The 288,358-nt window shown below is 37.1% G+C and overlaps 1 protein-coding gene and 1 non-coding gene across 3 annotated transcripts; both read left to right on the top strand.

Moving 5' to 3' along the window:
* The first annotated feature begins 105,740 nt into the window (after nt 1-105,740).
* On the top strand, nt 105,741-262,420 carry LRCH2 (leucine rich repeats and calponin homology domain containing 2). 2 transcript variants are annotated; one of them, XM_036271295.1, is made up of 21 exons: nt 105,741-106,083; nt 150,193-150,337; nt 154,478-154,604; nt 168,233-168,338; nt 168,423-168,559; nt 181,630-181,763; nt 192,828-192,915; nt 193,222-193,333; nt 193,529-193,626; nt 193,723-193,781; nt 195,805-195,912; nt 222,150-222,209; nt 230,030-230,078; nt 230,156-230,272; nt 241,656-241,700; nt 243,981-244,031; nt 246,540-246,597; nt 247,354-247,466; nt 247,647-247,784; nt 247,914-247,991; nt 262,301-262,420. In XM_036271295.1, the coding sequence occupies exons 1-21, from the start codon at nt 105,741-105,743 to the stop codon at nt 262,418-262,420; spliced, it is 2,286 nt and encodes a 761-aa protein (XP_036127188.1). The 2 variants fall into 2 exon arrangements, with proteins under 2 accessions (XP_036127188.1, XP_036127189.1); XM_036271296.1 differs by lacking the exon at nt 243,981-244,031.
* LOC118636851 lies at nt 244,348-244,476 on the top strand. The gene has a single exon (XR_004960816.1). It is a non-coding gene; the product is annotated as a small nucleolar RNA SNORA35 (small nucleolar RNA).
* Nucleotides 262,421-288,358: the final 25,938 nt, after the last annotated feature.

Below are 288,358 nucleotides of genomic sequence, written 5' to 3'. Positions count from 1 at the left end.
ACTTCATATTTGGTGGCACTCAGAATAGCCAGAGCTATGAAACCTCACACCATTGTTGAGAATTTACTGTTGTCAGCGGCCAAAGACATTTTTTGAGTTATGATTGGAGACAAATTTGTTACAATATTGAGTGCAATTTTCTTATCTAATGACACTGTTCACAGTAGAATAGATGACATGTCTGCTGATATTCTTGATCAGGTAACCCAGGAAATTAAATCTGCTCCACTTCCAATATTTAGCATCCAGCTTGATGAATCTACAGATATTGCATACTGTTCACAGTTACTGGTTTACGTGAGGTATATTAATGATGGCAACTTTAAAGATAAGTTTCTTTTTTGCAAACCTCTTGAAATGACAACTACTACACGTGATGTATTTGACACAGTTGGTTCATTTCTAGAGCATAAGATCTCTTTAAAAAAGGTTTGTGGTGTTTTCACAGATAGTGCTTCAACTATGCTAGAATGTTGATCTGGATTTCAATGTTTGGTACTAAATGAGTCACCAAAACTCATCAAAACTCACTGTTTGATTCATTGACAAATATTAGCAACAAAGATGCTGCCACAAGAGTTACAAGAAGTAATGAAAAGTGTCATAACTTCTGTCAATTTTGTAAAGGTGAGCACTTTAAACAGTTTACTGTTTCCTCAACTGTGCAACAATTTGGATGCACCAAACAATGCTCTGCTATTTCACACTGAAGTTAGATAGTTGTTGATAAAAAAAGTTTTAAAGCATGTTTTTGAGCTTCATGATAAACTCAAAACATTTTTTAATAAAAAAGCAAGACCGCAGTTTGAAGCACTTTTAGCAATAAAAGTGAACTGCAGAAAATAGCTTACTTGGTTGACATCTTAGTCATCTTGAATGAGTTAAATTTATCACTGCAAGGACCAAATGCAACATTACTCGATTTGTCTGAAAAGACCCAATCATTCCAAATAAAATTTCAGCTTTGGCAAAAAAATTGGATGAAACTAAAATTTATATGTTACCTACCTTATATGCTTTCTTTGAAAAACATGTCATTGAACCAGAATAAAGGATTACGATAATAATTTCTATGAAACAACACTTGCACATGCTTGCAGACAAAATTTCATCATACTTTCCAAATCTACCTGACATTGCATTTGCACTGAGATTACTTCTTTCTCACCAGATCGGAAGAAGCCCATTCACAGTCAAAGTTGAAGATGTTCCTGAGACAACACAAGAAGAGTTCATTGAACTTATTAATAGTGATGCCAGAGGAACTGATTTTTTTACAATGCCTGTTACAAAATTCTGGACCAAGTGTTTGCAGTCATATCCTGTTCTGTCTGAGACTGTGTTGCGCCTTCTTCTTCCATTTTCAACAACACATCTTTGTGAAACAGGGTTTTCCAGCTTGTTGGTTATCAAATCTAAATACAGAATAAGACTTGTTGTGGAAGATGATCTTCATTGTGTTCTTTCAAAGACTGCCTGGAGAATTTCTGATCTGGTGAGAAAGAAGTAATCTCAACCTTTGCACTGACGTTGGTTTTTTATGCATACTGTCACAAAATGTAGCAATGTAGTTTACTATTGTTATATTAAGACCATTACCCATGCTACACCATGTTTCAAGACAAAGTTTCATTCATTTGTAATTAGAAATAAATATTTCACAATATATAATTACATATTGTTTTTGTGATTAATCACTATGCTTTAATTCTGTTCAATTTGTAATAATGAAAATACATCCTGAATATCAGATATTTACATTATAATTTATAACAGTAGCAAAATTACAGTTACAAAGTAGCAACAAAAATAATTTTATGGTTGGACTTCCAGTCAAAATAACAGCATAGGTAAATGCAGTCTTGGCTCCTCCCACAACCACATCAATGTTATAACCAAATTACAGAACAACCATTATTGAGAACCACCTGAAATTAAGCTGAATGGAAGTCCTGCTCAGAGTTTCAGTGCCAGAAAGAGAAGTCCCTATAACTTCTGGGTGAAAAAACCAGCAGGAACTGAGGCTGAGGGAGGCTGAGGTGGCTGGAGCCTCAGGCAGCTCCTGTTAAAGGACCTGTGCACGGATTTACTCAGACTTGCTTCCTCTAAGTTCAGAGGGCAAACAGCCTGAGGGGCGCCTGAGACATACAGGGAAGAACTGAGCTGTTTGTCATTGGAGCAAGGACTGGAGTGGCGGCTTTCTCCTGGACAAATGTGCTGTCAGAGGCCTTTGATCCTTTGGTGAGCCCTTCCCTGGAATGGCAGACAGCTGCCATATCTGGGACTCCAGCAACATGGCTCACACTGTTTGCCCCACCCGGTGATTCTCTGAGGCATTGCCCCATCCAAATTTCAGTCCCACCCAAGCTGTTGCCACTTGCTTAACCATAGGATTGGCCTGTCTTGGATCTTGCTTCAGGTTTTCCTAAATTCTTTCAAACAAGCAGCATCCGGTCTCAGCTAGCCCCATACCTCTCATTAAGTAATACATAGAAACAAACACAGGGAGGCAGCCAAAATAAGGAGACAAAGAAACAGGTCCCAAATGAAAGAACAGAACAAAACCCCAGAAAAAGAACTAAGTGAAATGGAGATAAGCCACCTAACAGATGCTGAATTCAAAACACTGCTTATAAGGATGCTCAATAAACTTAGTGAGAACCTCAGTGAACTTAGTGAGGGCCTCAAGAGCATAAAAAATACCAGTAAGAAATGAATGATGTACAGTCAGAAATGAAGGAGGCACTAATTGAAATAAAGAATAATTTACACAGACTCAATAGTAGGGTAGGTAAATTCAAGAAGCAAACCATCGATTTGGAATATAAGGAAGCACAAACCACCCAATCAGAACAGCAAATTGAATCCAAAAAAAAATTAGGATAGTGTAAGGAGCCTCTGGGACAACTTCAAGTATGCCAACATTTGCACCTTGGGAGGTGCCAGAAGGAGAAGAGAGAAAACAAGAAATCAAAACCTATTTGAAACAATAATGACAGAAAAATTCCCTAACTTGGTAAAGAAAAAATACATACAAGTCCAGGAAGCACAGAGAATCCCAAACTAGATGAACCCCAAGAGGCCCACACCAAGACACATCATCATCAAAATGCACAAGGCTCAAGACAAAGAGAGAATCTTAAAAGCAGCAAGAGAAAAGCAATTAGTTACCTATAAGGGACCCCTGATAAGACTGTCAGCTGATTTCTTTAAAAAAATTTTGCAGGCCAGGAAGGAATGACAAGAAATATTCAGAGTGATAAAAAGCAAGAACCTAAAAACAAGATTACTCTATCCTGCAAAGCTGTCATTTAGACTCGATGGCCATATAAAGAGTTTCCCAGGCAAGAAAAAGCTAAAGGAGTTTTCACCACCAAACTATTATTATATGAAATGTTGAAGAGTCTTCTTGATGAAAAAGATAAAACATATGAACAATCAAAATGTCAATGAATAAATATCTATCGATAATTGAATCTACAAACAAAATGAACAAGCAGAAAAAAAAACATTCCCATAGATACAGAGAACATTTTGTTAGTTGCCAAATGGGAGGGGCATTGGGAGAATGGGTGAAAAAGTTGAAGGGATTAAGAAGTACAAATTGGTTGCTAGACTGTGAAACCTCAAAGGGAAGGTGGGTTGGGGGTGGGAAGAAATAAACCAAAGAACTTATATTCATATATGGATAACCAATGGATACAGACAACAGTGTGGGGAAAGACAGGAGGGGGCAGGAGTGGGGAGGAGGGAGTCAATGGGGGAAAAATGAGGAACATCTGTAATACATTCAACAATAAAGATAAGTTAAAAAGGAAAATTTTATGGTTGGGGGTCACCACAACATGAAGAACTGTATTACAGGGTTGCAGCATTAGGAAGGTTGAGAACCACTGACCTACAGCATTTATAGGTCAATTAACTCCTGAAGTAAAATATCTTGAATAGATCTTTCTCCCAACTACCCTGTTTAAAACAATAACTTCTTTTATCAAACAATTAGCAAATTTAATAGCCAAATGTAAAAAAAAAAAAAAAAAAAGAACTAACATAACAGTGTATGACCCTCAGATTCTACATTTGCCTCTTACTCAGGAACAATTTACCATTTTGATTTCCCAGGAAATGGACTTTCAAGTATCTCTAGCATATTTCTTTGGGGAAGCTAATTATTCTTTTTCAGGAAATAAATTCTTACAAAATATTTCTCAATTACATCTTAACATGGTGCAAAACCTCAGTAATACCCCATTACCTGGGGCTAGAACTGTATTTATTGATGGTTCACGTAAGTCTCACAGAGCAGGTGTAGCCCAGAAAGAAAAGGAGGAATGGAGAAATATTAGCAGCCTTGAGACTGGGTCAATTCAGCATGCTAAATTGCAGGCTGTAATATTAGATCTTCAGCAATTTACAGAGAGCTCTTAAATATAGTTAGTGATTCACAATATGTAGTTAAAGTGTTACAAAGAATAGAGCAAGTCTTTATTAAACCTTTAGCTGATCAGCATTTATTAACCTTATTCTTATCTCTCCAAACTTTGACAGATCAACAAAATCATTCTATTTTTATAATTCATATTTGATCTCACTCCATTCTCCCCAGACCATTAACACAAGAAAATCAGCAGGAGGATGCCATCATAGCAACAACCCTTGCATTTCAGCAAGCACAAAGTTCACATGCCTTTTTTCACCAAAGTGCTCGAGCACTCATGAAAACCTTTCATTTGACCCTTTCACGAGCTCAAGTTATTATTAAGGCTTGCCTAGACTGCCAACTTTCAGGACAGACTCCAACATCAGCAGGAGTCAATCCTCAGGGTTTAACCCCTAATAGGAAACAGATGTCACACATATTTCATTATTTCATTGATTTCAGTGGGTACATGTACTGTTGATACCAATTCCAGTTTTCTGCATGCGACCACTGCTACCGGGGTAAAAAGCCAAAGATGTTAAGTGTCACTGGCTGTCCTGTTTTGCACATATTGGTGTGCCACTAGAAATTAAAACAGATAATGGGCCAGCCTATACATCTCAAAGCATTAAATTATTTCCCCAACAATAAAGCATTGGGCATAAAACTGGCATCCCCTATAACCCTACAGGGCAAGCTATTGTTGAACGTTCTCATGCTTCTTTAAAATTATTAATTACAAAGAAGAAAAAGTGGAATAAAGGTATCCCCTTTGAATCAACTTTCTCTGGCAATATATACACTTAATTTTTTAAATTGAGATTACTTTGGCACTATGGCTTTGAAGCAACATTTTCAACAAAAACCTTCTACCACAGGGCCCAAGCCTTTGGTTCGGTTCAGAGATCCACAGCAGTGGCCTGCATGGCAAGGTCCTGCAGAGTTATTGGTGTGGGGGCACGGGTATGCTTGTGTTTTGTCTCCTACAGGTCCCAAGTTGTTGGCATCTTGGTGAATAAGATCTTACCATGAGTAGGAAGTACCTGCCCTTCAACCCAGTTCCTCAGATGATGCACTGGCCTTGGACACTAATTGTAACACCCAATTATTAGCTAAAGCATTTGGACACTCTTGTAAAAGAAGTTTCATTAAGTGGCTTATAACATTTATAATTTCAGCCATAGTCATTGCTGCCACTGCAGATATTTTAGTCATGACCTTGACAGAATCAATCCAAACTGCACATACAGTGACTGAAGTAATGACCAATGCTACTAAAGATATAGTTTCACAGAGATAAATTAATCAAGGGATTCTAGCTTGATTAGATGCATTAGAAGCAGTTGTATTATGGCTGGGAGAGCATGAAGAGGCCTTAGCCACTTGTACATTATACTGTGATTGGGATTTAGTCAGTATGTGTGTATTTGCATTACCTTGGAATACCACCTCCCACAACTGGATAGTAGTCAAGCAAAACTTACAAAGAAAATTTTTTTACAACCTTGGAGGGCAAGTAGCTAATCTAAAAAGGGCTCTTGAAACACAGTTAGCAGATATATAACAGCTTGCTCAACAGAATATTTTGAAGGCAATCTCAGATAATGTCCAATGGCTCAATCTAAAGCATTGGTTTTAGGGTTTCAATCTTAGAATATGAACTTTTACTGCTGTTGCTTGGTTTCTTGTTTGCGTTGGCCTCATAGTACTCTGAGGGATCTGGCGAATGGTTTCCTCTATACAGAAAACTGAGAAGCGAGTGATGACGCTACTGACCACGGCAACCATGGTGATTCCTCAATTACAAGAAAACAAAGTAGGGGGAAAATGTAGGGTTGGGGGTTTGGTAGATGAAGAAAATGTAACCTTGAGGTATGCATTCTCACGGCCTGGCCAGCCAAGGACCAAAGTATACATGAGAATAGATAAGGTATGCATGATATATTGGAACGCCACCCTGAAAGTGTCAGAGTATGCATGATGGATTGGAACACGCGAGAGAGTGTCAATCAAAGTATGGATGAGAATGAATAAGGTATGCATATTGGGTTGGACCACCACCCTGAAACTTCCAGTGGGTTTATGGCCCAAGTGTGAATGTTTGTTATGTATCTCCACTGAAAACAATGAGGGGCAACTGGAACATGTAGAATGCTGAGCTTGGCTGAAAGGTCAGCAAAAGTGCAATCTCAAGGTCTTAATTATCTAAAACACTGTGCATCCTTGGGAACCACTTTGCAAATAAATTGGGCTGCATCCAGAGATCAGAAGCGTTTACTCCCTTGAGATGTTCTCACTCACTCCAAAATTGTCTGCTTATAGTTCATTAAATTGTGACAACCCCCTGCAGGCCAAGAGTCAACAGACATGAAAGACAATGGTAAATAAAAACAGTGACTATTTCTTGGAGGAAAAGGACCAATAGGAAACAAGAGTACTCATGTCCAGCCAGTGTGGCTCAGTGGTTAAGCATCGACCCATCCACTAAAAGGTCACCAGTTTGATTCCCAGTCAGGACACATGCCTAGTTTTTGGACCTGATCCCCAGTGCAGGGCATGCAAAAGGCAGTCAGTCAATGTTCTCTCTCATCAATGTTTCTCTCTCTCTCTCTCTCAAATTAATAAAGAAAAAATAACTTTTTTAAGAGTACTCATAACAAATCTTTACCAGAGTCTCTATACACAAAGAACTAGTTCACACAAATATTATCTCTTACTAATCTAAATTAAAAAAAAAAAAAGCCTCTCGAGAGGAAAAAATGGCGGCGGAGTGAACGGAGCTACACAGACCGTCTCCCAGAACCAAACTGGAATTACAACTATAACACAGACAAATCGACGGGAAAAACCAACAGAAAAGCAGCTTGCGAGGACCATACAACGAGGGACAATGACTCCATCCCGGTAGGCTTGCGAAGGCGCGAGACGGGGCTGGGAGCCCACGGTCCGCAGCTCGGCAGGGGCCTTAGCTGTGAGCAGGGCCCTCGGGTCACACTCCCAGGTGGCCACACAGCGCAGAGCCGGGACAGAGGCTGAAACAGCCACAGCCACTCACCTTGGGCTCCGGCAGAGGGACGGCAGACTGGACTGGAGCTGTGTCGGGACACTCGGGGTTTGGAGGGCGCTCAGACCTTTGGCTGAGTGCAGCCACGCAGGACGGTGGCCACATTGTTCCTTCCCAGGGCTCTGAGGAGAGGCAGCAGCCCCTCCCTCGGAGATCCAACCCCACCATGTGGGCCATTGAAGTGTTAATTGAGGCTCACTAACAACCAGCACCTGCCCCACCCTCGTGAAAGCCCCTTGGCTGAGCACCAGAGGGAGTTTTTCAATCAACTGACAACCCAAAACTGATCAATTAACCTAGACTGCTAGCCTCCAGGCAAAAAGCTAGAGGATAACAGTACATTTCCTGGGCTGGCAACTTTAACCAGGAAAGTAAGACTTGACAGTGGTGTTCAACGTGGGTCCTCCCTCGCTCATCTAAACACAGGAGAGGGAGCCACAAACAGCAGAACACCAACACCCACAGGGAGAACTTGACAGGTTCCAAAGCCCACAGTGATAGCCAAAATGGTGAAACACAGAAACAGAAGCCAAATGAAAGAGCAAGACACTTCCACCGAAGATGAGATCAATGTGGAGAAATTAGGGATGTTAACAGAGCTAGAATCCAGAGCCATGATCTTGAGGAAGCTGAACAACATGAGTAAGGACATAGAGACACTGAAAATAAGCCAACTGGAAATTAAAAACCAACAAGAAGAGATAAAAAATGACATATCAGAAATGAAAAACACATTGGAAGGTTTGAAAAGCAGAGTAGGGGAAGCTGAGGAACGGATCAGTGAATTAGAAGACAGGGTAGAAAAAATCAACCAATCAGAAAAACAAAAGGAAAAAACTATTAAAAAACAGGAAGACAGCTTAAGAGAACTATGGGACAACTGGAAACGTAATAATATTCGCATCATAGGAGTCCCCGAAGAAGAAGAAAATGAGCAAGGGATAGAGAATATATTCAAAAAAATAGTGAGAGAAAACTTCCCTAATTTGGTGAAGGAAGAAGGCATTCAAGTTCAAGAAGCACAGAGAGTCCCAAGTAAGAAGAACCCAAACAGGCCCACACCAAGACACATAGTAATTAAAATGCCACAAATTAAAGACAAAGAGAGAATCCTAAAAGCAGCAAGAGATAAGCAACAGGTTACCTACAAAGGGAACCCCATAAGGCTCTCAGCTGACTTCTCAGAAGAAACACTACAGGCCAGAAGAGAATGGCATGAAGTAATCAAAGTCATGAAAAACAAGAATCTGAATCCAAGACTACTCTACCCAGCAAGGCTATCATTCAAAATAGAAGATCAAATAAAGAGCTTCCCAGACAAAAAAGGCTAAGGGAATACATTAGCACCAAACCGGCACTGCAAGAAATGTTAAAAGGACTGCTGTAATTAGCAGTAGAAATGGGAAGAAAAATAGAACTACACTAAACAAAAATGGCAATAAATAAATACATATCAATAATCACCTTAAACGTAAATGGATTGAATGCTCCCATAAAGAGACACAGAGTAGCTGATTGGATAAGAAAGCATGACTCATCTATATGTTGTTTACAAGAGACCCACCTCTCATCAAAAGACTCACACAGGTTGAAAGTGAAGGGATGGAAAAAAAATTTTCCAAGCAAATGGAAAGCAAAAAAAGCTGGGGTAGCAATACTCATATCTGATACAATAGATTTCAAAATGAAGAGCATAACTAGAGACAAAGACGGCCACTACATAATATTGAAAGGATCTATCCAACAGGAAGATATAACCTTGATAAACATATATGCACCCAATATAGGAGCACCAAAATATATTAAAAATCTTCTGGAGGACTTCAAAGGAGAAATCGACAACAATACAATCATAGCAGGGGACTTCAACACCCCGTTGACAGCACTGGATAGATCCTCTAGGCAAAAAATTAGCAAGGAAACAGAGACTCTAAATGAAGCACTAGACCAAATGGATTTAATAGATATCTACAGAGAAGTACACCCCAAAACTACAGAATACACATTCTTCTCAAGTGCACATGGGACATTCTCAAAGATAGACCACATGATAGGACACAAACTAAATCTCTACAAGTTCAAGAAGATTGAAATCATATCAAGCATCTTCTCAGATCACAATGGCATGAAACTAGAAATCAATTGCAACAAGAACATGCAAAGACATTTCAACACATGGATGCTAAATAGCATGTTATTAAACAATGAATGGGTCACCGAGGAGATCAAGGAAGAAATTAAAAACTTCCTGGAAACCAATGAAAATGAACACACAACAACACAAAATCTATGGGATGCAGCGAAAGCAGTTCTGAGAGGGAAGTTCATAGCACTACAGGCCTTCCTCAAAAAACAAGAAAAATTTCTAATTGACTGTCTAACCTCACAACTTCAAGAATTAGAAAGCAAACAAAAAGAAAACCCCAGAGCAAGTAGAAGGAAGGAAATAGTAAAGATCAGAGCAGAAATAAATGACATAGAGACCAAAAAAACAATTCAAAGGATCAATGAAACAAAGAGCTGGTTTTTCGAAAAGATAAACAAGATTGATGGACCCTTAGCTAGACTCACCAAGAAACAAATAGAGAGAACCCAAATACACAAAATCAGAAATGAAAGAGGAGAAGTAACCACTGACACCACAGAAATACAAAAGATTGTTAACAACCACTATGAACAATTATATGGCAACAAATTTGACAATCTTAGCGAAATGTACAAATCTTTAGAAACACATAGTCTCCCAAAACTGGACCAGGAAGAGATAGAAACTTGAACAGACCAATAACAACAGAGGAAATTGAAGATGTAATCAAGACTCTCCCAGCAAACAAAAGCCCAGGCTCAGATGGCTTCATGGGGGAGTTTTACTAAGCATTTAAAGAATAACTAATGCCCATTCTCTTCAAACTATTTCAAAAAATTCAAGAAGAAGGAAGACTTCCAAACTTGTTTAATAAAGCCAGCATAATTCTAATTCCAAAACCAGAAAAAGACACTACAAAGAAAGAAAACTACAGGCCAATATCCCTGATGAACATAGATGCCAAAATCCTGAACAAAATACTAGCAAATTGGCTCCTGCAATACACCAAAAAAATTTTTCACCATGACCAAGTGGGATTCATCCCAGGGATGCAAGGCTGGTACAATATTCTCAAATCAATAAACATGATTCACCACATAAATAAAATAAAGAATAAAAACTACATGATCATATCAATAGAGGCCAAAATGGCCTTCGACAAAATCCATCATCCATTTCTGATAAAAACACTCCACAATGTGGGAATAGAGGGATCATATCTTGATATAATAAAGGCCACATATGAAAGTCCTATATACAACATCATACTCAATGGGCAAAAACTAAAAGCATTTCCCTTAAGAACAGGAACAAGGCAAGGATGCCCACTTTCGCCACTATTATTTAACATAGTACTGGAAGTCTTAGCCACAGTAATCAGACAGGAAGAAAAAATGAAAGTGATCCAAATTGGAATGGTGGGAGTGAAACTGTCATTATTTGCAGATGACAAGATACTATACATAGAAAACCCAAAAGATTCCATCAAAAATTTACTAGACTTAATAAATGAATTTGGCAAAGTAGCAGAATATAAAATTAATATCAAGAAATCAATGGCATTCTTATACACCAATGATGAACTCACAGAAACCAAGAAAACAATCCCATTTACCACTGCGGCCAAAAAATTAAGATACCTAGGAATAAACTTAACCAAAGAAATAAAGGGCCTATTTGCAGAAAACTACAGGTCATTGAAAAAAGAAATAGAGGAAGATATTAAAAAGTGAAAGCACATACCCTGTTCATGGATTGGAAGAATGAACATCATTAAAATGTCCATACTACCCAAACCAATCTATAGATTCAATGCAATCCCCATCAAAATACTAACGACATACTTCACAGAACTACAACAAATACTTCAAAAGTTCATATGGAACCAAAAACACCTCGAATATCCACAGAAATCTTGAAAAAGAAGAACAAAGTTGGAGGGATCACATTACAAGATTCCAGGTTATACTACAAAGGCACTGTAATCAAAACAGCCTGGTACTGGCACAAGAACAGGCATATAGACCAGTGGAACAGAACAGAGAACCCAGAAATGGACCCAAGGCAATATGCTCAATTAATATTTGACAAAGGTGGCAAGAACATGCAGTGGAGTAAAGCCAGCCTCTTTAATAAATCGTGTTGGGAAAATTGGACAACTACATGCAAAAAAATGAAACTAGACCATCAACTTACACCCTACATGAGAATAAATTCAAAATGGATAAAACGACTTAAATGTGACTCATCAATCCATAAAAATCCTAGAAGAAACAGTAGGCAACAAAATTTCAGACCGTACGCAGCAAAATTTTTACTGACACATCACCTAAGGCAATAGAAACAAAGGAGAAAATAAACACATGGGACTATATCAAACCCAAAAGTTTCTGCACAGTGAAAGATACAATCATCCAAATGGAAAGGCTACCCACTGTAAGGGAGAGCATAATTGTCAATGATATATCAGATAAGGGGTTAATTTCCAATACTTATAGAGTGCTCATACAACTCCACAAAAGGAAGACAAAGAATGTAATTAAAAAATGGGCAGAGGAACTAAATAGACACCTCTCCAAACAGGACTTACAAATGGCTAAGAAACATATGAAGAAATGCTCATCATCACTAATCATCAGAGAGATGCAAATTAAAACAACAATGAGGTATCACCTCACACCTGTCAGAATGGCCGCCATCAACAAATCATCAAAGAGCAAGTGTTGGTGAGAGTGTGGATAAAAGGGGACTTTAGTACACTGCTGGTGGGAATGCAGACTGGTTCAGCCACTATGGAAAACAATAGGGTGTTACCTCAAAAAATTAAAAATTGAACTCCCATCTGACCCAGTGGTCCCACTTATAGGCATATACCGTAAATATCCTGAAACATCAATCAGAAAGAATATATGTATCCCCATGTTTTTAGCAGCACTATTCACAATACCTTAAATCTGTAAACAGCCCAGGTGTCCATTAATAGATAAATGGATAAAAAAAAGCTGTGTAATATATACACAATGGAGTACTATGCAGCTGTGAGAAAGAAAGATCTCTTATAATTTGATATGACATGGAGGGCCCTGGAAACTATTATCCTAAGTGAAACAAGCCAAGCAGAAAAAGACAAATACCACATGATCTCACTTATTTGTGGACTATTATGAACACAACAGTGTAAAGAATTGTGTAGACCCGGTGACGTGGAAGTAGTGTGAAGACTGACAACCTTTAGAAGAGGGGGTGTTGGGGGGAGGGAAGAGATAAACCACCGAACTCATATGCATGTATGCATAACCAATTGACATGGACAACAAAGCCGGGGATGGGGTGTGGGAATGGGGGGAGGGTGTCAATGGGATAAAAAAGGAGCAACATCTGTAACAAAAATAAAATAAAATAAAAATAATAATGTGGCTTACTTACAGGAAAAAGAGTGGCAAAAGTGGGCATCCTTGTCTTTTTCCTGTTCTTAAAAGAAATGCTTTTAGTTTTTGCCCATTGAGTATGATGTTAACTATAGGCCCCAGCACCCTGCATTTCCACAGGCGGATAGCTGGATCACACCAGTCTCTCGAGTTCTGGCTTTCCACTATTCTTGTGGGCTCCTGGATAACCCAGGCCTCTGTGGATCCCCAGGTTCTGCTTCTGGCGATTGGAGATTGCTGTTGCTCATTGGGGCTCAACTCCTGCTCAGCTTTTGCTGTAGTTTTTGGAGATGGGTCTCAGCTACTGGTCTGTGCTTCTGTTGCCTGGGGATAGATGTTTTCTCCCCAGCATCTGTTGCTGGGGATATATCTGGACTCCTATGGAGCTGCTATTATGGGGGATGGTGCTGGGCACAAGGCTGTTCGTGGCTTCCATGACCAGCACCTTGGTAGCTCCACTACTGTGCACTGGTCTGTGTTGACACAGTGTGTCCACTGCTTCGATGGTGCCAGGTGTGCTGGTGGGCTCAGGTTACTGGGCCCTAAACGCTCCCGCTGCCTCCTTCCAAGGAAGACCCAACATCTTCCAAAATTCTGGGACCTCCCTGCGGTGCAAGGAGAAGTGCTCTGAAGGGCTATTTATCATGGTAGCAGGCTGCTCCCCTCCACAGCACAGGAACTTTCTGCTCAGCAGCTGTACACTGCTCGGGTTTGGTCGTCTACCTTCAAGTCCACTTAAACTCCCTCACACACTCGCTCATTCCCTCACACACTCGCTCATTCTCTCACACACTTACCCTCCCTCATGTTCTTCCCACCATCATCTTTTTTTCCATTATTTGCTATTTAAATTGTTGATTTTTTTAATTTAATTTTCTTCCAGATTTTTGCTCTATACCAAGTAGGTCTAGCTTAAAAACAGAAATAATAATTCTAAAAATATGCAGAATTTTATAATGGTAAAAGAGCCTTGAGGATGGTCTGCTTCTACCCTGTCATTTGAGGGAGAAAAAACTTAGCTCTAGAAAGGTCAGCTATTTATCCCAGAATACACAGTAAGAAATTAGCAGAGCAGGACTAGAGAACTAATTTTTCTGAGTAACATTATATTGACTGTCAAGATTACTGTGGGAAAGAAGGTAGTAGGTTATTTTATTTTTATTTTCTAATTGTCAAAACTTACATAGAACATCTTAAAATTTAGAAACTTAACTAAGAATTTTAATTTTGGGATGATAATTTTGCTACCACTTGAAAAACTTAGCCTCAAATAAATAGGAGGTGAAAATAAATGCATACAAACAATAAAATTGGGCAAACAACCCATTAAGTTTTTTTCTTTTCTTATATTTTGTGTTTTATTATGTGACATTAAAATACACATTTTATAATTATATTCACTTTATCAGTTCACAAATGTTCACAAAGACATGAAATGGTTTTTCATGAGCAATATGCTTTACATGTTTTCATTTGTTTAAAGCTATTGTCTTTGCTTCTTCTCTCTTTCCACTATGTTGGATGTAGTATCTCTTCTCCCTTTCCCCAGGACTTTTTTGTCTCATTTAGGATTGCAGGTTCATAAGTTCCATTATTAAAGCTCAGACCTAGACAAGAGATGTAATTGTAATCCTTCCTATAGTAGAGCCCAGAAAACGTCATTTTCTTTCTCTTCCTTATTTTTTCTCTCTCTTCCTTACTTTTCTTCTTCATCTCTCCCATGGAATAAATAGGAATAGTTTGTGGTTGATCCCCCTGTGCTCAGACACACTAATACACAGCTGGTAAATTGTTTATCACTCACCATGAAGCCTGATCTATACCAACACCAGAACTGGGGCCAGGACACATATCTTCTGTCACGTCACAGCTGCATGCAGAAAATACACAAAGTTGAATTTGGAAAGTGAGAAAAGGGATAACAATGTCTAACTATCAACTATTCAAATTTATTTCCTGTCAATTCACTTTCATTATATATGGAAAATCTTACATTTTCATTATCCACTTAACTATAACTTCTAATTCATTACTCGGGATATTTTGCTGTATTCCACTTGGAATAAAAAATAAAACATCACAACAAACCTGTTGTCAGAGTTTGTTTTATTATTATTATTCATTGACAACACTGTGGTTAAAAAGGGGCCACATGCTAACCTGACAAGTTCAGGGAAGGCCTGCATGGTGCCCTTACAAACTCAAAGACCTAAAGTAACCAAAAAGGATGGCCTGAAATGAAACTTTTTAACTAAAATAATTTATGGCAGGTAGTCTTGTCCTAGTCCAGAATCTTCCCTGACAAATGTCAATCTTTACCTTCACTGAGCCTATTGTCTATTTTGCATCTATAATAACATATCTTTGGAATATCTGAAAGGGTTAGTAATGTTTTAAAGAGTAAAAGTAAAGGTTTTCAAAAGGGGGAAACTGTGGAAATTTGTTGTTTGCATGACCTTTACTTGGCTTTCTGTTGAGTATGCATAAGGATTATCTGGATTATCCTCAAGGCAAAGGATAACCCAGCGGATGCCAGATGAGATACCAGACCAGTCCTACTGCAAGTGGACAATGGACCAGACAAAATACATCAGCAGGAACTGCTGGAAGCAAAAAGTAGAGTATATAACTGACACCCCAACTCTGATTCGAGGCTGACCCCTTTTTGGCTCAGCCCGCCTGCACCCAGGTGCATACAATAAAGCTATTTTGCTGTACATTGCCCTTGTTCTGTGAATGTGATCTCCTGCCAGCTCAGGCCTTTTAAGATCAAAGTAATTTTCTTTTTCCAGATCCTTCTAAGCACAGGCACCACTCTGTGGAGACCACAGATTCCCTCATTGTTATTGAGTTAATTGTTGACTGTTAATTATACTGTACCCACCTTTGTAAAAGATGTATGTGTTTATCACTTAACTTTTTATCCAATCCCAGAGTTCTCCCCACTTTGCTTTTTCCCACCTCTTAATCTATCACCAATGGATTTCATGTAACCCGATTATGTCTTTTTTTTTTTTTTTTTCCTCACCCGAGGACATTTTTCCATTTTTTGTTCAGGTGGAGTGGGAGGGAGAGAGAGGAACAGAGAGAGAGAGAGAAACATCGATGTGAAAGGGACACATCGAGTGGCTGCCACCCGCACAATCAACCAGGGCCGGGGACAAACTGCAACCGAGGTACATGCCCTTAACGGGAACCAAACCTGGGTCTCTCAGGACCACAGGCCGATGCTCTAACCGCTGAGCCAAACCGGCCAGGGCTATGTCTTCTTTTTTATTGTAATGTATAAAATAAGGTGCAAAACTATCATTATTTCAATTCCTTGAGGTTTTGCTTCCCCGTAATTGTTGACAGTTTTGGATCAAATAAACTCACAAAAATTCTTCACAGGTTTAAATGTTTCTTGCATTGACAACACAATTAAACAAACATACAAATTCACATTTTTTATCTAGACTATTAGAAAGTGATTATTGTTCAAATGGTAATCCCAAAATGTACTACATATTCAAGCATATAAAAGCTTAAGTTTTTCTATTTATTAGTCCAGTTCAATTGAAATTGGTTTTATTAATTCAACAGAGAAAAACAGTACCCTTTAGAATATTTTTATTGATAAAAAATGTGAACAAAAACGAATTTAGTTACATTTCATCAGAAAGTCAATTTTGTGCTCAACATCACTAATTATCAGAGAGATGCAAATTAAAACAACAATGAGGTATCACCTCACACCTGTCAGAATGGCCGCCATCAACAAATCATCAAACAAGTGTTGGCGAGAGTTTGGTGAAGAAAGGACTTGGTGAGAATGCAGACTGGTACAGTCACAATGGAAAACAATATGGTGTTACCTAAAAAATTAAAAATTGAACTGCCTTTTGACCCAGTGATCCCACTTCTAGGAATATACCCTAAGAAGCCTGAAACACGAATCAGAAGGAATATATGTACCCCCATGTTCATAGCAGCACTATTTATAATAGCTAAGATCTGGAAACAGCCCAAGTGTCCATCAGTAGAAAAATGGATCAAAAAGGTGTGGTATATATACACAATGGAGTACTATGCAGCTATAAGAAACCAAGATTTCTTATCATTTGAGACAACATGGAAAGCCCTGGAAAGTATTATCCTAAGTGAAACAAGCCAAGCAGAAAAAGACAAATACCACATGATCTCACTTAATTGTAAAATATAATGAACATAACAGTTTGAGGAATAGGGTAGACCTAGAGACGGGGAAGTAGGGTACAGACTAACAACCCTCAGAAGAGGGGATGGTGGGGGAGAGAAGAGGTAAACCACAGAACTTATACACAAGTATGCATAACCAATGGACATGTACAACAAGACCAGGGTCGGGGTGGGGGGGATGGGGAGGAGGGTGTCAATGGGGTAAAAAAGGAGAAACATCTGTAACAAAAATAAAATTTAAAAAAAAATGAAAGTCAATTTTGTCAAGACATCCTATTTCCTGAATATTTTGGATCAGGTTTCATAATTTTGTATCTATTTCTGAAGCCAACTTTTAGACATGGTATTTAAAAAACTTCATTCCTATAGAATTTTAAGAAACATATATTTTTTAAATAGGAAAAATATTTTTTAGTTCTGCCATATTTTTTAACTATAATATCAAATATCTTATATTTTCTTGGTAAAAGAATGCATTCAGTAAGGGAGCTCTATCCCTCATTAATGTGACTGTTCCATTTCTGAGTTGAATTCTATCTGTTGTCTCCTGTATATTCAGATAAATCTGTGAAATATTGTCAATAGAAAAAACATTCAATCCTGTTGATAACTTTTTTTGAGTTTATTTTGAAAGAGTTAGTAATGTTTTAAAGGGTAAAGGTAAAAGCTGGCAAACAGTAGAAACTATAAAAAATGTGTTGCTTGCATGACCTTTGCTCAGCCTTCTGTTGAGTTACAGATTATCAAATTATCTGCAAGACAATGAATCACCCAGCAGATGCAGGATACCAGACCAGTCCAACTGCAAAATGGACAATGGGCCAGGCAGAGGACATCAGCAGGAACTGCTGGAAGATAGAAGTAGAGTATATAACCTACACCCCAATGGTTGAGGCTGAACCCTTTTTGGGCTCAGCCTGCCTGTACCCAGGTGCATATAATAAAATTGTTTTGCCCTACATTGGCCTTGCATTGTGGATGTGCTTTTCCATGAGCTCAGACATTTTATATTTGAGCCAAACTTATGACAATTGCTGGAAAGCAAAATCTCAATGGATTGAGAAAGTGCTCTGTAAAATGGCAGTTCTGAACCCTTCTTTATACATTGGTGACAGATTAGGGAGGCAGGAGAAAGCAACAAAGGGAAACCTCTGGGATTGGATAAAAAGTAAAATGATAAACACATACTTCTTTTACATTGGTGGGTACAGGATAGTTAACAGTCAACAATTGATTCAATAACAATGAGGGGATTTGTGGTCTCTGCTCTGGTGTGATACCTGTGATTTGAGGGGTCTGGTAAAAGGAAATTACTTTAAATCCCAAAGGTACGTTTTTGTAAAGGCAAAAAGACAATAAACAGGCTCAGTTAAGGTAAAGATTGACTTTTGTCAGGGAATATTTTAGCCTAGGACATGACTACCCATCATAAACAGCTCTTAGTTAATGTTTTAATATCAGACCATCCTTTGTGGTTACTTTAGCTCTCAGAATTTGTCGGGCCCCTTTTCATTAACGGTGTTACTAGTTGTATCTTTAGACATTTCAAAAACTCTAATATTATCTTAAGAATACATGAGCTCTTTGATTATTTAGAACCTTCTGTAAATGAATAGGAGGGAACATTTTGTAGTTTTTCTTCTATTATATAAAATACTACATAATAATCACAATTGTCTTCTTTTTTTCATTAAACATTTCACTAAAAATCCATTTATGCTAAGTACTTTTTTTTTTTTGTTATTTTTAATACAAAAGTGTTTGCCATATTTGCAGCTTTAGTCAGCTAACTGGTGTTTTAAAATAAATGCAGCATCCTCTGGTTTTTATATTTCACAACACAAAACCAGGTACAAACCAAAAAAACTGCAACAACTTTAAAATATATCTAATCATTACTTTAACCTTTAGTTTATTATTTTGTTTTGATAAGAGCCAATGTTTGCTTTTCAGATGTTGCTATTTGTGACTCATAATTTTGCAGTAGCATATGTGTAATGCTACTTGTGTGCATACTTTGGTAAAAGTACTACTTAACTAGTAAATGAGGATACTATCACTATGACATAGCAAAATATTACCAACTCTCTCATCTGCAAAAGCTTCTTACCAGGCTTACCCTTTCCCTTAACAACTTGTAAATTGTTTACACCCATTGTAGGGGAGATTTTTTTCCCTCTACTCTTCTGACTTCTTATCTGAGACCCCTTGTAATAAAAGACAGATAAACATGAGCAAAACACAGAACTTTATTAACATGGTTTACTATACAGATTTAAGTTATTGCCTTCTCCACTAATAAGACTGTCTCATGATTTAAGGTCACTATCCTATTCCTAGTACAGAGTGAGACACCCTTAGAAATAGACGCTTCCTTTAAGAATGTAAATGTCCGTTACAAAAAGGTAACTGAAAAAGTTAGTAACCTTTTTTTAAATTAATTATTTATTTTTGTTACAGATGTTTCTCCTTTTTCCACCACTGATTCCCCCCTCTCCTTCCCTCCCTGCCCTGTCCCCAGCTTTGTTGTCCATGTCCATTGTTCATGCACACATGCATATCAGTTCTGTGTTTTATCTCTCCCCCACCGCCCCCTCTTCTGGGGATTGTCAGTCTGTACCCTACTTCCACATCTCTGGGACTACCCCATTCTTCACACTGTTATGTTCATTATGTTCCACAAATAAGTGAGATCATATGATACTTGTCTTTCTCTGTTTGGCTTGTTTCATTTAGGATAATACTTTCCATGTCCTTCCATGTCATCTCAAAGGATAAGAGATCTTTCTTACAGCTGCATAGTACTCCACTGTGTATATGTACCACAGCTTTTTTATCCATTTGTCTACTGGTGGACATTTGGGCTGTTTCCAGATCTTAGCTATTGTAAATAGTGCTGCTATGAACATGGGGGTACATATATTCTTTCTGATTGGTGTTTCAGGCTTCTTAGGGTATATTCCTAGAAGTGGGATCACTGGGTCAAAAGGCAGTTCAATTTTTAATTTTTTGAGGTAACACCATAGTGTTTTCCATAGTGGCTGCACCAGTCTGAATTCCCACCAGCAGTGTACTAGAGTCCCCTTTTCTCCACACCCTCGCCAACACTTGTTGTTTGAAAAGTTAGTAACTTTTAAAGGGTAAAGGTAAAAGCCTGCAAAAAGCAAAAACTGTGAAAAATGTGTTGCTTGCATGACTTTTGCTCAGACTTCTGTTGAGTGTAGATTATTGGATTATCCACAAAATAATGAATCACCCAGCAGATGCAGGATGAGATACCAGACCAATCCAAATGCAAAGTGGACAAAGGGCTAAGCAGAGTACATCAACAAAAAATGCTGAAAGCTATAAGTAGGGTATATAACCTACACCCCAATTGTTATTCGAGGCTGACCCCTTCTTGGCTCAGCCCAACTGCACCCAGACACATGCAGTAAAATCGTTTTGCTCTACATTGGCCTTGCATTGTGGATGTGATCTCCTGCTAGCTTAGAACTTTTAGTAACTTTATACTGTTTTTATAGCTTCACCTGTATCTGCTGTTTCTCAAAATAATTCTTTACCAAATAGAAATATTTTGGGGTGGCAAAGTCTGCTACTCTTAACTACCTTAGTTCAGTTTGTGTGATAGAATGTGGACTACATTTAACTCCACATAAGTTTCACTACTTGATGGAACTGTATTTTTAAATTTAAATATGTAACTGTAAGTATTCATTTGAACATTTTGATTTTCAAATGAAAAGCCTGTAGACACATATGCAATCACTATATGTATATCAGGACTTTAAGCAAAAAAAAAATGTATATACTTATATAGATATAGATATAGATATAGATATAGATATAGATATAGATATAGATATAAATAGATAGATGATAGATAGATAGATAGATGATGATGATGATGATAGATAGATAGATAGCTAGATAGCTAGATAGATAGATAGATGATAGAGAGAGAAAACTGTACCCCATGAAAAGAAATTTACCTCTCAGAAATCTCTATTGCTCTGCACCCAGAGATAATAGACAGCAGGTAATCTCAGTGTGTCACTTCAGAATGAGAGGGAATCACTGGCACAGATTCCTTTGAAGATGGCACAGTTGTAAATCTACAATTGCATATTTTATTTAATTTGTTATTATTGATATATGAAGGTAAAATACAGGACCACTTAGTACTATAGTGAAACTGAGGGTCTTGATTTGATGTATGATTTTGATTTAATATGTGGTCCCAGCACTCAATTTTGTTTCTTCACAGCATGTCCTATGTCCCTTACCCTTATTTTTATTAACTCGTAGAGGCATCAAGAAACAATGGCCAGGCCCTCAATAATGGTCACAAAGAATGAGTTTTGTTAAGCTGAAGATAATGCAATGCCTTAAATTGTGTTTCAGCTTCTAAACCCTAAAGTGAAACAACCCCAGGCCATGAAACCAGATTGAGGGACACCAAAGCTGACCTCAAGACCTGAAATAATAATTATTGCCCTTACCTTACTCTTCACCAATCAGTTTTACCTATCACCCCAAAATCTTTAATTCATGATGCTAAAAATGTTTGCTCTATAAAGCCTCTTGTCTCTAAACCATCAGATAGTTTAGGTTTTTTCAGCAGAAGTTGACTGTTCTCTATTGTGTAGCACTCACTATCCAATAAACATTACTTTATTTCACTGTACCCCTCAATGTCAGCGTAATTGGTTATCTGCAGTGGCAGGTAGATGAACTCTGCTCAGTTACAATAGAGACAGAAGTTAACACCTTGGCCTGCCATCAAAAGTTGTTGTGGCAGATATTCAGTCAGCAAAAAGAGACAGATTGCACACACTCAAAGGATTAGAAAATAATTGTTTAATGCACACTGGTACAGGCCCAGCAAAGTCACCTACAAAGGCTGAGCCCCGAGTCTGGGTTCCAGCTGCCTTTTATACATGATAAGCTTTCAGGTATTTGGAGCTTTCTAGTTCCACTCTAGTTTAGGCAGTTGGTGGATGTAAGGAGATTATAAAAGCCAGAGGTAGGGTCTCTGCACTGCTTAAGGGGGTTGTCTATAGAAGGCCTGGCTTCTCATTTACTCTCTTGATTTTCAAGCTGTTCCTAGCAGACTTAAAGAACATCTTGGACAGCGAGTTCCCTTAGTGCCACGTGAAGAAGAGGGACGATGATCACTCTGATTGCTTCCTGCTGAATAGGGACATTAAAAAGAGGGATACAGCAACTAAAGTTTTTCACCATCCAGAGGAGAGTAGTTGGGGGTTCTTATTTGAAGCATCATTTGGAGCCTTGTTGTTTCTAAGCAAGAGGAAATGAAATGGTTAGCATGTTGAGAATACAAGGTCCAAACAGGAGCACTAGGAAAAGCATTAAGAGAGTACCAGCTAATGGAAGTACCCAAGATGCCCAGTTCCATATGTTACTCCAGGAACTCCAAGATGCTGATAATTCATGTCTTTTGTAATTTGTTCCTTTAACTGCTGGGCCATGTCTCTAACTATTCCTGACTTATTAACATAAAAGCAACGTTTCTCATTTAAGAAGAGGCATATTTCTCCCCTTTCAATAATCAGTAGGTCTAACCCCCTTCTATTTTGTAATACTATTGCTGCTAAAGAGTCTAATTGATCCTGTAAGGCTACTAAGGATACAGTGTCCAATCCTGGGATTAGTCCAGCAAGTGATTACCATTGATTCTACTGGCAGAGTCCTCAAGTGCTTCCCATAGACCGATCAGCAGGTTGCACTGTCCTCCTAAGGGTGACCTGCAGAGGACTGTTCTGGCTGATGGTCACTCTCCAAGCAGATTGGTTGTCATGTGGCAAGTGAGCTGCCTTCACCCATGAGTGGTGGATCCAGGTATTTAGACCTGCAACCTTGAGAGCTGTGGAAGTGGTTAGTATAACTAAATAGGGCCTTTTCCATGGTGGTTTGAGGAATTCCCTTTTTCAGTCTTTTATATCCCCTTTGAATTTGATCAGTGGGGGAGGTCTCCTGTATAAGATTTCAAAAAGGGAGAACCCTATCTTTGCCCAAGGGATACAATGTACTCACAGGAAACCTAGGGGCAGTATATCAGTCCAGGGAAGGTTGGTTTCTTGACATAGTTTTGCCATGGTCTGCTTAAGGGTCTGATTTATACATTCTACTTTCCCTAAGCTCTGGGGTTGGTAGGCCATGTGCAAATTCCATTGGATGCCTGGAGTTTTAGCTACCTGCTGTAGTATTTCTGCTACGAAGGTTGGGCCATTGTCTGATCCTATAGTCTATGAATTCCATATCTCGGGATGATGTCTTTTATTAGAGCTTTGGTTACTTCTCTTGACTTTTCTGTACATGTGGGATAAGCTTCAACCCAGCCTGAGAAAGTAAAGATGAAAACCAGGAGATATTTATTTTCTCTACTGGGACCTATTTCTGAGAAGTCTATCTCTAGATCTTTCAAGGGTGATTGGCCGCATTGCTGGATCCTGGCAGGCCTGGCAGAGCCTTGTCTGGTGTTGTTTTGAGCACAGAGGAGAGAGCATTGGGATACTAAGGCACATAGGGATGGAAGTTGAGCAGTCAGATAGTACCAGCTTAATAAGGCTTCTAGGGTAGTTTTTCCCAGATGAGTGAATTCATGTTGTTGGAGGACTAACTGATAGGCTAATTGTTCTAGCACATAGATTTTGTGGTCTGTGGGTATCCACCATCCTTCCTTCATTATATTTCTTCTCTCCTGTTGTGCCCATTTTTCTTCCTGGGCCATGTATTTTGGGGTTGCAGGTAGTTCTGGAGACAGCATGATTTTTGATGGGGCTGTCTATTCTCTTGTAGCTTGTTTAGCTGCAGTGTTTGCCCAATGGTTTTCTCTGACACTGAGTCTCTTCCTTTTTGGTGTCTCTTGCAGTGGATGATTGCTACCTCTCTTGGTTCCCAGACCACCTTCAACAATTATAGGATTTAACCTTGGTTTTACTTATGCCTTTCGCCCCCTACATTAAGGATCCCTCTTTCCTTGTATATAACCCCATGTATATGTAGGATGGCAAAGGCATAGTGAAAGTCAGTATATATGTTTGCCTGCTAATACTTGCTAAGCTCTAATGCCTTCACCAGGGCCCATAATTTTGCTCCTTGAGCAGACCATACCTCAGAGATGGCTCTTGCTTCCAGTCTCAAAATTTGAAACTATTGTATACCCAGCATATTTTTTGTCCACACTCATGTAACTGCTACCATCTGTGCATGACAGCCTCCTTGATTAGCAGTGTGGTTGCCACTAATGCCCTCAGACAGGGTGGCCATCATGCCAAACCAGGTCAATTGGCTTTGAAAGATAAGCGACTGGTCTCTGCCAAGGCCCAAATTTCTGGGTTAGGACTCCAGTCTTAAGATTGGTGCCTCCATGAGCTTGGTCTTTATAGTTGTAAATGCTTTCTCTTGATCAGGGCCTCAGAAAGGGTGCCTTTTCTTTTCTTTTGAGGTCCTCATATAAGGATTTTGTCAGTTCTGAGAATCCAGGTATCCATATTCAACAGAACCCTGCTGTTCCCAGGAATTCTTAAGTCTGTCGACGGAAAGTGGGAACTGGAATACCACAGACTGCCTGTTTCCTTTTGACCCCTAGCACTTGTTTTCCTTGGGTGATCTTGAAATCTAAGTCTGGCTGGTAGCAGCTGGGTGGAGCAGAAGTTCCTGGTTTTCCTTACAGGCAGCTTAAGCACTCATTAGTCCACCTTCTGCATGCTTCCCACTGGAGATCGGTCTCACAATCTGGGCATGTGCCCTGACTGGGAATCTAACTGACAACTTATTGGTGCATGGGTCAATGCTCTACCACTGAGCCACACCGGTCAGGCTGTACCCTGTGTCTTGAATAATGGCAGCCACACTAGTTGCTTTTAAGTGGTAGACAAGGTCTCTCTGTTTTGTTTTTCCTGTCAATACAGAGCAAAAGGAGCAAAAGCAATAAAGTCCACTTTACTTACAGTTCTATAGGTCCTGGGTGAACCCCTAAAGATGAAAACAGGTGACAGTGTTTGAAACTGGGTTGGTTGTCTTGCACAATCAAAGAATGAGTGTATGAACAAAGTGCAAGTGAAAGAAAAGTTTATTTGAAAGACAAACTCCTCACAGTGGACAGGGAACCCAAGTGGGGTTTTGTTGTCTAAGGGTATATACGCCTTGCTAGCCTCTGATTGGTTCTTTCAAAGACTTCTGCCTCAGAAATATCTATACATTTTAAGGTTTGTGTTTCCCACTAAACTGGGTTCAGCTCTTAATAATTTTGTTTTTCTCAGGGTAATCTTCACAGGCAAGCTGCATCCTGTCAGTGTTTACAAGGTGCTCTAGTTTATTTCCCTTCCCATGGACTCATCCCTAACTGCTTAGCTTGCCCCTATCTCCTCAAGAACACGGACCATAAATACATTCAGTAAAGTATCAAGATTAAGTGATATTTATTCCTGGGATGCAAGGTTGGTACAATATCTACTAATCAATTAATGTGATTCACCACATTAAAAAAATAAAAATAAAAATTATGTGATTATATCAATAGAGCCAGCATCCATTTATGATAAAACTCTCAGCAAAGTCGGAATAGAGTGAACATATTTCAATATAGTAAAGGTATATATGAGAGCCCAAGAGATTAAAAATGGTGGTGGAGTGAATGGAAGCTATACAGAAGGTCTCCCAGGACCAAACTTGAATTATAACTAAAATAAAGACAAGTCATTGGGAAAAACCAACTGAAGAGCAGCTGGAGAGAACCATCATAACCAGGGATATAACGGAAACTCCAATTGAGACTGGTAGGAACTGCAGAGGCAGGAGAAGGTTGACAGGGTGCCCACGGGCAGCAGCTGAGGATTGTCTTAGATGCAAGAAGTTCTCCCTGAGAAGTCGGGAAATAAAAAAAAAACAAGTTGTTTCCCCAGCACAGAGTGACAGAACAGGGAAAGGTGACCACATATCACCTGGCTGAGAAAAACAGCAGAGCAGAGGTTTTTTTCTGGCAGAGAGAGGCACAGGAAACACCAGCAATTCCTCAAAGGGCCAGTGCACTAAATCACAGCTACAGCCACTTACCTTGGGCTCCAGCAGAAGGAGGGTGGACTAGACTGGAACTGTGTGAAGAGAGTTGGGGGTTCATGGCACAGGGGAGAGAGCTGGGAAAGGGATAATCAGGAGTGCTATGTTGAATCACTAACTCATAGGACAGTAGCCATCTTACTCAAAGAGTCTCTTCCTAGAGCCCTTGGGAGAAGCCAGTGCCCCTCCCTCAGGAACTGGAAACCACCCTGGGTGAAGAAATACAACCGAAGGCTTATTAACAGTTAGAGATTACCATCCAGCAAAGAACCAGACAAAAACCTTTGAAAGATTTGAGATTTGGCTCTGGCTCTCAGTGTTGAGGGTCATGGATCTGAGGACTGAGTTGTGAAGGCTGAGGTTTGATTTCTATGCTGAACTTCTCCCCAATTGCTCCAGTAGCCATCTCTGTCAAGTAGCCCCATCAGAGGGGTTTTAGATTGGGCAAGAAGAACCTTCCCCTCCCTTGGGAATTGAACAACACCCTGTAGCTCTGGGGACTAAGCTATGAAGACAGAGTCCTGGATCCCTAGGCTGAACCAATAAGCTACACTTCAGAAACCACTTTCTTATCAAAGTAACTTTAACCCAGGGAAAAGCAATTACCTTACCTGCTCAAAATTCTCTTACAATGTCCACCTGAGGGCTGCATTCTGAGGCTCATTAAGTAACTGAGACTAATAGCTTGCAGGCAAAATCTGAATGATAATTAAATCATTGCTTGGTTTGTGAAGCTGACCAGGAAAGTAAAACTTGACATTGAAGTTTAACGTGGGATCTTCCACACTCATCCAAACACCATAAAGCTGTGGTTCTCAACCTTCCTAACGCTGTGACCCTTTAATACATTTCCTCATGTTGTGGTGACCCCCAACCATAAAATTATTTTTGTTGCTACTTCATAACTGTAATTTTGCAACTGTTATGTCTTAGGTGACCCCTGTGAAAGGGTTGTTTGACCCCCAAAGAGGTCACAACCCACAGGTTGAGAACTGCTGCCATAAAGGGAGCCACAATCAGCAGAACACTGACACCCACAGAAAAAAATTGGCAGACCTCAAAACCCACCAAGACAGCCAAAATGGTGAACAAAGAAACACAATTCAAATGAAAGAACAAAATAACTCTATAGAAAAAGGGATAAATACAATAGAATTAAGCAAATTATCAGAGGTAGAGTTCAGAAGTAATGATTATAAGAAAGCTTAACAGCAAGAGTAAATAGTTCAACAGCATAAGTATAGATAGAAAAAAATAAAAATAACCAGTTGGAAATGGAAAACCATCAGGTAACAATAAAGAATTATAGACAAGAAATAAAGAACACAATGGAAGGAATAACAAGCAGATTAGAGAAAGCCAAGAATAAAATTAGTGAATCAGTAGACTGGGTAGAAAAAAATCACCTAATCAGAAAACAAACAAACAAAAAAAACTAAAAAAAATTGGAGGACAGTTTAGAAGAACAGTGGGACAATATAAAACATAACAACATCTGCATCATAGGAGTTCCAGAAGAAGAAGAAAATGAGCAAGAATTGGAGAATATATTTGAAGAAATAGTGACAGAAAACTTCCATAACTTGGTGAAAAAAAATGGCATATAACTTCAGAAAGCACAGAGAACCACAAATAAGAAAAACTCAAAGAGGCCCACACCAAGACATGTCATAATGAAAATGCCCAAAATTAAAGGCAAAGAGAAAATCTTAAAGTCAGCAAGAGAAAAGCAACAGGTTACTTTCAAAGAAAACTTTATATGGTTACCAGATGATTTGTCAACAGAAACAAAACAAGCCATAAGGGAATAATATTAAGTATTCAAGGTAATGAAAGACAAGGACCTGAATCTAAGATTTTTCTATCCAGCAATATTATCATTCAAAATAGGTGAAATAAAAAGCTTCAAAGAAAAAAAAAAAAAGGCTAAGGGAAAATATTACCACAACACCAGCATTGAAAGAGATATAAAAGGACTATTGTAATAACCAGAAGAAATAGGGAGAGAAATATAACCATAGTAAATAAAAATGGCAATAAATAATTATATACCAAGAATAATATTAAATGTACATGAATTAAATTCTCCAACCAAGACACAGAATAGCTGAATGAATAAGAAAGCATGACTCACATATATTTCATTTACAAGAGACCCACCTCACAACAAAAGACTCACATAGGTTTAAAGAGAAGAATGGAAGTTTTCCATGCAAATAGAAAGGAGAAAAAAGCTGGCATAGCAATACTCATATCCAATAAAACAGACTGAAAAGTAAAGGCTGTAACTAGAGACAAAAAAGGTCACAACATAATATTAACAGAATATATCCAAGAGGAGGATATAAATATATATGCATCCAATATAGAACCACAAAAATACATTTAAAAACTTCTGGAGGCCTTCAAAAGAGTAATAAGAGTAATCAACTGCAATACAATCATGGCAGGGGTCTTCAACATCCTGCTGACATCACTGGATAGATCCTCTAGACAAAAAATTAATATGGAAATGAAAACTCTAAATGATGCACCACATCAAATGAATTTAATAGATATTTTCAGAGAATTACACCCCAAAACTTCACAATTCACATTTTTATCAAGTACACAGGAGACATTTTCAAGGATAGACCACATGTTATGACACAAAGTAAGTCTCTACAAGTTCAAGAAGATTGAAATCATATCAAGCATCTTTTCAGATCACAATGGCATTAGACTAGAAATCAATTTCAATAAAAACACCCCAAAACATTGAAACGCATGGAGGCTAAATAACATATTATTAAACAATGAATGGGTTACCAAGGAGATCAATGAAGAACTAAAACAATTCATGAAATCAATGAAAACAAACACACAACAACACAAAATCTACTTGAAAGAAATCCTGAGAAGGAAGTTCATAGAACTAATGGCCTACCTCAAAAAACAAATAAAAATTCTAATTGACTATATAACCTTACAACTAAAGAACTAGAAAGTAAACAAAAATAAAAGCACAGAGCAGGTACAAGGAAAGAAATGGTAAAGGTCAGACTGGAAATAAATGACATAGAGACTTAAAAAAAAATTCCAAAGTTCCATGAAACAAAGTGCTGCTTCTCAGAAGAGATAAACAAAATTGAAGAATCCTTAGACTTACCAAGTAAGAAAGGAATAGGACCCAAATAAATGAAATCAAAAATGAAAAAGAAGAAATAACAACTAATACCACAGAAATAAAAAAAGATTGTTAAAAAATGCTATGAACTATTATATAACAAATTGCACAATCTAGATGAAATAGACAAATTTCTAAAATTACACAGTCTGGATTCCAAAATGGCAGCGAAGTAAATGGAAACCACAGACCATCTCCCAAAACCAAATTGAATTACAACAAAAATAAAAAGAAGTCATCAGGAAAAAGCAACAGAAAAGCAGATTGGAGGACCACATAATGGATTCAATCCAGGTAGACTTTCGGAGACACAAAAGGGAGGCTGGAAGGCCACAGTTGGTAGCAGCCTTAGCTGTGAGCAGTGGCCTTAGCTGTGAGCAGCTGCCTTAGCTGTGAGCAACATCCTCAGGTAAAACTCCCAAGCAGCTTCACAGCACAGAGCCAATACAGAGGCTAAAATAGCCACAGCCACTTACCTTGGGCTTTGGCAGAGGGAGGGCAGACTGGACTGGAACTGTGTGTAAACACTCGAGATTTGGAGGGTGCTCAGAACTTTTGCTGAGTTGTGGCTACAAATCACAGTGGTCATCTTATTCTTTCCCAGGGCTCTGGGGAGAGACAGTGGCCCCTCCCTCAGAAATTCAACCCCACCCAGTGGCCATTGAAATGCAAATTGAGGACATTTAACAACCACCATCTGCTCCACCCTCAGGAAATTCTCATAAGCTGAGCACCTGACAGAGTTTTTTATTTAACTGAGAAGCCAAGACTCTTCAAGGAACCACTACTGATAGCCTCCAGAACAAGCTAGAGAATAACTGAACTATGCCTGGGCTAGCAACTCTACCCAGGAAAGTAACACTTGACAGTGGCTTTTAATGAGGGTCCTCTCTGGCTCTTCCAAACCCAGTAGAGGGAGCCACAAATAGCAGAACACCAACACCCACAGAAAAATTTGGCAGGCTCCAAAGCACACTGTGATAGCCAAAATGGTGAAACACAGAAACAAAAGCCAAATGAAAGAACAAGAGACCTCTACCAAAGATGAGATAAATGAGGTGCAATTAAGGAAGTTAACAGAACTAGAATTCAGAGCCATGATCTTGAGGAAGCTCTACAACATGTGTAAGGACATGAGCACCATGAGTAAAGACATAGAAATGTTGAAAATCAACCAGTTGGAAATTAAAAACCACCAAGAAGAAATGAAGAATGACATATCAGAAGTAAAAAACACACACACACACACACACACATTGGAAGGTCTGAATAGCAGAGTAGAGGAAGCTGAGAACCAGAACAGTGAATTAGAAGACAGGGTAGAAAAAATGAACCAATCAGAAAACTAAAAAAAAAAAAAAAGTAGGAAGAAGGCGTAAGAGAACTGTGGGACAACTGGAAACGTAATAATATTCTCATCATAAGAGTCCCCAAAGAAAAAGAAAATAAGAAAGAATTAGAGAAAATATTTGAAGAAATAGTGACAGAAAACTTCCCGAATTTAGTGAAGGAAGAAAGCATCCAAGTTCAAGAAGCACACAGAGACTAAAGTATAAGGAACCCAAACAGGCCCACACCAAGACACATAGTAATCAAAATGCCCAAAATTAAAGACAAAGAGAGAATCCTAAAAGAAGGAAGAGATAAGAAACAAGTTACCTACAAAGGAAACCCAATAAGGCTCTCAACTGATTTCTCAACAGAAACACTACAGGCACGAAGGGAATGGCATGAGGTAATCAAGGTCATGAAAGCCAAGGATCTGAATCCAAGACTATTCTACCCAGCAAGACTATCACTCAAAATAAAAGGTCAACAAAGAGCTTCCTAGACAAAAAAAGACTAAGGATATATATTAGGATCAAATCAGCACTGCAAAAAAATGTTAAAAGGACTGCTGTAATTAGCAGGAGAAATAAGAGAAAAAAATATAACCACACTAAACAAAAATGGCAATAAATAAATACATATCAAATCACATCAAATGTCAACGGATTGAATGCTATGATAAAAAGGCATAGAGTAGATGATTGCATAAGAAAGCATGACTGATCTATATGTTGTTTACAAGAGACCCACCTCACAACAAAAGACTCATATAGGTTGAAACTGAAGGGATGGAAAAAAATCTTCAAAGCAAACAGAAAGGAAGAAATACACTGAGGTAGCAACACTCATATCTGATAAAATAGATTTCAAAATGAAGGCCATAACTAGAGACAAAAAAAGGCCACTACATAATATTGAGACAATTTATCCAGCAGGAAGATATAACCTTGATAAACATATGTGCACCCAATATAGGAGCACCAAAATATATTAAAAATCTTCTGGAAGACTTCAAAGAAGAAATCGTTAGCAATACAATCATAGCAGGGGACTTCAACACCCAGATGACATCACTGGATAGATCCTCTAGGCAAAAAAATTGGCAAGGAGACAGAGACTCTAAATGAAGCACTAGATCAAATGGATTTAATAGATATCTACAGAGAATTACACCTCAAAACTACAGAATTCATATTCTTCTCAAGTGCACATGGGACATTTTCAAAGATAGACCACATGTTAGGACACAAACTAAGTCTCTACAAGTTCAAGAAGATTGAAATCATATCAAGCATCTTCTCAGATCACAATGGCATAAAACTAGAAATCAATTGCAACAAGAACATGCAAAGACATTTGAACTCATAGAAGATAAATAGCATTTTATTAAACAATATATGGGTTACCAAGGAGATCAAGGAGGAAATTAAAAACTTCTTGAAAACCTATGAAAATAAACGCACAACAACACAAAATTTATGGGATGCAGTGAAAGCAGTTCTGAGAGAGAATTTAATAGCACTACAGACCTACCTGAAGAAACATAAAAACTCTCTAATAAACTATCTATCCTCACAACTTAAAAAACTAGAGAGCAAACAAAAAGAAAACCCAGAGCAAGTAGAAGGAAGGTAATAGTAAAGATCAGAGCAGAAATAAATGACACAGTGTCCAAAAAAAACAATTCAAAGGATCAATGAAACAAAGAGCTGTTTTTTCAAAAAGATAAACAAGATTGATGGATCCTTAGCTAGACTCACCAAGAAAAAAAGAGAGAGAACCCAAATACACAAAATCAGAAATGAAAGAAAAGTAACAACTGACACCACAGAAATACAAAGGATTGTTAACACATAATATGAACAATTATATGGCAACAAATTCGACAATCTAAGCATAATGGACAAATTTCTTGAAACACATAGTCTCCCATAACTGGACCGGGAAGAGTTAGAAAACTTGAACCAACCAATAACAACAACAACAACAAAAATTAAAGATGTAATCAAGACTCTCCCCGCAAACAAAAGCCCAGGCCCGGATGGCTTCATGGTGGAATTTTACCGAACATTCAATAAAGAACTAACACCAGTTCTCCACAAACTATTTCAAAAAATTCAAGAAGAAGGAAGACTTCCAAACTCATTTTATGAAGCCAGCATAGTTATAATTCCAAAACCAAAACTAGAAAATACAAAGAAAGAAAACTACTGGCCAATATCCTTGAAGAATATAGACGTCAAAACCTTGAACAAAATACTAGCAAATCAAATCCAGCAATACACCAAAAAAATTATTCACTATGACCAAGTGAGATTCATCCCAGGGATGCAAGGCTGGTACAATATTTGCAAATCAATAAATGTGATACACCACATAAATAAAATGAAGAATAAAAACCCCATGATCATATAAATAGATGCTGAAAAAAGCCTTCAAAAAAATCCAGCATCCATTTCTGATAAAAAACGCTCAGCAATGTGGAAATAGAGGGATCATATCTCAACATAATAAAGGCCATATATGAGAGACCTACAGCCAACATCATACTCAATGGGAAAAAACTAAAAGAATTTCTCTTAACAACAGGAACAAGACAAGGATGCCCACTTTTGCCACTCTTATTTAACATAGTACTGGAAGTTTTTGCCACAGCAATAAGACAGCAAGAAAAAATAAAGGGACACAAATGGGAACGGAGAAAGTGAAACTGTCATTTGCAGATGACATGATACTATATGTAGAAAACCTCAAAGACTCCATCAAAATTTAACTAGTCTTAATGAATGAATTTGGCAAAGTTGCAGGATATAAAATTAACGTCAGGAAATCGATGGTATCCTTATACACCAATGATGAACTCACAGAAGAGAAACTAAGAAAACAGTCCCATTTACCATTGTGGCAAGAAAAATAAGATACCTAGGAATAAACTTAACCAAAGAAATAAAGGGCCTATTTGCAAAAAACTACAGGTCATTGAATAAATAAATAGAGGAAGATATAAAAAAGTGGAAGCACATACCATGTTCATGGATTGGAAGAATTAACATCATTGAAATGTCCATACTACCCAAAGCAAACTATAGATTCAATGGAATCCCCACCAAAATACCAATGACATACTTCACAGAACTAGAACAAATACTTCAAAAGTTCATATGAAACCAAAAAGACCTCAAATAGCCACAGCAATCTTGAAAATGAAGAACTAAGTAGGAGGGATTACATTACCAGATTTCAGGTTATACTACAAAGCCACAGTAATCAAAACAGCCTGGTACCAGCACAAGAACAAGCATATAGACCAGTGGAACAGAACAGAGAAACCAGAAATGGACCCAAGGCAATATGCTCAATTAATATTTGACAAAGTTGGCAAGAGTATACAGTGGAGTAAAGCCAGACTCTTTAATAAATGGTGTTGGGGAAATTGGACAGCTACATACAAAAAAATGAAACTAGACCATCAACTTACACCCTACACAAGAATAAACTCAAAATGGATAAAGACTTAAATATGACTCATGAATCTATAAAAATTCCAGAAGAGCTCTCGAGATCCGGGTCAAGATGGCGACGTAGGTAAACGCAATATCGCGTCCTCCCACAACCACATCAAAGTTACAACTAAACTACAGAACAACCATCATTCAAAACCGCCTGAAATCAAGCTGAATGGAAGTCCTACAACTACGAGATTAAAGCAGCAGCCATATCCAGACTGGTAGAAGGGGCGGAGGTGCGAGGGGCAGTGGCGGAGGCTGTGGTAGCGCGAAGTACTGGCCCCACACCCAAGTGTGGCAGATAAAAATCAGGAGGATACCTCAGTTGGGAAGGTCCTTCCTGAGGACTGAGGGGTCCCTGTCCCACACCAGGTGCCCCGCTCAGGGTTCCAGTGCCAGGAAGAGAAGTCCCCATAACTTCTGGCTGGAAAAACCAGTGGGAACTGAGGCTCAGGGAAGCTGAAGCAGCTGGAGCCCCAGGCAGCTCTCTAAAGGGCCCACACACGTACTTATCGGACTCTCTCCCTCTAAGCTTGGAGGGGTGGCAGCTCAAGAAGCACCAGAGTCATACAGGGAATAACTGAGCTGTTTGGCACTGGAGTGAGGGCTGGAAAGGGGGCTTTCTCTGGGACAAACGTGCTGTCAGAGGCCTTTGTTCCTTTGATGAGCCCTTCCCGGGGGCGGCAGACAGTCGCCATACCTGGGACTCCAGCAACCTGGCTCACACTGGTAGCCCCGTCCTGGTGACTCCCTGAGGCCCTGCCCCGCTCCACCCAACTTTGAAGCCCACCCAAGCTGTTGCCACTTGCTTAACCATAGGATTGGCCTGTCTTGGATCCTGCTTCAGGTTTTTCCTAAATTCTTTCAAATGAGCAGCATCTGGTCTCAGCAAGCCCCATACCTCTCAATAATTAATACACTGAAAAAAACACAGGGAAGCAACCAAAAGGAGGAGACAAAAAAACAGATTCCAAATGAAAGAACAGAACAAAACCCCAAGAAAAGGACTAAGCAAAATGGAGATAAGCAACCTAACAGATACTGAGTTCAAAATACTGCTTATAAGGATGCTCAATGAACTTAGTGAGAACCTCAGTGAACTTAGTGAGGGCCTCAAGAGCATAAGAAAGGACCAGTCAGAAATCATGGATACACAGTTAGAATTGAAGGAGGCATTAACTGAAATAAAGAATAATTTACACAGCTTCAATTATAGAGCACGTAAATCCAAGGAGCAAACCATCGATTTGGAATATAAGGAAACAAAAAATGCCCAATCAGAACAGCAAAAAAAAAAAAAAAAAAAGAATCCAAAAAAATGAGAAAAGTGTAAGGAGCCTCTGGGACAACTTCAAGCATGCCAACATTCGTATCTTGGGGGTGCCAGAAGGAGAAGAGCGAGAACAAGAAATCAAAAACCTGTTTGAAACAATAATGGCAGAAAATTTTCCTAACTTGGTGAAGGAAACAGACATACAAGTCCAGGAAGCACAGAGAGTCCTAAACAAGACGAACCCCAAGAGGCCCACACCAAGACACATCATTATCAAAATGCAAAAGGTTCAAGACAAAGAGAGAATCTTAAAAGCAGCAAGAGAAAGGCAGCTAGTTACCTACAAGGGAGTTCCCATTGGGCTGTCAGCTGATTTCTCAAAAGAAACTTTGCAGGCCAGAAGGGAGTGGCAAGAAATATTCAGAGTGATGAAAAGCAAGAACCTATAACCCAGATTACTCTATCCTGCAAAGCTGTCATTTAGAATCGATGGACATATAAAAACTTTCCCAGAGAAGAAAAAGTTAAAGGACTTCATCACCACCAAACCATTATTATATGAAATGATGAAGGGTCTTTTTGAAGAAAAAGATAAAATATATGAACAAACAAAATGGCAATGAATACATATCTATCAACAATGGAATCTACAAACAAAATGAACAGGTAGAACAGAACCATTCTCATAGATACAGAAAACATTTTGTTGGTTGCCAGTTGGGAGTGGGGTTGGGGGAATGGGTGAAAAAGGTGAAGGGATTAAGAAGTACAAATTCATTGCTAGACTGACAAATCTCAAAGGGAAAGGGGTTGGGGGGGTGGGAAGAAAGAAACGAAAGAACTTATATGTATAACCAATGGACACAGACAATAGTGTGGGAAAAGGTGGGAGGGGGGCGGCAGTGGGGAGGAGGGAGTCAATGGTGGAAAAATGTGGAACATCTGTAATACATTTTACATCCAACAATAGAGATTAAAAAAAAAATCCCAGAAGAAACCGTAGGCAACAAAATTTCAGACATCATACGCAGCAGAATTTTCACTGATACATCACCTAAGGCAACGGAAAGAAAGGAGAAAATGAACACATGGGATTACATCATACTCAAAAGCTTCTTAACAGCAAAAGAGACAATCATCAAAATGGAAAGGTACCCACTGTATGGGAGAGCATAATTGTAAATGATATCTCACAAAAGGGGTAATTTCCAATATATAGAGAATGCTCATACAACTCAACAAAACGAAGATGAAGAACCCAATTAAAAAATGGGCAGAGAAACTAAATAGACACCTCTCCAAACAGGACATACAAATGACTAAGAGACTTACGATGAAATGCTCAACATCACTAATCATCAGAGAGATGCCAATTAAAACAACAATGAGGTATCACCTCACACCTGTCAGAATGGCCACTATCAACAAATCTTCAAACTACAAGTATTGGCGAGGGTGGGGAGAAAAGGGGACTCTAGTACACTGCTGGTGGGAATACAGACTGGTGCAGCCACTATGGAAAACAATATGCTGTTACCTCAAATAATTAAAAATTGACCCAGTGATCCCACTCCTATGAATATACCCTAAGAAGCCTGAAACTTCAATCAGAAGGAATATATGTATCCCCATGTTCATAGCAGCACTATTTACAATAGCTAAGATCTGGAAACAGTCCAAATGTCCATCACTAGACAAATGGATAAAAAAAAAGCCTTGGTACATATACACAACAGAGTACTATGCTGCTGTAAGAAAGAAAGATCTCTTATCCTTTGAAACGATATAGAGGGACCTGGAAAGTGTCATCCTAAGCAAAACAACCAAACAGAAAAAGACAAGTATCATATGATCTCGCTTATTTGTGGAATATAATTAACATAACAGTCTAAGGAATGGGGTAGTCCCAGAGATGTGGAAGTAGTGTACAGACTGAGAATCCCCAGAAGAGGAGGTTTTGGGGGGGAGATGAACCACAGAACTTATATGCATGTGTGCATGAACAATGGATATGGACCACAAAGCTGGGGACACAGCGGGGAGGGAAGGGGAGGGGGATCAGTGAGGGAAAGGGAGAAATATCTGTAACAAAAATAAATAAATTATTTAAATAAATAAATAAAAATAAAATAATATTACACAGTCTGCCCTGGCCAGTTTGGCTCAGCGGTTGGAGCGTCAGCCTGTGGTCCAATGCAACCCGGCTTTGGTTCCTGCTAAGGGTTCATACCTTGGTTGCAGTTTGTCTTCGGCCCTGGTTGGGTTGTGCGGTTGGCAGCCCCTCAATGTGTCATTTTCACATCAATGTTTCTCTCTCTTTCTCTCTCCTTCCCACTCTATCTGAACAAAAAATGGGAAAATGTCCTTGAGTGAGAATAAAAATAAATAAATAAGTAAAAAATAAAATAAAGTCACACAGTCTCCCAAAACTAAATTGGGAAGAGACAGAAAACTTGATCAGACCAATAACAACTTAAGAAATTTATGTAATCAAGAAACTCTTAGCAAACAAAGCCTGGTACCAGATGTCTTCATAGGGGAGTTTTACCAAACAGTTGAAGAACAACTAACATCCATTTTCTTCAACTTGTTTCAAAAGTTCAAGTGTAAGAAAGACTTCTAAACTCATTTTATGAGGCCAGCATAATCCTAATTCCAAAACCAGATAGACACTACAAAAAAACAAAAAAAAACAACAACAAAACTACAGGCCAATATCCCTGATGAACAAAAATGTCAAAATCCTTAACAAAATGTTAACAAATTGGATCCAGCAATACCTTAAAAAGTTATTCACCATAATCAAGTGGGATTCATCTCAGGGATGCAAGCTGGCACAATATTCACAAATCAATAAATGTGACACACCACATAAACAAAATGAAAGATAAAAACCATATGATCACATCTATACATGGTGAAAAAGCATTTGACAAAATCCAGCACTCATTTCTGATACAAATACTCAACAATGTGAAAATAGAGGGATCATACCTCAACACAATAAAGACCACATATAAAAAACCTACAGTCAACATCATACTCAATGGGCAAAAACTGAAAGCATTTCCTGTAAGATCAGGAAAAAGACAGGTATGTTCACTCTTACCATTCTTATTTAATATAGTACTGGAAGTCTTAGCCACAGCAATTAGAAAAGACTGAAAAATAAAGAGATCCAAATCGGAAAGCAGGAATTAATACTGTCATTATTTGCCAATGACATAATATTGTACATAGAAAACCATAAAGACTCCATCACAAATCTACTAGATTTAATAAATTGGCAAAGTAGCAGAAAACAAAATTAACATCCAGAAATTAATGGCATTCTTTTTAAAATTATTGTTCAATATTATTTTGTATTAGATTCAGGTGAACAGAATAGTGGTTAGACAGTCATATACTTTACAGTGTTCCTCCGATATTTCCAATACCCAACAGTCATCATACATAGCTATTACAGTATTATTGACTATATTTCCTATGCTGTACTTTACATCCCATGGCTGTTTTGTAACTACCAATGTATTCTTCTCAATCTCTTCACCTCTTTCATCCAGTCCCCCAACCCCCCTCCCCTCTGACAACATTCAGTCTAATCTTTGTATCTATGAATCTGTTTTGTTTATTCATTTATCTTGTTTTTTAGATTCCACATATAAGTGAAATCTTCTGCTACTTGTCTTTCTGCTATTGAATTATTTCATTTAGCATAATTCCCCTTTCATTTATCCATGCTATCACAAAGGGTGAGATTTTATTTTTTTATAGCCGAGTAACACTCTATTGTATACATGTACCACCGCTTGTGTTCCTTATATATTTTTTATTTTCTTTTGGCTTTTTATTGTATGTTTTATTTTATTTATTTTTTTGGCAATTTTTATTAATTTATTTTTTTACAGATGTTTCTCCTTTTTCCACCATTGACACCCTTCTCCCAATCCTACCCCATCTCTGCATTGTTGTCAATGTCCATTGGTTATGCATACATGCATATAAGTTCTGCTGTTTATTCCTTCCCTCTCACTAGTCCCCCTCCTCTGATGTTTGTCAGTCTGTACTTTGCTACCATATTTTTGGGTCCATTTTGTTCATCAGCTTGTTTTCTTCATTATATTTCACAAATAAGTGAGATCGTGTGATATTTGTCTTTCTCTGTTTGGAATATTTCACTTAGGATAATACTTTCCAGGTCCCTCCATGTCGTCTCAAAGGATAAGAGATCTTTCTTTCCTACAGCTGCATAGTATTCCATTGTGTACATGTACCACAACTTTTTTATCCACTCATCTACTGATGAATACTTGGGTTGTTTCCAGATCTTACTGACTGTAAGTCATGCTGCTATAAACATAGGGGTACATATACTCTTTCTGATTGGTGTTTCAGGCTTCTTAACGTATATTCCTAGAAGTCGGATCACTGAGTCAAATGGAAGTTCAATTTTTAATTTTTTGAGGTAACACCGCATTGTTTTCCATAGTGGCTACACCAGTCGGAATTCCCACCAGCAGTGTACTAGAGTCCCCTTTTCTCCATACCCTCACCAGCGGTTGTTTGATGATTTGTTGATGGTGGCCATTCTGGCAGGTGTGAGGTGATACCTCATAATCATTATAATTTTCATCTCTCTGATGATAAGTAATGTTGAACATTTTTTCATATGTCTCTTGGTCATTTGTATGTCCTGCTTGGAGAGGTGTCTATTTAGGTGTACTGCCCAATTTTAATTAATTTTTTTTGTCTTCCTTTTGCTGAGTTGTATCAGTACTCTATATATTTTGAAAATTAACCTTTATGTGATGTGTCATTGGCAATTATATCCTCCCATATAGTGAGTTCCCTTTCTATTTTGATGCTTGTTTCTTTTGCTGTACAGAAGCTTTTTAGTTTGATGTAGTTTCATTTACTCATATTTTTTTTTGTTTGTTTGTTTCTTTTTCCTTAGGTCATTGCATCAGTGGAAGTTCTGCTGTGTGTGGTGTCTGAAATTTTTTGCCTACATTTTATTCTAGGATTTTTATGGATTCACAACTCACATTTAAGTCTTTTATCCATTTTGAATTTATTCTTGTGTATGGTGTAAATTGGTGGTCTAGCTTCATTTTTTTGCATGGAGCTGTAATATTTTCCTAACATCATTTATTAAAGAGACTGTTTACACCATTGTATGCTCTTGCCACCTTTGTCAAATATTAATTGAGCATAATGGCTTAGGTCCATTTCTGGGTTCTCTGATCTATTCCATTGATCTATGTGCCTGTTCTTGTGCCAGTACCGGGCTGTTTTGATTATAGTAGCTTTGTAGTATAACCTGAAATCTGGTATTGTGACCCCTCCTACCTTGTTCGTCTTATTCAAGGTTGCTGTGGTTATTTGTGTGTGTGTGTGTGTGTGTGTGTGTGTGTGTGTTTGGTATTTGGTTCAATATAAACTTTTGGAGTATTTGGAATAATTTCATGAAATATGTCATTGGTATTTTAATGGGGATTGCATTAAATCTATAGATTCCATTGGATAATTTGGACATTTTAATGATTTAATTCTTCCAATCTATGAACAATGTATATGCTTCCATTTTTTTATATCTTTATTTATTTTTTTCAATGTCCTGTAGTTTTCTGAAAACAGGTCCTTTACTTCTTTGGTTAAGTTTATTCCTATGTATCTTAGTTATTTTGCTACAATGGTGAACGGGATTGTTTTTTTTTTTAGTTTCTGTTTCAGTGAGCTCATTATTGGTTTATAAGAATGACATTGATTTATGTTAATTTTCTATTCTGCTACTTTTCCAAATTCATTTATTAGCTATAGTAGATTTTTGATGGAGTCTTTAGAGTTTTCTATGTACAATATCATGTCATCTGCAAATACAGTTTCACTTTCCCCTTTCTATTTGGGTCCCTTTTATTTTTTGTTCTCGCATAATGGCTGTGGCTGAGTCTGCCAGTATAATGTTCAATAAGGGTGGTGAAAGTGGACATCTCTCTCTTGTTTCTATTCTTAAGAAAAATGTTTTAAGTTGTTGCACATTCAGTATGATGTTGGCTTTAGGTTTTACATATATGGCCTTTATTATGTTGAGATATGATCCCTCTATTCCCACATTGCTGAGCATTTTTATTAGAAATAGGTGCTGATTTTTGTCCAGTGCTTTTTCAGCATCTATTAATATGATCATATGGTTTTATCTTTTATTTTGTTTATATTCTGTGTTACATTTATTGATTTGCAAATATTGTACCAGCCTTGCATCCCTGGGATAAATCCCACTTGGTCATTATGAATATTTTTTTTTTTGATGTATTGCTACATCAAATTTGCTAATATTTTGTTAAGGATTTTGACATCTATGCTCACCAGAAATATTGGCCTGTTGTTTTCTTTCTTCGTAGTGTCTTTATCTGGTTTTGGAATTAGAATTATGCTAGTCTCATAAAATGAGTTTGGAAGTGTTCAGTCCTCTTGGATATTTTGAAATAGTTTGAGGAGAATGTGTGTTAGTTCTTTTTTGAATGTTCAGTAAAACTCCCCCGTGAAGCCATCTTGGCATGGGCTTTTGTTTGCTGGGAGTTTCTTAAATACATCTTCAATTTTCTTCATTGTTATTGGTCTGTTCAAGTTTTCTATCTTTTCCTGGTTCAGTTTTAGTAGACTGTGTGTTTCTAGAAACTTTTGCATTTTGCCTACATTGTCCAATTTGTTGATTGTTCATAGTATTTTTTAATGATCCTTTGTATTTTTGCAGTGTCAGCTCTTTCTTTCCCTCTTTTGTTTATTTGGGTCCTCTCTTTTTTATTTTGGTGAGTCTAGCTAAGAGTCAGTCAGTCTTTTTTTATCTTTTCAAAGTACAAGCTCTTAGTTTCATGGATCTTTTGAATTTTTTTTTTTTTTTTTACTTTCTGTGTTATTTATTTCTGCTCTACCTTTACTATTTCTTTCCTTCTACTTGCTCTGGGTTTTGTTGTTGTTGTTGTTTTGTTTACATTTTATTTTTTCAAGTTGTAGGATTAGAGATTTGCAGTCACCTTCTATAATTGTATTGCTGTTGATTTCTCCTTTGAAGTCCTCCAAAAGTATTTTAATGTATTTTGGTGCTCCTATGTTAGGTGTGTATTTGATTACAAAGGTTATATTCGCCTGTTCAATAGTTCCTTTGAATATTATTTAGTGGCCTTGTTTTTCTTTAGTTAAGTCCCTCATTTTGAAGTTTCTTTTATTGGATATAAATATTTCTACCCCAGCTTTTTTTTCTTCTTCCTGTTTGCTTGGAAAATTTTTTCAATCCCTTTACTTTCAACCTATTTGAGTCTTTTGTTTTGAGGTGGGTCTCTTAAAAACAACATATATATGAGTCATGTTTTCTTATCCATTCACTTACTTGGGGTCTTTCTATCTGAGCATTTAACCTATATACCTTAAAGTTATTGTTGATATGCAATTATTTATTGCAATTTTTATTTTTATTGTTATGTTTCTCATCCTATTTTTTCTGCTTATTAAAGCAGTTCTTTTAACATTTCTTGAAGTGTTAGTTTGGTACTGCTTATTAAAGCAGTTCTTTTAACATTTCTTGAAGTGTTAGATTGGTACTAACATATTTCCATAGCCTTTATTTTTGTCTGGGAAGCTCTTTATTTCACCTTCTATTTTGAATGATAGCCTTGATGGATAGGGTAGTCTTGGATCCAGATCCTTGTTTTTCATGACCTTGATTACTTCATGCCATTGCTTTCTGGCCTGTAGTAGTGTTTCTATTTAGAAGTCTGCTTATAGTCTAATGGGCGTTCCTTTGTAGGTAACCTGTTGCTTATCTCTTGCTTCCTTTAGGATTCTCTCTTTGTCTTTAATTATTGGCATTTTAATTATCATGTGTCATGGTGTAAGCCTCTTTGAGTTCTTCTTACTTAGGGTCTTTCTGATTCTTGAACTTGTATGCCTTTTTACTTTACCATGTTACAGCAGTTTTATGTCACTATTTCATCAAATATATTCTCTAACTTTTGCTTATTTTTTTATTATTATGGCATACCTGTGATGCAAATGTTGTTACATTTCAGGTTGCTCCATACTTCTCTTAGGCTGTCTCCTTGTTTTTTCTTTTTGGTTTTCTGTTTGGGTGATTTTTTCTACAGTTTTCTAATTACTGATATGGTCCTTGGCTTCCTCTACTCTGCTGGGTATTTCTTCCAGTGTGTTTTTTATTTCTGCTATGTCATTCTTAATTCCCAATTGTTTGCTTTTCAATGCTTTTGTATCTTTACTCATGCTGTTGTGCTTCCTCATGATTGTTACTCTGAACTCTCCCTCTGATATCTTGCTAAATTTCATTTCATTCATTCATTCATTTCTTTTTCTGTCAAATTTTCCTGTTCTTTCATTTGAGCTGTCTTCCTTCCTTCCTTCCTTCCTTCCTTCCTTCCTTCCTTCCTTCCTTCCTTCCTTCCTCTCTCTCTCTCTCTCTCTCTCTCTCTCTCTCTCTCTCTCTTTCTTTCTTTCTTACCATTTTGTCTGTCTTAGTGCGTTTTGGAGCCTGTGAAATTTTCCTTGTGGGTGTTGGTGTTTGGCTAATTGTGGCTCCCTCTACTGGGTTAGGTTGACTCTGGGAGGAACCACATTAAACACCACTGTCAAATCCTACTTACATGGGTAGATTTTCAAGGGAAGGAAAGGTTCAGTTTCCCTGTAGCTTTTTCTATGGAGGCTATTAGTCTCAGTTACTTGATGAACCTCGATTTGTAGGCCTCAGGTCAATGAAAAATCCCTCAGCTATAACAGGATTTCCAGTAGATGGGACACTTATTTGCTCTCAGACTTTAGTTGTTAATAAGCCTCAATTTGTATTTTATTGGCCTGGCGTGGTATTGTTGAATTTTCATGGGAGGGGCATGTTTCACCCCGGGGCTCTGGGAAGGGACTCTTTGAGTAAGATGGCTACTGTCCTGCAAGAGAATAATTCAGTAAAAGACTTTTAATGCCCTCTTGTCCAGCTCTCAGCTCTCTGCTGAATCAGGAGATCCAGATTCTCCACGCAGTTCCAGTCCAGTCTGCCTTACCTCTGCTGAAGCCAAACATGAGTGAATGTAGCTGATTTAGTGCTTCTGAAAACCTCTGCTTTCTTAGTGGGAAGCACAGACCAGTAATAAGCCCTCTCTGATGTTTATGGCCCCCATCCTGTCCCCACGTGCCTCCGCAGTTCCTGCAAGGCTTGACTTGGCATCCTATTTCTATCCCTGGTTGTACTGGCTCTCTTCCAGTTGCCCTTCAGTTGTTTTTTCCCTGATGATTTGTCTCTATTTTAGTTATAATTTCATTTTGGTCCTGGAAGATGATCTATATAGTTTCCATTCCCTCTATCGCCTTTTCCATTCTATCCCAATGGGATTCTTTTTTTTTTTTTTTTTTTTTTTTTTTTTTATGAATTTTTATTTATTTTTTTGTTACAGATATTTTACCTTTTTACCCCATTGGCACCCCCCACCCCACCCCCTCCACCCTGTCCCCGGCTTAGTTGTCCATGTCCATTGGTCATGCATACATGCATATAAGTTCTGTGGTTTATCTCTTCCCACCCCCCACCCCCCATCCCCTCTTCTGAGGGATGTCAGTCTGTGCCCTACTTCCATGTGTCTGGGTCTACTGTATTCCTCAGACTGTTATGTTCATTATATTCCGTATATAAGTGAGATCATGTGGTATTTGTCTTTTTCTGCTTGGCTTCTTTCACTTAGGATAATACTTTCCAGGTCCCTCCATGTCGTCTCAAAGGATAAGAGATCTTTCTTTCTTACCGCTGCATAGTACTCCATTGTGTATATGTACCACAGCTTTTTGATCCATTCGTCTACTGGTGGACACTTGGGCTGTTTCCAGATCTTAGCTATTGTAAATAGTGCTGCTATGAACATGGGGGTACATATATTCTTCCTGATTGGTGTTTCAGGCTTCTTAGGGTATATTCCCAGCAGTGGGATCACTGGGTCAAATGGAAGTTCAATTTTTAATTTTTTGAGGTAGCACCATATTGTTTTCCATAGCGGCTGCACCAGTCTGCATTCCCACCAGCAGTGTATTAGAGTTCCCTTTTCTCCACACCCTCGCCAACACTTGTTGTTTGATGATTTGTTGATGGCGGCCATTCTGACAGGTGTGAGGTGATACCTCATTGTTGTTTTAATTTGCATCTCTCGGATGATTAGTGATGTTGAGCATTTCTTCATATGTCTCTTGGCCATTTGTATGTCCTGTTTGGAGAGGTGTCTATTCAGCTCCTCTGCCCATTTTTTAATTGGGTTCTTTGTCTTCCTTTTGTGGAGTTGTGTGAGCTCTCTGTATATATTGGAAATTAACCCCTTATCTGATACATCATTGGCAATGATGTTCTCCCATACAGTGGGTTGCCTTTCCATTTTGATGATCGTTTCTTTTGCTGTGCAGAAGCTTTTTAGTTTGATGTAGTCCCATGTGTTCATTTTCTCCTTTATTTCTGTTGCCTTAGGTGATGTATCAGTGAAAATTCTGCTCCGTATGATGTCCGAAATTTTGTTGCCTACATTTTCTTCTAGAATTTTTATGGATTCACGGGTCACATTTAAGTCTTTTATCCATTTTGAGTTTATTTTTGTGTATGGTGTAAGTTGATGGTCGAGTTTCATTTTTTTGCATGTAGCTGTCCAATTTTCCCAACACCATTTATTAAAGAGGCTGTCTTTACTCCACTGTATGCTCTTGCCACCTTTGTCAAATATTAATTGAGCGTATTGCCTTGGGTCCATTTCTGGGTTTTCAGTTCTGTTCCACTGGTCTATATGCCTGTTCTTGTGCCAGTACCAGGCTGTTTTGGTTACAGTCGCTTTGTAGTATAACCTGATATCTGGTAATGTGATCCCTCCAACTTTGTTCTTCTTTTTCAAGATTGCTGTGGCTATTCGGGGTCTTTTTTGGTTCCATATGAACTTTTGAAGTATTTGTTCTAGTTCTATGAAATATGTCGTTGGTATTTTGATGGGGATTGCATTGAATCTATAGATTGCTTTGGGTAGTATGGACATTTTAATTATGTTAATTCTTCCAATCCATGAACAGGGTATGTTCTTCCACTTTTTTATATCTTCCTCTATTTCTTTTTTCAATGACCTGTAGTTTTCTGCAAATAGGTCCTTTACTTCTTTGGTTAAGTTTATTCCTAGGTATCGTAATTTTTTTGGAGCGATGGTAAATGGGATTGTTTTTTCAGTTTCTCTTTCTGTGAGTTCATCATTGATGTACAAGAATGCCGTCGATTTCTTGACGTTAATTTTGTATCCTGCTACTTTGCCAAATTCATTTATTAAGTCTAATAGATTTTTGATGGAGTCTTTAGGGTTTTCTATGTACAATATCATGTCATCTGCAAATAATGACAGTTTCACTTCCTCCTTTCCAATTTGGATCCCTTTTATTTTTTCTTCATGTCTGATTGCTGTGGCTAAGACTTCCAGTACAATGTTAAACAAGAGTGGCGAAAGTGGACATCCCTGTCTTGTTCCTGTTCTTAATGGAAATGTTTTTAGTTTCTGTCCATTGAGTATGATGTTGGCTATAGGTCTTTCATATATGGCCTTTATTATGTCGAGATATGATCCCTCTATTCCTACATTGCTGAGCGTTTTTATCAGAAATGGATGCTGGATTTTGTCGAATGCTTTTTCAGCATCTATTGATATGATCATGTGGTTTTTATTCTTCATTTTGTTTATGTGGTGTATCACGTTTATTGATTTGCGAATATTGTACCAGCCTTGCATCCCTGGAATGAATCCAACTTGGTCATGGTGAATAATTTTTTTGATGTATTTCTGGATCCGATTTGCTAGTATTTTGTTCAGGATTTTGGCATCTATGTTCATCAGGGATATTGGCCTGTAGTTTTCTTTCTTCGTAGTGTCTTTTTCTGGTTTTGGAATTAGAATTATGCTGGCCTCATAGAACGTGTTTGGAAGTCTTCCTTCTTCTTGAATTTTTTGAAATAGTTTGAGGAGAATGGGTGTTAGTTCTTTTTTGAATGTTCGGTAAAACTCCCCCGTGAAACCATCTGGGCCTGGGCTTTTGTTTGCTGGGAGAGTCTTGATTACCTCTTCAATTTCCTTAGTTGTTATTGGTCTGTTCAAGTTTTCTATCTCTTCCGGGAATAGTTTTGGGAGACTGTGTGTTTCTAGAAATTTGTCCATTTCGCTGAGATTGTCGAATTTGTTGCCATATAGTTGTTCATAGTAGTTGTTAACGATCTTTTGTATTTCCGTGGTGTTGGTTGTTACTTCTCCTCTTTCATTTCTGATTTTGTGTATTTGGGTTCTCTCTCTTTGTTTCTTGGTGAGTCTAGCTAAGGGTCCATCAATCTTGTTTATCTTTTCGAAAAACCAGCTCTTTGTTTCATTGATCCTTTGAATTGTTTTTTTGGTCTCTATGTCATTTATTTCTGCTCTGATCTTTACTATTTCCTTCCTTCTACTTGCTCTGGGGTTTTCTTTTTGTTTGCTTTCTAATTCTTTAAGTTGTGAGGTTAGACAGTCAATTAGAAATTTTTCTTGTTTTTTGAGGTAGGCCTGTAGTGCTATGAACTTCCCTCTCAGAACTGCTTTCGCTGCATCCCATAGATTTTGTGTTGTTGTGTGTTCATTTTCATTGGTTTCCAGGAAGTTTTTGATTTCTTCCTTGATCTCCTCGGTGACCCATTCATTGTTTAATAACATGCTATTTAGCCTCCATGTGTTGAAATGTCTTTGCATGTTCTTGTTGCAGTTGATTTCTAGTTTCATGCCATTGTGATCTGAGAAGATGCTTGATATGATTTCAATCTTCTTGAACTTGTAGAGATTTAGTTTGTGTCCTATCATGTGGTCTATCTTTGAGAATGTCCCATGTGCACTTGAGAAGAATGTGTATTCTGTAGTTTTGGGGTGTAATTCTCTGTAGATATCTATTAAATCCATTTGGTCTAGTGCTTCATTTAGAGTCTCTGTTTCCTTGCTAATTTTTTGCCTAGAGGATCTATCCAGTGCTGTCAACGGGGTGTTGAAGTCCCCAGCTATGATTGTATTGTTGTCGATTTCTCCTTGGAAGTCCTCCAGAAGATTTTTAATATATTTTGGTGCTCCTATATTGGGTGCATATATGTTTATCAAGGTTATATCTTCCTGTTGGATAGATCCTTTCAATATTATGTAGTGGCCGTCTTTGTCTCTAGTTATGGTCTTCATTTTGAAATCTATTTTATCAGATATGAGAATTGCTACCCCAGCTTTTTTTTGTTTTCCATTTGCTTGGAAAATTTTTTTCCATCCCTTCACTTTCAACCTATGTGAGTCTTTTGTTGAGAGATGGGTCTCTTGTAAACAACATATAGATGAGTCATGCTTTCTTATCCAATCAGCTACTCTGTGTCTCTTTATGGGAGCATTCAGTCCATTTACGTTTAAGGTGATTATTGATATGTACTTATTTATTGCCATTTTTGTTTAGTGTGGTTCTATTTTTGTTCCCATTTCTACTGCTAATTACAGCAGTCCTTTTAACATTTCTTGCAGTGCTGGTTTGGTGCTAATGTATTCCCTTAGCTTTTTTTTGTCTGGGAAGCTCTTTATTTGATCTTCTATTTTGAATGATAGCCTTGCTGGGTAGAGTAGTCTTGGATTCAGATTCTTGTTTTTCATGACTTTGATTACTTCATGCCATTCCCTTCTGGCCTGTAGTGTTTCTTGTGAGAAGTCAGCTGAGAGCCTTATGGGGTTCCCTTTGTAGGTAACCTGTTGCTTATCTCTTGCTGCTTTTAGGATTCTCTCTTTGTCTTTAATTTGTGGCATTTTAATTACTATGTGTCTTGGTGTGGGCCTGTTTGGGTTCTTCTTACTTGGGACTCTCTGTGCTTCTTGAACTTGAATGCCTTCTTCCTTCACCAAATTAGGGAAGTTTTCTCTCACTATTTTTTTGAATATATTCTCTATCCCTTGCTCCTTTTCTTCTTCTTCGGGGACTCCTATGATGCGAATATTATTACGTTTCCAGTTGTCCCATAGTTCTCTTAAGCTGTCTTCCTGTTTTTTAATAGTTTTTTCCTTTTGTTTTTCTGATTGGTTGATTTTTTCTACCCTGTCTTCTAATTCGCTGATCCGGTCCTCAGCTTCCCCTACTCTGCTTTTTAAACCTTCCAATGTGTTTTTCATTTCGGATATGTCATTTTTTATCTCTTCTTGTTGGTTTTTAATTTCCATTTGGCTTATTTTCAGTGTCTCTATGTCCTTACTCATGCTGTTCAGCTTCCTCAAGATCATGGCTCTGAATTCTAGCTCTGTTAACATGCCTAATTGCTCCACATTGATCTCATCTTCGGTGGAAGTGGTTTGCTCTTTCATTTGGCTTCTGTTTATGTGTTTCACCATTTTAGCTATCACTCTGGGCTTTGGAGCCTGTCAAGTTCTCCCTGTGGGTTTTGGTGTTCTGCTGTTTGTGGCTCCCTCTCCTGTGTTTAGATGAGCGAGGGAGGACCCGCGTTGAACACCACTGTCAAGTCTTACTTTCCTGGTTAAAGCTGCCAGCCCAGGAAACGTACTGTTATCCTCTAGCTTTTTGCCTGGAAGCTAGCAGTCTAGGTTAATTGATGAGTTTTGGGTTGTCAGTTGATTGAAAAACTCCCTCTGGTGCTCAGCCAAGGGGCTTTCAGGAGGGTGGGGCAGATGCTGGTTGTTAGTGAGCCTCAATTAACACTTCAATGGCCCACAGGGTGGGGTTGGATCTCCGAGGGAGGGGCTGCTGCCTCTCTCAGAGCCCTGGGAAGAAGCAATGTGGCCACCGTCCTGAGTGGCTGCACTCAGCCAAAGCTCCGAGAGCCCTCCAAACCCCGAGTGTCCCGACACAGTTCCAGTCCAGTCTGCCCTCCCTCTGCCGGAGCCCAAGGTGAGTGGCTGTGGCTGTTTTAGCCTCAGTCCCGGCTGCGCTGTGGGGCCGCCTGGGAGTGTAACCCGCGGGCGCCGCTTACAGCTAAGGCCGCTGCCGAGCTGCCGACCTTGGGCTCCCAGCCCCGTCTCGCGCCTTCGCAAGCCTACCGGGATGGAGTCAGTGTCCCTCGTTGTATGGTCCTCGCAAGCTGCTTTTCTGTTGGTTTTTCCCGTCGATTTGTCTGTGTTATAGTTGTAATTCCAGTTTGGTTCTGGGAGACGGTCTGTGTAGCTCCGTTCACTCCGCCGCCATTTTTCGGTCCCCCCAATGGGATTCTTATACACTAATAATGAACACTCAGAAAGAAAAACAGAGAAATTCCAAAGTGGATACCTAGGAATAAACTTAACCAAAAAAATAAAGGACCTATTCACAGAAAACTACAGGTGATTGAAAAAAGAAATAGAGGAAGATATAAAAAAGTGGAAGCACATACCCTGTTCATGGATTGGAAGAATTAACATCATTAAAATGTCAATACTATCCAAAGCAATGTATAGATTCAATGCAATCCCCATTAAATATCAACAACATACTTCACAGAAGTAGAACAAATACTTCAAAAGTTTAATGGAACCAAAAAAGACTCCAAATAGCTGCAGCAGTCTTGAAAAAGAAGGACAAAGTAGGTGGGATCACATTATCAGATTTCAGGTTATAGTACAAAGCTACTGTATCAAAACAGCCTGGTATTTGCACAAGAACAGGCATATAGACCAGTGGAACAGAACAGAGAACCCAGAAATAAACCCAAGACAATATGCTCAATTAATATTTGACAAAGAAGGCAAGAACATACAATAGAGTAAAGACAGCTTTTTAAATAAATGGTGTTGAGAAAATTGAACACCTACATGCAAAAAAATGAAATTAGACCATCAATTTATACCATACACAAAAATAAACTCAAAATGGATAACAGACTTAAATGTGCCTCACGAATCCATAAAAATTCTAAAAGAAACTGTAGGCAACAAAATTTCGGACATCATACGGAGCAGAATTTTCACTGATACATCACCTGAGGCAACAGAAACAAAGGAGAAAATGAACACATGGGACTACATCAAACTCAAAAGCTTCTGCACAGCAAAAAATACGATCCTCAAAATGGAAAGGCAACGGGCTGTATGGGAGAGCATAATTGCCAATGACACATCAGATAAGGGGTTAATTTTCAAAATATATAGAGTACTCCTACAACTCAACAAAAGGAACATGAAAAACCCAATTAAAAATGGGCAGAGGAGCTAAATAGACACCTTTCCAAACAGGACATACAAATGGCTAAGAGACATATGAAGAAATGCTCAATATCACTAATCATTCGAGAGGTGCACATTAAAACAACAATGAGGTATCACGTCACACCTGTCAGAATGGCCGCAATCAACAAATCATCAAACAACACGTGTTGGTGAGGGTGTGGAGAAAAGGGGACTCTAGTACACTGCTGGTGGGAATGCAGACTGGTGCAGCCACTATGGAAAACAATATGGTGTTACCTCAAATAGTAAAAAATTGAACTTCCATTTGACGCAGTGATCCCACTTCTAGGAATATACCCTAAGAAGCCTGAAACACCAATCAGAAAGAATATATGTACCCCCATGTTTGTAGCAGCACTATTTACAATAGCTAAGATCTGAAAACAGCCCAAATGTCCATCAGTAGACAAATGGATAAAAAGTTGTGGTACATATACACAATAGAGTACTGTGCAGCTCTAAGAAAGAAAGATCTCTTATCCTTTGAGATGATATGGAGGGACCTCTAAAGTATTATCCTAAGTGAAACAAGCCAAACAGAGAAAGACAAGTACCATATGATCTCACTTATTTGTGGAATATAATGAACATAACAATCTGAGGAATGGGGTAGTCCCAGAGATGTGGAAGTGGGGTACAGACTGACAATCCCCAGAAGAGGGGGTGGGCAGGGAGAGATAAACCACAGAACTTATATGCATGTATGCACAAACAATGGACATGGACACCAAACTGGGAGTATTATGCTGAGTGAGTTAAGCCAATCAGAGAAAGACAAGTACCACATAAACTTATTTATCTGAGGAGCATGATAAACAAAATGAGCTGTTGACTAAAAGAGATCCAGCATCTTGAAAGGAGGAAACAGACTGACAAACTTCAGAGGAATGGGTGGTGGGAGGGGAGGGAAGAGATAAACCAGAAAACTTATATGCATATATGCACATCCCATCAACATGGACGTTAGGCTGGGAAAGACAAGAGGAGTGTGAGAGTGGGAATAAGTAAGTCAATGGGGAAAAAGGGGATACATCTGCAATATTTTAACAATAAAATAAATAATAAATAAAAGTTATATAAAAACCGGCCAGGGGCTGGAGCTCCACCCCCAACAGCAGCAGTGGCTCTGTTGCAGGGCATGGCCCGCCCAGGCTCCAGGCCCGCCCAGGCTCACAGCCCATGGTACTGGGGCAGCCCGCCCAGGCTTTCAGGGACACTAGTACCTGCCTGGGAGCCCAGCACTTTCTGCCACAGCAACAGTGATTTGGGGGAAGTAGAGCCCCTCCCTCAATAGGCATTAACATCTCAGATTGGCAGCTAAAACAATATCTGCAAAGGCTGATCAGGAGCAGTGCCCCATCCCAAGATCCATGGAAATGAAACTTGAGACCTGCCCTTGACAATTACAACAACAGAGTTGAAGTGGAGCCCCTCCCCCCAGCAGCAGCAAAGTCCCAGTTGCTGAGCATCCTCAACCCCCAACAGTAGTAAAGGATTGGGACCTGAGAACACCCCCTGTCAGAAGCAGCAGTAGCAGCACAAACTGAGAGCTGACACTCGCTCCTAGCAGCAAGTGATCAGGAGTTGAGCCCCACCAGGGAGCAGGGTTTCCCAACAGCACACCAGAGGGACCCATGCACCCCAGAAGTATACCAAAGGGACCCACAAACTCCAGAAGTTCACCAGAGAGACCCACAAACCCCAGCAGAGTGACAGTGGAACCCATGCACCCCAAAAGTGTACTAGCAGAACCCCACACATGCAGCAACAAACCAGTGGGACCCACGCACCCCAGCAGGGCATCAGACAAACCTGCACACTCCACACGGCAGCAGCACATATTGGCAACTAAAACCCATCCCCAGCAGCATCAGCAGAAGCTAATCAAGACCAGTGCCTCAGCCCAAAAGCAGCAAGTCTTAAGGAGCTGTGACCTATATGACAGACCAATTCCAGCTGCCAGGTGTCAACCCTCCAGGACCCAAATCAGGCAAGAAAATTAATACACCAAAACAGACCAGCAGGCACAGCAGCCTTAGATGATACACACTGACCTGCCTACTACACATTCCAACAACCCTCACCAGGCTTAGAACTACAGGATTGCTAAAATGGGGAGACAGAGAAACAACACACACACACACACACACACACACACACACACACACACACAAAGAGGAATCACCAGAAACTGAATTACAGGAACTAGAAGAAAGTAACTTGTCAGATAAAGAATTCAAAGCAATGATTATAAGGGTGCTCAAACAATTTGGTGAGAACTACAAGTAACATAATAAGAATTATGAAGAGCTCAGTGGGAACTACTTCAGCTTAAAAGACTAGGTGGAAGCTATGCATAAAAATAAAGAGAAAATAAAGAATGACATAGCTGTTATGAAACATAACTTAGAAGGGTTAAATAGTAGATTAGAAGAAGCTCAAGACTGAATCAGCAACTGAGAAGACAAGGTAGAAAAAAACACCTAAAGAGAGCAACAAATGGGTCAAAAATTAAAAAGCAGAAGGAGAATTTAAGGGAGCTGTGAGATTATATAAAACATAATAACATTCACATTATAGGTGTACCAGAGGGAAAAGAATCACAGAAAGAAATAGAGAACCTGTTTGAAAAAATAATGACAGAAAACTTCCTTAAACTGTTGAAGAAAAAGTCACACAGGTCCAGGAAACACAGAGAGCTTCAAGCAAGATGAACCCCAAAAGACACACAGCGAGATGCATCATAATAAAAATGGCAAACAGTAAATACAAAGGAAGCATGAGAGATACAAAAAAAAAAATACCTACAAGGGAGCTCCCATTAGACTGTCATCTGATTTCACAATAGAAACACTGCAGGTCAGAAGGGAGTGGCATTGAGTGTACAAAGTAATGCAAGGCAAGGGTATGAATCTAAGACTACTCTATCCAGCAAGGCTATCATTCAAAATTGAAGGAGAAATAAAGAACTTCACAGATTTTTTAAAAAGCTAAAGGAATTTACCACCACCAAACCAGCACTGCAAGAAATGCTGAAGAGACTGTTGTAAGAAAAAGAAGAAACAGAGATAGAGAAAGAGGAAACAGGCATTAAATAAAAATGGCAACTAATAAATATCTATTAATAATAATCTTAAGTGTAAATAACTTGAATTCTCCAATCAAAAGACATATGGTAGCTGATTGGGTAAGAAAACATGACCCAAATAAATGCTGTCTACAAGCAACCCACCACACAACAAAAGACTCACACATGATAGTGAAAGAATAAAAAAAAGTTTCCAAGCAAACGGAAATTTTTAAAAAGCTGGTGCAGCAATACTCATATTGAACAAAATACAGTTCAAAACGAGAGCCATAACAAGAGACAAAGAAGGTCACTACATAATACTAAAAGGATCAATTCAACAAGAGGATACAACCGTGGTAAACATATACATACCAAATATGGAAGCACCAAAGTATATTTAGAAACTTCTGGATGACTTCAAGGGAGAGATCCATAGCACTACAATCATAATGGGTGACTTTAACACCCCACTGACACTACTGTATAGATCTTCCAGACAAAAACTTAACAAGGAAACAAGTCTTAAATGATGACCTAGATTAGTTGGACTTAATTAATATTTACAGAGCATTTCACCCCAAAGCTGCAGGATATACATTCTTCTCAAGTGCACAAGAAACATTCTCAAAGATAGACCTCATGTTAGGACACAAAGTAAGTCTCTACAAATTCAAAAAGATCAAAATCATATCAAGCATCTTCTTGGATCACAATACCATGAAACTAGAACTCAGTTACACCAAAAATACAAAAAAAAACATTTAAACACTTGGAGGCTAAATAGCATGTTATTAAAAAATAAATGGGTTACCAATGAGATCAACAAAATAATTTAAAACTTCCTGAAAACTAATGAAAACAAACACACAACAACACAAAATCTATGGGATGCAGCAAAAGTCATCCTGATATGGAAGTTGATAACACTACAGACCTACCTCAAGAAACAAGAAAAATCCCTGATTGACTCTCTAACCCTACAACTTAAAGAACTAGAAACAAACAAAAACAAAACAAAACAAAAACAGAGGCAGTAGAAGGAAAGAAATAGTAAAGGTCAGAGGAAAAATACAATGACATAGAGACTAAAAAACAATTCAAAAGATCAATAAAACAAAAAGCTGGTTCTTTGAAAAAATAAACAAGATTAATGGACCTTTAGCCAGACTGACTAAGAAACAAAATAGAGAACCCAAATAAACACAATTAGAAATGAAAGAGAAGTAACAACTGACACCAATAACATACAAAAGATCATCAAAACATATTATGCCAACAAATTGGACAATCTAGGAGAAATGGACAAATTTCTAGAAACACACAGCCTCTCAAAACTGAATCAGGAAGAGATAGAAAACTTGAACAGACTAATAACAACAAAGGAAATTGAAGATGTAATCAAGAAACTCCCAGCAAACAAAAGCCCAGGCCTGGATAGCTTCACGGGGGAGTTTTACCGAATATTCAAAGAAGATCTAATACCTATTCTTCTCAAACTATTGCAGAATATACAAGACGGGAGACTTCTAACCTTTTTTATGAGACCAGCACAATCCTAATTCCAAAACTAGATGAAGACACTACAAACAAAGAAAACTACAGGCCAATATTCCTGATAAACACAGATGTCAAAATCCTTAACAGAATATGAGCAAATTTGATCCAGCAATACATCAAAAAAATTATTCACCATGACCAAGTGGAATTTATCCAAGGGATTCAAGTCTGGTACAACATTTACAAATCAATAAATGTGATACACTGCATAAACAAACTGAAAGATAAAAAACATATGATTATATCAATAGATGCTGAAAAAACATTCGACAAAATCGAGAACCCATTTCTGATAAAAAAGTTCAGCAATGTGGGAATAGAGGAATCATATCTCAACATAATAAAGGCCATTTATGCAAAACCTACAGCCAACATCATACTCAATGGGCAAAAACTAAAACATTTCCCTTAAGAATGGAAACAAGACAGGGATGTCCACTTTTGCCACTCTTATTTAACATAGCACTGGAACTCTTAGCCACAGCAATTAGACATGAAGAAAAAATGAAAGGGATCCAAATTGGAAAAAAATAAATGAAACTGTCATTATTTGCAGATGACATAATATTGTACATAGAAAACCCTAAAGACTCCATCAAAACACTACTAGACTTCATAAATAAATTTGGCAAAGTAGCAGTAATACAAAATTAACATCAAGAAATCAACGGCATTCTATACACCAACAATGAAATCACAGAAAGAGAAACTAAAACAAAAAATCCCATTTACCGTCGTGGAATAAAACTTAAGATACCTAGGAATAAACTTAACTAAAGAAGTAAAGGATCTCTTCACAGAAAACTATAGGTCATTGAAAAAAGAAATAGAGGAAGATATAAAAAAGTAAAAGCATATATCTTGTTCACGGATTGGAAGAATTAACATCATTAATGTCCATAGTACCCAAAACTATCTATAGATTCAATGCAATTTTCATCAAAATACCAATAATATACTTCACAAAACTATAACAAATACTCTAAAAGTTTACATGGAACCAAAAAGACCCCAAATAGCCACAGGAATCTTGAAAAAAAAGGGCTATATAGGAGGGATCACAATACTAGATATCAGGTTATACTACAAAGCCACTGTAATCAAAACAGCCTGGTACTGGCACAAGAATAGGCATATAGACCAATGGAATAGCACACAGAACCCAGAAATTGACCCTAGACAATATGCTCAATTAATATTTGACGACATGTCAAGAGCATACAATGGAGAAAAGACAACCTCTTTAATAAATGGTGCTGGGAAAATTGTACAGCTGCGTGGATAAAAATAAAGTTAGACCACCAACTTACACCATGCCTAAGAATAAACTCATAATGGATAAAAGACTTAAATGTGATTTGTGATTCTATAAAAATCTAATTAAAAAATCCAGGCAACAAAATTTCAGACATCATACACAACAGAATTTTCACTCATACAACACCTAAGGCAAGAAGAACAAAGGATAAAATGAACACATGGGACTACATCAAACTAAAAAGCTTCTGCACAGCAAAAGAAACAACCATAAAAATGAAAAGGGAACCCACTATATGGGAGAGCATAATTACCAATGATACATCAGATAAGGGGTTAATTTGCAAAATGTATAGAGTACTCACACAACTCAACAAAAGGAAGACAAAAAAAAAAAAATCAATTAAACAATGGGCAGAGGCCCTGGCTGGTTTGGCTCATCAGTTAGAGCATTGGCCTGCGGACCAGAGAGTCCTGGGTTTGGTTCCTGCTCAGGCAGTGGTTCTCAATCTTCATAATGCCGCGACCCTTTAATACAGTTCTTCATGTTGTGACCCCCAACCATGAAATTATTTTTGTTGCTACTTCATAACTGTAATTTTGCTAATGTAAATATCTGATATGCAGGATGTATTTTCATTGTTACAAATTGAACAGAATTAAAGCATAGTGATTAATTACAAAAACAATATGTAATTATATATCATAAAATATTTGTTTCTAATTACAAATAAATAAAATTTTGTCTTGAAGCATGGTGTAACCTGGGTAACAGTCTTAATATAACAACAGTAAACTACATTGCTACACTTTAAGACAGTATGCATAAAAAGCCAATGCCAGTATAAAGGTTGAGATTGCTTCTTTCACACCATATCAGAAATTCTCGAGGTAGTCTTTGCAAAAGCACATTGAAGATCATCTTTCACGATAAGTCTACTTCTGTATTTAGACTTGATAACCAACAAGCTGGAAAACCCTGTTTCGCAAAGACATGTTGTTGGAATTGGAAGAAGAAGGCACAACACAGTCTCAGACAGAACAGGATATGACTGTAAACACTTGATCCAGAATTTTGTAACTGGCATTGTAGAGAAAACAACTCTCGCTTCATTGTAGTTAATAAGTTCAATGAATTCCTCTTGTGCTCTCTCAGAAACATCTTCAACATTGTGAATGGGCCTCTGCCAAGTACAAATGCAATGTCAGGTAGATTTGGAAAGTAGGATTAAATTTTGTCTGCAAGTAGGTGAAAGTGTTGTTTCACAGAAATTATTATCTTAATCCTTTAGTCTGGTTCAATGTCATGTTTCTCAAAGATAGCAGATAACGTTGGCAACATGTAAATCTTATTTTCATCCAATTTTTTTGGGTCAAAGCTGAAGTTTTATTTGGAATGATCGGGTCTTTTCAGACAAATCGAGGCATGTTGCATTTGGTCCTTGCAGTGATAAATTTAACTCATTCAAGATGGCAAAGATGTCAACCAAGTAAGCTATTATCTGAAGTTCAGTTTTATCACTGAAAAGTGCTTTGAACTGCAGTCTTGCTTTTTGATTAAAAAAAGTTTTGAGTTCACCATGAAGCTCAAAAACATGTTTTAAAACTTTTCCTGTGAACAACCATCTCACTTCAGTGTGAAATAGAAGAGCATTGTTCAGCACATCCAACTCGTTGCACACTTGCAAAAACACTTGACTATTTAAAGTGTTTGCCTTTACAAAATTAACAGAACTTAAGATGCTTTTCATTACTTCTTGTAACTCTTGTGGCAGCATATTCATTGCTAATATTTGCCAATGAATCAAACAGTGAGTTCTGATGACTTTTGGTGACTCATTCAGAACTAAATATTGAAATCCAAATTGACATCCTAGCATAGCTGAAGCACCATCTGTGAAAACACCACAAACCTTTTCCCAGGAGATCTTATGCTCTTTCAGAAATAAACCAACTGTGTCAAATACATCACGTGTACTAGTTGTCATTTCAAGAGGTTTGCAAAAAAGAAACTTATCTTTAAAATCACCATCATTAATATACCTCACGTAAACCACTAACTGTAAACAGTTTGCAATGTCTGTAGATTCATCAAGCTGGATGTTAAATATTGGAAGTGGAGCATATTTAATTTTCTGGATTACCTGATCAAGAATATCAGAACACATGTCATCTATTCTTCTGCAGACAGTGTCATTAGATAAGAAAATTGCACTAAATTTTGTAACAAATTTGTCTCTGATCATAACTCGAACAATGTCTTTGGCCAATGGCAACAGTAAATCCTCAGCAATGATGTGAGGTTTCATAGCTCTAGAGATTCTGAATGCCACCAAATATGAAGCTTCAACAGCTGCTACATTTTGTTTGTGGTACTTGCCACCAGTGTCAAGTCTGGCTTTCTCAAGTCCATCAGCTTTGCTTTTAAAATAGTTGGTATCGGGAAGAAAAAATGGCGGCGGAGTAAACGGAAGCTACACAGACCCTCTCCCAGAACCAAACTGGAATTACAACTATAAAACAGACAAATCGATGGGAACAAGCAACAGAAAAGCAGCTTGGAGGACCATATAACGAGGGACACTGACTCCATCCCGGTAGGCTTGCGAAGGCGCGAGACGGGGCTGGGAGCCTAAGGTTGGCAGCTCTGCAGGGGTCTTAGCTGTGAGCAGGGCCCTCGGGTCACACTCCCAGGCGGCCACACAGCGCAGAGCCGGGACAGAGGCTGAAACAGCCACAGCCAATCACCTTGGGCTCCGGCAGAGGGAGGGCGGAATGGACTGGACCTGTGTCAGGACACTTGGGATCTGGAGGGAACTCAGAGCTTTGGCTGAGTGCAGCCACTCAGGACGGTGGCCACATTGCTCCTTCCCAGGGCTCTGAGAGAGGCAGCAGCCCCTCCCTCGGAGATCCAACCCCACCCTGTGGGCCATTGAAGTGCTAATTGAGGCTCACTAATGACCAGCATCTGCCCCACCCTCGGGAAATCCCCTTGTACTAAGCACCTGAGGGAACTTTTCAATCAACAGACAACCCAAAACTCATCAAGTAACCAAGACTGCTAGCCTCCAGGCAAAAAGCTAGAGGATAACAGTATCTTTCCTGGGCTGGCAACTTTAACCAAGAAAGTAAGACTTGACAGTGGTGTTCAACGTGCATCTTCCCTCGCTCATCTAAACACAGGAGAGGGAGCCACAAACAGCAGAACACCAACACCCACAGGGAAAACTTGACAGGCTCCAAAGCCCACAGTGATAGCCAAAATGGTGAAACACAGAAACAGAAGCCAAATGAAAGAGCAAGAGATCTCCACCGAAGATGAGATCAATGTGGAGAAATTAGGCATGTTAACAGAGCTAGAATTCAGAGCCATGAACTTGAGGAAGCTGAACAGCATGAGTAAGGACATAGAGACACTGAAAATAAGCCAATTGGAAATTAAAAACCAACAAGAAGAGATAAAAAATGACATATCAGAAATGAAAAACACATTGGAAGGTTTAAAAAGCAGAGTAGAGGAAGCTGAGGACCGGATCAGTGAATTAGAAGACAGGGTAGAAAAAATCAACCAATCAGAAAAACAAAAGGAAAAAACTATTAAAAAACAGGAAGACAGCTTAAGAGAACTATGGGACAACTGGAAACGTAATAATATTCGCATCATAGGAGTCCCCGAAGAAGAAGAAAATGAGCAAGGGATAGAGAATATATTCAAAAAAATAGTGAGAGAAAACTTCCCTAATTTGGTGAAGGAAGAAGGCATTCAAGTTCAAGAAGCACAGAGAGCCCCAAGTCAGAAGAACCCAAACAGGCCCACACCAAGACACATAGTAATTAAAATGCCAAAGACATTTTAATTAAAGACAAAGAGAGAATCCTAAAAGCAACAAGAGATAAGCAACAGGTTACCTACAAAGGGAACCCCATAAGGCTCTCAGCTGACTTCTCACAAGAAACACTACAGGCCAGAAGAGAATGGCATAAAGTAAGCAAAGTCATGAAAAACAAGGATCTGAATCCAAGACTACTCTACCCAGCAAGGCTATCATTCAAAATAGAAGATCAAATAAAGAGCTTCCCAGACAAAAAAAAAAGGCTAAGGGAATACATTAGCACCAAACCAGCACTGCAAGAAATGTTAAAAGGACTGCTGTAATTAGCAGTAGAAATGGGAAGAAAAATAGAACCACACTAAAGAAAAATGGCAATAAATAAGTACATATCAATAATCACCTTAAACGTAAATAGATTGAATGCTCCCATAAAAAGACACAGAATAGCTGATTGGATAAGAAAGCATGACTCATCTATATGTTGTTTACAAGAGACCCACCTCTCAACAAAAGACTCACATAGGTTGAAAGTGAAGGGATGGAAAAAAATTTTCCAAGCAAATGGAAAGCAAAAAAAAAAAGCTGGGGTAGCAATTCTCATATCTGATAAAATAGATTTCAAAATGAAGACCATAACTATAGACAAAGAAGGCCACTACATAATATTGAAAAGATCTATCCAACAGGAAGATATAATCTTGATAAACATATATGCACCCAATATAGGAGCACCAAAATATATTAAAAATCTTCTGGAGGTCTTCAAAGGAGAAATCGACAACAATACAATCATAGCAGGGGACTTCAACACTCCATTGACAGCTCTGGATAGATCCTCTAAGCAAAAAATTAGCAAGGAAACAGAGACTCTAAATGAAGCACTAGACCAAATGGATTTAATAGATATCTACAGAGAACTACACCCCAAAACTACAGAATACACATTGTTCTCAAGTGCACATGGGACATTCTCAATGATAGACCACATGATAGGACACAAACTAAATCTCTACAAGTTCAAGAAGATTGAAATCATATCAAGCATCTTCTCAGATCACAATGGCATGAAACTAGAAATCAATTGCAACAAGAACATGCAAAGACATTTCAACACATGGAGGCTAAATAGCATGTTATTAAACAATGAATGGGTCACCGAGGAGATCAAGGAAGAAATTAAAAACTTCCTGGAAACCAATGAAAATGAACACACAACAACACAAAATCTATGGGATGCAGCGAAAGCAGTTCTGAGAGAGAAGTTCATAGCACTACAGGCCTACCTCAAAAAACAAGAAAAATTTCTAATTGACTGTCTAACCTCACAACTTCAAGAATTAGAAAGCAAACAAAAAGAAAACCCCAGAGCAAGTAGAAGGAAGGAAATAGTAAAGATCAGAGCAGAAATAAATGACATAGAGACCAAAAAAACAATTCAAAGGATCAATGAAACAAAGAGCTGGTTTTTCGAAAAGATAAACAAGATTGATGGACCCTTAGCTAGACTCACCAAGAAACAAATAGCGAGAACCCAAATACACAAAATCAGAAACGAAAGAGGAAAAGTAACAACCAACATCACGGAAATACAAAAGATCGTCAACAACTACTATGAACAACTATATGGCAACAAATTCGACAATCTAAGCGAAATGGACAAATTTCTAGAAACACACAGTTTCCCAAAACTATTCCCGGAAGAGATAGAAAACTTGAACAGACCAATAACAACTAAGGAAATTGAAGAGGTAATCAAGACTCTCCCAGCAAACAAAAGCCCAGGCCCAGATGGCTTCACGGGGGAGTTTTACCAAACATTCAAAAAAGAACTAACACCCATTCTCCTCAAACTATTTCAAAAAATTCAGTAAGAAGGAAGACTTCCAAACCCGTTCTATGAGGCAAGCATAATTCTAATTCCAAAACCAGAAAAAGACACTACGAAGAAAGAAAACTACAGGCCAATATCCCTGATGAACATAAACACCAAAATCCTGAACAAAATATTAGCAAATCGGATCCAGAAATACATCAAAAAAATTATTCACCATGACCAAGTGGGATTCATTCCAGGGATGCAAGGCTGGTACAATATTCGCAAATCTATAAACGCGATACACCACATAAATAAAATGAAGAATAAAAACCACATGATCATATCAACAGATGCTGAAAAAGCCTTCGACATAATCTAGCATCCATTTCTGATAAAAACGCTCAGCAATGTAGGAATAGAAGGATCATATCTCGACATAATAAAGGCCATATATGAAAGACCTACAGCCAACATCATACTCAATGGACAGAAACTAAAAACATTTCCATTAAGAACAGGAACAAGACAGGGATGTCCACTTTTGCCACTCTTATTTAACATTGTACTGGAAGTCTTAGCCACAGCAATCAGACAGGAAGAAAAAATACATGGGATCCAAATTGGAAAGGAGGAAGTGAAACTGTCATTATTTGCAGATGACATGATATTATACATAGAAAACCCTAAAGACTCCATCAAAAATCTACTAGACTTAATAAATGAATTTGGCAAAGTAGCAGGATACAAAATTAACGTCAAGAAATCAACGGCATTCTTGTACACCAATGATGAAGTCACAGAAAGAGAAACTGAAAAAACAATCCCATTTACCATCGCGCCAAAAAAATTATGATACCTAGGAATAAACTTAACCAAAGAAGTATAGGACCTATTTGCAGAAAACTACAGGTCATTTAAAAAAGAAATAGAAGAAGATATAAAAAAGTGGAAGCACATACCCTGTTCATGGATTGGAAGAATGAACATAATTAAAATGTCCATAGTACCCAAAGCAATCTATAGATTCAATGCAATCCCCATCAAAATACCAACGACGTATTTCATAGAACTAGAACAAATACTTCAAAAGTACATATGGAACCAAAAAAGACCCCGAATAGCCACAGCAATCTTGAAAAAAAGAACAAAGTAAGTGGGATCACAATACCAGATATCAGGTTATACTACAAAGCGACTGTAACCAAAACAGCCTGGTACTGGCACAAGAACAGGCATATAGACCAGTGGAACAGAACTGAAAACTCAGAAATGGACCCAAGGCAATATGCTCAATTAATATTTGACAAAGGTGGCAAGAGCGTACAGTGGAGTAAAGACAGCCTCTTTAATAAATGGTGTTGGGAAAATTGGACAGCTACATGCAAAAAAATGAAACTAGACCATCAACTTACACCATACACAAAAAGAAACTCAAAATGGATAAAAGACTTAAATGTGACCCGTGAATCCATAAAAATTCTAGAAGAAACAGTAGGCAACAAAATTTTGGACATCATACGGAGCAGAATTTTCACTGATACATCACCTAAGGCAACAGAAATAAAGGAGAAAATGAACACATGGGACTACATCAAACTAAAAAGCTTCTGCACAGCAAAAGAAACAATCATCAAAATGGAAAGGCAACCCACTGTATGGGAGAACATCATTGCCAATGATGTATCAGATAAGGGGTTAATTTCCAATATATATAGAGTGCTCCTACAACTCAACAAAAGGAAGACAAAGAACCCAATTAAAAAATGGGCAGAGGAGCTGAATAGACACCTCTCCAAACAGGACATACAAATGGCCAAAGGCATATGAGGAAATGCTCATCATCACTAATCATCAGAGAGATGCAAATTAAAACAACAATGAGGTATCACCTCACACCTGTCAGAATGGCCGCCATCAACAAATCATCAAACATCAAGTGTTGGCAAGGGTGTGGAGAAAAGGGGACTCTAATACACTGCTGGTGGGAATGCAGACTGGTGCAGCTGCTATGGAAAATATACCCTAAGAAGCCTGAAACACCAATCAGGAAGAATATATGTACCCCCATGTTCATAGCAGCACTATTTACAATAGCTAAGATCTGGAAACAGCCCAAGTGTCCACCAGTAGACGAATGGATCAAAAAGCTGTGGCACATATACACAATGGAGTACTATGCAGCGGTAAGAAAGAAAGATCTCTTATCCTTTGAGACGACATGGAGGGACCTGGAAAGTATTATCATAAGTGAAAGAAGCCAAGCAGAAAAAGACAAATACCACATGATCTCACTTATATACGGAATATAATGAACATAACAGTCTGAGGAATACAGTAGACCCAGAAACATGGAAGTAGGGCACAGACTGACATCCCTCACAAAAGCGGGTGGGGGGGTGGGGGGGTTGGGAAGAGATACACCACGGAACTTATATGCATGTATGCATGACCAATGGACATGGACAACTAAGCTGGGGACGGGGTGGAGGTGGGGTGGGGTGGGGGGTGCCAATGGGGTAAAAAGGTAAAATATCTGTAACAAAAAAATAAATAAAAAATTCATTAAAAAAAAGTATATGATTGTCTAACCACTATGCTATACACCTGAAACTAAAACAAAATAACATGGAATGTAAACTGTAATTGAAAAATAAAATAAAATGTAAAAAACTAACATTAAAGAAAAAAGAATAATTCCTAGTGGTAAAGGCAAAGAAGAATACAGGGAATGTTATTTTCGTATTAACATACTGTAAATAGAAATAAATGCTCTTAGCCAGAAGCATAATTTCATGTGTTTAATTAATTATTTAATTCATTTAACAAATACATATTGAGTCCAATACTGTTCTAGTTTATGCTGATACAGCGAAGAATAAAGAACGTAAAAATTCCTGCCCTCATGGAACTTACATTCCAGTGAGGGCAGACGTACCAAAAGCAATACAAGTAAGTAAAATAAATACTGTAAGTGATGAGTGCTGTAGAGACCAAATATATAAGTAGGGAGGATAGAAAGTTGTGTGGGGTGAGAGATTATAGTATTAAATAGGATAGTTAGAAGACACCATGAGAAGTGACATTTGAACAAAGGCCTGATGGAGAAGAAGGCATCAGCTACAGAGAAATTTTGTGGAAGAATGTTACAGGGAGAGGAAATAACCAAAGGCAAAGTCCCTGAGGTTAAGGGAGTAGCTGGTGCATTAGAGGAACAGGTTACAGTAGACATAGTGTAGATAGAGAAGTAGAGGTACATGAGGTCAGAGTAGAAGATGGAAAAAGGGAAAATTTTGTGTGGGTATGAAGGAGCCATCCTAAAATTTTTGTCTTATTTATTTTTTTTTTTAGAGAGGGAGGAAGGGAGAAGGAGAGAAGAGAGAGAAACATCAATGTGACTTGGTTATGCACCCTGACTGGGAATTGAACCAGCAACCTTTCAGTGCATGGGAGTATGCCAAACCAATTGAGCCACACATGGGCCAGGGCAAACCTTTAGCTTTTTATGTGACTAAGATGGGAAACTATTTGTAGGATTTTTGAATAGAGGAGTGAAGTAGTGATTTTACTTAGGTTTTTGGTTTATTTTAGTTTAGTTTAGAGAAAAGAAGGGAGAGGGTGGGGAGAAACGAGAGAGAGAGAGAGAGAGAGAGAGAGAGAGAGAGAGAGAGAGAATCTGATGCACGTATGATGTTCCAACCAACTGAGCCACACTTGCCAGGGTCTGACTCCTTTAAAACATGAATCACTCTGGTTACTGGCTACTGTGTTGAGAAAGGACTGCATGTAGAAAAACTAGAAGCAAGAAATAATGATAACAAGTATGTGCTATTGCAATAATCTAGGTGACAAATGATGTTGGTTTGGAACAGGATAGTGAAAAGTTGTTGAATTTGGAGTATGTTTTGAAATATAATTGGATGTAGAGTGAAAGAAATGGAGATATCAACATTTTCAAATATTGTACCTATTTTAAGTTATTCCTCACTTTAAATATTAGAAACATTTCTAAAAAGTTGTGTATATAACTGATTCACATTTGAAATCTATCAAAGTAATTTATTATTTTGAAGATATACAATAAATCTATAAGATGTAGACTTTTAAAATAATTTATTTATTACTCCCTAATTTCAGTTTTTGGTGTCATTGTTTATATATGTTAGAGTTTTCTAAAGCAAGATATACCACATATGATCTCACTTATTTGTGGAATATAATGAACATAACAGTCTGAGGAATGGGGTATTCCCAGAGACGTGGAAGTGGGGTACAGACTGACAATCCCTAGAACAGGGGGTGGGGGGAGAGATAAACTACAGAACTTATATGCATGTATGCATGAACAATGGACATGGACAACAAACTGGGGACAGGGCGGGGAGGGAGGGGGAAGGTGGAAGCAGTGGAGGAAAAGGAGAAACATCTGTAACAAAAATAAATTAATTAATTAATTAATAAATAAATAAAATAAAATGAACTACAAAAAATAATAAAACATAAAAATAAAAGCAAGATATACCAGATTTTACATAAAATGTAAAATTAATTTCTTTATTTTATTTTTCTAGCTTTATTGAGGTATGATTGAAAAATAAAAATTTTATATAGTTTGTACAATATGATTTTATATATCTTTAGTGCATATGTATACATTGTGAAATGATTATCATAATAAAGTAAATTAACCCATTCATTACCTCAGATAGTTCCCTGGGTTTTTTGTTTGGTTGGTTTTTGTAGGTTGTTTCGTTTTGTGTTGAGAACACTTAAGATTTAATTTCTCAGCAAGTTTCTGGTATACAATATAGTATGGGTAACTATTGTCAACATATTGTATATTAAATCTCCAGAAGTTACTCATCTTAACTAGACATTTGTACTCTTCCCCAACATCTCCTCATCTCCTGCAGCCCCCAATCCCCAGCTCCTGGCAAACAGTATTCTACTCTCTGATTCTATCAGTTCAACTTCTTAAAATTCTACATATAATTAAGATCATAAAGTATGTTTTTCTTTGTCTGGCTTATTTCACTTAGTGATACTTTCAAGGTTCATTCATGTTTCCACAAATGACAGTATCTTCTTCTTTTTGAGGCTGAATAATATCCCATTGTATATATACCACATTTTCTTTATTCATTCATCCATTGACAGACATTTGGGTTATTTGAATATCTTGGCTATTGTGAATAATGCCTCAGTAAACATAGGAGTGCAGATATCTCTTTGAGCTAGTGATTTTATTTCCTTTGAATATATGCCCAGAAGGGAGATTGCTGGATCATATGGTAGTTCCGTTTTTAATTTTTTGAGGACCTTCCTTGTTGTTTTCATACTGGTTGTACCAATGTAATATACTTTTAATTTTGTCAATACCTTTTAAAGATAAGGGATATTTTTCTTGAATAAAATTAAAGAAGTTTTTTCTCAATGGCACAGTATCAATTTAAGTATATTCATGGGGTTTTTTTTGTTGTTTTTTTTATCCTCATCCGAGGACATTTTTCCATTTTTTGTACAGACAGAGTGGGAGGAAGAGAGAGGAAGAGAGAGAGAGAGAGGGAAACATCGACGTGAAAGGGACACATCTAGTGGCTGCCACCCGCACGACCAACCAGGGCCGGGGACAAACTGCAACCGAGGTACGTGCCCTTAGCGGGAACCGAACCCGGGTCTCTCCGGACCGCAGGCCGACGCTCTAACCGCTGAGCCAAACCGGCCAGGGCAGTATATTCATGTTTTACATCAGATGGCACAGAGAGAGTCTAGCTGGCTACCTGGGCTATCCCTTACAAGATATCTTTATATGTTTTCCCCACTATCTGAAAGTAGAACATTCCTATGAGACCTTTATAAGCCAAAGTGACACAAAGTGAAGAAGCAATTACCATTAATTAATTAATTTGTGAGCACAGATACTCACAGACACAATTGAAAGCTATGGAAGCTGACTGTAGTTCCCAAGGAAGGAGCTTGGCCGTGCCACACTAGCTGCTCAGGGTGTGCGCTGCCTCTGTAAAAGTTTGCTGGAAAACCAACATTGAAAGCTATTTTTGTTTTTTCATAAGCAAAAATCCTCTTTGGATTTCTTTAGGGTAGCAAAATCCAGGTATTAATAAAAGCTGAAGTGGTGTAAGGCAATTTTTAGAAAACCAGGGGTAACCCATACATGGGGTGGGAGTGGGGGGATTATATCACAATGATACAAGTCTACTTATCAGGAATTTGATAGGCAATGTTCACAATAAAAATTTTGCTAGATAAAATTCTCCTTTGGTAAGAAGAAAGCATGAAAAACTGAATTATCGTAATGGGCTAGTCTAATCTGACTATAATAATCAGATGCATCTATTGCTTCTATACAGGTGGAACTGTCAAGAAGAATGGAATCCTCCAATGCTCTCAATTGCATGGCACTGGAGAAATGGACAAATTGCTATACTCTGAGTTCCTTAAACTTTTTAATTGTTTTTTTGTTGTTAATCCTCACCCAAGAATATTTTTCCATCGATTTTTAAATAGAGTGGAAGGGAAGAAGAGAGAGAGGGAAACATAGATGTGAGAGAGACACATCGATTGGTTGCTTCCCATACGACCCCAACTGGGACTGGGGATTGAACCTGCAACCCAAGCACATGCCCTTGGCTGGATATCAAACCAGAGACCCTTCAGTACTTGGGCCGATGCTCTAACTGGCCAGGGCTAAGTCCCTTACTCTTTATAAGGTATCAAAACTTTTCCCATTTCAATGCTTTCTTATGAAAGATGTTTATTTACTTATTTTTAATTATTATTATTTTTTTTAGAGAGAGGAAGGGAGACAGATAAAAACAATGTCAGAGTAAAACATCTATCAGCTGCCTCCTGCACGGCCCCCAGTAGGGATTGAGTCTACAATCCAGGCATGTGCCCTAACCAGGAATTGAACTAAAACCTCTTAGTCCATGGGAAGATGCTCAATCCACTGAGCCACACTGGGCAGGCATGAAAGACATGTTGAAATGTCCTTGATTAAAGTACATTGTTAAATTTAAAATTGACACCTTCTTTTAAAGGAGTTGCTTCTGACTTAAGATGTCCCTAGTCCAATTGTCAACATGCTCAGAATTCATCTTTTACATGGGCTATTTTCCTGAGAATATTTTCCCAGGTGATTAATTTTATTCATTTGGTTTTCTTTTAATTTTCCCATTTAGACAGTAATATTTCTGACCTCACCTAAAAATTTGGGTGAAGAGTGTACTGTATTTGAAGCTTATAGTTCTATTTATGGAGCACAATTCACATAGAGATATATATTTTTTAAAATTTATGTAATGCATTTCAAACCACTAAAGGATTAAGACTTTCATATTCTTAATTTTAGCTAAGTACATCCTGAGTTTCTGCCAGGTCCTACCCACATTAAGGTATATTAAATAAACCTATTTCTCTGGGTTTAGTCATGTCTCACTGACTTGACTCACTGATTAACAGGGCCTTGTAGAGGTCAGTTGCATTCAAGCAGGCCAATTTAGTATTTTCATGCATTTAACCAGTTTCTCAAATTGTAATATGAAACCCGGCAAGAGAGAATTATATGTGAGAACCAAGACAGACTTCTTTACTTTTAACCCACTACATTAAATATTGTCTTACTTCAATTCAGTTAGCTTCTTAATACTGAAAGGAAACAAAAAAATATTAGAAGTTTTAAAGTAAAAAAATACAACTACTTTATATTCCTCTGGAATAAAGAACACAGAACAAAATGGCCCTTTGGGAACACCAATAGAAGTTCTTTCCCATATTCCTTTATTGATATTTCTATTATTACAACTTATACAAACTACTTATATTTAGTGAGGCAATTTTAGATTTCCAAGTGTTCTAATTTTTACCTTTTCTGCACTATAATTACTAGTTATATTTTCTAATGTTTGAAAAATTATTTTGCTGCAGATTTTAAAAATTAGTTAGTTTTTTAATATAGATTCCTCCAATAATATATTTCTAAAGGTGTACAATGGTTTAAACTTGTTTTGAAGTTCAGAAACTGAACATTGCTTAAGTACTGTGGCTGTCCCACTATATTTTAATGTGCAAGTCTTTTAATGATGATTTTCTGAACAACTCTGTGGAAGTTACCATGGACACTAAGAGGCATTCCACTGCCAAATCAGATGGATAGAAAAATTGTTGTTTTATTTTTGTTTTTTTTTAATATATATATTTCAGATATCTGCAGACTTCTGGAACTGGCTATATCACAAATAAATTTGTCTGAGCCTTAATTTAACAGAGATTTTCTGACAACATTTCAGCTACACATTTTTGTTTCATTCTCTTCTGCCCTTTGCCTCAGTCCATATTTTATCTTCATAAAAATCCTTACAATGAGGACACCTGACAATTTCCTAAATGTTAGTTAACCCTGACAATAAGGCCTATATTCAGGATTGGACTGGGAGACAAGGAGAGATTTGCTTAGTATGTCTCCTCCACAGGGAGCTCTGTTAAATCTTGGGGAGAAAGACTTATTTATGTCTACATCTTTCATTTAGTAAGTGTAACCCTGCATGCATTTTTGTTGTTGTGTTTTTGTGGTTGTTGCTATACATACTCTAAAATAATGAATATAACCCTGGCCGGTTTGGCTCAGCAGATAGAGCGTCGGCCCGCAGACCAGAGAGACCCACGTTTGGTTCTTACTAAGGGCACGTACCCCAGTTGCAGTTTGTCCCTGGCCCCAGTTGGGGTCATGTGGGTGGCGACTACTCGATGTGTCTCTCTCACATCCATGTTTCTCTCTCTCTCTTCCTTCCTCCCGCTCTATCTGAAGATAAATGCAAAAAGGTCCTCCAGTGAGGATAAAAAAATAAAAATAAATAAAATAATGAATATAAAAATCTATTGATGTTCTTGGGAGGATTTTCTCTGATAGAGATTCATCATGTCATCCAATTGTTAGACTTATCAAGCCTATTCATTTATAAAGATGTTTGATATATTGAGGGAATATCATTATGCTATTATTGCTATAACATGTATTTTACTTTCTCAAATCTCTTTTAATGAAACATTATGGAATGAGTTGGGGGAAACTAGAGTTGGCTCTCTATTTATTACACAATAATTACTCATTTTCATTTTTATCAAATATTTAAGTAAATTTATAATCTTATATTACAATTTTGCTTCTGTAATAGTGTTCTAAAGCTGGTTTATGATGTTGAACTAATCAAGGTCTTGTCAAAAATGTATGACTTTTCCTCATTCTAGTCATTTAATTATTTTTACCTCGGGACAAGCTAAAAATGTATTAGGCCTACACAATTTAAATTCCATTTCTATGAACTGCTCTATGTCTCTTTGTAGAGAGTAAGCCATTAAATATACATAATTCAGCAGTGTTTCTGTTTGTTTGTTTTGTTTTTTAATTTTTTTTCTTTATCAATTTTAGAGAGAGAGGAAGGGAGAAGGAGAGAGAGATGCAAACATTGATGAGAGAGAACATCAATTGGTCACCTTTTGCATGCCCCCCACTGGGGATTTGGCCCACAACCTGGGCATGTGCCCTGATTGGAATCGAACAAGTGACCTCTTGGTACATGAGTTGAAACTCAACCACTGAGCCACACCGGCAGGGCAGCACTGTTCTATAACACTATTCTTTGTCTTACCATATCAATTGCCTTTATTTAGGCTACTTGTTTAGAATTTCACCTCTGTTGGCAAGACTATTGTTTGTTTTCATCTCTATAACAAATGCCCAACAGATACATTAGGAAATTAGGCAGACAGCTGGTGAACAGACTCATTCCTTACCTTGGGGCTGAAAAAGCAATTCACCAATTCCATCTTTCCCTAGATCTTTTCACATCACCACTATTTCAGATCTTCTGCTTTTGACATCTAAGGATTTGATCACATCTAATACATAAAATAAATTGAAACCAAATTTGTACTTTATCAGTTTTTATATTAATTGGTTCAGTTGTTTTTTTTTTTTTACTAAATTCTTTAGCATGTTTCTTTGTTTTTGATTGGTTCATCTTCCTTTTATTTTTAATTATAACATACAATTCTACTTTCAAAGACTATTTTTATGAAGGTTGTAAATAATATATATATATATATTTAATTTTTTAAAATACTCACATGAGGACATGCTAGAGAGAGACATCGATGTGAGAAACATTGATCAGTCGCCTTCCATATGTGCCCTGAGTGGGGATCAAAACCACAACCCAAGTATATGCCCTGACCGGGAATTGAACCAGCAACCTTTCAGTGCACAGGATGACACTCAATCAGCTAAAGCGCTTGGGCCAGGCTGTAAACAATATATTTCTTAAATATAGATATATTTTTAGCATTAATTTCAATACAATATTAGATTTTTTAATGTAACATTTTTATTAATCTTTTTGATTTGGATGAAATCAGAATCACATTTACAGAAATACAAAGAATGTTGAAATCATTACCATGTGTTGAGGAAACTGGCCATCTCATGGAAAGGAGAAAAGCCAGGGTCAGCAGTGTCCAGCTACAACTGGAAATTAGATTAGAGTAGGAAGATAAAGTGATGCTCCAGAGCCAAGACTAACAAGGCATCATGATAATAATGACAGATACTATTTGTGGACACTCACTATGTTCCAGGCATTATACTTATTATATATTTATGCATTTTAGTACTAACAACAGTGGGGTAGATATATATCAGAGTCTCTATTTTATGGATTCAGTATTCAATCAATACATATTAACTGGGTAATAATGATGTGCCAGGCCCAGGGATATCATAGTGAACAGGATTCTTGTCCTCGTGAAGGTTCTGATCTAGTAGTGATGAGCCACTCACTAAGTCTTAGAAAGGTTGTACAGGTAACTCAAGACCAGCCTATGTGGCTCCATACCCACATATTTACCTTCTACTTTAAGTTAAAGATGACTGTGAGGTATTAATCAGAAAGTAGGTGGTTGTCATAGGAAACTTTGCGCCAGAGGTCAAAGCCAGTTGGACACTAGATAAGCAGGTAGGGTTCCAGAACATTGTTGCTGAAAGTCAGAGCAAGAGACTGTTCTGTTTACTAAGGAAATTATTAGACAATCAAGTAATCAAATGGAGTGAGTACATTTTAATATATGCTATATCATTATTAGAGAACAGTCGTTCACAAAAAGACATATAGCCAGGCTGATGTGGCTCTGTTGGTTGAGTGTTGTCTCATGCACCAGGTCACTTGGTTCTATTCTCGGCCAGGGCACACGCCTGGGGTTGTGGACTTGATTCCAAGTAGGGGCATACAGGAAGTAGCTGATCAATGTTTCTATCTCTCTCTCCCTCTTTCATCCTCTCTCTGAAATCAATAAACCCACATTTAAAAAATAAAAATAAAAAATATATAAAACAATACAAACAAATGAATAAAAAAATCTGGGCATTCTCAGTGTTCTTCGAGGCCCTTCTTTCTCCTCTGGTAGTTTAATTGTTAGTTTTCACAGGTATTTGTCCTAGATTTTCTTCTCACTTAATATGTAGCTCCCCCTCTGTATTCGTGGGATTCATATCCATGTATTCAACCAACGGTGGATCAAAAATGTATAGGAAAGAATATCCAAAAAAAATTCCAAAAAGCAAAACTTGAATTTGCCACCTGCCAACCATTAGGCTGAATCCAAGTGAATGAAGTGATGTATAGACATACGTTGCTGTAGTTTACATATAAATACAAGTTATATGCAAATATTATGCCATTTTATATAAGGAACTTGAACATTCAATCTCCACAGATACCAAAGGATGACAGTACTCTCCTTGGGTGATTTTATCAACTCATGTAATTTCAAAAGATGATGACTCTCAAATCTATTTCTCTGGCTCAGATCCTTCTCCTGCTTCACACACCCAGGTGACTATTTCCTATCTCCATCTGGATAACTTACAAGCTTCTCAAATTCTCCATGTTCAAAATCAAACTCATTATGTCCTTCTCTGCATAAAGACTACTGCTCCTGTTTGCCTCTCTCACTGAATGGTGCTACTATCCATGCAGCTGCTCAATCCATACAAGTGAGAGTCATCCTTGACTCCTACCTTTCCTTAACCTTTACACCCAATCTCTTACCAAGTCGTATTGATGCTATCTTGTAATTATTTCTCAAATCTCTTCATCTTCAATATCCTCTCACTAGTCTAAGCAACATTGTCTTTCTTCTGGACTACTGAAAAAAGCCTTTTGTAACTGATTCCTGGGCCTCTAGTCTCGCCTCCTTTTCATTACTTTCTCTGTACTGAAGAATGTTTTTTTGTATTCTGAAATTTTGATCATATTAATTTAAAAAAAATTTTTTTGGATAAAAGCCAAACTCATTGTTATAATTTACATGGCCAAAGGAGATTTGAACCTTTTTGTGTCTCCTGGCATTTCTGCTCAGGCCATTCTGAACTACCTTCATTTCCTTCAATGAGAATGCTATCTCTTGCATCCTGCCCTTTGCACCTCTCCAAACAGGACATGTAAATGGCTAAGAGACATATGAAGAAATGCTCAATATCACTAATCATCAGAGAGATGCAAATTAAAACAACAATGAGGTATCACCTCACACCTGTCAGAATGGCCGCCATCAACAAATCATCAAACAACAAGTGTTGGCGAGGGTGTGGAGAAAAGAGGACTCTAGTACCCTGCTGGTGGGAATGCAGACTGGTGCAGCCGCTATGGAAAACAATATGGTGTTACCTCAAAAATTTTAAAATGAACTTTCATTTGACCCAGTGATCCCACTTCTAGGAATATACCCTCAGAAGCCTGAAACACCAATCAGAAAGAATATATGTACCCCCATGTTTGTAGCAGCACTATTTACAATAGCTAAGATCTGGAAACAGCCCAAGTGTCCATCAGTAGACAAATGGGTAAAAAAGCTGTGGTACATATACACTGTGGAGTACTACACAGCTGTAAGAAAGAAAAATTTCTTACCTTTGAGATTACATGGAGGGACCTGGAAAGTATTATCCTAAGCGAAACAAGCCAAACAGAGAAAGACAAGTATCATATGATCGCACTTATTTGTGGAATATAATGAACATAACAGTCTGAGGAATGGGGTAGTCCCAGAGATGTGGAAGTGGGGTACAGACTGACAATCCCCAGAAGAGGAGGTATTGGGGAGAGATATACCACAGAACTTATATGCATGTATGCATGAACAATGGACAACAAAGCTAGGGACAGGGCGGGGAGGAACGGGGAGGGGGAAATCAGTGGGGGGGGGAACATCTGTATCAAAAATAAATTAATTAATAAAAAAAGAGAAAAGAAGATTAGGATTATCAACTTTGGAGGACTTGGCATCATCTTAATGGTTTCAAGCTGATTGTATAAGTTCATTAAATGTACTAGTTAGAAGGGACTCAGGAAATCACTGTTCAGTCTCCCACTCAATGTAAGAATCCCTACTGCATTATTCTTTAAGAGAGCCCTCTATCCTCTCTAGGGGTGGAGAATCCACTATTGTGCAAGACAGCCAGTCCTACTGATGGCTTTGTCTTATTGTTTTTAAAAAAATCTCCCTCATATTTGAACATTTTCCTACTATAGCTTTCATTCATGGTTTAAGTTCTGCCTTCTGGACCAACACAAAATTAATCTTTTCCTTTTTTTCATTTAACAACCCTTTTAAATAGTTTTCCATCATTATTTACTTTCTAGATCATCAGCTCTCAAGCTTTAATATGCAACAGAATTGCCTAGGGAGCATGTTAAAAATGTAGATCTCCTGGTCCCATAACCAAAGAGTCTGATTCATTAGATCAGAAATTGAACTCAGGAACCTGTAATCTTAACAAACAACCCAGATAATTATGATGCAGATAGCCTATGGATTACAAATCAAGAAATAATGCCCAGGAAGAAAAATGTAATTTTATCAATAAATGGTGTTCAAAAAACTTGCTCTACAATGTCACTGGATATTTGTGTTTATTCTCTTCAAGTATAGCCCCTGTGCTGGATCTAAATATTCGTGTGTATTTGGACTAATAAAATGTAGAGTGAAGATATTGTCTTCTATAACATGATTTATGTACTTCTATTGAAATTGTATGTAGTTGTGACACCAAATTTTAGTAGATGTGTCACATTATTGAGTGTGATTTTGTTGTTAACTAAAACCTGTTAGAGCAGGAATAAATTACAGGGAATGGATAAGCCAAAGGTCACAAATGAAAGAGAGAGAGAGAGAGAGAGAGAGAGAGAGAGAAAGGAAGGAAGGAAGGAGGAAGGAAGGAAGGAAGGAAGGAAGGAAGGAAGGAAGGAAGGAAGGAAGGAAGGAAGGAAGAAAGGAAGGAAGGAAGAAAGAAAGAAAAGGATGAGATGACAGTAGATGGTGGCATATCCTGAAATTGGGTAGCAGTATATAGTATTCCCACCAAAGGTAGCACACAGACTTCTTAATAATTCCATTTTCCCTCTTCTACCGTCGATTGAGATTTCCCCCTGACAGCTATTTGCAAGAGCAGTTGCTCACTGTGACTTCTCTGAAGTCTGCAGATCAACAATCTGTTTTCCTCCTTATTAGAAAGCCGGTAGATCTGCTATCTTCTTTCTTATTTATTTTTAATCCTCACCCGAGGATATTTTTGTTTGTTTGTTTATCTTCAGATAGAGTGGGAGGGAAAGAGGTAGGGAGAGGGGGAGAGAGAGAGAGAGAGAGAGAGAGAGAGAGAGAGAGAGAGAGAGAGAGAAACATCAATGTGAGAGAGACACATCGATTGCTTGCCTCCCACACAACCCCAACCGGGGCTGGGGACAAACTGCAACCAAGGTACGTGCCCTTGGCCAGAATCAAACCCGGGACTCTTTGGTCTGTGGGCCAAAGCTCTGCTGAGCCAAAGTGGCCAGGGATGCTGTCTATCTTCTTAATCCACAATAAGAATGAGCATTCTGACCCCCAGCTTGCATAGCCCAGTGGATTGAGTGTTGCCCCATGGACTGAGAGGTCCCAGTTTGATTCCCGGTCAGGGCACATGCCTGGGTTGTGGGCTTGATCAATGTTTCTCTCCCACATCAGTGTTTCTCTTTCTCTCTCTCTAAAAAAAATCAATTAAAATTTTTTGTAAAAAAGGAAGAATTAGCATTCTGTAATAGCCCTACCACATCAGAAGTTGGAGCTTTGGCCCACTTCTTTGGAAACATTTTTGATGTCTAACAGACTACTTAGGGTACCTTGGCATGTTTGTGGAAGATGATCTAAAACTCTAAAAATAGCTATGAGCACAATTCTCCCACATGTATACAATTTGAATAGGTTTGGCAAGATGCTTTTAAGCTATAAAACTGTCATAGAATGTTATGAATTGGCTTTACATGCTTCAATATACCCGGTGCATTGATTAGCACTTTCTGTTATGACACCCAGACTCTGTGCTCTCTACTCTAAACAGCAGGGAAATTTTATGAGCCAGAAAACCTTTCTTGGACTTGGCTTTAGGGCAGTAAGCAGTGAAAGTTACTTGCTCACAAGGCTGGAGTCTGTGGCTCCAAGAAATCAGGGGAGTCAGGGGCAGTCACATTGAATGAAATTAGTTGTTAGTGTCTTCAGATGGAACTGTAAGTCTGAGAAGGAATCCAAGGTTGCAAATAATGAGTTTGTTACATGGCAGCTTTTTTGCTGAATGCAAGAATGGAAAGACAACTCCAACTATGATGTGGAAAGAATTGAGTTTAGAATGTGATTCTGAGCAAAAATGATCTTTATTTTGCAAATGTTAGGATTAAATTATTTCAATTCTCACACACATATATGTGTGCCTCAAAGAGATTGGGACCAGACTCCATTAAGTGGTACTCAGGAGGCAAATATAAGGTGGTAATCTTGAGACTTGTATGGTGTTCACCTTTGCATTCCTCTATTCATGGAACAAACTATTTTTTTTTCAAGGAATTACACATCTACTTTTAATACTTTGGGGTGAGTCACACAGGAAGAAAAAAAAAAAAAAACACTGAGAAAGGTAACATCCTCACCACAAAAAGTGCTCAACAGGGGAGAGTGGCTCCTTGAGGGGAAAGAAGCACAAAAGGAACCAGCTGCAGTCTCAAGACAAAGATAATACTCTCAGTGCTGGGACCTTTGAATGCTAAAGGACAAAACATGGGTATGGTGAGCCTGGCTCCAGGCACACAGGTGAAGTGCAATAGGGTTGGATACAAAGCCACAAAGCTGCTTGGGTTTTTCCTTCTTGTTTGCCTTTTTCTGCTTCTGTTTGCAGGTAGCAGCAGAAAGCCTGCCACCTCAGAAATTTCCTTAATCGAGTTGCTCTGCTTTTTCATATTCTTCTAGTGGGTGACATTGTGCTGATTATCATGGGTAATGGCCACGACAATGGCTCGGAAACAAAATATTTTTTATTATCTACTGTGTACCAGAACACTGATATAAATTTGACACAGTCCCTGCCTTTCAGATGTTCACATCTTGGTGAGAGGAAACAAGACAAAAAGGTGATAATATACTGTAACAGCTAATATGATAGTGATGAGCACAGAGGGTTTTGAGAACATAGTGAACTGGAGGGAAGCCAGCTGAAGATAAGTTAAAGGAAGGTTTTTAGAAAAATGATGCCTAAACGGAATCCTGGAGGATGAGTAGGAGTTACCCAGAAGAATCTGTTTGAGGAAGTCAATTCTGTCAAGAGGAACAGCATGGTATGTGGCAGGAAATGTAAATAATTCAATATAGCTAGACTAGAGCATGAAGTACAGAGCAAGTGAGTGGTGAGAGATGAGACTGGAGAAATAGGCAGGAGCCAAATCATGAAAGGCCCTGTATGCCATACTAAGGCAGTGAACTTTCTTCTGTAGGCAATAGGGAAGTTGGTAAGTGACTATTTACTTATTTAAATTTTTTTAAGTATTTTTTTTATCCTCACCCGTGGACATTTTTCCAATTTTTGTTCAGACAGAGTGGGAGGGAGAGAGAGGAAGAGAGAGAGAAACATCGACATGAGAGGGACACATCTAGTGGAGGACATTTTTCCAATTTTTGTTCAGACAGAGTGGGAGGGAGAGAGAGGAAGAGAGAAAGAAACATCGACGTGAAAGGGACACATCTAGTGGCTGCCACCCGCACGACCAACCAGGGCCGGGGACAAACTGCAACCGAGGTACGTGCCCTTAGCGGGAACTGAACCCAGGTCTCTCTGGACCACAGGCCAATGCTCTAACCGCTGAGCCAAACCGGCCAGCACTTATTTAAATTTTTTATTAATTTATTTTTGTTACAGATATTTCTCCTTTTTCCCCCATTGACACCCTCTCCCCTTTTCCTCCCACCCCATCCCCAGCTTTGTTGTTTATGCCCCTTGGTTATGCTTATATGCATAATTCTTTGGTTTATCTCTTTCCCCCTAACCCTCCCGTCTCTGAAGTTTGTCAGTCTGAATCCTACTTCTATGTCTCTGGGTTAATTTTGTTCATCAGTTTGTTTAGTTCATTATATTCCACAAATAAGTGAGATCATATGATACTTGTCTTTCTCTGACTGGCTTATTTCATTTAGCATAATACTCTCCAGGTCTCTCCACATCATCTCTAAGGATACGAGATCTTTCTTTTTTACAGCTGCATAGTATTGCATTGTGTGTATGTACCACAACATTTTTATCCAGTAAGTGACCATTTTTTATGTCACTCTGGCAGGAACATGGAGAGAAGAAAGAATCAGATGCAAGATCAGAAACAGAAAGACTAGTCAAGGGGCTGTTATAGTCCAAGAGAGAGATTACTAGGGTCTGAACAAATGGGATGCATTAAAAATGTCAGGAAGGGGATGAGTTTGAATTTGTGACAGTTTAAGAAGAGTTTTGTTGTTGTTGTTTTGTTTTGATCCAAGACTTTGACCTTGGTTGGCAACAGAAAGGAAGTAATGGGATGATGTGATGAAACATTATGAAGCTTATTTCAGATAAGACATTTGTTGCAAACAATCTTTTCAAAAAATACTCTTTTCTTCTGAGCTTGCAGGAGTAACCATTTCCTGGAGATTGTTGCTTAACTTGTTGAGAGTTAACAATTCATGTGGCTTAGCCTGCTCTAGGCAATTGTTTAGTGGGAATAAAGCAAGTTAGGGTCAGAGTGAGCGATAAAGGCTCTGCCAGCTGTATCCTTTTCTTCTTTCCAAAAACACAAATACCCTCTAAGCAATCCCACCAAAAAAGAAACTTTCTGTGCCAGAAGTCTGTTTATTTTGCAAAGGAAGAGTCCAGAAGAAAATGTGGATATAATTAATAATAATATTGTGTTCAGTATGTACAAGAACAGTAAAAAGAAATAACTAGAGCCCTGGACAGTTTGGCTCAGCAGTTAGAGCATCTGCCTGTGGTCCAGAGAGACCCGGGTTCAGTTTCCGTTAGGGGCATGTACCTCGGTTGCAGTTTGTCCTCGGCCCTGGTTGGGTCGTGCGGGTGGCAACTACTACATGTGTCCCTTTTATGTCGATGTTTCTCTCTCTCTCTCTCTCCCTCCTACTCTATCTGAACCAAAAATGGAAAAAATATCCTCGGGTGAGGATATAAAAAAAAGAAATAACTAGAATAAATGTTAAAGTATTAGTGCATAATACAGAGAATTAAGAATGCTTTTAAAATTACAGATTGATATATCCATTTAAAAATGAATCTTGTGTTGCCCTGGCCTGTTTGGCCCAGTGGCTGGAGTGTCGACCTGTGGACCAGAGAGTCCCGGGTTCGGTTCCCGCTAAGGGCATGTACCAGAAAAAATAAAATAAAAATGAATCTTGTGTAAAAAGAAAATCATAATAAATGGTATATCAGATTATGAAATAAGGTTATGATAGAACACAATTTTATAAAGCACATTAATGAAACTTATCTTGGAATTATTAATACTGAATGAATTAATTAGGAAGAATTAGATGGTATATTATACTTGAGTTAGAATAGAGAAGATCTCATGCTTAGATTACATAAATGTGACTATATAATTATTCTTAAATATGGATGTGAAAGGAGACTTAAGTGTTAAATTAGCACTAGATATCAATCAAATGTTAAGGAAAAAAAGAACAGAACAAGCAATATGAGAGAAATAAATGTCTAATTTGTCTCTAAGTCCTATTGAGTCCTCCTATAAAATCTTTCTTTTCTGTTTTTGTTTAAATATATTTTTTATTGATGCTTTTTAGAGAGAGCAAGGGAGAGAGAGATAGAAACAATGTGAGAGAGATACATTGATTCACTGCCTCTTGCACGCCCCATACTGGGGATTCAGCCCACAACTGCGGCATGTTCCCTGACTGGAAATTAAACTGGGACCTCTCAGTCAACTGAACCACACTGGCTGTGCTATAAAATCTTTCTCTTTTTTTTTCTTTATTGATTTTAAAGAAAGAGGAAGTGAAAGGGAGAGAGAAATGGAAACAATGATGAGAGAGAACATCGAATGGCCACTTCCCACATGCCCCCTTCTGGGGACCAGGCCCACAACCTGGGCATGTGTCCTGGCCCAGAATCAAACCGGCGACCTCTTGGTGCATGGGTTGATGCTCAACCACTGAGCCACAGCGGATGGACTGTAAAATCTTTCTTAAACTTGACTCCTAAACATTATTTATTTATTTTTATTTTGGTACGTGCCCCTAGCGGAAACCAAACCCGGGACTCTCTGGTTCACAGGCCAATGTTCCAACCGCTGAGCCAAACTAGCCAGAGCTCCTAAACATTTCTAATACTACAGTCTTAGTCTGCTATAACAGTTTATCTCCCTCACTAAAAATTCCCTCAGCTTAAACTCAAAGAGCATAATGATGCCATATCCTTTTTGAGAAATTTGTCTAATGAATCCAATTTAATAACCTCTTTCTGACTTCAAGACCATCCATAACCCAGTTCCATCCTACCTATACAAGCTTATTTTTCATTCCCCTCAACATGCCCCATTTGCTCAATCCATGCAGAATACTGTCTCAAAAACACGACATACTTATTTCTATCTTTGTCCCTTCTTAAGGTGTTATATCCTTTCTGCTTTGTCTGTCATCATCCTCTAGGCTCAAATTGAGTTCCAACTTCTCCATAAAGAATTTCTTTAACTCTCTTACTTCTCTAATTTCCCAATACAATTGTAAATGGAATAACATACTCTACAGATAAGTTAATTATTATGTAGTTGCCTATTAAATGCAAGTCTTGTTTTCTTCAACTATGTTGTAAATTCATCAAGGGGATATAATTCAATATTACCTCAATTATCTCAACTGGGTCTAGGCCATTTTTATTCTAACATTTTTTTCCCTTACCCAAAAATATTTTTCCATTGATTTTTAGATAGAGTGAAAAGGAGAGAGAGAGAGAGAAACATCAATGTGAGAGAGACATATCAGTTGGTTGCCTCCCGCACAACCCCAACTGGGCAGGGATCGAACCTGCAATCCAGGTACATGCCCTTGACTGGAATCAAACTCTCGACCCTTTGGTCCATGGGCTGCCACTCTAACCACTGAGCTAAACTGGCCAGGGCTATTCTAACATTTTAACCTATTTTGATAGAGTAGATATTTGGATCCTAAGAACATTTATTGCTTGTACACACAAACATTTGATTCAGAATTATATTTCACTGACTATTTTGGTTGAGAAAGCATATTAATAGTAAATTCAACTCACCCAATTTAATCTTTAAAGCAATTTTCTATTAAGTGATATTAAAACATTTAAATGTTTTCTGTATTAATTTTTATTTCACTAAAATATTAATCTTAAAACAACAGGGTAGACCCAGAGACATGGAAGTAGGGTACAGACTGACAACCCTCAGAAGAGGGAGTAGGAGGGAGGGAAGAGATAAACCACCAAACTCATATGCATGTACGCATAACCAATGGACATGGACAACAAAGCTGGGGACAGGGTGGGGGGTTGGGGAGGAGGGTGTCAATGGGAGAAAAAGGAGAAACATCTGTAACAAAAATTAAAAAGAATAAAAAATAAAAAGTGTACAATTGGATAAATTTTGGCATATATATACTCTCATGTAACGATCACTGAAGAGATAGAGGCAGATTAGGCAGTGAGAGACAGGACAATGGGAAGGAAGGGAAGGCTGAGATACGCAAGAAATTTGAGATGACTTAGAGCTCAGCACACAAGCAGAACCTAGTAAACAGTATATCTGGAGGTTTATTCAGACTCTACATCTCAAAATAAAACTAAAATCAACATGGGCATTGTGTGAGGAAGGCTAGAAACTCCCAATCCCCATTTATAGAAATGCAAATTAGAAGCTCCTGGAAGAAGCATAGGTCAATTACATACAAAAAAAACAGAAAGGCTGGTTTCAGGCTAGAGGGGAACAGCAGTTGTATCCATTCCTTTCTCTGGGACCCTGATAGGTTTGCAAAGAAATTTTATTTACTGTTAAAGAGTATAGTATTGGCGATTCTGACCCATTCTAATTAATATACCTACTGGTTTCAAGCAAGGCAACAGGATTGCTGAGTTAATTCTGTGAAACTATAGAGTGTGTTCCTACTACAGAAAGCCAGGTCACCTTAAAAGGATTTATAGAAAACCAAAATTGGACTTAGAAAAGAAATCAAAAGCAAGCATAGGGTTGCTCCAAGGGTGTTTCCCTTCCTCTTCACTAATAGTCTGGGAGAAGTTGAAATTATAAAAACAAAAAAGGAAGCCTCTAAGCACACCCCCACCCCCATCATAGATGACCTAAGGCTGAACCCAGTCAGGCAGGAAACAAGCTTTACAATGTATGGATGTTGCTAAGGCAGAATTCCTTGAAAGGACCAATGGGAGGCTAGCAAGACATATATCTAGCCCTAGACAACAGAGCCCCACTGGCAACCCACTTGGATCTCCTCCCCACTGTGGGGTGTCTATCTTTCAAATAAACTTTCTTTCACTTACCTTTGGTCTGTGAACTCATTCTTCGATCACCACTGCTTGGTTTCACTACCACAATTAAGATAGTGAATATACCCTTCAGTCCCAAAAGTTTTCTTGTGCTTCTTTGTAATTTATCTTCCAAAGCTCTCACCACTACATGCCTCCCAGAAAACCACTAGTCTGCTTTCTGTGTGTATAGATTAGTTTGCATTTTTTTGGTTTTATATAAATGAAATCATATGCTATGTACTCCCTTTTCCTGGCTTTTTTTCACTCAATGTATTTATTTTGAAATTTATTCACATTATTACATTATATCAGTGGAAATCCAATCCTTTTATTACTTTTTTTTAATCCTCACCCGAGGACATTTTTCCATATTTTTGTTCAGATAGAGTGGGAAAGAGAGAGAGAGAGAAACATCAATGTGAAAGGGACACATGGAGTGGTTGCCACCTGCACGACCCAACCAGGGCTGGGGACAAATTGCAACTGAGGTACTTGCCCTTAGTGGGAACTGAACCCCGGGTCTCTCTGGACCGCAGGCCGATGCTCTTACTGCTGAGCCAAACCAGCCAGGGCTAATCCTTTTATTACTTAAAGGCATTCCATTGTACCGACATAATTCAATTTTTCCATTCTCCTATTGATGGACACTTAAGTTGTTTTCAGTTTTTAAATATTCATAGTTAAGTCTTTGTATGTATATGAGCTGTCATTTCTCTTGAGTAAATACAGATTCCTCACTTAACATAGTCAATAGGTTCTTGGAAATTGCCACTTAAAGTAAAATTAAGTATAAAGAAACCAGTTTTGCCCAGCTGTTGTGGATCATTGGTTGAGTATTGACCCATGTACCAAGAGGTTGCTGGTTCCATTCCCAGTTAGGGCACATGCCCAGGATGTGGGTCCAATCCCCAGTGGGGAGCATGCAAGAGGAGGCCAATTGGTCTTCTCTCATCATTGACATTTCTCTCTCCCTTTCCCTTCCTCTCTCTCTAAAATAAATAAATAAACAAATATTATTTTAGAAAAAGTGCTCAGACTCTGGAGCCATGTTTTTCAGATGAAAATGCTCCTTTCCCCATTTACCAGCTAAGGGAACTTGTATGAGTTACTTAAAAAAAAAAATAAAAGAAACCAATTTTATCATATGGTAATTGATATAAAGAGTGTGGTTCCTATAGCATATTTCTGGTCACAGAATTTCTTTATTTAGAATTCACCAAATTTCTAAATAAAGACTTAAAACACTTCTAATATTAAATATTGAAGTAAATGTGAGCTATACATACATTTAAGAAAAACAAATAAAAACAGTTAAGATAATTGTTTAGATAATTGTTAAGATAATTACTTTCCAACCTGCTGATTTCAGTTTAGAGTGGTGGGTGGCTAGAGCCTCTCCCAGCACCTCAAGGTACAAGGCAGGACCCAAGTTGGGCAGGATGCCTTTCCATCACAGAGCACATCACACACACACACACACACACACACACACACACACACAGACACACACCTCAGACTGGGACAATTTAGATTCACCAATTTATCTAACATACCCATCTATGGGATATTGGAGGAAACCAGAGTACGTGGAGAAAGCCCATGCAGACAGGGAGAAATATGCAAACTCAATGCACAGCGGCCCTGGCAGGGAATCAATATATATATTTTTCTCATCAACAAAACCATGTTGAATGAAACGTTATTCAAGAACCTGTACCTGGGAGTGAAATAGCTGGATCGTATGTGGGTGCATGTTGAATGGTTTAAGAAATTGACATACAACCCTGACCAGTTTGGCTTAGCGGTTAAAGTGTCAGCTCCCAGACCAGAGAAATTGACATACTGTCTCCAAAGTGGTTTTACTATTTAACATTTTCAACAGCAGTGTCTGAAAGTTCCAGTTTCTCCATATCCTTGTCAACACTTGGTATGGTTAATATTTTTTATTATTTTTTTTCTTCATTGATTTTAGAGAGGAAGGGAGAAGGAGAGAGAGATAGAAACATGAATGGATGAGAGGGAACATCAATTGGCTGCCTCCCGCATGCCCCCCACCTGGTTTTGTGCCCACAACCTGGGCATGTGCCCTGAGCAGGAATCAAACTGGTGACCTCTTAGTGCATGGGTTGATACTCAACAACTGAGCCATACTGGCCAGGTGGTATGGTTAATATTTTTAATATTAGCCATTCTAATAGTTGTGCATTTGTATCTTATTATAGTTTTATTTTTTATTCCTTAATGACTAATGACATTGAGTTTCTTTTCATGTGCTTGTCTGCCATGCATATATTTTCTTTGGTGAAGTGTTCAAATTTTTTATCATTTTTTATTGGGTTGTTTATTTTCTTATTATTACTTGTGACTCATAACTCTAGAAAGCTATATACACAGTGTAGGTACAAGTCTTTGTCATATATATGATTTGCAAATATATTCTCTCATTTTGTGGTTTGTCTTTTCATTCCCTTAACAGTGTCTTTCAAGGCAAAAGAGGTTTATAATTTTGATGAAGTCCAGTTTATTAGTTTTTCTTTTATGGATTATGCTATTGGTATCATATTTAAGAAATATTTGCTTAAATCAAGACCACAAATACTTCCTCCTATGTTTTATTTTAAGTTTTAGGTTTGCATTTAAGTCTATGATGCATTATTGCTTAATTTTTATGTAATGTAAGTATGAATCTAAGTTTGTCTTTTTTGCTTATAGATAGATATTCAATCATGTTAGCAGTATAGCTTTCTCACTGACTTGTCTTTACACCTTTGTTAAAAGCCATTTGTCCATGTATATAGGTTTATTTCTGGACTTTCTCTTCTGTGCTGTTAATCTATTTATCTTTACAATAGTACCACACTGTCTCAATTAGTGTAACTTTGTAATAAGTCGTGAATTTTTGTAGTCTTAATTTTCTAATATTGTTTTCTTTTTCCAATATTTTTTTTACTAATTGTAGATCCTTTGGATTTTTAAAATAAATTTGAAAATGTGCTTGTTAGTTTGTAGAAAAATGCCTGTTGTGACTTTGGGGAGAATTGACATCATTATCATATTGCCTTCTAACCCATTAAGATGATATATCTCTCCATTTATTTATGTCTTGATTACACTTAGCAATGATTTGTAGTTTTCAGTGTACAGTTCTTTCACATCTTTGTCAGATTTTCTATCGGGCAACTTTGTCAAACTCATTTGCTCTTGCAGCTTTTTTTGTTCTATTTTATTTTCTGTGTAAATGATCATAGGTGAGACGTTGGACAAGTTACTTAATTTCTCTGAACCATGGTTTCTTCAGTTATAAAATAGGGATAATAATAATGCCTCCTTCAAAACATTCTTGTGCAATTAAGAGATACGTGCTAGAGACTACTAGCAAGCAGATTATGTTAATGATAACTATAATGATAATGATACTACCTAATATTTTTTGAGTACTTACCATGTGCTGTATGTACTCTTCTAGCTACTCTCTCTATATTATGTAATTCTAGCCCTCACAATATCCCTATAAGGTAGGCCACATTATTATCCCTATTTTTCAGATGAGAAAACGGAGGCACAAAGAAGCTAAGGTACTTGCCCAAGGCGACATAATTATTAAGTGGAAGAAGAGTAGAAGCAGAAAGGTCAGTTAGAAGACTACTGTAGTAGTTCAGAGAAAATAGTGACTTGATTTAAGGTTATAACAGAGGGAATGATGCTAGTAGTGAAAGAGTGTAGTGCGTTTATATCTTTTGTTTTGCCAACCTATTAAAAGGCTATTGCTTATGAACATTTGGAGAAGCCATCACCAGCTAAAACAATTTTGAAGTCCTCTGGAACTATATATATGTGTACTAAAAAAAGTTTTTATCTAAGTAGAGGTTTTAAAATGAAGATTTTACTAAAGTTCTCATCTAATTTATCAAATGTTAGAGCAAATTAGTTGGAACGGTTTATAGAAAGCTCTGGACTCTCTACTAATAGAATTATCTCTTTTTACTCTATACTGTATATTCCTGCAAGATAAATCTTCCTAAAGTATTTCAGTCATGTCATTTCCCTACTCAAAAACCTCTAGAGGTCCAACATTGTTTATTAAATTAAATTCAAACCTGATTTTTTATATTCATGGCCCTCCAAACCCAAATGAGATCCAGTGTCTACTCTGTACTATAACTATTCCTCTATTCACACTGTGTACAACAATAAAACAGAATTATTTGGCCTGAAAAATAAAATAAAATAAATTAAAATGAAGATTTTGTTAAGGAATGTGTAAGATATACAACATGGAAATGATGAAGTCATCAAGGATAACCAGGTTTTTTAGTACCTTTAAATTATCTACTCCATTATTTAATGATTATGGTTAGCTGTTTTAATAAAGAGATTTTAAAACTACAAGAGAGTGGGAAAGTATGTCAATTTCTTACATTAACTACACCTGTTAGAGTCCGGAAGTGTGAAACATGAGGACATCACAACCACGTATTTTTCCTGCTTTGAGGAATCATACCCAAATTGTAGACAAATATGTAAGCAAAAATAAATATCTTCTTTTATTTTTTAAAGTCTTTACTGGGGAGATGGTAGTGGGCAGGACCAGAGGGAGAGTGAGTGTGTGAGAGAGTGAGCTAGTGAGAGAGTGTGAGTGGACATGAAGGTGGACGAAGAAACCCGAGCAGTGCTGAGAGGCAGAGCAGACAGTTCCGGTGCTGTGGACAGGAGCAGCTGGCTACCACAGTAAGTGTCACTTCAGGGCACTTCTCCCTGCGCCGCAGGGAGGTCCCACCATTTTGTTAAATCCCTGGTCTTACCTGGGAGGAGGCAGTGGGAGCAGCTAGGGCCCAGCAACCTGAACCCAACAGAGCACCTGGCACCATCGGACAGACCAGTGCACAGTAGTGGAGCTCCCAAGGTGCCAGTCACAGAAGCCACAGACAGCCCAGAGCCCAGCACCATCCCCCACAGTAGCAGCCAGATCAGAGTCCAGATATACCCCCAGCAACAGAGGCTGGGGATCAGACATCCATCCCCAGGGAAGAGAAATGCAGATCAACAGCTGAGACCCATCCCCAAAAACTACAGCAAAAGCTGAGCAAGAGTTGAGCCCCACAGGGCAGCAGCTCTCCCTAGCTGCCAGTGGTGGGACCTGGGGCTCCACAGAGGCCTGTGCAGTCCAGCAGTTCATGAGAGCTGTGGGAAGCCAGAGCCCAAGAGGGACTGGTGCGATCCAGCTGCCCGCCCCTGGGACCTATGGGGTGCTGGGGCACCACAGAGGCCTGTGCAACCCAGCAGTGACTGTGAAAACCAGTTACGCATGAGACCTGCAGGGAGCTGAAGCATCAGAGAGGCCTGCGTGACCCAGCAGGGACTGTGCCATCCAGTTACCTGCGGGACTTGTGGGACGCTGAAGCAACAGAGAGGCCTGTGTGACCCAGCAGCCCATAACATAGGCATAGAGCCTGGTCCCCAAAGGGGCTGTGTGATAGAGTTACCCATGGGATCTTCAGGGTACAGGGGTAACAGAGAGGGCTGTGCAACCCAGCTGTGCACAAGAAAGGCATAGAGGATATGAAAATGGCTGCTGAGTGAATGGAAGCTATGCAGAGGATCTCCCAGGACCAAACAGGAATTACAACTAAAATAAAGACAAATCCTCAGGAAAAGACAACCGGAAAGCAGCAGGACAGGACCATATCACCAGGGACACTGGTAGGATCTGCCGAGGTGCAAGAGGGTGGCAGGCTGGAAGCCCACAGACAGCAGTAGTCTTAGCTATGATTAACGCCCTTGGGGAATAGAGACCAAGCCTGCTCCACAGCCTAGAGAGCCAAACAGAGCACTAAATTATCCACAGCCACTCACCTGGGGTTTACGGCAGAGGGAGGGCAGACTGGGCTGGAACTCTGTGGGGACATCCAGGATTTGGAGGGCACTCAGAGTTTTTGCTGAGTTGCAGCCACAAAGGAAAGTGGCCAGTGTGCTCCTTCCCAGAGCTGTCGGGAAAAGCAGCAGCCCACACTCGGAGATTCAGCCTTTTTCAGGTGAGGCAAAGAAATGCAAACTGAGGCTCATTAACAACCAGGATTTATCTCACCCTCTGAAAATCCTCTTATGCAGAACACCAGGGCTACGTTCCAAGGTACTGAGTAACTGAGACTACTAGCCACCAGGAAAATGCTAGAAGATAACTGAACCTTTACTGGGCTTGCAAATCTAACCAGAAGAGTAAGACTTGACAGTGGTGTTTAATGTGGGTTCTCCCTTGCTCATCCAAAGCCAGTAGAGGGAGCCACAAACAGCAGAACACCAACACCCACAAGGAAAATTTGGCAGGCTCCAAAACCCACAGAGATATCCAAAATGGTGAAACAAAAAAACAAACCACAAATGAAAGAACAAGAGAATTCTATCAAAGATGAGATCAATGAAATGCAGTTAAGCACATTATCAGAGGTACAGTTCAGAGCCATGATCGTGAGGAAACTCGGCAGCATGAGTAAGGACATCAGCACCATAAGTTAAGATATAGAAAAGTTGAAAACCAACCAAGTGGAAATAAAGAATGACATAGCAGAAATTAAAAACACATTGGAAGGAGTAACCAGCAGAGTATAGGAAGCTGAGGACTGGATCAGTGAATTATTAGACAAGGTAGAACAAATTAACCAATCAGAAAACAAAAAGGAAAAAACAATTAAAAAAACAGGAAGATAGCTTAAGAGAACGGTGGAACAACTGGAAACGTAAAAACATTCACATCATAGGAGTTCCCGAAGAGGAAGAAAATGGGCAAGGATTAGAGAATATATTTGAAGAAATCGTGAGGGAAAACGTTCCTAACTTTGTGAAGGAAGATGGCATTCAAGTTTAAGAAGCACAGAGAACCCTTAGTAAGGAGAACCCAAACAGGCCCACCAAGACACATAGTAATTAAAATGCCAAAAATTAAAGACAAAGAGTGAATCCTAAAGGCAGCAAGAAATAAGCAACAGATTACCTGCAAAGGAAACCCGATAAGGCTCTCAGCTGACTTTGCAACAGAAACATTACGGGCCAGAAGGGAATGGCAGGAAGTAATCAAGGTCATGAAAAACAAATATCTGAATCCAAGACTACTCTATCCAGCTATCATTCCAAATAGAAGGTCAAGTAAAGAGCTTCCCAGACAAAAAAACAAACAAACAAAAAAAAACAAAAAAAGGCTAAGGGCATATATTAACACCAAACCAGCACTGCAAGATATGCTAAAGGGACTGCTGTAATTAGTAGAAGAAATAGGAAGAAAAATAGAACCACGCTAAACAAAAATGGCAATAAATAAGTACAGATCAATTATCACCTTAAATATGAATGGTTTGAATGCTCCAATGAAAAGACAAAGAGTAGCTGACTAGATAAGAAAGCATGACTCATATGTTGTTTACAAGAGACGCATCTCACAACAAAAGACTCACAGAGGTTGAAAGTGAAGGGATGGAAAAAAATCTTTCAAGCAAACGGAAAGGAAAAAAGCAGGGGTAGCAATACTCATATCTAATAAAGTAGATTTCAAAACGAAGGCCATAACTAGAGATAAAGAAGGCCACTACATAATATTGAAAGGATCTATCCAACAGGAAGATATAACCTTGGTAAACATATACGCACCCAACATAGGAGCACCGAAATATATTAAAAATCTTCTGGAGGACTTCAAAGGAGAAATCAACAGCAATACTATTATAGCAGGGGACTTCAGCACCCATATGACATCACTGGATACATCCTCTAGACAAAAAAATTAACAGTGAAACACAAACTCTAAATAAAGCACTAGATCAAATGGATTTCATATATATCTACAGAGAATTACACCCTAAAACTGCAGAATTCACATTTTTCTCAAGTGCACAAGGGACATTCTCAAAGACACACCACATGTTAGGGCACAAACTAAGTCTCTACAAGTTCAAGAAGATTGAAATCATATCAAACATCTTCTCAGATCACAATGGCATGAAACTAGAAATCAATTGCAACAAGAACATGCAAAGACATTTGAAAAGATGGAGACTAAATAGCAAGTTATTGAATAATGAATGGGTTTCCATGGAGATCAAGAAAGAAATTAAAAACTTCCTGGAAACCAATGAAAATAAACACACAACAACACAAAATTTATAGGATGCAGCGAAAGCAGTTCTGAGAGGGAAGTTCGTAGCATTACAGGCCTACCTCACAATGCAAGAAATGGTACATATACACAATGGAGTACTACGCAGCTGTAAGAAAGACCTCTTATCCTTTGAGACTACATGGAGGGTCCTGGAAAGTATCATCCTAAGTGAAACAAGCCAAACAGAGATAGACAAGTATCATATGATCTCACTTATTTGTGGAATATAATGAACATAGCAGTCTGAGGAAGGGGGTAGTCCCAGAGACGCGGAAATCGGATACAGACTGACAATCCCCTAAATAGGGGGGTGGTGGGGAAGAGATAAACCACAGAACTTATATGCATGTATGCATGAACAGTGGACATGGACAACAAACTGGGGAAAGGGCAGGGAGGGAGGGGGAGGGGGAATCAGTGGGGAAAAAGGAGAAACATCTGTAACAAAAATTAATTAATAAAAAATAAAATAAAAGAAAAAAGAAAAAGAAAAATTTCTAATAGACTATCTAACCTCACAATTTAAAGAACTAGAAAGCAAACAAAAAGAAAACCCCAGACAAGTCGACGGAAGAAAATAATAAAGATCAGAGCAAAAATAAATGACATGGAGACCAAAATAACAATTAAAAGGATCAATGAAACAAAGAGCTGGTTCTTTGAAAAGATTAACAAGATTGATGGACACTTAGCTAGACTCACCAAGAAACAAAGAGAGAGAAACCAAATACACAAAATCAGAAATGAAAGAGGAGAAGTAACAACTGACACCACAGAAATACAAAGGTTTGTGAAAAAACATTATGAACCATTATACGGCAAGAAATTCGACAATCTCAGGGAAATGGACAACTTTCTAGAAACACTTAGTGTCCCAAAACTGAACCAGGAAGAGATAGAAAACTTGAACAGACCAATAACAACTAAGCAAATTGAAGATGTAATCAAGACTCTCCCAGCAAACAAAAGCCCAGGCCTGGATGGCTTCATGGGTGAATTTTACAGAACATTCAAGGAAAAACTAACACCCATTCTCCTCAAACTATTTCAAAAAATTTAAGAAGAAGGAAGACTTCCAAACTAGTTTTATGAGGCCAGCATAATTCTAATTCCAAAACCAGATAAAGACACCACAAAGAAAGAAATGTATAGGCCAATATCCCTGATAAAAATAGATGCCAAAATCCTGAATAAAATACCAGCAAATCAAATCCAGCAATACATCAAAAAATTATTGAGCCCTGGCTGGTTTGCCTCAGTAATTCAATCATCAGCCTGTGGTCCAGAGAGACCCGGGTTAGGTTCCTGTTAAAGGCACGTACCTGGGTTGCAGTTTGTCCCCGGCCCTGGTTGGTTGTGCGGGTGGCAGCCATTTGATGTGTCCCTTTCACCTTTATGTTTCTTTCTCTCTCTTTGTTCATCTCTCTCCCTCACATTCTATCTGAACAAAAAATGGAAAAATGTCCTCGGGTGAGGTTAAAAAAAAAAAAAAAAATTCACCATGACCAAGTGTGATTCATCCCAGGGATGGAAGGCTGGTACAATATTCAGAAATCAATAAATGTGATACACCACATAAACAAAGTGAAAAATAAAAATCATATGATCATATCAATAGATGCTGAAAAAGCATTCAACAAAATCCAGCATCCATTTCTGATAAAAACCCTCAGCAATCTGGGAATAGAGAGATCATATCTTGACAAAATAAATGTCATATATAAAAGACCTACAGCCAACTTCATACTCAATGGGCAAAAACCAAAAAAAATTCTCTTAAGAACAGGAACAAGACAAAGATGCCCACTTTTGCCCCTCTTATTTCACATAGTACTGGAAGTCTTAGCCACAACAATCAGACATGAAGAAAAAATGAAATGAAAGGGACCCAAATTGATAAGAAGGATGTGAAAATATCATTATTCCCATATGACATGATACTATACATTGTAAACCCCAAAGATTCCATCAAAAATTTACTAACCTTAATAAATGAATTTGTCAAAGTAGCAGGATACAAAATTAACGTCAAGAAATCAATGGCATTCTTATACACCAATGATGAACTCACAGAAAGAGAAACTAAAAAAACAATCCCATTTATCATTGCAGCAGAAAAATTAAGATATCTAGGAATAAACTTAACCAATAAAATGAAGGACCTATTCACAGAAAACTACAGGTCATTGAAAAAAGAAATAGAGGAAGATATAAAAAAGTGGAAGCACATACCTTGTTCATGGATTGAAAAAATTAACATCATTAAAATGTCCATACTACCCAAAGCAAACTATAGATTCAATGCAGTCCCCATCAAAATACCAACGACATACTGCACAGAACTACAACAAATACTTCAAAAGTTCATATGGAATCCAAAAAGACCTCGAATAGCCACAGCAATGTTGAAAAAGAAGAACAAAGTAGGAGGGATTACATTACCAGATTTCAGGTGATACTACAAAGCTACTGTAATCAAAACAGCCTGGCACTGGCACAAGAACAGGCACATAGATCAATGGAACAGAATAGAGAACCCAGAAATGGACGCAAGACAATATGCTCAATTAATATTTCACAAAGTTGGCAAGAGCATGCAGTGGAGTAAAGACAGCCTCTTTAATAAATGGTGGTGGGAAAATTGGACAGCTACATGCAAAAAAATGAAACTAGACCATCAACTTGCATCATACACAGGAATAAACTTAAAATGGGTAAAAGATTTAAATGTGACTCATGAATCCATAAAAATTCTGGAAGAAAATGTAGTCAACAAAATTTCAGATATCATACACAGCAGAATTTTCACTGATACAACACCTAATGCAACAGAAACAAAGAAGAAAATGAACACATGGGACTACATTAAACTAAAAAGCTTCTGCACAGCAAAAGAAACAATCATCAAAATGGAAGGGCAACCCACTGTATGGGAGAACATCATTGCCAATGAAATATCAGATATGGGTTAATTTCCAAAATATAGAGAGTGCTCATACAACTCAAGAAAAGGAAGACAAAGAACCCAATTAAAAATGGGCAGAGGATCTAAATAGACACCTGTCCAAACAGGAAATACAAATGGCTAAGAGACATATGAAGAAATGCTCAACATCACTAATCATCAGAGAGATGCCAATTAAAACAACAATGAGGTATCACCTCACACCTGTCAGAATGGCCGCCATCAACAAATCATCAAACAACAAATGTTGGCAAGGGTGTGGAGAAAAGGGGACTCTAGTGCACTGCTGGTGGGAATGCAGACTGTTGCAGCCACTATGGAAAACAACATGGTGTTACCTCAAAAATTAAAAATTAATCTTCCATTTCACCCAGTGATCCCACTTCTAAGAATATCCCCTATGAAGCCTGAAACACCAATCAGAAAGAATATATGTACCCCATGTTCATAGCAGCACTATTTACAATAATTCCAATGTCCATCAATAGACGAATGAATAACAAAGCTGTGGTACATATACACAATGGAGTACAATGCAGCTGTAAGAAAGAAAGATATCTTATTCTTTGAGATGACATGGTGGGACGTGGGAAGTATTTTCTTTAACGAAACAAGCCAAACAGAGAAAGCAAATATATGATTTAACTTATTTGTGGAATATAATGAACATAACAGTATGAGTAGTGGGGTAGTCCAGAGACATGGACGTGGGGTACAGACTGCCAATCTCTAGAAGTGGGGGTGGTGGGGGAGACGGTAACCACAGAAGTTATATGCATGTATGCGTTAACAATGGACATGGACAACAAAACTGAGGACAGGGCAGGGAGGGATGGGGAGGGGAGAATCAGTGGGGAAAAAAGGGGAAACATCGGTAACAAAAATAAATTAATTAATTTTAAAAAGTCTTTCTTGCCCTGGCAAGTTAGCTTAGTGGTTAGAGCATCAGCCTGTGAACCAAAGTATCTCAATTTCAATTCTGGTCAAGGGCACACACCTGGGTTGCAGTTTCAATCCTGGGGTCCCAGTCATTGTTGTGCAGGAGGCAACCAATCTTTGTATCTTATGTATCTTTCTCACACCGATGTTTCTCTTTCTCTCTCTCCCTCCTTACCCCCCATTTTATTCTATGTAAAGATCGATGAAAAATATCCTGGAGTGAGGATTAACAGGAAAAATGTTGTTGCTGATGCTAGAGAAAGAGGAAAGAAGAGGGAGAACGGGAGGGAGGGTGAGAGGGAAACATCGATGAGAGAGAAACTTTCATTGGCTGCCACCTGCACACCCTTCCCTTGGGATTGAGCCCACATCCTAGGCATGTGCCCTGACTGGGAATCATAGTGGTGATCTCTTGGTGCATGGGATGATGCTCAACCAAGCCACATCAACAAGGGCAGTAAATATCTTCTTGATGGTTAGCATGGCCAACCTAAGTTTATAATATAAGTGAAACTTGAAATTTCTTACTCTCACCAAAACAAAACACATCTAAAGTATCCTGCAATATTTGATCACACTCTCCCTTGTTTAGGGAATAGAGCTTTGACCCTTCCTTCTGATAGCCTACACATAGGTTCACTGGGGGCATGATCATGACCATGGTCAAGAAGAAATAGTGTTGTTGTCACACAGAGAGAAAAAATAGATTTGAGGATCATGTGTGACCCAGTTACCACCTTAGAGTGTTAGGTTTAAAGAGTCATGTTTTAAAAGAAATTTCATCATTAGTCAGTCAACTCTTCCCAACCCTCTAATTTGGGTCCACTGCCACCAGACCCGCAGAGTTACTTTAGTCACCATCCCATAGAGATTTATATATTAGTACATTTATTTGATTGAGAGAGAGAAACTAAAAAACATAAATCTGTAAATCAGCCACAACTTTACATGAAATAAATGATATATAATGATGAAGATGTGACGCAATTTTTAAAAATTTTTTTTGGTACGTGCCCCTAGCGGGATCCGAACCCAGGACTCTGTGGTCCACAGGCTGATGCTCCAACCGCTGAGCTAAACTGGCCAGGGCTGAGGCAAATTTTTTTAAAGTATATTTTTATTGTTTTTAGAAGGAGAGGAAGGGAAAAGACAGAGAGAGGGAGAGAGAGAGAAACAAAACAAAGTGAGCGAGAAACATGGACCAACTGTTTCCTGCACACCCTCTACTGGGCACTGAGCTTGCAACCCTGGCATGTGCCCTGACGGGGAATCAAAACGGTAACCTTTTGGTGCATAGGATGACGCTCAACCCACTGAGTCACACTGGTCAGGACCAGAGGCAAAATTTAAGGTAAACAAATATAATTAGACTTTGGTAGCTGTCCAACTTTATTCTTCATCATTTCAGTCCAACCTTCATTTCATATACAGATTTTAGTCCAAATGTTTTTTGTCTTGTTATGTTTAAGGAAATACAGAATCTGAACCCTTCTTGGACTTCAGTTTTTTTCTGGAGTTTTAATTTACCTTAAGTATCATAATTCCTTTAATATGCTTTACTGAAATACCATTAAAATCTGTTTCTCTCTCACACAGGTATAGACTATTTGAGGTAGCATGATAGTGGCCTAGGTTTTCCTTCTAGGAATTTGGGTTTTGCTTGAAAAGGCCCTATTTCATTATTCTCTCTCACATCCTGTAAAAAGAGGAAGATAAATATAATTATACAAGACAATCTTGCCCAAAAGGCGTATGGCATGTTTCCATGTTTATATATAAAGATGAGACTTTCCAATGTAATACTAAAGAAGACTAAAAACTATTCTTCAATTTTATGTTTTCTACTTGGACATAACAAATTTAATAATTTTATGTAATGTTTTATTTACTTATTTTTTGGCCAACCTAAACTAGCAAAGTTCAGCAAACTGTGCCTTATACATACTATGTACTCTAATAAGTAAGCTCTTCAGGATTTTTAACAGACCTGTGTCACTTACACAAAGCAAAACATTTAAGATAAAGGAGGATTTGGAACAGATATTTAAACGTTTTCATGATATCAGGAAAACATACTAGAAACACAAAATCTGGAATGGCATTAGAGATGGTAAACAGGAGTTGAAATCAGATTACTGGATCACAGTGGAAACGCAAAAGTTAGGAGAGGCAGAAACTTGGGGTGAGTTAATAAGGATGTAACTTCAACAGCAACACAGAGGAAAATGTCTGTTAGCACCGGTAGCACAATAGTGCAGAAGAATTTCAGAATCACCAGGCTGATAATTCATGGTTCACTCAGCTATGTGTTCTATTGGCAAAGTGAACCTAGAAAAAAGATAATAACCATTATAATATGCTAGGCGTTCTACATAATTATCTCATGTAATTTTCACTACAATCCTATAATATGGCTAGTAATGTTATGATCTCAGGTTTATAGATGAGAAACCTGAGACTTTTAGAAGTTTAATGACTTGTCCATCTCACATATTGTAAGTGTCACAGCAGGGACTGTAAGCAAGATAGAACTTAATAGTGCATGTTGACATCAACATTGAAGATTAGGTATGTAACAGCTTCTTTTAGGTAATAGTGATCATTTATACATTTGTCCAAATGCCTTTTGCGTTAATAAATATTAACTTTTGGATTAAAGAATTTGTTAGTATTAGTCAAAGCAGAACAAAGAGTTATCTGCAAGGATAGAAACAGGACAGAAAAAGGAAGGAGGATCAGAGATTTCGTATACAGTGTTGAATAAATTATGTAAAAATGACTTAATGTGTAGTCCTCTGAAGGTCTCATGCCAGAACAGGGCTTTTGGAAGGGACTGAAGATCAAGTTACTAGAGAGATGACAAAATCAGTTTCCCCTTTCCACATTTCTCTTATCATTTTAGTTGAACTTCTCAGGGCTTTGTCTAATTAAAGACTTGTGCTGAGATTACAGTGAATAGAACTGTACATTTCATTCCAGTGGCAGCTATGAAATAATTCAGTATGGTGTAAACTAATATTTTTTAGGGTTTCTGATATATGTGTTGAGGATACCCAACACTTAACCTCCACCCACACACACACCCATACACCCCTGCATTTGACATTTAATTGATCTGATGCTTCAAGGGAAAAAAAACTGCAGAGATTCTCATGGTTCTTTATTGAAAATGATCAGGATTTCAAAAAATCATTATTATAGTTTCATCTATTTAACCCTCAAAGTCATCACTTTGTTCTAGATCTTGAGATATTTTATATCTCACTTTTAATTTCTTTACCGACTGGTAAAATCATCCAGTAGTTTGTCCCAATAATCTTGATCTCTAATAGAAGAATATGGAGCTTTGAACTGTGCCCTTCCTCCTCTATATCATTTATGAATATTGGGTAACTACCAAATTAATTGGAATCATAGTGACTATAAGCTGGCCAGGAATTTTAGAAGTCCCTTCTAGAGTTCTTTTCATTACAAATCACATTTGTAGCCTGCCAGTGCTTTATTTAATAGAGGCTGCATGTTTTGTTTAAAAACCTCTTATTTTCCTTCTATAATCTTTTGTATATGTCATCTAGTCCTGGTGATTTATCAACATTCATTTTGTTAGTTTGGGTTGTAATTCTGAGTATTGACTGTAATTTAACCAACGACCAATGTGCCCATATCAGAAAAACATGGCAGTGGTAATCATTGTAAAATATTCTCTAGTATAGACAGAAACAAAATTTCAGGTAATATGTGAGCTATCTCTTTGGATACAATTATCAAGGAATTAATTGGTTTCTCCCTTGGCTTCCTCCATTTGGTATATTCTTTATTATTTTATTTTTTTTCTTGAGTCAGATAAGGATGCACTAAACAGAGTACTATTACTTGCTTAGAGAATAGTTCCTGGCAGAGTAATCACTCAATAAATATTTATTAAATGAATGAATGAATACCAGGTATTATAGTATCTCTTTACATTTGTGAACTTATTTAGTCTTACAAAAATCCTATGTGAGGTATATACTACTTTTCCTCATCCATGAAATGAAAGAATAGTAATACTTATTTTACAGGATTTTTATAAGGATTAAATGACTATGTATATAGGAATAGGCAAAAGTATGTAAGAACTCTGTACCAAATTGTGCTTGATTATAGCAACTAGATGACAAAAATGTGTAAATAATGAAGGCTGGCAATTTCAGCACTAACAAGATTGATCTAAGTGCACTATGCAGTTGTGACATTCATTTTTTAAAAAGATGAACCATCACTCATTGCTTTGAGGTGGTTTCTTATTTATGCTTTAAAAAATATATTTTAGAGAGGGAGACAGATATATATATAGAGAGAGAGATGGAGAGATATACAAAAACATCAATTTATTGTCCCACTCATTTATTCATTCATTTGTTGATTCTTTTTTAAAATATGTTTGTATTGATTTACAGAGAGAGAGGAAGGAAGAGAGAGAGATAGAAACATTGATGTGGGAGAGAAACATGGATCAGCTGCCTCCTCCACGCCCCTTACTGGGGATCCAGCCCGCAACCCAGGCATGTGCCCTGACTAGGAACCGAACTGGGACCTCAGTCCATGGGACATCCCTCAATCCACTGAGCCTCACTGGCCGGGCTATTTGTTGATCCTTGTTGTGCCCTGATTAGGGATCAAATTCACAATCTTGGCATATCAGGATGACATTGTTACCAGCTGCGCTACTCAGCCAGGACTACTGTGATATTCTTTTGAGTTAAAACTTGTAATAATCATAACCTGTGCCTGGCCGGTGTGCCTCAGTGGACTGAGCATCGTCCTATGGACTGAGAGGTCCTGGTTTGATTTCCGGTCAGGGCACATGCCCGGGTTGTGAGTGCGGTCCCCAGTGGGAGGCGTGCAGGAGGCAGCCAATCCATGTTTCTCTCTCACATCAATGTTTCTATCTCTCTCTAAAAAACATCGAAAAAAAAAAGATATTTAAAAAATAAAATAAAAGCAAAATAATTTTTTAAAAGAAATCATAACCTGCATATCTTCTTCCACATGAACAACTATAAACCTACTTTTCCTGCCTTGTATGTAAAGCAATTAGAGCAGTTTTGGTAAGTAGTGAGCACTATTTACATACTATTATTATTAAGTATTATTGTTATTTTCCAGTGTTACCTATGAAGAAACTGAGAACTAAAGTAACTTTTCCAAGTATTACAAAGGCAATTAAGGGGTTGGAACAAATTTCTAAATTTCATGCTCCTTCTTCTAAACCTTTTGCCTCCTGTTAAATTGATTACACGAGATCATTAGACTGAGCTGGTTCTAATGCTGTAGTGGCCTGCATAAGCAAACCAAAATCCAGGTCCATAGTAAATGCCTCAAGGCTATGAAATCAAAATGCTAAGGTAAACCAATTATAAACAGCCAAACAGGCTTTAAGCTATATCCAATAAAATAATTTCCTTTCTTTGCTTCCTTACTTTGTCTACATGTCTTTCACCTTCTTCCTGTCTACAGAGCACTCATAATCACCTCTGATTTAGCATTGCCCAATTCCAATAGATAAATGCTCAAACTCTATAAAAAATTTTTCACTATGCCTCAGTTTATCTTGTAACACTCCTTATGGCCTTGGTGTTCTTGTCAAATGTGTTATTTTACCTGATTTTTATATATACCTAGTTTATTTTGTAGATTCCTTGTTTTTCTTACTTAAATTATCGTGTGTTTTTTTAAGAACATTTTTTTTTATCCTCATCCGAGGACATTTTTTTTCCCATTTTTTGTTCAGATAGAGTGGGAGGGAGAGAGGACGAGAGAGAGAGAGAGAGAGAGAGAGAGAGAGAGAGAGAGAGAGAGAGAGAGACATTGATGTGAAAGGGACACATCGAGTGGCTGCCACTCACATGACCAACCAGGGCTGGGGACAAACTGCAACCGAGGTATGCGCCTTTAGTGGGAACTGAACACAGGTCTCTCTGGACCACAGGCTGACGCTCTAACCACTGAGCCAAACCAGCCAGGGCACATTCTTTTTTTTTATCCTCACCCGAGGACATTTTTCCATTTTTTGTTCAGATAGAGTGGGAGGGAGAGAGAGGAAGAGAGAGAGAGAAACATTGACGTGAAAAGTGCACATGAAGTGGCTGCCATCCACACAATCCAACCAGGGCTGGAGACAAACTGCAACTGAGATACGTGCCCTTAATGGGAACCGAAACATGGTCTCTCTGGACCGCAGGCTGATACTCTAACCACTGAACCAAACCAGCCATGGCAAATTATTGGGTTTTTTTGAAGTTCTTTTTTTATACATTTATTTTTAATAATTTATTTTTGTTACAGATGTTTCTCCTTTCCCCCCCATTGACAGCCTCCTTCTGTTCCTACCTCCCCCCCAGCATTGTTGTCTTTGTCCATTGGATATGCTTATATGCATAACTTCTTTGGTTTATCTCTTCCCTCCCCCCTGCCCTCCTCCTCTGAGGTTTGTCAGTCTGAACCCTACTTGTATGTCTCTAGTTCTATTTTGTTCATCACCTTATTAAATTATCTTATAATTCTTTTAAAGTTACTTCCCTTCTTAGATTTGGTTGTACATGACCTTTTTCACTTGACAAGCATCCTGATTTTTGAGGGCATATTTTCTGTGGAGTCTAATACACTTTTTAAAATAATCACAAAAATTATTATAGGCTAATTATTAAAATAGTTCCATTCCTAATATTTTTTCCAATGATTTTCGTTTCTCCTTTCATCCCTCTTAATTCAGAAAGTTCTCAATTAATACCTAATTTGATTTTGAAAAATTGTTTTTCTTTATTAATTTTTTAGAGAGAGAGAAGGGAGTGGGAGAGAAAGATAGAAACATCAATGAGAAAGAACATTGATTGGCTACCTCCTGCATGCCCCCCACTGTGGACCAGGCCCACAACCCAGGCATGTGCCCCAACTGGGAACCAGTAACTTTTTGGTGCATGGGTCGCTTCTCAACCACTGACCCACACTGGATGGGCTATTGTGATTTTTGATATAAGAAAGATGAGGTATAAGGTAAAACATTACTTTCTGATACCTGTGGGTTTAAATAATTTGATTTTACTTGCTAATTCATTGAAGAGTCTGATTTTCAGTTTTGTTCCTTCTATGGGTTATGCTTATAGCTAATGTAATTTCTTGCAACATAATCATTTTAATTAACTTGTATAGCCATGAAGCAATTTAGACAAGTTGTAATTTTCCTTGTAATTTTTTTTCAGAAGTAGAGTCTAGGGCAGATCAACTTCTGTGGAGATTTAACTAAGAAAATTAGATTGTTTGATAGATTGTTGAAATTAAAATGAATGTAAAACAGACTCATATAATAATCAAATGAGTAATAACTGAATATGTCCAAGCATTGTAGTAGTTTTATTGGGTAATTTTACTGGCTATTAGTGAAAAGACTTCAATAACTCTGATCAGGGGTGGTGGGATGGCAGTGGTTTTAATAGTTGGACTCAGATTCTGAGAATGAACTCCTAAACTCCAAGATTGATTAGCTTCATATGCCCAGTGTTAAACTTTCAGAATTCCACCTGAAACCAAAAATCTGTATTTTAAAAATAAAGTTTGAGATTGTTTCATGATCAAAGAGTTCTCCATCAGCTGTACTGATACAATGAGAAGAAACTCAAGATATTTTGGTGATCTTGGCAAAACTTTAAAGAATGATAGAACAGAATGCAGAGAACTTTTCCAAGTTTTTGAAGGCAGCAGTTCAGCTAACACTCTCTCTCTCTCTCTCTCTCTCTCTCTCTCTCTCTCACACACACACACACACACAACTAAAATGAGAGGTTTCCTTGAAAACATTTGAAAAACCTGTTCTTATTTTGAAATTCTAAATTATGGCAAATTCATATGTGTTTAAAACTCAATGCATTTCTTCTGCACCAATATTCATCCTCAAATGATCCCCAATGTTTCTCTCGGTATTAACACTGGTAAACGATTCCTGAAGCATTTGCGGTAAACGTTTCAATAAGGTGACAGTCCTAAATGCTGTTTCAATATATTCTGAAACAGATCCCTTTCATCCCATCTAATATATTTGCCTTTGTTTCGCAGAACGAAAAAGGTGAAGCAAATTAGAAATTTGGGAACATATAGACAAATGACTTATAGTTAAGCTGGTGTCACTTCGCAAGATTTTGGTACCCAAAGCAACGGAACCAGGATTTAGCATCCTTCCTCTGATCACACATTTCTTAAAGCAAGCGTTCTTTCTGCGCGTTTCAACATCGTCAGTTCTCTACCCAACACCTCCTCCAAGCCCGCCCCCGGGTTCCTTCCCACTCTACCTCGCCACCCCCCACCCCGCCCCCAACACGCGCATGCGTTCTAAGAACCCCCTACACTCAAAGCAGAAGCTGAGAGTATTGTCGGGGGCTATTCTCTCTCCCAGGAACATGGCGGCAAGTCAGGGAGGTGGTGGTAACAGTGGGGGCGGCGGTTATGGTGGAGGTGGAAGTGGCGGTGGCGGTGGCGTGGCCGGAGGAGGTGGTGGAGCTGGAGCGGGAAGCGGCGGTGGCGGGACCCTGGTGCTGCCCATCCCGGTACCGATTCTTTTCGGTCAGCCTTTCCCCAACGGGCCGCAGTGGAACCCGGGGAGCTTGCAGCCTCAACACACCGCGAGGAGCCTGGACCGGGCCCTGGAAGAGGCGGGCAACTCCGGCATCCTGAGCCTCAGTGGTAGGAAACTCCGAGACTTCCCGGGCAATGGCTACGACCTGACGGACACTACCCAAGCAGGTGACAGGAAGGGGCTATGGGGTGTCGCGGGAAAGGTGGGCTAAGAACTAGGAGGTGGGGAGAGTGGGTGGCTGCGTTGTTGGACTCTGCTGGTGTGGGCGGGTGCACCGGGGCGGCAATACTGACAAAGTCGGAGCAGCTTGTGAATGTGGAGGGCAGAGAAGGGAATAGGGGCGGGGGGCGGGGGCGGGGGCGGGAAAGGAATGCTGATTGAAGGATGTATGGAAACCGTGTGGGATGTGATGGGTGAAAGAGCATTGTTGTTAAAGTGAGTTTCCCCAGAAAGGGGTGGGGAGGGAGGTATTGACACCTTCCTTAATGCACTTCTTCCAACTCTCTTGGATGTTCCTGGCGTTCCCAGAGGGAGGGGAAAAGACAGTACGTAAAATCATAATCTATACGTATTCTTTAAAGGCATACGTACCTGCAAGAATGGTATATCCCTTTTCACAGTACAGTAACAGTATTGCCACGTTTTTGTGTTCTTATTTTGTGTGTGTTTTAATAATCTTATAATATTCTCTTCTTGTCACGTATACCTTAAACACCGAGATTTTTCTGGTGTTGAGAAGGTAGTGGTGCTTAAATTAGTATTTGCTGCAAATTAAATCATCAATCACATGCCTGGTTACCAGGGGCAAGAATCCTTGTTTCAGGTTAGTATTAATTTTTATAGCAGAAATAGACAATTTTAAGGGCATTTTTGAGAAACATAACTTCATTGTTTGCGGAGTTGTGGGTTAATGGCTTATCATTTTGGGATGAAAAATTGGCTATTGTAATGTTCTTCATATACTTACTCTGTGGTACTCTTTGTTGTGTATGGCATTTTTTGTTATGAACCCACTCTCTTTCCCTCCTGTTTTATAAACCCATGCTGAATATTTTAGGTGCTTTTTGATGTAATGAAAGGTTTTTTTGCTTTTCCTAATCTTTAAATTTGTTATTTATATGTCTTTTTTCATCTGTTTTGCTGAAGGAAATCATGGACAAAATTGTCTTAATAGATGTAGTAATTTTGAAACAATGTAGTAAGTAAATTCACCCATAATGAGAAATAATAAATGACTTCTTACTTTCATAATAACATAATTTCAATCTATTCATTTTTGGCTGTTAAATCAAGGTATGTGTTTAGAGAAGGTTGGGGAGAGAAGGAAAACCTAAAACTGAAGGCTTCCACCCAATTAATTTTTCTTTTAGGAATTATCTTAAGAACTATAAATGTGTAATTGATCACTGATTTTGCATTATGGAAAGCATGTTTGAGTATTTCCTCCTTCATTCTGAACAGATTTTCTAAACAGTATGTTCACATATTTATGAATATATTGGCAAGATATTATACAAATTGGTATGTTCTTCAAAGGCTTCAAGATAAAAGGTTTCAGACTGTGTAATTATTGGGATACATTGTTTTCTTATTGTTCTTTATAAACTAGAAAGGATTTCTCTATCTGTAGGACAGAGTTTAAGCATCTTAGCTTGGCATTCAGGGCTTTCTCTGCCTGGCTCCAATTTACTATTGCAACTTTACCTCACCCAAAGCTCCTACATGGATCCCTCTGTTCCAACGAAGTTAACTCTCTGTCACTCAAATATATTTTATGAATTTCTGCCTCATCTTTGTAGAAGGTCAGCCACATGCTCGGGATTTACTTCTTTCCTCCACCTATTTAATTTTGTTCAAGGCCCAGCTTTTCCAGGAAACTGTCTCCAACTCCCTTAGTACATAGCAGTCTCCTGTTTCTTTGAATTCCCATGGTATTTATTGTCTTTACCATTTACTTGCTAGTGCTGGCTTTATTTTCTTTTTATGTTTGTGTCTTGGTGACCTTGAGGAGATGGAGACCTGCTTAAAGGCAGGGAATAAATCATATACTTGATTAGTTTTTGCATTACACATTGCGTAAGTTGTACTTGATAATTTTTTCATAAATATGAATATCATGTGGTTATAATAGTTGGCTTTTAAGCCTTCAGTTGGTTTTCTGAGGCAGGCATTGACAGAAACCAGAACCATGTTTGTTCTTGGTAAAGTGTTCATTTATCATGAACTTTATCAGGATCTAGAGTAACACAGGACTTTTTGAGATAATTCTACTTGATTTTACTTTTTTTTTTTCAGTTGAATGTATGTATGTTCCTTATGGGAACACTGGAATTCAGATGAGAAATATGTAACTCATTTGCCATTTTTTGACAAAATTCAGGCATGAACTATTTAGAGGCAGTGTTTCAGTGTGTAAGGAGATTAGTATTTGTTACATATAAATGAAAATAGTACATTGGAACTGAAAAAAAATAGAGCATGTTTGAAATTTTACGTACGTACATACATAGATATACATATACACACAAATACACATACACATATATACATTGTGTATCCTTTGTTTGATGAACACAGTTGTTTGTTGATATTACTATACTTAAAAATGACTTTCAGTGGGATAATGTTTCAGAACCAAACTTTTTAGATTACCATATAATGGTTTACTAGATTGGGAAGAGATTGAAGAAAGGAAAAATGGATAGGAAGCTATTCTGTTAATCTAGAAGTGAGGTGGTGAGAATCTGGGTTAAAACAAAATTGAATAAGAAGGGGAATTTGATAAATTTCAAAGAAAGCAGGGAGGATTTTGTGAATTATTTTGCTGTTCCTTGCATATATATATAATAAAATAGGCCAGTGGTTCTCCATCTTGGCTGCACATTAAAACACAAGAGTGTTTTTCTTTAAAACAAAACAAAACTATCTCTGGGCCCCACCCCAGGCCAATTAAATTAGAATCTCAGGGACCCAGACACTTTTTAAAGAAGTCTTCCGAAGTGCTTCTAAATTTGCAGTCAGGTTTGCGAAACTCTAAATAGCTAATTTTTTTAAGGCACTCAAGAATTATTTATTGTTTGAGTGACTGAAGACTCATAAAAGTTTACTGACAGACCTAAAGCCACTTGTTAAGAGGGTCAAAACCCAAACTAGAAACCAAGTGTTTAAGTTCTAGTTCAATATTCTTTTTTTAAATTTTTTAAAAAAATTATTGATTATAGAGAAAGGAAGTGAGAAGGAGATAGAAACATTGAATGGCCAATTCCTCCTGCCCCCCACTGGGTATGGGGCCCACAACCTGGGCAAGTGTCTTGACTGGGAATCTCTTGGTTCATGAGTTGGCGCTCAACCACTGAGCCACACCGGTTGGACTGAATATTCTTTTAATAGATTTGTGTGAAGCAGACTCTCTTTTTTTTTAATCATATGATGTCTATAGTAGATAGAAACTTATCAGGAAGCTAGAGTTTCTCCAGTGCCCATGCATAACTCTGGTTTACATTTAATAGTTTGATAAATTTGCATTAAGAAAATAGTGCTCTCAACATATATAGCAGCAACATCTTGTTTTCTCTATTAGTAGTCTTGCTATGAGGGAAAATGGCTAGTAGATAGCAGTTGGTAGTTTATCTTTGGTGTCTTTCTACCTCTCTGCATTTCTGGTACTTGTTTTCCTTCACCTGCCCTCTCCCTCCTGCTGCCTTTCTTGTTTCTCCCCCACCCTCCCTTCAGCCTCACCTTCCTTTTCTGGGTTGGAGCTCAAAGCTAACTAATTATGACAACCTTTCCAGGAGATTAACATTTAAAATGAGGGTTTGCGAATTTACTTGAGTCTCCAATTGGTGGTTTGTGCTGGTGACCTTTTTGAATAGATCTGCCTGCCAGATACATTTTGATTATCATCATCACCCATGTAAAGACATAAAAACAGGGATCAGTAAATTGATAACCCATTTTAGAAAAGTAGCTGACTCTTGTAATGTCCCATCTTTGATGGTCTATAGGTAGGCTTGGCAAGAAAAAAGGAAATTGCCTAGAATTTTTTAGTCTACCTGGATCCTGTGATAATTTGTTGACCTTAAGAGAGCGTGAAAATGATTTTAGTGGCTACCCTAACAAATTCTGAAACTTTTTATATTTTACTTTGTCGAGTGTGGTACAAATAATTCTGAGCCTATTTGCAGCTGCTCCCTCTGTTTTTTTTTCATATTTCTTTATGGCCATAAACAGTAGGTCAGTAAAACAGATTTATGAATTCTTGCATACATCTGATTGTGCTGTGTCCTGATTAATCACATGTTTTCCTGTAGACCAAGACTCAACTGTAGTATTTCCTACATGTGCTGGCTCACCTCTTCAACTATGGGGCATGCTGCATTATATCAGGTTGTAAAATGGAGCCAGATAAACTTTGAAGCATCTGCTTTTTTGAAATATTGACTATTCTTTTTTTTTTTTATTTTTTTAGAGCAGTTTTAGGTTCACAGCAAGATTGAGCAGAAAGTACAGTGAGTTTTTACACATTTATAGCCTTTCCCATTATCAACATCCCCTACCTCAGTGTTACATTTGTTACAATTTATGAACCTACATTGACACATCATTATCACCCAAAGTTCCTGATTTACGTTACGGCTCACTCTTGGTGGTGTAAATTTTGTGGGTTTGAATAAATATATAATAACATGTATTCACCATTAAGTGTTGTAATGAAGAGTTTTACTGCCCTCGAAATCCTCTGTGCTCCTCCTGTTCATCTCTTCTCCACCCCCACCCCCCAACTCATGGTAATTACTCATCTTTTTATTGTTCAACATTTGATTTTGTTACATAGGTGAAGGCCTTCTCAGTGCATTCAGTGGAATGACTTTGTGATTGTGATTTTGTGGCCTGATTCAAATATCTACCTTTCTGAAAAAATTAAATGTGGAGCACATTTTTGACAGTTGACTCACATTTTAATTGCTCTAGATTTAATTTGAGTTGCTGAACCTTGTAGTGATTTATTGTGTTCAGTGATGAATTCTTCTATAGCATAAACAAATTGCCTTTCTATTTCTTTCTTTTGCAAGTTAACATTTTAAAATAAAGGGTTATCTTAAATTGGAGGGTACTTTCTTAATTAAAATAATACCATTATACAGCTCTTTATAAATTTTGAAGCACTTAAATATTACATTATCTTATTGTATCCTAATAATAACCCTGTGAGCTTGGCAGAGTACATAGTAATTACTCCTTGTTGAAAGAAGTTAAGTGATTTGCCCAAAGTTAAATGGCTAGTGTATGACAGTGTGGGTCAGAGGCTAGGTTTTTCAACTCTAGCACTCACTATTCAAGTGTTATTTCCATTGTGATACATTCTATCTTTATAACACAGCTACTATTAAAATAAGCAATATACTAATAAATGTGTTTTTTTTTTCTGAAAAAATAAATGCTTGTTTAACTTCATAGATTATATAGTTTTGCTTTTGTGCAGTATGTTTTGTTTTGTGTGGTATTTGCACAGCTTATCTTCATGTCTCTCTTTGTGATGATTTTTGAATAGATTTATTAAGCAAGCGTTTATTGATTTCCAACTTTGGAAACATAATTATGGCCAATAGGAAAGAAAGATAAGGTTTTTGTCCTTGGGTTTATAAAATAGTTGAATGTGTTCAGTTACATGTTATAATAATTAGACAAGAATTATGTAACAATATTTAAGATTGTACACTTTTACAAAGTATACAATAAGTGATATGGAATTCTGGCATAAGGCTTAATTTTAATTGGGGTTAAGTTAGTTTGAGAAAGCATCATGTATAGTTAGGTATTTCCTGACTCTTGAGTTAAATAATCAGTATGGTACCAAGTTTTAATTAGACAGGAGGGATAGTTGCAGAATTTCAGGGGAGAAGCCACATGGATACAGAGTTGAGAATGACACTGTATGTTAAGGGAAGTTATTAACTAAGGTTTGTTCTGTGTTTTGTCAAACACACTTAGAGGCTGAAAGGTGGGAATTGGTGGAGAGTTCAGTGTTAGAATGCAAGGGGAGGGGGGAGGACCTTCATTTGAGGACAAGGGAAGCAAGGACAGGATGGGGAGCTGTTAGCCACGGAAGAAAGGAGCAACCTGACTTTTGCTAATGTGAAGGTGAGGGTAGATGTCTGGGGACACTAATGCCTTAAGTTTTAATCTTAAAGAAGTGAGGCACTGTCATCAGGGAAAACAAGCACAGTGAGCATAGGAATCAGTATGGAGAATAAGTCACAGTTTATAATTAGGACTGTGTGGTAAGTAGCTTTAGGAATATATGAGCTTATGATATTTTCTGAAAAAAAATTATATACACTGATTACAGGCGAATGAACCTAAGTGGTTGGTTGGGATATTTCAGAATTGAGGTGATAGGGACACTTTTGTTCAAGTTTAAAATTTTTATTGAGATTATTTATAATATAAACTGAAGCATTTCATATTTGTCATTAGAAGCATAAAGGTGGGTAAAATCCAAAACCTTATTGACAATGTAAGAGATTATGCTAGGGACACCTTTCACAAATACAAGTAATTGAGAATTTATAGCATATAAATTTCCTGGGAGATAGTATTTGTTTGTATTTCAAGAGTATTTCAAGACACACAGTGAAACTTTGCAAAAAAGCATATTGTTCTCCAAGCCCATCCCAGAAGCCCACTCTGAGGGATGCTTAAACTGTGTGATGCCCACTCTCATTCTACAGAGGCTGTTTATTATCATGTCCTAGAACGGGAAATCTTTAGTTTTCTCTACACTTTGGGTATACTTGGATATTTCTTGAAGTATTATAATGCTCTTAATAAGTTCTTGAAAAGTTTCAGAAAGTTTTGTCTGATTCCCTTTTACAGAAAAAAATACCTTATACTCCAGGGAACCATTTAATGTAATTAAAGAAAATTGTACAAGTCAGTTTTAGAACAGTACATTGTGTTTAGTCTTACCTAAAACTAGCACACTCAGTCTGCTAGAGGTTATACTTTAACTTTCAATCTTTATATTTCTCTTGTTTCAGATAAAATATAAAATGATAGCATTCCACTTACAGAATAACAGTTAGTGGACTATAATGAATAATTGAACAATGGATATTTTCTAATGTACTTTTGTATATGGAATTTTGTAAAGAAAACAATTTTTTTTCTAAATAGGGAAGTAAATCCTTCCTGTTTGGGGAAATTGTTGATTCCAGGTACTCTTTTATAATTTGTGACAGAGACTGTTGTCACTTTATCTTTAAATTAATTATTTCAGTATCTTTCAGTAAAATTTATGTATAATATTAGGAATTCAAAGTGACAAGAGACAGAAATAAAGTAACTGCAGCATAAATTTTATTTGAACTCTACGGAGACCAATCAATTCTGGAACATTTATGAATTTGGATTTCACTAAAAAAAGGCTTTGTTAAGGGATTATGCCCCTAGAGATTCTAGAATGTGTAGCATAGAATGTTTCCTCTCTTAAAAATGTAGTTACAATATGTAAATCCTTAATACTTTGAGCTGATTGGATGGGGATGCCTTTATCAATGGGAAAGCAATTACTTTTAAAGATATTTCTAAATTAAAAATAGTGAACTGAACATAGATAATGGTCTCCTTAAACGACTTTAATGAGTTTGTAAGCATGGCTGTAAAATAATCGCAAATCAATAAATATGATACACCACATAAACAAAATGAAGAATAAAAACCACATGATCATATCAATAGATGCCGAAAAAGCCTTTGAGAAAATCCAGCATCCACTTCTGATAAGAACACTCAGCAGTGTGAGAATAGAAGGATTATATCTATACATAATAAAGGCCATTATGAAACACCTACAGCCAATATCATAATGGGCAAAACGAAAAGCATTTTCCTTAAGAACAAGAACAAGACAAGGATTCCCACTTTCGCCACTTTTATTTAACATAGTATTGGAAGTCTTAGCCACAGCAATCAGACAGGAAGAAAAAATAAAAGGGATTGAAATTGGAAAGGAGGAAGTGAAACTGTCATTATTCGCAGATGACATGATACTATACTTAGAAAACCCCAAGGACTCCCTCAAAAATTTACTAGCCTTAAAAGATGAATTTGGCAAAGTAGCAGGACACAAAATTAATGTCAAGAAATCGATGGCATTCTTATACACCAATGATGAACTCACAGAAAGACAAACTAAGAAAACAATCCCATTTACCATTGTGGCAAAAAAATTAAGATACATAGGCATAAACTTCACCAAAGAAATAAAGGACCTATTCGCAGAAAACTACAGGTCATTGAAAAAAGAAATAGAGGAAGATATAAAAAAGTGGAAGCACATACCTTGTTCATGGATTGGAAAAATTAACATCATTAAAATGTCCATACTACCCAAAGCAATCTATAAATTCAATGCAATCCCCATCAAAATACCAACGACATACTTCACAGAACTACAACAAATACTTCAAAAGTTCATATGGAACAAAAAGAGACCTCAAATAGCCACAGCAATCAAGAAAAAGAAAAACAAAGTAGGAGGGATCACATTACCAGATTTCAAGGTATACTACAAAGCCACTGTAATCAAAACAGCCTGATACTGGCACAAGAACAGGAATATAGACCAGTGGAACAGAACAGAGAACCCAGAAATGGACCCAACATATCATGTTCAATTAATATTTGACAAAGGTGGAAAGAGCATACAATGGAGTAAAGACAGCCTCTTTAATAAAAGGTGTTGTGAAAATTGGACAGCTACATGCAAAAAATGAAACTAAACCATCAACTTACATCATACACAAGAAGAAACTCAAAATGGATAAAATAATTAAATGTGACTCACGAATCTATAAAAATCCTAGAAGAAACTGTAGGCAACAAAATTTCAGACATCATATGCAGCAGAATTTTCACTGATACATCACCTAAGGCAATAGAAACAAAGGAGAAAATGAACACATGGGACTGCATCAAACTCAAAAGCTTCTGCACAGAAAAAGATACAATCATCAAAATGGAAAGGCAACCCATTGTATGGGAGAGGATAATTGCCAAGGACACATCAGATAAGGGGTTATTTTCCAATATATATAGAGTGCTCATACAACCCAACAAAAGGAAGACAAAGAACCCAATTAAAAAATGGGCAGAGGAACTAAATAGACATTTCTCCAAACAGGACATACTGGCTAAGATAGATACGAAGAAATGCTCATCATCACTAATCATCAGAGAGATGCAAATTAAAACATCAATGAGGTATCACGTCACACCTGTCAGAATGGCCGCCATCAACAAATCATCAAACAACAAGTGTTGGCGAGGGTGTGGAGAAAAGGGGACTCTAGTACATTGCTGGTGGGAATGCAGATTGGTGCAGCCACTATGGAAAACAATATGGTGTTACCTCAAAAAAAAAAAAAATTGAACTTCCATTTGACCCAGTGTTCCCACTTCTAGGAATATACCCTAAGAAGCCTGAAACACCAATCAGAACGAATATATGTACTCCCATGTTTGTAGCAGCACTATTTACAATAGCAAAGATCTGGAAACAGCCCAAATGTCCATTAGCATATGAATGGATAAAAAAGCAGTGGTACATATACACAATGGAGTACTATGCAGCTTTAAGAAAGAAAGATGTCTTATCCTTTGAGAGGATATGGAGGGACCTGGAAAGTGTCATCCTAAGTGAAACAAGCCAAACAGAGAAAGACAAGTATCATATGATCTCACTTATTTGTGGAATACAATGAACATAACAGTCTGTGGAATGGGGTAATCCCAGACACGTGGAAAGGGGTTACAGACTGACAATCCCCAGAAGAGAGGGTGGTGGGGGAGTGATAAACCACAGAACTTATATGCATGTGTGCATGAACAATGGACATGGACAACAAAGCTGGGGACAGGGCGAGGCGGGGGGGAATCATAGGTGGGAAAAGGAGAAACATCTGTAACAAAAATAAATTAATTTATTAAATAAAAAAAAGAATGGATTGGTTGTATCTGTTTTATGTATATGGACAAGGTTGTAAAGTTGCTACCTTTAAGGAATTTATGATTTCACAGTGGTATAAAAGGAAGAATAACTTATCTATTATATAGGCAAAATTGGTGGTTCACAACCAGAGGAAGACTTGCCCCCATGGGATGATATTTGGTAAAGTCTGAAGATACTTTTGATTGTCTCAATTTGGGCTTGTTACTGACATCTAGTGGGTAGAGGCCAGGGATGCTGCTAAGCTTCCTCCAATGATTAGGACTATCCCATACCACAAAGACTTATCTGGTTCAAAATATCAGTGTTACCAAGGCTGAGAAAGTCAGTGCTAGAGTTAAGATAAATATCATAAGTGAAAAAAATTTGCAGTGCAGGTTCAAGAAGGGAGAAATGACATCTTATATTGGCAGAATATCAGAGAGCATTTAATAAAGTAAACCAAGGATGGGCCTTGATGACCAATCCAATTTATAGTTACTCATAAAAAACTAAATTAATATCGACATCCTAGAGTCTCTTCAAACTCAAAATATCAATCAAACAAAACAAAACAGCTCTTGTTATTGAGCCCAGACCCCTTGGTAATCCCAACCGGAAACTTGGGAATGATTCTGTACTCTTCCCCTCTCTTATTTTATATATCTAGTTAGGAACTAAGACCTGTTGGTCATAGCTCTTTGCATAGCTTTAAGATCCATTTCTGCCCTATTTTCATTTCCATTGTGGTTCAGGTCCTTCTCTCCTCACCTTTAACTGGACTCATGAACAGTTGTCCTGCATGATCTCTCTGCCTCACTTATGTTTCAAATGCAGTTAGTTTTTCACACAGTAGCCAGAGTTCTCTAAAATGCAAATGTGATTGTCACTTGTAACTACTAAAACAACTGGAGTCAGTAAGCCAGCACCTTAACAATTTGTTGCTTATTCCTTCTTTTGAACATTTAAAAATGTGAAAACAAACTAATACATACACCATGCTTTACATAACTCTTAATTTTTATTTTATTTTTTAATTTTATTTTTTATTTAGAGTTTACATTCAATATTATTTTGTATTAATTTCAGGTGTACTGCATAGTGGTTAGACAGTCATACAGTTTACAAAGTGATCCCCTGATATTTCCAGTACCCACCCGGCACCATACATAATTATTGCAGTATTATTACATATATTCCCTAGGATGTATTTTACGTCCCCATGACTATTTTGTAACTACCAATTTGTCTTTCTTAATCTCTACACATTTTTCACCCATTGCCCCAACTGCCTCCCATCTGGCAATCATCAGTCTCTTTCAATTTGGTTTATTTTGATCTTTAGATTCCACATATAAGTAAAATTATATGGTATTTGTCTTTATCTGACTGACTTATTTTACTTAGCATAATACCTTCTAGGTTCATTCATGCTTTGACAAATGGTAAGTCATATTCCATCTTTCATCATTAAATATGATATTAGCTTTGGTTTCTCATAGATACCTTTTATCAAGTTGAAAAATTCTCTTTTATATCTCATTTTTTCTAACTTTTTTTAATCATAAAAAGCTGTTGAGTTTGCTTAATATTTTTTCTGTGTCTATTACGATAATACATGGGTTTTGTCTTTTATTGCATTAATATGGTATAATTACATCAATTGGTTTTAATTTTAATTTAATTTTTTTCACATTTTAACTGTTTATTTTAAAAATAATTTAAGACGTATCAGTTGCAAAAATAGCACAGAAAATCCTCATATACCTTTCAGTATAATTATTTTTTTTAAAATTGACTGTTATTTTATTTTTTGTTAATTAATTAATTTATTTTTTTACAGATGTTTCTCCTTTTTCCCCACTGATTCCCCCGTCCGACTCCCTCCCTACCCTGTCCCCAGCTTGTTGTCTATGTCCATTGTTCATGCATACATGCATATAAGTTCTGTGGTTTATCTCTCCCCCACCACCCCCTCTTCTGGGGATTGTCAGTCTGTACCCCACTTCCACATCTCTGGGACTACCCCATTCCTCAGACTGTTATGTTCATTAGATTCCACAAATAAGTGAGATCATATGATACTTGTCTTTCTCTGTTTGGCTTGTTTTGCTTAGGATAATACTTTTCAGGTCCCTCCATGTAGTCTCAAAGGATAAAAAATTTTTTTTTTCTTACAGCTGTGTAGTACTCCACTGTGTATATGTACCACAGTTTTTTTATCCATTTGTCTACTGATGGACACTTGGACTGTTTCCAGATCTTTGCTATTGTAAATAGTGCTGCTACAAATATGGGGGTACATATATTCTTCCTGATTGGTGTTTCAGGCTTCTTAGGGTATATTCCTAGAAGTGGGATCACTGGGTCAAATGTAAGTTCAATTTTAAATTTTTTGAGGTAACACCATAGTGTTTTCCATAGAGGCTGCATCAGTCTGCATTCCCACCAGCAGTATACTAGAGTCCCCTTTTCTCCACACCCTCACCAACACTTGTTTGATGATTAGTTGATGGCAGCCATTCTGACAGGTGTGAGGTGATACCTCATTTTTGTTTTAATTCGCATCTCTCTCATGTTTAATGATGTTGAGCATTTCTTCAAATGTCTCTTAGCCATTTGTATGCCCTGTTTGGATAGGTGTCTATTTAGTTCCTCTGACCATTTTTACTTGGGTTCTTTGTCATCCTTTTGTTGAGTTGTATGAGCACTCTATATATATTGGAAATTAACCCCTTATCTGATATATCATTGGCAATTATGTTCTATCATACAGTGGGTAGCCTTTCCATTTTGATGATTGTATCTTTTGCTGTGCAGAAGCTTTTGAGTTTGATGTAGTCCCATGTGTTCATTTTCTCCTTTGTTTCTATTGCCTTAGGTGATGTATCATTGAAAATTCTGCTGCATATGATGTCTGAAATTTTGTTGCCTACAGTTTCTTCTAGGATTTTTATGGATTCATGAATTACATTTAAGTCTTTTATCCATTTTGAGTTTCTTCTTGTGTATGTTGTAAGTTGATGGTCTAGTTTCATTTTTTTTTTTTTTTTTTTTTGCATGTAGCTGTCCAGTTTTCACAACACCATTTATTAAAGAGGCAATCCTTACTCCACTGTATGCTCTTGCCATCTTTGTCAAATATTAATGGAGCATATTGCCTTGGGTCCATTTCTGGGTTCTCTGTTCTGTTCCACTGGTCTATATGCCTATTCTTGTGCCAGTACCAGGCTGCTTTGATTAGAGTGGGTTTGTAGTATAACCTGAAATCTGGTAATGTGATCCCTCCTACTTTGTTCTTGTTTTTCAAGATTGCTGTGGCTATTCAAAGTCTTTTTTGGTTCCATATGAACTTTTGAAGTATTTGTCCTAATTCTGTGAAGTATGCTGTTGGTATTTTGATGGCAATTGCATTGAATCTATAGATTTCTTTGGGTAGTATGGACATTTTAATGATGTCAATTCTTCCAATCCATGAACAGGGTATGTGCTTCCACTTTTTTATATCTTACTCTATTTTGTTTTTTAATGAACTGTAGTTTTCTGTGAATAGGTTCTTTGTTTCTTCGATTAAGTTTATTCTTATGTATCTTAATTTTTTTTGCCGCAATGGTAAATGGGGTTGTTTTCTTAGTTTCTCTTCCTGTGAGTTCATCATTGGTGTATAAGAATGCCATCGATTTCTTGATGTAAATTTTGTATCCTGCTACTTTGCCAATTCATTTGTTAAGTCAAGTAAATTTTTAGGGAGTCCTTGGGATTTTCTTAGTATAGTATCATGTCATCTGCGATTAATGACAGTTTCACTTCCTCCTTCCCAATTTGGATCCCATGTATTTTTTTTTTCCTGTCTGATTGCTGTGGCTAAGACTTCCAGTACTATGTTAAATAAAAGTGGCGAAAGTGGGCATCCCTTTCTTGTTCCTGTTCTTAAGGGAAATGCTTTTAGTTTTGCCCATTGAGTATGATGTTGGCTGCAGGTCTTTCATAATGGCCTTTATGATGTCAAGATATGATCCCCGTATTCCCCCATGGCAGAGTGTTTTTATCATAAATAGATGCTGGATTTTGTTGAAGGCTTTTTCAGCATCAATTGATATGATCATGTGGTTTTTATTCTTCATTTTATTCACGTGGGGTATCACGTTTATTGATTTGCAAATATTGTACCAGCCTTGCATCCCTGGGATGAATCCCTCTTGGTTATGGTGGATAATTTTTTTGGTGTATTGCTGAATCCTATTTGCTAGTATTTTGTTTAGGATTTTGGCATGTATGTTCATCAGGGATATTGGCCTGTAGTTTTCTTTCTTTCTAGTGTCTTTTCCTGGTTTTGGAATTAGAATTAATCAGGCTTCATAAAACATGTTTGGAAGTCTTCCTTCTTCTTCAATTTTTTGAAATAGTTTGAGGGGAATGGGTGTTAGTTCTTCTTTGAATGTTCGGTAAAACTCCCCCGTGAAGCCATCCGGGTCTGGGCTCTTGTTTGCTGGGAGAATCTTGATTACATCTTTAATTTCTTCTGCTGTTATTGGTCTGTTGAAGTTTTCTATCTCTTCCTGGTCCAGTTTTGGGAGACTATGTGTTTCTAGAATTTGTTCATTTCACTTAGATTGTCATATTTGTTGCCATATAATTGTTCGTATTAGTTGTTAAGGATCTTTTATATTTCAGTGGTGTCAGTTGATACTTCTCCTCTTTCATTTCTGATTTTGTGTATTTGGGTTCTCTCTCTTTCTTTCTTGGTGAATCTAGCTACGGGTCCATTAATCTTGTTTATCTTTTTGAAAAACCAGCTCTTTGTTTCATTGATCCTTTGAATTGTGTTTTTGGACTCTATGTCGTTTATTTCTGCTCTGGTCTTTACTATTTCCTTCCTTCTACTTGCTCTGGGTTTTTCTTTTTGTTTGCCCTCTAGTTCTTTTAGTTGTGAGGTTAGATAGTCTATTAGAAATTTATCTTGCGTCGTGAGTTAGGCCTGTAGTGCTATGAACTTCCCTCTCAGAACTGCTTTCCCTGCCTTCCATAGATTTTGTGTTATTGTGTGTTAATTTTCATTGGTTTCCAGGAAGTTTTTGATTTCTTTCTTGATCTCCATGGAAACCCATTCATTATTCAATAACATGCTATTTAGTTTCCATCTTTTCAAATGTCTTTGCATGTTCTTCTTGCAATTGATTTCTAGTTTAATGACATTGTGATCTGAGAAGATGCTTGATATGATTTCAGTCTTCTTGAACTTGTAAAGACTTAGTTTGTTCCCTAACATGTGGTCTATCTTTGAGAAGGTTCCATGTGCACTTGAGAAGAATGTAAATTCTGTAGTTGTTGGGGTGTAATTCTCTGTAGATATCTATTAAAGCCATTTGGTCTAGTGCTTCATTTAGAATGTCTGTTTCCTTGCTCATTCTTTGTCTAGAGGATCTATCCAGTGATGTCAGTGGGGTGTTGAAGTCCCCTGCTATGATTGTATTGCTATGGATTTCTCTTTTGACGTCCTCCAGAAGATTTTTAATATATTTTGGTGCTCCTATATTGGGTGCCTATATGTTAATCAAGGTTATATGTTCCTGTTGGATAGATTCTTTTCATATTATGTAGTGGCCTTCTTTGTCTGTAGTTATGGCCTTCATGTTGAAATCTATTTTATCAGATATGAGTATTGCTACCCCATCTTTCTTTTCCTTTCTGTTTGCTTGAAAGATTTTTTTCCATCCCTTCACTTTCAACCTACGTGAGTTTTTGGTGTGAGGTGGGTCACTTGTAAACAACATATAGATGAATCATGCTTTCTTTTCCAATCAGCTACTCTGTCCTTTTATGGGAGCAATCAGTCCATTTACATTTAAGGTGATTATTGATATGTACTTATTTATTGCCGTTTTTGTTTAGTGTGGTTATGTTTTTCTTCCTATTTCTCTTGCTAATTACAGCAGTCTTTTTAACATTACTTGCAGGGGTGGTTTGGTGCTAATGTATTCCCTTAGCCTTTTTTTTTGTCTGGGAAGCTCTTCATTTAACCTTATGTTTTGAATGATAGTTTTGCTGATTAGAGTAGTCTTGGATTCAGATCCTTTTTTTCATGGCCTTGATTACCTCATGCCATTCCCTTCTGGCCTGTAGTGTTTCATGTGAGAAGTCATCTGAGAGCCTTATGGGGTTTCTTTTGTAGGCAACCTGTTGCTTCTCTCTTGCTGCTTTTAGAATTCTCTCTTTGTCTTGAATATTTGGCACTTGATTACTATGTGTGTTGATGTGGGTCTGTTTGGGTTCTTTTTACTTGGGGCTCTCTGTGCTTCTTGAACTTGAATGCTTTCTTCCTTCCCCAAATTGGGGAAGTTTTCTGTTAGTATTTTTTCAAATATATTCTCTATCCCTTGTTCATTTTCTTCTTTTTTGGGGACTCCTATGATGCGAATGTTATTACGTTTCTAGTTGTCCCACTGTTCTCTTAAGCTGTTTTCCTTTTTTTAATTATTTTTTTTCTTTTAGTTTTCTGATTGATTGAGTTTTTCTACCCTATCTTCTAATTCACTGATCAAGTCCTCAGCTTCCTCAACTCTGCTATTTAGACTTTCAAATGTTTTTTTTTTTTTTTTTTTTTTTCTGCTTTGTCATTCTTCATTTCTTCTTGGTGGTTTTTAATTTCCAACTGGTTGATTTTCAACATTTCTATGTCTTTACTCATGGTGCTCATGTTTTTACACATCTTGTTGAGTTTCCTCAAGATCATGGCTCTGAATTCTAGTTCTGTTATCTTGCCTAACTGCTCCTCATTTACCTCATTGTTGGTAGAGGTCTCTTGTTCTTTCATTTGGCTTTTGTTTCTGTGTTTCATCATTTTAACTATCACAGTGGGCTTTGGTACCTGCCAAATTTTCCCTGTGGGTGTTGGTGTTCTGCTGTTTGTTGCTCCCTCTCCTGGGTTTAGATGAGCGAGGGAGGACCCACTTTAAACACTACTGTCAAGTCTTACTTTTCTGGTTAGAGTTGCTAGCCCAGGGAATGGTAGTTATCTTCTTGCTTTTTTGCCTGGAGGCTATTAGTAGTCGTCATCAGAGGAACCTTGGTTTCTGAGTTGAATGAAAAACTACCTTGGGTGCTCAGTGTAAGAGGATATTCTGAGGGTGGGGCAGATGCTGGTTGGTAATGGGCCTCAATTAACATTTCAATGGCCACTGGGTATGGTTGAATCTCTGAGGTAGGGGCTGTCATCTTTTCCCTGGGCCCTGGGAAGGAGTAAGATGATAACAGTCCTGAGTGGTGCACTCAGCAAAAGCTCTGAGCGCCCTCCAAATCTCGAGTGTCTCTACACAGTTCCATTCCAGTCTGCCCTCCCTCTGCTGGAGCCCAAGGTGACTGGCTGCTGCCAATTTAGCCTCTGTCCTGGCTCTGTGCCATGGAGCCGACTGGGACTTTATCCTGAGGGCGCTGCTCCCAGCTAAAGTTGGCCAATGCTGAGACAACTCCCAGTTGAGGGCACAGCTCACAGCAGAGGTTGCAGGACCCAGCTGATGCCTCAGGTCCCAGCCGAGGCCACTGCAGGTCCCAGCCGTGTCCGCTGCAGGTCCTAGCTGAGGCCACAGTTCCCAGCCGAGGGTGCAGCTCCCTGCCGAGGCCCCTGGTTCCAGCCCAGGCCGCTGCACACAGTGGGCTCCCGGCCCCCTCTCGCGTCCTCGCAAGCCTACCAGGATTTAGTCAGTGTCCCTGGTTATGTGGTCCTCCAAGCTGCCTTTCAGTTGCCCCTTCCTGACGATTTGTCTTTATTTTCGTTGTAATTCCAGTTTGGTCCTGGGAGATAGTCTGTGTAGCTTCCATTCACTCCGCCTCCATTTTCCTTCACCTTTCTCGATTGGTTTATAGATATAACCGTCTTGCATCCCTGGCCTACCTGCTCTTCATTTTAGTTGCATATTGCCCCAAACCTGTGGCTTCAGCTGGGTCCTGCAACCTCTGCTGGGAGCTGTGCCCTCAGCTGGGAGCTGCCTCAGCCTTGACCACCTTTAGCTGGGAGCGGTGCCTTCAGGTTAAAGTCTCAGGTGGCTCCATGGTACAGAGCCAGGACAGAGGCTAAATTGGCAGCAGCCACTCACCTTGGGTTCCAGCAGAGGGAGGGCAGACTGGAATGGAACTGTGTGGAGACACTCGGGATTTGGAGTGCGTACATGGATTTCAGGCATGTTAACATTAGAAAAATGTGAATTTTAAAATCAAATAAATGTATTTATTTATATTGCTTTTGAAGTTCTTTGAATGTAGTTACTTTGTTGTCACTCCAACATTAGTTCAGTGTATGGCACATAGCAGGTGTTTAACAAATTCGTTCAATTAAGCCTGAGTGCCTTTTCAGGTTCCTCCACAATTTGTCTCTTTCCTTTTCCTCTGTGTTTCTCACTAATTCTCATATAGGTACCCTCTTCTCCAGTCAAATTGGACTTCTCATTGTCTCCCTGTCTTTTGTTTTTATTACTTAGTTATATTATTTAAATTTTTTTTCCTTTATTGATTTTAGAGAGGGAGAGAGAGACAGAAATATTGAGAGAGAACATTGATTGGCTGCCTCATGTATGCCCCCCACTGGGGATCAGGCCCACAACCTGGGCTTGTGTCCAGACTGGGGATTGAACCAGTGACTTTTTGGTGCATTGGTTGATGCTCAACCGCTGAGCCACACTGGCTGGGCTGTTATATTATTTTAAAAATGGAAAACTATTAAAAAGAAAAAACAGTTATTATTTCTTCACAAGGAGAGATATAATTATTAAACTTTAACTGTTGCAAATTGGCTATGTTTTTTATTATTGTCATTTTATATCATTTGGGTATTTTTATTTTAGAGTACTTGGATGCTTTTTTTTGTTGTTAATCCTCACTGGAGGATATTTTCTCCATTGATTTTTATTGTTTTTGTTTTTTATCCTCACCCGAGGATATTTTTCCATTTTTTGTACAGATAGAGTGGGAGGGAGAGCGAGAGAGAAACATCGATGTGAAGGGACACATCGAGTGGCTGCCACCCACACGACCAACCAGGGCCGGGGACAAACTGCAACCGAAGTACGTGCCCTTAGCGGGAACCGAACCCGGGTCTCTCCGGACCGCAGGCCAACGCTCTAACCGCTGAGCCAAACTGGCCAGGGCTCTCCATTGATTTTTAGAGAGAGTGGAAAGAAGGGAGAGAGAGAAGAGGGGGAGATAAAGAGAGAGAGAGAAACAGAAACATTGATGTGTGAGATAGATGCACTGACCTGTTTGTTGCCTCTCGTACATGCCCAGACCAGGGCCTAGGATCAAACCTGTGACCTTTCAGTGCATGGGCTGATGATCCAAGCACTGAGCCGCACTGGCTGCTTTTAAATATTTAGGTTAACAAAATTGATTTTAAGTAATGTTTATGACATTAAATAATATGTTTGGCGTTGAAAATATGAAATTATAAAATGCTTTGAAGACAAATATGTTGTTTTAAACAAATTCTGCCTTTAAAAGTCATATTTGTAGATGAAGTTTAGGAAAAATTGGGAGATAAATATACATTTGTGCTTAGGTTTAGGATTTTTCATAGTAATGTACCTGTAAATAGTTTAAAATTGTGTTATCGCATGTCTTAGTCTGGTTTTATCTTCTTACATTAGTCTGCTGTCTTCCATTTGCCATCGGCAAAGCTAAGGTCATGAATCAGTTGCCTTGAGTTGCAAAGTTTATCATCTTCACTAGGATCAGAGCTTAAAGGTCCTCACAAACAATCGTTCTATTTGTTCACTGCTTCTTATTTTTTAAAAAGCCTCATCACCTCATGACTGTATTTTCTCAACATTTATTTATGGAATGTTGTTGCCTTGAAAGTCCATTATATTAAAGAACTTATATGCAGGTATGTGTAACCAGTGGACATAGACAACAAGCCTGGGGGGCGGAATTGGGAGGAGGGTGTATGGGGGGAAAAACGGGAAACATCTGTAACAAAAATAAATCAATTAATACAATGTTTGGAAATAAAAAAAAATCACACACACACAAAAAGTCTTTCAATTATAATATATTGTATACTCTTTTTTCAAGCTGTTCTTTAGGCATTTTCCTTATGCAGCTGTTCCACTGAAGAAACATATTTTATATCATGATTTTTAGGCACTGCCTAATGGTCTACTGCTCGGATGTGCTACATTTAATTTAACCATTCTTCTATTGTCAGATGTTTAAGTTACTATTTAATATGAGCATATATCCAGGTACAGTTGCAGTTAATATATTTCCTCTATTGTAATATTCGCCATCAAATTAATAACTTTTCAGGGAAAAAAATAAATAAACACTACCACAATAGCTTTACATTGCTTCCCCCAAGCTGAATTTAAACTTGAGAGAATACATTCTATAGAACATTTCCCTATAGTATTTCATTCAATACTGTGCCTCTCTGCAACAGTTGATAGCAAATGCTTGTCAACTTTCTAAACTTAAAACTATGGGAAGAAGCATGACAGTTTTATATACTGACTTTTTGGTCTATGTGTGTAACAAACTAGTGGAATGGCTCTGCCATGGTTCCTTGGTGATAATGCACATCTCCACAAAGTCCACATCGGCAAGGCTCAACCACAGTCTGACTGAAATCTTGGGGGAAGAGTCTGTGATCCTCTGTGGTACATGGCAAGACAGAGAGATGACATAAGGTCATTTCTTAATTACTTTCCTATATTGTGGGAGCCTGCCCCAAGGCAATTTATTGTCTCCTTCCCTCATTCTGGCAAGATATGGAACGTTCTTTGTCCAGTTGTAAGTATAAAATTGCAAATCTACAATCTAGAATTGACTTCTCAGTAACAGAGCAACCCACTGTTCATGTTGCCTGTCCCTCCCTCCAGTTTTCAATTGTGGGACTAGGGACATGGTGAACTGACAGCATACTGATCATGCATTCTCTGTGTTAGTAATAAGCTGCTAGTGTGTTGCTGTTTAGGGGCTGCTTGACTAATACAAATTAATGGGATTTTCTTTGGCAGAGTTTGTGAAATTTGTTTTTACTTTGTATTTAGTTTACTTTGATTTGCTTTGAATTTAGCATCCAATATTTGTGTTTTGTTGTTAAATAGCTCAAGTAAGGATGATCTTTGCTCTAAATGAGGTATTTTTCTTAAGGAGTAAGATATATAGTATACTAGCTGTAAAATTTGTCTCAATCTGAACCTATCAATGTTGAAGCATATAGTTTTATTTAGCATGGTAGCTTGCATTTGTTTTTATTTTGTTTTACTCTCCTCAAGGATTACAGTACTTTTGTTTGGGATCAAAACCTGCTAGAGTTATCCTGGGGAGTTAGTTTGATACAGAGTGTTCTCATATTACATTAGATTTTCCTTTCTCATGCAGTAGAAATGTACTTAGGTGTCTTAATTAAGCCAAATAAAAAGTATACTGTATAAACAGATCTATTTGATTTTCAGTGGCTAGTTGATCTTGACCTAGGTAGAAAGAACATTTATGTCAGATTAATCATGTAACAATTGAAATGTCTTGGAAATGGTCATATGACATATTTTGCCATTGTTTATTTCATTAATCGGACTAATTATAACAATTCAGATTTATAGTTTTTGCTTAAAATATAATTTACATTAAAGCATGATTTTGACATTACCAGCTACATATTTTCTTAGTAATTTCCATTTTAAAAATTTTGACATAGTAGAAATGCAATATAACATGACTTAATATAGTGATAAAATTTTGGTAGCAGAACAAGTTGTGCCCCATAAAAATAAAATTATTATATATAATACCAAATTATAATTAGCTTGTAACTGTCTGCATATATCATTCTTTTTAAGTTTTTAAATTTTATTTAATGAATGAATGAATGAATGAATTAATTAATTTTTTGTTACAGATGTTTATCCTTTTTTTCCCCATTGACTCCCTCCTCCCCATCCTCCCCACCCCGTCCCTGGCTTTTTTGTTCATGTCCATTGGTTGTGCGTCCATGCATTTAAGTTCTGTGGTTTATCTCTTCCCTCCCCCCAAAACCCCCTCTTCTGAGGGTTGTCAATTTGTACCCCGCTTCCATGTCTCTGGGTCTACCCTATTCCTCAGATTGTTATGTTCATTATATTCCACATATAAGTGAGATCATGTGCTATTTCTCTTTTTCTGTTTGGCTTGTTTCATTTAGGATAATACTTTCCAGATCCCTCTATGTTGTTTCAAATGATAAAAGATCTTTCTTTCTTACAGCTGCATAGCACTCCATTGTGTATATGTACCGCAGCTTTGCTATCCATTCGTCTACTGATGGACACTTGGGCTGTTTCCAGATCTTTGCTATTGTAAATAGTGCTGCTATGAACATGGGGTTACATATATTCTTTCTGATTGGTGTTTCAGGCTTCTTAGGGTATATTCCTAGAAGTGGGATCACTGTGTCAAATGGAAGTTCAATTTTTAATTTTTTGAGGGAACACCGTAGTGTTTTCCACAGTGGCTGCACACCAGTCTGCATTCCCACCAGCAGTGTACTAGAGTCCCCTTTTCTCCACACCCTCGCCAACACTTGTTTGATGATTTGTTGATGGCGGCCATACTGACAGGTGTGAGGTGATACCTCATTGTTGTTTTAGTTTGCATCTCTCTGATGATTAGTGATATTGAGCATTTCTTCATATGTCTCTTAGCCATTTGTATGTCCTGTCTGAGGAGGTGCCTGTTCAGCTCCTCTGGCCATTTTTAATTGGGTTCGTTGTCTTCCTTTTGTTGGGTTGTATGAGCACTCTATATATATTGGAAATTAACCCCTTATCTGATGTATCATTGGCAATGATGCTCTCCCATACAGTGGGATGCCTTTCCATTTTGATGGTTGTTTCTTTTGCTGTGCAGAAGCTTTTGAGTTTGATGTAGTCCCATGTGCTTATTTTTTTCTTTGTTTCTGTTGCCTTAGGTGATGTATCAGTAAAAATTCTGCTGCGTATGATGTCTGAAATATTGTTGCCTACAGTTTCTTGTAGGATTTTTATAAATTCATGGGTCACATTTAAGTCTTTTATCCATTTTGAGTTTATTTTTGTGTATGGTGTACATTGATGGTCTAGTTTCATTTTTTGCATGTAGCTGTCTATAATTTCCACAACATCATTTATTAAAGAGGCTGTTTTTACTCCATTGTATGCTCTTGCCTCCTATGTCAAATACTAATTGAGCATGATGTCTTGGGTCCATTTATGGGTTCTCTGTTCTGTTCTACTGGTCAATATGCCTGTTCTTGTGCCAGTACCAGGCTGTTGTTATTACAGTAGCTTTGTAGTTTAACCTGATAACTGGTATTGTGATCCCACGTACTTTGTCCTTCTTTTTTAAGATTGTTGTGGCTATTCGAGGTCTTTTCTGGTTCCATATGAACTTTTGAGGTATTTGTCCTTATTCTGTAAAATAGGTCTTTGGTATTTTGATGGGCATTGCATTGAATTTACAGATTGCTTTGGATAATATGGACATTTTATTGATGTTAATTCTTCCAATCCATGAACAAGGTATGTGCGTCCGCATTTTTATATCGTCCTCTATTTCTTTTCTCAATGTCTTGTAGTTTTATGCAAATAGGTCCTTTACCTCTTTGGTTAAGTTTATTCCTAGGTATCTTAATTTTTTTGCTGTGATGGTAAACTAGATTGTTTTTTCAGTTTCTCTTTCTGTGAGTTCATCATTGGTGTATAAGAATGTCGTTGATTTCTTGACGTTAATTTTGTATCCTGCTACTTTGCCAAATTCATTTATTAAGTCTAGTAGTTTTTTGATGGACTCTTCAGGGTTTTCTCTGTATAATATCATATCATCTGCAAATAATGACAGTTTCACTTCCTCCTTTCCACTCTGGATCCCTTTTATTTTTTCTTCCTGTCTGATTGTTGTGGTTAAGACTTCCAGTACTATGTTAAATAAGAGTGGCGAAAGTGGCCATCCCTGTCTTGTTCTTGTTCTTAAGGGAAATAGTTTTAGTTTCTGCCAATTGAGTATGATAATGGCTGTAGGTCTTTCGTATATGGCCTTTATTATGTTGAGATCTGATCCCTCTATTCCCACATTGCTGTTTTTATCAGAAATGGATGCTGCATTTTGTCGAATGCTTTTTCAACATCTATTGATATGATCATCTGGTTTTTATTCTTCATTTTATTTATGTGGTGTATTACGTTTATTGATTTACAAATATTGTACCAGTCTTGCATCTCTGGGATGAATCCCACTTGGTCATGGTGAATAATTTTTATGATGTATTGCTGGATCCGGTTTGCTAGTATTTTGTTCAGGATTTTGGCATCTATGTTCATCAGAGATGTTGGCTTGTAGTTTTTTTCTTTGTAGTGTCTTTTTCTCATTTTAGAATTAGAATTATGCTGGCTTCATAAAACAAGTTTGGAAGTCTTCCTTCTTCTTGGATTTTTTGAAATAGAGGAGAATGGGTGTTAGTTCTTATTTGAATGTTCTGTAAAACTCCTCTGTGAAGCTCTCCAGGCCTGGGCTTTTGTTTCCTGGGAGAGTCTTGATTATATCTTCAATTTCTTCTGTTGTTATTGATCTGTTCAAGTTTTCTATCTCTTTCCAGTTTTGGGAGACTGTGTGTTTCTAGAAATTTTTTCATTTTGCTTAGATTGACAAATTTGTTGCCATATAATTGTTCATAGTAGTTGTTAACGATATTTTGTATTTCTGTGGTATCAGTTGTTACTTCTCTTCTTTCATTTCTGATTTTGTGTATTTGGGTCCTCTCTCTGTTTCTTAGTAAATCTAGCTAAGGGTCCATCAATCTTATTTATGTTTTCGAAAAACCAGCTCTTCGTTTCATTGTTCCTTTGAATTGTGTTTTTGGTCTCCATGTCATTTATTTCTGCTCTGATCTTTATCATTTTCCTTTCTTGTACTTGCTCTGGGGTTTTCTTCTTCTTCTTCTTCTTCTTCTTTTTTTTTTTTTTTTGCTTTCTAGTTTTTTAAGTTGTGAGGTAGATAATGTATTAGACACTTTTTTGCTTCTTCAGGTATGCCTGTAGTGCTATGAAATTCCCTCTCAGAACTGCTTTTGCTGCATCCCATAGGTTTTGTGTTGTTGTGTGTTAATTTTTATAGGTTTCTAGGAAGTTTTTTATTTCTTCCTTGATCTCCATGGTAACCCATTCATGGTTCAATAACATGCTATTTAGTTTCCATCTTTTCAAATGTCTTTGCATGTTCTTATTGCAATTGATTTCTAGTTTCATGCCATTGTGATCTGAGAAGATGCTTGATATGATTTCAGTCTTCTTGAACTTGTAGAGACTCAGTTTGTGCCCTAACATGTGGTCTATCTTTGAGAAGGTTCCATGTGTACTTGAGAAGAATGTGAATTCTGTAGTTTTGGGGTGTAATTCTCTGTAGATATCTATTACAGCCATTTGAGCTATCGTTTTATGTAGAATCTCAGTTTCCTTGCTAATTTTTTGTCTAGAGGATTTATCTAGTGGTGTCAGTGTGTGTTGAAATCGCCTGCCATGACTGTATTGCTGTTCATTTCTTCTTTGAAGCCCTCCAGAAGATTTTTAATGTATGTTTTTGTGCCCTTATATTGGGTGCATATATGTTCATGAAGGTTATATCTTCCTGTTGGATAGATCCTTTCATTATGTAGTGGCCTTCTTTGTTTCTAGTTATGGCCTTCATTTTGAAATCTATTTTATCAGGTATGAGTATTGCTATAACAGCTTTTTTTCTCTTTCCATTTGCTTGAAAGATTTTTTTCCATCCCTTCATTTTCAACCTATGTGAGATGGGTCTCTTGTAAATAACATATAGATGAGTCATGCTTTTTTTTTTATCCTCACTCAAGGACATGTTTCTATATTTTGGTAAAATTGAATGGGAGGGAGGGAGGGAGGGAGGGAGAGAGAGAGAGACAGAGACATTGACGTGAAAGGGACACATCGAGGGGTTACCACTGGCATGACCCAACCAGGGCCGGGGACAAAATGCAACTGAGGCACGTGCCCCTAGTGGGATCTGAACCCTGTCTCTCTGGACCACAGGCTGACACTCTAAACGCTGAGCCAAATCAGCCAGGGCAAGTCATGCTTTCTTATCCCATCAGCTAGTCTGTGTTTTTTTTTTTTTTTTTTTTTATCCTCACCTGAGGATATTTTTCCATTTTTTTGTACAGATAGAGTGAGAGGGAGAGAGAGTAAGGGAGAGAGAGAGAGAGAGAAACATCGACGTGAAGGGACACATCGAGTAGCTGCCACCCGCACGACCAACCAGGGCCGGGGACAACTGCAACCGAGGTACGTGCCCTTAGCGGGAACCGAACCCGGGTCTCTCCGGACCGCAGGCTGACGCTCTAACCGCTGAGCCAAACTGGCCAGGGCTAGTCTGTGTTTTTTTATCGGAGTATTCAATCCATTTACATTTAAGGTAAGTAATGGTATGTACTTATTTGTTGCCATTTTTGTTTAGTTTGGTTATATTTTTCTTTCTATATCTTTTACTAATTACAGCAGTCCTTTTAACATTTATTGCAGTGCTAGTTTGGTGCTAATGTATTCCCTTAGCCTTTTTTTTTTTTTTTTTTTTTTTTTCTGGGAAGTTATTTATTTGACCTTCTGTTTTGAATGATAGCCTTGCTGGGTAGAGTAGTCTTCGATTCAGATCCTTGTTTTTTATGACCTTGATTACTTCATGCCATTTTCATCTGGCCTGTAGTATTTCTGCTGAGAAGTCAGCTGAGAGCCTTGTGGGATTTTCTTTGTAGGTAACCTGTTGCTTATCTCTTGCTGCCTTCAGGATTCTTTCTTTGTCTTTAATTTTTGGCATTTTATTTACTATGTGTCTTTGTGTGGGCCTGTTTGGGTTCTTCCTACTTGGGGCTCTCTGTGCTTCTTGCACTTGAATGCCTTCTTCCTTAACCAAATTGGGCAAGTTTTCTGTCACTATTTCTTCAAATATTTTCTCTAACCCTTGCTCATTTTTTTCTTCTTCGGGGACTCCTATGATGCGAATATTATTACTTTTCCAGTTGTCCCACAGTTCTCATAAGCTGCCTTCCTGTTTTTTAATAGTTTTTTTTTCTTTTGATTTTCTGATTTGTTGATTTTTTTCCCTACCCTGTCTTCTAATTCACTGATTCGGTCCTCAGCTTCTTCTACTCTGCTCTTCAGACCTTACAATGTGTTCTTTATTTCTGATATACCATTCTTCATTTCTTCTTGGTGGTTTTTAATTTCCAACTGGTTGATTTTTAACATTTCTATGTCTTTACTGATGGTTTTGATGTCCTTACTCATGGTGTTGAGTTTCCTCAAGATCATGGCTCTGAATTCTAGCTCTGTTAATTTGCTTAACTGCTCCTGATTTATCTCATCTTTGGTAGAGGTCTCTTTTTCTTTCATTTGCCATTTGTTTTTTTTGTTGTTGTTTGTTTGTTTGTTTATTTCACCATTTTGGCCATCCCTATGGGCTTTGGAGCTTGCTTAATTTTCTCTGTGTGTGTTGGTGTTCTGCTGTTTGAGGTTCCCTCTCCAGGGTTTGCATGAGTGAGGGAGGACCGACATTAAACAACACTGTCACGTCTTCCTTTCCTTGTTAGATTTGCTAGCCCAGGAATGGTTCAGTTATCCTCTAGCTTTTTGCCTCGAGAATATCAGTAGTGGTTACCTGAAGAGCCTTGGTTTCTCAGTTGAATGAAAAACTCCCTCAGGTGCTCAGGGTAAGGGGATTTCCCGAGGGTGGGTCAGATTCTGGTTGTAAATGAGCCTCAATTTTTATTTCAATGGCCCACCTGCGTGGTGTTGAATCTCTGAGGGAGGAGCCGCTGCCTCTACCCGGAGCCCTGGGAAGGAGTAAGATGGCCACTATCCTTCGTAGCTGCAACTCAGTAAAAGTTCTGAACACGCTCCAAATCTCTAGTGTCCCCACACGGTTCCAGTCCAGTCCACCCTCCCTCTGCTGGAGTCCAGGTTTAGTGGCTGTGGGTATTTTAGCGTCAGTTCCGGCTCTGCACTGGGGTGGCTCTTGGGCTTGTAACCCCGAGGGCGCTGCTGTCAGCTAAGGCCGCTGCTGTCCGTGGGCTCCCAGTCCCCCTCTCCTGCCTTTGCAATCCTACCTGTATCGAGTCAGTCACCCTGGTTATATGGTCCTCACAATCTGCTTTTCTGTTGCTTTTTCCTGATGATTTTTCTGTATTTTAGTTGTAAGTCCAGTTTGGTCCTGGGCATCAGTTTGTGTAGCTTCCATTCACTCTGCTGCCATTTTGGAAATACCGTTCTTTTTTTAAATTCTCACCCAAGGGCCTGTGTTTCATTGACTCCAGAGAGCGGAATGGAGAGAGAGAGAAACATCTATGTGAGAGAGAAACATTGATTTGTTGCCTCCCATATGCCCCCCGACTAGGGATTGAATCCACAACCTAGGTATGTGCCCTGACTTGCAATTGAACTTGCAACCCTTCAGTACATGGGACAATGCTCTAACCAACTAAGCCACACTGGTCTGGGCTGCATATATTATTATTATTAATATAATTTATATGGTTAGAATTCAATGACCCTGTGAATCTTAATATATTTAAAATAATACAATATTAATTGTGTTTTTCTCATAACAGAAACAATGCCTACTCATTGTAGAAAATTTGGAAAGCCACCTGGCCCATGTGGTTCAATGGATTGAGTGTCATCTCATGAACTGAGAGGTCCTCATTTGATTCCTGGTCAGCACACATTTTTGGGTTGAAGGCTTGATTCCCTGTATGGGGGTGTGCACGAGGCATCTGATCAATGTTTCTCTCTCTCACATCAGTGTTTCTATCTCTCTCTCCTTTCTTCTCTACCTAAAAAAATCAATAAGAATATATGTTAAAATAGAAAATTTAGAAAGCAAAAACATAGAAAAAAATACAAATCATTCATCATTCCACCAAACTTGAAAAAATATCAACATTTTGCTATATTTCTTTCATAACCCCACAGTCATCTCATTGTACATACCTGTAGGTCTTTATATGTATATGTATGAGTGTATAAAGTATACTTCTTTAAAGGAAACAATTGATTAATACTGTTTATATAGTTTGTATATTTTTTATTTTAGTGAATTTATTGGGGTGACTGGTAAATAAAACCATGCAGTTTTCAAGTATATAATTTTATATTTAAAATGTTCCAGTTATTACCCTGTGAGCATTCTTATTTTCATATTGAGGAATTAAGTCTATACTATCTTTTTTTTTTAGAGAGAGTGAGAGAGGTAGGGTGAGAGAGAGATAGAATCACTGATGTGAGAGAGGAACATTGGTTGGCTGCCTCCTGCACATCTCCTAACGCAAATCCAGCTGGCAACCCAGGCACGTGCCCTGACTGGGAATCAAACTGAAACCTCTGTGTCCATAGGATGTTCCTCAATCTACTGAGTCATACTGACCAGGCTATAATATAATTTTTTTTTTAAAAAAAAAATTATTTTTAATTTGTTTTTTTACAGATGTTTCTTATTTTCCCCCCAATGACACCCTCCTCCCCTCCCCCCACCCCATCCCCAGATTTGTTGTCTATGTTTATAATATAATTTTTAAAGGTCGCAAGATAATTCATTTTAAGAATATACTATATTTTATTTAGCCTTTACCTATTGTAGGACATTTAAGTTGTTTCTAATTTTCTATTATTTTAAATAATCCTAAAATGTACATCATTTTTATGCATAGTTATTTGGTTTTAAAAATTTCTAGAGACTTAATTCTTGGATCAATGGATATGAACATTTTTAAAGGGATCATGATTCATATTGCTAAAATTGCTTTCAGGACAGGGTACCCTGTTTTGAATTCCCATCAGTGATGCATGAAAGTCCTCAATTCTAAGTAGTCTTACCAACACAGAGTGTAATACCTTTAAAAACCTTTAAATCTCTTGGGTGAATTATGGTACCTTATTCATTATTTTTCTTTCTTTTTTTTTTTTTTTATCCTCACCCGAGGACATTTTTTCATTTTTTGTTCAGGTAGAGTGGGAGGGAGAGAGAGGAACAGAGAGAGAGAGAGAAACATCGACGTGAAAGGGACACATCGAGTGGCTGCCACCCGCACAACCGACCAGGGCCTGGGATAAACTGCAACCGGGGTACATGCCCTTAGCGGGAACCGAACCCGGGTCTCTCAGGACCACAGGCCGACGCTCTAACCGCTGAACCAAACTGGCCAGGGCTATTTTTCTTTTGATTAAAAGTAAAATTGAACATTTTCATATCTTTGGTATTTTTTTATTTTTTAACCTATGTCCTTGGCTCAGGTTTTATCTATGAGTTGTTGGTATCATTTTGCTTTTGATAGAGTGCAGTTTATCCTTTCTTTTTATGTAGCTAAATCTAGAAATCTTTTCATTTGTGAATTATTTCATTATTTGATGTTTTGAAAGTCTTTTCTCATTATGATATTAAATGACTATTCACTAAAATATTTTTTGTAGTTTTTTATGGTTCATTTTTATGTTTATTTTTTCTCCAATCTGGAATTATTTTAGTAAAAGTTATGTGATGAGGTTATAATATTTGTCTTTTGAAAATATGTTTTTCAAGTACCATTTAGTAAATAATACTACACTGATTCAAAATGCAAAATTAACAGTATAATAATAAATTTTATAAGGGTTGAAGTATAGTGCCATTCTTAAACATCACTTTGATGTTTGAATATTGTTAAGCTCTTTATTAGTCTGTATTTTTTGGTGAAACTGAAACACATTGTAGAATTTCCTACAGATATTTGTGCACAGAGCTGCCCTCTTCCTTTTTTGTTTTTTAAATAAAATCTTGTTCTTCCATGTGGCTTAATAGTTGTATGACTCACAGTCCTTTTTTTTCACTGAGCATGCATGTAATCTGCCCTCTGGTTAGCAGCTGTGGTTTCTCCTTGCAGCATCTGTTTTTGTTTGCACCCTTGCTTCTCAAAGTTCCTGTGCTCAAATGCAGCCTTCTATTATTGGTTGCTGCAGGTCAGTGAGGTCTGCTTATTATTGTTTCTCATAATTGTTGGCTTTAAAGCATTTTTTCTTCATTTTTTTTCTAATGTCTACACTTTTTACCCCTCTTCACTGTTCTTATGGTTAATATTTTCACTCATCATGGAGTAGCTTAGAAATGCCTGTGACCTGTACATCTTACTCATTCAACAAGGCATCAGTGTTATAGACTGAGTTTTCATTATCTTTTCCTGAATGACAGGACAACACCCTTCTAGGGAATACAGAATCAAGAAATCACCTGTTTTTGCAGAAAGCATCTGTTGAAAGCACATGCCAGAGCTATGGGGGTTGTCATTTCCCATCAGGCTCCGACATCAGAGTCTCTAATACTTCAAAGACACTCTCCATTCTTGCATGACAGACAGCTGTGATGCCTCCTGTTTCCTTGTTACTTTTGTTTCTAGTCCTGACAATTCTTTTAGATGAAAAAATAGATAAGCAACCATTAATATTTAAGACCATATTAATCAGAGTTTATCTCACATTTGAGTGATATCAGTTACTGAAGAGCACTGAAACATGTTTTTATTTTCATGTTAGGAAATAGCCTAGGTGGTTGATTTTATACATTCTCCTAAAGACATAATTCTGAGGTATATATTTTCCATGTCATAGGAACTTAATGTAATAGTTTTCATCACTTCATTTTGTATCTTCATGAACATTATATATCATTATGTACAAATTGATATTTCCCCCCTTGTTTCTATTACTTCCTCTAGGGATTTTAGATTGTTGCAGAATATTTACTCATTTTCAATGGCTCTGAGATAGTGAAGAATAGTAATTAAGTGATTTTGACAGTGTTTCATAGGTAAAATCAGTAGAATTTGAATGCAGCTCTGATTCAGTTTTTAGTGCTAATCTGCTAAATAACAGTTACCCATCCTTTTTCAGTCTGTAAGATGTAAGTGAACTCTGAGATATATCCCAAAATAATGCAGTACTGGTCCCACCACAACAGCTTTGTAAAAAGTATAATTTCAGTAGAAATAAGTGTTGATGATTTTTTTTTTCAAAATTCTTTTCACCGAATTGTTATTATCTAAACAGACAGTATTTGGTGCTAGAGTGGAACAATGATTGGGACTGCTTAGGGTTGGTGTCTGATTGGCCATTTTGCTTATCCTAACACCCAGTACCTAATTCACGGGGCTTAATGGAATCTTGTTTGAGTGAATTACATAGAGTACAAGTCAAACCAGAATGCTGCATGGGAAATAAGGATGATGAGTCTTGGAAGGAGAGGATCAGGATTTGCCTGCCTCTCTCTCAGACTCTACCAGGGGTGCAGAACCTTTTTTCTACCAAGCACCATTTAGATATTTGTAATATAATTTGAGGGCCATAAAAAATTATTGACTTAAAATTAACCTATTATTTGGTCAAGCTAATTTGGTGAGGCATGTGATGTTAGCAGCTAACAGTTAGCTGGTATTGATTTTGCTGGCCTTATGCATCCCGCGGGCCAGATATTCCCAACCCTTGCTGCAGGACCACAGATAATTTGATACTTAAGCTATTTAATTATTTTACCTTATATATTCTCTGAAGCTGCAGCTTCTACTCTCTGCTCAATAAAGAATATGTGTGGCATTACTGGGAGATAATCTTCTGTGGCTCTAATGTTTCTGCACATCTTGTTTAGGACTGTCTTTTAGAAGAATGAGATAGTTTCTCTCTCCAGAACAAAGGAAAATCATACTTACTATCCAGCAAAATAAAGATAATGTCTCCCTTCCAACAAAGTGAAGGCATGCTTACTGTCTATTATAAAAATATTTGTGTTTCCTTAGCCGAGAGTTCCTATCCTGTAATTTGATGTACTGTGTGTGCAGACTTCCATCAGTACTCATCTGCGTGTCCCCTGTGAGATTTAGAGGGCAAAGGGAACTGATACATATATGTCACGCATGCCACTTGCTGTGCCGTGAGTAATAAAGTCCTCTGGAGTCTGATGTCTTCTGCCAGCATCCATACAACTGTGTTAGACTAACTTGTTAGCTACAAGTAGGGTAAATTCTCAGATTTTCAGAGTTCATGTTTTAAATTGAATTTATTGGGTGACATTGATTCACAAAACAATACAGGTTTTAAGTGTATAGCTCAATAAACATCATTAGCACACTGCATTGTGTGCCCATTACCCCGAGCAAATACTCTTTTTCTCCCCCTTTCCCCCTCTTTTGCCCATTTCCACCTACCCCCCATCTTCCTTTCTCTCTGGATATCACCACTCTGTTGTTGGGCTCTTTTTTTGGTTCCATATAAATTTTTGGAATATTTGTTCTAGATCTGTGAAATACGCAATTGGTATTTTATTAGGGATTGCATTGAATCTATAGATTGCTTTGTGTAATATGGACATGTTAGTGATGTTAATCTTCCAATCCATGAAAACAGTATATGCATCCACTTTTTTTTACATCTTCCTGAGTTACTTTTTTCAGTATCCTATCATTTATTGAGTACAGGTCTTTTACCTCCTTGGTTAAGTTTATTTCTAGGTACTTATTTGTTGCAATTGTAAATGGGATTGTTTTCTTAATTTCTGTTTCTGAGAGTTCATTATTAGTGTATAAGAATGCCACCAATTTCTGAATATTAATTTTGTATCCTGCTACTTTGCTAATTCATTGATTAGATCTAGTAGATTTTGGTGGAGTCATTAGGGTTTTTCTATGTTCAATATCATGTCATCTGCGAATGATGACAGTTTTACTTCCTCCTTTCCCATTTGGATGCCTTTTATTTCTTCTTCTAGTATGATTGCTATGGTTAGGACTTCCAGTACTCTTTTGAGTAAGAGTGGTGAAAGACATCCCTGTCTTATTCCTGACCTTAAGGGAAACTCTTTTAGTTTTTGTCCATTGAGCATGATGTTGGCTATAGGTATGTCATATATGGCCTTTATAATGTTGACATATGATCCCTCTATTCTTACTTTGTTGAGAGTTTTTATTATAAATGGGTGCTGTATTTTATCATGCTTTTTCTGCATCTATTGATATAATTATGTGTTTTTTATCCTTTATTTTGTTTATGTGATATATCACATTTATTGGTTTTCAAATACTGTATCAGCCTTTCATTTGTGGAATAAATCACACTTGATCATGGTGTACGATCTTTTTAAAGTATTGCTGAATACGGTTTGCTAATATTTTGTTGAGGATTTTGGCATCTATGTTCATCAGGGATATTAGCCTATAACTGTGTGTCTTTGTAGTGTTTTTATGTGGCTTTGGAATTAGAATAATGCTGACCTCAGAAAAAGGGCTTGGACGTCTTCCTTCCTCTTGAATTTTTTGGAATACTTTGAGAAGGATAGGTGTTAATTCTTCTTTGCCTTCAGATTTATTGACAGGTACTATGCACTATGGTTTTACTTATAAGATGTTATCACCCTTTTGAAGAAAGTTTTTTTTTTAATGAATTTTCTGCAATATTTGTTTATTGAATTGTTTGAAAATATTGAAAAATTAATTATTGGTTTACTCTTTAAGAAGCCATGAAAGCTATGTGTTGGCTCAGACTAAACAGTTCTTAATTGGTAAATTAAGAACAGCTGAGAGTTTTATAATAGTGTTCATTATTTTCGTAACTAAAAATTGTGACTTGATTTATGTTCTGTTACTTGTTGCAAGAAGCAAGCTAGGATGTGAATGTGATTAGGAGATTTAAAATTTCTTTCTGGATCCATTCGAACAAGATATTATAAGTCTGGGACAGGAAGTCGCAATTGTGTGACAAGTACAAAAGCACACACTGAAAATGGGTTTTTAAGTCATATCTGAGTTTAGAACCCTAGTACTGTCAGTTATTACTAGTATTTAAAAATTGGATATACCATTTAATTTGTCTTTGCTTTATATGCATAATGAGGAATGGTACCTACCTCAAAAGGTCGTTATGAAGATTAGAAATAATTATGCAAAGCCTATAGCATTTGATCTAGCATATGTGGGGTGTGTGAATGTGTGTGTGTGTGTGTGTGTGTGTGTGTGATAATTGTGCCAGATCCACTTAGGCTATTGTTGATGTGAATTTAGAGTTCTGATTTCAAATTATTTATCCACTTAACACTGATGCTTTTTTATTTTTTTGCAATTTTTTTAATTAAAATTTTTTTTATTAATTTATTTTTGTTACAGATGTTTCTCCTATTTTCCCCCATCAGCACCCTCCTCCACATCCCCCCCCCCACCTTGTCCCCAGCTTTGCTGTCCGTGTCCATTGGTTATGTGTACATGCATATAAGTTCTGCGGTTTATTTCTTACCTCCTTTATTTGTTAGTCTATACCCTACTTCCATGTCTTTGGGTCAATCCTGTTCCTCAGACTGTTATGTTCATTATATTCCACAAATAAGTGAGCTCATACGATATTTGTCTTCCTCTGCTTGGCTTGTTTCGCTTAGCATAATACTCTCCAGGTCCTTTCACGCCATCTCAAAGGATAAGAAATCTTTCTTTCTTACAACTGCATAGTATTCCACTGTGTATATGTACCACAGCTTTTTTATCCATTTGTCTACTGATGGACATTTGGGTTGCTTCCAGATCTTAGCTATTGTAAATAGTGCTGCTATGAACATAAGGGTACATATATTCTTTCTGATTGGTGTTTCAGGCTTCTTAGGGTATATTCCTAGAAGTGGGATCACTGGGTCAAATGGCAGTGCAATTTTTAACTTTTTGAGGTAACACCATAGTGTTTTCCACAGTGGCTGCACCAGCCTGCATTCCCACCAGCAGTGTACTAGAGTCCCCTTTTCTCCACACCCTCGCCAACACTTGTTTGATGATTTGTTGATGGTGGCCATTCTGACAGGTGTGAGGTGATACCTCATAGTTTAATTTGCACCTCTTTGATGATTAGTGACATTGAACATTTCTTCATATGTCTCTTGGGCATTTGTATGTCCTTTTTGAAGAGGTGTCTATTTAGGTCCTCTGCCCATTTTTTAATTGGGTTCTTTATCTTCCTTTTGTTGAGTTGTATGAGCACTCTATATATATTGGAAATTAACCCCTTATCTGATATATCATTGGCAATTATGCTCTCCCATACAGGGGGTTGCCTTTCCATTTTGATGATTGTATCTTTTTCTGTGCAGAAGCTTTTGAGTTTGATGTAGTCCCATGTGTTCATTTTCTCCTTTGTTTCTCTTGCCTTAGGTGTTGTATCAGTGAAAGTTCTGCTGCGTGACATTTTAACTATTATGTGTGTTGGTGTGGACCTGTTTGGGTTCTTTTTAATTGGGGCTCTCAGTGCTTCTTGAACTTGTATGCCTTTTTTCTTCACCAAGGTAGGAAAGTCTTCTGTCACTATTTTTTCAGATATTTTCTCTAACCCTTGCTCATTTTCTTCTTTTTCTGGCACACCTATGATCTCGATGTTGTTTTGATTAATTTTGTCCCACAGTTGCCATCGGCTGTCTTCCTGTTTTTTTGTGTGTGTGTGTGTTTTTTTAGGTATTCTGATTGGGTGATTTTTTTCTGTCCTGTCTTTTACTTCACTGATCCATTCCTCGGCTTCCTCTACTCTGGTTGTTATTCCTTCTAATGTGTTCTTTACTTCTGCTGTGTCATTCTTCATTTCCAATTGGTTGGTTTTCAATGTTTCTGTATTTTTACTCATGGTGTTGAGCTTCCTCATGCTTATTACTCTTAACTCTCTCTGATATCTTGCTCAGTTCCATTTCATTGATTTTTTTTTCTCCTGTCAAATTATCTTGTTTCATTTGGGATCTGTTTCTTTGTTTCATTACTTTGCTTGTCTTAGTGGGTTTTGGAACCTGCGAAGTTTTTCCTGCGCATGTTGGTGTTCTGCTGCTTGTGGTTCCCTCTACTGGGTTTGGATGAGTGTGGGAGGACCCATGTTAAATACCACCATCAAGTCTTACTTTCTTGGAATGATTTGAAAGGCAAGAAAAGTTGTTATTCTCTAGCTTTTTGCCTGGAGGCTATTAGTCTCAGTTATTTGATCAGCCTCTATTTGTAGCACTCAGCTGAATGAAAGATCTCTGAGCCATAAGAAGATTTCTGACAAGTGGAGCACCTGCTTGCTATCAGACTTGAGATAATGAGCCTCAGTTTGCATTTTTTTGGCCTGCATTGTGGTGATAAAATCCTGTAGGAGAGGCTGTTGCTTCTCTGGGGGTTTTGAGCTGGGTCTCTTTGAGTAAATGGCTACTGTCCTGTTAGAGAGTGATTCAGTACAAAACTCCCGTTGTTCTCCTGTCCAGCTCTTTCCTGAGCCAGGAGCCCCAGACTCTCTCCACACAGTTCCAGTCCAGGCTGCCTTCCCTCTGCTGGAGCCCAAGGTGAGTGACTGTAGCTGATTTGTTGCTTTAAAAAACCCATGCTTTCTCAGTGGGAAGCACACTCTGCTAGTACAGTCTTCAGTTGCTGTCTGTGGGCTCCCAGCCTGCCTCCATGAGCCTCCACTGTTTCTACCAGGTTTGATTTAGTGTCCTCTCTCTGTTCCTGGTTGTACTGGCTCTCTCTAACTGCTCTTCATTTGGTTTTTATTGATGATATGTCTTTATTATAGTTGTAATTCCAGTTTGGTCCTAGCAGACGGTTTGTATAGCTTCTATTCACTCTGCCACCATCTCCATTCTTCAACTCTCATGGTTATTTAAGCAGAAAATTCTATGATGGTATCTTCGTTAATGATGAGGATGTGTTCTAACAACACATTTCATTAGAATTTATTCCATAGGTAATAATGTGTCAGATTTTTAAACATTATTCAGGCATTTTTTAAATAAAAGAGACTATAGAAATCTATATTATTAAATATCTCCTAAAGAATATTCATGTATCTTAGATTGTTTTAACAATATGTGACACAAACTGTACACCCTTTTGTACACTGATTAAGATAAAACTATAATTAGTATAAGTATTACAGTATAATACAGCAATTTTAAACTGGAATACCATTGCAGGCACACTGGTGTGCCACAAGAATTTTTAAAACATGGAGTACCTGAGTATTTAGTCAGGAGCTCTGACCTCTTTTCCCTTCGATTGTCGAATAAAAAGATAACAATAGCCAACACAAAATAGTCATTCAGTGTGAGCGAATCAAAATTATATCTAATTTTTTTTGTTAGTTTGACATGAAATATGTTTTTGGTGTGCCGCAGAATTTTAGTAATTAGTTAATATATGCCATGAGATGATTAAGATTGAAAATCGCTGGCATAATAGTATACTTTCTGAAAGTCATTTGTTATTACTTGGCAGAAATGCTAGCCAATGGCTGGGAATTGCACTGCATGGCAGATGGACCCTTCTGTGGCTCCTGTGGCTGCAGCTTGGGAGGCAGCAAACAGATTTCAATTCCATTTGACTTGTCTCCTCCCTTCCCAAACTCCCCTGACCTCTGAATCTCAAGAGTATTACAAAACATAATTTAGATCAGATTATTTAAAATGATCTATTAATTTCTCTAACAGGCTCCCAGAAGTTTTACAAGGAACGTTTTGAAGGGAGACAGGAAACAGTACCCAGTAGTCTGTCTACTGTTGAGTTATTGCCAATACTCGTTGATATGATTTATGATTAAAATCAAAACAAAAGAAAATGGTTCAGTGTTTATAAAAGTGCTTATTCCTAAGGGTACTTATTAACTGAGATACCCTCTTAATCCTTCAGGAATATAAATAGACAGCTATTTAATTTTAAAGAGGTTTTATAGACATTCTTTCATTAATTCTGGTAAACAATTTTTGAGAAGTGTGTTAGTTTCCTGTGGCTGCTGTAACAAATTACCACGAACTTTGCAGTTTAAAACAACAGAAGTTTATCCTCTTACAGTTCTGGGGACCAGAAGTTTAAAATGAGTCTTATGGGGCTAAAATCAAGATTTCAGCAGAGGCATTCGCCCTCCATTCCTTGCCTCTTCCAGCTTCTGGTGACTGCTGTCATTCCTTGACTGTGTCACTCCAATGTCTGCCTTCATCTGCATATAGCCTTCTCCTCAATATGTCTGTCTAATCTTCTGCTGCCTTCCTCTTTATAAGGATAAATGTGATGGTATTGAGGGCCTATCTGGATGATCAAGGATAATCTCACTGCAAGATTTGTAATTATATCTGCAAAAATTTTACCTTATAAACCAACATTCACAGGTTTTAATAATTAGGACCTCATATCTTTAGGGGCAGACATTCAGTTCACTACAGGATGTTAAGGAACGCATTTTAATTTCGTGTGTGTGTATGTGTGTGTGTGTGTGTGTGTGTGTGTGTGTGTGTGTTTGGAAGGCGAAATATTTTGTAACTGTCTTTCTCCAAGTTCTACTTGTCCTCTTAGAAGGCAGGCTTTAAAGTTATGAAAAGAATCTCCCCATAATGAATAAATTAACAACAGTTTGTCTTTCCATCTTCATGTGGAATCATATTAAATAAAATACAAATATGGCATGTATTTCTTCAGTATAGTATATTCACTATTAGTCATATTATTCTAGTTGCTCTGGTGTACATGTTAATTCAAAGATTTTTAATGTTACAAAAACTCCCTTAATTGTACATCACAAGATAAAATATTTAAATCAGACTTTAAATTTTATCCATTATATCTATATATAAAAGTTAATTTTTAATTTTTTAATTGAGCTTTTAGAAAGAGAGGAAGGGAGAAAGAGAGATAGAAACATTGATGTGAGAGAGAAACACTGATTGGCTGCCTCCTGTATGCCCCCTACCAGGGATCGACCCCAAAACCTAGGCATGTGCCTTGACCAGGAATCGAATTGGCAGCCTTTCAGTGCATAGGACAGCACCCATCCAACTGAGCCACACTGGCCAGAGCTATCAAATTATTTTATTAAAATCACTCTTATTATTAATGCTGATATTTTGGCTTTTTCTCCTTTAACTTCTTTGAACACTTTTGTGTTTTCTCTTGACCATTATTTTTTGTCTTTCAGATATCTCAGTTACACAAAGATAAAATTGAACTCTTGTTTCTAACCTCTGCTTCAAAAAACAATACATAACCCCACAGCAATAACAACAACAAAAATCTTGTGCACCTCCTACTCTTCTATTAAATAATATCATTTAGGTGCCTAGGCCAAAATTCTGGGCGCTATCCTTGATTCTTACCTCTTGTTTATCCCACATAGAAAATCACTTGCTCAATTCTTGTCAGTACCAATTTCAAAATATAATCAAATTCTGTCTACTTTTCTTATCCCAAATCTTGCTGTATTAATTCAAACTATCATTATCTATCTCTAGACCACTGTATTATTTATGGATACTTAATACTAGATATTATACAGAATAATAAACTGGTCATAATTTGGTTTTAGAATTGCTCATTTATTGTAAGCAGTAATTTTTAATTCCCAGGATTCTGAAGTTACAAGAGTAAGAGGCACAACCTTAAATGCAAAAGAAACATCATAGACACTTCTGGTCAAGATGGCGGCGTAGGTAAACACAGTAGCGCGTCTTCCCACAACCACATCCAAGTTACAACAAAACTACAGAACAACCACCATTCAAAATCGCCTGAAATCAAGCTGAATGGAAGTCTTACAACTACGGAATTAAAGAAGCTGCATTGAGACTGGTAGGAGGGGCGGCGGCTCGACTGGCTGGTCCCACCCACGTGTGCTGGATAAAAATCAGGAGGACACCTCAGCTGGGAAGGTCCTTCCTGAGGACTGAGTGGTCCTCGTCCCACACCAGGTGCCCTGCTCAGGGTTCCAGTGCCAGGAAGAGAAGTCCCCATAACTTCTGGCTGGAAAAACCAGCAGGAACTGAGGCTCAGGGAAGCTGAAGCAGCTGGAGCCCCAGGCAGCTCCTTAAAGGGCCCGCGCACGGATTTATCGGACTCTCTCCCTCTAAGCTTGGAGGGGAGGCAGCTCGAGGGGCACCAGAGACATACAGGGAAGAGCTGTTTGGCACTGGAGCGAGGGCTGGAGAGGGGGCTTTCTTCGGGACAAACGTGCTGTCAGAGGCCTTTGTTCCTTTGGTGAGCCCTTCCCGGGGGCGGCAGACAGTCACCATATCTGGGACTCCAGCAACCTGGCTCACACTGGTAGCTCCGCCCTGGTGACTCCCTGAGGCCCCGCCCCACCCCACCCCACCCAACTTTCAGGCCCACCCAAGCTGTTGGCACTTGCTTAACCATAGGATTGGCCTGACTTGGATCCTGCTTCAGGTTTTCCTAAATTTTTTCAAACGAGCAGCATCTGGTCTCAGCTAGCCCCATACCGCTCGTTAAGTAATACACAGAAACAAACACAGGGAGGCAGCCAAAATGAGGAGACAAAGAAACAGGTCCCAAATGAAAGAACAGAACAAAACCCCAAGAAAAGAACTAAGCGAAATGGAGATAAGCAACCTAACAGATGCTGAGTTCAAAATACTGCTTATAAGGATGCTCAATGAACTCAGTGAGGGCCTCAAGAGCATAAAAAAGGACCAGTCAGAAATGATCGATGCACAGTTAGAAACGAAGGAGGCTTTAACTGAAATAAAGAATAATTTACTCAGCTTCAATAATAGAGTACGTAAATCCAAGGAGCAAACCATCGAGTTGGAATATAAGGAAGCAAAAAACACCCAATCAGAACAGCAAAAAGAAAAAAGAATCCAAAAAAATAAGGATAGTGTAAGGAGCCTCTGGGACAACCTCAAGCGTGCCAACATTCGCATCTTGGGGGTGCCGGAAGGAGAAGAGAGAGAACAAGAAATCGAAAACCTGTTTGAAACAATAATGGCAGAAAACTTTCCTAACTTGGTGAAGGAAACAGACATACAAGTCCAGGAAGCACAGAGAGTCCCAAACAAGATGAACCCCAAGAGGCCCACACTAAGACACATCATCATCAAAATGCAAAAGGTTCAAGACAAAGAGAGAATCTTAAAAGCAGCAAGAGAAAGGCAGCTAGTTATCTACAAGGGAGTTCCCATAAGGCTGTCAGCTGATTTCTCAAAAGAAACTTTGCAGGCCAGAAGGGAGTGGCAAGAAATATTCAGAGTGATGGAAAGCAAGAACCTACAACCAAGATTACTCTATCCTGCAAAGCTGTCATTTAGAATCGTTGGTCATATAAAGACTTTCCCAGAGAAGAAAAAGTTAAAGGAGTTCATCACCACCAAACTGTTATTATATGAAATGATGAAGGGTCATTTTGAAGAAAAAGATAAAATATATGAACAAAAAAAATGGCAATGAATACATATCTATCAACAATGGAATCTACAAACAAAATGAACAGATAGAACAGAAACATTCTCATAGATACAGAGAACATTTTGTTGGTTGCCAGATGGAAGGGGGTTTGGGGGAATGGGTGAAAAAGGTGAAGGGATTAAGAAGTACAAATTGGTTGCTAAACTGACAAACCTCAAAGTTGAAAGGGGCTGGGGGGGGTGGGAAGAAATAAACCAAAGAACTTATATGCATAACCAATGGACACAGACAATAGTGTGGGAAAAGGTGGGAGGGAGGCGGGAGTGGGGAGGAGGGAGTCAATGGGGGAAAGAATGTGGAACATCTGTAATACATTCTACATTCAACAATAAAGATTTTTTTAAAAAAAGAAACATCATAAAATAAAAAAAGCAAAAACTTAATTTTTCTTCCTTAATACAACTGCATGATGCTTGGGTGTCTAGAGGATGTAAGCCAGGCTATTGAGAAACTTTTATTTCAAGGTCTGATTTTGGTTTCTCATAATTCTGACTATTCTTTTATATAGTTAGTCAGAGTCTTAAGGTGAAAGGAAGAATAATCCAAATTAATTTTCATATCATATAATCATAACTAATATTTTCTTTTGCCAATTATAAAATTTTGCATTAGGTAAATATGTTTATGTATGTGTATAATACATATAAAATATATTAATACATGTATATTAATGGTCTGAGTAGGGAATTTACTGTATTGCTAAGTAAATAGGACTACATCCCTCAGAGTGAGAAAGTTGAGCATTGATAGGAGGCTGTTTTTATGAGGGTAGACCACAAACTAAATGAGGTACAGTGGGCTAGGCTACAGTGTGGATGTTCTTTCTGACAGAGGTAAATAATATTGCTATGTATTTAACCAAATACATATAATAAACTAATGTAAGCAAAGTATATTTTTATGATAAGGTAGCTAGCTAATTTGATAATTATTGTAGGTAGGAGTTTTCAACCCAGGGGACATTTTTTGGCTTCCAGGACTAGAGGGCGTTACTGATAACTAGTAGGTAGATGCCAGGAATGTTGCTAAATATCTTACAGTGTACAGGATAACCCCACACCATAAATAATGATACAGCCCAAAAGGTCAGCAGTGCTTTGATTGAGAAACTCTTTTAGGGTTTTTTTTTTTTTTTTTTACTTGCCACATGATATCCTATATATTTTTCAAAATTTCATTTAGCAAATAAACCTTTAATCGAGGTGTAATAGTTATAATAATTTTATGATTTTATTTTTGTGAAAACTTCAATGAACAGAAGTATATTTGCGTGTACTTGGAATAATTTATGAGAGGAAAGAATCAAGGATGGATGCCAAGTTTCTGGCTTGATTAACTCACCCTGGAGGATGTTGGTGATATTATTTGAAATGAGAGAAACAGATGTGTGGAATAAACTCTTCAGTTCAGATTTTACACTTGTAGAATTTGAAGTGCTTGAGATATATCAAAAGGAAGTCATAAAGACCAGAACTTAGGTATTCAGACATATCTTTAAATTGAAATTTGTCAGTATATAAATATAATTTAGCCCTGAGATTAGATTAAATCATCCACCAGATTGTATATCTTAAGAAGAAAAGAGTACTTTATAGCACAGTTCTTAGGAACACCAATATTCACAATATGAATAGAGGAGAATCTAGCAAGAGACTAAGAAATAGCCAGAGATAGAATAGGAAGTGATTCATAAGTGTAATCTTCCAAGCTAAGGGAAGAGAAATGTTTTCAGGTGGATGAGTGGTTATTGGTATGGAGGCTGTTGCTGACTTGGATCATACTCATGAGAGTGACTAGAAATCATATTATAGTAGGTTGAGAAGTCCATGGTAAAAAATTTAGTTGTGTTGTAGATTTATGTAAATTTGGCTGTGAAGACCTTCAAGGTCATGGTGAATACTGTTTTATATTAATATTAAATAATTGCTTGGATTCTAAGTGATTCAGCAACTATGAAAATAGTCCTGTTTATTATCACAGATAAAGGTGTATGTTTGACACTCAAACATTAATTTTGTTTTTCAGATCTTTCAAGAAATCGTTTTGCAGAAATTCCTTCTGATGTCTGGTTATTTGCACCTCTTGAAACATTAAATTTGTATCATAATTGCATTAAGACCATTCCTGAAGCCATTAAAAACCTGCAGATGTTAACATACCTTAACATTAGGTAAGGAAGTAATTTTGGGGGTAAATTTTGTTTTTCATCATAGTTCTCGTCATTTTTAGTAGCAAAGGAATGTGTTTGGTTTGTCTATGTAGCTTATATTTATATCAATAGTATCTTATTTGTATTTTTTATATGTCCACACTTCTGTATAGGCCTTTAGTCTTGTTCTTGAGAGCACTGCTTCTCAAACTAATGTGCATGGGATTAAAATGGGATTCTGATTTTATAGGTCTGCAGTGGGGCCTGCATTTCTAACAAGCCCCTTCGTAATGCCCATGCCTGCTGGTCCTTAAATCACTTTGAAGAGCAAGGCTTTATAAAATCAGAAATATTTTACTGAAATCATAGCCCCACAAAACTGATTTATTTATATGCATTCTCAATTAAAGTGAAACATTATAAATAAACATTATAAATATCATAGTCCTTGTGATATTTTTACACTCCTGTGACTTTCTGTTCCTTCTTCAAAGATGGATAGATTGGGATGGGAATGGTGAACAGTAAGAGGTGGATGATAGTTGATCTTAATACCGAATAAGTGCTTACTGTGTGCCAGGAGGTGTTACAAATACTTTACACGTTACCTCATTTTCACAACAGTATTCTGAGATATGTTCTTTTATTATCCCTGAGTTACAGATGAGGAACTGAAGCACAGAGAAGTTAGCTATTTGCCCAAAGTTTTATATAAATATATATATATATATATATATATATATCTTTCTCGTGGTAGAGCCAATATTATAATCAAAGTATGGCTATAGAAATCTCATTGTTTTTTTGTTTTTTTGTTTGTTTGTTTTGTTTTGTTTTATCCTCAGCCGAGGACATTTTTCCATTTTTTGTTCAGATAGAGTGGGAGGGAGAGAGAGAGAGAAACATCAATGTGAAAGGGACACATCGAGTGATTGCCACCTGCATGACCCAATCAAGGCCGGGGACAAACTGCATCCGAAGTACATGCCCTTAGCAGGAACCGAACCCGGGTCTCTCTGGATCACAGGCCGATGCTCTAACCGCTGAGCCAAACTGGCCAGGGCTAGAAATCTCATTCTTAAACTACTATCCTATATTTATAACAGAGTGAACACTTAATAAGAATAAAAATATTGTCTTGTCAAATGAGTGACATTGAATGGAAACTGATATATAGTTTGACAATTTTAGAATCACTTTCTTATTTTTCTTCTTTCTTTTATTGAGTTGTGAGGGATAATTTCTTTCCCCTCCTTAACAAAGTTAATTTTTTAAATTCCCATATAGTGAAGTTGTAAATGTAATTAATATACATAAATAATAATTCTCCTTTCCTGCTGTAATATGTTAATTATTATGTATGTCTCCCCCAGTGGTGTCACCTGGCAGTACATACTATTTTAACTGAACCACTGCACGTTAAAATATGTGAGAGGAATTTTCTTCCATAGATAGTCATTTGGGTTGCTCCTTTCTTTAATTGGATGTATATCTCCTTGGCCTGGCTTGGGAAAGGTTTGAGGAAAGTGAGGTATTTTTAAGTTTGTCTTTGTTTCATTTTATTCTTTTATGGAAAAATGTGAATTGTCCAAACTGAATTACATTTCTATATTAACATGTATGATATATCTTAGAACACAGGCATACTATAGAGGTATTGTGGGTTCAGTTCCAGATTACTATAATTAAGTAGATGTCGCAATAAATTGAGTCATAATCTTTTTGCTGGTGGAGGGTCTTGCCTTCATTTGTTGAAAACACAACACTTGTAAAGTGCAATAAAGTGAAACACAGTCAAATGAGGTATGCCTGTAGTTTTATTAAAGCATTCTCTGATTCTTTCTTGTTTTGATCGCTAAAAGTTAACTTCTGATTTTTGTTTAGCACAAAAAATTTTGAACAAACTCTATTGAAATAACATTTTTTTCTAGTGACTAACTTCCTTTGACTATCTCTAAAGCATGTGGCAAAAAAAGTAAAGATTAATGACTAACCTGGTCCTCCTCCTCCTCCTCCTCCTCCTCCTCCTCCTCCTCCTCCTTCTCCTTCTCCTTCTCCTTCTTCTATCCTCACCTGAGGACATGTTTGCATTTCAGATAGAGCAAGAGGGAGAAAGGGAGGAAGAGATAGAGAGAGAAACATCGATGTGAGAGAGACACATTGACTGGTTGTCACCCACACGACCAACCAGGGCCGGGGACAAACTGCAACCGAGGTACGTGTCCTTAGCGGGAACAGAACCTGGGTCTCTCTGGACTGCAGGCTGATGCTCTAACCGTTGAGCCAAACTGGCAGGGCAAACCTGGTTCTTAAGGAAAGCAAATGAGTCAACTTTTAATTGTTTTTGGTCTGAAGAAGAGTATTTGTATGTGCCATTCTATTTTTCTATTTCTTTTATTTTTTATTTTGGTGAAAATATCTTGAGAAATGTAGAAGATGATCTTTAAGCTCTTTTTCTCTTCCTGTGTACTACCCCCTTTTAAAGTAGAATCTTGTAGGAAGATTCTTGAGTGATTTATTCTGCCTGATCTTAAAAGTGTCAAGAGTTGTGACAGGCCCCTAGCATATTTGACATTTCAGCAGCCTGGCCAGGATTCCTGCTCTAGTGACATTTTCTTTCTTTTCTTCTTCTTCTTCTTTTTAAAATCTATACCAGGTCTAAAGCCTCTCTAGTATTTCTGGATGTCCTCTGCAGGCATAAAATGGGGTGAAAGTTTTTGAAATCCTCTCTTGGGGTAACACTGGGCTTTTGTTGTACACGATACCCCACATGGTAGGTACATACAGGTCTATAAATGTCACTTTGAAAAACAGAAAATAATAGCTCATTGCTTACGAATGCTTGGTATAGTATGTAAATGTAATGGTACACTTTATATACTTTGGTAGCAGGATTGTCTTTGTCCATTCGGGCTGCTATGACAGACAGTTTATAAAACAACAGACATTTTTCACAGCTCTAGAGGCTGAGATGTCCAAGATCAAGGTGCCAGAAAATTTAGTGTCTTGCGAGGACCCGCACCCTGGTTCATAGATGGCCATCTTCTAGCTGTGTTCTCACATGGTAGAAAGGGTGAGGGAGTTCTCTGGGGAATCTTTTATAAGGACACTAAAGCTGTGTGTGAGGGCTCTGCACTCATAACCTAAAAACTTCCCAAAGGCTCCACCTAATATCACTTCTGGGATTAGGTTTCAACACTGTAATTGTTTTTGGGGGGAGGGGCAGTACACAATTCAGTCTATAATGGGATCATTTGGATCAGTCTTTATTGGTGTATAAATTTGACCACTGTAATTTGGAGGTAAGGAACACAGAGCCAGATTGCCTGGATTTGAATGCTGGTTTTCTCCCTTACCAGCTGTGAGACTTTGAGGAGTTTACTTAATCTCTTGTTGACAGGCTCTTCATCTGTAAAATAGGCATCATGATAATATCTGTCTTCCTAAAATAGGTTGTTGTGAGGGTTAGTCAAGTTAATTTGTGTGAGGTGTTGTGAACATGGCCTGGCACATAGTAAACAGTCAATAAATTTTAGTTGTTATGTTTAAATTTACAGAATTAAGAAAATCATATCAACTTTGAGCTGAGATAAAGGTGCTATTAGGCTGTTCTACCATAAACCCATAGCAAAAGGAAATGGGTTAGGGTTATTACACGTTTTTGAAGATATAATCTTACTCATTCTATCATAAATTTAAACATAGTGCATGCAAATTTATCCTTGGAGCCTTCCCCTAGTTAAAGGCATGGAGTTATTGAATATAGTGAAATTATAGTAGAGAGCAAGGTTCTGGCATTCTTTGGCTCAGAAGAATGATTCTGGGTTTTGAGAAATGATGGTATGTAGGACAATATCATAGGTAACAGCACAGGCTTTGCTGTCTGCTGTGCCTGGGCAAGTCACTTAACCAGTTTTCACCTTTGTTGTCTTATTTGTATAATGGTGGTAATAATAGTACCTATCTTGTGGGGTTAATGTGAGGATTAAACAAGATAGTGCATATAAAGATTTTAGCCTGATACAAAGTAAGCATTCGTTAAATGATGTTATTATTTAGTCAAAGCTCCTTATTTACTTTTGAGGTTATTTGCTCTTTTTCAACATAACATGTCAGGTTTCAGAAATATTTCTCATAATGATACTGTCTTATTCTTTTCAGTCGAAATCTTTTATCAGCATTGCCAAAATACTTATTTGATCTTCCTCTTAAAGTTTTGGTCATCAGTAATAATAAACTGGTATCCATTCCAGAAGAAATTGGGAAGTTAAAAGATTTAATGGAATTGGTGAGTAAAATGGTTGTATTGATTATATATAGTATGCATAATGCATACCTTTATATTGTGGAATATTACTGATTCCTTTGTGTAATTTCACTGTAATTTTTTAGAAAAGAATAAATTGGTAATGCCTAAGTTCACTTTAGGAAATTTTTGAGATACCATTGCTTGTCTGATTTTAGCTCACAGCCAATAAAAACCTGGTTGTTTCTCAGTTCTAGTCAGAGGCTTGCCTACAAGTCTTAAGAAATGCTGTTCAAACGAGTAAGGAGTTGTCTATCTATTCTGTGGAAAATAAAGGTCTAATCAGTAAAAGATACAAGTACTTTTGTTAAGGTTTTAGAGGGCTGCTATGAGAGATTCAGAGAACGGGGATAAACAGTAGAATGAACAATACTCATGTGATTAAAAATTTTTTTCTTTATTGATTTTTAGAAAGAGAGGAAGGGAGAGGGAGAGAGAGATAAAAGCATTGATGAGAGAGAACATTGATTGTCCGCCTCCTGCATGCCCCGCACTGGGGATTGGGCCAACAACCTGGGCATGTGCCCTGACAGGGAATAGAACTGCCAACCTCTTGGTGCATGGGTCGATGCTCAACCACTGAGCCACACCATCCAGGCCAATACTCATGTGATTTTATAACACTTTTGGGACCAAGATGAATGGAAAGAAGCCATTATATAAAATTGATTGTAAAAATATAGGAATAATTTAAAGTAATTACTTTGAACATAACATTTCACATATTAAAGTACATTGAACTCTGAGAGAAACATAGATTCTCATGTCATTAAGCTACTTTCACGTTTCTGTTACTTCCACCTTACATAGTATACCCTGCTATTTATTTTAATTTTGTTTTGTCTTAAATAATGCTTTCCTAATACACAGATATTTTAAAAAAGTATTCTTGAGTATGACTTTAGTATGTGTGGTGGGCCAGAAGTTTTCTTGAGGAAATTATTTACAATTTTATAATGGGAAATTAATATGCTAATAGACTGTAATGAACAGAAATCTCAGGGATGTCTTTCTTTTATTTATTAAGGAATATCTGCATGGGAAATTATCACACAAGGAAACTTCCTTGAACATAGTCTTATGTTTTAGAACCATAGAATTTAAAGGTTTTAAGAGATCTTATAAGTGATTGGATATAAGCACTTTCTAACGCAGGAATCCCTGACAGTCTACACTCTAACGAGATATTTTCAGTGTCAGATAAATTTGTGTGTGTGTATATGTGTTGTGTGTGTGTGTGTATTTCTGTCCTAATTCTCTTTTGCAAATCTATTTGTTATCCTTTTTATTTTGAACTAAATCTATGCCTCTATCACTTTTATCTAATGGTCCTGGGACTACAATGTGAAGAAGTATAGATAATGACAACTTATTTCCATTCAGATGTTTGTAATCTGTCGCGTGTCTACTCTCCATTTTTTCAAAACTCTAAGACCTGTTTGCCTGTAGCTTAAACATCTTTATTACTTTTATTCCATTCTAAATTTTTATTCTTTATTACTTTTTATTTTTAAGTATTTCTGTCCTGAAAATGTTTTTTTTTTTTATTAAGGTCTCTTAATGTTATACTCACCAATGAACACAAGATTTCAGATGTTAATCAAGCAAATTTATAATAAAAGAGAACCATTTCTTTCTTTAACCTGGACACTTACTATTTATAAACATTTTATATATGTTATACCTTTAGATTCTATGGCTCTGTAAATTTTTTTAATTTAGTTTTTGGACCTATGTTCTAAATTATATTACACAAGATAATTTTTGGATGAGTGAAGTTTCAAAAGCATTTAAATTTTTTAGATTTAACCTAGTATTTTTATTTAAATAGAATATTTGTTCCTGGAACCCCAGTGTTTTTCTTTGGGTCTGCCTGCCTTTGAGTACTGGCCAAAAGAAGTACATGGACAGGAATTTGCAGTATAGAAAGAGAAACTAATTTAACATTGAATTGAACAATATGGAGATAGGGAACTTCAGCTCTAAATAAAAAACTCCCCGATGACATGTATGTTACAGATTATATAGGGCAAAATCACAAGACACTGTGGGTTGGGGGTTCTGGGTTGTGCTAGGAGCTGATTTAGTCAGAGGTGAAGTAAGGGTAATCATTTCTTTAGGTCTTGAACACAGCTCTGAGGTCTATTCCAGTCCCTCAGTCCAGTTTCATGGAGAAAATAGCCAGGGGGTCATTCTGCTTTAGGGCTCAGGAATGGAAACATAGCTTAGGTCAATAACTTCAGCCTGACACAGGTTGAGACCTTGTGGCCATTATTCAGATCTCGACTACTGTCTTCTTCTGCTTCAGAGGTCACTGATGATCTGGGGGCAAGGCTAGGTCTCTGAGTGATTTATATGTAGAAAAGGATATAACTTTTAGAACTAGGATTTAAAACTCAGTTTAATCAAAATCGTAAGGACTCTCAGTTTCATATTTTAAAATATTAAATATCATGATTTTACTAGGCACTACCAAATTATTGTACTTTAAACTCTTGAAATCAGTAACAGTAGATATATAGTGTTAGGACGGCTAATTAACAATTGTAAATCACATAGTGAATTTGTAGATATTACCTGTAGCCAACTACAGTGAAATTCTGTCATTAGAATTCTAGGAAATACTCTCAGACCTCCAATCCCCAGCACAGTATTTTGTAGAGAACCCACTGGTTGAGTGGGTCGGTTTCCTGGCCTGGGTTTATTTGTTCTGGGAAATGGTAACTATCTATGAAATTGCTTTAGATTTCCTATAAGGAGATCTTCAGTATTAAACACCTTTGGGAGGAAGCAATAGTGTTTACTTGAAAGACATTTTCCCAAACTTTTACTGTTCGATACATTTGAATAATAGCCTATTCTCAACACAGACACTAAGTTGATACCATCAAAGCATAAGGCAGGTCAAGTAATAACTCTTTTTTTTGTGTGAGATTTATTTTTTTAATTAATTAATTAATTAATTTTGGTTAAAATGTTTCTCCTTTTTCCCCCACTGATTCTCCCGTTCCTCTCCCTCCCCGCCCTGTCCCGAGCTTTGTTGTCCATGTCCACTGTTCATGCTTACATACATATAAGTTCTGTGGTTTATCTCTCCCCCACCACTCCTCCTCTGGGGATTGTCAGTCTGTGCCTCACTTCCACCTCTCTGGAACTCCCCCATTCCTCAGACTGTTATGTTCATTATATTCCACAAATAAGTGAAATCATGTGATATTTGTCTTTCTCTGCTTGGCTTGTTTCGCTTAGCAAAATACTCTCCAGGTTCCCCCCATGTTGTCTCAAAGGATAAGAGATCTTTCTTTCTTGCAACTGAATAGTACTCTATTGTGTACATGTACCACAGCTTTTTTATACATTCGTCTACTGATGGACATTTGGGCTGTTTCCAGATCTTAGCTATTGTAAATAGTGCTGCTATGAACATGGGGGTACATATATTCTTTCTGATTGGTGTTTCAGGCTTCTTAGGGTATATTCCTAGAAGTGGGATCACTGGGTCAAATGGAAGTTCAAGTTTTAATTTTTTGAGGTAACACCATATTGTTTTCCATACTGGCTGCACCAGTCTGCATTCCCACCAGCAGTGTACTAGAGTCCCCTTTTCTCCACACCCTCGGCAATACTTGTTGTTTGATGATTTGTTGATGGCGGCCATTCTGACAGGTGTGAGGTGATACCTCATTGTTGTTTTAATGTGCATCTCTCTGATGATTAGTGATGTTGAGTATTTCTTCATATGTCTCTTAACCATTTGTACGTCCTGTTTGGACAGATGTCTATTTAGTTCCTGTGTCCATTTTTTAATTGGATTTTTTGTCTTTCTTTTGTTGAGTTGTATGAGCACTCTGTATATTTTGGAAATTAACACCTTATCTGATATATCATTGGCAATTATGCTCTCCCATACAGTGGGTTCCCTTTCCATTTTGATGATTGTATCTTTTTCTGTGCAGAAGCTTTTGAGTTTGAGGTAGTCCTATGTGTTCATTTTCTCCTTTGTTTCTGTTTTCTTAGGTGATATATCAGTGAAAATTCTGCTGCGTATGATGTCTGAAATTTTGTTGCCTACATTTTCTCCTAGGATTTTTATGGATTCATGGGTCACATTTAAGTCTTTTATCCATTTTGAGTTTATATTTTTGTATGGTATAAGTTGATGGTCTCGTTTCATTTTTTTGCATGTAGCTGTCCAATTTTCCCAACACCATTTATTAAAGAGGCTGTCTTTACTCCATTGTATGCTCTTTCCCCGTTTGTCAAATATTAATTGAACATATTGTCTTGGGTCCATTTCTGGGTTCTCTATTCTGTTCCATTGATCTATGTGCCTGTTCTTCTGCCAGTACCAGGCTGTTTTGATTACAGTGGCTTTGTAGTATAAGCTAAAATCTGGTAATGTGATCCCTCCAACTTTGTTCTTTTTTAAGATTGCTGTGGTTATTCAGGGTCTTTTTGGTTCCATACAAACTTCAATTATTTCTTCTAGTTCTGTGAAATATGTCATTGGTATTTTGATGGGGATTGCATTGAATCTATAGATTTCTTTGGGTAGTATGAACATTTTAATGATGTTAATTCTTCCAATCCATGAACAAGGTATGTGCTTCCACTTTTTTATATCTTCCTCTATATCTTTTATCAATTACCTGTACTTTTCTGGGAATAAGTCTTTTATTTCTGTGGTTAAGTTTATTCCTTGGTATCATAATTTTTGCCGCAATGGTTAATGGGATTTTTTTTTAGTTTCTCTTTCTGTGAGTTCCTCATTGGTGTGTAAGAATGCCGTCAATTTCTTGACGTTAATTTTGTATCCTGCTCCTTTGCCAAATTCATTTATTAAGTCTAGTAAATTTTTTATGCAGTCTCCGGGATTTTCTATGTATAGTATCATGTCATCTGCGAATAATGACAGTTTCATTTCCTCCTTTCCAATTTTGATCCCTTTTATTTTTTCTTCCTGTCTGATTGTTGTGGCTAAGACTTCCTGTACTATTTTAAATAAGAGTAGTGAATGTGAGCATCCTTGTCTTCTTCCTGTTCTTAAGAGAAATGCTGTTATTTTTTGCCCATTGAGTATGATGTTGGATGTAGGTCTTTTATATATGGCCATTGTTATGTCAAGATATGTTCCCTGTATTTCCAGATTGCTGAGCATTTTCATTAGAAATGGGTGCTGGATTTTGTCGAATGTTTTTTAGTGTCTATAGATATGATCATATGATATTTATCTTTCACTTTGTTTATGTGGTGTATCACATTTATTGATTTGCGAATCTTGTACCAGCCTTGCATCTCTGGGATGAATCCCACTTGGTCATTGTGAATATTTTTTTTGATGTAATGATGGATTCAATTTGCTAGTATTTTGTTCAGGATTTTGGCATCTATGTTCATCAGGGATATTGGTCTGTAGTTTTCTTCCTTTGTAGTGTCTTTTACTGGTTTTGGAATTAGAATTATGCTGGCCTCATAAAACTAGTTTGGAAGTCTTCCTTCTTCTTGAATTTTTGGAAATAGTTTGAGGAGAATGGGTATCAGTTCTTCTTTGAATATTCAGTAAAATTCCCCCATGAAGCTGTCCGGGCCAGGGCTTTTGTTTGATGGGAGAGTCTTGATTCCATCTTCAACATCTTTTGTTGTTATTGCTCTGTTCAAGTTTTCTATCTCTTCCCAGTTCAGTTTTGGGAGACAGTGTGTTTGTAAGTATTAGTCCATTTTACTTAGATTGTCTAATTTGTTGCCCTATAAATGTTCATAATATTTGTTAACAATCTTTTGTATTTCTGTGGTGTCAGTTGTTTTTTCTCCTCTTTCATTTCTGATTTTGTGTATTTGGGTTCTCTCTCTTTGTTTCTTGGTGAGTCTAGATAAGGGTCTATCCATCTTGTTAATCTTTTCATACAACCAGCTGTTGTTTCATTGATCCTTTGAATTGTGTTTTTTTTCTCTTTTTTATTTTTGGTCTCCATGTCATTTATTTCTACTCTGATCTTTACTAGTTCTTTCCTTCTACTTGCTTTGGGGTTTTCTTTTGTTTGCTTTTTAGTTGTTTAAGTCATGAGGCTATATAGTCTATAAGATATTCTTGTTTCTTGAGGTAGGCCTGTAGTGCTATGAACTTCCCTCTCAGAACTGCTTGTGCGGCATTTTACAGATTTTGTGTTGTTTTGTGTTCATTTTCATTGGTTTCCAGGAAGTTTTTAATTTCTTCCTTTTTTTTATCCTCACTCGAGGACATTTTTCCACTTTTTGTGCTGATAGAGTAGGAGAGAGAGAGAGAGAGAGAGAGAGAGAGAGAGAGAGAGAGGGAGAGAGAGAGGGAGAGAGAGAGAGAAAGAAACATCAACGTGACAACGTGAAAGGGACACATTGAGTGGTTGCCGCCCCCACGACCCAACCATGGGTGGGGAAAAACAGCAACCGAGGTACATGCCCTTCATGGGAAGGGACCCGGGTCTCTCTGGACCACAGGCCTACACTCTATCCATTCAGTTAAACTGGCCAGGGCTTCATTTCTTCCTACATCTTCATAGTAACCCATTCATTGTACATTAACATGCTATTTAGCCTCCATGTTTTCAAATATCTTTGCATCTTCTTTTTGCAATTGATTTCTAGTTTCATGCCATTGTGATTTGAGAAGGTGGTTGATATGATTTCAATCTTCTTGAACTTGTAGAGACTTACTTTGTGCCCTAATGTGTGGCTATCTTTGAGAATGTCCAATGTACACTTCAGAAAAATGTGAATTCTGCAGTTTTGAGGTGTAATTCCCTGTAGATACCTATTAAATTCATTTAATCTAGTGCTTCATTTAGAATCTGTGTTTCCCTGTTAATTTTTTGTCTAGATGATCTATCTAGTGAGGTCAGCGGGGTTTTGATATCCCCTGCTATGATTGTATTGCTGTTGATTTCTGCTTTGAAGTCCTCCAGCAGATTTTTAATACATTTTGGTGCTCCTATATTGGGTGCATATATGTTTATCAAGGTTATATCTTCCTGTTGGATAGGTCCTTTCAATATTATGTAGCAGCCTTCTTTGTCTCTAGTTATAGCTTTCATTTTGAAATCTACTTTATCAGATATGAGTATTACTACCCCAGCTTTTTTTCCTTTCTGTTTTCTTGAAAGATTTTTTTTTTTATCCCTTTAGTTTCAACCTATGTGAGTCTTTTGTTGTGAGGTGGGTCTCTTGTAAACAACATATATGTGAGTTATGGTTTCTTATCCAGTCAGCTACGCTGTGTCTTTTTATTGGAGCATTGAAACTATTCATATTTAAGGTGATTTTTGATATGTACTTATTTATTGCCATTTTTGTTTAGTGTGGTTCTATTTTTCTTCCTATTTCTTTTACTAATTACAGCAGTCCTTTTAGCATATCTTGTAGTGCTGGTTTAGTGTTAATATATTCCCTTTTCCTTTTTTTTTTGTCTGGAAGGCTCTTTATTTGACCTTCTATCTTTTTAAAAAATATTTTTTTTTCTTTTATTGGTTTTAGAGAGAGAGAAAGTGAGAGGGAGAGAGAGATAGAAACATCAATGAGAGAGAACATCCACTGACTGCCTCCTGCATGCCCCCCACTGGGGATCAGGCCCACAAACTGGGCATGTGCTCTGACCGGGAATCGAACTAGAGACTTCTTAGTTTATGGGTCTACGCTCAACCACTGATCCACATCAGCTGCTGACCTTCTATTTTGAATGATAGCCTTGCTGGATAGAGTAGTCTTAGATTCAGATCCTTGTTTTTCATGACCTTAATTACTTCATGCCATTGCCTTCTGGCCTGTAGTGTTTCTGTTGAGAGTTAGCTGAGAGCCTTATGGGAATTCCTTTGTAGGTAACCTGTTGCTTATCTCTTGCGGTCTGTAGGATTCTCTCTTTGTCTTTAATTTTTGGCATTTAAATTATTATTTGTCTTGTTGTGGGCCTGTTTGTATTCTTCTTACTTGGGGCTCTCTGTGCTTCTTTACCTTGAATGCCTTCTTCCTTCACCAAGTTAAGAAAGTTTTCTGTCATTATTTCTTCGAATATATTCTTTAACCCTTGCCCATTTTCTTTCTCTTCGGGGACTCCTATTATGCGAATATTATTACATTTCCAATTGTCCCACAATTCTCTCAAGCTATCTTCCTGTTTTTTAATTGTTTTTTCTTTTTGGTTTTCTGATTGGTTGATTTTTTTTCTACCTTGTCTTGTAATTCACTGATCCAGTCCTCAGCTTCCTCTACTCAGCTTGTTACTCCTTCCAATGTGTTCTCTTTTTCTGCTATGTCATTCTTCATTTCCACTTGGCTGGTTTTCATTGTTTCTATATCTTTACTCGGGCTGTTGAGCTTCCTGAAGAACCTGGCTCTTAACTCTACCTCTGATAATTTGCTTATCTTGCATTTCATTGATCTCATCTTCGATAGAGTTCTTTTGTTCTTTCATTTGGGATTTATTTCTTTGTATCACCACTTTGGCTATCTCAGTGGGTTTTAGAATCTGCCAAATTTTCCCTGTAGGTGTTGGTGTTCTGATGTTTGCAGCTCCCTCTACTGGGTTTGGATAGGCCTGGGTGGTCCCCCCTTAAACACCACTGTCAAGTCTTAGTTTCCTGGGTTGACTTGCAAGCCCAGGAAAGGTTCAGTTATCCTCTAGCTTTTTGCCTGGTGGCTAGTAGTCTCAGTTACTCAGTGTCTTGAATTAGCCCTGGTGTTCTGCATAAGTGGATTTGCATAGAGTGGGATAGATGCTGGTTGTTAATGAGCTACAATGTTTATTTCTTTGCCTCACCTGGGATAGGCTGAATCTCTGAGGTGGGGCCTGATGCTTTTCCCCACAGCTCTGGGATGGAGCACACTGGCCACCTTCCTTTGTGGGTGCAACTCAGCAAAAACTCTCAGTGCCTTCCAAATTCTGGGTGTCCCCACAGAGTTCCAGTCCAGTCTGCCCTCCCTCTGCCGTAGCCACCAGGTGAGTGGCTGTGGCTATTTTGGCCCTCTGTCCTGCCTCTCTGGGCTATGGAGCAGGCTTGTTCTTTATTCTCCAATGGTGCCACTCACAGTTAAGTCTGCTGCTGTCCCTGGGCTCCCAGACAGCCACCCTCTTGCACCTATGCAGATTCTACCAGTGTCCCTGGTTATATGGTCCTGTCCTGCTGCTTTTCTGTTGACTTTTCTGAAGATTTGTTTTTATTTTAGTTATAGTTCCCGTTTGGTCCTGGTAGATTATCTGTGTATCTTACATTCACTCCGCCGCTGTTTTCATATCCATACCTCTTTTTAAAAGTTTCTGGGCCTACCCACATCTCTTTGAGTAAAAGCCAAAGTTGTGCCCCTTCCTCATCCTTGTCTTCCCCTGTGCACTTCCGTCTAGTTACACTGGGTTCCTTGCTGTTCTTAGTACATGTCAGACATGCTTTGCCCAAGAGCCTCTCCATTTATTGTTCCTCTTCTGTGGAATATTTTTTTTTTCTTTTCCTTTTATTTTCTATGGATTTTAGGTATATAGCTTAGTGGTTAGACAATATTTTCAATATTCCAGCTGGTGCCATACATGGTTATCACAATATTACTGACTAGGAATAGTCTTTTCTTATGTATTTCTGTGGATCACCGTCTAATCTCTCTGACAACAGTGCTCAAATAACAGCTTCTCCATGAGACAATCTAAATTGCTAATATCCCTTCCTACTTCCACTAGCACTGCCATTTGCCTTTACCCTGCTGTGTTTTTTTTCTGTAAATAGCACTTAACATCTTCTAGCATATTATATAATTTCTCCCTTGCTAGAATGTAAGCTCTATAAAAAGGTGTGAGGGCAGGAATTTTTGTTTGTTTTATTCCTTGATGGGTTCTGTGGTGGAGGAAGAAACTTTCCTTCACCCGCAAGGTTCTTTTGGCTGGTCTATTAATCATATAGACATAAGACATTACCAAGAGAAAACAACCAAATTTTATGCACACAAAAGTATCGGGAACCCCATTTACACAAGAGAGTCAGAGACCCATCTGCAGGACAGGTTCAGAGACAGAAAGGAATCATAAGTATATAAGACATTCTGAGCTAGGCATGAGGTAATAATGTACCTTGCGGCTTCAGTAGGTCACTACAAGGAGAGCATATGTTCAGTAATTAATAGTTTTCCTTACCATATAGATAAGTAAAAAGATATTTCTGATGATAACTCTTACCCTGGGCCAGGCTCCTAATTTAAATTCTTCTAAATAGTTAAGGAAGGGGAGAGGACACAGAAGTTTCTTGAGCCTGCAGAGTCTCAGTTGCCTTAAACTTAAAATAATCACATAGTACTGAGGCACATCTTGCGGTAGCTCCTTCTGAATGCCCACAGTCTCCAGCAACTTGAACAGTGCCTAGGAAATAGTTGGTGTTTGATAAATATTTGTTGTTGAATAGATATGCCTTCTAATTTGAAAGAATTGTATGTAGGATACATTTCTCTAATCATTTATATGTTAAATGATTAGATATTCTTTAACATTCTTTTGAATTTACCTTCCTGCCTTTTTTACTTTTGATAAGACTGAATGTATGTGCCACTCTTCTTCCTCCAAGCTAATATAATTTCTATTAAAAAATAGAAATTGGGGGCAGTTGTGGTGGAATATGATTTTCATTTGCAGTATGTCTGGAACAAATGCTGAGATTTTGTTGCAGATGTTTATTCCCTTTTCGTTGATGTGGTAATAAGAAAGGAGAGGGAGAGGAGAGCATAATTAACTTAAGCTGTTATTTATCCTCTTTTTATGGAAATGTGGTATTGTTTATCTTTAAATCAGGGCTTGCATTTTAATTTAACCCCAGAGCATTTCCTATTCAGATTTCCTAGATTGTCTTTTGGTTGTGAGCCACAAAATGTTATGTTTGTAATTCCTCATATTTTGCATCCTTCTGAGAAAGAAGTTTAGTTAAATCAATCTTTGTCATAATTCTTATTTCTTCAGCTCATATGTGTAAATCCTTGACTTGTTCAGCTTCTGCCCAATCAAGCATCTTAAAACAACAACTGTAATTGACAAAGTATCACAATGGGTTAATAGTTGTTTTTTATTTTACCTCTGAATAAAAAACTCTTGGATCACCCTTACTTCTGGTTTTAGTTGATGAAGAATGGTTTTTAGTTGAGATATTAAATGGCAGACCTATGTAGTACCAAATTATAACCTCAAATATTTGCACAACAAATTTATGTTAATTGTACTAGGTTGACTTCATGATGTAATATAAACAGACATCTGCCACATAATCTATCTTTAGGAAAACAACAAAGAGAACTTTTGCAGCAGTAGAGTAAATGATGCAGAGGATCATATCAGCTATGTGGAAGATAAGGAAGCAGGAAATACCCAATCAGAATAGCAAAAAGAAAAAAGAGTCCAAGAAAATGAAGAGCGTGTAAGGAGCATCTGGGGAAACTTCAAGTATACCATCATTCTCATCTTGGGCGTGCCAGAAGGAGAAGAGAGAGAACAGGGAATTGAAAACCTATTTGAAAAAATAATAATGGAAAACTTCTCTAACCTGGTGAAGGAAATAGACATGCAAGTCCAAGAATCACAGAGAGTCCCAAACAAGATGAACTTATTATTGGTGGATGTGGGGTTCTTGGGGTACTACTGGAATATCATTTCTGAAGGTCCTCACAGGAGTATGAAGTATGGTAGAAAGCTTTATTTCCGTAGAATTACATCCTTTCAGTAAAGCTAAAATGAGAGCCAATTTCCAAAGCTTTCTTTTCATGTTGGAGCCAGGTCCAGTACAGCATCAGGCTAGTTGAAATCCATCACTCCACTGAGCATGGGGTCCATGTGGGCAAATGCAGGACAGCCCCCAAAGCAACTAAAGTCCCAATGGTCCCGAGAGCAAAAGAGCACAAGAGAGCGAATTTCTTTGTTCAGGGGATTAATTAGTCCAAATTTCACGCCCTCGCAATTGCCATGCCCATTCTGGCCAGTGACCTTTGTTCTCTGGTATTACTGACAGCAAGCACCTTTGCTAGTCCCCCCAACTTTACTGGGCATGTGGCTATCTTTCCTTTGTTGGGCCCTTGAGGAGTGTAAAGTTGTAGTTTCCTTGTGAAACTGCCTCGATGACATGCTTATAATATCTGGTCTTCCCTTTGTTTCTTTTCTGTTATTAATAACTAGGTTAATTACAATGGTATCAAACCCAAAGGGGCCCACTCCAAGACACATTATAATTAAAATGCCAAAAGTTAAAGACAGAGAATCTTAAAATCAACAAGAGAAAAGCAGTTAGTTATCTACAAGGGCACATCCATAAGACTGTCTACTGATTTCTCAACAGAAACTTTGCAGGCCAGAAGGGATTGACAAGCAATATTGAAAGTGATGAAAAGCAAGGACCTACAACCAAGATTACTCTACCCAGCAAAGCTGTCATTTAAAATTGAAGGACAGATAAAGAGCTCCCCAGACAAGAAAAAGCTAAAGGAGTTCATCATCACCAAATCAGTATTTTAAAAATTGTTAAAGGGTCTTCTTCTTTAAGAAGAAGAGAAAAAGATATAAAAAAATATGAACAATAAAATGGCAATAGATACATATCTATCAACAATTACTTTAAATGCAAATAGATTAAATGTTCTAATCAAAAGACATGGCTGAATGAATAACAAAACACAATCCTTATATATGCTGTCTACAAGAGACTCACTCAAATCAAAAGACAAACACAGATTGAAAATAAAGGGATAGAAAAAGATATTTCACAAAGATGGAAACAACAACAAAAAAATGCTAGGGTAGCAATACTTATACCAGACAACATAAACTTCAAAGGCTTTAAAAATAGACAAAGAACGACCCAGCAATTCTACTTCTGGGTATTTATCTGAAGAAACCCAAAACAGTAAATGAAAAACATATACATCCATATGTTTATTGCAGCATCATTTACAATAGCCAAGATATAGAAGCAACCTAAGTGTCCATCAATAGATGAATGGATAAAGAAGTGGTGCATATATACAATGGAATATGATTCAACCATAAAAAAAGAATGAAACCTTGCCATCTGCAAAAACATGGATGGGCCTAGAGGGTATTGTGTTGAGTGGAATAAGTCAGACATAGAAATACAAATGCAAGATGATTTCACTTTTATGTGGAATCTAGAAACACTTATATGTGGAATCTAAAAAAATAAAATAAATGAACAAGCAAAACCAAAACAGACTTATAGATACAGAGAACACTTTAATGGTTGCCAGAAGGGTGGGGGTTTGGGGAGAAGGGTGAAAAAGATGATGGGATTTAGAAGTACAAATTGGTAGTTATAAAATAGTTATGGGAATGTAAAGTAATCATAGGAAATATAGTCAATAATATTGTAATGACTATATATGGTGTCAAATGGGTACTAGATTTATCGGGGTGATCACTTTGCAAGTTATATAAATATCTGATCATGGGGTTGTACACCTGACACAAATATAATATTGTATGTCAACTGTAATTTTAAGATTAAAATATTTTTAAAAGGTAACTTTTGCTAGCTATTAGTCATGCACTTCAAGAATCTAAATATATCTGTAGTTCTCAGTTTGTTATAATTTTATTTTCTTGTTTTCCTTAGGATATTAGCTGCAATGAGATTCAGGTTCTTCCTCAACAAATGGGAAAATTACATTCACTTAGAGAGCTCAATATAAGAAGAAATAATCTTCATGCATTGCCAGATGGTAAAATGCTCATTGTTTTTACTGACATTTATAGAAGTGTAACTATGTAAAATTTAATTCATTATTTTTTTTATTTCTGAACAGAATTAGGAGATCTTCCCTTAGTCAAGTTGGATTTCTCTTGTAATAAAGTGACCGAAATTCCAGTTTGTTACAGGAAGCTGCATCATTTACAAGTAATAATTTTGGATAATAATCCATTGCAAGTACCACCAGCGCAGGTTTGTAATAAAAATATATTACTTTTTCCCCTCTTTTTATTCAGCATTATATCTGTTACTGATAAATCAAAAATGCATCAGAATTAAAAGTTAATTTGTTGTTGAGGTATTATGGTCAAAAGAAGTTTTTCTGAGAAGTTGCTTTTTTACTTTGGTAGGAGTTTTATTATAGTTTCTGGAGAACAGGATTTAGAAAACCCAGCTATAATCATTTTGCTTGTGAACTAATAATTATGGTTGTCAATGTTATTTTATTTTATTGTTTTTGAAATTTTTATTTTATTTTTTTAATTAAGTTATTTATTTTTGTTACAGATGTTTCTCCTTTTTCCCCCACTGATACCCCCTTCCTCTCCCTCCCCACCCTGTTCCCAGTTTTGTTGTCCATGTTTATTCTTCATGCACACATGCATATAGGTTCTGTGGTTTATCTCTCCCCCACACCCCTTGTTCTGGGGATTGTCAGTCTGTACCCCACTTCCACATCTCTGGGACTACCCCATTCCTCAGACTGTTATGTTCATTATATTCCACAAATAAGTGAGATCATATGATACTTGTCTTTCTCTGTTTGGCTTGTTTCACTTAGGATAATACTTTCCAGGTCCCTCCATGTCGTCTCAAAGGTTAAGAGATCTTTCTTTCTTACAGCTGCGTAGTACTCCATTGTGTATATGTACCTCAGTTTTTTTATCCATTTGTCTACTGATGGACATTTGGGCTGTTTCCAGATTTTAGCTATTGTAACTAGTGCTGCAATAAACATGGGGGTACATATATTCTTTCTGATTGATGTTTCAGGCTTCTTAGGTTATATTCCTAGAAGTGGGATCACTGGGTCCAATGGCAGTTCAATTTTTAATTTTTTGGGATAACACCATCTTGTTTTCCATACTGGCTACACCAGTCTGCATTCCCACCAGCAGTGTACTAGAGTCCCCTTTTCTCCACACCCTCGCCAACACTTGGTCTATGTTATTTTAAAAAGATAGCCCTGGCCGGTTTGGCTCAGTGGTTAGAACATCTACCTGTGGATCATAGAGTCCCGGGTTTGGTTACCGCTAAGGGCACCTACCTTGGTTGCAATTTATTCCCGGCCCTGGTTGGGGTCATGTGGGTGGCAATCAGTCTATGTGTCTCTCTCATATCGATGTTTTTCTCGCTCCCCCGCTTCCCTCCATCTCTATCTGAAGATAAATGCAAAAAAATGTCCTTGGGTGAGGATAAAAAAAAATAATAAAGAATAGAGTATGCAGTCTTTCTACTTTTGTTCCACTTAGATATATACCTGCTTGAGACTTGTGTGAGTGATTGAAGCACCTTCTTAGTATTGATAGATGGAATCATAATAGAAAGAACAGTATACAAGTGTAAAATAATTTAGACTTATACTGCACAAGAGTATCTTGCCAAGGAGGCACATGACAGTGAAACTCCAGCCTGCCCTTGACTTCCAAGCTATGTGCCCTAGAACAAGGTTTGTGTATATCCAGAAGAAGGGTTGCCCTTTTCCTCCTACAAAGGTACATTCCACTCATTCCAAAGGAGGTGCCTTTTTTAATTCAGATAAGTCTGGCCATGAAGAAAGCTGAAACTTGTGTCTGCTATGGGAGAAGGCAACAAGAAACAAATTGATTTACTGTATTAAACCTGGGAATGATTAGTGTATTTTTGTTGTTGATTGTTGTAAGAAACATGTAGCTCTGAATATAGGGATGAAAGACTACTGAAATCACGAAGGTCTGTTTAATGTCTAGGGCACTGCTGTTCAATAGAAGTTTCTGAATGATGGTGTGGAGGAGGAAAAATGATTTTCTTTGTATTCTAAGTTCTTCTATCTGGTCTAATAATCAAATCGATATGAGAGAGATTAACAAGAGAAAATAGCCTAATTTATTATGTGTGTATATATGTGGGGTAAGAATATGAGATCCCAGGACAAATTCTGCAATTGAGGATTATATGCACTCTTAAGGAAAAAGAGGGGTTAGTAGTTTGGACTTTAAAGGGAAGGTAGGCAATTGCCAGGTGGAAAAGAAGGAGCAATGATTTGGTAAAGAGATTCTTGCCAGGCTATTCAGACACAGAGTGGAGTCTAACTGACAGATGTTGCAGGTTCTTGTCTGCCACGTTTAGTTCATATTATGAAGGTGATCTCCCTTTCTGGAACAGGTTTTTCTATCTGAATTTTTTTATACAGGTATGGAGGAAGTAAAAAGTTTTTTTTTTTAGTCTTTCGTTTCTTAAAAAATAGTAGCTTAAAATAATCAGTATTCTCAAAAAACATATTTTGGGGTGGCAAACTCTGCTTCCTCTCAATGGGAATGTTTTGTAAACAGTGTTGTCCAGTGCCATAGCCACTTTCCACATGTGGCTACTGAATACTTGAACTACATACTTGACTAAGGAACAAAATTTTTAATTGAATTTTATTTTACTTTAACAATTTTTTTTTTAATTGATTATGTAGGTAGAAGTAGGGAGAGAGGTAGAAACATCGATGTAAGCGAGAAACATCAATTATGTGCCTCCTGCATGGCCCCCATTGGGGATCGAGCCTGTAACTCAGGCTTGTGCCCTGACTAGGAATCAAACACGGACCTCTCAGTTCATGGGATGATGCTCAATCCACTGAACCACACCGGCTGGGCATATTTTTTATTTTTTTTAAACTAATTCAAAAAGAATCATGAACTTAAAAAAAAATTATTGATTGATTTGAGAAAGAGAAATGTCAGTTTGTTGTTCCACTTATTTATGTATTCATTGATTCATTGGTTGCTTCTTGTATATGCCCTGACCAGAGATCGAACAATTGAATTTTATTTTTATTAATTGAAACGTAAATAGTTCCATGTGATTTGTGGCAACCTTTGGAAACTACAGGTCTAAGAATTATCCCCTTATATTTTTGCCCTTAGCTCCACAGCCACATGACAGCCCCTCATTTGCATTAGCAGAAGCCTGTGGTTTACACTGAGGAGTAGGTAGATTCTCTCAGATTCCTTCCCTCAGCTCAGCAGCCAAGTGACTATCACTTGTTGCCTCAGCATAAGCCTGGAATTTACTCTTTAGAGCAGTGCTGTCCTTAGAACTTTTTGTGGTGATGGAAATGTTCTATATCTGCCCTGTCTAATGTAGTAGCCACAAGTGGCTATTGAGCACTTGAAATTATATAATGTGACTGAAAATTTGAATTTTTAGTTTTATCTAGATGTAATTAATTCAAATAGCCACATGAGGCTAGTGGCTACCGTACTGGCCAGCACTACTGTAGTGAGACTGAAAACCAGAGTTAGGGGCTCCAAGTACAGCTATGGGCAGGAATAAGACCCCGTACTGAAAACAACGAATGCTTACATAGTGAGTTTTGGGTCCCTCCAGTAGACTTGTCTTACTTGGCTTTCAGAATGTTTTTATCCTCTTTTATGTGTCTCAGGCAGGATTGGTGGATTTCTCCCTTGGAAGACTGATTGAACTAGGAGAGTATACTGATCTGTGGGGGGTCTCCTGATGAAATGGACAGTCCTTGTCTGATGACTAGACAGTGAAGTTCACCATTATTAAACTTTCCTCTCATACACAGAGAGTCCAGTTATCTTCTTAATTGCTTCACTCTTGAAAATAAACAGACAGCCACAGATCACTAGACAGTTGCAGGAATAATCACTAACATGGAAGACAGAGACCAAAACACTGAAAGGCTTTCCATTCAAACACAAAGGGTCACATTTATAGGACTGACAATCAGAATGACTTCTTGGCAGCAGCATAGGATGCTAGAAGATGTTAGAACCTTAGAAGATGTTAGAACCATACCTTCAATGACTAAGCAAATATTTACATCTTTCTGTACTCAAACTATCAGTCACGTGTGAGATAGAGAAAAGACAGTTTCAAATATGCAAGGTCTCAGAAATTTTAATGCTCATGTAGTCTTTATTAGAAAGCATGCAGAGTTTGTACTATATCAAAATGTGGGAGTAAATTAAGAAAGAGGAATCCTTCATGTCCAAGATTGACAGGTATGCCGTAGCCCTAAAGAGCAACCAGTCAGTATGGCGTAGGGTGGTTGTCTCCAAAAAGAAAAATAGATAAGTTGATAAATGACTTGATGTATTTGTCAGTATGGAGAGAGTTTTACAGTTTGTCATAGAGCCAGGAATTAATTAGTAATAGGCATACAGAAAATTATGGAAAAGAAAAATAGGGTAATATATGTGAAATCTAATGAACAAAATAAACTGATGAATGAAAAAGATCCAGAGACATGGAAGCAGATTTACTAATCTCAGAGGGAAGGGTGGAGGGGTGGGTGGGAAGAGATTAACCAAAGAATTTATATGCATATATGCATAACCAATCATCACAGACAATAGTGCTGTGAAGGTGGGGGTGGGGAGCAGGCTAGAGAGGATCAGTGGGGAAAAGGGACATCTGTGATACTTTTAACAATAAAGATTAATTAAAATAAAACAAACAAAAATTTGTAGGACAAAGGAAATGTAATCTAACTAATTTATGTGATTCATCTGTGAATATTTTCTTAGTTATAATAGTATAAATATTAGATTTTGATTTAATGAAAAACTGTGACAGTATTATAATAATAGTAGAGATTTATATAGCACTTGCTGTGCACTGTTGAAAATGCTTTATATGCATGAGCTCATTTTTTATAGCAACTCTAAAACAGGCAATGTCATTATACCTCATTTTATACATGAAGAAACAGAGGCATAGCAGTTAAGTGATTTACCTAAAGTCATATGACCAGTAAGTGGTAAAGGCCAGTTTCAAATAAAGGCTAATTGCAAAATTTATACTTTAACTACTAGGTTATGCTTCTGAAGAGGGAGGAGGTATGTTTATGTGAGTTTATGGTTATTGGAGATGGGAGGATGGTATTGATATGTGAAAGTGGTGGTAGTCATAAAATGAAAAATCTAAGTCCTTTTTTTCTTTAGTAAGATTCCACAAATAAAGTGTATACTTGGAAAAAATAGTGATAAAATCATGTTATTTATAAATATGAAGGTAAATAGCAGAAAACTGATTAAATGAGTTGAATGAGGGACTGGATCTTAGAGTTTGGAAAATATGTAACAGAGAATTAATTTAAAAATATATGTTGTTATTGATTTTAGAGAGAAAGGGAGAGGGAGAAAGAGAAACATTCATGTGAGAGAGAAACATCAATTGGTTGCCTCCCTAATGCACCCTCACTGGGGATCAAACCTGCAACATGGGCATGTGCCCTGACCAGGAATAGAACTGGTGACCTATCGGTGCATGTGAAGCCACACTAGCCAGGGTGAGGATTAATTTTTTGTCAACAGTTTTATAATTCTCTGTGAGGTTTAAAACTATGTACTTGAATTACTATGATAAAAATTGAACTTACAAATGAAAATAATTAGTCAGCATTTAATTTGGTAATGCAAGAAAATTTTCTTTAGTTTGGACAGATAAGAGGAAATATCTTAATTGGTAATGTATTTACATTCTAATAGCTCAAAACTTGTAATTTTTCTTTTTAATGAAAGTTTTCAGTGGTCAAACCAGAACTTTTAACTATTAGACTAACTATTGCTTTTTACCTAGAATGATAATTACTTCTTTTATGTATATCTTTCTTGTTGAAATTATAACAAATGTTCCTCTTTTTGTCCCCCATTGAAATCCCACTCCCAGCTTCTGCCTTCTCCCACAACCCCCGCCTTCACTGCATTGTTGTATGTGTCCATAGATTATGCCTATATGCATATAAGCTCTTTCTTTTATCTCTTCCTGGTCCCCCCCCTTCCCTCTGAAGTTTGTCAATCTGTTCACTACTTTCATGTTTCTGGACCTATTTTGTTTGACAGCTTATTTTGTTCATTAATTTCCACAAATAAGTGAGATCATGTGATACTTGTCTTTCTCTGACTGGCTTCTTTTGCTTAGCATAATGTTATCCAGATCTTGCCATGTCATCTCAAAGGGTAAGAGATCATTCTTTATTATAGCTGCATAGTATTTCATTGTATAAATATACCACGGTTTTTCTATCAACTCATCTACTGATGCACACGTGGGCTGTTTCCAGATCTGAGCTATTGTAAATAGTGCTGCTATGAACATAGGGGTACATTTATTCTTCCTGACTGGTGTTCCAGGCTTATTAGGATATATCACTAGAAGTGGAATCACAGGGTCAAATGTCAGTTTCATTTTTAATTTTTTGAGTAAACATCTTATTGTTTTCCATAGTCGCTGCACCAGTCTGCATTTTCACCAGCAGCGTACTAGAGTGAACTTTTCTGCACTTTCTTGGCAGCACTTGTTTGGTTATTTGTTGATGGTAGACATTCTGGCAGGTATGAGGTGATATCTCATTTTAATCTGCATCTCTTTGATGATTTGAGCATTTTTTTATGTCTCTTGGCCATTTGTATGTCCTCTTGGAGAAGTGTCTGTTCAGGTCCTCTGCCCATTTGTTAATTGCATTCTTTGTCTTTCTTTCTTGAGTTCTAAGAGTATTCTATATATTTTAGAAATTAACCCCTTATATGATGTATCATTGGCAAATATGTTCTCCCATACAGTGGGTTCCCTTTTCATTTTGATTCTGGTTTCTTTTGCAGTGCAGAGCTTCTTAGTTTGATATAGTCCCATTCATTAATTTTTTTCGTTGTTTCTCTTGCCCAAGGTGATGTATCCATAAAAATTCTGCTGCGTGTGATGTCTGAGATTATGCTGCCTACGTTTTATTCTAGAGTTTTTTTGTGGTTTCATGAATGACATTTAAGTCTTTTATCCATTTTGAGTTTATTCTTGTGTATGGTATAAGTTGGTAGTATAGTTTCATTTTTTAGCATGTACCTGTCCAATTTTTTCAGCACCATTTATTGAAGATATTGTCTTTATTCCATTGTATGTTCTTGCGTCCTTTGTCAAATATTAATTGAGCATAATGCCTTGGGTCAATTTTTCAGTTCTCTGTTCTGTTCCATTGATTTATATGCCTGTTTTTGTGCCAGTGCCAGGCTGTTTTGATTACAATGGCTTTGTAATATATCCTGATATCCAGTATTGTGATCCCTCCAACTTTGTTCCTCCTTTTTCTTTTATGTATTTTTATTAATTTTTTTTAGAGAGAGATAGAAACATTGATGAGAGAGAAAGATCAATCGGCCTCCTGCTGCTTGCTCCCTACTGGGGATCATGCCCACAACCCAGGCATGTTCCCTGACTGGGAATTGAACCGGGACCTTTCAGTCCATGGGATGACTTTCAATCCACTGAGCCACACTGGCCAGGCTATTCTTTCTCAAGATTGCTGTGGCTATTTGGGGTCTTTTTTGGTTCCATATAATTTTCTGGAGTATTTGTTCTAGATTTGTGAAATATGTCATTAGTATTTTAAAGGGGATTTGTATTGAATCTATAGATTGCTTTGGGTAATATGGACAATTTATTGATGTTAATTCTTTCAATTCATGAACATAGTGTATGCTTCTATTTTTTAATATCTTCCTCTCTCTTTTCAATGTTTTGTAGTTTTCTGAGAACAAGTCAACTCCTTAGTTAAGTTTATTCCCAGGTGCCTCACTTTTTTATTGCAGTGGTTAATGGGATTTTTGTTTTAGTTTCTCTTTCTGAGTGTTCATTATTGGTGTATAAAAATGCCATCGATTTCTGGATATTAATTTTGTATCATTCTATTTGTTCATTTATTAAATCTAGTAGTTGTTTGGTGGAGTATTTAGAGTTTTCTATGACAATATCATGTCCTCTGCATATAATGAAAATTTCACTTCCTCCTTTCCAATTTGGATGCCTTTTGTTTTTTTCTTCTTGTCTGATTCTCTGGCTAAGACTTCCAGTACTATGTTGAATAACAGTGGCAAAAATAGACATTCTCACCTTGTTCCTGTTCTTAAGGAAAATGCTTTTAGTTTTTGCCCATTGAGTATGATATTGGCTGTAGACTTTTCATATATGGCCTTTATTATGTTGAAGTATGATCCCTCTATTCTCAGTTTGCTGAGAGTTTTTATTAGAATTGGGTGCTGGATTTTGTCACATGCTTTTTAAGCATCTATTGATATGATCATATGATTTTTATCTTTCATTTTGTTTATGTGGTGTATCACATTGATTTGTGAATATCGTCCCAGCCTTGTATTCCTGGGATAAAGCCCACTTGGTCATGTGAATAATTTTTAAATATATGGTTGGATCCTATCTGCTAATATTCTGTTGAGGATTTCGGCATCTAAGTTCATCAAGGATATTGGCCTGTAATTTTCTTTCTGTTTATAAAAAGTATATTTTATTGATTTTTTTTTTAGAGAGAGACAGGAAGGAAGAGAGAGATAGAAACATTGATGAGAGAGAGAGAAACATCAATCGGTGCCTCCTGCATTCTCCCTTCTAGGGATCAAGCCTGTAACTCGGACATGTGCCATGACCAGGAATTGAACCAGGACCTCTCAGTTCACAGAATGATGCTCAATCCACTGAGCCACACTAGTCAGGCTAATTTTCTTTGTTTGTATTGCTTTTATCTGGTTTTGGAATTAATATTATGCTGGCCTCATAAATAGAGCTTGGAAGCCTTTATTCCTTTTGAATTTTTTTGGAATAGTTTGAGGAGATTTGGTGTTAGTTATTCTTTGAATGTTTGCAAAAACTCCCTTGTGAAGCCATCTGCACCAGGGCTTTTTTTTGCTGGGAGTTTCTTGATTACTGCTTCAGTTTACTTTGTCATTATTGGTATGTTTATGTTTTCTGACTGTTCCTAGTTGAATTTTGGAAGACTTTATGATTCAAGAAACTGTTCCATTTGACCTAGGTTGTCCAATTGGTTGGCATATAATTATTCATAGCATTTTCTTACAATCCTTAGTATTTTTGTGGTGTGAGTTGTTATGTCACCTCTTTCGTTTCTGATTTTGCTTATTTGGGTCTTCTCACTTTGTTTCTTGGTGAGTCTGGCTAAACTTTCATCAGTCTTGTTTCTCTTCTCAAAGAGCCAGCTCTTGGTTTCATTGATCTTTTGAAATTTTTTTTTAGCCTCTATATTATTTATTTTTGCTCTGCTCCTTATTATTTCTTTCCTTCTACTTACTTTGTGTTTTTCTTTTGTTCTTTTTCTAAGTCTTTAAGATGTAGGGTTAGATAGTCTATTAGAAATTTTCTTGTTTGTTCAGGTAGGCCTATAGTGCTATAAACTTCCCTCTCTAGAATGCTTTTCACTGAATCCCATAGATTTTTGTGTTGTTGTGTGTTCATTTTCACTGATTTCCAGGAAGGTTTTTATTTCTTCCTTGATCTCATTGGTAACCCACTCATTGTTTAATAATGTGCTATTTAGCCTCCATGTGTTTGAATGTTTTTGAGTGTTTTTATAGTAATTTTTAGTTTCATGCCATTGTGATTAGAAAAGATGCTTGATATGATTTCAATCTTGTTGAACTTTTAGAGGCTTAGTTTGTGTCCTAGCATGAGGTCTATCTTTGATAATGTCTCGTGTATACTCTGCAGTTTTGGGGTGAAATGCTCTGTGAATATCAATTAACTCTATCTGATCTAATTCATCATTTAGGGTCTCTGCTTCCTTCTTAATTTTTTGTCTAGAAGATATATCCAGTGATGTCAGTGAGTGTTAAGTTCCCCTACTAGGATTGCATTTCTGTGTATCTCTCCCTCAAAGTCCTCCAGAATTTTTTAAACATATTTTTGTGATCCTATATAGGTGCATATATGTTTATCAGGGTTATATCTTATTGTTGAACCAGTCATTTTAATATTATGTAGTGACTTTCTTTGTCTCTTATTATGGCCTTCATTTTGAATTCTATTTTATCAGACTTGTAAATTGCTACCACAGCTTTTGTTTTTTGGTTTTCATTTGTTTGGAAAATGTTTTTCTACCCCTTCAATTTAATCCTGTGAAAATCTTTTGTTCTGAGGTGGGTCTTTTGTAGGCAGTGTACATATGGCTTTGCTTTCTTATCCAGTCAGCTACCCCGTGTCCTTTGATTGGAGCATTTAATCCATTTATATTTAAATTATTTTTGATACATACTTGTTTACTGCCATTTTAATTCATTATGGATATGTTTCTCTTTCTGTGCTTCATCTTATTTAATATAGCAGTACCATTAGCATTTTTTGGAGTGCTGGTTTGGTTGTAATCTATGTGTTAGAATTTTTTTTTTTTTGGTCTGGGAATCTCTTTATTTTACCTTCTATTTAAAATGATAGCCTTGCTGGATAGAGTAGTCTGGGTTTCAGATACTTGTTTTTCATTACCTTGAATATTTCATGCCATTCCGTACCTGGCCTGTATTTTTTCTGTTGAGAAATCAGCTGACAGCCTTATGGGAGGTCCTTTGTAGGTAACCTGTTACTTTTTATTGCTGCCTTTAAAATTTTATCTTTGTCTTTAATTTTTGGCATTTTATTTATGATGTGTCTTGGTGTGGGACTCTTTAGGTTTTTCTTTCTTGTATCTCTGTGCTTCCTGAACTTGTGTGCCTTTTTCTTTCTCCAAGCTAAGGATGTTTTTTGCCTCTATTTCTTTAAACAGGTCACTTTCTTCCCTTGCTCACTTTCTTCCTCTTCTGGTAATCCTAGGTTGCAGATGTTGTTATGTTTTACGTTGTCCCACAGCTCTCTTAAAGTGCCCTCCTGTTTTTTAATTGCTTTTTCTTTTTGATTCTCTTGAGTGATTTTTTTGGCCCTGTCTTCTAATTTTCTGATCTGATATTCAACTTCCTCTAATGTGCTAATTATTCCTTTCAGTGTATTCTTTAGTTCTGCAATGTCATTCTTCATTTTTTGATTGGTTGCTTTTTATTTCCAATTGGTTATTTTTCCTTTCTGTTAGTTGATTTTCATTGTTTCTACATCTTTTGTCATGCTTTGAGCCTCCTTATAATCTTTACTCTAAACTCTATATCTGATAACTTATTTATCTCCATTTCATTTGGGGCTTTTTCCTTTGTTTCTTCATTTTGGCTGTCAGGAGGGTTTAGAGCCTGCCAAAATCTCCCTGTGGATATCAATAATCCACAGTTTGTGGCTCCCTGTGCTGAGTTTGGATGTGTATAGAAGGGACCAAGCTTAACACCATGTCTGGTTTTACTCTCCTGAGGTAGAGTTGCAAGCCAGGCAAAGACTCAAGGGTCCCAGAGATCTACCTCTGTCTTCATGCTGACTGTTAGTATCAATCACTTAATGAGCTTCAGGTTGTGGTCCTCAGCTGGACATAAACTCCACCCTGCAGATGAAGTGAGAAAATTTCCAGTGTGTGCGGCAATTGCTTCTCCCTGGGCTAAAGCTGCATTTATGGGAAAACTCTGCCTGAAAAATATGACTTCTGCAGCATAGGGTAATGACTCAGCACAGGGACCCAGGCAGCTGCCTTCACAGTTTTATCCCCAGAGCCCCAAATCCTAGCGTCCACTAGCCAGGTGCAAACTTAAAACACCCAGAGATCTGTCTCTGCCTGCATGCTGGCTGTTAGTCCCAGTCACTTAATGAGCCTCAGGTTATAGTGCTCTACTAGAAGTAAACTCCACCTGGTGGGTGGAGTGAGAGAATTTTCAGTGAGTGTGGCAATTGTTTTATCTCAGCTAAAGCTGCTTTGATGGGAAGATGATGCCTGAGAAAGATGGCTTTTACAACATGGGGGAAAGACTCAGCATAGGGCTCCTGATGACTTTCTTCCCAGCTCTCTCCCTAGCACCATGAATCCCAGACCTTTCTCACACAGCAGTAATCCACTCAGTCCTCCCTTTGCTAGAGGCCCAAGGTGAGTAGCTATAGATGAAATTTACTGTGCTGGCCCTTCAGGCAGGTGCCTGTGTTTCCAGCATCTCTTCCTGCCAGACAGAACCACTGCACTGGTGTGTTTTAAATCTATGTGTTCTGTGAGCAACTTTCCAGGTTCTGCCATTCTGGGCTGGGGAGCCCAGGTTGGGGTTTAAATGCAAAACTTCTCAGGGAAACTTCCTACAGCTGAGATATCCCTCCAGAACTTCAGCTGCTTCCTGTGGGAGCCCAGCCAGCCCTCTCATACCTCTGCACTTCCTACCAATCTCCATGTCAGGTCCTCTTTACATCTCTGGTTATAAGGGTTCTATGCAACTGATTGTCAATTGGTTATTCCAGATGCTTTTTCTATATTTAAGTTGTAATTTCATTTTGGTCCTGGGAGAAGTTCAGTGTAGCTTCCATTCAATCTGCTGCCATTTTCCCCCTAATTATTTCTTAATGTACTTTTCTTACTATTTTATTTGTTGATTATTTTTGCATGTGTTGGTAAGTTATGTAAGCTCATAAAACAACATATTTTTATGAGATACTTACTTGATATAACTCATAGTTGCAGTTAACTTTTGTAAGTCTGACTTTTCACTTGCTTACCACTCATTATCTACCTTTTTAATATAGCGTATTCTCTTTCACTTTGTCCCTCATTATTTCTTTCTTATCAGCAATGAAAATAACTTTTCAGGGTTTTACCTTAGTTGAATTGTCCATTAAAAAAATATATTGCATTGTAATTGGCTTACTATTACACCCTTCAACAAATTCACCTTTCCTATATTTAAATTCTTTTGATTAGCATTTCTCCAGTGTTTAGGTCAACCAACTTAGTGATTCTGATGATATTAAAGTATCACACAGATTTTTTTTTTTGTTCTCACCACTACATTGAATATATTTCTTTTTGCTTTTTTCTGATAAAGGCAACTTTCATGGATTGTAAATTTTATATTGCTATTGTTTTGTACATTGTACTGTTAACATGAAAACTTTAGTGAAATATAGAAAAATTAACTTAGATTTTCTAATAACTGAGACAGCAATAGAATTTTAGTTGGTGTCAGTGTTGTCAGATTTTTTTTTCCACCTAGTGTCAGAAGTACAAATTAATTAAATATGCAAACCATCTATTCACAATTGTGATATCTTGGCATAATTTAAGGTTACTAAAATGTGTAAATAAACTGGTAGATGACATTTCTATTTGGATCTATATAATTAAATCTTTCTCCATTATTTATTGACAGATATGTTTAAAAGGTAAAGTACACATATTTAAGTACTTAAATATCCAGGCATGTTGCAGAATGGATAAGAAACCAGATTCTCTCGATCTTCCATCATTAAGTAAAAGAATGCCCTCCCAGCCTCTCACAGACAGGTAATATAAAACAGTCTTGTTTTATAATTAGCATCTTCTCTGCAAACAAAAGATATTTATTAATCTTGAGTGTACTGAATATGTGTAGGCTGATTGGCTCAGGGGTAAATACAATAACTGGGTGCAATGAAATATTATTATCATAGAATGAACTTCTATGATACTAAAATCAATTTAGAATTTTCTCAAAAAATAACTATTATTAAAGCTTTAGTGTAAAATATATAACATTTAATATTATAGTACAGAAATACTAATTTCTCAGAACTTGACAACTATTAACTTACTCCTGTGATCACTGTATTATACATTTGTAATAACAAGTAAGATATGACTTTGACCTGAATTTGTTGGAAGAGCAAGGCATTTTGGAGTACTTTCATACTTCATATTCTTTGTAATTTTTATATATAGATCAAAGACGACTTATCATAGATGTTTTGTATGTTGTTGATGTTTTTATCGTCATGAGATTTTGAAATGATAGATTTGATATTCTGTTTTTTATTCTATCCAGTAGTATGGAAATTAATGGGGATGGGGTGAGACTAAAGAAATGGAGACTATGACCAGGCCTAAGATATTTAAAGTTTTGATATTGTATTTATGCTATAACTCACACTACTTTGACTGGCAACGCATATAGTAAGTACTGTTGTTAACAGTGCAAATTCCAGAATTCCCAAATAGGAATTTATATGTTGCCTAAGTAGAATTAAATATCAAACTATTAAATTTAGTTTCTAAAGTTTCTTTTGTTCAATATTATGAACTATAGTAAACCAAACAATTTTATAGAAATTAGACTTAAGTCATATTCTAATATCTATTGGTCTGTTTTATATTTATTTAAAAATGAATTTACTTTAGTAACAGCATTTATTATATTAGTCATTTATTTATTTTACAAATATCAGTAGCATGCCTACTGGCACACTCAGGGTATGTTGTGTTGAGTGACATATATATTCATCTTAGCCTTCATGTAGCTCACAATCTAATGGAGGAGTCAGTCAATAAAGCAAGGAAACACAATACACATAATTTCTTATTTTCTTGTTATAAAGGAGAGAAACTGTTTCAGGAATAAAAATAGAAAATGTTTCCTTGGTAAGGAGAAATTTTAAGTCAAGATCTGAAAGGAGAAAAGATAGCTGTGTAAAGAGCAAGGGGAAGAGCATTTCAGGCAGAAATCATGACATGTGCCAAAGCCTTAAGTTAGGAAGAGACTTAGTATGATAAAAAACTGAATGGGGAAAATTTAAAATGGTGGCAGAGTGAATAGAAGCTACACAGAAAGTCTTTAAGCACCAAACTGGAATTACAACTAAAATAAAGACAAGTCATTGGGAAAAACCAACTGAAGAGCAGCTGAAGAGAACCCTTATAATTAGGGACATAAAGAGGATGCCAAATTGAGCCTTGTAGGAGCAGCAGAGGTGCAAGAGGGCTGGCTGGGTGCCCATGGGAAGCAGCTGAGGGCTGCCTTAGCTGTGAGCAGTTCCCTCAGAGAAGTCAGAGGTTAAAACACCAAGCTGGCTCGCCAATACAGAGGTGGAACAGGGAATGGTGCCCACATAATGCCTGGCTGAGAAAAATACCAGAGCAAAGGTTTTGTCCAGCAGGGAAAGGCGCTGGGAACATGAGAACTTCCCTGAAGGGCCAGGGCACTAAATCAGATACAGCTACTCACCTTAGGCTCTGGCAGAGGGAGGGTGGACTGCACTGGAACTGTGTGAAGAGAGTTGAGGGTTATGGCACTGGTGAGAGAGCTGGGAAGGAGGCCATCAGGAATTTTATGCTGAATCACTATCTCATAGGACAGTTACCATTTTACTCAAAGAGCCCCTTCCCAGAGCCCTGGAGAGAAGCAACTGCCCCTCCTTCAGGAATTTAACACCACCCTGTGGCTCTGGAGACTGAGTTGTGAAGGCAGAAGCCTGGACCCATGCACTGAGCCAATAACCCACACTGCATAAACCACTTTCTAATCAAAGCAACTGTAACCCAGGGGAAAGCAGTTGGCTCACCCACTTGAAATCTCTTACCCTGCCCACATGAGCAATTTTTAAAAATTCAGTTGAGGGCTAAAACTATGCTCCTGGGCTCGTGCTGTGGTTCTGTGGTCACAGAGACCTGGGGCTGGTAGTCCCTGTAGGGCCAAATGGGTGTTTTCTCCTCTCACTCTGTACCTTTGCTGGGCTCTGAGAGAGACCTTGCGATTGCTGAAGGAAAAGGCTAGGTGCTTGTCCTGCCACACTGGGTGTGTGTCCTTACCTGCAGCCAGAGTTGTGGGGGAACCGCCCAGGCACTGCCCTTTTTTTGCTGGTTCTTGGAGTACATACACCACAAGGGCTTTCCAGGCAGCGGGAGTCAGGGATTCTGCTCTTTTACTTGGTAGATTTTGTGTCTTCTGTTATCTGCTTGTATAATGTATTATTTTTACAATGGGAGAAAAAATGAACAGTGTATTTTAAAGAAAAAAAAAGGCTCATTATGTAACTGAGAATAATAACCTACAGGCAGGCAAAAGCTATAGGATAACTGAATCTTTGCTTTGCCTGCGAATCTACCCAGGAAAGTAAGAGTAGATGTTGGTGTTTAATGTGGGCCCTCCCACACTCATCCAAATGCAGTAGAGGGAGCCACAGTCAGTGGAACACTGACCCCCTCAGGGGAAAGTTGGCAGGCTACAAACAAAATCCACTGAGACAGCAAAAATGGTAAATCAAAGAAACAGATCCCAAATGAAAGAAAAAGAGAATTCTACTAAAAGGGGATAAATGAAATGGAATTAAGTAAGTTATCAAAGGTGGAGCTCAGAGTAATGATTATGAGGAAGCTCAACAGCATGAGTAAAGAACTCAACATCATGAGTAAAGATATAGAAACAATAAAAATCAACCAATTGGAAATGAAAAACATGAAGGGGAAATGAAGAATGACAGAACAGAATAAGGAACACATTAGAAGGAATAACCAGAAGATTAGAAGAAGCCAAGGATCAGATCAGTTCATTAGAAGACAGGGTAGAAAAAATTACCCAATCAGAGAACCAAAAATAATAAGCAATTAAAGAACAAGAGGGCAGTATAAGAGAAACGTGGGAAAAAATGAAATGTAACAATATTCACATCACAGGAGTTCCAGAAGATGAAGAAAATGAGCAAATGTTAGAGAATATATAGTCAGCTCTCGTTTATTGTATTCCAGACTCTACTGTGATAAATTCCACGAAGTAGATTATTTATAAATCAAATAGTTTTATCCTCAGAAGGCTTAAAAGAAGCAGCAAGTTCAGGAGCCATCGTGAGGCTTAGATAAAAGTTCTCAGAAATCTCAAATTCTTAAAAGAGCAAAGATGCTTCTGATGCACAGCAATATAGAAGCATGTGTGAGAGAAATGAACTTTCATGAGGCTGAGCCAAGAACTACTCTATCCAACAAGGTTATCATCCAAACTAGATGGTGAAAAAAAGAGCTTTCCAAACCAACAACAACAACAAAAAAAGCTAAGGGCATATATTAGCACCAAACCAGCACTGCAAGAAATGTTCACAGGACTGCTGTAATAAGCAGAAGAAGTAGGGAGAGAAACATACCATAATAAGAAAAAATGGCAATAAATAAATACATATCAATAATAACCTTAAATGTATATGGATTAAAGACACTGAGTAGCCCTGGCCAGTTTGGCTCAGTGGTTGAGCTTCAGCCTATGGACCAGAGAGTCCTGGGTTCACTTCCTGCTAGGGGCACATACCACACACACACAAAAAGACACTGAGTAGCTGAATGGATAAGAAAGCATGGCTCACATTTATGTTGTTTACAAGATATCCACCTCACAACAAAAGACTCACATAGGTTGAAACAGAAGGGATGGAAAAAAAAAATGTTCCAAGCAAATAAATGGGAAGAAAATAAAGGTGAGATAGCAATACTCAAATCCAACAAAATAGACTTGAAATTGAAGTTCATAACTAGAGACAAAGAAGGCCACTACATAACATTGAAAGAATATATCCAACAGGATGATATAACCTTGGTAAACATATATTAACCCAAAACAGAAGTACCAAAATATATTTAAAAACTTCTGGAAGACTTCAGAGGAGAAATCAACTACAAAATAATCATAGCAGTGGACTTCAATACCCTGCTGACATCACTGGATAGATCCTCTAGACAAAAACTTAACAAGGAAACAGAAACTTTAAATGATGCACCAGATCAAATGGCTCTACTAGATATTTACAGAGAAGTACTCACCGAAACTACAGAATTCACATTTTTCTCAAGTGCACATGGGACATTCTCAAATAGAGACCACATGTTAGGACACAAACTAAGTCTCTACAAGTTCAAGAAGATTGAAATCATATCAAGCATCTTTTTAGATCACAATGGCAGGAAGCTCGATATTGATTACAATAAAAACACTCAAGCACATGAAATCAAAAGAGCATGTTATTAAACAATGAATGGGTTAGCATGGAGATCAAGGAAGAAACAAAAAACCTTTCTGAAAAACAAAGAAAATGAACACACAACAACACAAAATCTATGGGATTCAGCAAAAGTATTCCTAAGAGGGAACTTCATAGCACTACAGGCCTGCCTCAAGAAACAAGACAAATTTCTCATTGGCTATCTAACCCTACAAGTTAAAGATCTAGAAAGTAAACAAAAAGAAAAGCTCAGAACAAGTAGAAGGAAAGAAATAATAAAGGTTAGAGCAGAAATAAATGACATAGAGACTAAAAAAACAATTCAAAATATCAATGAAACAAAGAGCTGGTCCTTTCAAAAGATAAACAAGATTGATGAACCCTTAGCTAGTCTCAGCAGGAAACAAAGAGAGCGGACCCAAATAAACAGAATCAGAAATCTAACAACTCACACCATAGAAACACAAAGGATTGTTTAAAAATACTATGAACAATTACTGTATACGCCAACAAATTGGACAATCTAGGTGAAATGGACACATTTTAAAAATCACCCAGTCTCCCAAAACTGAACCGTGAAGAGACAGAAAACTTGAACAGACCAATTACAACTAAGGAAATTGAAGATGTAATCAATAAACTCCCAGCAAACAAAAGCCCAGGTCAGAAAGCTTGACAGGGGAGTTTTTATGAACATTTGTAGAACTAACACCCATACTCCACAAACTATTTTTAAAAATTCAGGAATAAGGAAGACTTCCAAATTCATTTTATGATGCCAGCATTATTCTAATTCTAAAGCCATATAAAGACAGTGCAAAGAACAAAAACTACAGGCTAATATTCCTGATGAACATAGATGCCAAAATCCTTAACAAGATATTTGCAAATTGGATACAGCAGTACATTAAAAAAAAATTAGTCACCAATACGAAGTGGGATTCATCCCAGGGATGCAAGCCTGGTAGATTATTCACCAATCAATAAATGTGATACACCACATAAACAAAATAAAAGATTAAAAAACATATAGTCATATCAATAGATGCTGAAAATCATTTGACAAAATCCAGCACCCATTTCTGATAAAAACGCTCAGCAATGTGGGAATAGAAGAATCATATCTTGATATAATAAAGGCCATATATGAAAAATCTATAGCCAACATCATAGTTAATGGGCAAAAATTAAAAACTTTTTCCTTAAGAACAGAAACAAGATAGGGATTCCCATTTTTGCCACTCTTTGTCAACATAGTAGTGGAAGTCTTAGCCACAGCAATTAGACATGAAGGAAAAAATCAAAGGGATCCAAATTGGAAAGGAGGAAGTGAAATTGTCATTATTCACAGATGACATGATATTGTACATAGAAAACCCTAAAGACTCAATCCAATTTCTACTAGATTTAATTAACGAATTTGGCAAAATGACAGGGTACAAAATTAACACCTAGATATCAATGGCATTCTTATACACCAATAATGAACACTCAGAAATGGAAACTAACCAACCACCAAATAAAAAAACATTCTCATTTATCAATGCAACAACTACAAAACTTCCTAGGAATGAACTTAACCAAGGAGGTAAAAGGTCTGTTCTCAGAAAACTACAGGACATTGAAAAAAGAGAGAGAGGAAGATATGAAAAAGTGGAAACATATACCATGTTTATGGATCAGAAAAATCAACATCAAAATGTCCATACTACCCAAAGCAATCTACAGATCCAATGCAATTCCTGTTAAAGTACCAATGACATATTTCACAGATCTAGAATACATACTCCAAGAGTTTATATGGAACCATAAAAGACCCAAATAGTCACAGCAATATTTAAAAGGAAGAACAATATGGGAAGGATCACAATACCAGATATGAAGTTATACTACAAAGCCATCGTAATCAGAACAGTCTGGTATTGGCACAAGAATAGACTTATATATCAATAGAACAGAAGAGAGAACTCAGATGTCAATGCAAGACAGTATGCACAATTGATATTTGACAAAGGAGGGAAGAGCATAATATGGAAAAAATACAGTCTCTTCGGTAAATGATGCTGGGAAAATTGTATAGCTATATAAAAAAAAAATGAAACTAGACCACCAACTTACACCACACACAAGAATAAACTCAAAGAGGACAAGTCTTTTTTTTTTGTTTGTTTGTTTTTTTTTCCTCACCCGAGGATATTTTTCCATTTTTTGTACAGATAGAGTGGCAGGGAGAGAGAGGAAGGGAGAGAGAGAGAGAAACATCGATGCGAAGGGACATATCGAGTGGCTGCCACCCACACGACCAACCAGGGCCGGGGACAAACTGCAACCGAGGTACGTGCCCTTAGCGGGAACCGAACCCGGGTCTCTCAGGACCGCAGGCCGACGCTCTAACCGCTGAGCCAAACTGGCCAGGGCAAAGAGGACAAGTCTTAAATGTGCCCTGTGAAACCTTAAAAAATCCCAGTATAAAATGTAGGTAGAAAAATCTCAGACATCATATGTAGCGGAATTCTCACTGACACATCACCTAGGGCAAGAGAAACAGAGGGAAAAATTAATAAATGGGACTACATAAAATTTGAAAGCATCTGCACAACCAAAGAGACCAGCATCAAAATGAAAAGGGAACCCACTGTCTCTGAGAACCATATTTGCCAACTATACATTGGATAAGGGGTTAATATACAAAATATATAGAATACTCATACAACTCAACAAAAGGAAGACAAACAATCCAGTTAAAAACTGTACAGAGGATCTAAATAGACACTTCGCCAAACAGGACATACAAATGGCCTGGAGACATATGAAAAAAATGTACAACATCACTTATATCACAAAGATGCAATTTGAAACAATTACAAGATATCGCCTTTCACCTGCCAGCATGGTGGCCATCAACAAATCTTCAAACAAAAAATTCTGGGGAGGATGTGATGAAAGGGTACTCTAGTACACTCCTGGTGGGAATGCAGACTGGTGCAGCCACTATGAAAAACAATATGGTGTTTCTTCAAAAAATTAAAAATTGAACTGCCATTTGACTCAGTGATCCCACTTCTAGGAATATATCCAAATAAGTCTGAATCACCAATCAGGAAGAATACATACCCTGCTAAGTTCATAGCAACACTATTTACAATAGCTAAGATCTATAAACACCCCAAGTGCCCCTCAGTAGATGAGTGCATAAAATAGCTGTGGTACATTTACACAATGGAACATTATGCAGCTATAAGGAAGAGAGAAGTGTTTCTCTTTTAAACGACATGGAGAGACCTGGAAAGTATTAATGCTAAGTTAAATAAGCCAGTCAGAGAGACAAGTACCATGTGATCTCACTTTGTGGAACATAATGAACAAAATAAGCTGTTGACTAAAAGAGATCTAGAATCATGCAAGTAGGGCGCATACTGACAAACCTCAGAGGGATGTGGGTGGGAGATCTAGGAAGAGATAAACCAAAGAACTTATATGTGTACAGTATATATACAACCAATTGACATGGATACTAGGCTAGGGAGGGAAGGAGGGGGTCCATGGGTAAAAAAGGGGGACATCTATAATTCTTTCAATTAATAAAAAATATTTAAGAAACTTAGAATATAAAAATAAAAATAAAATAAAAAACTGAATGGAGGCTAGCATGGTTGAAGCAGAGTGGCTAAAGGATAGAATGGTATGAGTTGATTTTGGTTAGGATTCAAGTCATATGGGAGCTTTGGAGGCTGCGGTAAGGAGTTTGAATTGTATTTAAAGTACAGTGGGAACTCTTTGGACAGCTGCAGAATAACGTGGTCTGATTCATATTAAAAGTAAACTATCTTCACTTTATAGGGAGACTAGATTGGAAGTAAACAAAAATAGAAGCAGAGAGACTAATTAGGCTGTTACGGTACTGCCAAAAGATTGAGGGTTCTTCATCAAGGTGATTTCAGTAGAGATGAAGAGGAATGGACAAAATCAAATATTATATTTGGAGAAGATCTTTTCCATTGTCACTGAATAAAAATGTAATGTGAGGTACATATGGAATTTTAAACTTTCTTGTAATCCATTATTTTAAAAATTAAAAAAGAAACAGGTGAAATTAATTTTAGCAATACGCATTATTTAACTTAGAATATCCAAAATATTTCATTATCTGATTTAAATATAAATCAGTGAGCTATTTCACATTTTTTCTATTAAACCTTTGAAATCTGGTGTGTATTTTATTTACATTTACAGCATGTTTTCAATTTGGACTAGCTACATTTAAAGTGCTCAATAGCCATATACTCCTAATGGCTGCTCTATTGGACAGTGCAGGTCAATAGAGTTTACTTATGAGTTGCGTCTGTTTTGTGTCTGTACTGAAGTACCTAGAAAATTCTTATATGTACATTTCACTTTCACATTCATGCTTTTCTTATTACTTATAATACCTGTCCATGCCTTGACTAGTTTGTAAACTCTTCATTCTACAAAGGTAGGCAGTACAGTAGTTAAGTATATCAGCTTTTGGAGTCAGACATAAAGTCAGACATAATGCATCTGCGAAGCCCTTCCCCGACTCTTAAAACCTATGTTCTCGTTTCATAATGTCTTTGGTCTTCTGTTTTCTTTTTATTTTTTTCTCCTCAGTTTTATTATATGTAAAAACAAAATAAGCATATGGATGATATTATTATCAAATGAAATGTTGTATATGTAATACTTAACACGATGCCTTACCCATAATAATTTCTCAACAAGTAGCTTATTATCATTGTCATCTTTTAGAAATACACAGATGTGTTTTATTATAATATATAGTATTATTGTGCAGTGGAGTCAGATGTATTTCAGCTCTAATCACAGTTCAACCTCTTAATTTCTTTGTGGACTGTGTATATTATTTACTCTCTGAGCTTGTTTCTTTATTGAAATTGTTAATATCCATTTTATAAGCTTGTTGTGAGAATTAAATGTGTGCTTGGCAATTGGTAGTTACACATTAGTCACAGAGATGTAAAGTACAGCATAGTGAATATAGTCAATAATATTGTAATAAGTATGTACGGTGCCAGGTGAGTACTGGAAGTATTGGGGAGACCACATTGTAAAGTATATGATAGTCGCACCACTATGCTGTACACCTAAAACTAATACAAAATAATATTAAATGTCAATTTCAATTGCAAAATAAAATTTAAATTAAAAAAATGATAAATAGATTTAAAAATAATTTTGAAGACCATACTTAAAAGTACAATGTAAGGCTCAATTCGATGTAAACCCTGAAGTATTTAATAATAAAAAAAATAACAATACTAATAGTAATACAAAAAAATAGGTGTATGCTTGGCCACTTTTTCAGTAAATGATATTCAGTAAATGCTATAAATTTTCCTTTTGGAAAGTTAACTTTTATAAGTTTTATTATCCTCATTTGTAAAAAGAAATATAATGCATAAATTACAGAATGTAAGGAGTATAAGAAAAATACAAAGCACCTAGTACAGTGTAGACGTTCAACAAATATTAGCAATTATTGCATCTTTTTATCCTTTAAGACTAAGCTCAAATGCCATTTATTTGGGTAAAGCCTTTCCAAACCTTACCAAGGAGAATTAATTTCTCTTTTCTCATAGCACTATATATATTCATTTGTCATAGTCTTCAAAACATATAAACATACTTATTTCCCCTCTGATCTGAGAGCCCTTTGAGGTCAAACATTTTTTAATTCATATCATGTCATCTCAGGCATTCAGCATAGTGCCTCACAGTTGGTAATTGCTTCCCTAGTTTATTAATATTCTCCAGAAAAGTACAGAGGTCAGTATTTGGGGAGGAAATATAGTATAGTGATTGAGATCAGGGACTTTAGTATCAGATAATTTGGGGTTCAAATTTAAACTGCCATTTGCAAGCACATGTCATTGGGTAAATTGTTCGACCCCTTCCAATCTCAGTTTCCTCATTTTTAAAATGAGAAAACACCAACAACCTGCTGGAGTTTTCACAGGGAATATATGAAATGTCATCTTTAAAGCACTTAGCCCAATTCCTGGCACATGATGAGTGGTCAATGTAGAATGTTTGGTATACTGGGTGGTATACTGTGTATTCAGAAATTTGCAAAGAAAGCTCTGACCTCACATGAAAACATTTACTTATTCACTTCTTTGCAGACTTGGTTTTGTATTTTCTCTTTTCTCAATTATTAAATGGTTATTTATAAAGTTGAAGCATATTTTTAGAGCTAATGAAGAAGAAACAGTATAAAGTTTAGAAATATTTCATCATTCTTTGGTAAAATTTGTCAAGCCAATGCAAAAACAGATCTTTTATCAAGATGATTTTGTAGCAGGGCTCTCTGCTTTTCTGAATCTCTCAGGAGAAATAGTTGGCTCTTAATAATTGACGCTTTATAACAAAGCACATGAAGGAAATATATTTCATGAGGGACTCAAATAAAGTTTTTTTGTAGAAAGATTTCTGACATTTCCCCCCACATATTCTTAAGGATCTTAGACATCAAAAGTGTATATTCTGTATAATATAGGAAAATTTTAGGTCAAGTTTGTATATTATCTATTTAAGAAGAAAACTCTAACTGATCTTAGAATTTCTTTTTCTGTAGCATGGAAGATTTTTATCCAAATAAAAATCCTGGCCCTGACTCTGGAATTGGAAGTGATAATGGAGAGAAAAGATTATCTGCAACAGAAGTAAGTATTTTTTATTGCTGCTCTATTTTATTTTAAAAATTTATTAGAGCTTTGAAATAGATAGACATTTGCACATACTTGATTTATTTTGCTTAAAAGTACAATTGTCATTACATTTTATGATTTAAAATGAAAACAGATGCACATTTTTAAAAGCCCAACAGTAGACCTTAAAATAGTAATTTTTTATTTGAAAACTGGAGATGTAAAGCAAATATTGTACACTTCATATGTGAAATTAAAGCAACTTAATTTTTAATTATAATTTTAAAATGCCTCATTGGTACTTGGGCTTATTTCTTTCAGCCATCAGATGATGACACAATCAGCCTTCACTCTCAAGTCTCCGAATCAAATAAAGAGCAGACGTCAAGAAATGACAGCCATTCAATTGGAAATAAACCTGATTCTCAGAAAGGTAATCCATATGGTGTTTGCTATATTTATTTTACATACAAAACCCTTCTTAAAAATGAATCTTTTATTTAAAATGAGCTTTGAAAAATATTATCTTTGGCCAACTCTTTTATTGAGAAAATGCACTTTTATTCTAAGCGCTGCAGTGTCAGAGGACACTATGCATATATTCTAATAAATATTATTCTATACTTAGACCAGGAGGTGTATGATTTTATTGACCCCAACACAGAAGATGTAGCAGTTCCCGAGCAAGGAGATGCACATATTGGATCCTTTGTCTCTTTCCTTCAGGTAAAGAAAACTTTGAACAAATATTAATAACATGTTCTCCTTGATCTCACAAAAATGGACCATATAATTTAAAATGATAACTTTCTTTTATGTAAGGGAAAAGAAAAAGGTCCTGAAAAATCTCAGAAAAATGAAGAATTAGGAGATGAAAATAGGTAAGCAAAATAAATTCTCAAATTGAAATGTTACTTATAAATACTTGAAATATTTTTAGGTATTCCTACTTGAAAGAATACAGTTTTTTCTTTTGATTTACCCTATATTGAGATAATTTGTAAATACTTTCTCTGCTTGCATTCCTCAATTAAACTGAAAATTATAGTAAGCATTTAAGTTGAGTGTCATATATACCTTGTTTTCCCCCCAGAAATGTAATAATAATGTCTCCCATAATTATTACTGAGGAGGACTGTACCTTTGCATACATTGTCTCATTTGAACTTTTTAACAAGTCTTTAAAATAGATTGTATTGGCATTATTTGACAAATAAGGAAACTGAGACCCAGCATTTCAAATGTCTGCAGTTTAGGTGTTCTGACTCTTAGTCTAACTCTTTTATTGAGAAAATATACTTTTTATCAGACTGGTTATAGTAATTTTAAGGGTATTTTCATGTTTTATCAAAATAATTGTGCTTTGCATCTTTTCTATATCATTTATGCTATGAAATGATATAATATGACCTACCACATATTTTCCTTTAAGTTCCTTCATATCTATCTGCAGGAAGGCAGGGAGAGGCACTTAATTTGCAATGGTTCTCAACCTTCCTAATGCTGTGACCCTTTAATACAGTTCCTCATGTTGTGGTGACAACCAACCATAAAATTATTTTCATTGCTACTTCATAACTGTAATTTTGCTACTGTTATGTCTAAGGCAACCCCTGTGAAAGGGTCGTTTGAACCCCAAAGGGGTCACCACCCACAGGTTGAGAACTGCTGACTTATTGAATACCTGCCATGGACCAGGATCTGTGCTATGTGCTTTCCCTTGTTTCTTATATAATCTTTACTAAATCCTGAAGAGTAGATATTGTCCCCATTTTTATAGGTGAGGAAAGTGAAGCTTGGAGATTAAAGTTTCTTGCCTAGAACCACTTAGCTAGTGTCCAATAGAACCTAGGTGTAAACTGAGCTCTCTCTGACCCCTAACCTTTTCTCTTTTCTCTATATTTTGCTTCCTCTAAGTGACTCCATTGGTAACTTTTTATGTACTGTAGTTGTTAATTAATCATCTCTGGTACATCATAAAGATGTACATAGCTTTCTCTTAAATTCTCTATTTAATTCTTTTAGTTTTTCACTGTATCTCAGGAGGACAGTTGTCTAAACTTGAGAGTCACCAGTGGCATGTAACTTATGGTAAAGATAAAAAGCCTTAGGATTTGATACTGTTATTTTTTAAAAATCAAATACCTTGGAATAAAAATTGCTAGAACATGGTGAACATTTTATTTTAAAAGTATTTTTGTTCTCTTTCAATGATAAAAATATATATATTTTAATTGGTATTTTATGGCAAATTTGCTCATCTTATTTGAACCTATTTTGCATTTCCTCTACTTAAACATTTTGCAGCGAGATTTTAAAAATCAATATAAATAAACTAATATGAACAAGGTGGTTTAATAAAATGAAATTTTCATAATATTTTACATTTATTTATAAACGCTGTCCACATAGACCTCTGCAGTTCTTATTACACACATTTCTGGGCAGTATGATTATCAAACTTCTATGGCCATTATACATTTTTCAAATTATAAAATAATACTACAGTTCACTTTGTCAGTCATTAATTATATTAAAATAACCAGTATGCCACATTTTCTGTTTAGTAGGGAGGATAGTTATGTTTTTATATTCTTTAAATATTCCTTATTTCTTATTTTAATGTTTTAAATACAAAGCCATTAAGAGTTTAGCTTACACATAGCATTAAAAACAAAAATTAGCTTCTAATTCTAAGCAGGCATAAAATAAAAAGAGAATTGACTTGGGTGGTGAAAACACAATACAATATACAAAAGATGTATGAATTGTAGACCTGAAACCTATATAATTGTATTAACAAATGTCACCCCAATTAATTCAATAAATAAAAACAAAAATAAAATAAATGAAAAAAAATATTTAGTCTTACTTTTTGGATAACCATTTTGTGTCATCTTTCAGAGTTGGGAAAGAACAGTTACTTGCAGAAGAAGAGGATGATGATTTGAAGGAAGTAACTGATTTAAAGAAAGTAGCCACTCAGTTATTGCAGCAAGAGCAAAAGAACAGGTATTTTTTAGTAATGAGATTAGGCACATTTTATAACCATTAAATTTCATTAAATATTTTTATATAAAGTAAGTGAAGTTTTCAGTAAACAATAGGGCCATTTATAAAATATTTGAAGAGACTGACTGCTAAAAGACAATAGGAAATACTTAAGAGAGAAATGTAAAGTTACATATACAATTAGAATATACTAACATAATTATATTTAATTCTTGCTTAGGCGTCTTTTTTATTCCTGTGTTCTAAATAATACTTGATTTATTTGTTGATAGTCATTTTAGCTCATAATAGCAGTAGATAAGTTGTATGCTTTTTTCAGATACATGTCATAAATATGTAGTATGCTTTTTATCAGATTCCAAATTACTTGGGATATATATAAACTCTTTAGAAGTGAATTGAATTATATAATGGGTGATTAAATCAGCATCATGATTTAAGCATCAGAGTTTCACTTTGGTCTTTTTCTTGGTCAGCAAGCATTTCTCTCTCTGGCTAGGCTGTCCCCAAATGCTTATTTTTGGCAATGAAAAAGACATTGTGTGAATGAATGTAAAATCAATAGACATCCTTTATTTTGTCAATTGCAATTTACAAGGAGTATTATTTTGTATTAGTTTCAGGTGTGTAGCATAGTTGTTGGACAATCATCTACTTCACAAAGTTTTTCTGCCACTCCCCAATATTGTCAGTTTCCACCTTGCAACCATACACAGCTATTACAATATTATTGACTACATTTCCTATGCTATATTTTATTTATTATTTATTTTTATTAGTTTATTTTTATTTATTTATTTTTTAAATTTTATTTTTGTTACAGATGTTTCTCTTTTTTACCCCATTGACACCCTCCTCCCCTCCCCTCCTGCCCCCATCCCTGGCTTTGTTGTCCATGTCCATTGGTCATGCATACATGCATATAAGTTCTGTGGTTTATCTCTTCCCACCCCCCACCACCAACTCTTCTGAGGGTTGTCAGTTTGTACCCTAATTCTGTGTTTCTGGGTCTATCGTACCTATTCCACAGACTGTTATATTCATTATAGTCCATATATACATGAGATCATGTGGTATTTGTCTTTTTCTGTTTTGCTTGTTTCACTTAGGATAATACTTTCCAGGTCCCTCCATGTTGTCTCAAAGGATAAGAGATCTTTATTTCTTACAGATGCATAGTACTCCATTGTGTATGTGTACCACGGCTTTGTTATCCATTTGTCTACTGATGGACACTTGGGCTATTCCCACATCTTAGCTATTGTTAATACTGCTGCTATGAACATGGGGGTACATATATTCTTTCTGATTGGGGTTTCAGGCTTCTTAGGGTATATTCCTAGAAGTGGGAACACTGGGTCAAATGTCAGCTCAATTTTTAATTTTTTGAGGTAACACCATATCGTTTTCCATAGTGGCTGTACCAGTCTGCATTCCCACCAGCAGTGTACTAGGGTCCCCTTTTCTCCACACCATCGCCAACACTTGTTTGATGATTTGTTGGCCGCCATTCTGAAAGGTGTGAGGTGATACCTCATTGTTGTTTTAATTTGCATCTCTCTGATGATTAGTGATGTTGAGCATTTCTTCATATGATTCTTGACCATTTGTATGTCCTGTTTGGAGAGGTGTCTATTCAGCTTCTCTGCCCATTTTATAATTGGGTTCTTTGTCTTCCTTTTGTTGAGTTGTATGAGTACTCTATATATTTTGGAAACTAACCCCTTATTTGATGTATCATTGGCAGTGCTGTTCTCCCATACAGTGGGTTGCCTTTCCATTTTGATGGCTTTTTCTTTTGCTGTGCAGAAGCTTTTGAGTTTGATGTAGTCCCATGTGTTCATTTTCTCCTTTGTTTCTATTGCCTTAGGTGATGTATCATTGAAAATTGTACTGCATATGATGTCTGAAATTTTGTTGCCTACATTTTCTCCTAGAACTTTTATGAATTCATGGGTCACATTTAAGTCTTTTACCCATTTTGAGTTTCTTTTTGTGTATGGTGTAAGTTGATGGTCTAGTTTCATTTTTTTGCATGTAGCTGTCCAATTTTCCCAACGCCATTTATTAAAGAGGCTGTCTTTACTCCACTGTATGCTCTTGTCCCCTTTCTCAAATATTAATTGAGCATATTGCCTTGGGTCCATTTCTGGGTTCTCTATTCTGTTCCACTGGTCTATATGCCGGATCTTGTGCCAGTACCAGGCTGTTTTGATTACAGTTGCTTTGTAGTATAACCTGATATCTGGTATTGTGATCCCACCTACTTTGTCTTTCTTTTTCAAAATTGTTGTGGCTATTTGGAGTCTGTTTTGGTTCCATATGAACTTTTGAAGTATTTGTTCTAGTTCTGTGAAATATGTCATTAGTATTTTGATGGGGATTACATTGAATCTATAGAGTGCTATGGGTAATATGGACATTTGAATTATGTTAATTCTTCCAATCCATGAGCAAGGTATGTGCTTCCACCTTTTTTATATCTTCCTCTATTTCTTTTTTCAATGTGCTGTAGTTTTCTGCACATAGGTCCTTTACTTCTTTGGTTAAGTTTCTTCCTAGGTATCTTAATTTTTTTCTGCGATGGTAAATGGTGTTGTTTTTTCAGTTTCTCTTTCTGTGAGTTCATCATTGGTGTATAAGAATGCCGTCGATTTCTTGATGTTAATTTTGTATCCTGCCACTTTGCCAAATTCATTTATTAAGTCTATTAGATTTTTGATGGAGTCCTTAGGGTTTTCTATGTATAATATCATGTCATCTGCAAATAATGACAGTTTCACTTCCACTTTTCCAATTTGGATCCCTTTTATTTTTTCTTCATGTCTGATTGCTGTGGCTAAGACTTCGAGTACAATGATAAATAAGAGTGGTGAAAGTGGACATCCCTGTCCTGTTCCTGTTCTTAAGGGAAATGTTTTTAGTTTCTGCCCATTGAGTATGATGTTGGCTATAGGTCTTTCATATATGGCCTTTATTATGTCGAGATATGATCCCTCTAATCCCACATTGCCGAATGTTTTTATTAGAAATTTATGCTGGATTTTGTCAATTGCTTCTTTAGCGTCTATTGATATGATCATGTGGTTTTTATTCTTCGTTTTGTTTATGTGGTGTATCACATTTATTGATTAGTGAATATTGTACCAGCCTTGCATCCCTGGGATGAATCCCACTTGGTCTTGGTGAATAAATTTTTTGATGAATTGCTGGATCCAATTTGATAGTATTTTTTTCAGAATTTCGGCGTCTATGTTCATCAGGGATATTGACCTGTAGTTTTCTTTCTTTGTAGTGTCTTTTTCTCATTTTAGAATTAGAATTATGCTGGCCTCATAAAACAAGTTTGGAAGTCTCCCTTCTTCTTGAATTTTTGAAATAGTTTGAGGAGAATGGGTGTTAGTTCTTCTTTGCATGTTTGGTAAAACTCCCCCATGAAGCCATCTGGGCCTGGACTTTTGTTTGCTAGGGTAGTCTTGATTACCTTTTCAATTTCCTTAGTTGTTATTGGTCTGTTCAAGTTTTGTATCTCTTCCTGGTCCAGGTTTGGGAGACTTTTGTTCTGGAAATTTGTCCATTTCGCTTAGATTGTCGAGTTTGTTGTTATATAATTGTTTATAGTAGCTGTTAACTATCTTTTGTATTTCTGTGGTGTCCGTTGTTACTTCTCTTCTTTCATTTCTGATTTTGTGCATTTCGGTTCTCTCTCTTTGTGTCTTGGTGAGTCTAGCTAAGGCTCCATCAATCTTGTTTATCTTTTCGAAAAATCAACTGTTTGTTTCATTAATCCTTTGAATTGTATTTTTCGTCTCTATGTCATTTATTTCTGCTCTGATCTTTACTATTTCCTTCCTTCTACTTGCTCTGGGGTTTTCTTTTTGTTTGCTTTCTAATTCTGTAAGTTGTGAGGTTAGAAAATCAATTAGAGATTTTTCTTCTTTTTTGAGGTAGGCCTGTAGTGCTTTGAACTTCCCTCTCAGAACTCCTTTTGATACACCCCCAGATTTTGTGTTGTTGTGTGTTCACTTTCTTTGGTTTCCAGGAAGTTTTTAATTTCTTCCTTGATCTCCTCGGTAACCCATTCATTGTTCAATAATATGCTATTTATCCTCCATGTTTTCAAATGTCTGAATTTTTTTGTTGCAATTGATTTCTAGTTTCATACCATTGTGATCTCAGAAGATGTTTGATATGATTTCAATTTTCTTGAACTTGTAGAGATTTAGTTTGTGTCCTATTATGGGGTCTATCTTTGAGAATGTCCCATATGCACTTGAGAAGAATGTGAATTCTGTAGTTTTGGGGTGTATTACTCGGCAGATATCTATTTAATCCATTTGGTCTAGTGCGTCATTTAGAGTCTCTGTTTCCTTTCCAATTTTTTGTCTAGAGGATCTATCCAGTGGTGTCAGCGGGGTGTTGAGGTCTCCTGCTATGATTGTATTGCTGTCGATTTCTCCTATGATGTCCTCTAGAAGATTTTATATATATTTTGGTGCTCCTATATTGGGTGCAGAAATGTTTATCCAGGTTATATCTTCCTGTTGGATAGATCCTTTCAATATTATGTAGTGGCCTTTTTTGTTTCTCGTTATGGTCTTCATTTTGAAATCTATTTTATCATATATGAGTATTGCTACCCCAGCTTTTTTTTCCTTTCTGTTTGCTTGGAAGATTTTTTTCCATCCCTTCCCTTTCAACCTGTTTGAGTCTTTTGTTGTGAGGTAGGTCTCCTGTAAACAACATATAGATGAGTCATACTTGCTTATCCAATCAGCTACTCTGTGTCTTATTATCGGAGCATTCAATCCATTTTCATTTAAGGTGATTATTGATATGTACTTATTTATTGCTATTTTTGTTTAGTTTGGTTATATTTTTCTTCCTATTTCTTCTAATAATTACAGCATTCATTTTAACATTTCTTGCAGTGCTGTTTTGGTGCTAATGTATTCCCTTAGCCTTTTTTTGTTTATGAAGCTCTTTATTTGACCTTCTATTTTCAATGACTGCCTTTCTGGATAGAGAAGTCTTGGATTCAAATACTTGTCTTTCATGACGTTGATTACTTCATGCCATTCCCTTCTGGCCTGTAGTGTTTCTTGTGGTAAGTCAGCTGAGAGCCTTATGGGGTGTCCTTTGTAGGTAACCTATTGCTTATCTCTTGCTGCTTTTAGGATTCCCTCTTTGTCTTTAATTTTGGGCTTTTTAATTACTATGTGTCTTGGTGTGGACCTGTTTGGGTTCTTCTTACTTGGGGCTCTCTGTGCTTCTTGAACTTGAATGCCTTCTTTCTTCACCAAATTAGGAAAGTTTTCTGTCACTATTTCTTTGAGTATATTCTCTAACCCTCGCTCATTTTCTTCTTAGCGGTCTCCTATGATGCAAATATTATTAAGTTTCCCGTTGTCCCACAGTTGTCTTAAGCGGTCTTTCTATTTTTTAATTGTTTGTTCCTTTTGGTTTTCTGATTTACCTGTCTTCTAATTCACTATCTGGTCCTCAGCTTCCTCTACTGTGCTCTTTAGAGCTTCCAATGTGTTCTTTATTTCTGATATGTCACTCTCTATCTCTTCCTGGTGGTTTTTTATTTCTACTTGGTTTATTTTCAGCATCTCTATGTCCTTACTCATGCTGTTGAACTTCCTCAAGATCATGGCTCTGAATTCTAGCTCTGTTAACTTGCAGAACTGCTCCACATTGATATCATATTCGGTGAAGGTCTCTTGTTCTTTCATTTAGCTTTTGTTTGTATTTTCACCATTTTGGCTATCACAGTGGGCTTTGGAGCCTGCCAAGTTTTCCCTGTGGTTGTTGGTGTTCTGCTGTTTGTGGATCCCTCTCCTGGGTTTAGATGAGTGAGGGAAGACCCATGTTAAACACCACTATCAAGTCTTGCTTTCCTGGTTAGGGTTGCTAGCCCAGGGATGGTACTGTTATCCTCTAGCTTTTTGCCTGGAGGCTAGCAGTCCAGGTTACTTGATTAGGTTTGGGTTTTTAGTTGATTGAAAAAATTCCCTCAGGTGCTCAGCATAAGGGATTTCCGGAGGGTGGGACAAATGCTGGTTGTTAGTGAGCCTCAATTTTCATTTCAATGGCCCACAGAGTGGGGTTGAATCTCAGATGGAGGGGATGCCTCCTCTTCCCAGAGCCCTGAGAAGGAGCAGGATTGCCACAGTCCTGCATGGCTACAACTCAGCAAAAGCTCTGAGTGCACTCCAAATCCCAAGTGTCCCCACATAGTTACAGTCCAGTCTGCCCTCCCTCTGCCGGAGCCCAAGGTGAGTGGCTGTGGCTGTTTTAGGCTCTGTCCTGGCTCTGTGCTGTGGAGTCCCTTGGGACTTTAACCCGAGGGTGCTGCTCCCAGCTAAGGCCACTGCCGAGCTGCTGACCATGGGCTCCCAGCCCCTGTCTCAAGCATTTGCAATCCTACCAGGATCGAGTCAGTGTCCCTGGTTATATGGTCATTGCAAGATACGTTTCTGTTGCTTTTTCCCGTTGATTTGTCTGTGTTTTAGTTGTAATTCCAGTTTGGTCCTGGGAGACGGTCTGTGTAGCTTCCATTCACTGTGCCACCACTTTGGAATCCATGTATTAGTTATTTTTATTACAGATGTTTCTCCTTTTTCCCCCATTGGCACACTCCTCCCAATCCTGGTGCCCCCCCACACCCACCCATGCATTGTTGTCTATGTCCATTGGTTCTGCTTATGTGCATAAGTTCTTTGGTTTATATCTTTCCTGCCCCCTGCCTCCCTCTTCTGAGGTTGGTTAGTGTGTACCCTACTTCTATGTCTCTGGGTCTATTGTGTTCATCGGCGCATTTTCTTCATTATATTCCATAAATAAGTGACATCATGTTATATTTGTCTATCTCTGATTGGCTTATTTCACTTAGCATAATGCTCTCCAGTTCCCTCCATGTCATATCAAAGTATAAGAGGTCTTTCTTACAACCGGATAGTATTCCATTGTATATATATATACCACAGCTTTTTTATCTATTCAACTATTGATGGACACTTGGGCTGATTCCACGTCTCAGCAATTGTAAATAGTATTGCTACCAACATGGGGGTACATATATTATTTCCAAATTGTGTTTTAAACTTCTTCAAGTATATTCATAGAAGTGGAAACACTGGATCAAATGGCAGATCAATTTTAATTTTTTGAGGAAACACCCTATTGTTTTCTATAGCGGCTGCTGCACCAGTCTGCATTCCCACCTACAGTGTACTAGAGTCCCCTTTATCCACACCTTTGCCAACATTTGCTGTGTAATGATTTGTTGATGGCAGCCATTCAGATTGGTGTTGTTTTAATTTGCATTTCTCTGATGATTAGGGACGTTGAGCATTTTTTCATATATCTCTCGGCCGTTAGTATATCCTGTTTCAAAAAGTGTCTATTAAGATCCTCTGTCCATTTTTTGATTTTTTAGAGACTCATTTTTTTTATTAATTTATTTTTGTTACAGATATTTCTCCTTTTTCTTCCATTGACACCCTCCTCCCCATTCCCCCACCCAGTACCTGGCTTTTTTGTCCGTGTCCGTAGGTTATGCGTACATGCATAGGAATTCTGTGGGTTATCTCTTACCTCTCCCACATGCCCTCTTCTGAGGGTTGTCAGTCTGTACCCTACTTCCACATCTCTGGGTCTACCCAATTCCTCAAACTGTTATGTTCATTATATCACACAAATTAGTGAGATCATGTGATACTTGTCTTTCTCTGTTTGGCTTGTTTCACTTAGGATAACACTTTCTAGGTCCCTCCATGTCATCTCAAAGGTTAAGAGATCTTTCTTTCCTACAGCTGCATAGTACTCCATTGTGTATGTGTACCACAACCTTTTTATCCATTTGTCTACTGATGGACACTTGGGCTGTTTCCAGGTCTTAGCTATTATAAATAGTGCTGCTATGAACAAGGGGGTACATATATTCTTTCTGATTTATGTATCAGGCTTCTTAGGATATATTCCTAGAAGTGGAATCACTGTGTCAAATGGCAATTTAATGTTTAACTTTTTGAGGTAACACCATAATTTTCCATAGTGGAAGCACCAGTCTGCATTCCCACCAGCAGTATACTAGAGTCCCTTTTTCTCCACACTCTCGCAACACTGGTTGTTTGATGATTTGTTGATGGTGGCAATTCTGACAGGTGTGAGGTGATACCTCATTGTTGTTTTAACTTGCATCTCTCTGATGATTAGTGATGTTGAGCATTTCTTCATATGTCTCTTGGGCATTCATATGTCCTGTTTGGATAGGTGTCTATTTAGTTCTGCCCATTTTTTAATTGGGTTATTTATCTTCCTTTTGTTGAGTTGTATGAGCACTCTATATATTTTGAAAATTAAACCCTTATCTGTGTATCATTGGCAATTAGGCTCTCTCCCATGGAGTGGGTTGCCTTTCCATTTTGATGATTGTATCTTTTGCTGTGCAGAAGCCTTTTAGTTTGATGTAGTCCCATGTGTTCATTTTCTCCTTTATTTCTGTTGCCTTAGGTGATGTATCAATGAAAAATTTGCTGCATGTGATATCTGAAATTTTGTTGATTATATTTTCTTCTAGGATTTTTATGGATTTGCAAGTCACATTTAATTTTTTTATTTATTTTGAGTATATTCTTGTGTATGGTGTAAGTTGGTAATTAGCTTTATTGTTTTGCATGTAGGTGTCTAATTTTCCCAACACCATTTATTAAAGAGGCTGTCTTTCTCCACTGTATGCTCTTGCCACATTTGTCAAATATTAATTGAGCATATTGCCTTGGGTCCATTTCTGGGTTCTCTGTTCTGTTCCACTGGTCTATATGCTTGTTCTTGTGCCAGTACCAGGCTATTTTGATTACAAGGGCTTTGTCGTATAAATTGATGTCCAGCATTGGGATGCCTTCTACTTTGTTCTTTTTTTTTTTTTTTTTCAAGATTGTTGTGGCTATTTGGGGTGTTTTTAGGTTTCATATGAACTTTTGAAGTATTTGTTCTAGTTTTGTGAAATATGTTATTGGTATTTCAATGGGAATTGCAGTCAATCTTTAGATTTCTTTGGATAGTATGAACATTTTAATGATATTAATTTTTCTAATTTATGAACAAGATATGTGATTCCACTTTTTTATATCTTCCTCAATTTCTTTTTTCAATGTCCTGTAATTTTCTTAGAACAGGTCCTTTACTTCTTAGTTAAGTTTATTCCTAGGTATCTTAGTTTTTTCCTGCAGTGGTAAGTGGGATTATTTTTGAAATTTCTCTTTCTGTGAGTTCATTCTTGGTGTATAAGAATGCTGTCAATTTCTTGATGTTAATTTTCTATCCTCCTACTTTGTCACATACATTTCTTAGGTCTTGTAGATTTTTGATGGAGTCTTTTGGTTTTCTGTGTATAATATCCTTTCCAACTCAGATCCTTTTTATTTATTTTTTCATGTCAGATTGCTGTGGCTAAGACTTTCAGAACTATGGGAAATACGAGGAGTGGTAACAGTGGCCATCTGTCTGTTGCTCCTTTTCTTAAGGGAAATGCTTTTATTTTATCCATTGAGTATAATGTTGGCTGTAGGTTTTTAAATATATGGTCTTTATTATGTCAAGATATGATCTTTCTATTCACACTTTGCTGAGCATTTCTATGGGAATGCTGATATTTTGTCTTAAGGGAAATGCTTTTACTTTGTCCATTGAGTATAATGTTGGCTGTAGGTTTTTAAATATATGGTCTTTATTATGTCAAGATATGATCTTTCTATTCACACTTTGCTGAGCATTTCTATGGGAATGCTGATATTTTGTCTTAAGGGAAATGCTTTTACTTTGTCCATTGAGTATAATGTTGGCTGTAGGTTTTTAAATATATGGTCTTTATTATGTCAAGATATGATCTTTCTATTCACACTTTGCTGAGCATTTCTATGGGAATGCTGATATTTTGTCTTAAGGGAAATGCTTTTACTTTGTCCATTGACTATAATGTTGGCTGTAGGTTTTTAAATATATGGTCTTTATTATGTCAAGATCTGATCTTTGTATTCACACTTTGCTGAGCATTTCTATCACAAATGGGTGCTAGAATTTTTTTAATGCTTTTTTCAGCATCTATTGATATGATCATATGGTTTTCATCTTTTAATTTTTTTTTTTTAATCCTCATCCGAGGATATTTTTCCATTTTTTGTACAGACAGAGTGGGAGGGAGAGAGAGGAAGAGAGAGAGAGGGAAACATCGATGTGAAAGGGCCACATTGAGTGGCTGCCACCCGCACGACCAACCAGGACCCGGGACAAACTGCAACCGAGGTACATGCCCTTAGCGGGAACCGAACCCGGGTCTCTCCGGACCGCGGGCGGACGCTCTAACTGCTGAGCCAAACCGGCCAGGGTTCATCTTTTAATTTTTTATGTGTTGTATCACATTTATTGATTTGCAAATATTGAGCCAGCCTTGCATCCCTGGGATGAATCCCCCTTTGTCATGGTGAATAAATTTTTAATGTATTGCTAGTTCAGATTTGCTAATATTTTGTTAAGGATTTTGGCCTGTGGTTTTCTTTCTTTGTAGTATCTCTATCAGGTGTTGGAATTAAAATTAGTCCAGCCTTATTAAGTGACTTTGGAAGTCTTCCTTCTTTTTGGACTTTTTGGAATACTTTGAGGAGTATGGGTGTTAGATCTTCTTAGAATGTTCGGTAAATCTCCCCTGACAAGCCATCAGGGTCTGTGCTTTTGTTTGCTGGGAGTTTCTTTATGACATCTTTGATTTCCTTCGTTGTTATTGGTCTATTCAAATTTTCTGTCTCTTCCTGGTTCAGTTTTGGGAGGCTGTGTGTTTCTAGAAATTTGTCCATTTCTCCTAGATTGTCCACTATTTTTTGTGTAATTGTTCGTAGTATTTTTTAATAATTCTTTGTATTTCTGTGGTGTCAGTTGTTATTTTTCCTCTTTTGTTTCTAATTTTGTTTATTTGGTTCCTCTTTTTTTGTTTCTTGGTGAGTCAGGTTAGGTGTCCATCCATCTTTTTTATCTCTTTAAAGAACCATCTCTGTGTTTCATTGATCTTTTGCATTGTGTTTTTAGTTTCAATGTCGTTTATTTCTGTTCTGCCTTTATTATTTCTTTCTTCCTACTCTCTCTGTGTTCTTTTTGTTTACTTTCTAGTTCTTTCATTTGTAGGGTTAGAACGTCAATTAGGAACATTTCTTGTTTCTTAAGGTAGGCCTGTAGTGTTATGTACTTCCTTCTCAGGACTACTTTCGCTTTGTCCAATAGATTTTATGTTGTATGTTCATTTTCCTTGATTTTCAGGAACTTTGTAATTTCTTCCTTAATCTCCTTGGTAACCAATTCATTGCTGAATAACATGCTATTTGGCCTCCATGTGCTTGAATATTTTTGTGGTGTTTTAGTTGTTGATTTGTTGTTCCATGTCATTGTGATCGGAGAAGATGCTTGCTATAATTTCAACCTTCTTGGACTTGCAGAGACATAGTTTGTGTCCTAAATTGTGGTCTCTATTTGAGAATGTCCCATGTATATTTGAGAAAGATGTGAATTCTGCAGTTTTGGTGTCTAATTATCTGAAGATATTTATTACATCCATTTGATGTAGTGTCTCTAGTTATGGTCTTCATTTTGAAGTATATTTTATCAGATATGAGTATTGCTACTCTGTTGTTGTTGTTTTTTCCTTTCCATTTGCTTCAAAAATTTTTTTTCCTCCCTTCTGTTTTTATCTCTTTTGTATGTAAATCTTTTGTTGTGAGGTGGGTATCTTTTAAGCAACATAAATAAAAGCCATGCTTTCTTACCCATTCAGCTACTCAGTATCTTTTGATTGGAACATTTAATTCATTTACATTTAAGGTTATTATTATTATTGTTATTATTTTTTTATTCTCAGCCGAGGACATTTTTCCATTTTTTGTTCAGATAGAGTGGGAGAGAGAGACAGGAAGAGAGAGAGAGAGAAACATCGATGTGAAGGGATACATCGAGTGGCTGCCACCCGCACGACCAACCAGGGCCTGGGACAAACTGCAACCGAGGTACGTGCCCTTAGCGGGAACCGAACCCGGGTCTCTCTGTACCGCAGGCCGACACTCCAACCATTGAGCCAAACCGGCCAGAGCACATTTAAGGTTATTATTGATATATATTTATTTATTGCCATTTTTACTTATTATGGTTACGTTTCTCTCCCTTTTCCTTCTGCTTATTACAGCAGTCATTTGAACATTTTTTGCAGTGCTGATTTGGTGCTAATATATTCCCTTAAGTTTTTTTTGTTGTTGTTTTGTTTTGTTTCGTTTTTGTCTGAGAAGCTCTTTATTTCACCTTCTATTTTGAACGATATCCTTGCTGGATAGAGTAGTCCTTGATTCAGGTCCTTGTTTTTCATTACCTTGAATACTTCATGCCATTCCCCTCTGGCTTGTAGTGTTTCTGTTGATAAATCAGCTTATAGCCTAACGGGGGCTCCTCTGTAGGTAAACTGTTGCTTTTCTCTTGCTGCCTTTAGTATTCTCACTTTGTCTTTAATTTTTGACATTTTAATTATGACGTGTTTTGGTGTGAGCCTGTTTGGGTTCCTCTTTTTGGGGGCTTTCTGTGCTTCTAGAGCTTTTATGCCTTTTTTCTTTACCAACCCAAGGAGGTTTTCTGCCACTGTTTCTTCAAATATATTCTCTAACCCTTGCTCATTTGCTTTACTTGAACTCTTATGATGTAGATATTGTTACATTTTATATTTTCCCACAGTTCTCTTAGGCTGTGTCCCTGTTTTTTAATTGTTTTTTTTCTTTTGTTTCTCTGGGTGAATTTTTTACCCTGTCTTCTTATTCACTGATCTGATCCTCAGCTTTCTCTACTCTGCTGGTTATTACTTCCAATGTGTTCTTTATTTCTGGTATGTCATTCTTCATTTCCTGTTGGTTGCTTTTCAATATTTCTATATTTTTGCTCATGTCGTTGAGCTCTTTACTCATCCTCTTGAGCTTCTTAATTATTACTCTGAACTCTACCTCTGATACCTTGCTTAATTCCATTTTATTGATATCTTTTTCTATACAATTTTCTTTTTCTTTCATTTGGGATTTGTTTCTTTGTTTCACCATTTTGGCTACCTCATTTGGTTTTGGAGCCTTACCAATTTTCCCTGTAGGTGTTGGTGTTCTGCTGGTTGTGGCTCCCTCTCCTGGATTTGGATGATTGTGGGAGGACCCGTGTTAAACACCACTGTCAAGTCTTACTTTCCTGAGTAGATGTACAGGCTAAGAAATGGTTCAGTTATCCTCTATATTTTGCCTGGAGGCTATCAGTCTCAGTTACTCTATGAACCTTGACTTGTGGTCCTCAGCTGAATGATAAATCCGTCAGATGTGAGAGGATTTCCAGTGGGTGGGACACTTGCTTGTTCATTAAATTGAGATGTTAATGATTTTCAATTTGTATTTCTCTGGCCTGTCCAGTCAGTGTTGAATTCCTAAGGGAGGGGCTTAGTTCTCCCCATGGCTCTGGGAAGGTGCTCTTTGAGTAAGATGGCTGCTTTCCTAATAGGGAGTGATTCAGTACAAAATTCCTAGTGTCCTCCTCTCCAGCTCTCTCCTGAGCCAGGAGCCCCACTCTCTCACCATACAGTTATAGTCCAGTCTGCCCTCTGTCTGCTGGAGCCCAAGGTGAGTGGCTGTAGCTGATTTGGTGCTTTTTAAAACTCACCGCTTTCACAGCGGGAACTACTCTCATCTGAAACAGACATCTGCTGTGGTCTGTGAACTCCCGGCCTACCTTCTCACGCCTCTGCAGTCCCTACCAGGCTCTGTTTTGTGTCCTCTTTCTGTGCCTTGTTTTACATGTTCTTTCCAGCTTCTTTTCAGTTGTTTGTTTCTTTATGATTTGTATTTATTGTAATTGTAATTCCAGTTTAGTCCTAGGACACAGTCTTTGTAGCTTCCATTCACTCCATTGCTATTTTTCATCTCATGGGGAAATTCTTTATTGAGTTACAAGTACCTTGGCTTTTACTGGAGCAGTTGGGGGTGACATTTAGGAAATGGATGGAAAATAAATATTGCTAGGGAATACTGCAAGGCCTTTGATGGTTATTAGCCTGGCACAGTTTTGTGTATTTGGAGTACAGTGTTGAACAAGCCTTACAAGGCCGCTGCTCTCAGGGAGGTTGCATTCTGCATGGTCATGGCATATTCTGGGATAAAAGCCCATGCCTGCATTGGCAGAATGAAGAAGCTGTAGAGCTGCATGCAGCCTATGGTATATTTTAAATCCCCATGGCTGTTTTGTAACTACAGATCTGTACTTAATCTTTTCAACTTTTCCACCCAGTCTCCCAACCTTCCTCCCCTCTGGCAACTATCAGTCTGTTCTCTGTATTTATGAGTCTATTTTGGTTTTGTTTATTCCTTTATATTGTTGTATCGATTCCACATATGAATAAAATCAGATGGTATTTACCTTTCTGTGCTTAGTTCACTTAGCATAAACACTCTATTTCCATCCATACTGTTGCAAATACTATTTTGTTATTTTTTATGGCCGATTAATATTTCATGGTATTTATTTACCACTTTTTCTTAATCTACTTTTCTATTGATGGACATTGGAGTTGCTTCCATATATTAACTATTGTAAATAATGCTGCAGTGAACATAGGGGGCAAATAATTCTTTCGAGTTAGTTTTTCAGGTGTCAAAATACCCATAATTGGAAACTGTGGGTCATGTGGCAATTCCATTTTTAATTATTTGAGAAACCTCTGTACTGTTTTCCATAGTGGTTGCACCAATTTGTATTTCCACCAAAAGTGCGTGAGAGTACCTTTTTGTCAACATCCTTGCCAAGACTTGTTTGTAAATTTATTGATGATAGCTGTTCTGATAGATGTGAGTTGATATATCATTGTGGTTTTAATTAATATTTCTCTGAAGAGTAGTGTTGTTGAACAGTTATTCATAGGTTTGTTGACCATCTCTATGACCTCTGGAAAAGTGTCTGTTCAGGTTCTCTGTTCATTTTTTAATTGTACTCTTTGTTCTTTCAGTATTGACTTTTCAGAGTTCATTATAAATTTTGAATATTAACCCCTTATCAGATGTATCATTGGCAAAGATGTTATCTCTTTCAGTAGGTTGTCATTTCATTTTGTTGATGCTTTCCTTTGCTGTGCAAAAGCTTATTTTGATGTAGTCCCATTTGTTTATTGTTTCCTTTTATTTCCCTTGCCCAAGGCAGAAACAAATTACTGCTAAGAGAAATGTCCTTTATTTTTCTACCTATGTTTTCTCCTAGGAATTTTATGATTTTGAGTCTTACATTTAAGTTTTTAATCCATTTGACTTTATTCTTATATATCGTCTAAGAAGGTGGTCTAGTTTCATTTTTTTGGATGTATCTGTCCAATTTTCCTAATACTGTTTATTGAATTGTCTGTCTCTACCCCATTGTATCTCCTTGCTTCATTTGTAGATTGTTAATTGACCGTATTGGCATGAGTTTAATTCTGGGCTCTTTTTTCCATTCCATGGATCTATGTGTCTGTTGTCATGACAATACCATGGTGCTTTGATTACTGTAGCCTTACAGTGTAGTTTGATATCAGGTTGTGTGATACCTCCAACTTTGTTTTATGTCAAGATTGTTGTGTCTATTTTGTGTATTTTGTGATTCCATGTAAATTTTGGGGTTATTCTAGTTCTATGAAATATGCCATTAGGATTTTGATAAGAATTGCATTGAATCTGTAGATTGTTTTTGGGTAGTATGAACATTTTAATGATCTTAATTCTTGCTATATATGAGCATGGTATATACTTCCATTTATTTGCACCTTATTCAGTATCTTATAATTTTTCCATTATAGGTCTTTACCTCCTTGGTTAAATTTATTTCTAAGTATTCTATTTTTTGAGGCAATTTAAATGAGATTGTTTTCTTATTTCTCCTTTCTGGTGGTTCATTATTAGCACATAAAAATGCAACTGACTTCTGAATATTTATTTTGTATCCTACTACTTTACTGAATTTATCTATTAGTTCTAGTAGTCTTTTGTGGACTCTTTAGGTTTCTCTGTATTCACTATCATGTCATCTGATCATGACAAATAATGACAGTTTTACACCTTCCTTTCCAGTTTTGATGTCTTTCATTTCTTGTCTGATTGCTGTAGCTAGCACATCTATTAGAATGTTGAATGAAGGTGGTGAAAGTGAACATCCCTATCTTGTTCTTGATATTAAGGGAGACACTTTTAGCTTTTCTTGGTTGTGTATAATGCTAGCTGTGTATAATGTTTACCATATGTGGCTCTTATTATATTGAGATATGTTCCCTCTATTCTCACTTTGCTGAGAGTTTAAAAAATATCTTCACCCAAGGATATGTTTTTGTTGATTTTTAGAGAGACAGGAAGGGAAGGAGGGAGGAATGAGGAGATAGACAGATAGAAAGAGAGAGAGAGAAAGAGAGAGAGAGAGAGATATGAGAGGGAAACATCAATTGGTTCCCTCTTGTGTGCATCTCGACTGGAGATTGAACCGTCAACCTAGGTATGTGCCCTGACCAAGAACAGAACCAGCATACTTTTGGTATACAAGATGATGCTCCTACCAACTGAGCCACTGGGCCAGGACCTGAGAGTTTTTATCATAAATGGGTGCTGAATTTTATCAAATATTTTTTTCTGCATTTATTGATATTATCTTATGATTGTTATCCTTCATTTTGTTTATGTGACGTATCACATTAATTGATTTGCAGATCTTGTACCAGCCTTGTATCCCAGGAATAAATCCACCTTGATCGTTGTATATGATATTTTTAATGTACTGCTGGATGTGGTTTGCTAATATTTTGTTGATGATTTTTGCATCTGTGTCCATCAGGGATATTGTCCTGTAGTTTTCTTTCTTTGTAGTGTCTTTATCTGGTTTTGTAATTATAATTATGTTGGCCTCATGAAATGAGTTTGGAAGTCTTCCTTTTTCTTGAATTTTTTGAAATAGTTTGAGGAGAATGGGTGTCAGTAATTGAATGTTTGGTAAAATTTGTCTGTAAAGCCATCTGTTCGAGGGTATCTGTTTGCTGAGAGTGTTTTTATTTTTTTCTTTATTGATCTCAGAGAGAGAGGAAGGGAGAAGGAGAGAGAAATAGAAAGATTGATGAGATAGAACATTCATTGGCCACCTCCTGCATGCCACTGGGAACTTGGCCTACAACCTGGGCATGTGTACTGTCCAGGAATCGAATGGGTGACCTCTTGACACATGGGTCGATTTTCAACCACTGAGCCACACTGGCCGAGCAGTTTGCTGGGAGTGTTTTGATTACTGCTTCAATTTCTGATTCTTCCTGTTCAGTTTTGGAAGTTTGTATGATTCTAGGAATTTATCCATTTTTCTCAGATTGGTCCATTTATTGGCATATAATTGTTTACAATATTTTCTCACAATCTTTTCTATTTCTGTGGTGTCAGTTGTCACTTCTTGTTCGGTGTCTCATTTTTTTTTATGAGCTTGCGTCAAAGTTTGTCCATCTGTCAGTCTTGTTTATCTTTTCAAAGAACCAGCTCATGGTTTTATTGATCTTCTGTTTTTTTGGTTTGCTTTTGTTTTGTTTTTGTCTCCACGTAATTTTCTTCCAGTCCAATCTCTATTATTTCCTTCTGTCTACTCAATTTGGGATATGTTTGTTCTTTTAATTTTTTGAGGTGTAAGGTTGGATTGTTTATTTAAAATTTGTCTTGTTTCTTTAGATAAGCCTATGATGCTATGAATATCCCTCTTAGGACTGCTTTCATTGTTTGTTTATTTTCCTTTGTCTCAAGGTACCTTTGGATTTCTTTCTTGATCTCATTGTTAATCTTTTGAATGTCCAGTAACAAGTTATGTAGCCTCCATGTGTTTGTGTGTTTTTCACTTTTTTTTCCCTGTAATTGATCTCTAGTTTCATCAGATTGTAGTCAGAGAAAAATGCTTGATATGATTTCATTCTTCTTAAATTTATAGACTTGTTTTTTATTTTAGCATCTGGTTTATCCTAGAAAATGTTTATTTGAAAAATAAATACATTCTGCTGCTTTGGGGTGAAATGTTCTGAAGATATCAATTAAATATATCTGGTCTAGTGTGTTTCTAAGGCTGCTGTTTCCTTGTTGATATTTTGTTTTTTTTAATTTAATTAATTTATTTTTGTTACAGATGTTTCTCATTCCCCCCCCCCACTGATTACCCCCTCCTCCACCATCCCTGCCCTATCCCCAGCTTTGTTGTCCATGTCCAATGTTCATGCATACATGCATATAAGTTCTGTGGTTTATCTCCCCCACCACCCCTAGGGATTGTCAGTTTGTACGCCACTTCCACGTCTCTGGGAGTATCCCGTTCCTCAGACAGTTATGTTCATTATATTCCACAAATAAGTGAGATAATGTGATATGTGTCTTTCTCTGCTTGGCTTGTTTCCCTTAGGATAATACTCTCCAGGTCCCTCCATGTTGTCTCAAAGGATAAGAGATCTTTCTTTCTTACAGCTGCATAGTACTCCATTGTGTATATGTACAACTGCTTTTTTATTCAGTAGTCTAATGATGGACATTTGGGCTGTTTCCAGATCTTAGCTATTGTAAATAGTGCTGCTATGAACATGGGGATACATATATTCTTTCTGATTGGTGTTTAAGGATTCGTAGGGTATATTCCTAGGAGTGGGATAAATAGCAGCTCAATTTTTAAGTTTTTGAATTAACACCATACTGTTTTCCATAGTGGCTGCACCAGTCTGCATTCTCACCAGCAGTGTACTAGAGTCCCCATCTCCAAACCCTCGCCAACACTTGTTTTTTGATGATTTGTTGATGGTGGCCATTCTGACAGGTGTGAGGTGATACCTCATTGTTGTTTTAATTTGAATCTCTCTGGTGATTAGTGATGTTGAGCATTTCTTCATATGTCTCTTGACCATTTGTATGTCCTGTTTGGAGAGGTGTCTGTTCAGCTCCTCTGCCTATTTTTTAACTGGGTTCTTTGTCTTTCTTTTGTTGAGTTGTATGAGTACTGTATATATTTTGGAAATTAACCCCTTATCTGATGTGTCATTGGTAGTTATGCTCTCCCATACAGTGGGTTGCCTTTCTATTTTGATGGTTGTTTCTTTTGCTGTGCAGAAGCTTTTTAGTTTGATGTAGTCCCATGTGTTCATTTTTTCCTTTGTTTCTGTTGCCTTAGGTGATGTATCAGTGAAAATTCTGCTGTGTATGATGTCCAAAATTTTGTTGCCTATATTTTCTTCTAGAATTTTTACAGATTCACAGGTCACATTTAAATCTTTTATTTATTTTGAGTTTATTTTTATGTATGGTGTAAGTTGATGGTCTAGTTTCATTTTTTTGCATGTAGCTGTCCAATCTTCTTGAACTTATAGAGATTTAGTTTGTGCCCTAACATGTGGTCTATCTTTCAGAATATCCCATGTGCACTTGAGAGGAATGTGAATTCTGCAGTTTTGGTGTGTAATTCCCTGTAGATATCTATTAAATTCATTTAATATAGCACTTCATTTAGAGTCTGTGTTTCATTGTTAATTTTTTGATTAGATGATCTATCCATTGATGTCAGCGGGGTGTTGAAGTCCCCTGCTATGATTGTATTGCTGTTGATTTCTCCTTTGAAGTCCTCCAGAAGATTTTTAATATATTTGGTGCTCCTATTTGGGGGCATATATGTTTACCAAGGTTATATCTTCCTTTTGGATATATCCTTTCAATATTATGTAGTGGCCTTCTTTGTCTCTAGGTATGGCATTCATTTTCAAATCTATTTTATCAGATATGAGTATTGCTACCCCAACTTTTTGTTCCTTTCTGTTGCATGTAAGAATTTTTTTCATCCCTTTACTTTCTGCCTTTGTGCATTCTTTTTTGTGAGGTGGGTCTCTTGTAAACAACATATATGTAAGTCATGCTTTCTTATCCAGTCAGCGACTGTGTCTTTTTATCAGAGCATTCCAACCATTCACATTTAAGTTGATGATTGATATGTACTTATTTATTGCCATTTTTGTTTAGAGTGGTTCTATTTTTTTTCTATTTGTTCTACTAATTACAGGTGTCCTTTTAGCATATCTTGCAGTGCTGGTTTGGTGTTAATATTTGCCCTTAGCCTTTTTTTTTTTTTTTTTTTTTTTTTTTGTCTGAGAAGCTCTTTATTTGACCTTCTATTTTGAATGATAGCTTTGCTGTATAGAATAGTCTTGGGTTCAGAGCCTAGTTTTTTATGACTTTGATTACTTCATGCTACTCCCTTCTGGCCTGTAAGTGTTTCTGTTTAGAAGTCAGCTGAGAGCCTTATGGGGTTTCCTTTGTAGGTAATCTGTTGCTTATCTCCTGCTGCCTTTTGGATTCTCTCTTTTTATTTAATTTCTGGCACTTTAATTACTATGTGTGTTGGTGTTGGCCTGTGTGCGTTCTTCTTACTTGGGGCTCTCTGTGCTTCTTGAACGTGAATGCCTTCTTCCTTCACCAGTTTAGGAAAGTTTTCTGTCACTATTTCTTCAAATATATTCTCTAATCCTTGCCCATTTTCTTCCTCTTTAGGGACTCCTATGATGCGAATGTTATTACTTTTCCAGTTGTCTCACAGGTCTCTTAAGCTGTCTTCCTGTTTTTTTTTTTTTAATTGTTTTTGCTTTTGGTTTTCTGATTGGTTGATTTTTTCTCTCCCCTGTCTTGTAAATCACTGATCTAGTCCTCAGCTTCCTATACTCTGCTGGTTACTCCTTCCAGTGTGTTTTTAATTTCTGCTATGTCATTCTTTATTTCCACTTGGTTGGTTTTCAATGTTTCTGTATCTTTACTTATGGTGCTGATGTCCTTACTCATGCTTCCGAGCTTTCTCACTATCATGGCTCTGAACTGTACCTCTGATAACGTGCTTAACTGCATTTCACTGATGTCATCTTTGATAAAATTCTCTTGTTCTTTCATTTGTGGTTTGTTTCTTTGTTTCACCATTTTGGCTATCTCAGTGGGATTTGGAGCCTGCCAAATTTTCCCTGTGGGTGTTGGTGTTCTGCTGTTTGTGGCTCCCTCTTCTGGCTTTGGATGAGCAAGGGAGAACCCACATTAAACACCACTGTCAAGTCTTACTCTCCTGGTTAGATTTTCAAGCCCAGTAAAGGTTCAGTTGTCTTCTAGCATTTTCCTGGAGCCTTGTGGTCTCAGTTTCTCAGTGCCTTGGAATGTAGCCCTGGTGTTCTGCATAAGAGGATTTTCAGAGGGTGGGATAAATGCTGGTTGTTAATGAGCCTGAGTTTGTATTTCTTTGCCTCACCTGGGAAAGGCTGAATCTCCGAGTGTGGGCTGCTGCTTTTTCCCACAGCTCTGGGATGGAGCACACTGGCCACCGTTCTTTGTGGCTGCAACTCAGCAAAAACTCTGAGTGCTCTTCAAATCCTGGTTGTCCGCACAGAGTTACAGCCCAGTCTGCCCTACCTCTGCTGTAGCCCCCAGATGAGTGGCTGTGGCTATTTTAGGGCTCTGTTTAGGTTCTCTGCACTATGGAGTGGGTCTTTATTCCCCAAGGGCGATGCTTATAACTAAGACTGCTGCTGTTCCTGGGCTCCCAGCCTGCCACCCTCTCGTGCCTCCGCAGATCCTACCCGTGTCCCTGGTTATATGGTCCTGCTGCTTTTCTGTTGCTTTTCCCCCGAGGGTTTGTCTTTATTTTAGTTGTAATTCCCGTTTGGTCCTGGGAGATCTTCTGTGTAGCTTCCATTCATACCACCTCCGTTTTCACATCCTGTACACCTATCTTGTGCGCAGCTGGATCGCACAGGCCTCTCTGGTGCCCCCGCACCCTGCAGGTCCCATGGGTAACTGGATCACACAGACCCATTGGGGACCAGGCTCTATGCCTATATTATGGGCTGCTGGGTCACACAAGCCTCTCTGGTTCTTCAGCACCCCGCAGGTTCTGCAGGTGACTGGATGGCACAGTCCCTGCTGGGTCGCATATGCCTCCCTGGTGCCCCCGCATACTGCAGGTCCCATGGGAGAATAGCTGGATTGCACCGTTCTGTCTTGGTCTCCTGCTTCCCACAGCTTTTGTGGGCTGCTAGGTTGCACAGACTTCTCTGGTGTCCCAGAGCCCCGCAGGACCCATGGACAGCTGGATCTCATCAGTCCCTTTTGGGACTCTGGCTTCCCAGTGCTCTTGTGTGCTGATGGACAGCACAGGCCTCTGTGGAGCCCCAGGTTCTGCCACTGGGGGCTGGCGAGTGCTGCTGCCCCATGGGGCTCAACTACTGCTCAGCTTTTTCTGTAGTTTTTTTGGGGTGGGTCTCAGCTGCTGGTCTGTGCTTTTTTGCTTGGGGATGTATGTCTGCTCCCAAGCCTCTGTTGCTGGGGTTATATCTCAAGTCTGATTGGGGTGCTACTATGGGATATGGTGCTGGTCTCTGGGCTCTTTGTGGCTTCTGTGACGGGCACCTTGGGAGCTCCACTACTGTGCACTGGTGTGTGTTGATACAGATTGTCCACTGGTCGAATGATGCCAGGTATGCTGGTGGGCTCAGGTTGCTGTGCCTTAGCTGCTCCCACTTCCTCCTCCCAGGGAAGACCCATGGTCTTCCAAAATGGTGGGACATCCCTGTGGCACAGGGCGAAGCATCCTGAAGAGCCGCTTACCGTGTTAGCCGGCTGCTCCTGTCCACAGCACACGAACCTTCTGTTTCGCGTCTCTGCACTGCACGAGTTTTGTTGTCCATCTTCACGTCCACTCACATTCTCACATACTAGCTCACTCTCTCACACACTCACCCTTCCTCTGGTCCTGCCCACCGCCAGCCCAAATTTAGTATTTTCACCATTCAGTGATTTCTTCTCATCTAAAATACATTGCTATTTGTCACCTTTCTTAGATATATATAATTATACATTTTTATTTTTACTGTTGCTGTACTTGAATTTGTGTCAGTACAAAAAATCAAAAGTTATCTTGTGAGAGGATGTATTCCTTAGAGGATTTGTTGATTTTGAAAATTTGTAGATTTTCTCTTTCACATTGTGTTGTGTTTTAGATTCCAACTGTATTAATAAAGAATCTGACTTGCTATTTAACATTGTAGCCAGCTGTAGTAACATTTATTTTTAGGTTTTCACATAGTCCTTGAAATATTTTTGTTTGTTTGCTGTTGGTCTTGATTTAAAGGAATTTGTCTAGAGTAAGATTATATCCTTGCATATCACAAGGTACCATCTAGGATTCATACTTTGTATACTAATTTACTGTTATTTAGCTATTTACTAGTGAAAGGTAAATGCAGTGTTAACTCTCAGCTAAAAGAAGCCATGCATGTCCTCCAACTTAGAGGCAAGTAAAAAACTGCATATGTTAGTTCAGTGATTATTTTCTTAAAGCAGCTTTGCCACTTGTTTAGTTTATACTATTTTTATGAATATATTTGAATCTTTCAGAAAGTTTATACTAGTACTTGAGTGAAACTATTCTAGGTAAATAGCAAAAGGATATTGCACTAAATTAATAATCAAAAAGGTTAGGAAAAGAGATCAGCAAATAAACTATCAAGTGGATAACTCACAAATGTTTAAAATCTGATGCCTAGTTATTTAGAAGACATCTCCTCTTTGTCTAACTGAAAAGCATAGATTAAGCTACTTTGTATTGACAGTTTATTGTTGAATTTTTAAAAGCTAATCTTTATCCTTCTTGTCAAAATATTGGAGTATTTCTACTTGTATTTGAGTGTATTGAAGTTTGTTCCCCTGAATCAGTGATGTTGTCTATATTAAAATAGCTATTCTACAAATCATAATTTTACCTTTACTATAATTTGGGAAATAAAAAAAAATATTATCTTAAAAAATTATCTTAATGTTGTTCTGTAAATTATTTAGCCAATTCTTCACATATTCACCAACCATACTTTGCATGTTAGTATTAGAGATGTGGCTATTGCTCTTTTTCTTACACTGATTTTCTTATTATCTGGATTTATAAGTGGATGTTTAGCTGGCTTCTTAAAATTTGATTATCATCCTAAGGAAAGGATTACAATATATATGGACTTTTGCAATGAATGTCTTGAGTTGCCAGGTTCCCATTGCTTTTTCATTCCTGCTAACTTAATCTATTCTGTAGTAATTTCTATTATGTCTTTTTAATAATTATTTATATGTTTTTAGGTGGAAAGATGTGCTTCGGAGTACTATGTAATATGAATAAATAAAAAGTAATTACGAAAAGTTATATTGAGATATATTTAACAATCATGGAAAGCAAAATTAGATTTTGTGACATTTATTATATTGATTTAGAATTATAGAAATCATGTACATTACCTGTTTCATGTGATTTTTTTTTTCTGATCATATGAGCATTTCAGTTTGAGGCACATCATATTAACCTCTAGTTCATTATAACTAATTAAGTAGTTCTCTCAATCCTTGAAATCTATCTATTCTTTCTTTTCTGTTTGCTTTATTAATGACTTCCTTGTCCTCTCCCAAAACATCTTTCTTCTTCCATCTTTTGGTTTGGTTGATGTATGTGAAATGTGAATGAAGATGGAGGCCTTTATGTTATAGAGCATCATTCAGTGAAAAACTCTTCCAGAGAACCAGAGGATGTGCCTCAAGGTATCAAAGTTTGTGGAAGCCTATTAAAGGGACAGGTTAATGCAACTGAATTGTATAGTCTTTTATTTAAAATACAGTATCAGTAACTGGATTAGGGAATTGCATTAATCTGGAATAGATAAAACAAATGTTTATTTTTACTTAGAGTATCACAGAGGAAAATATTAAATATCATTATACACAGCAACATTTTACACAGGAGAATTCTCAAGTACATAAAATATGTTTTGTAGGTAAATGGATTTCAACTTTTTTCTCCTTTCTGCTCCAATATGACTCATACACATCAATAATCACAATGCTAGTGAGTGTGGTGTGGGAGAGAATTCAGAATTTACTGTTGTGATGGGCATTGTAGTTTGACCCACCCTCTGGAATAATTTCCATCCCACATAGAACATGCATACTTCTACATATCCATTTTAAAGTCACTCTTTAAAGATATTTTTTTCCTAATAGTCTTAGGTATTACATTACCTCCATTCTTCTACATTTGGGAATTAAGCAGTTTTAGTGTATACTCATACAAAGAAGAATAAAGGTGTAATTTTATCTCTAAATTGTTTGGTGCAAAGCTACACTCTTTACTTATGATGCATGTCCTTTGTACCTCACTGTGACTCTTCCTAGTGAAGCTCCAATAGATCCAAGCCAGTAAGGAAACTGGGGTGATGGAAATTGGTGTCTTTATGTTAACCATCTTTCTGTAATTACAATTTATATTTATTTCATTATATATTTTAGTAGTCAATATGTAGCTTTAATTTGAAGTTCTTTTATCATCTATAGTGTTTTTATAGTTGACATCTGAAGATTATATTTTGAATGAAATGTAGATTTTACTCCTTATAAAACTAAACTTTGAAATAGAAAATTAAGTTACATTTATATCTATAGTAAATAAAATTTTCAAACTCTTAAATATGTTATTTATGTTAAAGAAAGATAATCATTACTTTTGACTTTGAAATTACTTAGAATTATATAAAATTGTGGACAAATAGTTCTCTCTTACAATGGTTTATCATTTTTTCTGTTTTGATTTTCTTTGAATACTGTTATATTTGGTTATCAAAATTTGATAAACTTGTGTTTTTTTTTTCTCAAACAACTGAACTTTAGTATTAGTTTTGTGTTTAGAATTATTATTATTATTATTATTTTTTTTACTTTTGGCAAAGTGATTATATTACATCAACATAACCCTATCTTTTGCTGTGCTGGGAAAATGAAATCGGTCATATTGGTACCTAAACAATCTACATCTCTTCATTGTCTGTTTTAGCCAAAGGTGCACAGGCACTAGTAGCATAGCTAGAAGATATGCAAGCCTTGAAAATGGGTTTATAAAAAAAGATACATGGAAGAGTTGGTGAGCTTCATTCCTTCATAATAACAGCCAAGTGTGCTTATGAGCATCTCATATAAATTATATTTAATTATTGTTTTCTAGAAAACATTTTCATGAACCAGATGCTGTTTATTATGGAGAACTTTTATATCATGCGTATACACTATTCTCTTTAATATGTTTTGGAATTAATGTGTTCATTTTACTTTTAGGATTCATTCAATATCTGTTACAAGAAACAAGCCAAAAGAAAATGTGGATTGTAAAAAGAGGTATAAAATTATTTTAGTCCTTCTATTTAATATTTTATATTGAGACTTGATCCTCTGACAGTGATGTTCCTATATGTGGGTTTTAATTGAATAAATGATATTGATTTAATATAACTAGATAATTTTTAAAAATCACTAGTCATCAGAGAGATGCAAATTAAAACAACTATGAGGTATCACCTCACACCTGTCATAATGGCCGCCATCAACAAATCAGCAAACAACAAGTGTTGGCGAAGGTGTGGAGAAAAGGGGACTCTGGTACATTGCTGGAGGGAACGCAGACTGGTGCAGCCACTATGGGAAACACTATGGTGTTACCTCAAAAAGTTAAAAATTGAACTGCCATTTGACCCAGTGATAACACTTCTAGAAATATACCCTAAGAAGCCTGAAATCAGAAAGAATATATGTACCCCAATGTTTGTAACAGCACTATTTACAATAGCTAAGATCTGGAAACAGCCCAAATGTCCATCAGTAGACGAATGGATAAGAAAGCTGTGGTACATATACACAATGGAGTACTGTGCAGCTGTAAGAAAGATCTCTTATCCATTGAGACGACATGGAGGGACCTGGAAAGTATTATCCTAAGTGAAACAAGCCAAGCAGAGAAGGACAAATATCACATGATCTCACTTATTTGTGGAATATAATGAACTAAACAAACTGCTGAACAAAATTAACCCAGAGACATAGAGGTGAGGTACAGAGTGACAAGCCTCAGAGGAGGGGGTGTTTATGGGGGAAGAGATAAACCACAGAACTTACATGCATGTATGCATGACCAATGAACATAGACAACAAAGCTGGGGATGGGGCGGGTGGAAGGGGAAGAGGGTGTCAATGGGGGAAAAATGAGAAACATCTGTAACAAAAACAAATTAATAAAAAGAAATTAAGTGTGTTACAGCATGAGTTAAATTTACTTTTGATACAAACAACTAGAAAAATGCTGATTTGATCTCTTTTTGCACTCATACAAGCATTTTGTCTTGATGATAGAATCATTTATTCATTTATTAATTCAGCAAACATTTATTGTATTACCCTTACTGCTAGGAATGCTGTCTTTCTTCATCATTGATTTCGTTTATTGTCTATGTTATTGCTTATTGTTTTTATTTGTTTTCAGTTGTGTTTGACTAAGTTCTTCTATATGAATACATGTTCTAAGTCCACGTATATTAATTTCAGAGAACTAAAACACCTTCAAAGTTTCTGTTTATTCTTTTTGGTGGTTTAAAAATTTGCATTAGACTCAATTCCTGAGTCATTACTATGGGGTGTAAAGGTTCTAGGCTGGGGGTGAGTATAGATGTATACACAGAGAGAATTAACATTTGTTGAATGCTTGTTATTTACATAAAACTCTTCTGAGTGCTTTAAAAGTATTATCTGATTTAACCTTCATAATAACTCTATGACATTGTTACTATTGTCCTCCCCATTTTATAAGAAGATTAACTCTTTAAAAAAGGAAGATGTTGCCATATACTAACTGAAAGAAACCCACTTTCTCCTAGAAGACACAAATACGTTAAAAATAAAAGGATGGAGCCCTGGCCAATTTGGCTCAGTGGTTGGAGCGTCGGCCTGCGGTCCAGAGAGACCCGGGTTCGTTTCCCGCTAAGGGCATGTACCTCGGTTGCAGTTTGTCCCCGGCCCTGGTTGGTCGTGCGGGTGGCAGCACACTCGATGTGCCTCTTTCACGTCGATGTTTCTCTCTCTTTCTCTCTCTCCCTCCCACTCTATCTGTGCAAAAAATGGAAAAATGTCCTCGGGTGAGGATAAAAAAATAAATAAATAAATAAAAAATAAAAGGATGGAGAAAGAATTAACATATTAACACTAATCAAAAGAAATCTAGAGTGCCTGTATTAATAACAGAAAAGTAGGCTTCTTCCTTTTTTATAGAATCTGACAATCTGACTTCTAATTGCAGTGTTAGGATTATTTATGTTTAATTATTGATATTAATGAGTTTAAATTTACTGTCTTATGTGTTTCTTTTTAGTTTTATCCTTTGTAGCTATCTCCCTCCTCCCCTTTTTTACCAACCTTTGAATTACATTTTAAAATTCCTATATATCTCCTTTCTGGACTTATTAGCTATAGCTTTGTTATGTTATGCTAGTAGTTGTTTTAGGTTTTAAAGTATAATATTTAAGTTAGTGCAATCTATTTTCAAGTATCATTATGCCATTTTGTATACAGTATAAGAACCTTAAGTATATTTCTATTTCTTCCCTCTTGGCCTTTGTGATATTGTTGCCATACAGTTTACTTCTTTATATTTTATAAATGCTGTGGTACACTGTTATTATTTTTGTTTTAAATAGTCCATTGTTTTTCTTTAATTTTTAAAATTAATTTATATATTCATTTTTGTTACAGATGTTTATCCTTTTTCCTCCACTGATCCCCCTCCCCCTCCCTCCCTGCCCTGTCCCCAGCTTTGTTGTCCATGTCCATTGTTCATGCATACGTGCATATAAGTTCTGTTGTTTATCTCTCCTTTCAACCCCGTCTTCTGGGGATTATCAGTCTGTACCCTTCTTCCACGTGTCTGGAACCACCCTGTTCCTCAGACTGTAATGTTCATTATATTCCACAAATACATGAGCTCATGTGACATTTGTCTTTCTCTTCTTGGCTCTTTTTGCTTAGGATAATACTTTCCAGGTCCCTCCATGCCATCTCAAAGGATAATAAGATCATTCTTTCTTATAACTGCATAGTACTCCATTGTGTATATGTACCATGGCTTTTATATCCATTTGTCTACTGATGGACATTTGGGCTATTTCCAGATCTTAGCTATTGTGAATAGTGCTGCTACAAACATGGGGGTACATATATTCTTTCTGATTGGTATTTCAGGCTTCTTAGGGTATAGTTCTAGAAGTGGTATCACTGGGTCAAATGGCAGCTCAATTTTTAATTTTTTGAGGTAACACCATATTGTTTTCCATAATGGCAGCACCAGTCTGTAGTCCCACCAGCAGTGTACTAGAGTTCTCTCACCAACACTTGTTGTTTGATGAATTGCTGATGGCGACCATTCTGACAGGTGTGAGGTGATACCTCATTGTTGTTTTAATTTGCATCTCTCTGATGATTAGTGATGTTGAGCATTTTTTTATATGTCTCTTAGCCATTTGTATGTCCTGTTTAGACAGGTGTCTATTCAGTTCCTCTGCCCATTTTTTAATTGGGTTTTTTGTCTCCCTTTTGTTGAGCTGTATGAGCACTCCATATATATTGGAAATTAACCCCTTATCTGATGTATCATTGGCAATTTTGCTCTCCCATACAGTGGGTTGCCTTTCCATTTTGGTGGTTGTTTCTTTTGCTGTGCAGAAGCTTTTGAGTTGGATGTAGTCCCATGTGTTCATTTTCTCCTTGGTTTCTGTTGCCTTAGGTGATGTATCTGAAAATTCTGCTGCTTATGATATTTGAAATTTTGTTGCTTACATTTTCTTCTCAGATTTTTATGGGTTCATGAGTCACATTTAAGTCTTTTTTCCAGTTTGAGTTTATTCTTGTGTATGGTGTAGGTTGATGGTCTAGTTTCATTTTTTTGCATGTAGCTGTCCAATTTTCTCAGCACCATTTATTAAAGAGGCTGGTTTTACTCCACTGTATGCTCTTGCCACCTTTGTCAAATATTAATTGAGCGTATTGCCTTGGGTCCATTTCTGGGTTCTCTATTCTGTTCCATTGATCTATCTGCCTGTTCTTGTGCCAGTATCAGCTGTTTTGATTATAGTGGCTTTGTGGTATAACCTGAAATCTGGTAATGTGACTCCTCCAACTTTGTTCTTCTTTTTCAAGATTGGTGTGGCTATTCAGGTTCTTTTTTGGTTCCATATGAACTTTTGAAGTATTTGTTCTAGTTCTGTGAAGTATGTCGTTGGTATTTTGATAGGGATTGCATTGAATCTATAGATTGCTTTGGGTAGTATGGACATTTTAATGATGTTAATTCTTCCAATACATGAAGAAGGTATGTGCTTCCACTTTTATTTTATCCTCACCCAAGAACTTTTTTTCTTTTTTTGTTCAGATAGAGTGGGAAGGAGAGAGAGAGAGAGAGAGAGAGAGAGAGAGAGAGAGAGAGAGAGAGAGAGAGAGAGAAACATGGACATGAAAGGGACACATCGAGTGGTTGCCAACCGCACAACCCAACCAGGGCTGGGACAATGTGCAACCGAGGTATGTGCCCTTACCAGGAACCGAACTCAGGTCTCTCTGGACCGCAGGCCCTCACTCTAACTGCTGGGCCAAACCAGCTAGGGCTGCTTCCACTTTTTTGTATCTTCCTCTTTAAATAGTCCATTGTTTTTAAAGACATTTAAGTAATCAGAATGATTTTTTTAATATTTACCGTCTTAGTTACTGTCTCCAGTGCCTTTTATTTTATTGTGTAGGTCCACATTTCATATTTCCCTTCTACTTGAAAGACTTAACTTTACTTTTAATCTTGGCCTACTCATGTTGAATCCTGTCAGCTTCTGTATGTCATTTTTAATGTTTTTATTGATTTATTTATTTTTTTTAGAGAGAGAGAGATAGAGACATTGATGTGAGAGAGAAACATCCATAGGCTGTCTCCTGCATGCCCTCTACTGGGGGTTGAGCCCGAAACCCTGGCATGTGCCCTGAGGGGGAATCAAACTAGGACCTCTTAATCCATGGGATGATGCTCAATCCACTGAGCCACACTGGCAGGGCTTGCCTTCATTTATGAAAGATATCTTTGCTAGTACAAAATTTAGGTTGACATTTTTGTTTTCATTTCAGTACCTTAACGAGGTTTCCCTGTTGTCCTCTTGATAGGGTTTGGCATGAGAACTCTGTTGTCAATATTTGTTTCATTGAACAAAATCTAAAATCTCTTGTCCTTTAGCTTCTTTTTACATTTTCTCTATCATTTGTTTATAAGTAATTCGATTATTATGTATCTTGCTGTAGTTCTCTTTATGTTTCTTTTGCTTGGAGTTTATTGAACTTCTCGAATTTGTAGGTTTATTGTTTTCATGAAATTTGAAAATTTAGGACCCTTATTTCTTCAAATATCTTTTCTGTCACCTGACCTATTCTTCTGGAACCCTAACTATATGTACCACTTGAAAGTTTCTCCCAGATCAGTGATATTCTATTCATTCTTTTTCAGTATTTTTCTTTCTGTGTGTGATTTTTTGCTGGTTCTTTTGTAATGTCTGTATATTCACTAATCATTTCTTATGAAATGTCTAATGCATTATTTTAATCCCATCCAAGTTATATTAAATTTCAGATGTAGTTTTTAATCTCTTAATGTTTGATTTGTATCTGGTTTATATCTATTATGCCTATATTAACGTGTTCAGTCTTTCCCTCTAGCTTCTTGAACACTGTCTGGTTGAATTTTTGATTGAATACCAGACATTATGATCTTGAATTACTTGGGTGCTGGGTATTATAGTATTGCTATAAATACTCTTTCACTTTGTTCTGGAATGTTGTTAAATTATTGGACAACAATTTGATATTTTTGGGACTTGATTTTGTGCCTTATGTGTAATCACATAACAATTGATTACAGTAAGGCATTTTGTCTAGGACCAAATTTGCCCCACTAATAAAGAAGACCTTGCATTGTACTCTACCTGATATCCCATGAACTATAAGGTTTTCCATTCTGGCTGGTGGAAACTGATACTACTTCTAGTTCACTGTGAGTCTGAAAATTACTCTTTCTAATCTTTCTGGTGATTCTTTTGCCTAGGGTAGTTTCCTTACATGTATGATCAGTGATTAGTCAGAACTCAGTTGAAAATTTGAAGGATGCCTCTGTAGAGTTCCTAAGTTCTTTCTTTGTGCATTGTTCCTTTCTTTGTTACTTTGTCCTGTTAACTCCATATACCTTTTTCTCCTTGGCACCCAGCTTTGTTTCCTCATTTCGGAGAGCTACATGAGCCCCACCTTGGTCCCCCTTCTGTGGCCTTGGAATTCTCTTCCTGCAACAATGTGACTCAGTTTTGAGGCTTGCCTTGTTTACCAATGTCTAAGGGATAGATGTCTCTCTCTCTTTTTTTTTCCCTAATATTTAATGTCTTGGAAAGTATAATTTTGTCAATTCTTTTCTTGTTTTCAATCAGGACATAAATTTGGTCACTGTTAATTTTATCTTGGCCAGATGCAAAATCTAGTTTTTACATTTTATGTAACTTGTCTATATTTTCCCATACACCTGCTTCACCCCAACATTTAAACAATTGCTGCTCATATTTTTCAGATATTTTTGTGATTTTATTTTTATTTATATTTAAATCTTTCAGTCCATTAATTTTGGTATTTGATATGATATAAGAAATCTAGTATTTTCCTTTCTCCCTCTCTTCCTCTCTCCTTTTTCTCACTCCTTCTCCTTTCTATGTTTTTTTTTCCTTTCTGTATTTTACAATTGGTTAATCAGTTGTCTCAACACCATCTGTTACATAACCCATCATTTCAACAATGCTTTTAAATTTCATTTTTATTGTAAGTTGTTTTAGTTGTTGTCCTGTATGCCTTTTCTACTGAAAAAAAATTATAGATTTTGGAGCTGGTACTAATTTATTTCTGTAATTTAATAAAATACATGTAATTTCCTAGTAGGTAAGTCCCCTTTATTGTATAACTTTTCTCTTCTTGGTCATGCATTCTTTAAATTAACTTTGTAACTCTTTTATCAAATTTTCTAAACAAGTCCCAAAATACTTCTTTTAAAAAATTACTATTGTATTAATTTCAGCTGTCATTTTGAAGGAGAAGTTATGTCTATAATATTTAATCTTTCTGTCCAAAAAGTTTTCAGTCATTCAAGTTCCCAATTAGGTGATTATGGTTTTGTCATGTGGGTCTTGTGCATGTCTAGTTAAGTTTTTTTCCTAGCTATTTTTTACTTTTATAAATGAGATTTTTTCCCAATGTATTTTATAACTTGTTAAAATTGATAATTAAGAAAGCAATTAAGTTTTATGTTTTTTTTTCTGTAACTGCTAACCATACTTCTTAGTAATAGACTTTTTGTAATTTTTTTTTCCCTTGGGCAATTCTGTTTTCTATACATTTTGGAAGTGTGTTTCTTTCTAATTATTAAAAATGTTCTTTTCTTACTGTACTGTACAGAAGTTTCATAACAGTGTTGAATAATACATCTCTAGTGGGCATTTTGTTAGTGTATTTTTTCTAAAGGAACTTCTTGTTCATATCTGCAATCTAACAATTATATTCAGTTTACCTTACTCTATGCGCACACACACACACACACACACACACACAAAATAGATAAAAAAAATTTCTACATAGCCCCTATGTGTCAGAATGAAATGTTCCAGGGTCATAATCAGTAATTCAATAGGCAAAAAAAGAATTACTAGGGTTTTTGTTTTTGTTTAGCTTAGGATAATGATTTTAATATAATAAATATAATCTGCTCTTTTTATGTCTCTAGATATTATATTTCTTTTCACCTCTGAAAAGTTCTTAGAGTACTCTTATGCATAGGGTGATATTAAATAGGTCTGTTTTGATTTTTTTTAGCAGATTATAATTGATTGGGGAAGACTTAAGTATGTTTTTGTCAACTTTAAGTTTTCTTATTAGTTCAAAGCATAGGCATGAATAAATTCTTTAGATTTCTGGTTAAAGAAATACAATTTGATACTATCATGTTCCTTGCTTCTCAGCCTTTTGGCTAAGATCATGTGTATAATATTATGTTCATAATGTATACCTAACGGCAATTCTAAATATTTTAACATATTAAGGCATCTTTAATTTTTTAGTGTCTCAACAGATGACGTTAACTCACCATTATCACCACTCACATGGAAGGTAAGAAGAAATTAAATTATATTATATCTAATATTTTGTTCTCATTTACTTAATTAAAAGAAATTGTCTCATTACAGCCCTTAGAAAATCAGAAAGATCAAACAGATGAACAACAGTGGCCAGAATCTCAACCTATAATCTGGCAGAGTGAAGAAAGAAGGCGGAGCAAACAGATTAGAAAAGAATATTTCAAGGTACTTAATTAAAATTGTAAAATTTACTTTGTAATTAATTTTGATTTTATCAGTTTTGTTTTATGTTAATAAGGTAGAATAACTCTAGTTACATATAGAAAATGTGTTATTTTACCTACATGTATCTAGGAAATATTCAGTATATAATATGATCCAGTTACATCTATAATATTTCAGTAATTCATAATAATTAAAAATGATTAAATCAGTCTGAATTGTGGTTTACCAAATTATTTACAACAAAGATGTAATGTTTGCTACAGTACTAATTGTAGTAATATGTAGTAATATTTTAAAAGAATTGCTCCAAGAAGGTCTTCACTGGATTTGTTTCAACAGTTGATATGTAATTGCAATGAGCATTTAAATATTTCTATGCAAATAAATGTTATTTATGTAGTTCTAAAAATGATAAAACGTGTGTTCCTGTCATTTTTTTTTCTTATTTCATTAGTAGATTTCTTAAGGTAGTCTTTTAACTAAATTGAAAGCTCAGACCATTGGAATTATCCCAAATTTTTAGTTAACATAGTTTTTTTTTTTTTTTTTTCTAAGTTTTTATCGATTTTTTAGAGAGGGAGGCAGGGAGAGATAGAAACATTGGTGTGAGAGAGAAACATCAGTCAGCTGCCTCCTACATGCTCCCTACTGGGGATCGAGCCCACAACCCTCACATATGCCCTGACCAGGAATCTGACTGGGACCCCTCAGTCCATGGGACAATGCTCAATCCACAGAGACACATCAACCAGGCTAGATAGCAGAGTATTAATGAAATTTTATTGTGTAGACTTTTGTAAATATTGTCATTTTCTCTATTTTTTTATTTAGATCTGCTAATTTGCAGATGCCAGTCATTGGAATTGGAATAAAGTTTAGTATGAGTCAGAATTAAATATTGGAATTTTGAACTCAAATGAATAGTGCAAACAAACTCCTCACCCATGAATAGCAAATTCTGTTGCTTTTGTGTACCTTTTCTGTTTCCCAGAGCTTAATTTTTAATTTAATAATGATAATAATAATAATTTTATCAGAATATATAGTTGTAAGCTAAATTATAGGTAATTTGAAGTTTATATAACTAAAAATAAGAATATATTTTGTGTTTTTCTCTGCTAGCAGTGGGTCTTTATATACATTGATCTGTTTCCTTATGTGGGATTATAATGTATATTTGGAAGTAGTATCATATGAGCAAAACAAAAATGTTATATGTCTTAGGAAGTCTGTGATAAGTTTCACCTTTCAACAAATAATTACTGAATCTTTTTTTTATCCTCACCTGAGGACATTTTCTCATTTATCTTCAGATAGAGCAGGAGAGAGAAGGAGGAAGAGAGAGAAAGTGAAACATCGATGTGAGAGAGACACATCGACTGGTTGCCACCCACACAACCCCAAGCCAGGCGGGGGACAAACTGCAACCTAGGTATGTGCCCTTAGCAGGAACCGAACCTGAGTCTCCCTGGTCGTGGGCGGACACTCTAACCGCTGAGCCAAACTGGCCAGGGCAATTACTGAATCTTTTTAATAAGCCTCATATTACCTGGTCAATACAAGAGATAATGAAGGATAATATACATAGGGAGAAGGTAAAGACATTCCCAGCAGAACCCTGGTTCAGTGGTAGTGCAAGTCTATTTATCCGAACCTTTACAGATCTGTAATTATATTTACATATTGACATTTATTTTAAAGTGTCCTCTTTTAGTTTATGGGCTTTGAAAAGAAGCACAGAATAAAATTTGTTAATATATAAAACTTAATGAATGATTGATGATGTAGGGGAATAATTTTAGTATTTCTAAAAAATAATATAGGTTTTAATATTTAATCTACTGGTATAAGAAAAACATACAAAGTCTAGTTATTAAAACACTTGCATAGCACTTACTAAGTGCCAGGCATTAAGTGCTTTAAAAATATCGACTCATGTCATCTTAGTAACAACCCTATGAATTAAGGACAGTTATTATCATTTTTATGTTGCAGATGGGGAAATTAAGGCACAGAGAGGTGAAGTAGTATGCTTCCAGTCACTTAGCTAATAAGCGTCTGAGTCATGATTTGAACCCAGAGTGTATGCTATACTGCCTGTTTACTTAATGTAGATAGCCTAATATAAAGCGAACAAGCACTTTCAAATCAATGCATTTTTATTGTTTTTAAAATATTTAACACTAACTCAGGTGACGTTCTCAATAAAGTCTTAATAGAGGCCTCAGTGATCTTTTAAAAAATAGTTTAATAGCATCATTTGTTGATAAGTATTTTATTTTTTATGGCTTAAACATACCTGATAATATTGTTAGTTTGTAAGTTGCTAAGTGTCCATTACATAATCATTATTTAACAAATGTTAATTTCTTCCATACTTAATAAATAGGTGCAGAAATAAGCTTTAGTCACTGGGAAATGTTTAAGGAGATATGTAGTTCTCCTCAGTAGTCAGAAGGTGTCAGTGTTAGGACACTTGATAAAAACGGAATGTCAACAATTTCTTTCCTAAAATGTAAAAAAAAAATTATAAAGTTGAGATACCACTCTCTGTGTTAAGTACAAGCCATTACTCAATTTCCAGTATTTTCATGATTAAAATATCAATTTCTATGAAGTAACTTTCTTTCAAAAAGAAAATTTCTCTTAATTACCTATCTTCTGAGAATCCAAAGGATGATTCATAAGATAAATTACTGAAATAAATATGGATTTATAGTTTATTAAATATTAAAATATGCTACTCTAGAGATTTATATCAAATTATCACTAAGTTCACTCCAGAATGGCTACCTTTGCTTTGCCGTGTTATGAAACATACAGAGCTTTTCCGTGACTTGATCCTAACACATATAAATGACTGAGCCAAGGGATTTCTTTGTATTGTGTGGTAAATTACTTATGGTGCTGTTATTTCAGTATATTTATTGAAAACGTATGTGTCTGTGTGTGTTTGTATATGTATGTCACTCTATTATCACTTCTTAGTTGCTAAGACTAATTTTTGGTAGTATGTTTTTGTTTTGTTTTTTTCTTTATCTTCACCTGAGGACATTTTTCCATTTTTTGTTCAGATAGAGCAGGAGGGAGAGAGAGAGAAAGATCGATGTGAAGGGACACATCGAGTGGCTGCCACCCGCACGACCAACCAGGGCCGGGGACGAACTGCAACCTAGGTACGTGCCCTTAGCGGGAACCGAACCCAGGTCTCTCTGTACCACAGGCTGACGCTCTAACCGCTGAGCCAAACCGGCCAGGGCGGTAGTATGTTTTTTAAGGAAGCCCCTGAAACTAAGTAAAAAATGTTTCAACGTATTGGCTAGATTATGTGAACAAGAAGATAAATTGGGTCAGATTTTATGAGTAAGTAAATCACTGTAGGAGAGTTACATTAACTTTTTCAGACTCCCTGGCCACTGTCATGTACTACTCTAGCAAATAGAATGTAATGTCCTTGTTGCCAAAATAAAATCACTGCATTTCTCAAAGTAAAGCTATTCTAGAAATACATTACTCTATTTAAAATCTTTTAAAGAAATGTATTAATATTATTTAATAAGATGCCAATAAAATATGAAAATATAACTTCTTGTAGATAAGTTATTTTTAATATAAATTAGTAGCTTTAATTTTTTGTAAGAATGATAACACATGAAATTCTGACTGCATGCATTTAACTATTGATTTGTAAACCAAAAGAGTTAAAGAACATTAGAATAGCTATACTTAGTTACTGTTAAGGATTATTTGATTTATGGAAATGCCATATGCCATATATGTTTGCCTTCAAATGTATTTCATTACCATTGTGGTAAAATATTATAATGACTTATACATATCTAATTTCATAAATATAGTACAGTATTTTAATTTAAAGGCTAACCCCTTTCCTGTCTTTCCTGTGAAATTAAAGTAAGCTTCAGAGATGAACTGACCTCTCTGTTTCTGAACAGGCCTTTATTGTGGTATTTAATTTGAGGTATAATAAAAGTTCAGTTATTCAGACTAACATTAACCAAGGACAGCAGAGTTGAATTAGTAAAAAGTTGGACTTACAGAATATTTTCAAATCTATGTATATTGTTAAGTTTTGGGTTTTAGGACCTTTAAATATGTATAATAATGCAAATTAAGTTTCATGTATAATGGATATTTATTTATTTTTTTTAGAGTTGAAAGATCATTATTTGAGAAAACACGTTTAAGTAACATATTTAGGGTTCAGTGCTCTCAATACAACGCAAAGTTACATAATATTTATTAAAATGTTGCAAGAGTGGCTTTCAGAAGGAATTAAAATGTACTTAAAAACAGGATTTATTCATCCGTTTGAAGTTGTGTTTATGTATTTCAGGTGATTGCTTAGCGTGATGCTTTGAACTCTAGTATACAGCCATTATAAAAAAAGAATTCAGGACGTATAGTGGCTTACTTAGTTTGTTTATTGATATCTTTTTTAAATTAATTAATTGATTAATTTTTGTTACAGATGTTTCTCCTTTTTCCCCCATTGATACCCCCTCCCTCCCTGCCCTGTCCCCAGCTTTGTTGTCCATTTCCATTGTTCATGCATACATGGATATAAGTTCTGTGGTTTATCTCTCCTTCCCACCCCATCTTCTGGGGATTGTCAGTCTGTACCCCACTTCCACGTCTCTGGGACTACCCCATACCTCAGACTGTTATGTTCATTATATTCCACAAATAAGTGAGATCATGTGGTATTTGCCTTTTTCTGGTTGGCTTTTTTCACTTAGGATAATACTTTCCAGGTCCCTCCATGTCATCTCAAAGGATAAGAGATCTTTCTTCCTTACAGCTGCATAGTACTCCATTGTGTATATGTACCACAGCTTTTTTATCCATATAATGGATATTTTTAATTAGAATAGTAGTTGAGTAACAATAATACAAGTTTCATTATTTAAGTTCTTGACTGCATCATCCTCTCTTTTTTTATCAATTATCCTCTCACTCTTCTGTCCTTTTTTCTCTTTACCTTCTGTCTTATAAATAAGCTCAGATCTCTGCCATTACTCCAGATTTCCCTCTCAGCTGTTGCCATATCTCTTTGTTTTCTTTTAGGGTTCAACTTGTCATTTTTAGGTCTTCACTTTCTCATCACTCCTAACCCACTGCAGTCTGGATTTCACTTCCATTTCTCCGTTGAAATAGCCCCTCACCAGAGCTTCACATAAACCTACTAAAGGCAAAATCCAGTGTAGCATTTGACAGTGATGACCACATCTTTCTTCTTGAAACTCTTTTCTTGATTTATACCTCACATTTTTCTTTCCTGATTTGTCTGTTTTTCTTTTGATGTTCTCATTTAACTTTTCTTCTGTTTGCTTTTAGGGTTTCATCCTCTTTATTACTCTAAAAGTTTTCTCTGAAGCTTTTATGACTCCAGATGTCTCTTATCTTCATCTGGGTCTAAAATTACATCCTATGAACTTTTTCTAGTCTCCAGAGCTGTGTATCTAATTTTCTGGATGCCCTACATGTATTTCACATTCAATATGTCTCATCTTCCTTGCCCTTCACCATGGAACTTGTCCCTCCTTTCTATTCTTTATTTTTGTTAATCGTAATGGTGTTTGCTCTGTTGTTTAAGCTTTATACCTCAGTCCTTCTCATCTTTACCTCACTAGTCACCTCACCTAATTGGTCACTGGATGTTAATTAAACATTCTTTTTGCAGTTCATCACCTCTTCTCCATCTCAGCTGCTCTGGTGATTGTTGAAATCCTATTTTTTCTTGTCTGGGCAATTGCAATAACTTTTTTTTTTTTATTAAAGTATAGTTGGCTGTAATGACTTCTTAGTGGTCCCCCTTTCTCTAGTTTCACAGCTTTTAAGAGATCCCTGACTAAAATGTCTTTATTGGCTCCCCATAATTAATAACATAAAGGTTGGACAGCTTAAACTCTTCATGGGCCATACTTACCTACTTTTCTAAGTTTTATTTACTGTCATGATTCACTCTCCTCACTAGCCATATTACTCTGTTTTCTGCAGAAGCTGAGCTTTGTTATTCCTTTATGCTTTTTTTTTCCCCTGGGAATCCCCATTAGCCCTTTTATTCCTAGCAAATTCCTACTAATCATTCAGAACGTAGAGATGGGAGTATAGCATAGTGGTTAAGAGCCTCGGCTTCTAGAATCAAACCACTTGAGTTCTAGTCCTTACTTGGGATGATAGCTACTAACTGTGACTTTCGTGCATTACCTAACCTTGCTGAGCTCAATTTAAAAAAAAAAAATCGTCAAATGACACTAATAATATCTTTCTTTACAGTATTGTTATAACTATTGAATGATTTAATGTAAAGTATTTAGAATAGCACTTACCACAGAATATGCACTTAATAAATATTAGTTTATTATTCACTCAAATGTCATTTTTTTGGTACCAATCATCTATTATTAGGTGTTAATTCTCAATTAGAATATGAAAGCATTTAGCAAAGATCAAAGGTCGGGGTGCCTGGCAAAGAACATCATGGTCATGAAGCAGACTGTGCCCTCCACATTGGGCCCTCTTCAGTGATACTTGCCTGGATGCTCACTGTTGAGTTCCTTGTAAGAATGGCAGCAGTGGAAAAGTATGATAGAAACCCCAGTGATGCTCCCTTTCTTCACATTGACATACTTCTTCTAATACCAACTGATAGTAACTTCTAAGAAATGTTCCAGTGGTGCCTTTAGTAGTAAAATCCTGCATCAGTTTCTGGATTGTCACTTCCCTTATTTTGACATCTATGAGTATCTTCTTCTTTGGTGGTAATGACATACCATCCTGGAGTCCTGCTATCTGCTGTCCAAATGTCACTCTTTCGTTGAAGTAGAATAAAACCAAAAAAAAAAAAAAATGATGTAAGTGGGAATCATGTCTAGGGATAGCAAATAGTTTTATTCACACATTGCAAACTCTATTCAGTGGCAGTCCAGAGTATTGGATTGAAAACATATTGAAGCTATGTCTCGGATCAACTGGAAAGCAAACACCCTGATAGATTAGTGATAGTTGTCTTAAATCGCAGGATAGACAGTGGAGGAATTTAAGGTTTGTATTTGTAATCCCTAATACTGCTCAGCCCCCAGTTTGTGGTTGAGCTACTAGGTAGGCTATTTAGTTTTTGAAGAATTATGGAAGATAAAGCTACATAACTAAACGGGACAATTAAATACAACCTTAAATGCCAGGCAAAGCAATTTGGGTATAATCCGGAAATTAGTAGGTTTTACAACAGGAGAGACACAAGTTGTAAACTGTGTTTGGAGAACATTAATCTGCCACTGATTTGCAAGATTATTTCTGGTGACAAGGAATCAGAAGTAATAACACTAGTGGTTGTCGTTCTGTATATCCTTGATTCTAAGAGCACTTTTTCACAAACTAGCATTTTTTTACATTGATCATATTATCTCTGTGCCTAAGTATAAAATTTACCTCAGAGTTGTTATGAAAATTAAATGGGTTAATAAATGTAACACACATCAATCAGTGCTTGACATGTAAGACATTTCAGTAAGTTCTTGGTATATAGTAAGTGCTAGCATCATGTTAACTATTATCACTATTACTATTATTGTATAGTCAGTATATATATTTAATGTAGTGAGGTTGTTTTTTTTTTTAACCTAAAATCAGTAGGTTTCTTAATCATAGACATTTTGGAATGATGAGATTACTGATCAAGTATGAGATGATGGGGGCCTTAGTTGTGAGAATTCAGAAGTAAGTCTGAGATAACAAAAACAAGTGACTTGATGACATATTGGACACAGCAGATTAAGAAAACTGAGGATTTAAGACAACCCTCAGATTGTTTTTTTTTTTTTTTTTAACTTGTGTTTATTATTGAATGTATTACAGACATCCACCCATCTTGATCCTCTCCTCCCCATTCCCTCCGGACCCCTCCTGCATTCCCCGCACTATTGTCTGTGTCCATTGGTTATACATGTATGCATATAAGTTCTTTGGTTTCTCTCTTCCCACCCCACCTTCCCCCTTCTCTCTAAGGTTCATTAGTCTAACAAACTATTTGTACTTCTTAATCTCTTCACCTTTTTCACCCACCTCGAACTCCCCTCCCATATGGCAAACATCAAAAAGTTCTCTGTATCTATTAGTCTGTTTCTGTTCTGCTTGTTCATTTTGTTCGTAGATTCAATTGTTGATAGATATGTGTTTATTGCCATTTCATTGTTCATATTTTTGTTCTTCTTCAAGAAGATCCTTCAACATTTCATGTAATACTGGTTTGGTGGTCATGAACTCCTTTAGCTTGTTCTTGTCTGAGAAACTCTTTATGTGGTCTTCGATTCTAATTGCTAGTTTTGCAGGATAGAGTAATCTTGGTTGTAGGTCCTCGCTTTTCATCACTTTGGATATTTCTTGCCACTCCCTTCTGGCCTGCAAAGTTCTTTTGAGAAATTAGCTGACAGTCTTATGGGAGCTCCTTTGTAGGTAACTAACCACTTTTCTCTTATTGCTTTTAAGGTTCTCTCTTTGTCTTTAACCTTTTGCATTTTAATTATGATGTGTCTTGGTGTGGCCCTCATTGGATTTATCTTGTTTGGGACTCTCACTGCTTCCTGGACTTACAAGTCTGTTTCCTTCACCAAGTTAGGGAAATTTTCTGTCATTATATTTTCAAATAGGTTTTCAATTTCTTGTTCTCCCTCTTCTCCTTCTGGCACCCCCATGATGCAAATGTTGGTATACTTGAAGTTGTCCCAGAGGCTCGTTACACTATCTTCATTTTTTTTAAATTCTTTTTTCTTTTTGCTGTTCTGATTGGGTGTATTTTGTTTCCTTATATTCCAAATTGATGGTTTGCTTCTTGGTTTTACCTATACTACTATTGGTTCCCTGTAAATTATTATTATTATTATTATTATTATTATTATTAATTTCATTTTTATCCTCACCCAAGGACACTTGCATCTATCTTCAGATAGAGCGGGAGGGAGGGAGGAAGGGAGAGAGAGAGAGAGAGAGAGAGAGAGAGAGAGAGAGAGAGAGAAAGATCAATGTGAGAGAGACACATCGATTGGCCACCACCCACACAACCCCAACCGGGACCAGGGACAAACTGCAACTGAGGTATGTGCCCTTAGCAGGAACTGAACCCGGGTCTCTCTGGTCTGTGGGCCGATGCTCTAACCACTGAGAAAACCAGCCAGAGCCCTGTAAATTATTTTTTATTTCAGTTAGTGCATCCTTCATTTCTGACTGGTCCTTTTTTTATGTTGTTGCTATTCTCACTAAGTTCCACTAAGTTCATTGAGCATCCTTATAACCAGTGTTTTGAACTCTGTATCTGTTAGATTGCTTATCTTTATTTCGTTTAGTTCTTTTCCTGGAGTTTTTTTTTTTTTTTTCTTTCATTTGTGAAGTTTCTTTGTCTCCTCATTTTTGCTACCACCATGTGTTTGTTTCTAGGTATTAGGTAGAGTTGCTATGCCTCCTAGGCTTCCTAGGGTGTCCTATTATAGTAGGTGTCCTGTAGGGTCCAGTGGCACAGCCCCTCTGGTCACCCCAGCTGGGCCTATGAAGTGCAGCCCTCATGTGGACTGTACACCATTCTGTTGTAATTGAGACTTGATTGCTGTTGGCATGTCAATGGTATAGATTTACTCAAGCTGATCAGCTGCAAGGACTGGCTGTGCCCACTGACCACTGACCTCTGACTCCCTTGGAGGATCAGTTGTGCAGGGGCCACCACACAGAGCAAGACTTACTTCTTCAGGGCTCTGGTACCCACTGAGTCCACTCCTTGAGTGTGTTACTTATAAATGTGGTTGGGTAGTGGTGCTTTGCCCTGGTCTGAAGCCGTCCACTGGGTGTGCTGGCTTTAGGGCAAGGTCAGCCTCTGCCTGTGTTCTACCCCGGGGCTATCAGGCATAAGCTAGAAAGTGATCTGCCAATGGCTGCTGCTTCTGCTGGTCTTGGAGGTGCCCATGCAAAACCAAGCTGTGAACCAAGGCTAGCTGCTTCTAGTGCCAGGCCTGAGGCCACTTAACAAGAGATATGGGGCTTGCTGAGGCCAGGTGTTGTATGTTCGAGAGAATTTGGGACAGTCAGAAGCATGATCCAAGAGAGGCCAATCCTATTATAAAGCCCTGGAAACATCATGGGTGGGCCCAGAAGCTGGGAGGGGCAGGGTCTTAGGGAATCAGCAGGGCTGAGCAAACAGTATGGGCCAGGTTCCTGGAGTCTCAGATATGGTGCCCATCTGCTGGGCCTGTGGGGAATGGGCTCACCAAAGGAACAATGGCCTCCACCAGCATGTCTTTACTGGAGAATGCTGCCTCTCCAGCTCTTGCCCTGATGCCAAACAACTCAATTCTTCCCCGTATGTTTCTGGTGTTTTTCAAGCTACCTTCCCCATGCTGGAGCCTGGAGGGTGTTAGTCGGTGTAAGTCCATGTGTGGGCCCTTTAAGAGAAAGTACCTGGGACTCCAGAATCCTCAGCCTCCCTCAACCTCAATTCCTGCTGGTTTTTACTGCCAGAAGTTATGGGGACTTCTCTTCCTGGCACCCAAACCCTGACCTGGGGCGGGGGAGGGTGTGGGATGGGGACCCCTCACTCCTCAGGGAAGACCTTCACAACCGAGGTATCCCTCCTGATTTTTATCTGCCACGTATGGGTTTGGGACCAACCTGTGTTAGCCTGTCTGCGCCTCTGCCCGTCCTGCTGGTCTTGATGTGGCTTTTTTAATTTCGTAGTTGTAGGACTTCCATTCAGCCTGATTTTAGGCACTTTTGAATGACGGTTGTTCTGTCCTTTATTTATAATTTTGATGTGGTTGTGGGAGAAGGCAAGGGCTGTGTTTACCAATGCCGCCATCTTGATTGGAAGTTGACAACCCTCAGATTGTAAAACTAAATGAATGGAAAATGGATTGGTTTAGGGAAGAATTGTTCCCTGATATATGTAAAGTACTTAAAACAATGCCTTGAAAATAGAAAATAATTTGTGTGTCAGCTATTTGTAAGTAGTAGGACTGTTTATTTATTTTTGGTTAATCCTCACCTGAGGACATTTTTCCATTGATTTTTAGATAGAGAGGGAGGGAGAGAAAGGAAAACATTGATGTAAGAGAGACACGTCGATTGGTTGCTTCTCTCACGACTCCAACTGGGTTCGGAGATCGAACCTGTGACTCCTTGGTCTTAGGCCTGACACTCTAACCATTGAGCAAACTAGCCAGGGCAGTAGTAGGACCATTTAAACTGGTAATGTGATTAAGCTTAGTATCAGATAATTTAATGAAAATAGCAAAATATGAATAAACCTCACATATAATTTACTGGTAGATAATTCCTCTGTTTAAGGAAAAATAAAGTATGTGTTTTAAATATTTTTCAGTATAAATCATCAAGGAAGAGTTCAAGTGGCAATGAAAATGATGAGGTGAGAAAAGAGGGTAATATTACCAATTACTTAAAATATTTACTTTTAATATGTAGTTGGCTCAGAGTAAAATGTAATCCTTTTTTCAGTGTCTTTGTTATTAATTTAATGCCTGTGTTTTCTCCAATAATAAAAACTGAGCATCATCATATAATTATTAATTTCATCATGTAATTTCTATGTCTTGTATAACAAAATTTCCAGTAGTCCAATTTAAAAGTTTTTACATTTCTTCATCTTTTATCTTTCTAAATTATCCTTGTGGTCAGTTGAAATTTTTTGGAATTTATTAATCTCTTTCCACAAATTATTTGTACTAGTTTACATTTAAAATGAGATTTCCACAGTTTGTGCATTACCATTAACTTTTTTGCCTCACCATTTTAAGCTATGCGGCAGCCTAGAATTTTTCAGATGATAGTCTCTTCACCATAAATACTTAAACTTTATGTATTTTGTTTGGAGGCATTTGGTAGTTAAATTGATGTTGATTCTTGGCAGGGTTTCTGAAAACTCCTTTAATTTTATGAAATGGAATCATGCAGAAAACGTTTGCTGAACCATGAGCTAGTGGTTCAGCTTGGCTGTTTTCCCTTGTGTGTATATATACATATATATGTATATAAAATCCTCATCCGAGGATATTTTTTCCGTTATTCTTCAGATAGAGTAGGGGGGAGTAGAGAAAGGGAGAAAGAGAGAGAAACATTGATGTGAGAGAGACACATCGATTCATTGCCTCCTGCACAACCCTGACCAGGGTGGGGGACCAAATTGCACCTGAGGTATGTGCCCTTTTCCAGAATCGAACCTACGACTCTGTTCCTTGGGCCTGAGCTCCAACCACTGAGCCAAACTAGCCAGGGCCCTGTCCCTTTATATTTTGTATCTACTTTGATCCTACCTGCCTCAATATGTAATCAGTTACCAAAGCCTACTTTTTTTCGATACTGAAATATTTTGAATACATTCCGCACCTGCATATCTGTTTCTTCTGTCCTGGCATAGGCCCTCATCATTTCTTGCCCGTACTACTACAGTAGCATCCTTGTTCATCTCTCCCTTGCTTTCAGTCCATTCTCCCTGCAGCCACAATGATTGTTTCCAAGAACACAGATGTAATCAGGCCATTCCCTTGCTTAGAATCTTCAATGTCTCCCCATCACTTAGAGGGTAAATTCTAAGTCATTAGTCAAGCCCTTGCTTACTATATCAGCCTCAAATTCCAATTTGCCCTCATTTTACCTTACTCTCCAGAAACAGGGAACTGCTCAAAAGTTTTCTGCACTCTTCATTCATTGCTTCTATGCCTGTATTTTGTCCTCTCATCTTGGAATGCTGTCCTCTGCTTTTTTCTGGTAAATAACTACTCAGTATTTTTAGTTTCTCAGGAAATTTCCCTTTCTCAACCACCATTTCTCTAAGTGCCCCCTATCCGTGCCTCATAATATGCCATCAAAAACTCTGTTATTTTACTAAGAAGGTTGTATTACTTGTATACATGAATCTATTTTCCCTCTAGACTGAGAGATCCTTCAGTAGATGATACTTTACTAAATTTCAGTATTCTTAATGTCTAGCTCAGTATCTGACCTGTGATAAGTAGTCAGTAATCATTTGTTGAATGGTGAGTAAATGTTCTGTGTGGTATGCATATTCAAGTTTAAATGTTAAGATTTTGTATTTGGTCGATAGTTGTCATTCAAAAAACATGGACTGCTTAATATTACTTTATACAATTAAATTATTTGTAATTACTTCTAAGCCTATATTAGCTACACATAATTTTCCAGGTAAATGTTTTTATTTGGGGTGGTAGATTTTTTGCATGCCTCTGTGTACCTGCCTCAGGTTATAACATATTATTGCCATTTCCCATCAGATATTAATCTTAACACATGAATCTTTTCTAAGAAATATGAAAAGGTTTTTTTGTGATATTTAAAGGTATTACATTTTTAGGAAAATATTTGATGTCATTAGATAATACTTCTAAAAATTTTAAGTGCTTATGAATCACCTGGTGATCATATTGAAATACACATTCTAATTAAGTAGATCTTGGGTGAGGCCTGAAATTCTGCCTTTCTCACAAGATCTCAGAGGATGCCAATGTTGCTGGTTCACAGACCACACTTTGAGTATCAAGGTGGTAGATGATATTTTCCAGATTCTTTCATTAGCAGTTGATCAAAACAATTTTCAGTTTTCTTTTTATATGTCTAAATCATCATTTGTATTTTAATTTCATTTTTTATCTTTTTTATTTTTATATTTTAGCAAGACAGTGATAATGCTAATAAGTCACCACAATCTCCAATATCATCTGAGGTACAAGTTCTGTTTTTATATGTTTACATAAATTTCTTTCTTGTCTCTTCTCTCTAATCTCATCATTGTTTTTTACAGTGTAATTTATTTACCCATATTTAGAAAGCCACAAAGGTTAATTTGTACAAACCTAGCCTATAAAGAGTTCTAAGAAGACCACCATAGTTTGCTACAAATATTCATAATAGATAGAACAAATTATCATTGAGAAATGCCTACAGATCACAGAAAAGCATTCAATTTATATAATTAATCCATATTTTGGAATAAATGATAGAAAGAGCTTTAAAATTTTTAATTTGCAAACAAAGTACATCAGCATTGTGCAATGACCTTTGGTTTTTCTCATAACCAATTAGGTCTGAAAACAATGCAAGAGAAACTTCCTTTTTCCACGAGAAACATCCCTGCAGTGGGTTGTTCCTATCGACAAGAGGGTACACATTTCCTGGCATCTTAGACTGCAGAGGCCATAGGGAGAAGGAGTGGATGAGAGCTTCTAAGATCTCAACCAAATACTTTGGTGGTTTAAAGGATTGATTCTTTTAATTTAGTTACACCTATTGCTTTATGACAAGAGATAAGTTTTACAAATTCCAAACAGTATTTCTTCTAATTCAGATTACCTTATTTAGTATTCTAAAAGTGTATCACTAGTAAATAAATGATTATGCATTCATTTGGTGAATTCAGGACATTGTCTAAATGTTTGGATGACCCAAATTCACCATATAACTTTGGTTAATTAGATAGTATTTCATTATATATATATATATATATATATATATATATATATATATATATATATATAATATGTTTTTATTGGTTTTTAGGAAGAGAGGAAGGGAGAGAGAGATAGAAACATTGTTATGAAAGAGAAACATGGATCGGCTGCCTCCTGCACACCCCTCACCAGGGGTCAAGCCTACAACCCAGCATATACCCTTGACCAGGAATCAAACCAGGACTTTTCAGTCCATGGGACGAAGCTCAATCTGTTGAGCCACACCGGCCAGGCAGTATTTCATTTTATATAGTTAGTGTTAAATATTTTTAAAAGCAAGGATTATTTATTTGTTGTTTTGGGTAAGTTGCATTGTAAAACTTTTAAATAGACTTGGACTTTAGTTTTATAAACATGTTTCTAAAGTATTTATATGGCAAGTAAAATGATTTATATTCTTTTGGAAAATAATTTAAATTAGGATATCATAAGATTAATCTTTATCATATACTTTTGTAAGTCTTTAACTTTCACTTATAACAGATGTTGGCATATAAGTAACTGGTTATTTGCCTAATTGTTTTATGATTTTATGATTAGTGCTCACGGGGATAGTATTAGTGCCAGTTTTCTCAAATTATATTGTTTATATAATACATTTTGCTTGCATTTGGAAAAGTAAAATTTTGTCTTGGAATTCATAACATTTTAACCCAAAGAGTGAAGACAAACTGAGGCTTGTTGGTGAGCATGTATTTTGGTAGCTCAACTGACATTCAGCTTGAACTGTGTATCACATGTTAATCAGCAGAAAATTCAGATAATTAACAGAGAATTCTGATTGCTTCAATTTCATCTTTGAAAGGAAAATGATTTAAAAAATTAGTATATTACTTTACTACTAACAAAGCCTTGCCTGTACACTTGAAACTAAGAGAAATCCCATGAGCTGGATATTAGTGTCATCATTTTACAGCTGAAGAGACTGATAACTTTGTCCAAAGACTCTGGTCAATGAATGGTAGAGAAGTGACTGAAACCCAGACTCTATATACTTCACAGTTGCACAGATTAAATAAGATGCTGCTAAAATTATATTATCTTACAAGTTTATATTTACAAAGTGCTTTCTTTTAGTTATCTCAGTTAATCTTCACAATACCCCACTTTAAAGATGAAGAAACAGTCACACAGTAATTAAATGTTTTGCTTAAGACATCCTAAGCTTTCTGACTTCAAGTTCAGATATTTTAAAATATGCTACAATTCTTTCCAAAGCATATAACTGTGAAAGTACTTTGAAGAAATGTGCATTCAAATAGAAGACATAATTTACCATCTATCATTCTATAGCTCTTATTAGTATGAACGTGTAGATTTGCTTCATAATATCCACTAAGTGTCAAGTCCATGGTAGATACTGAGTAAAAGTTGCTAATTTCACTTATCTTTTCATTGATGTTTACTTCATTTTGGGGAAGACTTTAATCTGTTATTTACTCAAAAGTAATATTTACTTATACACTTAAATAATTTTATTTTTAATTTTACTTACACTAGGAGAGAGGAGTATTTAAAAGCTCATGTAATCAGATCAATTAGCAAATATTTATACCACTTTTAAAAATAAAATCATTTATTTGACTTGAAATGCAGTTTACCTTTCTCTACTTCACTAATCATGGAAAGAAATACTTCAAATACTTCTCAAAATTGTAATGGATATGAATAACTACCTTAATTATTTAGAAAGAAAAGAGGTTTTATTTTTTTTCTGTTTTTAGGAATATGATAGAACTGATGGTTTTTCACATGGTCCTTTTGGCTTGAAGCCAAGATCAGGTAAATATATATTCTGCAAATAAAATTTTCTGGTTATATATGAAACTAGAGTTTCCAAACTTAAATGGGATTTGATTCCATAGTTTAAGTACACATAGATTCTTTCCCCTCTCCTAAAAGTAATTTTCTCTTAACCTTATTTGTCTTTCCAATTCCCATTCCCCATTTCTTTCTTCCTCTTTACCTTCAAGCTCCTGAAACCTCAGCTTTTTGCCTTATATATACTGCAGTCTAATTTCTACACTACTGTGACTGCTATTAGAATGACCACTCTGCCAGCAGACCAAACACTGTTTGAAATTATAGCACTCCATTATATTGTGGTTTTAAAAAGGGATCTTTTCGCATTTGGCAAGCCCAAAAGAAAATGGATCCATGTTACTTGGCAAGGTATTGAATTATAGTTTTTATTCCTGAATAACTGTATTGACCTTCAAGAGTAATTTCCTTTTTCTTTAAAGATAATAAAGGTTGATTTATGTTTAATAATTTTTAACCTGGATCATAAGTTTCTAAAAATGTATGCTTAAATAAAAACATATTTAGGTGGTAAAAGTTGTTACATTTGCCTTTCCTGTTGCTTTCAATTATGCAGATAAGTTGATTTTAATTATATTCTGTAAAAACTGTTTAGAATGTATTAATAATAATTTTATGTAGTTTTGTATTCATTCTTTTTATCGTGCCTCTTTTCCTACCGATGGTTGAGCCTTCTTATTAGCTTTGTAATAAGCTAGGAAATTTCTGTTTTTATAGCTTTTAGCCACCCATCTCGCAAGGAATATGGGGCAGCAGATCCTGGATTTACAATGAGAAGAAAGATGGAACATTTACGGGAAGAACGAGAACAAATACGACAGCTTCGCAATGTAAGTCAGACTTACCTTTCAGCTCTGCTTTGTAAAGATGGGTTTAACTTGGAAAATTAACAATATATATGGGTTTTATTTATAGTGCTCTTTAAATTCTTGAATTATATCATGATTTTTAACATAAATATATAACATATTTAGGTAGAATATTTGTGATTTATACCCATTTCTTTATAGAATCTCGAATCCAAGTTGAAAGTAATTTTGCCTGATGATATTGGAGCTGCGCTGATGGATGGCGTTGTTCTTTGCCATTTAGCCAATCATATAAGGCCCCGCTCAGTAGCTAGTATTCATGTGCCATCACCAGCAGTGGTAAGTTTTGTCTACAATTTGTAAGTTCTCTAAAGGAAGATAGGGCCTCTTGAAACTGTCTTTAAATAATATCAATTTTGATTAATTTATGTATAAATATGCCTGAAAATATACCTTTTATCTTTACAGCCTAAACTGAGCATGGCAAAATGTCGAAGAAATGTAGAAAATTTTCTTGATGCCTGTAAAAAGTTAGGAGTCTCACAGGTAATTGTTATTTTTCCAAAAAAATCACTTAAATATTAATTGATTACATGTATACTGGAATTCTTATTCTTCACAATAGGAATGAATAATGCTTTTTAAAAAAACTCATCTTTATTGTTGAATATATTACAGATATTTCCCCCTTTTTCCCCCATTGACCCCCCTCCTCCCCATTCCCGCCCCCCTCCTGCCTTCCCCACACTATTGTCAGTGTCCATTGGTTATGCATTTATGCATAGAAGTTCTTTGGTTTATCTCATCCCATCCTCCTTCTCCCTTTCCCTTTGAGATTCATCAGTCTAACAACCAATTTGTACTTCTTAATTCCTCCATCTTTTCACCCAGCCCCCCAGCCCCCACCCATCTGGCAAGCAACAAAAAGTTCTGTTCTCTGTATCTATGAGTCTGTTTCTGTACTGCTTGCTCATTTTATTTCATTTTGTTTGTAGATTCAATTGTTGATAGATATGTATAAATTGCCATTTTACTGTTCATAGTTTTGTTCTTCTTCACCTTCAAGAAGACCCTTCAAACATTTCATATAATACTGGTTTGGTGATGATGAACTCCTTTAGCTTTTTCTTGTCTGGGAAACTCTTGATATTCCATCGATTCTAAATGATAGCTTTGCAGGATAGAGTAATCTTGGGTGTAGGTCATTGCTTTTCATCACCTTGAATATCTCTTGCCACTCCTTTTGGCCTTCAAAGTTTCTTTTGAGAAATCAGCTGACAGTCTTATGGGAGCTCCTTTGTAGGTAACAAACTGCTTTTCTCTCGCTGCTTTTAAGATTCTCTCTTTGTAGTTAACCTTTGATATTTTGATGATGATGTGTCTTGGTGGGGGCCTCTTTGGGTTCAACTTGTTTGGGACTCTCTGTGCTTCTGGACTTGTATGTCTGTTTTCTTTACCAAGTTAGGGAAATTTTCTGTCACTATTGTTTCAAATAGTTTTTCAATTTCTTGCCCTCTCTCTCCTCCTTCAGGCACCCCTATGATGTGAATGTTGGCAAGCTTGTAGTTGTTCCAGAGGCTCCTTACACTATCCTCATTTTTTTGGATTCTTTGTTCTTTTTACTATTCAAGCTGGGTGTTTTCTGCTTCCTTATACTCCAAATCGATGGCTTGCTTCTTGGCTTTACCTGCTCTACTATTGAATCTGTAAATTATTCTTTATTTTAGTTAGTGCATCCTTAATATCTGACTGGCCCTTTTTTTATGTTGTTGTTGTTCTCACTAAGTTCCTCAGAGGTCTCCTTAAGTTCCTTGAAGGTCTCACTAAGTCCCTTGTATGTCTCACCAAGTTCCCTGAGCAACTTTATAACCTGTGTTCTGAACTCTGCATCTGTTAGATTGCTTATCTCCATTTTGTTTGTTCTTTTCTTGGAGTTTTGTTCTTTTCTTTCATTTGGGACATGTTTCTTTGTCTCCTCATTTTGGCTGTTTTTCTGTATTAGGCAGGATTGCTATGCCTCCTAGGCTTTGTAGGATAGCCTAGTGTTGTAGGTGTCCTGTAGCATCCAGTGGGACAGTCTCCCTGATCACCCCAGCTGGGCCCTCACGGTGCACCCCTAGCATGGACTGTACACCCTTCTCTTGTAATTGCATCTTGATTGCTGTTGGCACGTCATTGGGAGGGGTTTACTCAAGATGATCAGCTGCAAGGACTGGCTGTTCCCACTGACCACGCGCCTATAACTACCTAGGAGGATCAGCGGTGTAGGGGCCAACGACACAGAGAAAGACTTACATCAGCAGGACTATGGAACCTACTGAGTCCACTCATTGAGTGTGTCACTTGTGGAGGTGGTTGGTTGTTGGTGTTTCGAAGTGGTCCACCAGGTATGCTGGCTCTCGGGCAAGGTCAGCACTGCCTGTGCCCTATCCAGGGCCACCTGGCATAAGCTACAAAGTAAACTGCAGATGTCTGCTGCTTGTGCTGGGCTTGGAGGTGTCCAGGAAAAGCCAAGTTGTGAACCAAGGCTAGCTGATTCTAGTGCCAGGCCTGGGACCTGTTAATGAGAAGACTGGCTGCTCTCGAGCCCCGGCTCTGCACCACTCTTGGAGGCTACTGGGTCACACAGGTCCATCCAGAACCCCAGCTCCACACTGCTCTTGTGGGTCATTGGGTCCCACAGTTCCCTCTGGATTCTGGCTTCCTTCCCCTCTGTGGGCTGCTGGGTCACACAGGCTCCTATGGATCCCTGGCTTCCCACCGCTCTTGTGGGAAGCTGTGTTGCACAGGGCCTTATAGAGCCCCTAGTCCTGCCGCTGGTGGCTGGGGACTGCTGCTGCCCAGTGGGGCTCAGTTCCTGCACAGCCTTTGCTGTAGTTTTTTTGGGTGGTTCTCTGCTGCTGGTCTGTGCTTCTGTTGCCTGGGGATAGATATCTGCTCCCCAGCCTCTGTTGCTGGGGGTATATATTGACTCTGATCAGGCTACTACTACAGGGGATGGTGCTGGGCTGCCATTCTGCAAATGTCACCTTCACAGCTCCGCTACTGTGCACTGGTCTGTGTTGACACAGCGTGTCCACTGGTCCAATGGTGCCAGGTGCACTGGTGGGCTCAGGTACCAGATGCTGCTTGTTTGAGAGATTTTAGGAATCTCTAAAGGAAGATCCAAGACAGGCCAATCCTATGGTAAAGCCTTTGGAAACAGCTTGGGTAGGCCAAAAGTTGGGTGGGGCGGGGCCTCAGGGAATCACCTGGGAAGGGCCCACAGTGTGAACCAGGTTGCTGGAGTCCCAGATATGGAGGCTGTCTTCTTGCCCTGTGGGGGAAGGGCTCACCAAAGGAAAAACGGCCTCCACCAGAACATCTGACCAGGAGAAATCTGCCCCTCCAGCCTTCATCTTGAGGACAAACAGCACAGTTCTTCCTTGTTCTCTGGTGCCACTCAAGCTGCCTCCCCTTGGAGCTCAGAGAGAGCAGTTCTGAGTAAGTCTGTGCATGGGCCCTTTAAGAGGAACTACTGGGGCTGCCATAGCTGCAGCCTCCCTCTGCCTCAGTTCCCACTGGTTTTAGAGCCAGAAGTTATGGGGACTTTTTTTCTGGCATGGGAATCCTGAGCTGGGTGCCTGATGTGGGACAGGGATCCCTCATTCCTCAGGGAGGGCCTTCACAGCCGAGGTCTCTCCTGAATTTTTCCAACACACGTGGGTGTGGGATCAGCCCTTCCACGCTTTCGTCCCTCCTACCAGTCTTGATGTGGCAGCTTCTTTAATTTTGTTGTGGCACTTCCATTCAGCTCGATTTCAGGCAGTTGGGTTGTAGTTTTGTTGTAATTTTGATGTAGTTATGGGAGGAGGCAATACTGCGTTTACCTACACGACCATCTTGACCCACCTCCAGTGAATAATGATTTTTGAATATGAAAATGATTACCTCCACTGACCCCTTCTCCTGAATTCCAACTTTAAGTATAACAGCTCCCCAATTAAAGATTTTAAGCTGCTTTGGGGTTGCGACACTACCCAGGAAACTAAGACTTCACAGTGGTGATTACCGTGGGTCCTCCCTTGCTCATCCAAACCCAGTAGAGGGAGCCACAAACAGCACAACACCAACACCAACAGTGAAAATTTGGCAGGCTCCAAAATCCACTGAGATAGCCAAACTGGTGAAACAAAGAAACAAATCCCAAATGAAAGAGCAAGAGACCTCTGCCGAAGATGAGATGAATAAATGCAGTTAAGCAAGTTAAGAGAGCTAGAATTCACAGCCATGATCTTGAGGAAGCTCAATAGCATGTATAAGGACATCAACACCGTGAGTAAAGACATCGAAACATTGAAAATCAACCAATTGGAAATTAAAAACCACCAAAAAGAAATGAAGAATGACATAGCTGAAATAAAGAACAAATTGGAAAGACTAACCAGCAGAGTAGAAAAAGCTGAGGACCGGAGCAGTGAATAAAAAGACAGGGTAGAAAAAAATCAACCAATCAGGAAACCAAAAGGGAAAAAAAAATTAAACAACAGACATAGAGCATGAGGGAACTGGAAACGTAATAATAGTCGCATCATAGGAGTCACGGAAGAAGAAGAAAATGAAAAAGTGTTAGAGAATATATTTGAAGAAATAGTAAGAGAAAACTTCCCTAAATTGGTAAAGGAAGAAGGCATTCAAGTTCAAGAAGCACAGAGAACCCCAAGTAAGAAGAACCCAAACAGGCTCACACCAAGACACATAGTAATTAAAAGACCAAATATTAAAGACACAGGGAATCCTAAAGGCAGCAAGAGATAAGCAACAGGTCACCTACAAAGGAAACCCCATAAGGCTCTCTGCTAACTTCACAACAGAAACACCACAGACCAGAAGGGAGTGGCATGAAGTAATCAAGGTCATGAAAAACAAGGATCTGAATCCAAGACCACTCTACCCAACAAGGCTATCATTCAAAATAGAAGGTCAAATAAAGACCTTTGTAGACAAAAAAAAAAAAAAAAAAAAGGCCAAGGGAATATATTACCACCAAACAAGCACTGCAAGATATGCTAAAAGGACTGCTGTAATTAGTAGAAGAAATGGGAAGAAAAATATAACCACACTAAATGAAAATGGCAATAAATAAGTACATATCAATCATCACCATAAATGTGAATGGTTCGAATGCTCCGATAAAAAGAAATAGAATAGCTGACTGGATAAGAAAGCAAGACTCACAAATATGTTGTTTCCAAGAGACCCACCTCACAACAAAAGACTCACATAGGTTGAAAGTGAAGGGATAGAAAAAATCTTTCAAGAACACAGAGAGCAAAAAACAGCTGGGGTAGCAATACTTATTTCTGATAAAGTAGATTTCAAAATGAAGGCCATAACTAGAGGCAAAGAAGGCCACTACATAATATTGAAAGGCTCTATCCAACAGGAAGTTATAACCTTGGTAAACATGTAGACACCCAATATAGGAGCACCAACATATATTAAAAATGTTCTGGAGGACTTCAAAGGAGAAATCAACAGCAATACAATCATAAGAGGGGTCTTCAACACCCCACTGACATCACTGGATAGATTCTCTAGACAAAAAATTAGCAAGGAAACAGAGACTCTAAAAGAAGCACTAGTCCAAATGGATTTAATAGATATCTACAGAGAATTGCACCCCAAAGCTACAGAATTCATATTCTTCTCAAGTGCACATGGAACATTCTCAATGACAGACCACATGTTAGGAAACAAAATAAATCTCTGTAAGTTCAAGAAGATTGAAATCATATCTAGCATCTTCTCAGACCACAATGGCATGAAACTAGAAATTAATTGCAACAAGAACATGCAAGGAAATTTGAACACATGTGGGCTAAATAGCATTTTATCAAACAATGACTGGGTTACCAAGGAAATCAAGGAAGAAATTAAAAACTTCCTGGAAACCTATGAAAATGAACACTCAACAACAAAATATCTATAGGATGCAGCGAACGCATTGCTGAGAGAGAAGTTCATAGCACTACAGGCCTACCTCAAGACACAAGAAAAATTTCTAATAGACTATCTAACCTCACAACTTCAAGAACTAGAGAACAAACAAATAGAAAACACCAGAGCAAGTAGAAGGAAGGAAATATTAAAGATCAGAGCAGAAATAAGTGACATGGAGACAAAAAAAAAAAAAAATTCAAAGGATCAATGAAACAAAGAGCTGTTTTTTCGAAAAGATAAACAAGATTGATGGACCTTTAGCTAATATCACCAAGAAACAAAGTGACAGAACCCAAATATACAAAATCAGAAATGAAAGAAAAGTAACAACTGACACCACAGAAATACAAAGGATCATTAACAAATACTATGAACAATTATATGGCAACAAATTTGACAATCTAAGTGAAATGGACAAATTTCTAGAAACATATAGTCTCTCAAAACTGGACCAGGAAGAGAGAAAATTTGAACATATCAATAAAAATTAAGTAAATTGAAGAGTTTATGAAGCCTCTCCCAGCAAACGAAAGCCCAAGTTCGAATGGCTTCACGGGGGAGTTTGACCGAACATTCAAATAAGAACTAACACTCATTGTCCTCAAACTATTCCAAAAAATCCAAGAAGGAAGACTTCCTAACTCGTTTTATGAGGCCACCATAATTCTAATTCCAAAAACAGTAAAAGACACTACAAGGAAAGAAAACTGCATGTCAATATCCTTGATGAACATAGATGGTCAAAATCCTGAATAAAATACTAGCACATCAGATTCAGCAATACATCAACAAAAATTGTTCACCATGATCAAGTGGGATTCATCCTAAGGATTCAAGGCTGGTACAATATTCACAAATCAATAAATGTGATACATGACATAAACAATATAAAGACTAAAAACCACATGAACATATCAATAGATGCTGAAAAACCATTCAACAAAATCCAGCACCGATTTCTGATAAAAATGCTCAGCAATGTGGGAAGACAGGGACTATATCTCAACATAATAAAGGCCATAAATGGAAGACTTACAGCCAACATCATACTCAATGGACAAAAATTAAAAGCATTTCCCTTAAGAACAAGACAGGGATTCCCACTTTTACCACTTTTATTTAACATAGTACTGGAAGTCTTAGCTACAGCAATCAGAAAGGAAGAAAAAATAAAAGGGATCCAAATTGGAATGGAGGAAGTGAAACTGTCATTATTTGCACATGACATGATATTATACATAGAAAACCCAAAAGACTCCATCAAAAATCTACTAGACTTAATAAATGAATTTGTCAAAGTAGCAGGGTACAAAATTATTTTTAATAAATCGACGACATTCTTATATATCAATGAGGAAGTCACAGAAAGAGAAACTAAAAAACAGTCCCATTTACCATCATGGCAAAAAAAAAAATTAAGATACCTAGGAATAAACTTAGCCAAAGAAGTAAAGGACCTATTTGTAGAAAACTACAGGATACTGATAAAGAAATAGAGTAATATATAGAAAAGTGGAAGCCTCGTTCCACTTTCCTTATTAATGGATTCAAAGAATTAACATTATTAAAATGTCCATGTTACCCGAAGCAATCTATAGATTCAATGCCATCCCCATCAAAATACCAATGACATATTTCACAGAACTAGAACACATACTTTAAAAGTACATAGGCATGGCAATCTTGAAAACAAAGAACAATGTAGGTGGGATCACAATACCAGATATTAGGTCATACTACAAAGCTACTATAATCCAAACTGCCTGGTACTGGCACAAGAACAGGCATAAAGACCAGTGGAACAGATCAGAGAACCCAGAAATGGACCCAAGACATTATGTTCAATTAATATTTGACAAAGGAGGTAAGGGCATACAATGGAGTAAGTACAGCCTTATTAATAAATGGTATTGGGAAAATTGGACAGCTGCATGCAAAAAAAAAAGAAGCTAGACCATCAACTTACACCATACACAGGAATAAACTCAAAATTCATAAAAGACTTAAGTGTGACCCATGAATTCATAAAAATCTTATAGGAAACTGTAGGCAACAAAATTTCAGACATCATATGCAGCAGAATTTTCACTGATACATCACTTAAGGCAACTCAAACAAAAGAAAAAATGAACACATGGGACGACATCAAACTCAAAAGCTTCTGCAAAGCAAAAGACACTATCATCAAAATGGAAAGGCAATCCACTGTATGGGAGAGCATAATTGCCAATGATACGGCAGATAAGGGGTTAATTTCCAAATATGTGGAGTACTTACAACTCAACCAAAGGAAGACAAGAGCCCAATTAAAAAATGGGCAGAGGAGCTAAATAGACACCTCTCCAAGCAGTGCATACAAATGGCCAAGAGACTTGAAGAAATGCTCATCACTAGTCATTAGAGAGATGCAAACTAACACAAAAATGAGGTATCACCTTACACCTCTATAAATAGCCGCCATCAACAAATCATCAAACAAAAAGTGTTGGCGAGGGTGTGGAGAAAACGGGACTCTTGTACACTGCTTGTGTGAATGCACACTGGTGCAGCCACTACGGTAAATACTATGGTGTTACCTACCAAAATTAAAATTTTATTGCCATTTGACCCAGTGATCTCACTTCTAGGAATATACCCTAAGAAGGTTTAAACACCAATCAGAAAGAATATATGTACCCCCATTTTCATAGCAGCACTATTGACAATAGCTAAGATCTGGAAACAGCCCAAATGTCCATCAGTAGATGAATGGATAACAAAGTGGTGGTACATATACACAATGGAGTACTATACAGCTGTAAGAAAGAAAGATCTCTTATCCTTTGAGACGACATGGAGGGACCTGGACAGTATTATCCTAAGCAAAACAAGCCAAGCAGAGAAAGACAAATATCACATGATCTCACTTATTTGTGGAATATAATGAACATAAAAGTCTGAGGAATAGGCCAGACCCAGAGACGTAGAAGTAGGCTACAAACTGACAACCCTCATTAGAGTAGGTGGTGGGGGAAGGGAAGAGATAAACCACAGAACTTATATGCATGTACACATAACCAATGGACATGGACAACAAAGCCGAGTATGGGGTGGGGTTGATGGGGAGAAGGCGGTAAATGGGGGAAGAAAGGAGAAACAGCTGTAACACAAATAAATTAATAAAAATTAAAAAAAGGAAAGTCATTTAGAAAACAGTTACACATATGGGAAAATTTATTTAACGTACACATCATTGAATAAACGTAACTTAGTGGCCATATTACAATTTGCTTTAGATCATTACTGCTGTACGTTTTCCTTCTGGAGGATATTTGGACCCCTTTGCACAATAAATCTATGGACAGACTCTGATTGGAAGATTAACATTCAAGGTTAATAGCATTTTAAACTAAATTTTAAATATCTAATTTGAAAACTTAATAACATATGATAACTTTTCAGTGGGAAAACTTTGTCTGAAATTTGTAGGAATTGGCTTATGTTTCACATAATTGTTGTAATACTGTAAAGTTAACAATTAAAGCTATATTGTAAATGTATAATGAAAATGAATAATCAAAACCTGATAACCCTAACATTAACATGACTGACTTTTCAGAGGACATCATATTGTTAGCAGAACACAATCTACTTGTGCTTTTTAAAATTAAATTTAAGCCCTGGCTGGTTTGGCTCAGTGGTTGGAGCGATGGCTTGCGGACCAGAGAGTCCCGGGTTCAGTTCCTGCTAGGGGCACATACCAAAAAAAAGAAATAAAAGTGCTCATTTAAGCCCTGGCCAGTTTGGCTCAGCGGTTAGAGCATCAGCCTGCGGTCCCGAGAGACCCAGTTCGGTTCCCGCTAAGGGCACGTACCTTGGTTGCAGTTTGTCCCTGGCCCTGGTCAGTCGTGCGGGTGGCAACCACTCGATGTGTCCCTTTCACGTCGATGTTTCTCTCTCTCTCTCTCTCTCTCTCTCTCTCTCTCTCTCTCTCTCTCTCTCCTCCTCTCTCTCCCTCCCACTCTACCTGAACAAAAAATGTCCTCGGGTGAGGAAAAAAATAAAAAAATAAAATTTAATTTAATTTATTTAAATCATTTTTAAAGACATAATTGGCATAATATTGTGTAAGTTTAAGATGTATAATATGTTGATTTGATACACTTATATAATGAGTTAGGCTTCTTAAACTCTCTTTTCAACAGTCTCATTCATAATAATATGCCCTGCAGATTCCATTTTAATGTTCTTTTCTGAACTGAATAAATATTATTTATATAGAGAGAACTAGGTGACCTGCTGTGTAATTTCAAAGCTGTTCTCTTGTGTTCTCTTTTCTATGGTTGACATGATGTTTTAAAATTTTAATTCTCAACCATTTTATTTTAGTTTATTCTTTTTTGCTCTGAATCTCTTAATGAGAAAATAGAAAAATTTGGATAAGTTTTTTTTTCTCTAACAATATTGTATTATATATATTTTTTTGTTTTTCCATTTTTATTTTAAAAGATTTTGGGGGAGCAGTTCTCAGTGAACATTTATTAAATTAATGCATGTTTTATAAGTGAGGAACCTGAGGCACATAAAGGTTAGGAAACTTGTCCAAGGTCACACTTTTAGTAAACACTGGAGTCATGCTATGAACCCAGGTTGTCTAATTTTAGAGCACATTCTTTTAACTTGGATACTCTATTCTTTTACGTGAAACAAAAGACAGTCCAACATACTACACACACCTTCGTGATACATTTGGCAAGGAGGGTAGATAGGAAGGTCTTACAAAAACTGTTCTCCATTGAGTACTCTTGTCTTCTCTCTACGGCTTGTTCTAGAGTAGTGTTTGTTCCCCAACCATTTTCAATATAAGGTGGGGTGGGGAAGCTACAGAGGAATCAGTAAACAATTCACATTTTCTAAACTCTCTAACTACTGGCATAGGAAAGCCTTTTATTTTTAGCTCAATTTGTTATTTTCTGACTTAGAAATGGTAATAATTAGTCACTTTTTTCATTTAAGTTCTTTGTGTGTTTTAGGACATTTTCATATTCTTTACAGTTTTATTAGGTACAATGACAGACAATAAAGTGCATATAAATAAAATGTACAGTTTGATAAGTTTTGACATTTATGTACACCATGAAAACTTCACCAGAGTCAAGGTAATGAACATGTACATTATCCCCAAAAGTTTCTTGTGGCCCTTTGCAATCCTTCCTTCCCCCAGGCAACCACTAATCTACTGTTATTATAGTTTAGTTTGTGTATTCTATCTAGGATTCTATAAATGACATGATACAATATATATGAGTATTTTTTGGCTTCTTTCACTTGGTATAATTATTTTAAGAGTCCATGTTGTTGCATGTATAAATAAGTCATTCCTTTTTATTGCTGAGTAGTATGTCATTGTATGAATCCACCATAGTTTGTTGGTCCATTGACTTGTTGATGGCCATTTCAATTATTACCAGTTTTAGAGATTACAAATAAGGCATCAATAAACATTTATGTTCTTTGGATATATGCATTCTTCCCCCCCCCCTTTTTATTGAATTTATTGGGCATTTTTTAATTTTGGGTAAATATCTAGGAGCCTATGATTGGAATGGCTAGAACATATGGTAGGTGTAATCTTAACCTTATAAGAAGGCCCAGTATATAAAGAACTCATACAAATCAACACCAAGCAAACAAACAATTCAATTAAAAAATGGGCAGAACACCTGGACAGACACTTTTCCCAAGAAGAAATAGAAATGGCCAACAGATATATGAAAAGACGCTCAACTTCACTAGCTATTAGGAAATGCTAATCAAAACTACAGTGAGATACTACCTCACACCTGTTAGAATGGCTGTTTACAACAAGACAAATGTTAGGGAAGTTGGGGAGAAAAAGGAACCCTCATTCACTGCTGGTGGGTATGTAAACTGGTAAAGTCACCATGGAAAACAGTATGGAGGTTTCTCAAAAATTTAATAGGAAGAATATATGCACTCCTATGTTCATAGCAGCACTATTTATAAACAGCCAAGATCTGGAAAGAGCCCAAGTGTCCATCAGTAGATGAGTGGATAGAAAAGCCGTGGTACATTTACCAATGGAATACTATGCAGCTGTAAGAAAGAGACATCTCTTGCCCTTTGGGATGACATGGAGGGACCTAGAGAGTATTATGCTAAGCGAAATGAGTTAGTCAGAGAAAGGTAAGTACCACATGATCTCACTTATTTGTGGAACATAATGAACAAAAGAAGCTGTCGACCAAAAGAAATCCAGAATTATTGAAGTAGGTAACAAACGAACAAACATCAAAGGGATGGAGGGTGGGAAGGGCAGAGATAAACCAAAGAATTTATATGCATATATGCACAATCAATTGACATGGACACTAGGCTTGGGAAGGCAGGAGGAGGTGGGATTGGGAAGGAGGGGGGATGGTTTGGGAAGGAGGGAGTCAATGGGGAAAAGGGAGACATCTGTAATTTTTTCAATTAAAAAAGTAGACTTGCCATATGACCTAGCAACCCCTCCTCTGGGTATCTACCTGAAATACTTCAAAACATTTATTTGAAAAGATATGTGCACCCCTGTATGTTCATTGCAGCATTCTTCATGGTGGCTAAGATATGGGGACAACCAAAGTATTCTTTGATAGATGATTGGATAAAGAAGCTGTGCTGCATATATATAATGGAATACTACTCAATCATTAGAAGAGATGAAATACTGCCATTTGTGTCCTGGCCAGTTTGGCTCAGCAGTTGAGCGTCGGCCTTTGGACCAGAGAGTCCCGGGTTCGGTTCCCGCTAGGGGCATGTAGCACCAAAAAAAAAAAAAAGAAAGAAAGAAAGAAGGAAAGAAAGAAGGAAAGAAGGAAAGAAAGAAAGAAAGAAAGAAAGAAAGAAAGAAAGAAAGAAAGAAAGAAAGAAAGAAAGAAAGAAAGAAAGAAGGAAAGAAGGAAAGAAAGAAAGAAAGAAAACGTAATACTGCCATTTGTGACAACATGGATGGATCTCAAGAATATCATGCTAAGCAAAATAAGTCAGACAGAAAAAGTCAAGAATCATGGTTTCATTTATATGTGGGATATAAAACAAATCAACTAGTGAACAAACAAGAAAAACAAAAACTCATAGGCACAGACAACAGTATGGTAGTTACCAGAGGGAAGGGAGGTGAGGGGTAATGGAGGGTAAAGGGAGTCAAATATAGGGTGATAGAAGATTTTACTTTGGTTGGTGGGTACCAATGCAATATACAGATGATGTATCATAGAATTGTACACTGGAAACCTATGTAATTTTATTAACCAATGTCACCCCAATAAATTTAATAAAAATAAAAATAAAAAAGTGCAAACTTTTTTCTAAGTGGCTACACCATTTAACATTTCTATCAGGAGTGTATGAGTTCTAGTTCCTTCATATCCTCACCAACATTCAATGTGGTCAGTGGGTTTTTGTTGTTGTTGTTATTTTTTCAGTTTTAGCCATTGTAATAGGTATGTAGTGGTTTTCCAATATGGTTTTAGTTTGCATTTGCCTCAAGACTAATGATGTTGATCAAGTTTTCAAGGGCTTATATGCCATTTGTATGAATTATTTAATGAAGTGTCTATTTTAATCTTTTGTCAATTTTTTATTTGGGTTATTTTCTTATCACTGAGTTTTAGATTTCTTTATAAATTATGTACAGTCTTTTATCAGATGTATGACTTACAGGCATTGTCTCTCAGTCTTTGACTTGTCTTTCATCCTTATTGTAGTATCTTTCCAAGAATAGTTTTAGATATATATATATTGTTGTTGTTGTTGTTAATCTTCATCTAAGGACATTCTTCCATTGATTTTTTAGAGAAAGTAGAAGGGAAAAAGGAAAGGAGGGAGAGGGAGAGAGGAGGGGGAGAGAGAGAGAGAGAGAGAAACATGGATGTGAGAGAGATACAATGATTAGTTGACTCCCTCACAACCCCGACTAGGGCTGGGGATTGAACCTGCAACCCAGGTATGTGCCCTTGACCGGGCATTGAACCTGCGACCATCAGTCTGCAAGCCGACACTCCAACTGCTGAGCCAAATGTCCAGCGCAGTTTTACATATATTTTAAGGTCTTTTAAAAATATGTTTTTATTGATTTTTTTTTTTTTTGAGAGAGAAACATCTATGTGAGAAACATCAATTGACCGCCTCCTGCACGCCCCCTACTGGGGATAGAGCCCACAACCTGGGCACCTACCCTGATGGGGAATTGAACTGAGACCTCTCAGTCCATGGGACGATCCTCTCAACTCACTGAGCTACACCACTGGACAATTTTACACATTTTTGACGTAAATTTTATCATGGTATCAAACCAAAGAAATCTTTGCATAAATCAGGGTCACAAAGATTGTCTCTTGTGTTTATTTTTAGAAGTCTTATAATCTTAAATTTTACATTTAGGTCTATGATCAAATTTCAATTTCCTTTTTTAATGTATATATTTTAATTGATTTGAGAGAGAGAGAAACGTCAATCTGTTGCCTCCTGTCCGCATCCCAACTGGAGATCAAATCTGCAACCTGGGCCCTTAGGTCTCCTGGCTGGAAATATAGTTCTCTTTCTACTCTAGCACGAGAGTTTAGGAAACATTTAGCATGACCATCCCACATTAAAATATTTTTTTAGGTGGATCAGATCAACCTCCAGTCAAACACAGCCTGTAAAATATAACCCATACCATAAAAGTCTACTTTTAAAAATAGACATTTTAGAATAGAATTAATTAGAACTGTGTGCTCTTTACTTGAAGTTTTATAGAAAGCATGTTTTAAAATCCAATTTTGACTAATTTAGGCTTTATTGATTTATTTAAAAACAAATGTTCTGATAATACTCATTTTGTTTTTCAGGAAAGACTCTGTTTGCCTCATCATATTTTGGAAGAAAGAGGTCTTGTCAAAGTTGGTGTCACAGTTCAGGCTCTTCTTGAATTACCTACAACCAAGGCATCTCAGCTTTCTATGGCTTAATACAACATTTAAAAATCATAAGGGTATAATTTCATTTATTTGAAGTTATTTCAACTATTTCAAATTCATTAATAAGACTAATCAAAAATTTATTTAATCAAGCTTTAGTTTTTAAAAATATGTATTAAATTAAAAAAATCAAATTGATACTAAATTTAAAATATGATTTCAATTTAATACATTAAGTTCAATTCTTTAATACAGCATATACACCAGTTAATGTTTGGATAAGGTAAATTGTTTAAACCAATTTAAACAATTCTATATTTGAGTTATTCAATACACTTCTAATTCTAGTTTATACACAATTTCTTTAATTTTGTGTCCTAGTTTTCTAGAAAAAGTGAGTAGAAAATACAGAATTATGACTTTATATTAAATTCTTATAGTTGTTGCCAAAATATTTTCAGTTGTACTGTAGATTGTTTACATGTGAAGTGCCTGTGTAATTGATGACTCTAACATAGTCTTAAACATTTTTGCAATTTCTTTTTAATGTATTAATGGAATCAGTAAAACTTTAAAATGTTTTAGTAGATTTTGTAATGTCAATAATATGTGAGAATTTAAATGTGCCTCACATTGTGATATTTGTGGTTTTTTATTTAGTCCATTGCAATTTCCTTTACATTGGTTATTTCATGTTGTGTGAAAACAATATTAATATGTTTAATTTATGCTATTTAATTTTGCAAAACTTAATCATTTTTTGAAATGTATTGTTTGAAGAGTATTTTATTTCTGTATTGAAAATGTTACACAAAGCAGTAAGGTTTTTGAGAACTAGCAGAGTACTAATTATCAAGGACATTTAGAAAAAACTGCCCAAGTTTCAGTTTATATCTTGACTTTCAGGAACATTACATCAGTGTGCTGCTTTCAGTTATATTCGGATTCAGAGAGCAACATTTAAGGAATAGGTTTTTTTTTTTTTTAATCTGGCCATTTATGGACCCTGTAAATCTTATGATCCTCAACTAATATGATGTTGAGTTAAACACAGACCATTCCATAAATATTTTCATATGTATACTGTTACATAAAGTCCTTGTTTAATTTAGAAGTGGATAAATTTATGTTGGTAGTAGTGCAGGAATTTTTCAAAAACATTACTGTTATGAATAACTGTTTCCTATAGAACAACCTTAGTGTAATTACTTTTGTAGTAGCCAAGCAAGTATCATATCTTAAATATGTGATTATTTGCACTTATTACCTCTTAAAATGGATGCAACTTATTAAAAATATTGGCCTGGGTGTTTCAAAGGGTATATAGAAAAGACAAAAACTATGGTGCCAAATGGTTTAATAAGGGCTGATTTAGAAACAACTTGTAATATTTTGAATCAGTTGGCATAAAGCCATATAATTAAGTTTTAGCTTTAGAATACAGTGTTTTTTACATTCCCCAAGGGTCAGATTGGAGCTTTTAAAGAATTAAAGGTTCTTATGACTATATGGTTTAAATTTTAAATTATTAATAATTTATTGCTTTAAATATCTGAGCTAATTAGTTACTATTTTTCAGTTGGATCTAAAAAAAATCTTTATTGACATAATCTCCATAGTGAAAACTTGGGTAATAAAGGTAAAAAAAATGGCAAATAAATACTTTCATTATTAGGTTTTATTGTAGAAATTTGATAATGTAACAAATAAAGTGACCACTAAAAGCTAAAGCAATCATTCATACTGCTTTCATAGTTATCATGCTATAGGATTCCTCTTATTAATCAATCTAGATGATAATTATTTTATAAGTATTTTTCTGTTTCATGTCATTGAAATATTAGTGAAATTATAGACTATTTTCTTATTGCATTTCACATATTTGTGAGTTAATTATTGCTTTAAAGAAAAGCTATACCAGAACCTCACAGTAGCATTTTGTACAACAAAGCAAAATTCCATTTAGGATGGATCCATCTGAAGTCTATACCATGTGGTTTATTTACTATAGTGCCAAAAGGCAAAACCACTTCTAAGGCAGTTTCGCAGCATATTACCCAAGGACACATTATATCAAGGCTCTGATGTATATTTTTAGTAGTTTTTAAATAACTGTAAAATTTTTATGGTTATTATATATTTACTTCATCAGTATTGAATTAAGAATGATTATCATTATTTGAATTGGATATGTGATTTGAAGACAGTTAAGTAATCAAACTAAAATTTTTTATTAGGTCCTAAAAGTGCAGTCGATAGTTACTTCTGCTAAGTTTTATTACTGTATGGCACAAGAAAGAACTGATGTTGGATAACTTAAAATTCAAATAAAGAGTGAAAATGCATTACCATTTGTTGAATAATTATCTTTACAGAATACTAGTTTATTGACTTTTCTAACAATTTTTTTAAGAATTCAGAAATGTTTGTATTGGTCACAGATCTATCATGATTGATTTTTCTGATGCATTTAAAAATAAATGGAACCCTAAATGTGTAATACCAATGCAAACTGTGGATAAATAAAGTTGACTGAAAAAATTAATCTGAGATTTCTTTTCTCCCTCTTTACCTCTTCTGTCAACAGCATCCACTTTTTGTAGATATTTGATAGCTTGTGTCTGTGTTCTCTAGTATGGAAAAATAGACTTCAACAGGATATTCAAGTATGTAAGTTGTTTAAGAGTCTAGATTATTTATATCATGCTATTTTCAATAGATAATGTTTTCATTAAAAAGCAATAATTCCCTAGGATACCTTTTCAAAATGATGCTACCTTTATAAGCGATATTTGGCATTAAGTTGTTTGAAAACTATTGTAAGTTTATCATAGAATTTTGAATTGTCTTTAGATGCCGGTCCAATGACCAACTTGAATAATAAGGCTTTGTGGTGGTTCAAGCTTCATATTAATATCAGTTTACTGTTCAGTAACAAATGGTACTTAACATTTTTTAATAGGTCTCTGTTCTGGTTAGAGTTGGTAGCCCAGGAATGGTACAGTTATCCTCTAGCTTTTTGCCTGGCTGCTATCAGTAGATGTTACTTGAAGAGCCTTTGTCTTTCAGTTGAATGAAAAACTCCCAGGTGCTCATTGTAAGGGGATTTTCTGAGTGTGGGGCAGATGCTGGTTGTTAATGGGCCTCCATTTGCAATTCAATGGATACCAGGTGGGGTTGAATCTCCATGGGATGTGCCACAGCCTCTCCCCAGAGCCTTGAGTATGAGTAAGGTGACCAGACTCTCCTCAGAGCCCTGGTTAGGAGTAGAGTAAGGTGACCACAGTCCTGTGTGGCAGCAACTCAGCAAAAGTTCTGAGCGCCCTCCAAATCCTGAGTGTCCCCACACAGTTCCATTCCAGTCTGCCCTTCCTCTGCCAGAGCCCAAGGTAAGTGGCTATGGCTACTGAAGCGTCTGTCCGGGCTCTGCACTTTAGAGCCACTTAGGAGTTTAACCCGAGGGTGCTGCTCCCAGCTAAGGTTGCTGCCGAGCTGCCGACCATGGCCTCCCAGTCCCCCTCTAGTGCCTCCGCTGTCCTACCAGGATTGAGTCAGAGTCCCTGGTCATGTTGTCCTCCAAGCTGCTTTTCTGTTGCCTTTTCCTGACGATTTGTCTTTATTTTCGTTGTAATTCCAGTTTGGTCCTGGGAGATGATCTGTGTAGCTTCCATTCATTCTGCCGCCATTTTCGTCAAGTCCATTTTTTAAATGTTTTTAAATTGACTTTTAGAGTGAGAAGAAGGGTGAGGGAGAGAGAGAGAGAAACATCAAAGAGAGAGAAGCATCAACATCTATTGGCTGCCTTCTGTGTGCACGCTACTGGGGATTGAGCCCGCAATTGGGCATGTGCCTCAGCCAGGAATTGAACCAGCAACCTCTTGGAGCGTAGGTTGACACTCAGCCACTGAGTCATACCCACTATGCTCTTTGCCCATTTTTTCGTTGGACTGTTTGATTTCCTTGTGTTGAGTTGTATAAGTTCTTTGTATATTTTAAAAATTAACCCGTTATCATTGGTGAATATGTTCTTACATTCAGTGGGTTCTGTTTTCATTTTGTTGATCGTTTCCTTTGCTGTGCAAAGATTTTTAGTTTGATATAGTGCCATTTGTTTATTTTTTTTTCCTTTTTTTCTCTTGCCCTAGAAGATGTATTGATGAAAAGTATTGCTATGTGAGATGTCGGAGATTTTACTGCCTGTTTTCTTCTAGGATTTTCTTGATTTCATGACTTACATTTTTAAAATTTAATTTAATTTTGTTACAGATGTTTCTCCTTTTTCCTCCATTGACACCCTCCTCCCATTCCTGTGCGCCCCCCCCCCCCCCAGCATTGTTGTCTATGTCCATTGGTTATACATAAGTTCATTGGTTTATGTCTTCCCTCCCCCACCCTTCACCCCATTCTCTGATGTTTGTGAGTCTGCACCCGACTTGTATGTCTCTGGGTCTGTTTTGTTCATCACCTTGTTTTTTTCATTATATTCCATAAATAAGTGAGATCATGTGAATAAGCTAGTCAGAGAAAGACAAGTATCACATTATTTACATTTAAGTGTTTTTTCCATTTTGAGTTTATTCTTGTGTATGATGTAAGTTGGTGGTCTGATTTCATTTTTTTTTTGCATGTACCTGTCTAATTTTCCCAATATCATTTGTCAAAGAGATTGTCTTTACTCCATTGTATGATCTTGCCTCCTTTATTAAATATTAATTGACTATAAAGGTGTGTGTTGATTTCTGGGGTCTCTCTTCTGTTCCATAGATCTATATGACTGTTCTTATGCCAGTGCCCAGCTATTTTGATTGCAATGGCTTTGTAGTATAGTTTGATATTTGGTATTTTGATTCCTTCAACTTTGTTTTTGTGTTCCTCCATTTTGGCTATCATAGTGGGCTTTGGAGCCTGCCCAATTTTTCCTGTGGGTGTTGGTGTTTTGCAGTTAGTGGCTCCCTACCATCTGATGTTTGTCAGTCTTTTTTCCACTTCCATGTCTCTGTATGTATTTTATTTATCAGCTTATTTTTTTCATTATGTTCCATAAATAAGTGAGACCATGTGGTACTTGTCTTTCTCTGACTGGCTTATTTCACTCAGCCTAATACTCTCCAGGTCCCACCATGTTGTCTCAAAAGGATTAAAGATCTTTCTTAAGCTGCATGGTACTCCACTGTGTAAATATACCACACCTTTTGTAACCACTCTTCTACTGGTGGGCACTTGGGCTGTTTCCAGATATTAGCTATTGTAAATAGCGCTGCTAGGTACATAGGTGTGCATATATTCTTTCTGATTGATGTTTCAGGCTTCTTAGGATATATTTTAAGAAGTGGGATCACTGCGTCAAATGGCAGTTCTATTTTTTATTTTTTGAGGAAACACCATATTGTTTTCCATAGTGGCTGCACCAGTCTGCATTCCCACCAGCAGTGTACTACAGTCCTCTTTTCTCCACTTCCTTGCCAGCACTTTTTGTGTGATGATTTGTTTATGGCAGCCACTCTGGCAGGTGTGAGGTGATAACTCATAGTCATTTTAATTTGCATCTCTCTGATTATGATATCTTGTTTTAAATTCCTCTTTCTGAGTGTTCATTGTTGTATAAAAATGCCATCAATATTTAAATGTTTATTTTGTATCCTGCCACATGCTGAATATATATATAAAATCTAGTATATTTTGCTTTTCCATGTACAATATTATGTCATCTGAGAATAATGACAGTTTTACTTTCTTCCTTTCACATTTGGATGCCTTTTATTTTTCTTGTCTGATTGCTATGTTGAATAAGAGAAACGCTTTTAGTCTTTGCCCATTGAGTATGATGTTGGCTCATATATGTTTGTAATATATGGCCTCTATTATGTTCAGATATGATCCCTCTATTCCTACGCTGTTGAAGGTTTTTATCATAAATGGGTACTGAATTCTGTTGAATGCTGCTTCTGCTTCTTTTGACATGATCATGTGATTTTCAGTTTTTCACACTGTTTATGTGATATATCACATTTATTGATTTACAAATGTTGTACCAACTGTGCATCCCCAGGATAAATCCCACTTACTCCTAGTGCATGATCTTTTTAATATATTGCTGGATCCAATTTGCTAATATTTTGTTCAGGATTTTACTATCTATTTTCATCAGAGATGTTAGCCTATACTTTTCTTTCTTTGTAGTGTCTTTATCTCATTTTTTATTTAGAATAATGCTGGCCTTGTAAAAATAGCTTGGAAGTCTTCCTTTCTCTTCAATTTTTTGAAATAGTTTGAGGGGATTAGTTTAATTCTTCTTTGAATGTTTGGTAAAACTTGCCTGTGAAGCCATCTAGTCCAGGACTTCCATTTGTGAGGTTTCTTATTTTTTGGTTTATCTTTATTGTTGAATGTATTACAGTTGTTCCTCATTTTTCCCCCATTGATCCCCCTCTTCCCCACTCCCGCCCCCCCCTCCTGTCTTTCCCCACAATGTTGTCTTTGTCCATTATGCATATAAGTTCTTTGGTTTATTTCTTCCCACCCCCCAACACCCCATTCCTTTGAGGTTTGTCAGTCTAGCAACCAATTTGTACTTCTTAATCCCTTCACCTTATTCACCCATTCACCCATTCCCCCTCCCATCTGGCAACCAACAAAATGTTCTCTATATCTATGTTTCTGTTCTGCTTGTTCATTTTGTTTGTAGATTCAATTGTTGATACCAATGTACTCATTGCCATTTTCTTTGTTTATATTTTTTATCTTTTTCTTCAAGAAAACCCTTCAACATTTCATATAATAATGGTTTGGTGGTGATGATCTCCTTTAGCTTTTCCTTGTCTGGGAAACTCTTTATATGGCCCTCGAGTCTAAATAACAGCTTTGCAGGATAGAATAATCTTGGTTGTAGGTTCTTGTTTTTTATTTTTTATCCTTACCCCAGGACATTTTTCCATTTTTGGTTCAGATACAGTGGGAGGGAGAAAGAGGGAGAGAGAGAGAGAGAGAGAGAGAGAGAGAGAGAGAGAGAGAGAGACTTCGACATGAAAGAGACTCATCGAGTGGCTGCCACCTGCACAACCAACCAAGGCCAAAGACAAACTGCAACAGAGGTACATGCCCTTAGCTGGAAACAGATCTCTCTGGACCACAGGCCAACACTCTAACTGCTGAGCCAAACTGACCAGGGCGGTTCTTGCTTTTCATCACTCTGAATATTTCTTGCCACTCCCTTCTGCCTTACAAAGTTTCTTTTGAGAAATCAGCTGACAGTCTAATGGCAACTCCCTTGTAGGTTATTAACTGCTTTTCTATTGCTGCTTTTAAGATTCTCTCTTTGTCTTGAACTTTTTGCATTTTGATGATGATGTGTCTTGGTGTGGGCCTCTTCGGGTTCATCTTGTTTGGGACTCTCTGTGCTGCCTGGACTTGTATGTCTGTTTCCTTCACCAAGTTAGGGAAGTTTTCTGTCATTATTGTTTGAAATAGATTTTCGATTTCTTGTTCTCTCTCTTCTCCTTCTGGCATCCCCAAGATGTGAATTTTGGCACACTTGATGTTGTCCCAGAAGCTCCTTACACTATCCTCATTTTTTTGGATTCTTTTATTCTTTTTGCTGTTCTGATTGGGTGTTTTTTGCTTCCTTATATTCCAACTTGATGGTTCGCTTCTTGGCTTTCCCTACTCTGCTATTCAATCTGTATGAATTATTCTTTATTTCAGTTAGTGCCTCCTTCATTTCTGAAAGTGAATCCTTCATTTCTGACTGGTTCCTTTTTTTAATTGTTTATTTGTTTGTTTGTTTTTTTAATTTTATTTTTATTACAGATGTTTCTCCTTTTTTACCCCATTGACACCCTCCTCCCCAACACCCCCCCAACCCTGTCCCGGGCTTTGTTGTCCATGTCCATTGGTTATGCATACATGCATATAAGTTCCGTGGTTTATCTCTTCCCACCCCCACGACCCCCTCTTCTGAGAGTCGACAGTCTGTACCCTACTTCCGTGTTTCTGGGTCTACCCTATTCCTCAGACTGTTATATTCATTATAGTCCATATATAAGTGATATCATGTGGTATTTGTCTTTTTCTGCTTAGCTTGTTTCATTTAGAATAATACTTTCCAGGTCTCTCCATGTCATCTCAAAGGATAAGAGATCTTTCTTTCTTACAGCTGCATAATACTCCATTGTGTATATGTACCACTGCTTTTTTGTCCATTCATCTACTGACGGACACTTGGGCTGTTTCCAGATATTAGCTAATGTAAATAGTGCTGCTATGAACATGGGGGTACATATATTCTTTCTGATAGGTGTTTCAGGCTGCTTAGGGTATATTCCTAGAAGCGGGATCACTGGGTCAAATGGAAGTTCAATTTTTAATTTTTGAGGTAACACCATAGTGTTTTCCACAGTGGCGGCACCAGTCTGCATTCCCACCAGCAGTACACTAGAGTCCCCTTTTCTCCACACCCTCTCCAACACTTGTTGCTTGATGATTTGTTGATGGCGGTCTTTCTGATAGGTGTGAGGTGATACCTCATTGTTTTAATTTGCATCTCTCTGATGATTATTGATGTTGAGCATTTCTTCATATGTCTCTTGGCCATTTGTATGTCCTGTTTGGAGAGGTGTCTATTCAGCTCCTCTACCCATTTTTTAATTGGGTTCTTTGTCTTTCTTTTGTTGAGTTGTATGAGTACTGTATATATTTTGGAAATTAACCCCTTATCTGATGTATCATTGGCAGTGATGTTCTCCCATACGGTGGGTTGCCTGTCCATTTTGATGGTTGTTTCTTTTGCTGTGCAGAAGCTTTTGAGTTGGATATAGTCCCATGTGTTCATTTTCTCCTTTGTTTCTGTTGCCTTAGGTGATGTATCATTGAAAATTCTGCTGCGTATAATGTTCGAAATTTTGTTGCCTACATTTTCTTCCAGAATTTTTATAGATTCATGTGTCACATTTAAGTCTTTTATCCATTTTTGAGTTTATTTTTGTGTATGGTGTAAGTTGATGGTCTAGTTTCATTTTTTTACATGTAGCTGTCTGACTGGTTCTTTTTTATGCTCTTGAGGCCTTCACTAAGTTCACTGAGGTTCTCACTAAGTTCATTGAGCATCCTTATAAGCAGTATTTTGAACTCAGCTTCTGTTAGGTTGCTTATCTCTATTTCACTTAGTTGTTTTCCTGGGGTTTTGTTCTGTTCTTTCATTTGGGACATGTTTCTTTATCTCCTTATTTTGGCTGCCTCCCTGTGTTTGTTTCTATGTATTACTTAATGAGAGGTATGGGGCTATCTGAGACCAGATGCTGCTTGTTTGAAAGAATTTAGGAAAACCTGAAGCAGGATCCAAGTCAGGCCAATCCTATATTTAAGCAACTGGCAACAGCTTGGATGGGTCTAAAAGTTGGGTGGGGCAGGGCAAATAGTATGAGCCAGGTTGCTGGAGTCCCAGATATGGCTGCTGTCTGCTGCCCTAGGGAAGGGCTCACCAAAGGAACAAAGGCCTCTGACAGCATGTCTGTCCTAGAGAAAACCCCCTCTCCAGCCCTCACTCCAATGCCAAACTGCTCAGTTCTTCCCTGCATGTCTCTGGTGCCCCTCAAGCTGCCTTCCCTCCAAGCTTAGAGGGAGTGAGTCTGATAAGTCCATGTACAGGCCCTTTCAGAGGAGGTGCCTGGGGCTCCAGCAGCCTCAGCCTCACTGAGCCTCAGTTCCCAGTGGTTTTTCCAGCCAGAAGTTATGGGGACTTCTCTTCTTGGCACCCTGAGTAGGGCACCTGGTGTGGGACGGGTACCCCTCAGTCCTCAGGGAAGACCTTCCCAGTTGAGGTATCCTCTTAATTTTTATCCGCCACACGTGGGTGTGGAACCAGCTCGTCACACCTCTGCCCCTCCTACCAGTCTCGATGCAGCTGCTTCTTATTTTAGTAGTTGTAGGACTTCCATTCAGCTTGATTTCAGGTGGTTTTGAATGATGGTTGATCTGTAGTTAAGTTCTAACTGATGTGGGTGTGAGAGGACGCAATACCGTGTTTATCTATGCCACCATCTTGACCGGAAGCCTGAGTTTTCTTATTACCGTTTCAATTTCATCAGTTGTTATTGATCTCTTCAGGTTTTCTGATTCTTCCTGATTGAGTTTTAGGGGGTTGTATGTTTTAGTAAACTGTGCTTTTCTCCCAGGTTGTCCAGTGTGTTCACGTATAGTTGGTCATAGTATTTTTTTTCAGTCCTTTGTATTTCTGTGATGTCAGTTGTTACTTCCCCATTTTCATTTCTGATTTTATTTATTTGAGTCCTCACCCTTAGTTTCCTGATGAATCTTGCTAAAGTTTCATCAATCTTGTTTATCTTTTCAAAGAACCAGCTCTTGGTTTTATTGATATTTTGTATTTTTTTTTAACTTCTATGGATTTATTTCCATTCTGATCTTTATTATATTCTTTCTGCTACTGACTCACAGCTCTTTTTGTTATTGTCTTTCTAATTCTTTTAGTTGTAGAGTTAGATTATTTATTTGAATTTTTCTTGTTTCTTGAAATAGATCTGTAATGCTATGAACTTCCCTTTCTGGACTGCTTTTTGCTGTGTTCCATAGATTTTTGGTTGTGTTTTCATTTCTATTTGTTTCCAGGACATTTTTTATTTCTCCCTTGATCTCATTGGTAACACATTCATTGTTAATAAGCGTTTTAGCCTCCATGTGTTTGAATATTTTGTGTGTGTTTTTATTATAGTTGATTTCTAATTTTATGCCATTGCAATCCATTAAGATACTTGATACAATTTCAATCTTCTTGAACTTGTTAAGACTCAGTTTTTGTGCTAGCATGTGGTCTGTCTTTGAGAATGTTCCATGTGCATTTCAGAATGCTGTTTTGGGATGAAATGTTCTGTAAATATAAATTAAATCCATCTGATCTAGTGTGTCACTTAAGGTCACTGTTTTCTTGTTGATTTTTTGCTGGAACATCTATCCAGTGATGTCAGTGGGGTGTTAATGTCCTCTAATATTATTGTATTGCTGTCAATCTCTCACTTAAAGTCCTCCAGGGTCTTTTAAATATATTTTGGTGCTCCTATATAGGTTTACCGTGGTTATAACCACTTGTTGAATCATTCTTTTTATTATTATGTAGTGACCTTTTTTGTCTCTTGTTATGGCTTTTTATTGAAGTCTATTTTGTCAGATATAAGTACTTCTTCCCCATTTTTATTTTATATTTTTATTTTCATAGAAAAATATTTTCTATCCCTTCACTTTCATCCTGTGTGAGTCTTTTACTCTGAGGTGGTTCTCTTGTAGACAGCATATATATGGGTCATGCTTTTTATCCATTCAGCTACTCTTTGTCTTTTGATTGGAGCATTGAATCAATTTACAATTAAGGTTATTTTTGATAGGTATTTATTACCATTTTTATTCTTTTCTAAAATTTTTCTTTACTGATTTTAGAGAGAGAGGAGGGAAGATGGAGAGAGAGATAGAAACATCGATGAGAGAACATCAATTGGCCGCCTCCTGCATGCCCTCTAGTGGGGATTCAGCCCAAAACCTGGGCATGTGCCCTGACTGGGAATCGAACCAGTGACCTTCTGGTGCATGGGTCAATGCTCAACCATTGAACCACACTGGCCGGGCACCATTTTTATTTTTTATGCCTATGTTCCTCTCTCAATTTCTTCTTACAGCAGTCCCTTGAATGTTTCTTACAATGCTGGTTTGGTGGTAATAAACTCCTTTACCTTTTTTGGGGGGGAGGGGCCTTAGAATCACTTTAATCTTATATGTTTTTGTTTATTTTAGAGAGAGAGTAAGGGAGTGGTGAAAGAGATATAAATATTGATGAGAGATGAACATTGATCACTTGCCTCCTACACACCTCCTACTACAGATTGAGCCTGCAATTCGGGTATGTGACTTGACTAGAAATCAAACTGGAGGCCTCTTGTTGGTGCATGGGCCAACACTTAACCAACAGAGCCACACCAGAGGCAGGGAAGCTGTTTATTTCACCTGCAGTTTTAAATGATAGCCTTGCTTGATAGAGTAGTCTTGGTTTCAGATCCTTGCTTTTTTTTTAATCCTCACCCGAGGCCATTTTTGCATTTATCTTCAGATAGAGCAGGAGGGGTAGAGGGAGGAAGAGAGAGAGAGAAACATCAACATGAGAGATCACTTGCCTCCCACACAACCCCAACTGGAGCTGGGGACAAACTGCAACTGAGGTATGTGCCCTTAGCAGTAACCGAACCCAGGACTCCCTGGTCTATGAGCCGATGCTCTAACCACTGAGCAAAACTGGCCAGGGTCATAGACTTGCTTTTCATTACTTTGAATACTTCATGACTTTTCCTTCTGGCCTGTAGTATTTCTGGTGAGAAAACTGCTGACATCCTTATGGGTTCTCACTTGAGGGTAACTGACTATCTCTTGCTGCCCTTTAGATTTTCTCTTTGTCTTTAACGTTTGTCATTTTAATTATGTGTCTTGTTGTGAGTCTCTGGGTGCATCTTGATTGGGACTCTCTGAGCTTCCTGAACTTTTGTGACTTTTACCTTCACCAGGTTAGGGAAGTTTTCTGTCATTATTTTTTTCAAATAGGTTCTCTATCCCTTGCTTTCTTTCTTCTCCCTCAGATACTCCTATGAGGCAGATGTCATGTTTCTTATTGTCCCACTGTTCCTATAAACTGTCATCATGCTTTTAAATTACTTTTTCTCTTTGCTGCTCTGAGTGATTTTTTTTCTACCTTGTTTTCTAGTTCACTGATTTGAGCCTCTGCTTCCTCTAGCCTACTGTTTATTCCATCTAGTGTATTCTTTGTTTCAGCTATGTCATTCTTCATTTCCAATTGGTTGTTTTTCCTGATATCTATGTCCTTTTTATGCTGTTGAACTTTCTTAAAACCATTATTTTATATTCCGTTTGTGATAAATTTCTTGCTTTTATTTCATTTAGCTCTTTTTTCTGGAGATTTCTCCTGTTCTTTCATTTTGGGCCTGTTTCTTTTCTCCCCCATTTTTACTGGTGTGTGTGTGTGTTTCTGTGTATTGGATAGGATTGCAATGACTCCCAGTCTTGGTGGGTTGACCTTCTGTAGTGAGTATCTTGTGATACTCAGCGGTGTAGTCTTAATCGTCTGAGATGGGTGCTCTAGGAATATCCCATGCATGGGTTATGTGGGCCCTCCAGTTGCATTTGAGTCTTGATTGCTGTTGACCCTTCTGTGGGTGTGCTCAGCCCTTGGGCTGGCTGATTGTGAGGCTCAACCCTGACCATGTTGTGCCAACTGTTATGCTGACAGATCAAGACCAAACTCAAAAGCAACAATGACGAAAAGAAACAAAAAATAAGAATAAAAAAGGAAAATAAAATAATAACAATTTTAAAAAGTAATAATAATGATAAAGTAAAATATAGAATAGCGATAGAAAAACAGAGAAAAAGTGAAATAATATAAAAATAATTAAGAAAATTAAAATAAAAAGATACAGTGAAATAAGAGATATGATAGAAAAAAGAAAAAAAAATAATGAAAGAGAAAAAAAATAAAAGATTTAAAAGATAAATTAATAATAATAAGTGGTGTTCACCTCTGCAGATTATGGTGCCTGCTGGGATGTCCTTTTGGATCTGCTATTTGTGCAGCACACTGGACTTTGGTCTGATACTGTCAGAATCTGGCCTCTTGGTGTCTGGTTCCGATTCTCTGATGCAATCCCATGTCAGTCACTGTCCCTGCTGTACCTCGGCAACTTGATTGAAGCATGCCAATGTGGAACCCCAAATAGTCTGGTGGGCTGGGTCGCCATAGCCCAGAGGCTGGGTCTGCCTCAGGACTCACACCTTGAGTATCCCTACTCTCAGCTGCTTTCCCTTCCACCATGGAACTGGGCTCTAAGAGGGTATCTGGGACCTGGCCTGGATGGTTTAAACAGACTTACATTTGAGGTATTGCCCATAGCTTGTAAGAAGGAAGGATAGTACTTCCTTTCCTTCCCAGGGATGCACTGGCCCAGGACACATCCATCTCTCTCCTAGACCAAAGCTCATCCCAGAGACACAATTCCAATGCCTCATCTCTGCTTAGCTCCCAGGCATGCGCCCCTCCCCCAGCCACCACACTAAGTAGGAAGAGATAAAAAGTAATCAGTCCCATTTGGCACTCCAGTATTTCAACATGCCTGACCCTGCCTAGGCAGGTCCTTTGCCCAGGTTCAGACCTTGCCAAATTTCTGAGTATTTGGTGCCTTCAGACCTAGCTGTACAGATGCAGATTTCCAAATTACACTGTCTAGCCCCCTTTCAGCTGTCTGCCCAAAGTTATTCCGGAGAATAAAGGGCTCTTAATGCGTATACTGATTAATGCCCTCTACTGGCCCCAAGCTTTGCTGCATGGCCCCTTACACTGAGTTTCCATACACTCATGGGACAAGGACTCCACTGCCACACTTTCCCTCTGGCTTCCCAGCCTCACAGGTGCATGAGTTGGCTCACCCTCTGCATTGCCTACCCACAGTACTTCAGATCAGCTACACTTCAACTAATTTTTCAAGCCAAATGCTCTGCAGTTTTGGCCACAAGTCCAGTTCAGTGCTGGGAGCAAGTAGACAGAGCGTCCAGCTACTCTGCAGCCATTTTGGAATCCCTCCTTGTCTCTATTTTTATTGATGACTCTGGTTAAGTTTTGCCCATCTTGTTTATCTTTTCAAAGAATGACTTCTTCGTTTCACTGATGTTTTGTATTGATTTTTTTTATATTTTATTTCATTTATTTCCATGCTGATTTTTATTATTTCTTCTACTCACTTTGGGTATTGCTGTTCTTTCTTTACTTCTTTAGGAGTAAGGTTACATTGTTTATATGAGAGTTTTCTTGCTTCTTGAAGTAGGCCTGTAATTTCACTCTTAGAACTGCTTTTGCTGTGTCCTATAGATATTGTATTGTGTTCCTACTTTCATTAGTCTCAAGGTATCTTTTGATTACTTCCTTTATCTCATCCTTAACCCATTCATTGTTTAGAAACATGTTATTTAGCTTCCATGTTTTTCAGTTTTCTTCATGTGATTAATTTCTAGTTTCATAACACTGTAGTCAGAGAAGATCCTTGATTGACTTCAATTTTCTTATGTTTATAGAGACTTGTATGTCTTAAAAGGTGGTCTATCCTAGAAAATGTTCTATGTGCACTTGTAAAGAATGTATATTCTGCTGCTTTGTGGTGAAATGCTCTGAGAATATCAATGAAATTCATCTGGTCTAGTGTGTCATTTAAGGCTGCTGTTACCTTGTTGATTTTCTGTCTGGAGGTTCTATCCACTGATGTCAGTGGGGTTTTAAAGTCCCCTAGTATGACTGTATTACTATCAATCTCTCCCTTCATGTCGATCAAGATTTCTTTATATAATCAGGTCATCCTATGTTGGGTGCATAAATGTTTACAAGATTTAGCCTGCCCGGTGTGGCTCAGTGTTTGAGTGTCGACCCATGTACCAAGAGGTTGCCAGTTTGATTCCTGATTAGGGCACATACCCAGGTTGTGGGCCCGATACCCAGTGGGGGGCATGCAGGGAGCAGCCAGTGTTCTCTCTCATTGATGTCTCTTTCTCTCCCTCTCCTTCCTCTCTCTCTCTCTAACATAAATAAAGAAAAAAAATTTAAAATATGTTTACAAGATATTTATTCTCTTATTGAATTCATAACTTTATCTTTATGAAGTATCCTTTTTTATCTCTTATTATAGCCTATGTTTTGAAGTTTATTTTGTCTGATATAAATATTAGTACACCAGCTTTTTATTTTTTCATTTCCAGTTGCATAAACATCTATTTCCAAACCTTCACTTTGTCTCTATCTTTCTTTGTGTGTTGGGTCTCTTATAGATGCATATACATGGGTCTTGTTTTCTTATTTGTTCTGGTACACTATGTCTTTTGATTGGAGCATTTAAGCCATTTACGTTCAAAGTGATCATTGATAGGTATGTATTTATTGCCATTTTTTAAAAAAAATTTTAATTAATTTATTTTTGTTAAAAAAGTTTCTCTTTTTTCCCCCCTGATGCTCTGCTCCCCATCCTCCCTGCCTTGTCCCCAGCTTTCTTGTCCATGTCCATTGTTCATGCATACAGGCATATAAGTTATGTGGTTTATCTATCCCCCAGCACCCCCGCTTCTGGGGATAGTCAGTCTGTACCCCACTCCCACGGCTCTGGGACTATCCAATTTCTCAGACTGCTATGTTCATTATATTCCACAAATAAGTGAGATCATATGATACTTGCCTTTCTCTGTATGGCTAGTTTCACTTAGGATAACACTTTCCAGGTCCCTCCATATCATCTCAAAGGATAAGAGATCTTTCTTTCTTACAGCTGCATAGTACTCCATTGTGCATATGTATCATAGCTTTTTTTATCCATTCATCTACTGATGGACATTTGGGCTTTTTCCAGATCTTAGCTATTGTAAATAGTGCTGCTACAAACAAGAGGGTACATATATTATTTCTGATTGGTATTTCAGGCTTCTTAGGGCATATTCCTAGAAATGGGATCACTGGGTCAAATGGCAGTTCAATTTTTAATTGTTTTTTAATTAATTAATTTATATTTGATACAGATGTTCCTCCTTTTTCCCCCACTGATTCCCCCTTCCACATCCCTCCCCACCCTGTTCCCAGCCTTGTTGTCCATGACCATTGTTCATGCACACATTCATATAAGTTCTGAGGTTTATCTCTCCCCCACCACTCCCTCTTCTGGGGATTGTCAGTTTGTACCCCACCTCCACGTCTTTGGGACTACCCCATTCCTTAGACTGTTATGTGCATTATATTCCACAATAACTGAGATCATATGATTCCCGTCTTTCTCTGTTTGGCTTGTTTTGCTTAGGATAAAACTTTCCAGGTCCCTCCATGTCGTCTCACAGGATAAGAGATCTTTCTTTCTTACAGCTGCATAGTACTCCATTGTGTATATGTACCACAGCTTTTTGATCTACATATCTATTGATGGACACTTGGGCTGTTTCCAGATCTCAGCTATTATAAAGAGTGCTGCTATGAACATGGGGGTACATATATTCTTTCTGACTGGTGTTTCAGGCTTCTTAGGGTATATTCCTAGAAGCGGGATCACTGGGTCAAATGGAAGTTCAATTTTTAATTTTTTGAGGTAACACCATATTGTTTTCCATAGTGGCTACACCAATCTGCATTCCCACCAGCAGTGTACTAGAGTCCCCTTTTCTCCACACCCTCGCCAACACTTGTTGTTCGATGATTCATTTATGGCAGGCATTCTGGCAGGTGTGAGGTGATACCTCATTGTTTTATTTTGCATCTCTCTGATTATTAGTGATGCTGAGCATTTCTTCATATGTCTCTTAGCCATTTGTATGTTCTGTTTGGGGAGGTGTCTGTTTAGTTCCTCTGCCCATTTTTTATTTGGGTTCTTTGACTTCCTGTTGTTGAGTTGTATGAGCACTCTCTATATATTAGAAATTAATCCCTTAACTAATATATCATTGGCAATTACACTCTGCCATACAGTGGGTTGCCTTTCCATTTTGGTGGTTGTATCTTTTGCTGTGCAGAAGCTTTTGAGTTTGATGGAGTCCCATGTGTTCATTTTCTCCTTTGTTTCTATTGCCTTAGATGATGTATCAGTGAAAATTCTGCTGTGTATGATGTCTGAAATTTTGTTGCCTACAGTTTCTTCTAGAATATTTATGGATTCATGAGTCATATTTGAGTATTTTATTCATTTTGAGTTTATACTTATGTAGGGTATAAGTTGATGGTCTAGTTTCTTTTTTTTTTTTTTTTTTTCATGTAGCTCTTCAATTTTCCAAGCACCATATATTAAATAAGCTGTCTTTACTCCACTGTATGCTCTTGCCACCTTTGTCAAATATTAATTGAGCATATTACCTTGGGTCCATTTCTGGGTTCTCTGTTCTGTTCCCCTCGTCTATATGCCTGTTCTTGTACTAATACCAGGCTGTTTTGATTACAGTGGCTTTGTAGTATAACCTGAAATCTGGTAATGTGATCCCTCCAACTTTGTTCTTCTTTTTCAAGATTTGTGTGGCTATTTGAGGTTTTTTGGTTCCACATGAACTTTTGAAGTATTTATTCCAGTTCTGAGAAATATGTTGTTGGTATTTTGATGGGGATTGCATTGAATCTATAGATTGCTTTGGGTAGTATGGACATTTTAATGATGTTAATTCTTTTGATCCATGAACAAGATATGTGCTTCCACGTTTTTATATCTTTCTCTATTTTTTTTTTCAATGACCTTTAGTTTTCTGTGAATAGGTCCTTCATTTTTTCGGTTAATTTTATTCTTAGGTATCTTAATTTTTCTGCTGCAAAGCTAAATGGGATTGTTTTTTTAGTTTCTCTTTCTGTGAGTTCATCATTAGTATATAAGAATGTCATTGATTTCTTGACGTTAATTTTGTATCCTGCTACTTTGCCAAATTTATTTCTTAAGTCCAGTAAATTTTTTATGGAGTATTTAGGGTTTTCTATGTATATTATCATGTCATATTCAAATAATGACAGTTTCACTTCCTCCTTTCCAATTTGCATCCCTTTAATTTTTTTTTCTGTTGTCTGATTGCTGTGGCTAGGACTTCCAGCACTATTTTAAATACAAGTGTCGAAAGTGGGCATCCTTGTCTTGTTCCTGTTCTAACGGGAAGTGCTTTTAATATTTGCCCATTGAGTACGATGTTTGCTGTAGGTCTTTTATATATGGGTTTTATTATGTCTTGATATGATCCCTCTATTCCCACATTGCTGAGCGATTTTATCAGAAAAGGTGCTGGATTTTGTCACATGCATTATCAGCATCTATTGATGTGATCATATGATTTTTATTTTTTATTTTGTTTATGTGGTCTATCATATCTATTGATTGGCAAATATTTCACCAGCCTTGCATCCCTGGGATGAATCCCACTTGGTCATGGTGAATAAGTTTTTTGGTGTATTGCTGGATTCGATTTGCTAGAATTTTTCCATGATTTTGGCATCTATGTTCATCAGGGATATCGGTCTGTAGTTTTTTTTTTCTTTGTAGTGATTTTTTCTGGTTTTGGAGTTAGAATTATGCTGGCCTCATAAAACAAGTTGGGAAGTCTTCCCTCTTTGTGAATTTTTTGAAATAGTTTGAGGAGAATGGATATTAGTTCTTTGAATGTTTGGTAAAATTCCGCCTTGAAGCTGTGCGGGCTTGGGCTCTTGTTTGCTGGGAGAGTCTTGATTGCATCTTCCATTTCTTTTGTTGTTATTGGTCTTTTCAAGTTTTCTATCTCTTCCCGGTTCAGTTTTGGGAGACTACGTATTTCTAAATATTGGTCCATTTTGCTTAGATTGTCTAATTTGTTGCCATGTAATTGTTCATAATATTTGTTAACAATCCTTTGTATTACTGTGGTGTCAGTTATTATTTATCCTCTTTCATTTCTAATTTTGTATATTTGGGTTCTCTGTCTTTGTTTCTTGGTAAGTCTAGCTAAGTGTGCATCAATCTTATTTATCTTTTCAAAGAACCAGGTCTTTCATTCATTGATCCTTTGAATTGTTTTTTGGTCTCCATGTCATTTATTTCTGCTCTGATCTTTACTATTTCCTTCCTTCTACTTGCTCTGGGTTTTTCTTTTTCTTTGCTTTCTAGTTCTTTAAGTTGTGAGGTTGAATAGTCTATTAGAGATTTTTCTTGTTTCTTGAGGCAGGCCTGTAGTCCTATGAACTTCCCTCTCAGAACTGCTTTTGCTGCATCCCATAGATTTTGTGTTGTTGTGTGTTCATTTTCATTGATTTCCAGGAAGTTTTTAATTTCTTCCTTGGTCTTCATGGTAGCCCATTCATTGTTCAATAACATGCTATTTAGCCTACATGTTTCCAAATGTCTTTGCATGTTCTTGTTGCAATTTATTTCCAGTTTTATGCCATTGTGATGTAAGAAGATGCTTGATATGATTTTAATCTCTTGAATTTGTAGAGACTTAGTTTGTGCCCTATTGTGCGGTCTATTTTTGAGGATGTCCCATGTGCACTTCAGAAGAATGTGAATTCTGCATTTTTGGTGTGTAATTCTCTGTAGATATCTATCAAGTCCATTTGATCTAGCGCCTCATTTAGAGTCTGTGTTTCTTGTTAAATTTTTTTGTCTAGAAAGTCTATCTAGTAATGTCAGCGGGGTATTGAAGTCCCCTTCTATGATTGTATTACTCTTAATTTCTCCTTTGAAGTCCTTCAGAAGATTTTTAATATACGTTGTTGCTCCTATACTGTGTGCATATGTTTACCAAGGTTATATCTTCCTGTTGGATAGATCCTTTCAATATTATGTAGTGACCTTCTTTGTCTCTAGTTATGGCCTTCATTTTGAAATCTACTTTATCAGATTTGAGTATTGCTACCCCAGCGTCTTTTTGCTTTCCATTTGCTTGAAAGATTTTTTTCCATTCCTTCACTTTCAACCTTTGTGAGTATTTTTTTGTGGGGTGGGTCTCTTGCAAACAACATATATGTAAGTCATACTTTCTTATTCAATTAGTTACTTTGTGCCTTTTCATCAGAGCATTCAGTCCATTTACATTTAAGGTGATTATTGATATGTACTTATTTATTGGCGTTTTTTTTTTAGTGTGGTTCTATTTTTCTTCCTACTAATTACAGCAGTCCTTTTAGCATATCTTGCAGTGCTGGTTTGGTGTTAATATATGCCCTTAGCCTCTTTTTGTCTGGGAAGCTCTTTATTTGATCTTCTATTTTGAATGATAGCCTTGCTGGATAGAGTAGTCTTGGATCAGATCCCTGTTTTTCATGACCTTGATTACTTCATGCCACTCCCTTCTGGTCTGTAGTGTTTGTGTTGAGAAGTCATGTGAGAGCCTTATGGGGTTTCCTTTGTAGGTAACCTGTTGGTTATCTCTTGCTGCCTTTAGGATTCTCTCTTTGTCTTCAATTTTTGAATTTTAATTACTATGTGTCTTGGTGTGGATCTGTTTCGGTTCTTCCTATTTGGGGTTCTCTGTGCTTCTTGAACTTGAATACCTTCTTCCTTCACCAATTTAGGAAAGTTTTCTGTCACTATTTCTTCAAGTATATTCTCTAACACTTGACCATTTTCTTCTTTTTCGGGGACTCCTGTGATGCGAGTATTATTAGTTTTCCAGTTGTTCCACAGTTCTCTTAATCTGTCTTCCTATTTTTGAAGTTTCTTTTTTTTTAATTTTCTGATTGGTTGATTTTTTCTACTGTCTTCTAATTCACTGATCCAGTCCTCAGCTTCCTCTACTCTGCTGGTTAGTCCTTCCAATGTGTTCTTAATTTCTGCTATGTCATTCTTCTTTTCCACTTGGTTGGTTTTCAATGTTTCTATATCTTTATTCATGGTGCTAATGTCCTTACTCATGCTGTTGAGCTTCCTCAAAATCATGGCTATTAACTCTACCTCTGATAATTTGCTTAGCTGCATTTTATTGATCACTTCTTCAATAAAGTTCTCTTGTTCTTTCATTTGGGATTTGTTTGTTTATTTCACCATTTGGCTATCTGAGTGGGTTTTGGACCCTGCCATATTTTTCCTGTGTGTGTTGGTGTACTGCTCTTTGTGGCTCCCTCTACTTGGTTTTGATGAGCAAGGGGGGACCTACGTTAAAAACCACTGTCAAGTCTTACTTTCCTAGGTAGATTTGCAAGCCCAGGAAAAGTTAATTTATCCTCTAGCTTTTTCCTGGTGGCTAGTAGTCTCAGTTACTCCGTGGCTTGGAATGTATATCTGGTGTTCTGCATAAGAGGATTTCCAGAGGGTGGTATAAATGCTGGTTATTAATGATCCTCAATTTGCATTTCTTTGCCTCTCCTGGGAAAGGCTGAATCTCTGGGGAGGAAGAGGCTGCTGTTTTCCCCACAGCTTGGGGAAGGAGCACACTGGCCACCGTCCTTTGTGGCCACAATTCAGCAAAAACTCTGAGTGCTCTCCAAATCCCAGGTGTCCCCACAGAGTCTCAGCATATTCTACCTTCCCTCTGCCGTATCCCCCAGGTAAGTGGCTGTGGCTATTTTAGTGCTCTGCCCTGGCTCTCGGCGCTGTGGAGTGGGCTTGGTCTTTATTCCCCAAGGGTGCTGCTCACAGCTAAGACTGCTTCAGTCTGTGGGCTCTCAGCCCACCACCCTCTGGTGCCTCCACAGATCCTACCAGTGTCCCAGGTTATATGGTCCTGTCCTGCTGCTTTTCTGTTGCTTTTTTTTTTGAGGATTTATCTTTATTTTAGTTGTAATTTCCGTTTCGTCCTGGGAAATGCTCTGCATAGCTTCTATTCACCCATCTCCATTTTCACATCTTCTATGCCTATCTTGTGTGCAGGTTGGTCACACAGGCCTTCCTGTTGCCCCCACACCATGCAGTTCCCAGAGGTAACTGGATTGCACAGTCCTTTCACAGACCTGGCTCTAGGCCTATGCTATGGTCTGCTGGGTCACACAGGCCTCTCTGGTGCTTCAGCACCCCACAGGTCCCACGGGTAACTGGATGGCACAATTTCTGCTGGGTCACTCAGGCCTCTCTAGTGCTTCACCACCCCACAGGCCCTGTGGGTAATTAGATTGCCCAGCCCCTGCTGGGTCGTAGAGTCCTCTCTGGTGCTTCAGCACCCAGCATGTCCCGCATGTAATTGGATAGCACAGTCCTTGCTGGGTCGCATAGACCTATCTGGTGCTTAAGCACCCCACAGGTCCCGTGGGTAACTGGATCACATAGTACCTGCTGGGTCTCTCTGGCCTCTCTGGTGCCCCCGCACCCTGCAGGTACTGGGGGCAGGCAACTTGACCGCACCAGTCTCTTACAGGCTCTGGCTTCCCACTGCTTTTGTGGGTCACTGGGTAACACAGGCATCTGTGGAGCCCCAGATCCCGCTGCTGGCAGCTGGGGAGTGCTGCTGCCCAGTGGGGCTCCACTCCTGCTCAGCTTTTGCTGTATTTTGGGGGGATGGGTCTCAGTTGCTGGTCTGTGCTTCTGTTGTCTGGGGATGGATGTCTGCTCCCCAGCCTCTGTTGATGGGGGTATATCTTGACTCTGATCTGGCTGGTACTATGGGGGATGGTGCTGGGCTCTGGGCTCTCTGTGGCTTCCACAAAGGGCACCTTGGGAGCTTCACTACAGTGCACCAGTCTGTGTTGACACAGAGTGTCCACTGGTCCAGTGGTGCCAGGTGTCCTAGTGGGCTCAGGTTGCTGGGCCCTAGCCACTCCCACTGCCTCCTCCCAGGGAAGACCCTGGATCATCCAAAATGGCACAGGGAAAAGCATCCTGAAGGGCCGCTTACCGTGGTAGCCAGTGCACAGCACAAGAACTTTCTGCTCTGTGGCTCTGCACTGCTTGGGTTTGGTCATCCACCTTCACGTCCACTCACACTTTCTCACACACTATCTTACTCTCTCACACACTCACCCTCCCTGTGGTCCTGCCCACTGCTGTCTTCCCCACCGCCATTTTATTTTTTATAACTATTTGTTTTCTCTTCTCTTTAAAGAATATTTATACCCACAGTTTATTCCTAGTAATATAAATACTTTTTTAAATTTTTATTTTTTTTCAATTATATTATACATTCAACACTATCTAACATTGGTTTCAAATGCACAGCACAATGGCCAGACAATTACACACTCTACGAAGTTTCTCCCTAACATCTCTAGAGCCCAACCAATACCACACATAGTCAAATAAACACTCTTGAGTATATTTCCCATATTGTACTTTACATCCCCATGACTATTTTGTAACTATCAATCTGTACTTCTCAAGCCCTTTACCTTTTTAACCCAGTCCCAGCACCAACCTACACTCTGGGAACCATTGGATTATTTTCTGTATCTATCAGTATATATATATACTTCTGGTCATGTTAAAATCTTACTAACAGCCTACCTGGTGTGGCTCAATGGTTGAATATTGACCCATGCATCAAGAGGTCGCCGGTTCAATTCCTGGTCAGGACACATGCCCTAGTTTTGAGCCAAACCCCAAGTGGGGGACGTACAGAAGGCAGTCAATCGATGTTATCTCTCATCAATGTTTCTATCTCTCTCTCCTTTTCCTGTCCTCTCTCTCTAAAAATAGATAAAGGAAAAAAATTTTTAATTTTACTGACAATTTTATTTCAAGGAATACACTACATTATCAAAATTGACTTAAGAAAGTAAGGAAATTCAAGTAGATCAATTATATAATGTAAATTTAAAAATTTGTGAAAGAATCACCTATGATAAAGACCAAATCTTGATCAGGTACAGCATATTTTCATCAAACTTAAAAAACAGCAACAAAATACACATGTGTTGTGATGTTAAAAGTCTGGACACTGGGAAAAATCCAATTTATTCAAAGATGAAAGCAATACCAAATTTTAAAAAGAGAATTCGAAATAGAAAAGTACTGACTAACATGATGTACTGGCTCAGAAAGCCTAAATATAACATTTATATATTAAATTTAGAAGATATTAATTAAAAGAGTAAAAGAAAAGATTGATAAACCATTAACCAAACCCATCAAGGAAAAAGAAGATAGAGGACCACAATAAATAAATATTTCTGACACTACAGAAATACATAAAATTATAAGAAAACATTATGAACAATTATATGCCAACAAATTAGACCATCTGGAACAAATGGATAAATTCCTAGAAACATACAGTCTTGAAAAATTGAATCAAGAAGAAACAGAAAATCTGAACAGACCAATTACAATTAATGAAATTGATGTAGTTATCAAAAAATTTTGAACAATCCAAAGTACTGGATTGGACAGATTCAAAGGTAAATTTTACCAAATAGTCAATGAACTAACAGCTATCTTTTTCAAACTATTCCATAAAATTAAGAATAAGTAAGATTCTTGGCTAAGGATAAGGCCAGCATTATCTTAATTCCAATACCAGATAAAGATACTAAAAAGAAAAATATATATAGGACAACATCCCTGATGAATATATATGCAAAAATAAAGCCTCAACAAAATATTAGAAAACATAATATAGCAATACATTAAAAATATCACACAACATGATTAAGTGAGATTTATTCCTGGGATGCAAGGTTGATGCAATATCTGTAAATCAATTCACATGATACAACCACATAAACAAAATGAAGCTAAAAATCAGCCTGGCCAGTGTGGCTCAATGGTTGAGCATCAACCCATCACCAAGAGGTTGCCAGTTTAATTCCCAGTCAGAGCACAGGTCCAGGTTGTGGTCCTGATCCCCAGTGGGGGGCGTGCAGGAGGCAGTCAATCCATGTTCTCTCTCATTAATATTTCTCTCTCCCCACTCCTTTCCTCTCTCTCTAAAATCAATAAAGAATTTTTTATGAAAAATGAAGGTAAAAATCATATCATATCATATTAATAAATACATAAAAGGCATTTGAAAAAGTCTAGCACCCATTTATGATAAATATTCTGGACAAAGTTGGAATAAAAACATATTTTAACATAATAAATACCATATATTATAAACCCACAGCTAGCATACTCAATGGGGGAAAACTAAAAGCATTTCCCTTAAGGTTAGGGACAGGGATGTCCATTTTCACTACTCTTATTCAACATAGTACTGGGATTTCTAACCATGGCAGTTGGACAGGGAGAAATAAAAGACATCCAAATTGGAAAGTAATAACACTGTCATTATTTGCAGATGACATGACAGTATATATAAAAAAAATCCTAAAAATTCCACACACACACACAAAAAAAACAAAAAATACTAGAGCTGATAAATAAATTTATTGAAGTAGCAGGATACAAAGTATATATCCGCACATTTGTTGCATTTTTATACACCAACAAAGAACTATTAGAAAGGGAAACTAAGGAAATAATTACATTTACAATTGCATAAAAAATACCTAGGAATAAATTTAACCAAGTTGGTAAAAGACCTGTACTTGAAAAATTATAAGACACG

Source organism: Molossus molossus, unplaced genomic scaffold (genome assembly GCF_014108415.1).
Source record: "Molossus molossus isolate mMolMol1 unplaced genomic scaffold, mMolMol1.p scaffold_m16_p_2, whole genome shotgun sequence".
Taxonomy (NCBI): Eukaryota; Metazoa; Chordata; class Mammalia; order Chiroptera; family Molossidae; genus Molossus; species Molossus molossus.
Note: the sequence above shows the minus strand (reverse complement) of the source record. Positions and strands in the feature narration are given on the sequence as shown.

Coding starts and splice junctions, on each gene's coding strand:
- LRCH2 (XM_036271295.1), top strand. CDS start 105,741: ATGGCGGCAAGTCAGGGAGGTGGTGGTAACAGTGGGGGCGGCGGTTAT. Junction 193,627..193,722: donor CCTTTGTCTCTTTCCTTCAG/GTAAAGAAAACT, acceptor CTTTTATGTAAG/GGAAAAGAAAAAGGTCCTGA. Junction 246,598..247,353: donor TGGCTTGAAGCCAAGATCAG/GTAAATATATAT, acceptor CTGTTTTTATAG/CTTTTAGCCACCCATCTCGC.